The sequence below is a fragment of the Chaetodon auriga genome, chromosome 3, assembly GCF_051107435.1.
Source record: "Chaetodon auriga isolate fChaAug3 chromosome 3, fChaAug3.hap1, whole genome shotgun sequence".
Taxonomy (NCBI): domain Eukaryota; kingdom Metazoa; phylum Chordata; class Actinopteri; order Chaetodontiformes; family Chaetodontidae; genus Chaetodon; species Chaetodon auriga.
The window spans coordinates 18,459,290-18,737,835 of record NC_135076.1 but is presented as its reverse complement, the minus strand read 5'-3'; the positions used below and the strand labels follow the sequence as shown (position 1 = coordinate 18,737,835).

Here is a 278,546-nt window from a genome sequence, read left to right as displayed (position 1 = left end):
TTAGCGTCAATAGCTAAGTAATAGCTTAACTAGCTTGCAGTAGGCCATCTGATTCTTTGAACTGGTCAAACATTGGGTTTTTAGAATCTCTTCAAATATAAACTTTTCGCATTTTATGACATACAGCTGCCAACATGATCATCTTTTCACATGTTAGGTGTATGACCTTTATTTTGCTTGTTGGCTCAACGTTACTAGCGTTAGCTAACTGTTTTCTAATAATGGCCTCAAGCTACAGCCCACTAAGACATGTGAAGTTAATTTGGTCTTTAAATTTCCGCGGTTTAAGGTCAACTTCTCGTTTAATAACTATTCTGTCCAATTTGCCCAATTTCAGTTTTCAATCTTCAGGTCGGTTTCATATCTTCTACTGCAATTAGCACATTAACCACTAGCATATCTGACTCCTGTCAATGTTTGTTGACGCCTGTCATGAGGTAACTGTACACGCATTGGCACAGTGTGTCCAGCAGATGCTGCTGTTGGCATAGTGGCGAATTGTCACCTGTTCCACAACAGGCGCTGAGCGACTGATCCCAAACTCTCTGGAGGTAAAGTCAAACTATATTATATATGTGTGTTTTTCTTATACAAAACACACAGAATAGCCCATCCAGCTTGTCATGGATGTCTGTGATTTCACTTTCATTACTTTTAATTGCATTTGCCATAATTTTAGGGAACTTTGGAGTATGGACTGCATAATGCGATCCCTTTGTCGTATCATATGAGTCATGGTAGCCTATTATCCTGTTCTTTTAAAACTCTGCGTCTCCAGAGTACAAATTAAGGTTTCTGTACGAAGCTAAGTAAGTAGCCTGTCCTAACGCGCTGTCCCAATTCCAGAGGGATATAGAAAAACAAGCAATAATAAAGTCTGTCTGTCCGTAACTCGAAGTGGACTGTTAATCAGAGATGCTAGAGACAAAGAAATGAGGACAGTCCGTCATGATTTCAAAAAGTACGTTTGCAATCATTATACGATCTTTGAATGGACTTTGCACCGTTCGCTGGTTGGACAGAAAACGCGGAATGTAAACCGATGATATATTTCTATTTTGAAGACTTTAACCTCTCTTTCATTGCAGACACGCTTTAGTGGCAACAACGGGCTTCTCAGACGGCGGCACGAGACAAAACAACCTTCAGAAACGGGAGTCTGTGGTCTGAATGATCTGTGTGGGAGGTGAGGGGTTCCCTGACCGCACCGCCGGCTAGTTTTCACAGGAGGTCCCAACAACGCCCGGTGCTCCTGCGCGCTCTGCTGACGCAACCACGTCGCTGTGGCTCAATGCGATGGCGGACCGCAATGTCCCCAGACCTGCCCGGGGAGGGACGGAGCAAAGTCACTGAGCCACTCTCACCGGCTCCGCTACACTACCGTCCGACCACCTGTTAAAGAGAGGCCGCTGCCATCGCCGTCCCTCCCGTGAAATAGTATGTGGGACGGCATCTGCTCGGAGTGCACTGACCGGGACGAGCCAGAAGTGGAGTGAAAGGGAGCGGAGTGCGCCGGGCTGACGCACCGCATGTTGAGCCAGCAAGTTGACTGAAATAACAAAAGTCGCGTCGACGGGCTAAGGGGACAGCCGCTCTCGGATTTAACGGAGGTTTGAGGGGACAATTGTTCCGGCAAAATGAAATTCGCGGAGCATCTTTCGTCCCACATCACTCCGGAGTGGAGGAAACAATATCTTCAGTATGAGGTAAAGTCAAATTTACCTTGTATTTGAAATAAACGCCTTATGAATATGTTCACACGCCAAACTCCTGCAAATGCATCCTTTTTAATAGGGAAAGTGGGAAATAAGGCTCATTATCAACTATGGCACAATTTTAGAAAGCTTTAGTAATTTCTTCAGCCTTCTCTTGAGAGCAGTAAACGACGGCAAACATAAGGATGTCCTTTTGTTTATGGACTGCGGGTGTTAAGAGCCACAGGGAGCATTCAGGGTTTATTACTGCTGAGTTCACAGCACGTGAAAATAGACAGAAAGGAACAGTTTACTGAACAATAACAGTGCCTTTTGTACTGGAATAATTAGCAAAATAATCATTTATTTTCACAATACATAGTATACATATTTCGGAATATTCTCTAAATAATTAATTTCTCTAGTGGCTTTGTACGTTTATATTTAGCCCTTTCTTTGTAAAACAGATGTGAATATCGTTGGTTTCAATTACATTATTTTTTTGTTCCATTTTTTTGAGTTTGTTCCTTTTTTCCTTTTTTTTTTTTTTACACATGCCTCCTCAGTCATATGATTGTGTTGTTCGTTGTCAATTACTTTGATGATTGCATCTCAGAAATTCATCTTCTCTGGATTATCCCTATATTTTTTATTATTCGCAACAATCTAACTGAGCACAAGGGAAATCTCTCAGGCATCAATTATGCATTGTTGTAAAACTGCAAATATTCTTCTGGCATTATTCCTTTCAATTCCTTGTTTTTGAGCAGAGTTTTGAAAAAAAAAATGTGTATATAATATTTCTAATAATCCATGTTGTAGTTAATATTATGCACCATCAAACAGCAATGGTTGTCTCTTGGAATCAACCTGCAGGTGTTCATCCAACCCTGTATTTTGTCTGGATTCTGATGTCTGTGGATTTAAAGAGACCTTTGTGTGCACACATGGTCTTTGTTGGGTGTACAGTACTTGAGGAGTATTTTATTTTCACACTCTACTTCTTTGCTTTGCTGGCTGTGCATTAAGAGCTGTAGTGCAGACATGTAGTGACAGGGCAGGCTGCTCCATTCCATTTAGCTCTATGAATTATAGACAAAGACCCTGTTCTCTTCAACCTCAGCAGCCTACATCCCAGACTCAACAGAAGCTCACTGCACTGCTTTTATTTTGGAAACATGCCCTGAATATTATTATTAAGTTGGATAAGTGCTACAGTGGACATTTGGATTGGTCCAGCCTGTCATTGTGCAATGAAAACATCTTCAGGAGGCATAATTAAGGTGGAAAAAAATGTCAGATGTCAAATATGATGTGTACTCACTGAAAAGAGGACAACTGTGCTGTAGGATTGCATTTGAATTGATTATTAACAGACATAAGCAGCCTATGTGTGGTCTTTGTATGCACAGACTGACGCACAGTGAGCCCAGGGACAGATGCGTGGCCATACCAGCCATTTTACACCTCCAGTCTTCAGCTCGGCACTCACTGACCTGAGATGGATGATGATAGATTTTCTCTGTCATCTGTGTTTAGTGTTGTTTTTCAGTTAAATAATCTCGAGGTATCATTAAAGTTTCAATATTATAGTATTTTCGCAGTGTGTGTACACCTATAACTATCAACAGAGGCAATAAAATGAAAAAGCTAATTGAGATAATTGCATTTTTTACACTGGAATCGTGCAGAATCTTTTCAGATACATTATTACAGGACTAATTGATTTCTGTAAGCGAGAAAGATTGATTGACTTTATCAGTCTGTATTGAGACTTCTCATTTCCATGAGACCTAAATTGAGAACAAAGCAATAAATTTGGTGTGAACTCATCTGTAATCAAACTTTCATACATAATTCATATGGAGCAGCCCCCCCCCCCCCCCCCCCTTTTTTTTTAACATCCCAAAAATCCAGAATATACAAACATATTGTTGCACATGCGTTGCTGTTGATGAATTATGTAGAACAACAGGGTCTGTTCCTTGGCCATGCAGTTTGTTTTCTTCCTTAAATCTGAATTATATATAGTGTTTACAGCAAGGATGTTTTTGTGTGTATTTGTGTTACTGGGACGGCCTTCAGTCTCTGTGTGACCTCTGTAAACACCGTCACCACCTGAGTGGGCGGGACAGGGAGAGATCAGCCAGAGAGCTGACACCTACAGATGATGGACATCTTATTCAAGGCTTTTATGCTTTCTGAAACAAGCCAAGGACAAAAATTAAATTACGTGCAACGAGTATAGTCAGTTGACTTCGGTGAAGTGGGTCACTGAGATGAAACAGAATCAATTTTAATGTCATTCTGAAAAATGCAAAGCCTTGATATGCTGCTGTGGCAGCCATGACAAACAGCCTCTCGTATATTTATTCTGCATTATATGTTGCAGTGGCCACAGCGGTCTGTCAACTAAATGACATACTGACACATCATTCCAGCAACACATCATTATTACCCATGGTCTGTGCAGTAAGATGTGACACTGGCTCTATCTGTGGCGTGTGCAGTATTACAGCTGCCCACGTCCAAATTGTCTGTGGTTTGAAGTGATATTCTTGTCTTTGTGTGCTAGTTGGATTAATTAACCTGCTGCCCACTTTTCGCTCTCCTCCTTTTTTTAGAGCAGACTATTGTGTGGAGAAGCGTGCGCTGTCTGTTTAGATTGGTCAGCCAGTTTCTATGCAGATAAGGAGGATGCGGCAAAGTGGCTCGTCCAGCAAATCCAGGCTGTAGTTAGGAAGGCACTTCATTCGACCATAGAGGCATTGACAAGGCGATTGAGTGATAGAGTAATTAGGTGTGCGCTTTATCCTGTGGGAGTGTAGTTATAAACCTATATGCTAAACAGTTGTTTGGTATGGAGGTGTGCATGTCCGGCTGACTCAAGAGGCTTCTGCAAAGGGCAGGGGATGTGGGTTGATGGAGGGTTTGCTTTTAAATGTAACAGATACTGAGTGCAAAAATATTTTAAAAGCTGTTTTTATGAAGTCTGACTGATGAAGATGTCTGTTCATGCCTGAGGGTTTTTTATGCAACAGCAAACTTTATTATATTCCAGCATGTGTACAGGCAATAATTATACATGGCAGCTGTTGAATTCAGATTTCTATTGAATGACTAATGTGCACAGAACATTATAGTTATATAGAAGGAGTGAGAGATAGAGATGCAGGTGTGTGTGTGTGTGTGTGTGTGTGTGTGTGTGTGTGTGTGTGTGTATGTGTGGGTATGTGTGTGTATGTGTGTGTGGGTGGATGAGAGAACAAGGCCACTTATGCATTTACCTCTGCAGTCTAATCACTTGTGTAAGCTTAGATGAGGAGGAGGAGGAGGAGGAGGAGGAGGAGGAGGAGGAGGAGAGAGCATGTGGAGACTCGCATTTACAATTCAAACCAGCAAAGTGATATTATGTTGATGAAAAACAGGTGCCCGTGTGATTTCAGTGAGTGATTGTTGTTTGTTCAAAGGTGAAGCCTTGTCTCCCTCTAATTAATCTAAGCGACGCAGTTCGAACGTCTCAACCAGCGCAGTGAGCTTTGCATTGTGACAGACATGATGGAAATGGTGCATATGATACACAACGTGGCTCACGTCGTCTGTGTGTTTTTTGCAGTGATTTATGAGCATGTTCAACAATATGAACGTTGTGTATACAACAGGCATGGCATGGCAACCGCTGAGAAACCCCCCTCTCTGTACCTCCCTCCTTCCTTCCATCCTCACCTCATCATTCCTCCCCCACTGGGAGGACATCTGGTCCCCGACCAGACCTGCCCTCTGCACCCCTCCTCCCTTCCCTCCATCCTCTCCTCCCATCCTCTCTACTCCTCTTTCTCCATGCAGAGATCCACTCAGACACAGAGCTAGGGATTCAAGTGGTCCACCATTGGTTTTCCAGAGATCTCTTCAGACTAATGATGCACGCTGTGTGATCTTCACAAGTCCGGGGATAACAATCTCAAGCATGTTAGAGGAAGGATTTCACCATCCAGCACTTAGATGCTTTAGTTAGTGTCCACTCAACATGTCACAGCCATTAAAGGATCCATTGACAACATTCGATTGACAGGACACTCTGCAGTGTAAGCCTCAGTCGGACACGGCGGCTTAAGGCTGGTACTTGTGTACACGCATGTTCGGTGTAGTGAGTATGAATCATCTTCACGTTAATGCTTGGTCATTCGCACTGATGGCCCCATTAGGCTTGGCTTAGTTATTGTCTACAGGTTTCACCACTGATTACTGCCAAGCCTGCAGGTTTATCCCAGCTCCCCAAAGAGCCATCCCGCCCCCCTTTCCTATCACCGCCATCGCCATGGCAATGCCTCCCTGTCTGAATCTGAATGCTTATTTCCCACCTATTAGTCAGGGAGGGGGCCTTTTTGCTCACCAGAGATTAGTCAGGACCGGGCCCAGTTCCAGTGGTGTGTGTTCGCAGTTTGGTCTCCTGCGATCTTTGTCAGACAAGGTAGAGGCAACGCAACATGCAGATGAAGTGTTCACCTCTTGGATTAGACCTCAGCGTCGGAGTCTCATTGTGCATGTGCTTCACAGAGGAACTTAAGTAGCAACAATTCCGGCTGCTGCTAATGTACAGCAGTTTCTGAGTGGCTTCCACCCACACACAGGATTACTCACACTGCTCCCTCAATGCCATGTTACAAAAGCAGCGTTTTATATAGGAAGCAGAGAGCAGTTTGATGTGATCAGTGGATAAGACGTACATGTTGTCAGATTTGGATGACCGATTTTATTGGCTGACAGTTTGAGTTGATGCTGAATGGAAAAAGGCAGATTTTAGTGTTGTGAGTCTTGAAATGGAAACATTGTCTTTTTGGTTTATGACTTAATAAAACTTATTGAAGTTTATTTTTTCTGTTTTCTGGGGCAGTTTAATCATAAAGACATTTTTATGCAGAAACGGTTCCAGTCTTTTCTCTGATTACCACTGATATGTTCAGATGAGCCAGCATGCAATTATCTGCCAGTGTCCATTATCTTCAAGATCAATCTGACTGCAGAGACACAACCTCGTTTAACCACTGCAGCTATCTCTCTCTCTCCCTCTGCTTCGTATCTGTCACTCGTTCTGTCTCTCTCTCCCCAGTCTGCTCTCTTAATTAGACAGACGTACACTTTGCTAAAACATTTTCTATCAAACTCAACACCTCTCAAAGAACAATTTAATACAAGATGTAATTAAAGAAATAATCGTTCATTTTAAAACTCCAGACAACAATCATTTCTTGTTCTTAATTTGTTCTCTTTATTGTTTTAGAAGTTGTTTGCGAGCAGCTTGTGTTATCCTTTTTAGTGTCTTCTGCTTGGGTGAATCAGGATGCTGCTGTGCTGTTACTTGATTTACTTAAACTGAAGTAATGAAACAAGTAAGGAGAGGATGTGTGCTTGACTCTGCAAGGCTTTACAGCAGAATATTACACACTTTGTAAGAGGCATGAGCTCTTGAGAGTGAGCGCTCCTGGTCTTTCTGCAGTTCTTGTTCATTTTCTTTCTGTTTATTGTGAAGTCTCGTGGAGTTAGGTTACTCTGGACAAGAGCAACTCTCACTCTCATTCATGCAAGCAAAAGATTATAAAAGCACAAACTGGCTGCAAGAGGAGATTCTTTGTTGGGCCTTCAGTACATGTCCTCAGTTTTTTGAGCTATTACACGCTTTAGAAATCTCTGTGCCAGAGTTCGCTCGTTATGTTAACAGCTGTGTGGCAGTTGCTGTAATCTTCCCACATGGAGAACAAGAGTTTAGTTAATGGCTTCGGATGGTTTAAATGCTACTGTAAAGCAGATGGTGCTAACAATTGTGTCCTGTGGTCTAGAATAATCTCTAATTCACACCATTGTGTTTATATTGTAAATAGACTTTCTTCATTTGGTCTAATGTAGGACTGGCCGAGCTGATTTTGTCTTTTAAATTACTCGACAGTTACAACATACATCTTATAGACTAATCCTCCGTATTTGTGGTTTCTTTGTACTCTACTGACTTGACATATACTTTAACACCCTGACAAACACAGTATTTTGTGTTGCTTGGATCAGTGTTTGCAGAGAGTGATTTTGTTTTTTTCATTTCCTCCTCAGGCGTTCAAGGATATGCTGTATGCTGCCCAGGACCAAGCCCCATCCATAGAAGGTAAGGAGACTCCCTGTGTGGATAAACAAACCCAGACAGACAGACAGACAGACGCACACACACTCTCACAGACACACACTTCTGTACCCAGTGCCCCCTGCTCGCGGCCTGTTTGGGCATCCCCAGAATAACAGCCCTTCATCTGCTAAAAATAGGTGGCAATCATCGCTAACATGCTGCCACTCACCCCAGAGGCTCTGACTCAACCAGACCAAGGCCAATTACCAGATCATTACCTTCTACCTTACTGGCTTATCTTTTTAACCGGCATGACGTAATGAATGGCACATGTGAAGCAAAACATGCTGTGAAGTGAAGTTGAAAGTTTGGTTAAGTGAAAAAGTTTTTGTGTGCTGTGGTTGAATAGATGTTTTGCACTCTTTAAACTGTGCTGATGAAGGAACACTGGGTTAAAACAAGTGGCAGAGCAGAGCTGGACTTCAGTGACCTGCAGTGCAGAGTGTTGCTACTGAACACAGCAGAGATAAGGAAGGCCACTGGCTATAATTAATCTTTGGCGTTAGGCTGCAAGTGATGTGTGATGAGGGAAAGAACGTGGGCAGTTTGTTTTTATTTTAGTAACCTGTTTGTGGAGGTAAACAACTTTCTTTAGCTGCAGGCTTCAGACTTACTTTACGATGTGGTGACGTGGAGCTCGGCCTGTGGGATCCTGGAAGTGTGTGTCTGTATAATGATAGATTTTTCTGTGTTGTGCAACATGCCCCTCACTGAGCTGCGACTCCCAGAGCGCCGTTCCAGCCGAGCGGTCTTGATGTGGAGTACGATGCGACTGTGCACATGAGCGACAAAGACGTAACACACAGTCGCCGAGTGTGTGGCTGCCAGAGCTCAGTCTGCGTGTGTGTAAGCCTGCAAGCTTCAGGCACAGAGATCAGTTTCAGACGTTTGTTGACTTTAGTTTTGTGGGCGTAAGAGGAGACCCTCAGTATTTTTGATGCAGATTATTCCATGAAATGTGATTTGTTAATATATATGAATGCTCATTGGCTTTGTGTGCGTGGGACTGCTCGTCCCTGAATGGTACATTTAATACTGCCATAGAACAACACATGAGCTGCGTCTCTCCTTTGACTGCTGTCTCCAGTGGCTGTTAGCAATGCTTGGCGAGCGCAACGTGAATGATAAATCATTTCCAGTCTCAGGTCTCAGCTGTACTCATGGGTCACTGCTCTGCCTCTGTCAGCCTGTCGCGAGATAGGTGAGGGTGTCTTATGAATGGAGACGGGATCGATCAATCTGTAGAAAAGCGTACCGTGTCGTTATTCTGCTATCGTTGTGACGTGTCAACATTCCTCACTCAATCAAATTGATTTGTGTGCTTTTCACTTTTTTTTTATGACACAGTACAGAATGTTACCAAAACACTAAAGCAGCCAAGTGCAAAGAAAAGAGTATCAGCACTGGCATTTGTTGTGCAGGAGAGAAGACATCTTTGAATGTATCAGACAGTTTGTCTGTCCCTTTTACTGTTTTTACGGGGAAGAGAGAGAGGCTGTAATGAAAACAGAGGTAGAGGCGGACAAACAGCGTTATTGAACCCCGTCCACTGCTCTCTCCTGTGGCTGAGGTTTTGTTGACTTTTCATAAAAGAAACAAGATTATCAGGTGTTATAAAATCCAACTGCAGCACTTTCTCTTCACATCCACTAGACCCTCTCTGTCAAATCTGATTGAATCCAAACTAGGGCAGAAATATATTGGAAAAATTGACTTTTTTATTTTATAACCTGAGTAAGCGCTTTATAAATTGCCTCTCATTCACACAAACACTTGCACACCGATGGCAGTAGAGCTGGTGTGCTGGTGCTGAGCATCAGGACCTTTTTGGACTCACTGTCTTACTGTCTTGGATGTGAGTGACCTCACCTCCTGAGCTGCAGCCTCCCTGTTGTCTCACACACTTTAAAAAATCAAATAAACAGCAAATTTGTTTTTGACTTTTACACTCATTTTAAATTTGAGTGTTAAAATCCATATTCAACACTTGTTAGTTTATTTTTTATGTCTTCCTTTGTGTTTTATGTGTCATAAGCAAACTGGACAATGCAGGCAGAAGTTGCAGGGAAACCAGTAGAGCTGCGTTATTGAGGAATCAATTATTAAGCAATTATTTTCTCAGTTAATTGAGTCAAATCACAGTTTCATTAAGTCTGAGGTGGTAGCTTCATGTTACCTGTTTTGTCCAACTCACCAAAACACAAAGATGTTCAATTTACAGTCACACAAGACGGATAGAAAGCAGCACATCCTCACAACTGAGAAGCTGCAGGGATTGTTTTTGCATTTTTCCTCCATTAATCAATGATCAGAATCAGAATTTCTGTCGATCATTAAATTGATTAATGAATTAATTGTTTCATCTTAGGAAACTAGTGACCAAGTGGAATTAATGTGTCAATGGGCCTGAATTGTTTTTTCATCAAATGAAATAAAGTAGTTTTATGTCACTACTGTACATGCAATACAGTACATTGTATTTAATATGTCAGTGCAAGACTAATCATTAGGATTCGATTGAAGAGCGTGACCCGCCTCTGCCTCTCTCTCTCTCTCTCTCTCTCTCTCTCTCTCTCTCTCTCTCTCTCTCTCTATCTGCGGCCTCATTCATTACAAGAAGCAGCATTTTTGGTATTCAGAGGATGTTTCCCTTGCCTGAGGGAGACAGTTAACTGGGTTATTACTACTCACTCGCACCCTCTGCTATCTCACTGGACACCCTGCTGTACCTTATAGAGCTGTGCAGTGGATACACACAGCACTGAACAGGCAGCACTTCAAAGCCTCTGTCTGGGCCTCTGTCTGCATATGTATCGCTGTCAGAGTGCGAGACTGTCACTACACGTGGGCAACAACATTAAAAAAATATGTGCAATTTTCATGGTTTGATCTTTCCATAAGAGCATAATTGTCTCTCACGCTGTGTTACGCGTTGCACTGCCGCCTTGGCTTTTGTTTAAACAGACATTACCCGTCAGCACCTCCACCCCAGAGGGCCTCTGTGGGAACATAACACAGAACATTTCTGCGCTGTTTTAGTCAAATCAACCAGTTTCAACAACATGGATGTACAGTACTTAAGAGAGCTTGTTGCAAACACACATGCAAAGACACATATGACCCTTCAGCTGTTGTTAAGATCCTTTGTTCTCATTTCCTCTGTCCCTCCATTGCTCCTCGTGTTAATTATAATTAAAACATGCCTGTCTCTGCATTGTGGTGAGCTAGTCGAAGACAACGGAGAGAACAGCTGGGTGGATCTCTGGTTCCCCCTGGTCCAGCCATTAGAATGAGTTATGCCACAATGTAATTCAATTAGTGTGTTGATTATTGCAGAGCTCTGAGAACAATGACCCTGGATAATAAAACACCCAGCTTCAACAGGAGTATGTGTGTGCGTATATGCGTCACACTATTTCCCGCAATGTTGACGTGCTGTACATGCCTTTATTTATATATTTATATATCTAATTCTGCAGGGGGGAGGAACTTGCTTGTCATTGACACTGCTTGTCATTCATTTGCTGTCTCATTCATTCACTCCTTCATTGTGTCCTCCATTCTGCTGCTCTCAATGACCACTCTATCACTGCGATGGTATCTGTGCTGGGCTCGAGTAAGCGGGAGCTATGGGAAGATGGCATCGATGGCACGGTTAGGTTCACGCTGGGAGTAAGGGTGGAGCTCCTGTGTATAGTCCCATGAACACACACACACACACACACACACACACACACACACACACACACACTGTCCAAGGGGGAGGATGGGGTGTTACGTTATTGACTTACAGCTCAGGGGACCAGAGAACGGATTTTCCTCTGAATCACAAGGTCAGGATGTCAGAGATGAATGAATCAGAAAAAAAACAGCCTGTAATGAATGGATGATTTCTCATGTTACGTTACGTTTTAAAAAAATCTTACATCGTGAAGCTCCTTCTTCAGTAAATGTCCATTTTATTTCCACGACTGTCTTGTGGCTTGGTTGTCAGTTGCGTTATCCCTTCAGGGCTTTTCATGTTTTATGCAGTCAAATCAATAACAGTATAAACGCAGCAGTGTGAAGATTTGACGCTTGCAGTGGCTCTTAGTGTACCATGTCCTCTACCAAGCTTATGAAGCCTCCCATATTTTTACCAGATGTCTTCAGTACTGTTTTATTGTGTTGAAATGAAGCTTTTATTTAATGACTCATAACCAATCCCTTCAAAGAACGAGATAAGGATTTGAGTGACTGTGACTTAAATACAGATAGTTCATGTGCTTAAACAGATCCTGGTGTGTCTGACTTGAGGCTGAGCCAGTCCCAGACCAGACCAGACCAGACCCGACCAGACCAGACCAGACCAGACCAGACCAGACCAGACCAGACCAGGATTGTGTTTAAGTGGTGTGGTGTTGCTTAGCTGCTATCAGATGGGAAGAGCGAATAGTGTCTGTCATTTCTTCAAATAGAAACATGAAACCCCACTGAAACTTTATGTGATAGAGACAAGAGACTAAACACATGAAGAGTCCCTCTCCGCGGAGCCAGATGAACGTATGGAGGGATGAAATTAATGTTTCACTCGGTTTCACATTGAGTCAGAAGATCAAGGCACCCACAAAGCCAGATGTTCATTTTCCCATCAGACACCTGCACCCTCACAGCTGCCATGCCTCTGCTATGCGGCCTGTGAGGCTTTTGTTCCCACGCTTCCTCGGGACAATATTAGCTCCCTCTCATTTGCATCTTGGTGGCTTTGATTACGATAGAATTAACAGAACAGTAAACCTGCTCAGTCCTGAACCTTTTTCAGTTGTGCCAGCTCCCCTCTTACCACCTCCTAATGAATATTTTGTACGTGAGCTATCGCATCTAATCTGCTTAATGAAAGCGGAAACATGAATCACAGCCACATATCACCTCAACTACACCTTTCGACCAGCATTTATTCTGCTATTTGCTATTGTTGTCCATGCCGCTTGCTGGCCCGCCATTTTGTCTGCTGTTGTTGACGAACATGATGAGAGGTTACTTGAAGGCTGCTATTCTGTGTAATACAGCGCTGATTGTTATTCTGCCGGCGTATATGATGGAACAGCAGCTGTTATTACTGTTGTCGGTTCCCCTCAGAGTCTGTCCTCGCACCCCTGTGTGGAGAAGAATTCTGATTTCTATAATTTTCTTGCTTTGGCATGTTTGTAATTGAAGTTTTTGGTTCAGGCGGTCTTACAGATATTAAGATGCATCGTGTTTTTTTTTTTGTTTTTTTTTTCTAATTGATGCTCTTTACATTGTGCCTTTGGTCCAATCAGTTTGTTGCTTTCATATGAATCCTTTGTTTGTGATTTCTTCGTGTTATTGCTTGATTGAAGTGATGAACAATAATGAATAGTGTCCACACAACAGTACCGTTAAATATGAACAACCTTGGATGCATTTCAACAGTAGATAAATAAATGAATACATACAAGTATACGTATATCGTGAGTCTCCCCAGCCACAGCAGCTCAAGGATACGTGCATAACAGACACCCAGGAAGCCTTTCTCAGAAACTCTGTGTGTGGTTAGAAAGGCAGGGGGATAGCAGGAGGTCAGGCAGGCACTCAGAAGGTGAGAGAGGCGGTGGATATAGGGGAGACAGATGGACAGGCAGACAGACAGGTAGACAGGCAGGAGGGTTCAGCAGGACAGTTGTGTGGCAGCCAGGGTCTCCCACCAGCCTGCATTATTGATGGGCTCTTTGACAAGCTGCCGCTCTTTCTCGCTTCCAAGAGCTAATTGTTGGGTTTTTGTGGAGATTGCTTCTTTTTTTTTGTCCTTAATCTTGGTGCCACCGTGAAAGCAGAGAAAATCCAAGTGAAACTGAATCAAAAGTAGCGACTCTGAAATACAACAGCTGTAGGCGAGCAGGAAGAATGTAACGTCCCAAACTGAGTGAGATCTTTTCGAGCTCTGAGGCAGAGAAATTCTGCTGTTGCTGCTTTTAGACAAAGCCTTATTCATTGTCTATAAAAAGTACATGAGGCTGTTTCTCTCCTCCATACCATCAATATTTCCAGGCAAAGCGAAGACACCTGAGGCTCTTTATCCAGTGGAGGTTATTAGTCCACAATAGACCGTCATGGCATCAAGATGTTTTCAAAGTTATACATCAGCTGCCATTCGAACAAACGTTTCTTGAGCTTGAACAGTTACAGGAAGGGTTTTCCTTCAGTCAAGCAGGTTTATCGTCTTACAAAGCAGTAAATGAGGGAGGTGGCAGTGGATTGTGAGATTGGTCCTTTGATGAGGCTTCTAAGGGTATTAGAGGGGAGGGAAGCAGGGGGGTCAGGGTCAATACAAACCTAGGATTGCTATCCCAAGGTCAGGGTCTAATCGAACGGAGGTAATGAACAATGAAAAAGGTGATAGGTAATTGGATGAAGACAGGGATGAAGAAAGATGGCCAGCGCTCTTTGGTTTTATGTTTGATTATGAAAGAATGGAGAAAAGGAAAAAGGTTGGAAAACAGTGATAAGTGGTTTGAATGGGATTGTCAGTGACCAGTCTGGAAGAGAGCGAGCTAGAAACAGAGAGAGAAAGAGATCCTTCAGGCAGCAGACAGACAAACAGACTGAGTGGGAGGTCCCTGGGCTCATCTCCAATGCACGTTGCCCTGCATTAGCACTACAGCCATCCCGCAAGAGAAAGACAGAGAGAGAAAGAGAACCTTGATAGATGAAAGTCTTCTATCCATCCATCCATCCATCCATTATTCATCGGTGAATTAGATCTCGCCTGAATGAAGTAGAGGAAAGAGGAGGAGGAGAGGGGGAGAGAGGGAAAAGGTATGGGGCGCTTTAGAGGAGGAGGGATCTGGATAGCAAGTGTTGTGGTGTTGTGAAAGGGTGAGGAGTTCAGATGAGGATGTGGCTCCAGCAGGGATGGTATTTTTAGATTTTGGGCATTTTACAGGAGTCCGGGAGGATAAGATTTCCACTGGTGCAAATGCAGTGTTGGCAAAATGGGGTGTAGTTATTTGAGGTGTGGAGAAGAGAGGGCAAATAAAGGGCAGAGGTGGTAGGGGCTGGGGTACAAGCGTAGGAGAAATGATGATGCCGTGTTTGTGTGTTTCCGGGCGGGGATGAATGTGGGAGAAGGTTGAAGGAGAGGTTGGTGATGCTATGAGGAGTCAAGGTCATCCCGCAGCCCTCTCAGCTCCTAAATGATAGTTATGAGGCCTTCTAAGGATTATGAATCCTGCAGTCAACAGCTTGTCATTACTGCACCTCTCTACTGTTGTATCCATGACTATTTACATATGTGTGCACATCTGTTCCGGCCTTGGCAAGGATCTCCAGATCTCCATGAACATACTGCAACTCGAATGTAGATGACAGGAACAGCCTGTGATCTGGACATCTTCAGAGATGCACAGAAGCTTAGCACTAATTCTTAAGATAAACACTAGATAGTTTCCTCAGACAGCAATCATTTACTCCAATGAGAATACAATCTTGTAAAGGTTAAGTAAACAGAAAGCATAGATCATCTGGCCGTTTGCCAGGCACACAACTGGAGATCATATACATATAGCACCAGCAGTGATCACAATAACCTAAAGCATGGGTGGCATGTGCATGTGATGAGATCTGTCTCCGCTGATTAAAAATCAGCTGTCGAGGTCTCGGGGTTTGGTGTATTTGTTTAGCATTAGCAGGGCTTCCAAAGCATAATCTAACCTCTGTTATGAGGCAAGTTATTGTTTTTAATCGGTGATGAGAAGCCTAATCAACAGCTTTGGCTTTCTGCCAGCAGATCAGCCAGGCTCTGCTGAGTGTAACCAATCAGTCATAGCTGACCGAATGGCATTTATCGAGCAAGGATTCACACGAGGCTGCTTTGATGGATTAATTTGGATAGTTTTCTTTATTGACCGCACTGCTCGGCTGAAATTGGGGGAAAAAAAAGAAAAAACTCGTATGGCATCTGTCCTGGATTCAGAGATTGAAGATCAGCAGTCTGAGTGACAGGAAATAGCAATGCAATGCAGGGAGTGATGATGGATGAACAGAGAGGAGAACAAAGACATGTGACCTTGTCTGCTGTGTGTGTTTTGATGTTTTTATCTTCTCACACTGCAGATCTCTGCTTCATATACAACTGACTGTGGACACACACACACACACACACACATACACACATGCATGCATGCAGAGACTCACGAACAGGCACACAAAGGCACATAAGGAGCTGTATGCTACAGGGGGTGTGGGTGTGATTGTGAGCTATAGGTGATGACAGCAGGGCCATATGCCGATTTATTTCTGGGGGGGTTGGCTCTGCAATTAGAGTACAACCACTGAAATCATCACACAGTGTCCATACTCTGCTGTACACACTTTTTTTGTTTTTCTATAAATTCTGTGGGCGAATGACAAAACCTTAATAGCTCGACAAAAGCTTGAGGCGATTACGCACAGAGAGCCGATCTTAGCTTCTTAAGTCTGTCTTCTAAATTAAATCTCTGTGGTTGAAATGGGGCGATTTTATTTGCATCGTGAATTATATATTTGTGATGGATATATGTGCAGTTTTTGATAGTTGAGTGATACATGGTGGTGGTATGTGGGTGGGTGTGTAGTGTATAGGCTGGTTGAGCAGGGCATTGCAGAAGACACAGTGTCCTTCACTGTACCAGTTTGCTGCGTCTTCTCTCTGGAGAACCGGCCAGAACCTGGCTCAGATTGGCTCAGAGGCACGGGAACGTGGTGAAAATGTACCAATCACATGAAGCTCATGTGAGACTGTCTCCTCATCTCGATAGTGCTGTATTGACTCTCAGCTGATTGCCAACACAATCACAGGCCTCAGCGGAATAGGGATCTATTTCAGAGCTGATATTTGATGGAAACATTTCTCTTGAAGTAGAGAGTTTGACTTTAATTGAGTCTGGCCCCATGGGGTCAGTGCCAATGTGCTTTGCATGTATATGTTTGTGTGTTTGTGTGTGGAGGGTGGGTTACAGAGATGGCATTTATCTGTGTTTGCTGTGAGTCTCCCAATATTTCATCGTCTGCCGTTCTGCCCAAAGGCAAAACGAGACAGACACACTCAGAGAAAGACAAACAAGTGGACAGGCAGACAGAGGAGCACTGAGGGCTGAGCGTGGCAGATAAAATGAGAGAGGAAGCATGAAAGAAAAAGAGAGGTGACATTGGTGATAATTGGAGGTAGGGAGGCGAAAGCCTCAGGGAGCCTCCTTTTCCAAACGTTGCTCACATAAAGTGTGTGTGAAAAAAGAAAGAACTGGAGGCAGAAAAGACACGAGAGCCTGGCAGAAGCTCATTCATTCGCTTATTCAATTAATTTGGATTCAAAGCACATTTCAACTGCTTTCCAAAGATGGCATCAATAACTAGTCGAAATTTAAGTTTAATACATTTGAGGTCAGGGGATGGCCCTTCAGAGGGCAGAAGAATATTGGTCCAGATATAATTTCTCCTCTTATTTACACTGTATCACCTTCTCCTCATCCAAAGACAAGAGGAGAGAGAGGTATCAATAATTCACTGCTATTGTTCCCTCCCGGACAGGCCGTCTGTTTTTATATTAAATGTTGAATTATTAACAGTGTGTGAGATTGGAAATGTGGCAAATCTCCCTCCTGATGCTCATGTGTGTTCAGAAACTGTCCTCTCACTCACTGGCAGCCAATAGAGCTCCAAAAACAGGTGGATTGTTAAGTAGGCAGTAAATGAAAGTGGTAAGAGAGCATTTTATGGCTGTATGGCGTATTAGAAATGAGCGAGAGGATTAGACACTCAAAGACACCTCCGCTCTGTCCACACACACACACACACACACACACACACACACACACACACACACACACACACACACACGCACACACACACACACACTCCTATTCATTCAATGTCTCAAGCTCTCTATCACTGAGTTTTAAGTCACTATGTCAGGATTGTTGGCGTTCATCATTCTTAACAATTCCTCTTAAGCATCCCTGCTGCCATATGCTGGCCTCAGGGAATATGCATATTTCATATCCTCTTCAACATGTGACTAACGTATTCATGATGTACGTTAACAATAAGCAGTGACTTCAGTGCTGGCAGGGCTGACTCACTGTTAGGGTCGTGTCCTGTGTGTACATTACATGCGTGCTGCATATTTGTGCCTGCTGGTGCGTTCGCTGGCATCCAGTCACCTGAAGACGCGTCCTCTTGACTTTGAACCAACTGCAATGTTTCTAAATAGAGACACTCCTCGGTGGCTTTTCAGCAGAAACAACAGTTTGCCTCTGTTTTGCATTTTGTCCTCGGGGCAAACTGCACGGCTTCTTCTTGACAAGTGCCATCTGATAATTAGGCCTCGTAATCACCCTATTAGTATGCAGCTCAATTGAGCAGAGAACAGCTTATTGTTCCCCTGGCATGAGCAGCAGCCATTTGTAAGAGGATTATTGTAAATTTCTTGTTAGGGTTTTTACGAGAATGAATCATACTTGTAATGACTTAAATTGCTGCATTGCTAATCTCCGAAGCATTTATTTTTAATGTAGGCAGGAAGCTGACAATCACAGCAGATGTGTCAAACCCTTTATTAAGATGCTTGGTAGGATTTTTTAGAGCATGGGAGTGGCACCTTGTTTCAAAGTTGGTTTCAGCGCAGGATTGCAACCTTATTTTCTGCACCCCTCTGTGGACACACAAAGCCGAGCTGAACTTTTGCCATCACAGTTACCATGGCGCCACAGAAAGAGACCAGAATCACTTGAGCCTCTTTTTGTTCCTGTGACATTCAGGATCCAAACACAATAACAGTAGAACATGTGGAACTACAGGCAGGGGCCTTAGGTTGAATTTTAATAGTGTCTCGTGAAAGCATGTGGGTACCTGTTGAGAACACAAACAAACAGGCTGCAGTTATTTCGGATACTTCATGACAGAGTTGGGCAGTATGTTAGAATCAAAGTACCATAAGTGCTATTGTAGTGGTTGACTTGAAATGTCTGTGTGCACCTTCTTTGTGTTTTACATTCTTAATATGTTGTTTTTTTGCCTTGGCTGAACCTCCTTAGCAATTCAAGAGGTGTGTGTAGTGTGTGTGCTTGTGCCCACGTTTGTGAACAACCCAGGTTAACAAGGAGCAGGCCACATCTTCAAGGGTCGACTCGTCTGCTCTGAAAAAAATACCATCCAGATCCTGTTTGCTGCAGGGCTTCAGGAGGCTCAGTCAGCATGGCTCATCCAGTGACACACACACATATACACACAAACGTTCAGCACTCTGAAACCACAGAAATCTCCGGCTCTGATTTGGTGGTCTGTTTGTACCGAGGCCAGATGAAGGGGATGAACGGGGAATTCGGAGTCCCAGCGCTCGCCGGTGGTTGACAGACAGCGGCTGCCTCTCCTCTACATGCTGCTCTTTAAACTCAGCTAGTATCTACCCCATGCTGCTGAGTGACACACACAGGCTCTCACACATACCCACGCACACACGCAACGCAAATGCCACTCACAACGGACGCTCTTCAGTTTGTATATCACACAAATATTTTTTATTCTACGCAGCATGCTCGCGAACAAGCCTCGTGCCCCGTGGCCCCCCTGTGGTTCACTGCTGACATCCCTAATTTGTGACCTTCACTGACAAAACAGTCCCTAGATTCTGACTAACAGTCAAAAAAGGATGGAAATTTCAACTGCACTGAGGTCAGCTGACGAAACGTCTTTACAGAAATGCCCTCACTCCCAAGAGCTCAAATAACAAAACACGCTTCTCAGCCCACACTCTGTAATTGTTTGATAATTGCATCTAGCTGTTCATTGGAGGATTAATTGATATTCAAATGATGCTTATTAAATCTCAGTAGTCTGCAACCCCCATCAATAATTATTAAGATTTCTATTAAAGCCAACAAATATAGCCCCCCACCTTTTCAAGGCTCACGATTTGTGATTGAAAGATGCTAAATTGCTAATAAATGTTATGTAATATTCATGTTCGCTTTTATATTGTTTTCATGAGGTGCTTTGTGCAACAAAAAAAAAAAAAAAAAAAAAACCTGGGTACTTCCTGCTCATGTAAATCATGTTAATGACTCCCAAACACCACAAGGTCAGTGTGCTACTAATCTGATTGAGTCAGGAAATTGCTCCTGATCTAATAATATCAAGTACTAGATTCCTTCCGCCCCGGCTGGATGGCAAAGGTAGAATGCTCATTCATAAGTTAGGGTTACAGTATTACAATGAGGGAATGGAAACAGAAGTTCCAGTGGGGAAGATCAGGTGCTAAATTGCATTCAGGTTAAAACCTGAATTAACTTTACCTACAACAATATCGACTTCCTTCCTTCAGTCAGAATATCGCCAAAGTAAAAAATCTGCTTCCTGTCAGATCATCGTCACAATAGTGAGAAAACAAGTCACGTCTCACTCCTTACCTCTCACTGCTTTAGTTTAAAGTGTAGCACTTCCCAAACACAACCTTGGCATGTCAGCGAAGCATTAGCAAACAGCGAGCCTGTCGAGTACATGAGTGACACTCTTTTACTTATTCATAGGGATGTATGTGGAGTCTGGGTTTGTGTTGCTTTGACAAGACACATTTAAAAGTCTAAGAATACCTTCTAGTTACTCTGCAGCCTGTCTTTTAATCCTCACTTCGTATCTTAATTGCATTTTGATTCCCTGTTTCATCGTCACTCTTTTATTCTACCGCCGATATCTCCTTTTTGCACTCTTTGAAGCTTCAAATACCTCTTCTTCCTCTTCCTCTTTTCCAGTCTCGTGTTGCCACACAGTTAATCATCTCTGCTCCTATTCCTCTTTCACTTCTTCTGCCTTTTCTTCTTCCACATAGAATAACTTGTCGGAGAAAGTTATTGCACAGAGAGATATACTGAGCAGATCTGGAACATCACTGTGACTTCCTGACATAATAGCTGGCTGTGCTGTTTATAGGATGTTCCTGACTATAATGTCAGCTGAGCCTGACTGCAGAGTTTCCAGACAAAATTTGTCCTCCCTCTCTGAGGAAAATGCCTTATTTCATGTCTGCTAATCTACTAGCTTCTGAATATCTGCCACGTCACAGAAATATGTGTGTGTGGGTACGTGCGTGTGTGTCTTTTCAAATGTTTTTCTCCTTACATTTCAGTTCATTTTGTCCTCAAAGTGAAGCTGTTTAGTGTGAGTCTTATCGAGAGGCTGCAGCTGCTGTTGTGAGAATTCCACGGCAGCCTGGAGGGACACCTTCACACAAGTGCACACACACACACACACACACACACACACACACACACACACACACACCTACCTTGGTTTATCCGCACCAAGCTGACTAAGGCGTGCACCTCTAAACAAGCATGAATAATACCATGTTGTTATATTTACCTGCAATTGCTTCGGGATTTTCTGGAGAATGAAAGAGCATCTCATTAATTGTACGCAGATTAAGTTGCACACTGTTAAAAGCTTGTTTTATGAGCATGTGCTGTTCATACAGTACCAAGTACGCCCATTTTCCACCATCCCTCATGAAAATCAACAGTGGTGTAAATGTGTGGTATTGTTGTTCATACGGGATTTTGACTGTGTGCCACAAACATTACCATCGTTTCACCTGACATTTTAAATGCCCGGTGTTGCTTATGAATTTGAGAAGAGGAGCTGCAGTCTACTGTATATAAATAGCATGCGAAATAGCAATATTGCACAATTCTTTCCACGTTGATATATGACGACGTATCTCGGGCGACATACTCACTGTCAGGGGTGATGATGTATTTCAAGCTATGGCAACATCCATGCTGTCTCTGTGCTGGCTATAACGTTACCTCTCTGACCCGCTCTGTTAATGGCACGGCCACCCTGTAGGTTAATGGATACTGAATATCCTCCTCCTCTACAGTGTGGCCTGGCTGCGTCTGACATACAGTGGCGGAGCCTGGGCTCTTATTCTGCTTAGATTAATGGCCCCAGCTTGGACTATTGACACAACACTTATCTTGTTTTTATGACTCGGTTTTATCTATAAACCTCAGAGGCCCACGTGTGCACAGCCACACACATAAGAGCGCACACACTGACCTCGCTGTGGCTCCCACACGTACAGTTTAGTTACAGTTGTGTATGCCGTTTACTCTTTGTAGTGCAACTGATGTTTCCAGCTCAATCCTAATGGTTCTGAGCTCCAGAAGTGATCTTTTACTCAATGCACCCAGAGACACAGACGGTGAGATGTGATGTAGATGGAAGGTTTCTATAAAATGGACAGTGTAGCAGTGTGGCTCTTTGCATTTCACTCCTCGTATTACTTCTGTTGTTTTTAAATACATCTCTCAGTTTCCTTTTTACCGTAAACTATCACAACCTCTAAACTCTCATTACCCTGTTGTTTGCAGCTATTATCAACAATTATCACAGTGTTTTTTCTCTCTGACCAATTCCGATTATGTAATTATATATAACCAATGCACCATTTTTTCAAGCATCACTTAACAACTCACGTATACTACCACCAAAAAAAACAACTATATATGCAGTACCATTATTTTTATTGACTTCTGGGGACCCTCTCTTCTCCCACTTGTCCTTCTTTCCCTTCCTCAAACTGAGGCAGTGGCCCTCTTTTCCAGGGAGAAGATGTCTTTGTGTCCTCTGAAGCCTTCTCTTCAGAAGTGTCGAACTCCTCCAGGATTTCAGGTGCCTGTAAAGTAGGAGGGGACTCATCCTCCTCCTGCTTGGCCTTCAGCTCATCCATGACTTGTGGTGTCTTCGTGTGGAGGGCCTGACAGACATCTTTGTCGACGTCTGTTCATGGATTTTGATGTTCAGGTCCTGCATCTCCTTGCGGAAGGACTTCTCCCTCTCAGAGGCATCTCGTTGCAGGTGTTTGATCTCCTTCTCCATTTTTGGTTGGAGCGCATCCTGTTCAGCCCACAGCCTCTGCATCTGACACTCTGACACCCTTTTGTGTCTCACGTTGCTGCTTTTCAGCCCTTAGCTCAGTTTCATTCCTCTGTTGGATCTCCTGTAATGAAACTTTCAGCATCTCGAGCTCACTCCTTCTTTCCTTTTCCTTATTCATCAACAACACTTCCTGATGAGCCAGCTGTTTTTTTTTTCCTCCAGTTGTTGGCAAAGACAGATCCTCAGTGTTTGTTCCTTTTCACGCTTGGCTCTCTGTTTATGAAACAGATTGCTCTGTAGCTGTGTCCACATCCTCGCTGTGTGGATCTTGTTAATCAAATATTCCACCTGGTTCCAGAGAGATTCATTTTCATTCAGCTCAGGCTCCAGGTTGGTGAGCTCTGTGACCTTTTGCCCCTGAAGGAAACTGTTCCCTCTGCCTTTGGAGGTGAGTCTTCAGCTCCCGGACCTGTTTGAGTAGAGCCTCATTTTGAATTCCTGCGCAAACTGGTGAAAAAGTGTAAATAAGACAGCTTCTGAGTTATTGGAAGGGTTTTTTTTTTTTTTTTTTTTTTCCGACTCAATTAAGGTAGCTTTTTCTTCAAGTACTCGAGACAAACAAATCCTGGACCACACTCTAGTCCAAACACAGGTGGATCCATATCACAGAAATGTACTGTACATAACGTTAAGATGAAACTAATATCCTCATGGCTTCTAGACAGTGAGTCATTGTGATGCCCCCCTTGCTTTCTGTGACTTTCACGTTGGAGGTTTTTAAGTGAAACATCTCAGCGGCTTTTGGATGGATCAGCACCATCATGAGGTGACATTTTAACTTTGATTTGTGATGAAATACCTGGATCAGAAGTCCTTTCAAACACCAGAAAGACACAAATGTAGAGAAAAACACCAGTTTGTTAAGTACAGGTGGAGAGAAGGTGCACCACGCTCTGTGTGTTGTAATGTTTGTATTGTTATGCAGCTTCTCAGCAGATCAGAGGGAGAGAGAATGAGAATGAGCGGATGAGATGTCCCTGTAGGCTTCGCTTCCTCTGTACCTGAAGGATCAAACACAAAGAGTGAACCAAACATCACAGGAAGCGTCAGCCACAGTTAGGCTAACAGATTGCCTTGCCCAAACTTGTGTCTGTCAAAGTGAGGGGGGTGATATGTGGTTATGTGTGTGTCTGTGTGTGTGTGTGTGTGTGTGTGTGTGTGTGTGTGTGTGTGTGTGTTAGTGAGAGGCAGTAGGAGAAGAGAGGAGAGGAATTGGTGCAATTCAAACTATTACACATACACCACATGCACGTGACTCTGTTGATAAGTGTATACTGAGAGAGAGAGACACACACACACACACACACACACACACACACACACACAGTGGGTCTGTTCAGCAAGTATGCTGGGTAATAATATGCTCTAATCAAACTGCATTTTCGTCTGTCAGATCCAGATAGCTTACGACGCAAGCTGCCGAGTCCCACCAGACCAAAGTGGAAATGGTCCAATATCTCGTTATGTTTTAAAAATTGAATATGTTCAGTGTCATGCTATTTTACACTTCACAGCTCAGAGGCCATGCTTTTCCACAGGGGTAGCTTAGTTTGAATGGCAGAGCGCAAATAGTCCTCTGGATACTGCTAGAAAATAAAGTTTGAGGTTCAGTACTAACCTCTCTATGCAGCAGAAATGATTAGATTTAGGAGAAGCAGTGACTCCTGTATGGAGTATGTATGTATTGATCCCCATTATGGAGCTAACGGGGATCAAAATAAACAAAACAGGAAATGGGTCATTAACAGAATTTCTGTGACATGCAGATCAGGTGTTGAAATCACTGGCTCGGAGCTGACATTCATAACAGCAGTATTCAGACACAAGTGTACACATACTTCCTGTAAGTCCTTCCTTTAGCTGAGGCGGCTATGATGTGCCGAAGGCTATCAGGTGGGTTTTAACCTCTTGGATCCACAGATGGTACCCAGACAATTGGGCATTCGCTGAGTTGGTTGGCCATGATAAACGCTCGCCGCCGAACAGCAGCTGCTTGACATCAGTCATGATTGGCTTAGGTGGAAGTTGATGCCTGTGATTGGTTGATGGTGGTTAGATACAGGCTGCTGATGATAGCCGCCCAGTTGCCTGGATACAGCCATCCCTCACTGTGTTAGTGGCCTTGGCAAAGTGACGGACAGCATAAGTGCTCTGCAGAGGAATTTGTCAATCTGTTGATTCTGCTGAGAATCTCTTTATCTGTCTTTGTAATGGATCTGTACCACTCTCTGAATCTCTTCATCTCTCTTGTTCTCATTCTTTTTTCTCTTTATCAAATTATGCATTCAACATTATATTGACCCGAGAGTCTAAAGAGCATTTGCAGTCCAATATAATACACAAGCAAAAAATAGTTTCTCAAATTCTTGTGATATTAGTTGAAACACCAGTTTCTTGCAATGTCTTTTTATCCTGTTAGCGTTGGATCTGACAGTCTCTCACATTCATCCAGAGCAAGATATTCTTTATATATATTCATGGTCCTCAGAGCATGATTCCTAATGTTTTTCTCACCTCATGCTCTTTAATGCAGTGCCAGCATCAGGTCACAGTTTCCACCTAATGGACACTTTGGTCCATAACACATTTTCTAGAATCATAATAGCTTAAATTTGCTGTGGACAATTATGGTTCTTAGAGGATGAACCCAAGGTCTCAAAACCTTTTGGGGCTTATTTTCCAACTCACTGTATATGATCTCATGCAGTAATTGTAATACAGTGTCATTTTGTTGCTTCCATTTGTTAAGAGCCAAAGCAGTGAGGTAGACAGAGTGCTCTTGCTGGGCCTGCGGCTGCTGACTGCACTATGCGGCTCCTTCTTCAGTACTGCATGCTCTGGCCACATTCCAGACTCTGAGTCCAGCAGACCGCCTGCTAATTTGTTTCTCTTGGTGGACAGACAGAGGACGAGAGGACTCCACGACTGCACATTCTCCTGGACACTCACGGTGTGGGCGTGTGTGTGTGTGATAGAGGCGTAGACGGTTAGTCAGAGGTGGCTCGTTTTCGTCTCTCTGGGAGCTTGGCCGCAGATCGCTGCCATCCCGTGAGTGTCTTCTGCTGTTGATTCGTGTTTCAGGCACGGTGGTAATGGCGCACTCACACAGATGCACAAAAATACACACCATATTTTGCTTTGGCAAACACAAGATAGCCTTCTAACCTTTACAGCCATGTCCATTACGCAGAGAAAAGTGTAGAGGAAGTGAGGCAATGTGAAAGTGAGATAAAGGGAGAGCACAGAGGGGTAAAGATTTCAGAACAAGAGCAGGAAACAGACAGAGAGAGGAAGATTTATGCCTGAGCTCTGCTGTCATTTATCTGTGGACACACAAAGTAGATTAACTCATTAAACTTAATGTGCTCAGTGGTCAGTTGAGTGGCCAGCAGAGCATAAACAGACCTACAGATGGTTCTCCACAACTGGACTGTAGTTAAAAGGGACCATTACAATGTCCCTTAACCTGCTTAATCGCCTGCTGTGACTTGGTCATGTGCAGTTCACAGCGGCAGAAGCTTTGAGGATCTGTGTTTATTTCTCTGAAATGATTTGAACTGACCACCTATCTGCACTACAATGCACTCTTAACAGACAGGACTGTACGACTTCCTGTCAGCTCCCGGTGTTCACGTCACCTCAGCCACCTCGGCCCCTCCCTCCCTGATTATCTCTCAAGGCCAGTGACATGCTCCTGTTGAACCCTCGCCTCAGTTGCCTTGACAACTGTTCTCTCATTGGGCGGGGTACCTCTCACTTTCTCAGTGATGGCGCGATAAGTGCTACAATTATGTAAATTCCGTCCAAGCAAAGTGTTTTTGCAGATTAAACATAGCTAGCTGAAAAGCTCTCGGGCCGATGCTTTCAGCTCTTAAGTTCTGTAGGTGACAGTCCTGCATTGTTGCGTTACTGCTCACCTCTCAATCTATCCTTTGTTCGTCTTTTCACATGATTTTTGCAGAAAGGAGATGGGAAAGCAGGCAATGCATTTGAGTAGATATCCATCTGAGTAGATATATAGATAGAAAAGCACTTAAATATAGTTAGGATATTGAGAGATGTATCTATAATATCTAAATGAATATATAAAGAGATGGAGACCATGGATGTGTTTTCCCTTGTTTACTCATTAACTACACCCAGCAGACACTCAATAGGTCTCTGTAGTGAGCATTGAATTAACAATTCATGTTCCAGACAGTTCATTCACTCATTTTCTGTCATCACTGATGGGTGTAAACTCAAACTTGTTATCTATAACGTGCATTGCATTGCCTTCTGGGATTGTTGTTCCACCGTGGGGATTTCTGAGGACACCATATAATGAATGTGTTTTGTATGGAGAATTGGGACACTCAGATGAAATGGTAGAGGGTAAATGTAGTGCACTAGATAGATAATAGGGAGTTGTTTTGGAGACAGGCAATAAGTTTTAGCCCACACAAATCCCAAACTATTGGCTGCAAGGAGACAGCAGATGTTAAAAGACAACACAATGAAGTGCAGGCCAGATTTCAGTGCATTGATAATAGTAAAGATGCAGGCTTCTACTTCTGGGAGAAAGTAAGATCTAAATTTATATATCTTACTTTTTTTCCAGGGCTGGTTTGATCAGGATGTCCTACCCACAAAACTTGCCTGGCCACTGCAAAGCAATTTGCGTGTGCGTTTTGTTTTGCAGATTTATCTTAAGGATGTGTGACATTTCTTCTCCCTAAACACTGTCAGAGCAACACATTTCTTGAATTTATTCATGCGTGTCTTTTTATTCCCAGTCACCCTCTGCGCTTTCATATCATCTGTTTATGACCAAACTTTCCACAATCCTGTTAGCGGTGTTTTAGTTTGGGCTTGTGCATATGCATGTGTGCGTTGTGAGAGGACTCTTGTTCTCGCTTATAATAACAACCCTGTCCCTGAGAGACGGACTCTCAGGGGCTGCTACAGTTACACCAGCAGCGTTGCCGCAGAGTTCGGCTTTGGCACCAGCTCTGCTTAAAGTGTATCCCTGGAGAGCTTGGATCCTGCACTAGCAAAGTGTTGCCATTCTTCTCCCTCTTGTCTGTGTAGCTTCACCACTTTCTGTATGTATACCTTACTGTGTCGTCTTTGATTAGAACTAAATAGTGAAGTGTACTCTAGGCCTGTGTTATCACTGAAGAAGGGAGAGAGAATGTATTAGAACTGCATCTTTATAGTGAATTATGAGACAGTTACCACATCATTGAGAGGGAGATTTTCTGTGTATGTATGTATGTGTGTGAGTGTGTGTATACTCTTAGAGGCATATGTTGCTTGTGTAGATGAAATGGAGTGGGGAGTGTACATTAGAGTTGATTGTTCTCCGTAGTGAGTGATGCTGCTGCAGCTAAGACCACAAAGCCGATGCCACCTGCAGAGCTCTGCTACTTCAGCAGTGATGTTTTTAAAAAGAGTCAGAGCCCTTGGACAGGAAAAGCCTCATTGAGCATGTGGCCATCGAGTCTGACTCCGGAGTGGCCCCTGATTACCTAATACAGAGGGATGAATGATAGGGGTGGGATATAAAATCGATTCGCTTCAGTATTATGATTCTTCTTTTATGATTGTTGAATCAATTATGTATGTATGTGTGTGTATATATACACACAGTATATATAATAAAATATGGAATCACAATACTTAACAATTGCAATACATATTGAATCGGCACTATTGAATTGGAGGATAAGCATATTGTTCCAACCCTAGTAAATGATTGCAACCCTTCGTAAACACACACATGTGCTTGCGTAACTGTTACCAGAAAGCTTTTTAATGCACAGCTAAACCCATAAGTATAATAATTAATTATAATATAAGTAAATATAGTTCCAACAGATGATGCAGTGGGGCCATGTTTGTTGGCATATGCGGGCCTGTTTGTATGCACATTGGTAGATGTTTGGTTGAAAAGGCTCTTTTGAACTTTGGGGCAGTGCTGGTCTTTTGTTGTCTGTCTGTCAGTCGCCCACGCTCTCTGCAACCCCCTCTCACTCACCCAGCATCCACCCATCTTCCCATCCTCTCCCTCCTCATCTCCCATCCTCCAACCACAGCTACAGGCTCTTTCATCTACCCTCTGCTGGATGAGGAGTGGAGAATGTGTGTGTATCTCTCTGTGTCTGTTCCTCCATGTGTGTCTGTGTGTGTGTGTGTGTGTGTGTGTGTGTGTGTGTGTGTCGGCCCCCACAGTAGGTGTACAACGGCACAAATGCGAACATTTCATCAGTAGCAATTTGACCTTTCACCTTGTGTGTTGTTGCCATTCATTGTGCGAGTGGCCCATCATGGTCACATTAGCAGTCTGAACACCAGAGATGGCTGCTGCTGTTGTTGCCGCTGCTTGTAAATGGAAGATGCACTTGCACATACACACACACACACACACACCACACACACACACACACACACACACACACACACACACACACACACACACACACACACACACACACACACAGTGACATGCTCTGTTGCAGAGTAAGATCAATTTTGCCCCTGGTGTCCTCCTAACTGGCATTAGAATGACATTAGAATACTAATAACCACAATGTCATCCACAGAGGTTCCAGTTGGTAAAGGTCAGTATAGACAGGACACCGTGGGAGCTCTCACACCATATAAATTGTCTCAGAGCTTTTGTAATTAAAGAAGTTGAGGCGGTATGTTTTGTGCTGAAATGATTGCTCGATTAATTGATTAGTTGATTCATCGTTCAAGTCATTTATCAAGCAAAAAATGCCAAACATTGGCTCGTTCTAGCTTCTCAGGTGTGAGGATTGGCTGCTTTTCTCTGTTTAATTTCATTTTGGTTTAAATATCTCCAGGTTTTGAAGTCTTGGTCAGAGAAAACAAGCAACATTTGACCATGGGGAAATCAGATTAATCAATAATGAAATTGATTATTTGTAGCAGTTCTAGAATATTAGTTAGTTACTAGTTAGTTCCAAGGCTGAGCGTCCATGAATGATTAAAATCAAAGAAAGGACCGGGCTCTTTTTCATCTTCTTGTTTTGCGCGTAATTAAACGTGAAATTGGCCAAAGGATTCGCTTGTTAAGGATTTTCCAGAGGGACAAACAGCCCATAATAGAATTCTCTACATTGACATCCAGCTGTATCCATGGTAATATAATGAGGCGCCCATTACCAGGACAGCGCATTCAGCAATGTACACACACATACGTACTACACACAAAAACACGCATGCAACACACACACACAGAGCCTCATTAGGAATTGCAAAGGAGGGGCTGAACCCTCCTCCTTCATGCGTTGGATGGAGGGAAAATGGGTTGAGAGGTGGGTGGAGACAGACGGAGAGCATGTCACTTCAGAAACGAAGCGCTGTGCTGATTTGCTGTGATTGCACTTGAAAGGGAGATTTTTAGAGGTGGATACACGTGAAATGGTTTTGTACAGATGTTTATTTTCATAGCTATGAAATATTCTGTGTTTGTAGAGGTCATTTATGAGAGAGATGACCTTCATCTACCCTTTCAGTTAGTTGATAAATCGACCCGAGCCTCCAGCTGTGTTTTCTCTTTCTCAGCATTGTCATCGTCCTTCTCTCAGCAGATGCCTTGTTTGTCACTTGCTTTGCTTCCTGGCCTCCATCCATCTCCTGCTGGCCCTGAGGCCAAAGTCCACTCAGCTTTAATCACTCCTCTTTAGCCTGCCAGCCCACACAGGACCTTTGCGCTGTCACTGCTACTGTTGATACGGAGGAAGGACTGCAGCGGTTTGGGCCCCTCTGCACGATGGTTCATAGGCACACTAGACAGACAGCTGAGCCATGTGTTATGTAGGAAATGTCTGGTGAGGAGACTGATGTAATTCAGTCTGAACTTGCCCTGAGATAAAGTTAGAAGTGCTTATTGCCCGAAGTCTGTGTTTGCCTGAAGCACCTTACAGGCAAAGAGCGCTGAATGACTCTCTTTTGAAAGTTTCCTGGCTGTTACACAAGAGCTGAATGTTCTTTCGAAAGTGAGAACTGCACATCATTTTGATAAAACTCTGTCACTTTGCTGTTTCTGACAAATCCTATTTATCATTTTGGGAAGAGCCTTCACAGAATATCTTTTAGAAATACTGCAGACAGACTCAGATATGCACGGCATGTTGCTCATTCACACACACCTGATGAGTGACCCTGTGAGACCACTGCAGTCTCTCTCTGTAAAATATTAACAGACATTTGCCCTGAAGCGGACTATTAATCTTCCTATTAGTGCACAAGGAGAAAGAGGAACTTCAGCCCCAGAACCTGCCGTCTGCCCCAGTGCACTGTGTAATTAAAGTGCAAAAAGATACAGTGCAGGCAGCATTTGGTGTATTCAGTGGTTGTTTTTTGATTTTCAGTATGAAAATAATATGATACTAATAACAGTAGAAAGCTATAACTACAGTATGGTGGGTAGAGCAATGGCACTTATACTGATTAAGTACAAATACACTAAGAAGCTATGTTCCAACTGTGCAATTAATTAAGTACGTGTAATTAATTGCTTCCTCTCTTCTGTAAGATCACCGGCTAAAAGGCTGAATTTACAGAAGTCAAATCCTGCACAGCCAGCAGCACAGCTGATACCTGTAGATGCAGCAGGGCCTCCGCTGCCACATCCATCACAATAAAGGTGTTTGTGTTGAGCACAGCTCTGCTCTGTGGCATTTTAGGGTCCTTAAAGGACAGTTGAAGCCTGCTGTAATGAATAAGCCATCAGCTAGGCTGGGGCCACCAGCCGCCACGAGGGCCCTCCCTGTCACATCCATCATCTGCTGGGGGGCTGCTCAGCACAAAGGGAGTGCTCCTAGCCAAAAGAGTGGGGTACAGGTGTGTGTTTAAAGGGGGATGGTCTTATGTTCTGCTAGCAGGGTCAGCGGCCCAAAGGAGCTGTGGTGATTTGATCAAGGTTTAATCTCTTTTTTTGCTGTTTCTTAAATGCAAATTTAGGAACAACAACTTAAGAAGAAAGACAAGAGGGAGAGAGGAGGAAAATCTGGGAATGGGATTGTCAGAAGGGGGTGGGAAGACGGTGGGGTGGGGCGAGAGGGAGAGGTTGTCCTGGTCCAGAGGGGTTTGAGAGACACAAAGAGCTGAGATTCCCAGAGGACTCTCCTCCATCAGCCCACCCTACTTTTATTACTGGCCTGATTAAACTCACCCGCCAGCCAGTAATGTAGCTATAATATATGATCTCTCTCTCCCTCTCCCCCTCCCACACACACACACACACAGAGAAGCTTCTCACAGGTATTCCTAGATGTGTATGGACACACCCCTGTGGTTTGTCACATGCCTGGCTCCCATGGTAACAGAGACAAAGACTTATTAGCATACTTGATAATTACTGTATATTTGTCTTGACATTTGAATCTGTACTGACCAAAATGTGTTTTACATTTGTGTATTTTTCACCATTTAATCTGTGGCACTGAAGAAGAGAATCCATCTCATCATCTCATCATGTTCATGCACGAACAGCACCCTGCAACCTGTTTAATTAGCTATGGCAATGTTTAATCAGCTAACACAGACATAATCTAAAGCTGTTTTTATTTTTCCCACGTCTGTGCCGTTTCCTAAAACACATCAAGAGATTCCGCCCGAAACAGGAATAGTTTTTTATACACACACACTCCCAGCGGGGCCTTCACTATAAAAGGGTTTTCATGTTACTGTGCAAATAAGCGCCTGGAGTGTTGACTCCGCGATGGAAAGGGTCAACCTAAAGGTTAGAATATTGCCAAATCTGTGGTCTGTCTGTGGGAGTCTAGACGGGAGAAGTGAGTCCTCCCTCAGCTGTATCTGAGGTGCATCTGAGCAAGGCATTTCACTCCCCTGGCTGTGTAACGGCAGAGCTATGAATATATATGTATCTCCATTATAAGGCACATCATACATGCACTGTGCTTATCTCTGAAAATAACAGCTGTGCTGCACAAAGAGCAGCTCTGTATTGGCTGACTTTTGTTAGGTTCTGAGCTGGAAGTAAACACAATGCCCTACAACTACAACGCTGTCCTCTGGTGCCTTTTAGGAACATGCATGCAGCTTAATTTGTGGTCTGGGAAACTAGGCCTGCAATATTGTTTTATTTGGCCATCTATCATGGACTGGTGCTTTTTCGGTCTCATTTCACAGTCAGTTGGCGTGTACTGCTCTTTTCCTCTGCTCAGTGAGATGTGCAGCCCGGCCTAATCAGAGATCAGAGTATTGATTTCCAGGCATGCAGAAAAAAGGGCTGTTGCTTGCCATGCAATACAAAGGTCCTGAGTAGGCCTAATCAACACCTATTGATTATTTTATGCTGACCGCTTCCTTCTGGTGGGCAGTGTTCTGTTTAGCCTGTCTGGTATGAGATGTGTGTGCTTGCGTGCGTGCGACCATGTGTTTGATTCTGTCGCTGTGGAAATAAAATGCTATCTGGAACATTTGTGTTAACACAGAAATAAATTGGGAATAAATGAGTAACAGCGAGGCTGCATTTTATCAGGTAATCAACACAGACACACTCAATCATGTGCTATCATAGAGCCATATCAAGACACGAGCGCAGACACGCACACACAAATGGAATGGAACACCTGCTCATTCGCATGCATGCGCACAGTCACACAGCGATGTGAAAGCGATTGGCTGCAGCAGAGGAGAGGCCAACTCCCGGAGTTGGTTGCTAACGGCTACAGGATCCAGGGGAGCGGGGAGAGATGTCGATAATGACAATGTCACTCCCAGCCAACCAGCTCTCGAAAATGGGACAGGACACACACACACTTACTCAAACACATGCAAGTCTTTTGGTGCATTTGTAGTGCACACGCGTACACACACACACACACACACACACACACACACACACACACACACACACACACACACACACACCTAGACGCTGAAATGGAGGAGCAATTTTCCTCCAACCAGGTGGCTTTGTGTTATTACAGCCGTCAAAAAGCGACTCGTCTCCAGAGGGCCAATAATGGCTTCAGGTCCTATGTTTGAATAAAGGATTTTCTTTTCTATTTTACACTGCAGGTACTACAATCAACATATGATTTCCCTGAATAGTCATTTAAAATTCAAGGTACAAAAGCAATTACTACTTACTTACTGCGTCTTGTTTTCTGTTAACTGACCAAATGATCTCATTTTTTGAAGCACTGCTTTTGTCTCAAGCTTTTATTCATATTGCATCTTTTATCAGTTTTTCTGTATCAGCAGGGACACTCTGCCCTTTTCATTAAGCCTGCCCTGGTCCTCCAGTGTATTAAGGGTGCTTTCTATTTGAGACAGTTAATTTCCTTATTCCATCCGTCAGCCGTGTCAAGTGTTTCCAATGTGCACAACAAATCAGGCCGGAGCGAGCATCAGCCTGCTTTCCACAACTGTCTGTTTCCTCGTCAACAGTCTAATCTCAATTTTCGTATCATTTCCAGTCTTGCTTTATAACATTTTGTCGTTCAGATTGACCAGAGACCTCCTCTGTCTTACGACATGCTGTGTCTTTCCAGTGTAAGAGCAGGCCAAGATTACAATGGAGCTGATGAAGATGATGTAAGGTCATGCAAAACCTACAGGACAGCCACTCGGCTCTGCTGCTCAAGTTGGGCCCTTGTTTCACACAGGCTTAAATATTGAAAGCCAATTGTCACCAAGTGAACTGTGCATGAATAGAGAAATGAAATGAGACGAGACGAGACATATTTAGTAGGAACTCGTTCTATATGTTGAAAGCCTCTGCATCTGAAGGTGCTGATACCTAAAGCAAACATAAAGTGGACAAAAATGATAGCCCACAATATTCTTTGTTCCTTTTGAAAATAGGACAGTTTTATTTTTACAACCCCTCCAACTGACAGTACATTACTGCTACATGTAGCACAGTGCAGCTGCAGACAGGACCCTGATGACTTCCTCTGTGGCTTCGCAGTACAGACGCGGCCCTGATATTTTCCGTATGAATGCAGTGAGTCTCGGATGCCGCCCTTATTCCTTCCACTTGGTTGCATATGTATCGACTGAGCAAGCTCGGTGGAGAGGAAAGATGGGCAGGGAGAGAGGTGAGAGAGGACATAAACACACATTCTGCCTCAAAAGAGCTGAGGAAGAGGCGATGAAGAGTCAGCCAAGGTGGCAAAAAGGGAAAGAGCTGCTAAAGCAAGAGATGAGAGGTTCCAGTCCTCCCTCTCTTCTCCAGCAGAGCACTTAAATGAGACATCAGCAGCACAGTCAAGCATTTCTGATGCTCTCTTTTCTCCGCAGACTAGATGATGATTAATATCAATCATGTTTGCGTAACGCTGAGAGCTGAACATAAACCTTATTGTTATCTTAATGAGCCATGACCATGTAGACCAGCCCTGACTAATGGGGTTAAGCTGTTAGTTGGAGACCCTGATAAGAGACTCTGACTGTTCACAGGGTTCACATTATGCTTTTTTTTTTTTTTAGTTCCCTCTGTTTTGATCTTCTCCAGGAGATACTGTGGAGGATAAAAGCTTTGGAGCAAGACAAATTTAAGGATCGCTATACAGCGCAGAGAAAGCTGCAGTTCTTCCAGTCACCCCTATTATACATCAACTATTTACATCCGTATTCTCTTTACTTAATACGAAGTTAAACAGCAACTAGAATAAATTAGTTTACAATATAAAACCATACAATAATAATACAGTTGAAAAGACATGCTTAGACAAACACACACACACACACACACACACACACACACACACACACACACACACACACACACACACACACAAACAGACAGTCTCCCCTCGGGCGCTGGACAGATGCAGATGAGACCTGGTGCCCTCCAGCCCTCCCTCAACCACCAGCATCCCTCCTGTCTCCATCGTTCCCCTTGCCCCTCTTTCTCTGGCACTCCTCATCTCCTTCCTGCACTCTCCTTCCTCTTACACACCTCCCCTCATTTCTTACTTAGGCTTTGCTTCATATAACCTTTGTTTTTCCAGCTCAGTGAATCAGTGAATCACCATATGTTGCCACCCTGCCATACTTTCCAGTCACAGTCGTACCAGGCTCGTACGTACACAGTGTAAATGTGTGTGTACTATGGAGCTGAAGTGCAGGTGGATGCGTTTAACCAGTAAGATATTGGTTCCAGATAATGGCGGAAAGGTTGTTTATTGTAGTGGGAGCTACCCGAATGGCCTGCTGTGCCTGGCGTGTGTGTATGTGTTTCTCTATCATCCTATTTTCTCTGTCTGACATTTATATTAGAACTGTGTGTCTGAGCGTTGGAGTGTTCCAGTCACTCTTATACTACTATTCAGCAAGTCAGTGTCTCGTATTAATTCTGCCATGAATGGATGTCCTGTATTTAGTACCAATGCATTCAGATTATTCATTGATCAGCAAAGTCTACACGCAGTCATGCAGATAGTTGAATTATCCTGCTGTTGAATGCTCTTTTCATACAACAACAGAAATAATAGTGCCCACGAAGCCATGATCTGGATGAAAGGATGTTCCACATTTGCCTACATTTTTAGTTAAAATGTATAATTCGGTCCTGGAGGGTCTCAGCGGAGTCATCTTCCGCTCACCTTACGGGCTCCACAGAGACTGTTCCGTTTGAAAAAAACATCCATGAAATCAGACCTGATCTCTTAAGATTAGATTTGCTTCAATTAATGTTTTATAAGGGATCTGTGCATGCGTGAGTTTGCATACTGAGACATCGATACTCATCCACATCCTTTATTGGACTGCTGCCTCAGGAATAAAGTCTGAATTATAGGAGCCGTGGCAGAGTGTGTGTAGAAACATGATATTGGCAGTATGTATCACATTAAAAAGCATCGAAATGGGCTGGAATGAAACATGCTACTCAAAATAAAGTTTGGTCAGAAGAGACAGTGTTCTTTATTTTAGTGCATAATATCCCCATAGTGAACTCCACCGACAGACAGATATATTTTTAAACAGTCTGGATCTCAAAGGGCTTCAGATGTCTGACAAAGCTTGAGAGACGTGATTGAAGCTGGAAAGTCCAGGCAAGCATTTCACCCAATGAGAGCTTTTAATTCACGCTGTTATCAGTTTTGCCTTTTCCCTCCGTCTCTATCTACCTGTAGAGAGATGCAGGGAGTCAGTGAGTCTCTCAGAGAAACTGTCCTCATCTTCAAGGCCCTGTGTGGTGCTGGGAGGAGAGCGAGATATCGGGGCCAAACTTTGCCTCGCTCTGACTGTCAGAGATAACGCTTCACAGCAGCAGCTTAGTAAAATAAGAGGAGGCTGGGAAGAAGGGAGGGAGAAGCACTGCCCTCTGAAGAATAAAGAGCGCGAGTAATTAACTTTCCCATCAGCCCCCTGGTCAATAATACTGCATTCTGTGGACTTTCTGTTTGTCCGATTGGAAGAATTTGTGGCCTATTTCTCCTCTCTGTCCAGTTCCACTTCATCTTCTTCCCTCGTCTAACTTATTCTCATTTAACCTCCTCTGTGCGTTCGACCATGGCCGTTTAGCCCTCCCCTGAACTCCAGACTGGGTCACCACAATGCTTTTTCTGTGGTGTGCTGTCCCAAAATCTGCGTGGGGCTTATAATTCTACTCATACAGGAACTATCAGGACTTAATACGAGCATGCTGCATGCATACAGGAAATACTACAATTTTTCCAAATAAGTCTGTGTAACAACAAACATCACCCATTTCATGTGGTTGTGACAAACTTGGAAACTTTGCCTGTTAGTTCACTTCCATCAGCCCGCTGTCTCAACATCTGCGTCTTGTTTAAGGACTCACTCAGGTAATTACTGCACAGTAAAGAAAAGCTTTCTGTCTTTTATTCCTCCTTACGTCGTATAGTTGCTTTGATTTATGTCGGCAAATCTCATTTTCTGTTCCATGTTAAACGAGCTGAAACCATTTTTCTAAATATATGTTCACCACACACACACACACACACACACACACACACACACACACACACACACACACACACAGAGTCGTGTTTCTGTCAAATCAGAGGACATTGCATTGACTTGCATTCATTTCCTGGAGACTTTCCCTAACCCTAATCACTACCTAAGCCTAACCTTTACCTTAAACCTTCAACCTATAACTGAATGATTAAGATTTGAGGACTTGTGTTTTGACCCATAAGGAATAGCCTGGGTCCAGACCTTTGAACATAAGGAAGGTAAGTCCCCTCAGTGTGACTGTAAACAGATTTAAGGCTCCATATTGACAACACCAGACGTTTTTCACAGCTTAGTAGGAAAAGCACAGGTGTTAATAACATTAAGAATGGATCCGTTGTGTGTCCCACTGAGCCGTGACAGTGTGCACAAAACCAGGACCCTGAAACTGAATGGAAATGGAATTCAACCAGTGTTAATGTTATTTGCAGATGTGTTTTCCTGCAGGGACATGTCCAAACGTCTCCTGCAAAAAAGGCCTATTGCAACTCATTTGTTGTGTGATTTCAGTACCTTGGACAGATCCCCAGTATTTAAGCACCACATCAGCACTTTACGTTTCTTTATCTTCAAAGCATGCTGCAGTTTTAGTGTACTTATAACAGAACCGTGCATGGAAACAAGTAGCTGTCTCAGTAATGTACGTGCTCCACCTTTACCAAACCAGTCCAGTCGCTTCTTGCTGTACAGTGTTTCCTCTCTATTTATTTTAATTGTGGTAACTTACAGTCACAATGTTCCAGCATCTTCTCTTCAGGAAGCTGAATTTTTTTTATTGTTCTATGGCCATTGGTGCACATTTGTTTCCATTCAGAAACTGATAAACATGAAATTACAGTAATTTAGTCTGCCATATGCAGTAGTATTTACAGTAGTCCCTTCTAACACAAGAGCATTTGGACTGTATTCTCCACGCAGTAATAAGCTGCTAAAGATGTTTAACTGCTAAACCTGCACAGAGAGAGTATGTCTGCTTTTGGAGTGGTCATGCTACATCTTCTTTTCATCCATTCCTGCTGTCTCTGTCCCTCCCTGTATCCCCTGTCTCCTCCATATTCCTCCCTCTCTCTCCCATCCATCCCATTTTTGGGTGTTGGGTGTTTTCTGTCTGGTCCCAGGATCATCTCACACCCCATCTGGCCTCTTGCTTTTACTCTTTCCCTTTCATGAAGCATTGACTTGGCTGCTCGTAATATACTCATCACTTGAGCCTCACACACTCTCTTTCTTCCTTTCTTCTTCCAAGACAGACATATTAACACTTCTCAGAATGTGTTGATATGTGATTATCTCCGTCGTATCATTTTCGCTACTCTTCGCCGGTGTAGTGTATTTTTTGGAGCTGCTTAGCTTGCAGTCTGGCTGTATAAATAGTACACAATGGATCTGGAGCTGGAGTAGTTCCTCATGCTGCCGCCGGTCCTCCCTGGCTGGCAGTCTTCTAGCCCAGTGAGTGTGCATTCTTAATGCTCCCCTGGCCTCGATGAGAGAGATGATTGGTAGAATTAATTGTGGCTGGAGGGCCGAATGGGAATAAGTGGAAGAAAAAAAGGCGCGATGAAGGAGTGGTGGGGGGTTATCTGGCTGGTTTTAGTGTTGTGTTTCCTCCCTTAAAGCCTGGCATAAGAGGATGTTGAAGTTGTTTTTATGCACTCACTCTTTTTGTCTCTTTAGATTAATATTAGCCCCCAGTGAACTCAATCCTATTTTCTTTTATTGCTCAGTTTGTCCCTCTCTTCATTTGTGATTTACACCTGTGTGCTCGGAGGGAAGAGATAAGCGAGGCTAATGCAGCGACAATCATAATGTAATGGCCTCCTCAGCTCCCCCGACAGTAATGCTATCAGAACATAGTGTATGTCCCAGAGTGAGGTGTCATTAAATGAGATAAATAGACCTTAAAAAGGGGACAAACAATTTGCGCTTGCCTTTGTGTGTGTGTGTCTGAATTTGTGAGCCTGTTTGTTTTAGACGACTGTGAAGAGATAGTATAATCCAGTGTAATGACAGATGATATCTGAGCTCCTAACACAGAGGAAACCATAGCTCCTCTTCCTCTCAGTGCCTCTTCAACATCCTTGCCTCTCCCAGTAGATTTTCAGCATGACACAGGTGATGGAGCAGATGAATAATACAAGCTTTCTGACATATACTCAACTGAAAACAGTACAAAGACAATATATTTAATGTTTGACCTCATCAGCTTCATTGATTCATCATCATTTTTGTAAATATCTACTTATTCTGACTTTGATGCAGCAACATGTTTCATGTTGGGTCAGGAGCAACAAAAGACTTGGAAAGTTGTGGAATGCTCCAAAAACACCTGTTTGGAACATTCCACAGGTAAACAGGTTCATTGGTAACAGTGATAGTATCATGATTGGGTATGAAAGGGGCATCCTGGAAGGGCTCAGTCGTTCACAAGCAAGGATGGAGAGAGGTTCACCACTTTGTGAACACATGATTGTATAAAGGAAATTACTACATGAGCTCAGGGACACTTTGTAAAACTGTTGGCAGTAAACACCGTTTATTTGCAGATGATTGCATTCTGTTTTTGTTTGTTTTACGCAACTTCCCTATTTTTTTGGAATCTGCGTTGTAAAATAAGGTGGATTATAACAACAACTGTAATTTATTTTTTTTTACTTTTCTTGCACAAAACCAAAAGCAGTCCTGAGAAGGATGTGTTTGTGTTTGTGTCGGTTGCTCTTCTCCCTCACTGTCAGCAGATCGGAGGGTCTCCATGAAGGATTTATGTGCTGGTTTTATGGGGTCTTGTCATAGAATGTCTGTATGGGAATATAAGAAGTTGGGGGTGGGGTGTGTGTGTGAAGGGTTTCGGGGGTTAGAGTAGTAGCGTTCTGGGGAAGCTGTCTCATCATTTATTTATACAATCTACAGAAGAAGGGGTTAGCGCAGAGAGGGGGGCTGCCTTCCACAAGCCGCCCTGGGAATACTGTAGGTCAAGAATTGTTTTTCTAGCTACCAGCACAATTCTTTGTCTGAAAAAGTGCAGCCGATGAATTAACACACTACACTGCAGTGGATCTATTCTCCTCGTAGCGTGTTGTACCCATGTATGTCTCGTTATCTTGAATGCCAAACCTCTCGGCCCCCTTGATGCACGACTGTTGAGGTCAATGCATCCTGCTTGTTTAGACAGTCGAGTGATTGAGCTGCTTCTGATGATGATGCTGAAACAAAGAAACAAATGCTTGGCTTTTATGGCTGAGCCCATTAATGGGCTGGCACAAAATTAATCATCAACAATCCATTTATTGTGTGAAAACACCAAACATTTGCTTGTTTAAAAAATGCTTGGTTTTCTATTATTGTTAATTGATTAAATGCCCATAGTTTTTCATTTAATTAATGTTTTTTTAACGATTGCCAGACAAAATCTATTGATATGAACACATCGCATATCATTTGCAATGGATTCTGATATTATATTAATAATTGGATCACTATTGATCAATTTGCTAATTATTAACTAATGTTTAAGTTAATCTGTAAAATATTTAAATTAAAGACACATCACATCTAATCAGCTCACAGTTATGGTATATTTTGTGTGATTAACAGTCAACAAACCCGAATTTCTCTGTCTTTTGTCTTTAAGGTGTAACCAGAAAATGTTTGATATTTTTACTTGATGAATGAGTTTGGGGGTGAGAAAACAAAATATCGACCTCACTGCTACAGCTGCTTACTTCATGGTGTATGATTGTAATTTACAGCTGCTAAATGTTCCTAAATCTAATTAAACCACATATTGATCTTTCCATATATTTAGATTAATTGGATCCTACATCCACATAGTAGTTATGTCGCCTTGAGCAAAATGCAGCCTTTCAGCTGCTTCTAATTCTCTGCTCCTGTTGGTTACTTACATAGACATCAGTGTTCCTGAATGTCCTCACAAATACTGTAAACAAATGCCCATTTGGTCCTCTAGTGTTTATTGTTGGCACTTTGGCACTTGTCAGTGCTGAAGTACTGTCCGGAACGCACACCTTAAAGACACAAGACACACACACACACACACACACACACACACACACACACACACACACACACACACACAAAGCAGAGACATATATCACCACACAGCCCTATAGGGACAGAACCATTACTCCCTACTGAGGAGCTCCATCATCATCAGCCTCACACACACAGACATGTACACACACACACACACACACACACACACACACACACACACACACACACACCTCCACTGGTTGAGCTGCAGGAGAAAGAAGAGTCCTCTATGTGTCCTGGTGTCTGTATGGCAGCACAGAGGCAGCAATCCCTCTGGAGACTCGAGTCCAAGACCTGGAGGAGGCCACTGATTGACCTACAACACAAAGAAATAACACATTGAAATGGGATTTTATAGTTTTTGTGGCATTGTAAAACAAATGCAATGCAGATGTTGTGGGATGGTTTATGGTATCTGTGCAGAAAATCAACAAAATAATGATTGTTGGATTAGATTTCTCTCATTTGGGTGTGGATTCTTGAGCTTATTTGCAGACTTTGAATACTAACGCCTGTCTATCCTGTCACTGTGGTTAAGCTCTTGTCCACGAAGTCCAAACTTTTATCTACCTTGAAGTCCCTTTGGTGAACACTGTTGGACTCCAGAAATCCACCCCTATTATCTTCCGCCAGGCTGATAATGAGAACCCATACTGTGTAGCCGAAAGAGAAGCTGTCAGATTTACATGAGCACTGACACCATAGATTACATTTCAGAGTGCCTTAGTAGTTGCATTAATTCAGGATGTTTTTGTAATTAGGTTTCATTGCATTTACACGGTCGTGCAGTTCATCAGAGGAGGCAGGTTAAGACTTGAGTCAATGTAATTATGCGATGTAAATGATGCTCATCTGTGCTAATGCTGGTTGAAGGTAAAGGTAGGTTGAGGAGATTTGATTCGGAGATGTTAGCAGAGAGTCTGTGAGGGTGAACTGGCTCTGGCTGTGGCCTTTGTTTTTACACATCACACGCCTCACGCACACAAACGTGTGAACAAAAAGACGTGTGCTTGCACTGAAATGTGGAAATAAACACACACACACACCTCCACTGGTGTGTTCAGTGGTACATAAGGTCAGCAGGAAACAAAGAGGGAAACACACCTGCTCTCACATCTACACTTTCATCCACCAACACACTCACTCTGTCACTCAGTGTCCAAGCGAGAAAGACGTTTGACAACCTATAATGATTTTAGAAATCTGTTTTAAAAAACACAAGTGTTACCTGATAACATGTTATTTTCTGTGATGAAATTACAGCTAATCTTGTTGATATTTCCTGGCTTTCTTCTGAACTCTATGGAGGCTTTGGATCCATGTTCCTCATGGCTCAACACAAAAAGACGTGTTAAACTGTTTTCCCTCATTAAGTGGCATCAGGTGGTTCAGATCATTCCAGTAGTTAAAATGTTTAAACCACAGTTTAAGATGCTGCGCATAGGAGGAAAGTCCCAAATGTCCTCATTTGTCCAAGCAGATGGTTTAGATCAGCAGCCAACAAGCTGTTTCTTATTAAGATGGAGGTTTTTAATTTATTATAATTATGATAATTTATTTAACCTACTGGGTTTATTTACCCCTAATGTTTGATGTATAGGAAACAGACCACGGATGTGAAATGATCACCGACTGCTCCCCGTCTTCTCCTTCCTGTTACTCTGCGTCTCTATCCTTCAGCGCTCTTTCATACAAAGTCTTCATTAGCTGTGTAACCTTTTACTTTGAATTACAGCACGGCTGCGTTTGCTGCCTGCCTGCAGGTCTAACTAAAGGAGCATATTGCACCATCATTCATTCTGCCGTGGCACGCCGACTGGCCAGCTTCTCAGTCATTCCACTAACTTACGAGCCAGCCGATCGGTCAGCAATTCAAGCATGCATCCCTCCACCCAGACAGCCATCCATCCATCCATCCACCTGCAGCAGCCAGCCGGTCGTCCTGTCAGCTGCATGGCTGTGGGGCTGAAGGAGTTGTGACTGCAGCTGAACTGTGTAATTGTGTGGAAGTGTCAGGCAGATTGGAGGCCATCTGCTTCCTAATCTCTCTCTCTCTCTCTCTCTCTCTCTCTCTCTCCTTCTTTACTATCAGTCTACATTTCTTTCACTTCTCCTCTCCTCCTCCTCCTCCTCCTCTTCCTCCTCCTCCATTCTTGTGCTCTTCTTCTCTCACTCTCTTTATTAAGTTGGTTTGACATGCAAGTGACCTATTCAACCAGGCACAGGTGTGTAGTATATATGACTCTTGTCTGTCCTTTCCACTGAATCTGTACCTCCATCAGTGCCTCTTGATCTGTATAAAAAGTCCCTGTTTGTTCTTGTTTGTAACTACTACCACAGTGCAGCCCCATTTTACATGTCATTACTGTAATGATCTTGTTTCGGCTGTTTAATGAGCATTGTTTCGATACACTCATACAGAGTGAACTTATAGTGAAGGTTATTTTGCAGCAGGTCTCATATATCTGCTGTAGGAGGTTTTCCTTGGGATTTGTCCTTCTACTTTGAGATATACAGTGTTTGCGTCAACAGAAGGTGGTTTAATTAATTTATGATTGATTATCTTCATGGCTGCGGAGGCAGTTTCTCATTTGTTTTCCTTGTAAAGCTGTTGGACTTTAAAACTGCTCAGAGTTGAACATTTTACCACCTTTTCATCATGGAGTTGTACACCCTCTGCTGCAAATGTGGGTATGCGTGAGTAAGCAGTGATATTGACAGGCTGCTGCCTGGGGCATCTTTTCCTTATTACTGTGCTGGATACAAAGGCTCTCCAGCTACCAGTTGCAGCCGTGGCTCACTTTATGTAATAGCAAATGTTTACAAAGTGTTATCACAATTTGATCTGACATTATTTCCACTTCGTCCAAAAAAACCCACATCTCTCTTTATTCTCCTTGGAACATCTTTTCATCATTCGACATTGAGTTACTGGTGACACACCAGCTCTGAGTGATGAGAAGGTCAAACTATTCCTGGATAGAGTATGTGAGGCGTACACAGATGAATGATATTTGACATTTCATGAATATATGTGATCTTGTAGGAAACTCTCAGACCTGGTTGTTACATTGTTTTGTTGTTGCTTTGGCATAATGTACGTTTAACATTGATACAGCTAACTCGTGTGTGTGTGTGTGTGTGTGTGTGTGTGTGTGTGTGTGTGTGTGTGTGTGTGTGTGCACTGTGTGTGGACTTGGCGGGAAACTGGCCAATGGCCACCTTTTAAACTGTGTCAGGTGTCAGGTAGCCTGCTGTGAATGAGATGGAGGATTATTTGAGACAGAGCATCGATGCTGATTGAATTAGCTGCTCCAGAAAAAGACGTGCAGGGTTTTGTCAGACTGAGGAGAGACGGAAGGAAGTCGCTGATCTAATTGTAACACTGAATGGATTTATGTTTGGCTTGGTCAGGACGAACCTGCAGGAACCAACGTTCAGGAATACTTTTTTGGGATGTTGTCTGAGTTGGTTTGGATTCGTCACAGGTCATGAAAACATATGCACCAAAATAAGCAACTATGTTCACTATCCTACTTTGTTCTCTCTCAGTCACACTGATGGCTTTTTCCATTCAGCTCCCAACTGAGTTACTAACATCATGCAAACAGTTATTTCGGCTATTTTACAGTGAGACAAAGGCTTAGACTTATGAGACTTCAGAAGTCTCACAAAAAGTACGCACTTACCAAAGAAAACAAAGAAAAGCTGCAACTGTTTTTACAGATGAAAGTATTAATTGTTCATCTATTAACTTTATAGCTACTGCAGTTCTCACCTTTTCTGTATTAGCTGCTGTCTCGTCTATTATAACTCAGCATGGTGTACAATAACATGCCAGCGTGGAGAGACCTGTGGGTACATGGAGGTGATTTTGGTGGCTACAGCATCGTCGCTTTTGCTTCGGCCCTGCAGAACGTGCACAGCTGTGTTTTGACTGTTCTTGTTTAAATCCATAAACTGTGCAAACTGTAAACTTTGCCCCTCCTTGGACAAAGGTTATAAAAGTGCAACAGTACTTTATGTACTTCCATATTTGTGTCCTGCACCAAGCAGTTAATCACTGTTTTTTTCTTCTTCTTGTTCTTCCTCCAGTCACTGATGAAGACACTGTGAAGAGATACTACGCTAAGTTTGAGGAAAGGTTTTTCCAGACCTGCGAGAAGGAGCTCCTGAAAATCAACACATTCTATTCAGGTATTTACTTACTTCAGTTACACTTGAGGTAACTATTAATGCTGAGTGCAAGACATCAAAGTCAGATAATGAAGGCAGTTTCAGCTCAGCTGTGTGATCGTTGGACTGTTAGTCAGAGGAAGTATTGAACTGACTGTGTAAATGAGTCATCTGGACCAATATGAAGCAATATCACCATAATGTAATTTATACAGTTCTTCATGAATGATTCTGCTCTGCAATAATGTTTCCTTCCTGCTCTCAAATTAACTTCTTATTGCCTTAATAATGTGGTGGTGTATAATAATATCTTGTATAAAGCATGATATAAAGACAGCTGTAGGTATCATCTGTCATCATTTGAGATATTAGAGTTTATTTACTCTGTTCTAAGCTGCTCATTTCAGTGCCGAATGACATTGCGTCTGATCTTGGTCATTTGATTGAAGTGGCCAGTGGTCGTCATGTTTAGGCGAGCAGGCCTGCCTGTGTATATTTCAGGGAGCGAGGGGGAGTATGTGTGTGCCATGTAACATGAGATGGAAGCCATAATATATTCTGGTATTCTGGTACCAGAAGGTTGCCTCCTGGTTTTGAACTTCAGCTCAGGGGGAAGCGGGAGGTGTCCAAGGACGGGCAGTGCTTCCTCTAGAGGCTGTTTGTGAAACTGCAGGTCAGCCGAGGGCCAAGGTTGACTGGCAAGATCGTTCCAGCTCATGATGATGGGAAATAACTGGCAGATGGATGTCGAGAGCAGCGAACAAACAAGATAAAAATCATTGCAGAGCTCGTTAGCAGAAGGTGCATTTACTGAGGTACGGAACAAACTTTGAACCTCTTGAGTTTGTTTTTCCTCTAACGACAGTTTAGGTCCAGATTACTGACATCAGTATGCCAGTTGCTTACTGTTAGCTGCTGTGGAGGCCATGTGTTGTTTACTGTCTTTTATTATCCTGATCCATTATCTGCTCCAGATAATGATAACGCAGTTTCTTTGCTTCAGCCAGAACAGTATGTGGGTAACGCAGTCCACCTATATAAGACTAATAAGTAGTCTACAAACATTTCATAAATGGGTTAGAATATAACACACTAAAGTGTAGATGTAAACAACTATAAGCACATTTTAAGTGTTTGTTAATGTGCTGTATTTCCCAGTAATTATACATTGCCCAAGACATTTTTTTTATTATTAACTGTGTTTTACTGTATTGTCCTCACTTTATACGTGCCCACAGGAGAAGTTATAGTTGTTGACAAATACAAGATCTGTATCTGCTCACATTCATATCATACATGTGTCGATGAGGGTCAGAGTTGTGAGGCTTTTGATATCCTGTACAGCTCATCTCTAAGACAGACATGCCCGCTCACGCCTACACAAACACACAGATACACACTATGATGCAAAGATGTTGATGGAAAGCAAAACATCTGTATAAAATCGTTGTTTGTTTGGGGGTGTGTGTGTGTGTGTGTGTGTGTGTGAATATAACAAATTCATATATACAGGAATATATTAAAACACTAAGTTGTCTCCCCTCGTGTTTTCCGTGCTTCATGTGACATGTGTAAGTCTGTTGACAGCAGAGTCGCATCACATCAGTATTACAGTCAGTGAGTCACCGCCTCCTCGGCAGACCTGAGGTGTGAGGTTAGCCAAATGTTGTGTATGAAAACATCAGCGTCTCCTTCCTCCTCCCAGACATCTTGTTTATCCTCCACACACAGCAGGGTGAAGCAAGAAATTGCCGAGCGGTGTCCGACAGGCAGCTTTATCTGATGCCAGCTACTGTGTGTGTGTGTGTGTAAGTGGGTGTGTGTAGTAGTTTGAAAAAGGCTGGCGAGGTTATGAGAGAGCGGTGGATTTACATAAAACACCTGCCTCCACATAGCTCTTTCCCTCTGTATCTGCCTGTGAAAGGGGTCCTTGACCTCTGGAAGCCATTCTGCTGCGCTGTGCTGAAACCCAGCCTGCTGGACAGCACTTTCATCTTGATGGGTTAAAGACATTTTTGCAGAGTGCTGTTTTAATAGAATATCCTTTCACCGTGTTTGTTCCTGAAAGCTGAGGAAGAACATCAGACTCTGTAAACTTCTCCACTAAATCAGTGGAAATCTATACCGCCAACACCTGTCTGTTTTAAGCTTCACTGACATGTCCTCTGTTGTGAAGTGCCCCTACGATCCCAGAGCTCAGACTGAACCTGAGCCTGCTTGTGGCAGGCAGATCATGCCTTTCTCATGACTCCTGCTGTTGCATTGTTATGTGAATATAGATGTCAACGAAAAGTTGTGGAATTCCTGTGAGGAAGGTCCTGTGTGTGTGTGTGCGTGCGTGCGTGTGCGTGTGCGTGTGTGTCCAAGCAGCAAAGCGTGAAAGTCACCAGTGAGCCGTCCACTTCGTCACTGCTGCAGTGTAGGACAGAGGAACAGCTGCTGCAGCCTCAGTCGGCTTCAAACAAAAACACTTTTGTATCTCGTTTTTGCACTGTTCTTATTGTGACTTCACGTCTGTTCATTTAATGGTTTCCAAACCAGCTGGAAGGACTTGCGAGTCATAGCGAGAGCAGGCATGACTTGCTAGTTTCTCAAAACAAGAAGTAAGCGCGCCGGTGTTATGCTAATTCTAGCTAACGAGGATGAATATAACCTAAAAATACACATCCATCAATAAATCATGACACTGTTAAAAGCAGCGGTGTATCAGGATGAAGAGAGAGAGAAGGTGCATTAAATCTGACAGCCAGCCTGGACACCACTGGAAAATACTACTGGTCTTAGTCTGTGTGACTGTGAGGTTTGTTGTTGGACTGATGGTCTGAACAAGTCAAACTGCCAAAGTCTGTATTTCTATTTTTAGCCGGTCATTCATAAGAATAGAAGGAAGAGGGGAGTGGGTGGAGGAGACACTGCTGTGGTTCCCAACAAGTCGGGGCACTGTGTAAACAAGAGTACAAAGACAATATATTTAATGTTTCATTATTTCTTATTGCTTATTCTGAATTTCATACCAGCAACTAGTTTTATATAAATTTGGACAGGAGTGACGAAAGACTGGGAAAGTTGTGGAACGTTCCAAAAACACCTGTTTGGAACATTCCACAGGTAAACAGGTTCTTTGGTAACAGGTGATAGTATCATGATGTTTTATGCAGTCTTTTCTGGTATCTGGGTTGTAGTAAGGGACAAAAAGTTGATATGGGCTTCACTGTGCAGTGACTGAACATCCAAGAAAAAGCAGTAGAAGAAGGGAGGCTTTTTTTTAATTTTTGTCAGGAAAGTAGGTAGAAGTGCAAGAGAAGTTAATGAAATTCAGGTTCCTGCCCGGCCCTGTGTGATTCCCTCTCCCTCTCTGAGTATATTAACCTATCTCTGACCCAGATAATGGTTCCTCCCTCTGCAGCATTTACATGTCAGCTCTGCCTAATAGTCTCCATGCTTCTGCTTCCTGGATCAGACAGCAGGACAGCAGAGGAGACAGGGTGTATGAAAGGTTTTTTTTTGGCCACTTTCTCCTTGTCCTCTACCAAGATCACTGGTGCCAAGCTGAAATGGCTATTTTATGTCTTTTAAAGGTAGTTTTTCAAGCAAAATTGAATGAATACATAGAAGAACAGGACTCAAGTCACGGGGTCAGACTACGTTAAATATAACCACAGAGTAAGAATAGGCAGTAAGATGTACAGTGGTTAAAAGTAGAAGGCTTCCATTGCTCTGCACAGCTGTGTGAATAAAAGCATCAATGTGGTGCAGTGTAATAATCGTTTTCCTTTTCCCAACCGTAGAAAAGCTTGCTGAAGCTCAGAGGCGTTTTGCTACGCTGCAGAATGAGCTGCAGTCTTCACTGGACGCTCAGCGCGAGAGCAATGCTCCGCCCGGCCTGCGGAAACGCAAGACCATGTTCCACCTGTCGCAGGAGGAGCGCTGCAAACACCACAACATCAAGGACCTGAAGCTCGCCTTCAGCGAGTTCTACCTCAGCCTCATCCTGCTCCAGAACTACCAGGTGTCAGCTCGCACACTGAGGCACACTCAAGCACATCTGCAGTCAAGTATGGATGTGTTATAACTGTTGTTTCGCTCTCCACAGAACCTGAACTTCACTGGTTTCCGTAAAATCCTGAAGAAACATGACAAGATCCTGGATACTCCTCGCGGGGCCGACTGGCGTGTGGCTCACGTGGAGGTGGCACCTTTCTACACCTGCAAGAAGATCACACAGCTCATCTCCGAGACAGAGGTGAGCCGCTCACTCATACACAGACACGCAGATGCGCACTATGATACAGAGATGTTGGTGGAAAGCAAAACATGCATTGTTGTTTGTTTGTGTGTGTGTGTGTGTGTGTGTGTGTGTGTGTGCAGACACTCGTCACCTCCGAGCTGGAGGGAGGAGATCGTCAGAGGGCCATGAAGAGGTTGAGAGTTCCTCCACTGGGGGCAGCTCAGGTCAGAAGTAGAGCTGTGTTGACGATTAATTGTCATACAAATAACTGCAATTAACGATTTAATTGTCTTTTTCTGTTAAATGTATGCCACTATTCAGCCAAAAATATGGTTTCATATGAGCTGAAACAAAACAACCTGTGTAACAGCAGTGAGGTGCACACAGCCGTGCTCTTTTTTCCCACGTTTTCTGCTGGACCCTCTCACTGGATACAGATTTGGTGCCCTCCCCCGAGCATATCCTTGCGATCTATAATCTTTGCATTTGTGTTACTGTAACGTTGGATTTATTATGTATGATGATTGAAAACAAAAGGTGAGAGGTTTGTTATGAGAGAAACAGAGAGAGGGGGGAAGATGGGAAGAGACAAAGAAAGAGAAACCATGAAAGCCTCCAGTATTGATTTTATAAGTGCCTTTCCACCGTTGAACAGACAGGATATCTTTCAGAAACAATCGAGGCTTGTGGCACTTTACCCCCCTATGTTATATCTACCGTTATTACTGCATTAATTACTGTCATGTCTGGCTTGAATTGTGCGATGTAACTATTGATCCCTCCATTTCTCCTGCAGGCATGTGTACAACACATATATTCATGCAGATAAAAGCCGTCTGAGTGGCTTCATATGGAGACACATTCAATAAGTTTGGATTTCTAAAATGATCTATTGTCCATACAGTGTCTGTGTTCTGGTAAATACGTACACTGATTAGGCGTCTTGTTAATTAATCTTATTAACATTCTGAATGTTTTTTCTGTTTTCCTCTCTCCTCTGGTTCAGCCTGCTTTGGCCTGGACGACCTTTCGTGTCGGTCTCTACTGCGGCTTCTTTATCATTCTCGCCATCTCCTTCATTCTCACTGGTAAGTCACAGAAACATCTAGATTCATACATTTTTCATATCCTGTTGAGCCCCAGACAATTTGTAATGTGTCACCGGTAGTTCCGGCAGCTTGTTTAAGATTAATAGGGAGCATGATTGGCAGGTTTTACTGTTGTTTTCTCTCATATTTGTTATCTTTGAAAAGCTGAGTCTCCACTGTGGTTTTATCAGGTGCTGTGTTCGTTCGCTTCGAGAACGTGTGGCCCCTGGTGCGGATCTATCGGGGCGGTTTCCTGTTGATCCAGTTCCTCTTCCTGTTGGGCATCAACACGTACGGATGGAGACAGGCCGGAGTCAACCACGTCCTCATCTTCGAGATCAATCCCCGAAACAACCTGTCACACCAACACCTGTTTGAGGTCAGAATGGAGAAACGAATCATGAAAATGAAACTTTTCAATTAAGAAAGCCAACTTTGTTTTCAGACTGATCTGAGTAATCATGCATTTTTACAATATGCATCAGGAATGAATGGGGTTGTTTAATCAGTAGGGTAATCCAGATTCAAGAAAGTACATTAGCATGTAAAATATGAAGATTTCCTTCAGCAGAGACAATACATACCTAATGTCCACGGGGCTTTATTTATACAAAACACAACATCATTTGCACTGAATTATTCATACTACCTTGTTAATTGTGGCCATGTGTCAAAAGTGCTTTCTCCTAATGCCAGCCTCTTCTGTTTCTCCTATGTGTGTTGCAGATTGCTGGTTTCCTGGGTGTGTTGTGGTGTCTCAGCATCCTCTCCTGTCTCTACTCAGAGTACACCTACCTCCCCATGCAGATCAACCCGCTCATCCTTTATGGCTTCATGTTGCTCTTCCTCATCAACCCCTTCAAGACCTGCTACTACAAATCACGTTTCTGGCTCCTCAAGCTGCTGGTCAGTCTGCTCACTTAGTTACTGGAGCATTTCTTTTACACGTCAGCAGCTTTAGCTTGAAAGAATAGCGGTGACATTTGATCTTTGGTGCCAACGGTTAAACTCACTGAGAGCATCTGAAAATGTCACTGACCACAGAACTGGATAAATGAGCCACAGTCAAGGTTCATGGATAGACAAAGACAAATGTCTGCAGGTGTGAGCCAGTCCTAAATATGTAGGATAACTGGTCACTGAGACCAAAGAAAGCACTTAGAAACATGTTTATGTGAGCTGTCTGTCTTTTTTTTACAGCTCTTTGCTACCATACTGTGCTACTGACACAATTTAAATATGCCCCGTGTGTGTGTGTGTGTGTGTGTGTGTGTGTGTGTGTGTGTGTGCGTGCGTGCGTGTGCGTCTCTATCTCACACAGTGAATGAATGTAAAATTCAGATATCTATCTCAAGTCTCATGTTTACAAAACCCTCCTATGTTACTCTGTTCTTTGTCTAAGTCGTACTGCAGGCCTGCAGGAGAGAGAGGGTGCGGTGTGTGTGTGTGTGTGTGTGTGTGCGTGTGTGTAGGGGAGTGTAGGGCAGAGGGTTTGAGGGATAATAGAATGCAGCTTCATCCCGGGGGAGGTGGAGGTTGTGACTGTGCAATCATTATAGGCATAGATCTATCAGTATGCTGATGCCCTGAGCTCCTCTGTCCCTCCTCCTCTTCTTCCTCTTCCTCCTTCTCCAGCCTTCCTCACTCCCTGCCTGCTTCTCCCCCAGCAGCAGCAGCAGCAGCAGACCCCCTCCTCATATTCTTGTCCTTTCCTTCACATTTCCCGGCAGTCCTCAACAGCCCCCCCCCCCCCCCCCCCCCGCCCCCCGCTGATATGAGCTGTGTTTCATGATTGTCATGCATGTAACCTCGTGGAATTAACAATGCGTGATTAAGGATATTCAAGGAGAAATTTACTGGAACAAACAATCTGTTGTTTTTTATTAACAGTGCTATAAAATGTTCCCACGCCTGTCTGACAATAAACACCAGACAGAGGACAAAGATTTCATTTTCAGACAAACTGTGGAGGTAGCACCTGGATTACTAGTGTTTGCTCGAGAAATGAAAAGCTCACCACATCTCTGCAGCAGGCTTAGCCTTGAGACATCCACACAGACTGAGCAGATATGAGCGAGGTGGCCAATCGATCGATACAGCTCCTGATTGACAGCTTAAGAGAAATATGCAATGAGCTGATATTTGGAGAAAAGAAAAGATCAATATACTTTGACATTTTGCGGCGGGGGGAGAGTGTGAGTGGGGTTTGTGTCGGAAAGCGTACATGGAGCGAGGCGCACGGTCGCTGCTGAATGTCAGCTGTGGCCTGAGGGGGTAAATGGAAAGAGTGGAGCAGGGTTGTATCGTTTTACAAAGCGTGGTCAATAACTGAACTCCTGCCAAACGTCTTATCCCGAATAACATGCCCATAGAAGCCAAAGCATACCACAAAACACTGCCAGGTTGCTTCATGCGTTTGTGTTGTGCAGCGTCAAGTAGTGACACACAAATATCCAACACACGCGCGCACACAGACACAAAGCGTGACTCATTAGGGTGTCCTGTTGCGTGCTGATAAGGTAGTCTGGATGCTCTGTCCCCTTTGTGTGTTGCAGATTATTAATAGAGGTTGTTCCCTGCTTTGCACTTCTCTGCTGAAGCACTGTGACAATTACACGCTAATTGATTGTTGACTCATTCGGTCCCAGTGTTGAAAGCACATACACACAATCAGAATCCCTGTAGAATCCGAGGTTTGGAGCGGTGAGGTCAGCCGAGCTGTTTTCTGAAGTACGTTTTTCTAGAAATGGAGGATATGTTTGCCGTGCTTTTTTAAAACGCCTTTACAGATTCTCAACTTTTAAACACTCGTCTGTTTCGCCTTCTTTGCGCTCATGTCTGTTTCCAGTTTCGCGTTTTCACTGCGCCGTTTCACCGGGTGGAGTTCGCAGACTTCTGGCTGGCGGATCAGCTCAACTCTCTGGTGTTTGTGCTGATGGACCTGGAGTATCTCATCTGCTTCTACATCTTTGAGCTACAGTGGAGCAACAGCAAGGGCCTGCTGCCCAAGTTCAAAGGTGGGGCAATAATCCATGTTCACAGTGGCTTTATCTTACATACTGCTGATGCCTTTACATCATCTCAACATCTCTTAAGAATAGGCAGAAATTCGATCAACAGCAGCCGCAGTCGACAATGATGCAGGTCAACCAAATAATATTTATAGACCTGAGTTAATGTTGTGTTTTGTTTCTTCTTCACTGGGAAATCTGTGGGAAATGTAGGTTTTTTCAAGGAAAATATACTAAGTAGTTCTACATATATGAGGCTGGTGCACCAAAACAGACAGTAACACATTACATTACACTGCTTATTTTTCACCTGCTGAGTCATATCATAACATGATTGAGACATATAAGATGAAGACACAAATCTTTTGGTTGTAAATGTGACGGACTGAAAGTTGAAAGCGTGCCAGACGGTTGAGCGTTGCTCTCAGGAAATGCGATGCCAATGAGGTTTTAATTGCCGTCCGTCGGCTCCACCAGCAGTGACACCTCGGCCTCCACGCAGCCAATTAACGTTGAGCTAATGGAATGGAAATGTTTGGCCGCACAGAGGTCACCGTGTGACTCCCATAATGATGAGCTCCTCTGTGAAGGGGGATGTGTGAGGAGGGTGTTATGGGAGAGAAGCTGAAAAGGAGAACGAGAGATTACAAACTAATCATGCACTGTGCTATTCTGCTCCAGATCCCGGTGACTACGTATGCCACAGCTACTCGTACGGCCTGCGCGCCATCATCCAGTGTCTGCCCGCCTGGCTCCGCTTCATCCAGTGCCTGAGGCGTTACCGAGACACCAAGAGGGCCTTCCCTCACCTGGTGAACGCTGGGAAATACTCGACCACCTTCTTCGTCGTCACCTTCGCCGCGCTCTACGCCACACACAGAGGTAGGACACACACAGGGACACTCACCTGCTACTTTATTAGGTACACCTTGGTAGTACAGGGTTGGAGCCCCGGCCTCAGAGATCCGTCCGTAAGGTGCTCTATTGGATTTAGATCTGGTGACTGTGGAGTCCCCTTGTACACAACAGTGAGCTCATTGTCATGTTCAAAAAACCAGTTTGAGATGATTTGAGCTGATGACATGATGCCTTAGCCTGCTGCAAGTAGCCATTAGAATATGAGTACACTGTGGTCATAAAGGGATGGACACGGTCAGCAGCAATACTTGGGCAGACTGTGGCATTTAAACGGAGCTCAGTTGGTACTGAGGGGTCCAAAGTGTGCCAAGAAAATATTCCCAACACTGTTACACCAGCACCACCAGCCTGAACCGCTGATACAAGGCAGGTCGGATCCACGCTTTTCTGTTGTTTATGCCAAATTGTGACCCTACCATCTGGATGTGGCAACAGAAATCGAGACTCATCAGACCAGCTGATGGTTTTCCAATCTTCTATTGTCCGATTTTAGCGAGCCTGTGCCAAATGTCATTTTCCTGTTCTGAGCTGACAGGGGTGACCCCTGGCGTGGTCTCCTGCTGCTGTAGCCCATCTGCTTTAAGGTTTGACGTGAGATGCATTTCTGCATATCTCGAGTGGTTGTTTGACTGACTGCTGCCTGTCTATCTGCTTCAACCAGTCTGGCCATTATCTGACCATTCTGTGTAAACCCTGGAGATTATGTGTGAAAGCAGTTTCTGAAATACTCAAACCAGCCTGTCTGGCACCAACACGCCAAGCCATATTCAAGGTCAATTAAGTCATCTTTCTTCAGCAGATGCCAGTTGCTGCCATGTGATTCACTGATTAGATATTTGCAGTTGAACAGCTGTATCTAATAAAGTGACTGGTGAGTACATGTGCACTCAAATATCTGTTTTATGTGTCATGCACATGAGCTGAGTCAGCATGTGAAAGTGCGTCTTCTGTCAGTTGCAGTGCTGTAATCACAGAGGAGCTCAGAGGAGACAGAAGTCAGTGTGTCTAAAGCTTAAAGTCTGCAAACCAAAGCAACAATATTTGTCTGTGGCTGTCACCGAGCATGACAACAGCACACAGGCTATTGAGCCTTTGTATTGAGTCGTGTGCGCTCAGAAACCAAAGGTGACCTTGAGTGCAAACGGTAGATGTTGGCCTTGGTTTCGGCAGCTTTATAATGGAAATGGGAGAGGATTGTCAAACACAGTCATGGATAAACAAGGTTCTGCTCTCACAACATGGCCTTCACTCTGAGAGCAGGAGAGAAAAGACAGAGCAGAGAAGAAGAAGCAACACAGAAAAACTCCATTTGAGATCCATCAGAAACAAGATTGGAAGCAGAGAAACAGAGGAAAAGAGAGCGTGATTATCATTAAAAGTCAAGTCACTCTCCCTCTGACAGTTTCTCAATTAGCCTGCAATTATTCTGATTCAGAAGCCATATCACAAAGGAGTTCATGTTCAAAGACACAGTGCCGGGGAAATTAAAGCTTCCCTTCAGCACGCTTCCTTTGTGTGTCAGTTGTCCGTCACAGATGCTATTTGTCCACAGGGATAATTTCAAAGCAGTTTTTTTCTGCCGCTCATATATTTAAACTCTTCTCAGATGCCAGTTTATTTATTTATTTTCCAGCAAATGCCAGCTGTGAAACTTCCTCCTCAACCTTTCAAAGCGCTAAATGTTATTTCCCAGCTTGACTTTATTCTTTTCTGATATAAATTCAAATCAATACGCTTGCTTCCTAAGCTGACCGCCAGTGATCTGATATTGAATGAAGCAGGAAGACGGTCGGACGGACCTTTTTTTCTTCCACGGCTCGGTAGGAAAGGCATCCATTAAACCATATCCTCCTTCCTCCTCTGGTCTGAAGACTGTAGACTAATGGCCTCTCTTCATGTGTTATTCTGTATGAAGCTGTCTTTCATCCAGCATGATAATGGAGGCCGAGACCAATCACTGGTTAAGGGGAGGAGCAGGGTGGAAAGGCCGACACACATACACGTATGGACAGTGAGTGGATTGTTGAGGAAATTGCCTGTAGTGCATCCTCTGTAGAAATGATTGTTCTGTTAAATTTTAAAGCCTTTCATGAAGAAATGTGGGCACCAATGTCAGAATCCTGCATCCAAATATGGAAACGATGAGTACCACTGATGGCATGACAGATGATGCTTGCATTACCCAGCATCTGCCTGAAGAGACAGCAGGGTGGTGTCATGTTCACACCGCTGGGTCCAGCTGTAAAAGGTGGCTGGAGTGTCAGTCGGTATCTGGCAGAGCTCCCAGTGGATGTGTCACCTTCACTGCTAACCTGCTCACGGCTTCTGTGTGACCTCACCGCCTCGCCGCCTCACTCGTTCCTGGAACTGGACACGTTTAGCTCTGGGAAAGCCAAATACTTAAACCATGAATGCAACAGATGAATCACTGTAGAGGACTGGGCGGTATTCGGTGTCTAGTTCTTCCGTTTGCAAATCTAAGTCTGTAATATTAAGAGGTACAGTTTCCTCTCTGGTGTGCATGTTGCAAACTGTGATGCACTTCCACACTTTTTTTTTTTTTGGCTGTGTTGTGTCGATGTGGGATTTGAGGGTTGAATCCTGTTTGATGCGGTGCAGCAAACGGAGCAGATGTCTACCCTCAGAGAAACGTTCAGTTTAGCGCCGTGAAGAACTGATTGGACACTGTCATGAATCTGTAATCTCAGCAGATGCTCAGAGGCCAGCAACCAGAGAGATGATGTAGGATTTCCTGGTTTGGGCAGAATTCCCAAACCCTGTAAGATGCAGCGTGGTGCTGACAATAAAGCAGATTACTCTACACAGGATCAATACAGGCTCAGCTTTATGTACAGTGGCTTGAGACTTATTGCTGTTTTACATGCAGGGGAGTTACAGGCCTAATGCTAATATAAACCTTGGGGGTTATCTCAGGCAGGAGCACAGGAGGTTATATGGTAGGCAGGAGTAGTGCAAGCCGACAGAGAAAAGTTGTTTGTAGGGGGAAATAAAACAAAACGCACAGGGTAGCTTATTAAACACGCACAGCTGTTTTAAAGGCATCCCTCCATCTGTGACATCAACATCAAAAACTCCCAAAACCAGCTAAAATAGTCATGACCAAAGAGGACCCGCTGTCTCAGCGAGAGGCTGACCGTGGTGGTGAGAGGCAGGAATCGAGTCAAGCTGCAGAGAAGGATCAGTAAATTTAGACCTGATGGAGCACAGAGGGGGAGGTAAAAATGAAAGGTTAGATGGAGAGAGGAAAGAAGTAACAGAGAGAACAAGAGAGCACCGGAGCACGACGGGAAAGATCGACATGAAAGGGATGACGAATAACAAGTTTAATAGGTATCAAAACACGAATAATGGTGGGAAATGGAAGAGCAGAGGAGACGAGAGGAGAGGAGGGGAAGAGGAGAGAAGGGAAGAGGAGAGAAGAGAGAGGATGACAGAGGGGAGGAGAGGAGAGGTAATTACCAGCCTCTGGCTGAACACATGTCTGCCGGACTCTGCTGGAATAGAGATGAGCCCAGAGCTGACAGCTTTTATGACTTCATTTCATGTACTGACCCCTCGTTCATTATAAAGGCAGGAATTGCAGCACACACACACACACACACACACACACACTCACACACACACACACACACACACACACACACACACACACAGTGAAACTCACGTTAACCAATGAAGATAAAAGACGAGTCCCTGAGTCAAATCTCTCTCTCTCTGCCTGCCTGAACTCTAATTCACCCCTGCTGTTCCTCCTGTTACAGCTGATATATTTACATGTGGAGGCAGACAGCCCATAGAGGAGCTTCATCTGTCAATGTGAGCTTAAGCCAGAACATTTGTCTTTCTTATTCTACACAAACTTGTCAGAAATGGCTCGTTTCAGCGTTGTTGAGTAGTCTCCAGTTGCAAGATTACAATTGCCTTGTTGAGGCATTGGGTTGCCGCGGTAACAGATGAACAGCCACTCCTAATGGTCGCAGCTGATTGTTCTTGTTGTGAACTTGTTTCCATCCGTGAGCCTGTTGCATAAATGAGCCTGCTGAAGCGCTCTGTCTTTAATAGTGTTTAAACTCATGCGTGCCTGTGGACAACAATGGCAGCCGTGTGCACGCATGTGTGTGTGGCAGTCTACTGGCAATTGAGTGTGTGTGACAGGAGCCACTGACCCCAGCGAGTTCCTACTGAGCATCCAATCAATGTCCATCTCACCCTGCTTAACCGTTTAATGGTCGGTGACCAAGAAGCCTGGTGGAAAGAACCTCAGCGCTAACAGAAACTGAAGGGTTAAATACTTCAACACTTACAAGCTGAGGAAATCACATCAGTGGATATTCTCCAGTGAAAAGAGTCTATTGTCCAGGACTGTGTTTAATCTACGGCTGGGAAATCTCAGCGTGGCCGTAGGGACTGGAAGAAGCAAATGGCACAATGGACCAAGCAGTTAACAGAGCAGCACAGCAGTAATTCTCCGGTCGAAATGTCCTCCGCGCCGCTCCCCGGCGTCTCGTTGGCTGCTAGCAGGAGTGACTATGACAAATGGGAGCGAGCCCGGTCTCTGTCTGGTGGCTGCTGCCTGTGTCTGTGTGAGTCACCGTTAGACCACTGGGTGCTGATTTATATATCGGAGCCCACTGAGGAAGAAGCAAATCACACCCACAGTGATGCTGCGGAGACACACAGACGCTGCTGAGCCCATCAAACTACTGTCAGCAAACTCAGAGCTTGTTCAGTGCTCATCATCTGCTGGCAGCTCAACAAATTATCACTATTATTGTCATTACAGACAGAACGGTACAGTAAAGTCTTTGTTTGGATGGCAGGACATGCAGTTTGATACAAAAGAATGCAACATGCACTGGGACAGTAAGAGCAAAACAAACCTCTGGTGTATCATACAGTATGTTTTACACAGTTAAAACCTTAATTAAACAATATACTGATGCACGTGTAAATGCTTCTGCTTGTTACCTGAGTCTCTCCTTCGTTGGTGCTTGACACAAGTTAGGATAAACACACAGTATTTGGATAAGTACATGCATGTACACTGTACTTGTGCACATAAAGTACAATAGGTGCAGAGTTAATATTAGCATTGCCTCAGAGGAACACACACACATACACACACACACACACACACACACACACACACACACACACACACACGCTGTAAATGTCTCTTTGTTGAATACTGAGAATTCATGAGGTTAGCCTGAAAGACCTGCACAGCAGACAGAGGTAGTAGAAGTACAGAAACCCTTACTGTGTAACACAGAATGTTTAATCATCGCCCAGTTCGGGTCTCTCACCTCTCAGCAGCTTAACTCAGCAAGTGAACACAGCATGTGTGATGTGATGGCTGCTCGTCTTTCATTTGGTGCACAATGTGATGAAGTTAGTGGAAATTAAACTCTTAACTTTCGTAGTTGTCCACAGGACAGCTGGTAATCATTGCTAGTGTATCCATGTTAGGAGGGCTCCCTCTAGTGGTCAGAGCATTGTTGCAAAAGTTGCACTGACTCGTTGAATCCTGTAAATCTTCATTTTTAATAGATCCAGTTCTTTTCCTGCCAGATCTTTAAGCAGACTTTGAGACTGTTTACATTGTGTTATCTCTGCGTTTGTGTGTTTGTTCCAGAGCAAGGACACACGGACGCCGACATGTTCTTCTACCTGCTGATCGTCTTCTCCACCATCAGCTCCCTGTACACACTGATCTGGGATCTGCGCATGGACTGGGGCCTGTTTGACCGCGGAGCCGGAGAAAACACCTTCCTCAGAGAAGAGATTGTTTACCCACACAAGGTTGAGTCTGACAGGGATCCCATGCCCATGACACACACACACACACACACACACACACACACAGGTACCCTAATCCTGTCTCCTCTGCTTCCAGGCCTATTATTACTGTGCCATTATAGAGGATGTGATCCTGCGCTTTGCCTGGACGATCCAGATCTCTCTGACCACGATGACGAAGATCCACTCTGTGGGCGACATCGTGGCCACCGTGCTGGCTCCCCTCGAGGTCTTCAGGTGCTTACACGAGTTTTGGTGGCACACATACCTCACCATAGCGTATATTGTCGAGGCAGATGTTGTCTTTCAAACCACCTGTTCCCATAAGCCCCCACGCTGATTTCTAAGAGTTTCATCTCCTCTCTGCAGGCGCTTTGTGTGGAACTTCTTCCGTCTGGAGAACGAGCACCTGAATAACTGTGGTGAGTTTCGGGCCGTGAGGGATATCTCGGTGGCGCCGCTCAACGCAGACGACCAGACGCTGCTGGAGCAGATGATGGACCAGGAGGACGGCGTCCGGAACCGCTCGGGCAAGAAGACCTGGAAGAGGTCCTACAGCCTGTCACTCCGACGCCCCCTACTGTCCTCCTCACAGTAAGACGCAGCATGGACACTTGACATCAGGCTCACACACTTCTAGTCTGATTTCTAAACACTGAGGAGAAGGAAGAGTCAGATTGTTGTGGACAGAAAATCTCTCTGAAATGTTCTAAACAATCAAAGAGCTTGAAGAGATTTTATTATTTCTCATCATGTCCTTGAAAAAACTACATTACAATCCCACTTTTTTTAGATTCAGGGAGAGAAGGATGACTTGGACTTATTTCCAGTATGGTCTCAGGTGTTTCCACCGTCCACCACCCGTTTATCAAGATGCAGACATTCAGCGTCTGACTTAAAGACATATTAGGAACAAATGACTAATGGTGTTTACATTTGTATCTATGATTGTGGTGTGGCTCCACGGATGAGGTAACAGTGGTCTGACATAAATCAAGCTGCAACTATCAATCAGTTAAATGCATAAAAACACAAAACAACAAAAGGAAATTGAGTCCCAGATAAGACGTCATCTGTTCCCCTCTTTTCCAGATCGAGAAAGGACACAAAGGTGCTGATTGAAGACACGGATGATGAGGCTTTCAGCTGAGTCCACAGCGTCAGCACGTACACACACAGGCAAACACACTCAGATATACTATACTTGCAAGGACCTCATTCACTAACACCCAACCTCAACCCCTGTAGTTACACGTGTAGTCACCTTTGCCCTCAGTCGACACCTTTAGAGCAGTGAGGAGCTCAGGCTGCCGTCACTTTGGACAGTTTACCTCATCTTTACACCCATGTAAGTATATTTGGTCTTTATAAGTATAGAAGAACACACATGATACACAAAGTAATGCAAAAACACATAAAGATCAACCTGCTGAAGCACAAGCATGGTGTATTATTGCTACAGTTGAGGAGAGAGCTGATGCCACACACTCACACAGACAAACAAACGGACAGACGTCAAGGGAAATCTTCTGCACTTAGCTGGAAACACAGACCACACTGCCCTGGGATCGTCCTCTTCTTTTTTAAAGGGACTTTTTTTAGTATGTGTTCTTTACTTTGAGATGTTTGCGTTTCTTTAGATTTCTCTTCCTTTACTTTCTCCGGATTTGTTTTGGCGAAGCCGCAAACGGTAGATAGACGACAGACGACTGTTTACACGCCTTTTTAAAGTATACTAGGATCAACAGGGAGAAGACAAGCCAATCAAAAGACTAAATATGAATCAATAGAAACCTGAGGAAGGACTCAAATCACATCACAGCATATCAAAATCAACTGGTTTCAGCTTGTTGATTCTTTTTATACTCTTTTTTTTTTTTTTTTTTTGGTTGAGTTGTAATAACATCGATCACAGCCGTGGAGGCACTTGCAGGAAAAGTGCATTTAATACACAAAACATGGAAAAAAAAACCCGACTTGTACACAAAAAGGGATGTTTTGATTCAAACATTTGTAGTCTGTGAAGTTGCTTTGTAATATATTTCATATATTTTGATGTGCATTATTACTCTCTTGTAGTTGTTAAGTACTTCTACATGTGTTGTTTATACTAGTGAGACTAGTTTGAGCATCCACACGATGATTGTTAATGTATTTTATAACGTTTGGAATGTTTTTCTCGGTTGTGCCACGTTTTTAATGAGCCCATAGTTAGACGTCGATTTACCCCCAAACCTCAGATTAGTGCAAAACTGACTTGTGAACCATTGTGTCAACTGAAAGTGCCAGATTAGCTGCAGTAAATGTATGTGCATTGCTATTCTTTGCATTAATTACCAAAGCTTTATTTTAATGAATGTGTCTGTGGCTGCAGTAGCTCTGTCCAACCAACCTGCACAAAGCTTATTTACAAAAGTACATGTTTTATTGGGCTGTTTTCGCAAAGCAGGTTCTGTCTTGTCGAAGTGGAAATACGTCATGATCAGAGTGATGTGATGCACCGTCACATGCATGAGTGGACATGCCAGTGGTTCTCAAGGCTTTCAAGATTCAGGTCAGCAAGATGTTTTCAGACCGCGAAACGATCTGTCACTTCTAAGATGAACAGATTAGTCCGCGCATTAGTGCAAAACTAAATATTCAAAGTCTTAACTTGCTCTAAAGTTTACTGTCAGTGCGGCAGAAGAGCCTTGTTTCCTGAAATGCAGACCACGTTCAAGGTCATGTTACAGTGAAATTCAGTTTGGCTCGTTTTGCTAATTTTTCCAAAAATGAACTGATTTTTTCAAACTGGAACATAACTGAAGTTTGAGACCCACCTGGTATGTTGCAACACTTCATATGGTCACCAGACACGAGCCTGGTGGAAACTCTGAGCCCCCTGACAAAAGCTCAGTGTTGCCAGATTGGGCGGTTTTGTACCCAGTCTGGCTTCTTTTGATGTAATTGTGCAGATAAAAATGGTTTTGGGGGCAGCTTGTGATGATTTGGGCAACATTTTATATCATTTGTTTGCTTTCCTCCAACAAAAAGTGAAGCTGTGACCAAATGAATCGGCCTCTTTTGATTTGGGTTCACCTAAATTCAATGAACCCAAATCAAAAACACTGGGCGACTTTGATGACAGTCAGCAAAACTGAGGCTCTAATTGAACTACAAGGTGGCATCAAAGATATCTGGGAACTACAAAAGGCCGTTCATGTCTCTTTAGCAGTAAATATCTGTAATCTAGCCAGCCCATCAGTCCGATTTCACCACGTTCAGCGTTCCTGTCACCAGATACACGCGTTTGTCTCTAACGTTCAGTGTTGCCTCGTTCATTTTAGCACTTTTTAAAACATCGTTTCAGGTGTGGTGGCTTGTTAGATCAAATGTAATCTAAGTTTGTAACAACCAGGAGAAATGTGCTGTACATCTGACATCTTGCCTCCTTGGTTAACCTTCAAACCAACAGCCGTTGGCCAGAATCTGAAAGCGTGTTGCTGCTGCTGTTGAAGGGCCCCCTGGCTCTCAGGAGTGACGATGCTCACTTTAATGCTGGCGTGCGTGTTTCACTTTCTCTTCCTGTGTGGCCACCTCACTCTGCTCCGCTCTTCCTCCCTATGGCTACACCGCGTCACCGCCAGCCAGTCACAAGACAAAGCCCAGACGTGTCACAGAAAGTCCTGCTTCTTCTACTTCTGTTTTTCCCGTAGCGGCTAGAAGACTGAAAAGCTTCAGTGTGCAATGAGCGAACTGGAAAGCTAGACAGTAAAAATGTGTTTTACCTGTTCAAATGTAGAAGATGGGTAGCTTCCCGATCCATTTAAATACACTGGACACATGCCATAAGTGTATACAGGCATAAAACATACACACACACACACACACACACACACTCTCTCTCTCTCTCTCTCGTGAGAGCACAACACTACAGCAGATAGTTTTGTAAAAAGGCTCCGTTGTCTTGCCTGCATGCTGCTTTTGTTCCACACTGTACATAGATCTTAATTTATTTGACATGATGTGTATATTAGCAATCATTGTAGCCACTGTGACAATGATTGAGTTCATATGTTGCCATTTTTTTCCTCCAAGACAAGCAGTATTTTTTAGGTGACGAGGAGCTTTTTTTTTTTTTTTTTTTTTTTTTTTTTTTTTGATTGGTCACAATCCTGCACTCTTTTTCATGTGTAAATCTGTTGACAATGTATTTGTATGAAAATAGGGGGAAAAAAATCCATAGAACTGGAGAATGTGATTGGTTGTATCTTGTTAGTGATTCCTTCTTATTTCAAGGCTCCGTCATCTCCGGGGGTTTTTGCGTCCAGGGCTCATGGAGGAGGTGTTGAAGGAGGAGGAGGGGGGGGGGGGGGCAGATTTCTGTGTCCTGAAGCTGTAATATTGTTTGTACATTTGTGAATGTGCATGAAAATATTGTGGACGTTACATCTGTTGTTGTAAGCCGCCCCTGCTGACAGAAGCACTTTGACATACTGTCGGGCACAGGAACAGACCCCGGCCCAGAGAGGACACACACCACAAAGAGATGCTGTTAAACTGATCCCGGATCTGCCCGAGCTTCTCTTGAATGCCTCACAAAAAGATCCGGGATCTTTTATTTGCTCGCGGAGAAGCATTTTTCTTTTTTTTTTTAGATGCTTCTCTGTGAGGAATGCTGTGGTGACCGGTGTCTGCACAGATGTTCAGTATTTGTGACCCACTGAAAAAACAGAAGCAGGGTTCTTTTGTACTGTTTGTGTTCGATGAGACGAAGACGGTGATAAGCCCCGACATCCCATTTTTCTCATGGGTGAAAATCAAATATGATTTTGCTTTCACTGCTTGCCGAGACCCCCATGATGTTAAAGTGCTTGATATGTGTGCATCCCTCCCCTCCCCTCCCCTCCCTCGATGTTGTTCGTACCCCTTCTCTAATCTAGCTGAACGTGATAGTACCTGTAGTTTGGTAGATGAATGTTCTACTTTGATAAGATACAAAAAAAAAATGAAGAATAGAATAAATACATTGTGGCTAAATGTGATTTTAAGAGACATAAAGAAAGGAAAATGTCTTACAGTCTGAACCATCCTCCCCCGCGTCCCTTTTACAGAGTAGTTTGTACATGTCGAGTGTATAACACTGTTCAATGATGGTTTTCCTGATGGTATTTGTATTTCTGTATACACTTTGGTGATCCTGTCATATCTGGGTTTTATAAACCACGATTATTTTTAAAACTCGCTCTGACTCTTGCCTCTTTTTTTCCCTTCTTTGCTAAAGTTTTAGCTGCTCAAAACGATTCAAATCTTCCAGTTTGTTGCCGATTTTAGTTTTAGGTCTCGTGGACGCCTCAGACCGTCACGGTGGACGAGGCACTTTGCTGAGTGAGCGTCTGATGCGGTTCTGTGAAGTACATCTACGTTAGCACACATGCATAGAGCCTATTCCTGCAGCTCAGGGTTGGTGTGGTCGATGGGGTCTTTCTGCTTCCTCTTCATAGCTTTTGTGGTTTCATGGTTGCTTCTTTTCTACACTTTGAGGCGTATTCTAACCTTCACAGATGAGCTGTTAGTCATTCGCCTTCTTACCTATAAGTAGATGTGCAACCTGGTGGTGAAAAGGGGTGTTGCAGGTCCTGACGAGATTTGACAACTGCGTCCAAAAAAAGCTTAAGGAACGTGTCCAAAAACACTGGCAGCCATTTGGAATTTGATGCTTTTTTTTCCCTTCGTTCCCAGAGGGTGAATGGTGTCTGATGCCGGTACGTTCAGTGTGCCAGTAAGGACGAATGAATCATCCTGAAAAGCCTGAAAATCTTGTTTCTTGGCAGAGAGAAAAGCACCCACAAAAAAAAAATTCAAAGAATCAAAGGAGAACACAGTTAAGTCTGACAAATCACCATCAAACAAGCCCTCATAATCCAACAGAAATCACAACATTTTTTCCCCTTTAGAATAAAAACAAACGTTTCAGCTGAGATTGAACGACCCTTCTTGACCTCTGAACAGCAGCTAACAAGACGGTCTCACCACAAGGTCGATTAGTGGCTGTTTTCAGTGGCTTTCAATCGCACCACATGATCCTCCTCAGCAGATAAATCGATCTAGAAAAAAGTGGAAGTCTGAATCCAGAACAGCTAATAATGGACCTTGTGGTGGTCCTGTTTGGTCAAGAAGTGTCAATGTTTTCACTACATACAAGGAAAACAGTAACTTGTAAAGTTAAATGTAAAACAACCCAAAAGCCCTGCAAACAATCCTACTTTTCCCTCTCAGTCCCTCAGAGCTCAATCAGCAGTCCAAAACCCAAAGACCTTCAGTCGACGGTGATTTAAAACAGAGAAAAATAAAAAATCGTCACATTTAAGGAGCTTGAATCAGAAAATCCTTCAAATTCTGCCTGAAAAGCAAATGAAATGATTAATAGATTAATTAACTAATAAATTAATTTAGTTACACTTTAGTTTTTGTTGGTGCTGTCAAGGATGTGCTTTAAAGAGTCTGGTTTTACATTTCATTGACTGCTCTGTTATCAGTGTATTGAGTCTTCCTCTCTTCTGCCTCTCAAGCCAACAAACAATCTGCCAGTCAACATCTAAGAAGGTCACAACTAGGTTGTTTATTTTGTGATAACTGATACAGGATAAATGTTATACATTCTATTTGAACACTGATATTTTGCTTTTATTTTCAATGTCAGTATGCAAAAAAAAGACAATACAAAGTAAACATTTAGTATCATGAACATGATACATAATTTGACTGCTTCATCCATATTAAACCAATTTTAAGGACTCCTTGTTGCCCTGGTGATATCTTGTTTAGCTACAACACAAAAAAGGGAAAAAAATACAAAAAAAACAAAAACAAAAACAAAAAGGCAAACATCAAGAGCTGGCTGACAGCAAACACTGTAAAGAACCACGTGATCTTAAGATGTATCAATCAACTCGTGTAGATGCATATATAAAAATACAGGATCCCTGTTGTATATATGCACATACAGTAATAATGAATTACTAGAGTTGTAGAGCCTGTACTGGGCACACAAACAGACAAAATGAAGAGAGCAGGGTACACATACATACACACATTTTACCATTATCTCTCCATATAAACACGCATAAACCAACCAACCAACAAACAGAAGGCTCTCTGGCTTTAGAAGCTAAAAACTACACTTGACTTAAAAAAGAAAAAGAAACAGACATTCACATTTCTGAAACAAATTCCATGATCGCATAACTTCTCACCTGATCAACCGTCTCTGTCCTTCAGTCTTGTCAACTTTTAGTGCCAGCAGAGAAGCTAGAATAATGAGGATGATGATGATGATGGTGACGCTCCATTTGTGCCGTCGTGTCCGACTCGCCCCGTCAGTCGGGGCCAAGTTCACTCTCGTTGATCACTTCACTGTCTGTGTTGGTCCTTTTTCTCCACGTCGCCGCTCGCTGTGCACTCATTCACTGACTCGCTGTCCACTGGTGTGTTTCTGCCAGTTTCTTCATCCATGAGTGGAAGTGAATGAGTGGACATGTCGTGGAGGAAGGTGGAGAAGTGGGACTGCAGCTGTTTATGTCTGTGTTTAGTGTATGAATGTCCTGTATGTCCATGCATTTACCTGTGTGTGTGTATGTGTGTGTATATGTGTGTGTGTGTGTGTGTGTGTCTGCGCTGTATGTCCATCTCTATGCAGGCCTCTACGGTGAGGCTGGGGCTTTGCTACTGCTGTAATGAACCTGGTATCTGTTCACCGTTTGCCCTTTCACCTCAGTCGAAAGGCAGGTTGTCTTGCAGGGGATCATGTCCTCCTCCTCCTCGCCCATTAGCCAGTTCTGCACTGAGCGTTCAGCCGAGGCCGTGACGTGATTGGCCAACCAGCCCTGGTGCCACTTGTCAAAGCGTTCGTGCTGGTTCGCTGCCACTCTGTGCTGCGACTGCAGGGGGGAGGAGAAGGGAAACCGTCAGAGCTTCGTCCAGACAGGATTTAATGAGCAGAAAAAGCAAGGTTTGTTTACCCGGACAACACTTCATCACCCAGAGTCCACAAAACGACGAGAAACCAGCGACCTACCTTCCTGGCCTTGACCAGCGCTCCTCTGCGGTACATGTAATCCTCAGAGTTCATGACGAACACCATCTTGTGAGTGTTGAGTTTAAATCGACAGTCCAGACTCCCGGCGTTCTCCACACCCAGCTGGCGGTGCCACTCTCTCCTGCAGCGCATCGCCTCCACCTGCCGCACCTGCCAGCGGCGGAAACGACGCAGGTTCCTACAGGAGACACATTTAACACATTGTGCGACCTGAACATGCTGATTGGATTACTGTCTGGCCTATTTTGAGAACAACTGAAAGACCTGTTTGAGCGGAAACTTCACTTTTCCAGGCTCATATGTCAAATTCCAAAATTTCAACAGGATTTTTCCTGGCTGAAAGTAAAAAAATGTGGGCAAGTAAGCCTCGACATTTTAAACACAGGACAATAACGTTCAATATTGCCGTGATCTCGGCCACATCTGCTGACTTTTCCTGTTGGTCTGCTGCAAGTGCACGGACAGAGTGACCTCTAGCTGATGTGGCTGTATTATTTATGCAAGACAGGTGGCTTTAAGATTTGTATACGCACAGCCTGAAGTCTAAAACCTCTAATAAACAGAAAAATCTAATGTTTAGAAATAATAATGTTAAACTGTTGTACCTGGGCAGAAATACAGGTTTGAAGAAGTAGCCCTCTGCTTGAGAACAAAGACTGGACTCTGTTCCAACAAACTGCTCCATGTAGCTCGACAGGCACTGAGGGACAAGACAGCAAAGACATTCATAAATGCTACGTCTGTGTGTGTCTGTGTCTGTATCAGACTGAGAAACAAACATGTGGCCTGTTTGTTTACCTGTACATCTAATGGGTCATCAGCCTGGGCCTCCTCAGTGTCCAGCAGCTCGATGGTCATCGTCACATGACCCTTGTTTTGGATAAACATCACCTAATGACAAAGAATACAGACAACCGGTGAGTAAACCAACTCAAAGCAGAATAAAAAATAAGGTCAAATGACTCAAGAGCTCATATTCACACAACAGGGATTCAAGTTGCTGACAGTTGTGGCAGCTGATCCACTTAAACGCAGATACTTTAAAGAGGCCGCGTTCGTCCTGCTGTAGCAGTGACACTTCCATTTTCAAACTTAAGCCCAGAGGGTCAAAATGTAACTAACTCCATATCTCAGCACTGAACGTACTCCGATAAACTGAGAAAATGAGCTTTTAAAGAAAATGATTAACTTTTAGTCAAACAGGAAGCAGCTCTCTGTGATAACTAGCCCTAAAAATGTTCCAATATAAATACCTGTTAGTGAGGCGCTTGGCTGTTCTGGGTATGTTCAGTGTTGTGAGAAACGTGTATTATGTTCTAAAACTACTCGAAAAGTGTAATCAGCATATTTCCACTGCAGCAAAAATGGATGTTGAGAACAGAAAACAGTTTCACAAATACATAATCCAGTGCTACACCCGCAGGACTTTGTGCTCACCTTGAAGCAGTTCTCCTCGGCCATGACTCTCTCGGCTTTCCACTGGTAGCTGGTCTCCCAAGCTGCTCTGACACACTGCGAGGACAGGTTTCCCCCCGCTGCCCCCCTCTTCCTCTCAGCCAGGTACAGATCAACCACCTGCAGACACACCTCGTCGCTCACAAGGTGCTGCAGCTGCAGTCAAAGAAAAGTGCGGACGAGAGGGAGCGGTGATGTTAAACGTTGCACGTCTTCATCGTCTGATTCAAGCGCTCAGTGTGACGGTTAGACCCGCTTACCTGCCGAATGATGTTGTGGATGACCTTGTCAATGGTAAAGCCGATGTAGGCGTGGATGGTGAACATCTCTCTCAGTGTGTCTTCATACTGCGTGGAGTCCAGGTTGCCATCCAGCAGGCTGCGCACCATATCCAGGAAGGCTGGGTAGTACTCCTCCAACTCCACCTCACCTGTGGAAGCAAAGGGACGTCACACCTGTTAGAACGGCGTGTCGTTACAGTGTAGTCAAGTCATCCGTGTGGAAGCGAGTGTTAGCGAGTGTGAGTGTAGATCTGTTGTGACAGGAAGTCTGTTTTCAGTTTTATGTTAGTTCCAGCCCGACTGTGTGGTTCAGTTTTATAAAACCATCTGATTGGCTGTAGAGCTGGAGGTGAGTGAGTTACAATAAAGGAGTCATCTAAAATGGATCAGGCGTTTTTCAGAGTAGAAAATAGTAAATGGCCTTGATACTAATCACATCTCCTCATGATTCCAGCAACAGATTAAAAAAACAATTCCAGCTCAACTAAGACACAAAGTCATAAGACTACACTGTGCCTATAACCAGTCAGTCCAATCAAAACAAGCGGTGGAATCACAGAGCAATTCATGGTACGATGCCCGCAATAAGGATGGTATCACGATACGGCAATTCTGTGAAACTTGATATATCGCAAGACAACAGTGTACGATATATCAGACTATGTAATGGAACAAGAAAAAAATGTCACTGAAAAGGCAAAAAGCAAGAATTACATATTCACTGCATTGTGGTGTAGTAGTAGTCCGTATGGTGCCGGTCATTTCCCGCACAAAGGGGAGACATTTGGGTCAAATATTATCTGTGATTGTGTCCACGTGACTAATGGTGAACAATTGTTTAACTTTTTCCACTACTGAGCAAAGGCTTTGCAGCCTGCAGCTGTTAAACGCACTGCAACGTAATCCCTCCTGGCGTTTGCACACCGCCATTATACATTCACAAAAATTGTTTGATTTTGTCACTGGCAGGCTCAGAATGTTATTTTAAGTATATGGCAACATTATGGAAAAGATCCCTGCAGAGAAAGGCCCCTTTTGTTAAAGAGTAAGATCCTTTTCTGTTTAGACAGAAACAGCCACTATATCACCCTCACCAAAGCCACCAGACTCCATTTACAGAAACAGTCATTTTAACATCGTAAACACATTTCATTCAAACTTGACAAAAACAAAACACAGTTTGCCAAATTCCACCATTCCAGCAATCACCACCAACTCTGGTTTGGTTGAAATAAACTCTCAATTCACAGTCAGATGTGAAAAGATCGGGAGAGGAGCAGGACGGAGGGCAGACATCAGAGAAGCAGTGGAGGAAAACCAGCCAGAATATATTCACTTCTAACTTGGGAGTTAATTTCACCAGACATTATGACCAGAGAGATTTAAATATGGCAGACTTCAACAGATTTTCCAGGTTAAAAAAGGTAATTACAAGATAATGGAAACCTTATTGCAGAGTCAGTTTCACAGAATTTGACAACTGAGATGAAACGATGTACAAAAAACTGCAAAGAGTCTAATCTTAATGTCTCATTAACACACCAACCACAACCTCTCTGTGTCCATGTGGCAAATCAAATCAGCAGCTGAATCAGCTTAGAGCTCCGTCATGTTTCAACAAAAATCCTGATATCTGACTCCAGTGTATCGACAATGTATTGCAATGGCAAGTAATACCTTATATTCCTGTATCAATGTTTTGTCCCACCTCTAATAAAAATTCACTCAACAGTTTATTATATTATATATTAAGTGTCTTTTTCTTCAACACCTTTTTCAAATGCTGACAGGACACAGAAAAGAATAGCATTAGTCTTTCTACTCATCTGGAACATTCTTCAAGCAAGCCTTTCCTTTCATTATGTCGTATGAGTGAGTGAAAGCCATTAATCATCGTCATCACATCACAAACAGTTTGACTTAAATTAACTTTCAGCACTCCTTAATTAAAGTAATTAACTAATCTCCCTGATGAGGTTGTATGAATATTAGAGCTCTTCATCATAGTTCAAGGATTTAATAACAAAACAAACTCCTACATTGAGATCATTTGTCTGTGTTGATTAAGAGTTGAACCAACTCAAATTAATACTTTAAACTGACCCCTGTAGGATTTGCAGAACCAACCAGCAGCTGAACTTACTGGGCTGTTTGAGGCGGAGCTCCATGGCGAGGTCACATGCTTTTTCTCTCCTTCCTTCCGCCATCAGCAGCCTCTCCCTGCTCTGCTCAGCTCGGTGCTCCAGCAGCTGACGTTCTGCCTGTCGGTAAACCCGCAGCAGCCGTGAACACAGGGTCTGGTGCAGCCGCAGGAAGAAATACCAGTTGTTGTTGACGAAGAAAAGGTTGTAGACGCCGTCCAGGTCCTTCTGGTGCTCTGCCTCAGGGTCACGCAGGTCCACCTTCTCCCCAGCTCCACCGGAACCCGTCTCAATGGGTGTAGATCCAGGGGTGGATGAGGCAGTTCCTGCAGGCTGGCTCATGCTACTGGAGGTGGTGGAGGCCTCCGTGTCCGCAGGTTGGGATGGGCTGCAGCGCCTCCGCCTGGACTCCCCGTTGACCTGCTGCTGGGGCTGGGACTGGGCCTGGGACTGTGATTGGGCAGGTTGGGGTTGAGACTGACTACCTGTGGCCACTGCTGCTCCTGATGCATTATTAGAATTAACATTTGCTCCTCCTCCTGTTGCTGCCGCCGACCCACCTCCTCCTCCTCCCCTCTCTCCCCCCTCCTCAGGCTCAACCTCCTCATCTGTCCAGTCTTCAGTATCACTGAGCTCGCCGCGGCGGGAGAAGAACAGGTCGGGGACAAAGTGCTGGATGATGCGTTTGATGTGGTCCTTGTCGTCTTTGTGGATGGTGGGCTGACGTTTCACATGGTAGATGATGAGCGAGGCAGCATCCTCCAGGATCTGTTTGTCCTCGTACGTAAACACCATGTGAGGCTCGCTGGTGGAGGCTGAACCAGAGCCGTTACGGCTCTGCTGGCCAACTCCACCCTCTTCAGTGCTCTGCTCCTGACGCTGAGATGCACAGAAAAACACAGAGGTTAATGTAGGTAATGCAAGGACACGCTGTGACAAATCACAGGGTTTAATAGGTTTCATTGATCTCTGAGAAATGAATATTCCTTTTTAAGGGAAAGAAAATTAAGAATTTTGACTGTTGCTGGTACAAAGTTTTCCTACCTAACAACATCAACTCAAGAGCAAAACTATGAACTGTAGATATTCAACCATTCGATGATTCTGATCAATTCTTGAGTCTTGAGTCGCTTTTGTTTTGACAACTTTTGTCAAACAATGTTTCCAAGGTCAAGAATTAACTGCCTGGTCCAACATTAACGTCAACATGGATGAGAAGCCCTAGAGATACTTAGAATTATGGAAAGTTTGACCGTCTACAATTTCAAGGCAAACGAGCCAACTCAGTGTTCTGATGCAGATGTTAGATAAGGGCCCTGGAGTTGAGATTGCTTCATCAATGTGAATAATAAACTGTCAAGCTCAACTCCACAAGAAAACCAGACAATAAGAGAAGAGGCAAATTTTCTGAAATGAAAACTTCGTACCAACTCACACAATCATCACACATCGATAACCACCAGAATGAGGTGTTTCGTTAAAATGTTTTCATTTCTTTTGTTCAGTGGGGTACAGTATAATAAAAACTTTTATTGTGTCCAAACTCCAATACGGCTCTACAACCTTGCCAAAGAAATGTAATTGTGAAACTGCACATCTAATTATCATTTCATATTCTGAAGGTTTTGGCTTTAGGACAGCAGACAGGACGAAGGTTTTTACCTCATCATAGACACTTTCGATCTCATTGAGGAGACTCTTGGACCGCAGGGCCTTCATGTCATTCTGTTTGAAGTTGACTCCTTGGTGGTCGAGGGACTTCAGATAAGCCTTCTCGTACTGCTCCCTCCAAATCTTATTGAAACCCTGTTGGGCCTCCCTCCACTCCTCCTCCTTGGCTTTCAACCTGTAGAGGGAGACACACCTTGAATTTAGACACTTCACAAAACAAAATACGTATATAAATACGTTACGCTAACACGTCTGTCAGCGAGTTTTCTTGGCAGTTTGATTGTAAAGCACTGTAAGAATGTGTAAAACACATATTTTGAGGTTTCTTCATACAGTACACTGAATACACAAGCACTTTTTTTTAAAAGCACAGCTGTTGTTGGTAGGTTCACCTTTGCAGGGAGTATAAAGGTCACTGCCTGGTACAAGGATCTTACTCGTAGTCAGCAAATCAACATTTCTCTCATACTGTCACTGAGATAAATCTCCCTGCTGGTAATTAATCTAACAGTAATGCATGAACACCAAGATCATTAACTCAGTTCAGCCACTGAATTTCTTCCATTTAAAGTTTTACCTATGAAGACGTTTGAAATGAAAAGACAGTCCTGACCTCTTAAGCACCACAGGCACAGCGGTAGCAGGACTCCTCTTCAGTCCCTCAATGATCTCGGGGGCTTTGTCACCATAGATACGATACACAGCACGGCGCTGGATGACCTCAGAGGTGCCGCCCAGGCAGTCGTCTAATCTGAAACGGTCCTGGTCCTCGGGTGAAAGACGGGAGAGTTTCTTCTGGACGCTCTCGAGCACCCTGATGGTGGCCAGGTTCGTCTCCAGAACCACGTCCAACTGTGGGTGGACAGTTACAGACATGGAGCTTTAGACGGCAGACATCAACCACAGTACAGAGTGAACGCTGTGCAAGTTAAAACTTATCATTACTTTTACAAGAGCAGGGATACAAAAAGATAAAAACATATGTTGAGTAAGCTGTGATATTTGTACAAAGTCCCTGGCTCTGCAAGAGGTGTACCTCAAATCTTTCATCCTCACAGCGATGCAGCTGTTCCTCATATGGAGTCTTCTTCGAGCTGACAAAGGTGGAGTCCTCTGACCAAGAGGGGAATGAGACCCAGGTGTCGTTCAACACCTACACATATTCAGACACGAAAAGGTAAAAAAAGCTAATGAATACATTTCATAAAAACATGAACAAAAGCTGCTGGCGTGCAAACATGGACGTGCTTCAAACTTTAGATCTGCTGTGCAAATGTTTTATGAGGAAGTGAATCCATTCAGCAGACCTAAAGGTTACACAGAAACTTTGCTCACAAGAAAACTTCACAGGACACCTCGTGGGAACAATGCACTGAGCTAATGACAACTCTTTAGGAAAATGCCAGTCGTGTACCTCCTTGCATAGGGCAGTGCGTCCGCTGCATTTAGGCTGCTGGTAGGTCTTGGGCAGTGCTCTGTAGCTGGACCCCAGGCGCTTGCAGGAGGCATAATCCACCTCTCGGCCCCCTCCCCCCTCCATGTAGCGATCCGACAGCCCTGACACAGCATGAGAGAGCTCTTTGTCCCCCAGAAATGACTTGAACTGTGTGTACAGTTCAGGAAACTTCCTGGAAGGAGAGATGGATGAAATAAGGAATGACAGATGAATCAGGAGGAGAACAGATGACCACAAAACATGTGTTACCCATCAGGCTAATCCCACCTATGAGAACGTGAACAAAAATCTGCATTATGTTCTCTACATACGGGTCATATCAGAAGCATTTGCATATATCTTTAAATAGTCTTCAATGGTCCAGAAAGTCTTTTATAAATGCCAACATTTTTAATGCTGTTGCCCTTTGTGTCTCTTCCACAACACCAGACATCACTGCCTACACCTTCTGTCAGCGCCCTGCAGCTACTGTGTCCACATCCATGTTTCTGATTTCATCCAGCCATTTCACACATTTATTCCGTTCAGTCATCTTTCCCTCCACTCACCCCAGGAAAGGAGTGACTAGTTGTAGCAGCTCCGCTCCCGAAACTACTTCCTGGTTAAACAAGGCGATGCAGCGCAGGAAGTTCTCATACACTTCCTGGCTTTTAAATAGGCGACGAACCTAAAGATGTAAGGGTTGACAAGGAGATCAGACCAACTGCGTTATCAAAAAGACACTCAAACACATAATAATAAAGACAGCAATATAGAAAATGGGGGAAAGGAAAGGAAGCACAGTAGCAGTGGGTCAGATAAACAGTGTGAAAGAAGAAAGAAGGAAATTCAACATGGAAAATGATGCCTCACCTTATCGAAGAAGGAGAATTCTCTTAAGACTCCATGTTTGCCAACTGAAGCAAAGGACTGATCTTTGGTACAGGAATACTTCATTTTTTTCTAAATATAAAAAGAGAAATAAATGCTCAGTAATCTGCACCATTAAAAAGTTTTATGTTATTGTAGCTGGAACTTTTGAATTGTTGCTTTAGGAACAATGTAAAGAGATCAAGGACATGTATACATACACTGGCGCATTGCCTGTGGCAGTTATTCTAAATTGAGAATTTACCTTGAGCAGTGGGGACATGTGCTGCAGTAGGATGGGCCTGGGCCTCTTCTTGCTCTGTTTGGTTATCGTGTCCTCTTCCTCCGGCCTTTTCAGTGTCTCTTTCCCCCCTGTCAGTGAGCTCCCTGTGAACTAGAGGAGAGGAAGAACAGCGGAGAAGTGTCACAAAGTGCCAGAGAAGGGTGAAAAATGCCTGTTACAATTTCCCAAAGCCCATGCTGATATTTTAAAATAGCTTCTTTTGTGTTGCAAACAGTCCAAAAGCCAAACATCTTTAATCTACTTCGATGTAAGACTAAAAAAACCCCACAAAAAAAGGAATATTCCAATATTGTGGGTTATATATTCACATTTGATGAGCAAAAATCAGAAATTTTTTGTCATTCTTGCTTGAAAAATGTCTCAAACTTAATGAATAGTTGCCAATTAAAATTCTGTCACTCGACTAATTGATCAACCTACTAAATCATTTCAGTTTTGCTTTGGATTTGCACTTTCAACTGCTGTATTCAAAGAATGTTAAGGAAAAATACTCTGAAGAATACACAAGAGTAACATTTGTGAGCAGTTGCATGGAAATCAAAAACCCTGAAACACCGAAAGCAGAGGAATCTAATTAATTATATTAACAGAAAGTGCTTTTTGTGCCGAGACAGGCCACTAACTGTGTAACGACCTTTTGGATTTTTTGCGTATCATTTATCTCTGCTGCCGTTTTACTGACCAGTGATCTCTTAGCATCAGGTAAGAACTGTCCAAACTCGGCCAGCAGGTCCTCTTGCCCCTTGAAAAGACTGGCAACTTTAGAAAACACCTCATCTTCTGTCATCCCACTGCTGCCTCGGCTGCCTCGACTCTCCTTCACTTCCAGCTGCTCCTTCTGAGGGGTGACAGGGGAGGAAATGGTGATCAGCGAGGGGAATCAAACTTAATTTTTTAAAAAAAAGCAGAGCCAGATTGAAAGAACAGACGGCTGTGGAAATTTGATACAGGACAATAACACTTCAACTATGACCTTTATCTATTTGTTGAATTTAAAATAACATGAAGCCATTTAGACAGGACTCTACTTGTCAATAGCGATGCTGTGAGACCTCTGCTTTGCTAAAATCCTCCAAGAACTGTCAAATTCTCTGATGTGGAACAGAAGAAGAAGAAGAAGAACCCCACATTGCCTACTGTCTATCATAATATGTAACTAAAAAGCAACGTGAATTGACAGATTTAATCTCTACAGTACCTGATACGTGTGAAGAATCTCTAGGAAGGCTCTGTAGATCTCTGGGTGGTCCAGGAAACGGTTCTTGATCTTGTTTACGTAGCTGATGGCACTGTCAAACTCTACGGGGCTTGTCTCTGAGGCAGGTGGGGATACAGAGGAGGTTGTCGCCTGATTCTGGCTCTCTCTGCTAGCCAGGGGCAGAGAAAGCCTGCTGGGAGGCTCTGGAGGTCCTGATGGGGTTGAGGAAGATGGGGGCTCTGATGAGGCCGACTTGACGTCAGAGGTCTGGGCAGGTCCAGCCTCAATTTGGGCGGCAGAGGCACTACCTGAGGTCGTGGTCACTGCAGAGGTGGTGAGACTCTTCCCCTGCTGGCCCGGGGATACCTGGACAGATGAAAGAGGGTAGGAAGGATTAAGCAATGTTAATGCTGAAAACAATAACCTGACTGGTCCTGGAGGCTGTGTATCACACTAAGATGTTGGACACTCAAATTAAGCATCAGACGGTAAATGGGTAAATGTAGTGCACTATTTAGAGACCAGGAGGTGATTTCAGACGCAGCAAGAGTTTATATATTGCATGTACTTCACTTAAGTAACATCACACTTGTATTCAGTGAAATATCGATGTCCAAAATGACATTTTAATGACAGCATGTCAAATGGAAGATAAGTACCAGGTACGGCTTCTTCCATACAAAAACATGTACATCTGAACCACATTCAGCGACAAACTGTCAAATCAATAGGCTTGTCAAACACAAGTCTAATGCAAATCTCCAGTAATGCTCTGCATGTGTGTATGACACGCACTTCCCTGGTCCTCAGGTTGCCCAATCACATTCCTTAGTCAAGCTGTCTACTTTTCAAAGAAGAAAATGTCTCACAGATATAAACATAATTGGCATTTGGTTCTTGTACATTAACATCAAAGAATGTCTTTTCAGAGAGGAACGTTTTCAGGCAGTAAAGGTAAATGAAAATCTTGTATTCAGTCTGGTATGTTGGTCTGCCTAAACGTGACTGAAGAACATTATTTTCTTTGACTATTTTTACACTTCCAACACCGTATAAGTCCCCTGGCCTTACTGCTTGCGAAACTGACAAACCTCAAAGTGGCCTGTACATCCTTTATGATTTTTCTGTCAACCAAAACTGAAAACATTTAGATTAGTGTATGCATAAAAACTGCCGCATGTGAAGTGAGCTGAAACAGAATCTGAGATGAAGCAAATCACGTCAGACCAGTTCTGAACCACAACAGTCCAACTTATTCCGTAGTCTTTTCTGTCAAATTGGTGTAAACAATTTCTAAATATGCATCAAACTGTCTAGAAGAGATACCAACCCATTGCAATGCATTTTTTCTACACATTACATCCACTCAGAAGTTCTAATGTTCAGTTTTTCTTGGAGCTGTTTTAAATAGGCACTGATTCAACTCTATAGTCATTATTAAGTGTAACTAATAAACTGGCAGCTGAATGTATATGTACAATTGTGCGTGGCATATTTGGGATCCCAAAACAGAATTTAAATGTTTCTCCAAACAAAGGAAAGGCAACCCTCCAGTGGTTAAAAAGGAAAAACTCTTCACCTTGTCTTTTTTTGTTTTGTTTTGTTGGGGGGTTTTTTGAGACAGAGCACCAGACTGAAACCTGTTTTCACTTAGGAATTGAAAAGTTCTCCAGGCTTAAACATACAAAACCTTTCAGCACATCATGAGTTTGTGATGATCCACCTGCTCAAGTTTCATACGTCTGAAATAAAAGCACTAGCTTTGAGAATTCATTGACTCCAGCTGTCAGGGAAGCACCTCACCTGTGCAGAGAACGGAGATTGGAGGAAAGCTACCCCATTCTTGGGGACCTCTATCCGATACCCCGGTGGTAGGAAGGCATTGAAGCCCAAGACTAGGTCTGGGTGTCCATGAAAGAGTTGTGACACGCGGTTTATCACCCCCGGTGTGTCGATGCTATTCAAGAGAACATGCAGACAGAGACATATTAGTGACATATGAAGAAAACCAACAATTTCTTACTTATTGACAAAGTACCTTAAAATGTGTTTTGTATTTTGCAACTTAATCAAAGCCTGCACACAATTCAGTATCCTGAATCACCTCATCAGAAATACCAGAACTGAGTAACTTCTCGCATGAATACCTCTGTGATTTGAACTCTTTCATGATGTCCAGAAACTTGTTGTATATGCCAGGATCGTTTGCGAAACGAATTTTGACTTGGTCCAGATATGACAAGGCATCTTCAACCTGAGCAGAGAGAGGAGGGAGAAAAAACAAAATGAAAATGATCAATGCAGCACAAAGCGCCTGGACCTGTGGAGAAGCTTTTGGTCAAACATCCTGTAGTTCTGTTGATGAAGAAAATGCGTGAATCCAGCTCTCAAAAAACTTCATGTTCAGCAGGACAATGGCTCCTCTTTGCCTAAATGCTACCTTGTGTCTCATCAATAATTGTACTAGCAAATACTACCATCAAATATCAAGTGGTACCACAAACAAACAGATACATATAGCAGAATTTCCTCCACCCTGCATGTGGGCATTTTTGGACATGCAGTCATCCAAATAGGTGATGTTTGCTTCCTTCATTGTCAGCTGAAGTGCTATATCAACAAATGCACTAGTTAGCAGTACGAGCTGTGCAAGTAACCGCTAAATAAATAAATAAATGGGCGAACACAAGGAACACCAAACAGCTTTTAATCACTGGACCTCGGCTTTCTTTATCCACAACATCCAAGCTAGGCTGGGCTACGATAAAATACGTGTTCAAACAAAGCGTTGACACAAACAGTCCACATCTAAAGAGGGTTGTTCAAGCTAACGTTAGCCAACAGCCAACTGACGATAATAACTCCACGAACACTTACGACACCTTCCCACACACAAATTCATACAATACGTTTAGTCGCAGCTGCTCTCTAACCAGCAGCGTCGTGTTGGCAAAAACAGCAAGATAATATTCAAACACTGCGACAGACAAAGAAATGTGTAATGAAGCTGCTAATCAACTGAAATAGCCGTTCTTGGCTAGCCTGGCTGACGTCCTCCACTTTGTTCAGGGTGGCTGAAAAAACGAACAAGGAGGAACTTCCCACAACCGAGGTCTGAGTTAACGTTTGCTCACACTGGCTGTTATTGACATCGTAAATAAGAAACTAGCACTAACTGTGCCTCTCGACTGTCACTCAGACGTCCATTAATGAAACGCGGCTTCCACATCTAACCTTAAATGTCAATGTTCGGCTGTTTAGCGATGAATTACTTTTAATAGGCCAGCGAGCTAACTGACGTTAGCCAGCCGATCCTTTCACTACTCTCGACGTTAGGGGAGAAAGAGAAAAGCCTCAAATCCAATGCAACGATCCGACGAACAAAATGGTTCTGACTCAGAGGGACTTTTCCCTTGTCGTGTCCGTTGTCTTCTTACCTTCAGCTTCTGGAAGTGCTGCTGCTGCACTTGCTTTTGTGTTATAACGTAAGGCTTGTCTTGAATTTGGTTTATTTGCTTCGCCGTGCTGTGCGCCTGAATCTTCGCCATTATCCCGGCGACAGGAGGCTTGAGAGCCCCTACCACAACTTGAGAGGGAAGCTTCGGTGTTACCTCCAGTTGTTGGCTAGCCGACAAACCTTCCTCTCGGTCGGGAAGCCAGCCTGCCAGCAAGCAACCCTACTTTGCCTAGCTGGACAGTCTCGGCACAGCGCAAAAGGACGGAAAATCCAGCAGAGTGGAGGGTGATGACAGACAAGCTGCTACTCGCCGCGACTTTGACTAAACATCACCATCGAATTAAACAAGCTCAGGCAAGAAGCGTCGGGAAATAAGCTAAGGGACAATGGTTGCCGTTTATCGTATTAAAATAACTATCGACTGTCTCTTTAAATTCGGCGGCAGCGGTCTGTCTTGGCGTCCGGAAGCCAGAGTAGGAGTGAAAAACTGAGAAGAAAAAAAAAGATGAGTGAAAAATGGAAGTGCGCATGCGCAGCGATGGGAGGAGCTGACTTCACAAGAATCAGATTGCTCCACTCCCCCTTCACTGCTACAAAGGAACAATGTTCCTCCGTGCAAAACGTTGGCTTCACAGATCACACTGTGCCCGCCAGTACATGATCAACCATAGTGCTGCGTGACACACGTCAGGACCGGGCTTCATGTTGGATATCTGCAGCTCATCCAGTGGGCATGTGAGCCAACTGCAGCACTGATTCAGCTGGTTCAAGACGAGAGCAAGAGGCAGTTCTCAACAACTTTATTGTATTTCTGAATGCATTTCAAGGAAGACAGGCACAAAATGGATTTAAAATGATTTATTAGTGATTGACTTTTGAATGCTAAAACATCAAGAGGAGTCATGAGCATGGAAAATATAAAACAAACAGTGAGATTTAGTTATACTCATTTGTGTATTTTCTAAGTACTGCAGCATGGTCGCTCTGCTACTGAAAGGTGCTGTAAGGGATCTCCTTTATGTTCTTAAACCATGAGGTGTCCCCTAAGAGGCTTTGGCAGCAAGTTTCCACCGTTGGAGCCACTGCTGATAAGTCAGTCCTCCTTTACTGACCTCAGGAAGGACATGCTGGGCAGGCTTCTCCCACCTAAATGTACAAATACACATAAGACAGAAAAAGTTAACCAGCAAACCAGGCCCCTGAACTCCTGACTGAATGTACTCAATGTACTGATGATCCACTGTCATGGATAAGACACATTTCATAGTTTATAATAGCAATTTGCTCAGAATCATTTAACAACAAAATTCAGTAAAACAGAAACACTATACATTCATTACTTAAACACGAGTAATCAGATAGGTGTTAAACAAATTCTCAGTTTAACGGTTCATGGATGTTTGGGGCAGACTGTTTGGGTGACTCACTTTCAGTTTCCTTTTACAGATGTGGTTAGACAGCAGACTTGTTTCAAACCTGCACAACTGTTTGCCCTGAAGGACCCCACTCTGAAACTGTGTCAAGGGGGTAATCCCCAGATCTCAGCAATGAAGCTGGTTGGCGCAATATTAACTGATAGGACTGTGGTGAAACTATGAAAGTAGACCAGATTGGAAAAAGAACGTAGAATTTAAAGACAACATACTTTATAAACACTAAATGTGGCGGATCATTGATTTTGTAAATATCTGCTTATTCTGAATTTGATACCAGCAACATGTTTCAAACAAGTTGGATCAGGAGCAGCTAAAGACTGGGAAAGTTGTGGAATGCTCCAAAAACACCTGTTTGGATCATTCCACAGGTAAACAGGTTCATTGGTAACAGGTGATAGTATCATGATTGGGTATGAAAGGGGCATCCTGGAAAGGCTCAGTCGTTCACAAGCAAGGACAGAGCGAGGTTCACCACTTTGTGAAAAACTGTGGGGGCAAAGAGTTCAATAGTTTAACCAAAATGTTTCACAACACACAACTGCAAGGAATCTTGGGTTGTTACCATCTACAATACATAATAGCATCAAAAAGATTAAAAGAATCTGGAGGAATCTCTGTACGTAAGGGGCAAGGCAGAAAACCAACACTGAATGCATGTGACCTTCAATCCCTCAGGCAGCATTGCAGTAAAAACAACATGACTGTAAAAGAGACGTTACTACATGGGCTCAGGAGCACTTTGGAAAAATGTTGCTGGTAAACACAGTCTGTCAGTGCATCTACAAATGCAAGTTAAGACTCTACCAATGCAAAGTGAAAGTCATATATCAACAACATCCTGAAACATCGCCAACTTCTCTGAGCCTGAGCTCATCTGAGAGAGACTCACAAACAGTGGAAAAGTACACTGTGGTCTGACAAGTCCACAAATGACTTTTGGAAATCATGAACGTCCTGTCCTCCGGGCTACAGAGGAAAAGGACCATCCAGATTGTTAGCAGTGCAAAGTTCAAAGGCCAGCTGTGATGGTATGGGGGTGTGTAAGTGTCCATGTGGGTTTTGTAGCAACATATGCTGCCACCCAGAAGACGTTCCTGCTTATTTCAGCAAGACAGTGCCAAGCCACATTCTGCATGTATTACAACAGCTTTGTATTAAGAGTACAGGTAGTAGACTGGCCTGCTGTAGCCCAGACCTGTCTCCCATTGAAAATGTTTGGCTCATTATGAAGCACAAATACAACAGAGAGGACCCCAGACTGTTGAGCAGCCAAAGTCATACATAAACCATGAATTGAAAAGTATTTCATTTTCAAAACTTCAAAAATGTGTGTAGTCAGGTCTCAAACATTGACGGAGTGTTGCTGTAAACACATCCCTGTCCCCGTGTTTTTGGAACATGCATTGCAGGCATCAAAATCGGAGGATATATTTTCAGAAAAACCAAGCTTCCAAGTTTAAACATTAAATATCTTGTGTTTGTACTGTATTTGCGATTAATATAGGTCAAAAAGAATTTGCAAATCATTGCGTTTTGTTTTCATTTCACACAGTGTCCCAGCTTTTTTGGAACGAGGGTTGTACTTCAGAAATGTGCCTCACCAATAAGAGATGGCAGTTTTGACTTGCGCCCCATAAGAAAGGCCTTGGGTGCAACGCTGGGTGAGGCCTCTGACTCTCGGTACCAGAGACTTCAGAAGCTTCTGGTCCTCCTCCACAACCCTGGACAGCAGCGCTAAAAGGCATGATGTAGGTAAACAGTAGTTTTGTTGTCATTAAAATTGCTAAAAATTCTTCACAATTCTTCTGGTTCAGGGAACACAAATCTTAATCAAATACAGTATATGTGTACACAGGCAAATACAGAATTACTTACTGTGTCATGATAGTCATGATAAAAGATTGACTCTCGATGAGTTCCCGTAATTACCTTTCTGATCAGACGCATGCAGCAATTCTGCTTCCTTCTGTATTTTCTGCAGAGTAGCTGAGTGAAGTTGCATTAACTGACGGAGAAAACGCAACTCAAGCTGCTGTGATCGCGCCTGGGAGCACAACTCCTCTGGAGCCTGGTGTATAAGAGTACGGAGAAAAATTAGCCTGTGTCAAAGTCAGAGAAAGAGGCAGAGGAGGAAAAAAAAATCCCCCACATGAAATGTATATTTTATAAAAGCAGTCTGTAAGACTAGCATATACCCCTAAAAGGCAAATTCACAACAGACTAGAAAATATAAGGCTGTTGGTGTTGAGCCTCTGTGCAGAAAAACTGATTTACATGGATATTATTTTTATCAGCTCTGCTCGTGAGATGACTGGGGTCAAGCTATGGCAGTGAAAGTCAGCTGTTGAATCAAAACCACTGTGGGCATGTAGAGTTTAAGGAGCAGCAGTGTGAACTGTACGAGCCGCTGGAACAAATTTTATAGGAATGCAACGAGTGTCCACGGGCAATCTTCACATGCAAAGCTATCCATCACAATTTCATGAAGAATGGGAAGTTAAATACGTACTTGAACTGTATAGCTACAATGCTAGATTCCGAGAAATCGTAAAGACACTGGAGTCAAGAGATACAAATGACTGAGCTGCCAGTTCTTTAATGGCAAGACACATTACAACATTCACACTGTGAAGACAGCTGGTTTGATATCACAGCTAAGGGACAGACAAGCTGCTTGACAGAGTAAAATGTTACCATAAATGCTTCATTTCAAAAGAACAGACCATACAAAGGAGAGCTCTTGTGTGAAACTACAGCTATTATTCTTACTAAAGTTTGAAAAATTACTTTCTCATCCTTTAATATAAATGATTCAACAACATTTTAAAGGTCTTCCGTGACTTTCACAACACAACTGGCCTTTTGTAAAGTAGTTCAACACTTCTGAAACACTTTTTAAGAATGTTGAAAATACATAATACTGCTCCACGATTTCATTATGTTTATCTTTTCTTTCTGAATTGCTTTGAATTGAATCATTAACCACTGATCCATCTTTAATCAAACTGACTAGCATATACAGTAAAGTGTTTCTCTGGGCAAGAAGAAAAAGAAGAAGGAGACCTCACTTCTGTTATGAGAGATTGATGCATCATATGCAGACTCACCCTGTACAGCGGGAATGCCAGGCTCTGACACAAGCTGCTGAAGGTCGGGGACTCTAAGCGATGGATGGACAGCCACGATGCAGGGACTCTTTGCATTCTTTAACAACAGAAAAATATGTCAGTTGGCCATTTTTGTTCAGCAGTTATCACCACTTGACAAGAGCGTGATAAAAAATGCCCTCTTTCTGAGAATTTGTAGTTGATCATGAAATGTAACAAAACTCAACACAGGAGAGGGAAAAAAGTTTCAGCGTGTGTCACGTAACCCTTTTTGATTCATTGCCAAATACATGTTTTACTGGCAGTAAAATACTTGGATATAAACATATGCTCAGTTTGGATGTTAGTTTAGGACCCTTTTTCCATGCTAGGTGCCAACAAAAATAATACTTCAGTGGTTCATATACATACTAACCTGACAGGGTTTACCTCTTCAGTGATCAGGCAACTTGTTCTTACCCTTCAACAGTCCTACGGTCCAGAGCGACAAGTGAAATCGTTCCCAACTGTCTGGCCTCCTTGGAAATGGAGTTCCTTAGACTGTTGGCTGCAGTGGTGACATCATCAAACTGTGGGACCAGTTTGCCCTGGATGAATTCCTGTAGCTGAAAAAAGACAGAGACGTAGAAACCTTCAAGAGATGTTCAAAATTTGGCTTTTTTTATGGGAAAAGATGTTTAGTTTAAGAGACAGCATCATAGATGGAACATTCACCTCTGTGTGCAGACGGATCAGCTCTGTCTTGGCAGTGGAGTTTCCCTTAATCAGACCTCTGATGTGCTCCTGTCTCATAACCTGAGAGACAGAACAACAGAACATGTTTTAATGATACACAAGGAGAAACACTTCAGCACCTTAGGTTCAGAAAGGTTTGGCAAATGTTTATCTCCACACAGTTTACAGACCACATTTTCCTGAATAATTACTTATGTATTCTGAAACATGTAGAAAACGCTTGATCAAAGACCGACAGTGGCAAAGGTTATGAGAGGTCTCAATTCACTCTCACCACTAGTTGTCTGAAATCAAGGATGCTCTGCCACTGGCTGTGGAGGTTTCTTAGTGCCTCCTGTCGGCTTCTGGCATGCTGGTCAAGTTGGATACATTGGTCTCTGATATGATCCCTGGCTGCCGCCTTCATCACACACTGGAGTTCCACCTCTAGAGCTGACCTGACAGCAACAAAGAAAAAAAACAAAGTTAATTATATCAAACAAGTTATTCATTTGAGATCAGTCCCTAATTTGACTATTAGCTATCTGTGTTTGCTTTATTGCAAATGCAAACACACTCACACACAAAAAAAGCAAAATAAAGACAAAAGACAAAGAAAGACTGAGACGAAACTGAGAAAAAAAATTAAAAATTGCTGGACAATAACAAGCTCACAATACAAAATAGTTCAGCACCATTATTCCTGGTGGGGATCTCATCAATTACTCTACAGTGAGTCGGCTTACAATGCCAAGGTATCGTTGTGGAGCTCATCCGCAGTACCAGACACCTCCAGCTCAGCCTCCTTCTTGTGGGCCTGCAGCTGGTTTCGGAGCTGCTGGACTCTGGCGCGAGTCTGGGCCAGTTCCACCAAACTCTGCTCCACCTCTTCCCAAGCAGCCTGAAACAACAAATGTGCAATTCCACAAATACAAAAATGTTTTAATCATAAATGCCAGTAAATTCATGAACATGCTTTCTTCGACTGTGACCTTCCTGAATATTATAATACAGCTTTTATGTGTGTCTGTGTTTAGCACCTCTAAGAGGGTCTTAACCGAGGGCAACTCATTATCCTCCTCTGCTGACATGTCCAGTAGATGATTGCTTTCATAGCGGAACCTGCAATTAAAATGTTAGATAAATACTCTACCACTAAAATTATTTTGTTTTTTATAGTCTTAAAGGAAGAGAGAATACTGTAACAACATTAACGTTTACCGTAGAGCTGTCACATCTCGTGTCACATCCAGAGAGGCCAGTCTCTCCTCTAGTTCCTTCTGCTCTCTGGAAACTAAGTACTCCAATGCTGAGAGGACATGGTTTGGAGGATAACCAAGCAACAGGTTCTGATGACATGACAGGCAACGACATGTTAACTCAAAGTCAAAATTAATCATATATAAACAAGCACCAACATATCGAGCGAGATTTGATAAAAATACACCAACCTCCACAGCACTCAGCCAGTACTGAAACACAGCAGCCCTTTGTTCGCGAGTCATACTGAGTGGGTACAGAGAGAGAAGTGATTAATTCAAAAAAGAAGAAGTTCACAATATTCTGAAAGACAGTTATTTGTTGATTTATCAAATACTGTATACACTGTAGTCCTTACTGTTTGGCTGCAGAGTGCGTGGTCTTCAGTTCACTCTCTTGTAACGACTGATAGAAGTGCACCCTGTCGTCACACAGCTCTCTCACTTCACGCTAACAGGGAAAAGCAAAAGAAATGGGACAGTTTCCTTCAGTTAGCAGCCGGAATATTACAGGCACCAGAATTCAGACACAAAACTGAAATGACAGAGGGTAAATATAATGTAAAGTAAATACGGACTGATTTTGGACACAACTAGAGTGTAGCATTTCTCTCAGTTGGCCTATTCATTCATTATTTTGGGGGCTCTTGGATGGAGGCAGGTACTAATGGATAATGGTAATGCACTGACACTGCATATGCCAGATGAAGTGCACTCTAAACTCTACTCAGCACAGCACAGCACAGACCAGATTTAGGCAGCTCTTACCAGGACCTGTGCCTCTGCCGCAGTTTTAGAGTTGAGTTTGTCACCATCACTGCTGCTTGAAGGCTTATCATCAAAGAGCACTTCAATCTCTGCTTTCCTGCAATAAAACAATACCAGTCTTACTTACTGTACTATACGATTAGTATGGGTGTGTAAATGATCCTCCTTTGCTCCTTTTTATTTTACTGAAACTTTCAATATTCTGCCTTACTTAGCCATTTGTTCCAGTGCCTGGCAGTGTCCACTGATCTTTTGTATGTCATCAGAGAGCTCCTTTCGGCCCAAGATGCAGCGCTGCCTGAAGGCCTGTAGGAGCAGCTCTCTGCGCCGGCTATCCTCTACCTGGGCCCAGGTATGGCTAATGGACTGCTCTGTTAGTAAACAGTAGAAAACACTGGCATGTAAAATATTATTGAACTATGTAAGTAAGCAGCAGCATATGAGCTGGCTTTCTGCCTTCTACCCACAGCAACTGTTAAAGGAGTAATGCGGTCTGATGAGATACCCAGTCCTTAGTGCATGCGATGACTAACCTTGTGTTGCCAGCTGTTCCTCTGTTCCACTGATCTGAGAGTCCAGGTGACTGATCTCCGCTCTCAGCTGTTCTATCTTCTTCTGAAGCTCTCTCTGCTTAGCAGCCTCACTCTGGCCCTCAGCCTGCTTCAACTGAGCAAGCAAAAATACGAGCAGATTAAAAACACATTTCATTTTATCAGTGGCTTTCTGACTTGAATCAAAAACTCTTGTTTTCATTACTGTGTATTATTAGTGTGATCACTCAAGACACACCTGCACATTTAGGTAAATGAACCACAGAGAAGGAAAACAAGTTGTAGCCTACCTCTTTGTCTTGAAGAACTTTGTACCTTAAAGATCATAATGTCAAGGAAATTACTGGATTAAAGCCAAACATATGTGGTCATGGAAGTTCAGCACACACTGGGTGATACCAAGTATATGAGAGGGCATATTTAAATCTATTTTTGGGGTATTTATAAAAATAGGATGCAGCATATAGTCCCTTGAAATGTTTGAACCAAGGACCACCAGAGCCCGCCACAAGAAAGCATACATAAGAGCATATGTAGGGTAGGGTGTCAAAGTGGTGGCGGAGGGTCAATTGACAGAATATAAACATGCAAGTGGCAATAAGTCTTGCACAAGATAGACTCTCTTAAGCTCATGTGATCTCTTAATGAAATTTACAAGGACAACTAAATAATTAAAATGCACACATAGAGTTGCCATGTCTATCGTAAAATCGGGGCTGGAAAGGATACCACTGGAGATTTCCACGCATGATCCTCACGTTCCTGTGAAAACAGAGAAACAGTCAAGAAACTGTAATCCATTATTTGGCCATCTTCCCAGTCAAAGAGTGCACAGAAAGAGAGACTGCAGATTACGTTACAGACCAAGCTATTTATTATTTGACCAGACAAATAGAGACTGAGTGAGTTCTGGGATGATACACAAGGAATCAGCAGTACTGTAACCATAGGTAAGTTACAGAAGAGGAAGGCAGTGTGAAGACTAACCTCTGTTGAAAAATGTGTTGAATGACATATTTCCATATTGACTTCCCTGTCCCAACACAGAGCCTAGAAAACAAATGATTAGCGTTAAGCTTGTTCAACGCTGCAAAGTCAACATCAATTGTAAGGACCTTCACGTTTAATTATAACAACAGGGAAAGAACAGGCGAGTTGATACCCACGTTTTGAAATAGCTGTCATTTGGAAGGCTCTCCGGGGGCAGATTGAACTCTTCTGTCGCCCATCGTTTCAACTCCTGCACAAGATTTCTGTCAGCCATCCTGACACAACAGAAAAAAAGGTAAACATGTAGCGGGCGAGCTAGCTAGCAACACCAACAGGGTGCTTTTTGTCAGCTGGCTAGCATTATTTGCTAACGCTAATTTAGCTAATTGTAGTCCTTGAACTTACCCTGCTCTTGTGGAAGATACGTCTTGGCTTCAATACAAGTTATTTAACTTCGTAATGGATTTTTTTCATCTTAAATACTCAAAGTTTCAACTTCCCGCCTGTTTACAATATTTCCGGTTAGCATATCCGTTGAGGCTAGGAAGCGCCTGCCCACTTTAAACGAAACCACGCCCACTTCCGGAAGCCGCTGCCCGGTTGTCGTCTGCTGTTGTCATGGATACGTTATTATGGCCATAGATTTGTTAATGAGGAAATCCCTCATAATGAAAAAGAAATGGACTGACTCCGCAATTAACTCTGAACAGTTTTGACAAGAGCTGCTTGAAAATGACACCACAAAAACGACAGTTTGTGAACATTTTTGCAAACATACACAGATAACATGAATATATACATATTAGTTTATCGAAGTTTTTAATTTTTTTATTTTACTAATTTTTTAAATACTCGCTGGTTATACCCCCAGTATGATCATTTTCATTAGAAAGTTGTATGAATGCACTGTTCCATTGACAAGAATACATAAAAAAAAGGCAACTTGACCACATCTGTAAACAGTCAGTTAAACGATATGACATTATATTAAATGGTGAAATAAACAAACTTCAAGCATGTTAAATCACCTCTCAAAGGACAATCTTGCTGACAATCGGACATATTTGTCATATTGATGAGATGCAGAAACTTTATCTAATCACATCATACTTTTAAATTGTGATTTTAAGATGCAGCATCACAAAATCTAATCAACAACCGAAGTCCAACTAAACTTAAAGTCCACAGAAATAAATGGTAATGCTATTTTTGAATGCCAAAAAGAAAATATACACTGAGTCCCACACAAGTCCTTCAGTTCCATCATTTCTTTTTTTTATTTCTTCCATCTCTATTCTTTCTTTGAATTGACTGTGGCTCAGGAGGAAGAGCAGGTCGTCCACTAATCACAAATCCAGTGGTTAGATCCCTGGCTCCTCTGTCTGCATGTCGAAGTGTCCTTCAGCAAAATACTGAAATCCAAATAGCTCCTGATGGCACTATGAGTGTGAATTGTGTGTGTGACTGTGTGTGAATGAGTGAATGTGGCATGTGTTTCAAAGCGCTTTGAGTAGTCAGTAGACTAAAAAAGTGCAATATAAATGCAGTTAATTCAATCCATTTACCTTTACTGCAAACAATCAACCATGTAGTATACAGTATGCCTAGATGCACAGCATTAGACTTTCTGTCTACATGAGCAAAAAACTGTGTTATTTCAGCCAAACACTCTCAACCTTAGTACTCTAAAGATCACAGTAAGCATGGTGCACATACTTCAAAGGCCTTAGTAGGTGATTATGTTTAGTTTTTATAGTTTAGTCATAATGTGTAATGGCATTTTTTCTCCATTGAAGTCACTGCAGCATTAAATAAATAAGACCTGAGTTAAACAAAAACTAAGAATGCTCTCTCCACAATGTAGATCCACAAAAATGAAAATGGCATCACAATATTTTTAAGTAAGGCCTATGAACTCTTGAATCCACTTACACATTTTTTAAAAAGTAAAAAAAAACAAAAAACAAAAAACAAAGACTACATTCATAATGAGAGCACAAAAGTCAAAAAGAATTTCCCAAACAATTGTTAGCATGAAACAAAGCTTGCTCAGTTGCTCTTGCTGCCATTTCCTCTGTGAAAACATGTCACAAGACGCATTAGCTTGTACTGTATGTCCTTAGCACCATGTTGATGAGCGATCCAGTGGCGATGTCGGGATCCACTCAAACTGGACTTTTAGAGTTTCATTGTTTGCTTAAAGTTACCGTATCCTGGTGAAGAGATTTAAAACTGATACAGATTCCTGAAACAAAAAATGAAGAATCTTGGTTGGTTATTTTGCAGATCTTGAGGGGTCTGTAATCGCAGAATTCTGTTCCCAAGACGTGCTTTCTTACCTTTGTTGACCTTGTTTTACTGAATACGTTCCAGAAGCGTAAGGTCTCATCTCCAGCTCCTGTCACTATGGCCTCACCATCCGGGGACATGGCCTAATATTTTAAATAAATAAATAAATGTAAGCCATGAATCTGTCAGATGTCCAGGCAAATATGAGCAGCTTTTCCATGAACATCAACAGCAAGGTAACATTCTCATCAGAAAGAAAACACACACTGACCAGGTAGAGCACTCTGTAGGAGTGTCCTGTGAGTTTGGCAACCTGAGTGAGAGCTGGATATTTCCACACCAAGATCTGGTTCTGAGAGTAGCCATGAGTGCTCACCTGCAGAAAGAGGAATATCAGAATTCACTTGGGGCTTTGTGTAATTCACCGTTAATTAATTACGCCATTTTTGTTAATACTGCAAACAGACTTTGTTGACAGACAGCTGAATATTTTATACTGAATGCTAGAGATATAAAAAAAACAAAGTGCAAAACAGCTGCAGTTTCCAGAGTATCTCACAATTATCTCTTGGTGTCTTAATGCTGAGAAACACTGGCACTAGATGGAGGTTAACAATTGTCTTGGTTTATTGAAATGTGGCACTGTATCACAGTTAATATGGACACACAATGCTATTAAGGGTGCTGACCCCCTTGGAGTTGCTCATCTGTTTTAGTTTTGAACACTGAATTGCCATGGATGTAGATTTCAGAATCAGTAGTGTCAGTGAACTGGGCCAACAACAGACGGAGACTAATGCCATGGTTACAGATCTCTGCAAAGTGCTATGAATTCAGTGCATATGTATTTATCCAATTTACCATAACACTTGTAAATCATCACAACTAACTTCTTTACAAGCATTGTGTTGACACTTAAAAATATGCAACATACCTATCACCTTTTTTTTCAATGCTTTACCTTCATGACAACTGTTGCTTAACAACCTCAGAGAATATATCCAGCAAATCAACTATGCACAGTGTGTATCTGGAGTCACTCACCAGCTCATTAGCATGTTTGGACCAGGCCAGGTTGCAGACCTGAGAGCCGGTGTCCATACACTGCAGAGGCTGTGAGGTCAGGGTGTTCCAAAATCGGATGCAGCGGTCGGCAGTGCCGCCCCCTGAGGCCAGCAGGCCGTGCTGGTGGGGGGACCAGGCAATGGCTTTCACTGCAGCCAGGTGATCAATGTATGTTTGCACAGGGCTCAGTGAGGAGTGGTTCCAAACCAGCAGCTGAGATGAAAAACAACAACATCAGTGGATACAATGAGTAAATGCACAAAGAAAGGTGCGGCAAAGGTGCGTTTAATAACAATAACAACTGTACCTTGTTGTCGTTGCCACCAGATGCAAGCAGCTGATGGTCAGTGCTCCACTTTAAGCCACACACTTCTTGTCTGTGTCCCTGCAGCCGTCTCTCTGACTGGAGTGGAGGGGTCCGCACGTCTCTTTGAAGAATCATGCGATCACGGCTTCCTGATGACAACTGGTCTGCATTCCACGCTAACGCTCCTGCAGACACAGAAAAGCTTAATTTATGTTTGGTCACAGTCTCGACATTTGAATAAAAGCATAATTTCTGTCAGAAGACAACCATCAGAAGTGTCAAGCATTAATTCATCTTAATGGTGACTGCATAACCCATGCTCAGAGTTTATTAAACAGGGGCAAATGTTCTCACCGACTCTAGCTGTGTGTCCTTCCAGGGAAAAGAGTTTCTTCCCAGCAGCAGCATCCCAGATCTGAACATAACCTTTGTGGGTCCCCACTGCCACCAGGTTACCCTGAAAATGCAAAGAATCCCTTCAATAACAAAAAATGCGCCAAAGTCCACCATGACAGTTTCTTGAAGGCACTCAACTATGTGTACTTACCCTTTCAGACCAACCAACTGATGTAACTGAGTCTCCTTCCACAGATAAATCACACAGCCTTGTTACCTGAGGAAAAGACAATTTATCATCAATAAATCGGTCGATTCAAAAATCACGTTCCAAGAAGAGTCGAATAAACACTGTGCAGTACCTGGCTGGTGCAGGCACTCCAAAGGTAAACACATGTACCCAGCCCGACACTGAGCACATTGAGAGACGACCAGTCCACCAAGTTGAGGTAGAAATCATCCTGCAGCTCTGGAGCATCCAGGACTTTAAAAGGGATCTTTGAGATCTTGCGAGTTGGCTTTCTTGGTGAACGCAGCAACTTCTGACTGTAACAGGAAGAGCCGGACATTAACAAACCCAGATGCCACAATTTATAGTTTATTTGAATGCAGTGATCAACAATAAGAGATCTAAAAGTATCATTTTGTCTTTACCTTTTGTTGCTGACAGGTGATAGAGAATAAGGGGAGATGTTGGTGCCATTGTCCGGTGAAAATCTTTTGGTATCAAGTGAATACTGCAAAGTACACAAAGCCAAATACCATCATATTCTCTACCAGCTTCATTAAAATAACATAAACCACTGAAGAAAAACTGTGCGCTGCCTGAAGACTGATGCTCTACTCTTTGATTTTGTTTTGGTCCCTACTCAAGACTCAGAGCATATTGCATGCATCTGTTCTCACATTACATGATCGATGTGCAATATAATTCAGTCTATAAGGAGTACGAGATGAAATGTTCTTACAGTGAAGAGACTTCTCTTCTCTGGGGTCGATGGCTGTAGACGCCTGTCCTCTGTCTGGGGGTCCTGGATCTTTTCTATTCCCGCTCCCAGCAGCTCATTCTTCAGCAAAGCAGAGTAGGCCAGCCCATCTGCTACAAAGATTTATACATGAGCACAAAAATAAATTCCTAGGTGCACATAGGTAAGTAATATACTGATTTAAATACCCTTTACTTACCTTTGATATTATCAGAAGTGGCATCCTTTGTTTTTCTGTTCTGATTTGGTGACTTTTCATTTTCCTGAAAATCACAAAGATGTCGTCATTACTTAATTTCCTCAGATAAAACATTCTTACAGTAATCAGCTTCACCTAAACACAATGTAACACTACATTTCTCTATTTACAGACACACTCCCAATAAATTTAGACCAAAAATATTCATACATTGATCCTGTGGAAGTTGATATTCCAGTTTGCTCCCGCTCTGGTCGGAATGAATCTGTCTCCAAGTTTACTGGGTGAGGATAACGGGGAGCTCGTGGGTGTCCGGCCGTGCAGACTCTGAGTCAGTTTCTGCAAAACCAACAAATTAAGAGTATTTGTTTATGAATTTATGGAAGTTTGGTCCCTTTTTTCGATTAGTTCATTTTCAATTTAATTGGATAATACCACAAGCTCAGTGTTGATGTATAACATATACATTATTAAGGAACACAGAAAGACAACTAACAACAGAGAGGAGAAAAGCAGGAAACGACTCACAGAAGGGCTCAAGTTGTCATTTTGAATGTTGATCTGGCGGAGGAGGCGATGTTCATACTCGGGATCCATCCTGATCCCACAGCCACAGGCTGGGACGTTGGGGGCCTGGCCAACACACACAAAAACGATTTCACCACTTTAATTGTAACGTTATTTAATTATTTTTGTTTGTTTTTGTGCTTGTATCCCATAACACAGGGTTAGAAAGATAAGAGGTCACGTAGTATACTGAAAATACTAATTTGATCGTGTAAAACCACAAAGTTAAAAATGATGTCTTCATGTTGCTGTTAGAAAACAGTCTTTTTAAAATGACATCTATTCATCTGCTAATCCTGCCTTGTCAAATACCCCGATTATTCGCGTTATGCTAACCTTAACAGCATGCCACTTATTCAGTGTCATTTAAACTCCCAAATAAACCCAATGCTAGATTTAACTAGCAGTGAACTCACTCTGTTACGGCACGATTAACTTTCGACCAGTTCAAATGACACTTCAAGCTCGTAAAGATCGCTTGTTCGTCGTTAACTGTCATCAGATGGTTTGTTAACAGTCATGTTTATACTAAAAAAAAAAAAGGAAAGCTAGCTAATGATAACGTTAGCTAATTTAGCTAGTGGCTAATCTAATCATCGCAATAGACGACAGAAGTTACATACAACAGCGAGCCAGTCCCTGAACGTCTCCACACAAATGCCAAACAGGAACAGGAACAATTGGCGGATTTATCAGATGAAATCAAGCGATATATTCAAAGTTCTTCACTCTCAGGTGTACTGGAGTTCACTTTAGCTTAGGTGGAAGTGACATTGCATTGTGGGATTTTTGACACCCCTGTGACGTATGCCTCTCAAATGAAAACACGGAAATGCTGCATTTGTTGCTACAGCTAACTGCTACAACCAGCGACTGAATATGTTGGGGTTTGTAGGTAAATAAGGGATGATGTCTGGATTCACAACCAACAAGATAGTACACTGTAACATAAACTGTACTTCCCCACTTAATGTATAAACTTATATCTAACAGTAAAAGTCTTCAGATGGATAGATCTTAATAAACGGCTCCTGGAAGTAATTCAGTTACATGAAACACGAGGGGAACCTCTGATGTAGATCAAACTGAAAAACTGTCTATGATTAATACAAGTGAATATATTACGTGTGTGAATATGGGTGAGTTCCTTGTCATGTCCAAGTACCAGACCTAGAGGGCGTGCTTGTCCTATGTGCAAAGTCCTCAGACCCTGTTAAGGGCAGGAGAGGCTGCTGAGGTGTATGCGGTCCTCCTGTGGTGGAAGCAGTACTTAGATTCAAATTCTTACTTGGGTGAACATACTAAATTACCAGCATCACTATGAAATTAAAGTACCAAGGTACCAATTATGCAGAATTACTCATTTCAGGATAATGTTCATTGTTGAATAATCATGATAAGTGATGTAGCTGGTAATGGCGGAGCTAATTTGAATGACTTTATATACTACTGGTTAACTTATAATACTTTGTTGATTTGTATTTTATATTGATAATCTAAATTTTCAAAGTAACTAGTAATTAAACCCATCAAATAAATATAGTGGTTTAAAACAAACACGTTATTTGCCACCAAATGGTAGTGGAGTAAAAGTATGAAATAGTATAAACTGTAGTACAACAACCTCTATATTGCACTTGAGTAAAAGTACTTTCCACCAATGTGTCCACTTTGTCAGATCATATTGTCCAGTACAGAAGTTGTTTTCTGTTGTTTGTAATGTAATGCCTTGCTCAAGAACACTTTGATAAAGTGGATGCCTCCTGTCTGCTGCAGTAAAGATTCACTCCACTGAACAGTTTTCAGGCTCATTATTTGTCTGACATCCCAGTACAACAGAGCGACTCTTCCGCAGGCTTGTGATGAAATATTTGATAATCTAATCAGGCGCGAAGCCTGCTTTTGGTTCATGACAGTTCAGATGTATTTTTAGATCTGACGGCCCCCTATTTTAGATTATACGTCAACAGGATTATAAATTCATAATGTGCGTGTTAGTGTCTGTAGGTGATGTTTTGAGTCTGTTTACATGTTTTGTTCTCATCTAAAGACACTGCTGAATGTACTCTTCTGTTGCCACCCTATTCTATACAATGATGTCCTCCTGAAGTGCTCTGCTAATGAGCATGTAAATGTAACAAAAGACTGAGCATTGTGCCTTTAATGCTGGCAAGTGTAGTGATAATAATCACACACTGAGGGCATAGAGGGCCCCATGTGAACTTCACTGTGTGCTCTCTGGTGAGTGAGCCAATAGAAATTTACCACATCAGACACACAACATAGCTCTACAAGTGTGAAGGAAGCACCCCCCCTCCCCTCTCTCTCTCTGTCTGTCTCTCTGTCTCACAGATGCACCCACACAACACTGGCGCCAACTAGCAAATCCCTCTCTTCCACCCCCCTCTTAACTGACCTCTAATTATGTCATGCGAAAAAGCTGTGTCCCATTGAAAAGCTCTCTTAATCAAACCCAATTAATTCCGCTATTTTCCCTTATTGTCCTTTGTAAGGAACGCGTCTTTCCAATAAGACTGTTAACTCCAGCCGTGGCCCTTTCAGATCTGCTGGGGTGCAGGAGCGAAATAATAGACTGCACAATTAATCAATTAGTCATTAGGGACTCAGTTGTTCTTAATGAACACAGTAACTGTGCAGTAGGGGTGAGCTCCTATTTGCGATTAAGTCAACAACCTTTAATTTCTTAATTTCTGTGACCCTCACAGTTTGAGTACAAAGGAAAACACGACGATGTGCAAGTGCTAGAATTGATTACCCTTATGATATTCTTGCTTTATTCTATTGCTCTGCCCCTATCATCCTGTCATTTCCTCAATTATTTATATTTGTTGCTTGTTGGATTTTGGGGCCAGTCCAAGTTAAGTTTCAAGTGTCTGTCAGCAGATTGATTAACAGGGAACAGACTTAACTTCCAAATAAGATAAGTTTGAGATTTAGCATAGAAGAGAAGAACTCTGCATGAGAACGTTTTTCATGTTATGTCAGGTCACTGAACGTTGACCATTAACCACCGAACCACAATGTGTTTTATAAGAGCAGCAGAGCTAAACATTTTAGGTATTTTAGCAACAGCGTGCACAAGCAGCATCTCACATAAGTGAACATGTACAGGCAGAAAAGTCATGTTTTATGGCCATATGTTGACCTTTTTTGACTTTGTTATGCAACAAGAGGAGGAGAAAACCTTCACTTTGATATGATGTGAAAGTTGTGCAGACAGTAAGTGGTGCATTCACACTGACTACAGCTATAACAGCAACAAGAACAACAATATTAAAGGACCAGTATGTCCGTTCTGGCCTTCTGTTGAAACATGGCAGTGTAAAATGGCGGACTCCATGGAAGAGGACCTGCTCCCTCTGTCAACAGATCACCCGAACAACTTAATTTAAGTTAATCCTACACACTAGCCCTTTAAAATGACACAGCATTTGAATAAAGCAAGCACACACACACACACACACACACACACACACACACACACACATATGTATACATTATATATGTATAATATATATCAATACCTTATGAAAGGCAAACAGCTTTTATTGATGTTTCAACGGTAATCACTTCATCGTCAGATTGATGTTCAGATTAATTGTTCCAAGCGCCAGGTCAGGAGGATTAAACACTGTGTTCTTGTTTCTTACCACCACAAGACTCAGGATTTTTACCATCTTGTGATTTATTGTCCGACATCAGGCAGTATGTGGACAGATTGATTTTCTGTACAATCCAGATGTCCAGATTAGATTAGGTTTTGGATGATCACATATGTTATGATGTTACAAAATAACTGCTTCAGCCAGGAACACTGAGCTTTGATGATGTTGGACTAATTATGGTTGTCTTTCTCTCTGTACTTTTGGCACTCCCTGTCCAAATATTCAATCATTTTAGAATCTAAATACATTTTTTACTTACTTACTTAGTAAAATGAATGATGGAGTATTTTACAAAAATAGCAGCTAAAGTCTCATTTGGCTAACATTTGAATAAATTGGAGATTTTACACAGCAGTGAAAAACTCTCCACCAGCTCTTTTTTTTCTCCGTGTTGATGTGCCGCTGCTCTTTTTCCCATGCTTTTCTTTGTGCCACTCACTCCGGCTAAACGCATGCCTACCCCGGCCCCTGGCTGTGGTTATAGCCCCGACCCGGCCCCAGCTGAGTAGTGCCAAGCTGTCCAGAAGTTAGTGTCTGTTCAGGCCCGGCTCGGCTCGGTCCGGCCCCGGTGCTAATCCTCAGGCTGTCAGAGGACCCCGCTCTGAACTCATCCTGCAACACAGGAAAACGCTCTAATTGGGGGATTTTCTACATCATTAACTCTGATGAGCAGCCATCCCACCCTCCCTCCCCTCTTCCTCTCCACTCTTTCTCCCTCTGTCTCTCCCTCTCTCTCTCTCTCTCTCTCTCTCTCCCTCTCTCTCTCACTCCCACACTTTTCTCCTGCTTAATCTCTTTCTTAATGTTTCTCTTTTTCCTTTCTCCCACTCGGACCTCCTCACATTCTCGGTTTCTCCTTTCATCCTTAAAGCACATTTTTCCTTTTCCATCCACCCAGTGTAATGTTTGTTCAGCTCTCTGGCAACGCCATCAGATGTGATCCAATAAACAGAAATCAACATGTGAAAGTAGTGAAAGTGCTACGAATCTCTTTCTAAAGGGTAGAATTCAATTTGTGTGATTTGTAAGATTTGAGCTCTGGTATGGGTTTTCTGTTTTTTCCAAGTCCTGTCACATGATTCATAGCTGCTTTATGCTCTCGTGTCTTACATTTAAGTCACAGAGCCAAGCATAGAAATTTTTAAGAAATAACCCTAACCTAACCTCCCCAGTGGGTCATTTAACGAAACCTGTTCTGGAGGTATTTCCAGAATCCTCAAAGACTCCTCAAAACATGTGGATGAAAAAAATTTTATGTTCCTGGCTCCATAAAAATGTTGTAACTACTTCCTCTTAATCCAGATACCTGGACATGACATATGTCCTGAGCCTTTTCTGTTAAACACACAGAAAATGCACATTATACATATGAATGAATGAATAAATATATGTGATAATACTTTTTTTTTTTTTTAAATTTTGGTTGTTGTACAAATTGAGCAAAGAGATACCTCCTTACCTAACCTCCACCTTTGGCTTTCGTCTTGTATAGGAAAAAGGGGCGCAACTTGGGAAATATGTTAAAAATCACTTTTATGGTGCAACAGCCAGAATGTTTTTTCATCCCGTTGGTTAAAAAGGTCTTTCAGGATTCTGGAAATGTCTTTAGAACAGCGGAAACTATTGTTAGATGACAGATCAGGTAAGGTAACAGATCAGGTAACAGATCAGCAAGTATTTATTTTTCTGAAAATCAGATGCTTGGCCCTGTGACTGGAATGTAATGCTAATTCATGAGAGGGAGTGTAATGTATTACCTAATGCCTTCAGGATATGTAAACAAAAAACAAACAAACAAACAAAATTCTCTGTTACATTCACCGGCCTACCCATATGGCCCTTGTAGTGAGGTTCATCCAGGCCTCCATCTGTCCAAGAAAGTGATTCACACGCTGAGGCCAGCTAGCACGGCGGCACCGGTCCCTCTGTGAACATGTGTTGCAGCGGCTGAGCCTGCCGGCCTGCCTGCCTGCCTGGGGGCAATTAGGGAGTTGGGCCCTGCGGTCAGAGGCCCCCCTGGGAAGCCCTGATTGATTGGAGTCTCATCTTCCTAACAGGCTGGCACCCTGCCACCAAACCATGGAACAGCAGAGAGGATTGGGAGGGGTAAAAGGAGAGAAAGAGCTCTTATATGACAGAGAGAGACGGGGCACAAGTGTTAGAGAAAAAGAAAGAAAAATGTCTCTGCCCATGTATGTCAGATGATAACGATTATGCTGTAGTAATCTTGGATTGCTCTTCGGACTTAGTGGGGTAAAAAAATGCAGTGACTGTGTGGGAAAGAGTGCACAGGTCAACATGAAAGCACTGCAGTGAGACAGGGGAGATACATATTCTATCAAACTATATTTATTTTCAGTAGGTCTTCATCCTTTCCAGAATATGGACATCCAGTCAAAATCAAAAAGAAAGAAAACAATATTCACGGGGACAGATGTAACTAAGACATGTAAGAAACAAAACATCCACACAAGAAAAATATCCTGTACATTTTCACATTAAAAAAAAAAACTAGAACTGTCAAACTCCTAGTGCATTTTTGTCCATTATCTAACCTTTGGCTTATTCTTGGTCCAAAATGACATTTATATAGCAACCTAAAGATGCTCTTAATCTGGAAGGTAATCCTCATTTCCTTTACAGTCTGAGGTCCTGGCATTGTCCAAAAGGGAGTCTAAACATCACTAACCAACATTTCAAAAACTACATGAGGACAAATGATGAGCGGCAGATGTAAAACTGTGTTTTTCCCTCTCTGAGCAGTGCAGCGATGCATTTTAAAATGAACCAGACATGACTTAAAGGTCCAGTGTGTAGGATTTAGGTCATCTAATGGCAGAAATATAATATTCATAATATTCACATTCATGTTTTCATTTCTGTATAATCACCTGAAAATAAAATGGTTTTGCTTTCCCACTGTGGTGAAAGGATGACCCACGCTACTCTGCCTCTGATTGGCTTACCCTGACAGTCTTACCCTAACCCTAACCAATCATCGCTCCTCATGTCTACACCTAACCAACCCTACCAACAAAGGCAACAATTACAAGCCAATCAGAGGCAGGGTAGGTGGGTGGGTCATCCCATAGCCACAGTGCCATTTGTAATTTAGCCGCCACCAAATCCGACAGAGTGGACTTTTAACGCTGTTGTTCTTGCTGCCATTGTAGCTGTAGTCAGTGTGATGCATGATCACCGTCAGTGCAACTTTCTACCATATTAAAGTGAAATATGACAACCACACTATTATGGGTTTTCATTTTTAAAAACAAAATATAAAAAATAAACCTCTGAAATTGCACTTCAAGATGAAGGGTGTTCTCTCCCTCTTGTTCCATTACAAAGTCCAAGAAGTTAACACATTTTCTCACATAACTGAACACGCGCTGGCTTTTCTGCCTGCACGTGTTCAATTATGTGAGATGCTGCCTGTTGATGTGGTAGCTAAAATGTTGCAATACCAAATGCAAATCTGTTTAGCTCTACTGCTCATGTGAAACACATTGTGGTTGGGTTGATCTTCTCTACCTTTAAGACAATTAGAGCTTGACTTTGTAACAGATGGTAAAAGACCAATATTGTGTCACTAATGACCACAGCAGCTACAATCCATGTTTATCCTCCTTTGCTTGAGAAAGAAAAAAAAAACTTTGATGACAAAATGGTTACAAGGGCCTATTTAGTGCAGTCTGCAACCCCCCCCTCTTCAATTTCAAACAAAGCGGATACACTTGGATCAATTGTGCTGAACAAAGACTAAACTATGTGGGGTGACGCATCACACAGGGCTCTTTCTGCTGCCCTGCACGTACATGCAGCCACCCAACACTGAGCTGCCAACAGGTTTTCTCTTCCAACAGTCACTCAAGCAAAAAGAGGGTTACTCTGCTCACTAGTCCAGGGGTGCCCAAACTTTTTCCTCTGGAGGCCCAAAACTGAAACTTAATGGTGGGCCACGGGCCAAAAGCAAACACCTTTTGTGCTGATAAGATGCAAAACGATTCTAGGATTCCAAGTTCCCTTAATTGACTGACTTCCTGCAGAAAGTGTCTCTGCCTGCCACGCTCAGATTCTGATAAAAATAATTGGGGATTCTTTTTTTAAACTAATTTGAATTTTTTTTTTACAAGGAATATCTGGTATATCAAACCTTATGGCAGGACAACTGTGGGCCGCTAGCCCCACTTTTGGCCAGCCCGAGTCTTTCTTTCTTTCATATTTCCTTCTTGCCTTCCTTCCTTCCTTCCTTCCTTCCTTCTTTAAAGCGTCTCAGCACCAATCAGGAAAGGATTATGATTGTGCAGAATTATTTTTGGTCTATTTTCAGCCCTGGTCCACTTAGAATGGGGGTGGGGAACCTCTGGCTTCCAGGCCATATACAGCCAACAAGCCCACTTGATCTGGCCCATGGGGCAGTTCATTAATACAAAAAGCAATTCAAGAAATCCAAAACATTCTCTAGACAACACTGACTTTTTTCAACAATAAAAGAAAATAAGATAAAATATTAAACTAACCCGTCCTTCCAAGTGGTCCCTAAACACAACATGCACATAGCGTTTATGTTGTTGTGACAGTCACTGTATCGTACATCATGGACACTGTCAAGAAAAGAAAAGACTATGTGGAATGTTACTTTTTCCAAGAAAACAGTTTTATGGTGAATGAGCTAATAGCGAAGAAGCTGAAACCTCATTCAGAAGAACTATTTGTTCAGTTCTGCTCAAGACTGACTGACCCAAACCTAGAAAACCAGCTGTGAGGCACACCATCATCACCATCATCATCATCATCATCACTACCGTCTGACATCAGACGCCTCGACAAAGAGAAGCCATCCCAGCTATTGAAGAGGTTAGTGTGATATATGTGCTCCATAATTTAGTATGGCCTTCGAAGGATGTTATAAACACTGAAATGGCTCTTGATAGGAAAAAGGTTCCCCACCCCCACAAAGAAGTTGTCGTCACATCTCAGACTCTAGTGCACTTTCCTACCACACAATTAATATTTTACAGTTTCTGACCTCATAACTCAGAGATTCTTCTCTGCCTGTACGTTGAAAGCCACAACAGTAGGCTGGTCCTCTGCTGTCATCTTCTTCCTGTCATACCAGGGTGCCTAAGCTCAGATATCTAACCTGGGCAGTCAGCAAGTTGCATCATAAACCACGCTATAACTGACAGATTATCTGAAAAGCAGGTACACAGCTTTTATAACTCAGCAGATTAGTGAAACGTGTCTATACAGTCACAGTCACAGACGTTGTTATGTGCCTTCGCATAGCTGCTTTCAAATTAAACTGAAACTGGACTTTCATTCACAAAGTACTCCGAGACACTGATTAGCTGACCCATGAAAATGCGACAATTGGATTAATTAGTAAAAGCACAAACTTAGTGAAAAAATGGGAAAAGTAAAGGATGAACGGCTACATGTTGGATGTCACATGGGACATACAAACATCTTTATGCATTAAAGGGAGGTATGCTTGCACAGATGGTTTGTTTCAAAAAGTGTTTGATAAGGTAAGAAATTGCTCCTCGGATGCAATCTGTGATTAAAGCAGTGCTCACCGAGAAGACATTTGCTTTTATAGCACCCACAGCGAAGCTAAACGCTTAGAGACTGGAGGAAGAACAGATGTCTGGTAATTGGTGGTTTGAAATAAATTTAACAAGACTGTAGAGTAGAGTTCACTAGTCTGCTTCATGTCCTTGAGATGAGGAAAAATAAAAAAAAATTAAAAAGAAAGTTCAAAGAAAGTCCAAAAATCCTCAGCTTTCGCAGTTCAAAATCCATTTCCTTTGCTCTGTGGGAAACAGACGTTTCTGTCATTTTCCAACATTTGACTCTTTAATATCTGTCACCCTGAACCCCAAGAAGCAACGTCAACATCTCCATTTCCCAGTGTCACTGGCAGGTTTGTTAGTCACATGGGTTGCCAGGTCTTGTCCATAGACTGGATGTGTTCCTTGGCTTTCATTCTCAGTGCAGCAATACTAGAGCTGCGCTGGTCCACGTCCTCCAGAGGGTATTTATCAGAGTACGGTGCCGGACACTGGTAGGGAGGAGGAGCCATACTCTGCATCCCCTGGCCCATGGACGGATGAGGATGAGAGTGAGGATGAGGGTGAGGAGTGGAGTTGAGGAAGCTGTGGCTGGGGTAGCTGGGCTGGAGGCCTTGAGCTGGACCCATGAAGCCCGGGATACTGTGGACAGGGGTAGTGCTGGACAGGGGAGAGGACAGCCAGGGGTCCAAGGGGAGGGAGTTGGTCATGGGACCCATGCTGGTGTGAACTGGTGCTGGACGGTTAAAGGACAGCATGGGTGAGTCGTGGAGCTTCATGGTGCTGGCATCCAGCTTTTCCTGCCGACGCCATTTAGCTCTGCGGTTCTGGAACCAGACCTGGAGGACAAAAGTTTTCATGTACCTGAGTATGAGGAACAGAAGTGCATGATCTCACCCTTTTTCAGTGCTATAAGACATGCAAGGATTGTCATGTGGTGACAACGTTCACATGAATTTGTTTCATCTATGTTTTTCTCTTGCAACTACATGCAATGTGTGTCTAATTATACTCATTCAGCTGTGTGGTGATGCTATCATCAATTGTAAATGTAATTTGAGGCTCACGATTCTGTTTCTGTTTTAAAAAAGTAGTAGTTATCATAATAATTGCAGCACTAACCAAACATTTCTTAAGAAGTTGAGTTTGAAGGTTCATTATTGGTCATTTTCATTGTTCAATGTAATATCTAGGTCACAGGATAGCAACTGAGAGACAAAATCAGATGCAGCTCAAAGCTCCTGAAATGTTCAGTTAGCAGCCATCATGCTAAAGACTTAGTTGTCAGTGGTTATTACATTTGAATATGGACACATAGAAAGAAAGGAAATAAGGAAAATTATATGACAATAGTCATACTGATCTCTTTTGAGGACTGGATGGACTGAGACTGATATTGGTTGTCCTTGTATGCATCTCTTTCTTCCTGGGAGCTGTATTGTGACCTGCCTGTTCACTTCTTCCACAAAAACAAACATTACAAAGCAAAGTATAAAAAATAAAGATTTAATTGTCCATTTTTCTGAGAACCTCTCCTCAACCTCCCACCGCTGAATCGAGTGGCCTCTTCACAACTTTTAAGGTGTGTTTTTTCCCATTTCCTTCCTCTGAACAAGCCACTGTCCTGATCAAAGGCTGCACTCTCTTGTCCTCACAACTGTTCGTGACATCGGCAGTGTGTGTTGTAACAGTTGGAAACACACACCCTGTTCGCGTAACTATCTAGTATAATCTCATCACCTGAATACTGACAAGCCAAAGGCCAAAGGCTTTGCATGTTTCTGCACCTCAGCATTTGGAAACACCGCGGTTCTTAAGGTTAGCTGCCAGCCTGTGATGTGGTGATCTAATTCTCCTGCTGATGTAATCTATTAAGTAATGGCCCAACACAAGAGGACACTGCAGACCCTGAATACTCATACTCATGTAAACAGAACATCTTTGGCTTTATTAATGATAATTATTAATTAATCTTTCAACTATACACAAGTTTGGACAGGCTCCTGTCTCCTCCTACCTGAACTCGGACCTCCGGGAGGTTCACCTTCATGGCGAGCTCCTCACGGCTGTACACGTCTGGGTAGTGGGACTTCTCAAAGGCACGCTCCAGCTCATGCAGCTGGTAGGTGGTGAAGGTGGTGCGGTTGCGCCTGTGCTTCTTCTTGGGTTGATCGTCCTTGCATGGCTCCGGGGACTTGCCTTCATCGCTCTCTACACTCTTCCTCAGCTCGTTCAGTTCCTCGTCACATTTGTTAGTGAATAAGCCGGTATCTGTTCAGAGCACAAGACAAAGGGACCAGGAGTGAATATTTTCTTCATACAGGCTTTTTTATTTGAAAGTGGTGATTATCAAAACAGTATGTGACAAATGTGAGCTCAAATATTCGAGGAAAAACAAAAGCAGAATGGTAAGTTGAAATGAAGAATGCGGTGCCCACTTTCCAGGAGAGCAGACATTAGTTTGACACCTGCAACAATAGGCTACTGTAGGTCAGTGAAGCAAGCAATTCCCTGAACTTCAATGAGGTTCAAAAACATTCCTAATCGGATTTAGAAAAGTTGTTTCCAGTGTTTATCTTCTCCAGAAGTAAACTGTCCACAAAAAGATGTTTCGAAACAAGTGTTCCCTTTCTTTTTATGGACTGAACTGTAAATCACATTGTTGCATCACAGACATTGTCTAACAGTGTTTACCACTGACAGTAAACTACAAACCCACTCTTAGTTCATTAAAACAGAAACTTTAAAATATATTTTGCATCCAGAAACATGAGAATATCCATGTCTTGCCTACATTCACTTTCAACACCACAGAAATACAGAAAACATCACACAGCAGAATTAAGACTTTAACACAGTCAAGAGAAGACGACCGGCTAAATTAGTCTAATCAGCCAGTAATTGAATTAAACAACATACAAAGATGATGATCCAGCAATCAGATCAGTTGCTCTCGTGACACAACTGCTCCAGCAGGGTTTCTGTCTGCCACAGTCAGACCTGAATCAGGTACTGTACAGATTCAGGTTGTTCTGGAGCAGTTGTCAGTCACAGAAAGTAGATTAAATTCACTTAAAGTCAAATGAAGTATCAGAATTCACAATGCAATTTCATGTTAGAAGTGCAAATTTGGCATCTGAGTGGAAAGAAGCAGTTGTTTGGACCTGATTTGACCCACAGATACAAGCTGAATAATTCTGAATCAGGCAGGAAACACTAAATATAGAGAAAATCTTGTCTTGTCTGTCAAAATAATCAAAATAAATTCAGTGAATAAACATAATTAATTCTGAAGTGGATGGAGTTTGAGTTGTCAGAACTTTGATATAAACCTGTGAGATCTGAATTTTCTGGCCATTTGGATTCAGCAGAAACAAGCTGTGAAGACAATACTGACACATCATCACTTCTTAAGTTACTGTGGTAAACTTGTTAAACAGTTGTTTACTGACACATCCACCAGTTACAGGGAAACCTCATTCATGAGGAGTTTCCGGTTGTGGCCACTTGATGAATGTGAGTCAACTACTCACTCTGTTTTAGCTCTGTGTTTGGTCTCCACCAACTCCTGAGAGAAATATCTGGCTCTTTAGCTGCTAAACGTCACACTCTGTTCACCAGTTAATCATTAGCTGTGTCTTTCTTTGGTTTGGTGCTAAACAGGTAGTGTAAAGCGGGTTTTAAGAGGTTTTAAAGCTGAGGGAAGCTACACATTCCAGCTACACTGATAATCTCGGTGGGTTCATCACTATGAGTGTTACATTCTCACATTGTTTTCACATTATTGCCTGATACACCTGAGACATTATCGGCATAAAAAGATTGCAGCTGCTGTAAGGTGAGAGAGTAGGATACATTTTTTAATCAAGAGATATCACCATGATATTTCCCCCTGTTGATTATTCACACTGAGACAATTACTTTTTGTACTGCAAGTTTTCGGAAATTTTATCTTCAAAAATATGCAAATGAATTATCAGTCTTATCTAAATATGCATAATTGTCATACATTTCCAGTGCAAAAATCTGAACACTGGATGAAGTCAGGTTCAGAACTCTTCTTTCATTCTTCTCATATTGGAGTCAAAGGTTTTTACATCGGGAGTCGCTTTATAAATAAAAAAAATACCATCAACTGCTGTTTAAAAAAAAGCCTTGTTTTTAGAAATAAAACATTATATCAACCCAAACCCTAGGAATATGGATAAGAATAAAACTGGACATTAGAAAGAACTAATTTTGAGAAAATGAATGACAATAAATTAGGATTTTTGACATTTTCCTCCCACTAGTCTGGCAGAAGACGTTATCAAAGCAAAATCTCCAAATTGAAAGAAAGAAAAAATATTTTAATTTTTATGTCAAATTAATGTTTCTGAAGTCAAGAGTAAACCTTCACATTTAACAACTATTAGTTTGAAGCTTTTTTTTTTCTCTAGTATTTGATGTTTTCTCAGCATCATTGTTCAATGCATGTTGATTGTCCACCGGCCACTGCCTCAGTTAAATAACTGACAGTATCTAAATGTAAACGTGAGCGAGACGTGTTGACGGAGACAAAGGAGGGGGTCATTGTGGTCTTTCAACTGGCAAATGGGAGCAGAGGCAAAAGCAAAGCAGGATCTTTAGGGGTTCATTTATCCACTTCTCATTAAGCAGCTATGACAAAGGCCAGGCTCTGACAAAGGCAGAGGTCAGGTCTGGTTCAGTGACCAGCTCTTGGCCTGTCAGACCATCACAGCCGCTGGTCTGAAGGCTGCCCACTGTTTATCAGCCAGAAGAACATCTAGAGGCTGGGCGGGTGGGGGGTGGGGGGGGGGCGACTGACACCCAACACAGAAAAGTAGCTCATTCAAGGGGAACTGGGCTGACTTCACAGGATAGTTACATACAAAAGACTGATGTCATCGGTGCTGATGTATGTTAATGAAGAGAAACGAACATCCTCCTGGATTCAGTGACTGAGTTTGGATCACTCATAATCATTCTTTCTGCATGGAATATTTCCATCTCCACTTCGTTTGTGTCCCTGCCACAAAATCACCAACCACCTGCCAGATCCTACATGTGAAAATAGCTTCAGATTAAACGTGATGAATTTGATTTTGAGGCAGAATGATAACAATAACACTCGAATGAACTGCTGCACAGTCTAATCTGCACAGAAGAGAAGATTAGGGGAATTCCACAAGGGGATGGGATTGGGTTTGGGGACATAAACCCCCTACACCATCTTGTTCTGTGATTTATCTCTCAATCTCAGCCCACACAGCTCACATGGTTAATGCAACAGGCTCTACATGGCAACAGTGTGCAACACAGTTATTCTGATTCTGCACGTGAGTTGATTTAATTGGATGCAAACTGCACAGAAATGCTGCACCAACGTATAAGATCTGGTGTTAGTAAAAGTGCCTCATTTAAATTGGTCACATTGGTCACTTGCCCCCTCAAAGAATGGTTCAAATAATGACAAAAGACAGAAGAATTGATTGCGATATTATACCAGATTGATGCTCCATTGTTTGGTTAATTAATCTCATTGTCATGCCCAAAGTGCAGATTTGCAAAAGCACAGGAAAATTAGGTTATATCTAATAAGAAATGTTTTTTGGTCAAGCTCCACAGGATAATCTTGTATTTTGGCTTTGAAGATCTTAACTTCACTCTGGCTCTTGAATAAGTTTTGTTTGGACCATGAATGGCCGAATCTGTGTTGGTGGACAGATAACTTTAAGGGCAGCAGCCAAGTAAGATTTATTATGTTTGCTCAGGGGCATCAATATCTGACCCTCAGTGCAGCAAAATCAATTCTTTCTTATCTAATTCAAATCTCTGAAACACTGAACACAGACCTCATACTTATCCAGGCCTCCAAGACCAGAGGTGCTGCAGTAAGATCGATATCCTTGACCATCACGTGTGTTTTGAGGTTAAAAATCAGATGATTCATAAACTTTATCTTCAATAACAAAGTCTGAAACAAGATCTGACTGAACTTAACCAAAAAAACCCAAAAAAACTGATACATGATGGTATGAAAGTAAAAAAAAAAACAACTTCTGCTTTGCCATGATGGAGACCAGCATCCCCATCAGCAGCAGCTTGACTCACCATGGTGGTACTGCTGCTGCTGCTGCTGCTCTGTGCTGCCGTTTCTCAGAGAGGAAAGGTGCCCACTGTAGGTCGGGTGTGACGAGGGCTCCTGCTGCTTCCCAGGCTCTGCTAGGCCATCTATGTCCACTTTATGGGGTCGTGGGGCTCCAGCAGGGCTGAGCAGGGGGTCCTGGTCTTTACTGAAACCTAGAATGACATCAATGCTGTGGACGCGGCCCCCCGCAGCCATGCCCCCACCTTTCCCCATTTCGTGGAAGTTGCTGGGTGAGAGGCAGCTGTCGTCCACCATGCTCATGGTATCCAGTGATAAATGCATTCGAGCGTGTGGGCACTGCGATCAGAAGAAAGGGGTTTAAGGTAATTGAAGGGCTGAAAGTACAGTAGTGAATACAGATCACCTGATTACCTTAGATGACTCTCTCTATCAGTCTAAACCCGCTTATCCCCTGCAGAGAGTCTGTCCCTTACACTCTGAAAGCCACTGTGCAACTGAAGAGTGTGCTGATGGATGCATTTGGCACACACGAACTTCTTAATCCACACTTTTGACTTTTTAACATGAATGACCATGAACATGACCAGCACTGATACTGTGCAGTGTTGATTATGAACATTCATTTATAGCAAAATTTTAAATGTACGTTAAAAAAAGAGTCAGATTTCATCTTACAGTGTGTAAATCAAAGTCTCTCTATTGGAACTTTATGGCAAATATCTTGTCATCTGACTCATAACATTACCATTGCAATTAGCATAGACTGTAATAAAGTTTTGAAAGGGCAAGCAATTATGTCTACAAGTGTGAAGTCTGCAGCTACTGACTGTTTCTATACAGCAATTCATTCACAGGTTACATAATCTTTGGATAAAGTAATGCATGTTAATAAAGAACAAATGAAGGTTATGTGCAAAAACTAATAAATAAATGAAGTAAGAGAGTTAAATAAACGGACTGGATGGGAGCTAGTGCGCGAAATTGATTCTGTATTCTTTAATTTATTATTTCTGCTTTGCTATGAAATTAAATCCACACATCTACAGACATCTGCAGAAGAGCAAATTTCACATACTCACACAGAGAGGAGAAGGAATGCGTGGTTTCAATCAAACTTATTAGCATTTGTTTGTTCAGTTCATCCCATGATTGAACTACTGAACACATATTTTCACTATCAGGCACTCGCATGACAAGTAACACGGCTGAGGTTGAGGTTTTCATTGAAAAGAGTGACAGCCATGAGATGAGACGGCGGTAGAGCTTACCTTTTGGAAGTAAATATGTTGAACTGTTAAAGTTGCTGCAGCCAGTGCTCCACCTGTTCCTCCCAGCAGCTCACCCTCAAACTTCACTCTTCCCAGATCCGCAATGTGCACAGCTCGCTGTAGCTCAGCTGGCTTTGCTTTCCTTGCATCTCTCTCTAAACTATTTCTCAATTTAACAAACAGTCCTGACAGTAACACTCACATAAAGTGTATCTAAATGAAGTCGCCCAGTGCAAAGAACATTGAACCGCTGAGTTCAGACGCCATGCACTCCAGCTCAGAGAGGAGAGTGGAAGAGGAGGAAGGCAGAGAGGGAGAGGTGGACAAAGCTGAGGGGGCGTAGGAGGTGAAACAAGGGGATTAAGAGAGGGTTATTAATTGGAATCCTTCCCCTCTAAGAGTGATTGGCAGCTGTTTTCTGCTCAAGTATTGTCATTTCCATTCACCCCCACAGGAGGAGGCCCAGGCTAATGAAGCCTGGACAAGACTTTCTTCCAAAAATTTATTGTTTTAAAGACAAAAGACCCGCTGAAAGTTTTCACTGAGCTTACTCAGCCCCTGCGTTGAGTGGAACGACATGAAATAACAGGAAACTTTGAAGTGATGACACAAGAGGTACATCAGCATACAGACTGTCCTCATGTCGCCAGTTGATGTGGACTTCTTAATTCACAACAGAACATTTTCATAAAATAATATTCATACTAATATCCAACCACACTATAATGTTTGTTCAATTTATCAGAAATGTAAATGACATTAATAAGGACGATTGTCTTGAATTTCAGCAACATTCCCGCCTGTGATCATTGTCTGACATCCTGGTACAAAGACAAAGACATTTATTTTGAAAATTTTTTTTTATTAACTGTAATAAACTAAAGAAAAAGATAGATAAATACAGCAACTTATTTATTTTTGCAATACTTTAACAGACATTTTCTAAATTTACCATTTTAAAAAAATCTAAAGAATTTAGAAAAAACTTTATTCTTGAGCTGTAAAGTTATTAGCTCTTATAAATGCTGTCAATTTCTAGATTATTGTTTAATATTGATTTCATTTTTAATAATCATAGATTGTCTAACTCTGGAAAAATGCAAACAAAACCTACTTCCTGATTCTCTGTTTCCCTGTTCTGCTTATTGTGTTTTTATTTAAATGAATGTGATATTTCCAACTCATTCAATCTTTGATCATTTCTGTTGATAAATACTCAAATACTATTTGTTGTGTAAGTTATGTTATGACTGTTATCTCAGTCATATAAAGGAAAGCCAACCCACCATGTCTGCTCAGAAAGGCTATGGGGAGCACCTTAAATGAATTAGTTAATTAATTAATTGGTGTCAGATGACACTATTGGACCACTTGTGGCCTGGCAGAGGAGAGGGTGATGCAACAGGGAACTCTTGGTGGCTGGGAAGTCGGGGCAGAGCCTGGACTGGACAAATGAAAACTCGCCTTGTGGCGGTTCAGCACTTCCTCAAGATGGAGGATTTCTAACATGTCCCTCTGGGTTTAAAGCTGTGTTTGACAATGAGATGACACAATGACATGTTACAATGAACTTCTCAAATTTGCTTGATGCTTAATGTTGACTGGAAACAAAATGAGTAAAACAATGTCATAGTTGGTGTTGAATGCTGGACGTGTGTTTGTGTAAGGGAGCACAAAAGTGTCTTCTTAAATCAGTGGAGACCTCAGAGTTCGAAGTTGACCCCAGCTTACTGCCACAGAGGTCAACCACAACTCTAAAGAGGCTAAAGAGATTTCCTGTGACCTCAAATATATCTAAAGCTAAAGTTAGGAAAACATCTATTTACATACAGACAGCAGATTCAGTTTTTCAGTTTTCACTAGGTGAAAGTGCACATGACAAAATATGTAAAACCGAGGCTGCTGGGAGCAAAAAGGAAGGAGATAAAAAAACAATATTTTTGGTTTTCATGGGTAAAATGGGTTCTTCTGGTCAGGAAATCCATAATTCAGAATTTGTTCATTTCAGTTCATCCCCTTAATGTGTTGCACTTGTTTACTTTACAGTTACCACCAACAACATACGGCTTGGAATTGGAGCTAAACACACTAAGAGGAGCTTGGTAATTGTGTGTCCATCAGCTTAAAACATGCGACGCCTGAAACACATTCAGATCAGTCTTCTTAGCCTGCTTATATTGTTTCCGTTTAGCCATTTATACCAAAACATACTCGGACCTACACCCTGGGATCAGCCTCTCATCGTGCATACAGATCAGCCTGGCTAGAAACAGCAAATCGGTATAAAAATCAGCAGCCAGTTGCACTGCCATTGAAAATGTGTTACCATGAAAATGTAGGTATTTGAGGATTGGAGAATGGAACATTATCATTGTGACTATATTATTATAAGGCCATTTCAAGTACATTTCAGGCAGTGGGAGCTATTTACTGGGCATGAAGAGCTAAAATAACTTTAAAAAACAAAAAACAAACTAAGTGCCCTGTATATATATGTGTATGTATATATATATATATACACACACACATACAAACAATATTGCATCCACGTAATACGATTTCTGCACTGTAGTTTGCAATGCATTCTGGGTTGGTCCATTTGAGGTAATAGCACAGAGGCTCTAAATAGTATGTCATTATTTTAATTTACAGTATGCTACAGTATTTTTTGGAAATTGGTTGTTGCACGGAGAATATTGGAGCTCGATGAGAAGTCTTGATATTCTAAGTTTGGTGGTTTTTAATCTTGCAGTTCTTGCTGTTTTGTCAAAATTTGTGAATTAAGCTATAAGTTACATTCAATTGTATTATCATGACGCAATTAATGCACACTGACAGACCAACACAGCACTAAGTCACAACCAGAGAATAAACTTCTTCAGGGCTGGTGGCAGATGCAGGAGCCAAAGAACATGAAGGAGCAGCTTGCTGCAGAGGAGGTGGAATTTATGACACATGACAGGCAGCAACATGCTAACATAAGCATGACTGAAGAGCTGCATCACAGTCAGAGAGTTAGGAAGGTCAACACTTAAGTCTAAGGGACGTATACTGAGATGGAGAATGTTGAACTAATTGACTTGAAGATAAGGAAACGAAAAATGGCTGAAAATGAAAAACGAATCTATCATCACCTCAGCTGCAAAGGATGAGACCGGAGGAGGATTTTGGGACATTTTTTGTTCAGAGGATTACAGTTGCCTCTCTGCAGATACCAGGGAGCCACTGCCTGGATGTGTCAGACCTAAACCTCTGAAGAACAGCTGTGAGGTCGCAAAATACAGGAGCCAGAGATGAAGAAACCAGGGTGTTCAACCTAAGACGGATCCGTCTCTCCTCTGCACCTGTCATCTCTAAGCTCCAACTCCTCTAAGACAGATGATCTGGGTAAGACCTCCTCTCAGAAAAAAAACATCTTTCCTAGAACACCATGTAGGTACACCATATTCTCCTATTGCATATTCTCCTTGTGTGTGTGCGTCTGTGTGTGTGTGGGGGAGGGGGCAACACACACTAATAATAAGCAACCACACTATAATAATGAACAAAATAAATGAAGCAATAAATCTCATTTCTGTCCTTACATTTTCATTGAAAATTGCGTGTTTTGAAATGTCCAAAACATCAATAACAGAGGCATTAAAGCTATAGCAGCAATAATCAGCGAAGTGTCAGACCAGAAAACCAGAGTGTAGCACAATAACAACATTATTTTGCCTCAATAATCCTACATTCCCATTAGTGTCACCAGCCTGTTGGCAAAATGACTCTCACTGCCAACAAGTAATGATAGTGTAAGGTGTTCGTTTATCCCCTCATGATTTTGTCATTACATTTTTGTCCTTCCACTATTTCTCTGTTATCCTAATTGAGCATAAATTGGTTAAGAAGGAGCAGTGTAGTTATCAAGCTGCTTAGTTTATCAGATGACAATGTAAGTCCCTCTGATCCTATTAGAGGCAAAAGCAGCTAATGTGTAAATGCGCAATGTCAGCTTACAGAGGCAATGGAGAGAGATGGGGGGGGGGGGCAGAGAGAGGGACAGAAAGAGAGAAAGAGAGAAAGAGTGAAAGAGTGAGGTGGTGGCGTAACAGGGAATTCATGTGATTCTGTCAGGAAAATGCATGCAACTAGACACATAAACTGTGTGTAGGTCCTTTTAGAGTAAGTGAATCTGCTGCATTGGTGCTTATTTAGGATTTCATTTTGATTTTCAACAGTAGCTAGCTATTTTGTCAATGACTTGTCGACAATTCGGTAGTAATTTTTAGCAATTAGTAGAAACCGTGATGATCACAAATTCAAATGGTAATATCTCTGATTCAAAATTATAAGCAGGAAGCCTGCGGTTTCTCCAATTTGCCATGAATGCAACATTAATGAACAAAAACTGAGCACAGTTGCGTGTGCGTTATTATTTTTTTATTTTTTAGTTTATTTAGTCGATTTTTTTAGTTACAATTAATCACTTCATTATCTTGAGATAACAAAAGTTGTTTTCGTGTGATAACAATAATATCTAAATATCTACAAGTATGTATAAAATGATAAGAAGACAAAAAAAAGATGATGAGTGTATTTACATTATGCCAAATCATTATAAGGGTTAGGTTTACATACAGCGATTAACTTACAGCAGATGTGTTTCTGTCCAGTAGGCTACAACCAAAATAGCTCTTGTTGGCATATAAACTGGAAAAGAAATGACTGGTGGGTGTTTTAAGTGTAATTGTGTAAGATTGAAGTACAGTCTGATGTTGATCTGACATTTTCAGCTTCAATGAGTCCCTTCAGCGTTTGTTTTCTTGTAATAACACGTTGATTATCTCAATATCTTGAGATATTGGCCTTCCATTTTCCTGAGATAATGAGAGAAAATGAGCTTTGTTACTTCCAGATTATGAAATAATTAAGTTGGTTAACGTTACCCTAAACTGAAGCATGTAGTCACTTACTGACGTGCTCCTTGATTTTCTTTTGTAGGCACATGCTATTTTAGTTTCCAGCACGTGGTTTCTTGTGGTTATGAAACGTATCCTTCCCGTATGTTTGCTCATATTTATAAAGTTTCAGTCACTGAATAATGTTATTTGATTTGAGCCATGGCAGGATAATTAGATTCACTATGGCTTAGAGGTCAGGCTTAAAGTTGTTACTGTTAGCTCTTTAAAGATAATGTAATCTCTCAGGATCTGAGCCAAAACTACTTCCCAACAGTTCTGATCAGGTGCACGTCAGGACACTTTAATGAATTTAAAACAGAAGAGATGCAGCGACCATAAGACAAAATGTGGACGGAAATAATCACACATGACCCAAATGCTTTGGGCCAGAGCGACTGAACCATAATAAGATCGAACGTTTTAGAATTTTTACTTGAATTTGATTTGAAAGCGATTTGTGTGAGTGTGTTATGTGTCCTTGATGATCAGTCCCTTATGCATCTAATCTATCAGTGTTTTGCCAGTCTAGGAAAAATAAATGAATTGGAGAAAAAATGCTATTGATTTACTGGTATATATGCATGAACAGTCAGTGTGTGTGCACAGGAAACACTCCATGTTATTATTCATCGCTGTTTATCTCCATTCAGCCAGTTAGCGAACAACACCACAAGAGTATATATATAGCAGATTCAATTCCTACGATTTAAATTAATTTAAAGTCAAAATATTTGATGTATTGATTCATTATTAGATTTTTTTCTTCTGTTTATTCAATAAGTTTGAATAGAGTGAAAATAAGTGAACATAAGAAGTAAATTTCTCGTATTTTGTCACTGTTTAGATAAGTCACTTTGCCACATAAGGACCGCTAATGTCAGACTTCACTCATAGAAACATGGCTGATCTGAACCTTATTTCTACAACTGAACTACAGCTGAACCCAAAGAGGATAGGCAGCGTAAACACATGGCAACATATTTACGTTGTTGATCCATTCTGATCCGTTGTGTCTTAGGTGATATAATGACTGTCAGCAGCACATGTCATGTTGTGTGGCAATAAAGTGACTTGAACTTGAAAAAAGAAGACTCCTTGAGGATTTTTCCCACACCACATTTTGATTTTCGTAGTTTCACTATTATATAAACTCCCCACTGTGTGGTTAAGTTATCCTACTTAAAATATTTATTTCAAATTGTTTCAATTCGACCAACGGGGACCACTTCAGAGGCAAACATGTTTGAAATGCCAGCAATAAAAGCAGACTGTGACAGAGACAATTGTGTGAACGACTCCTTTACTTTTCCTGTTTGGAGATATGATTTCATGTATAGACGAGCATGGCCAGTGTTGTTTATTGCTCAGTGTTATAACACTGGTCAGTCCATGACGCATACAGACTGTGCTGAGCCTGACCTACTTAGTTGCTGTACAGTGTGTTCTGGGCTAAACACACTTCACTTCAGTCACATTTTTAGTAGGAAGCAAATATGTTGAGACTAGACTACTGAACGTAACGACATACTTTCCACCACAGAAGAGTCGACAGCTTGACTCATCACCTCAATGTGGTGAGTAAAATGTATGATGACCAATAGACAGAAGAATATCATCCAGGTTTACAAAGAACAAACAAAAGGGCACCAATCAGTCTGGTTGTAGTGTGCTGATCTTGGTATTGATGGGTTATAGTTGGTTTCTGAAGTAAAAGAAAGCACCTCAGAGATGAGCAGATGCTCAGATAATAAGATACAGTTTTCTAGGAAGAGCACCTTATGTCTAATTGGCTGAAAGAACTGGACAGCTTCTGGACTCTTGACCTTAGTCCTTCTCAAGTGACCACAATCTACTTAAACCTACCCCGAAAACACTCATAAAGTTAGTCTCAAGACTGTCCCTGTTCACTGGCTCCGCTTGGGCTGAAGCAGATATTCTTAGAAAGCTATTAGAGTATTCATCTGAAACAGAAATATAAGGTATTGTGCCATAACACGAGAGCACAACACAGCTGTTAGAGAAATATACACCCCACAAAGGGTCTACATGGTGCAGTCCATAGGCAGTGGAACAGTGACCCTTTTTTTTTTTGTTATTTTTGCTCTGTAATCCAGCAAACTGGACATGAAATAAAACCATGAGATGAAAGTGCTGATTGTGCTTTAATTTGAAGATATTCGCATCCACAACCAACCGTGACTGGATGATTGTCTGTCCAACTGATTCTTCAGCAGGTGACAAACTTTAGCAAAGCATTGAGAGTTGATTCATGGTGTGGCGTTAGCATTGGGAATCTGTTGTTTTTGCTCCAGCAGGCCATGATGAGGATGGAAAGTCAGAATAAATCATCAAAACAGAGACAAAAAACGTATTTAGAACTCAGCCATCAGCATATGGGTGACCAAGAAAAAAAGCTTTGTCCTGATATCCCTGTGTCAATGCTAGGAAAATACACACTGAGAAACAGCAAGGAAATAACCATTGATTTTCAGAAAAAAAAAAAATAAAATCCTTCACTCAGTAATGTTTTAACTCATCCCCATCGAAGACAGCAAATCTTTTATTATTATTTTTTGGTTGTTTTCTAAATCCTTGTGCATAAAATTGCTGCTCATCCCATTAGAGAGCTTCTGGAAAACAGAGCAGATTGAACAAATCGTGGAGGACCCTCACTTGCACTGTATGGTAACAAGAGACGAAGGATCAAGCCTCAATTTGGGGTCCTTCTCCTGGGACAGAGACAAATACCAGGCTTACATAGACTTAAATCAAATGACATCTTTCATTTGGTCCAGTGACGTGACAACAATACAAAAAAGGTTTTATTTTGCAGTGAGTTTTGAACTTAAAGTGTATTAGTCTTATCTGAATTTCTATCAAAAAGCAGCTGACAATCACATCCTGTAGAATGAGTAGTACATGTACTTTAATAAACAGAATGTGTAACTGTATATGTAAAATAATCATCTGCAGGGAAGCAGAAAATACTCTGTACCTGCAAAAATCCTAGGAGGATGGTGGATAACACAAAGTCACTCCAATAATCTCAAAATCCCAATAAAGTGGGGAGCAAAAGTAGTAATAAATGCTGTATTTTCCATAGATTTACTCTCACGAAACACATTAAACTAGAAAGAATTGAATCAAAGTCGGCCCTGAGTATGCTGACTGGTGGAGTGTGATGGACCAAGTGTCAAACATAGCATGAGGCTTGGTTTCTAGAAAGAAATCTGAAAAAATAAAATACAGTACATACCAAAGTTCATGTGAATTTTGACCTTCATTACACTCAAAAAACAACTGTACTTTTGGAGAATTAATCAAAAGCCATCTGCAGTACATGAAACCCTCCCAATCTCCTGTGCACACAAGCAACTGCTGCTAAGTATGTAAGTAAAATTCTTTACTTACTGTATACCAGCAATTACATTAGATGACTATCATACTAAGCCCTGAGTTCATGGCATATTGCTGGGATACAAGCAGATTTTGCTGATCTGTGATTAAATTCAAGATACCAAGAAATCCCTGTCCTTTTCATTCCTATAAATATGTTTCAGCATTTTCTGACATCTCTCCCAGTCATTAAATATAAATAACCTGAATTCACTCTTCATGTAAACATTCGATTATTGATCATACAGGTATCGTTCTCACATGGCAGTCAACACTGTTGACAGTTACTCTTAACAAGTAACCTGACATTCAAACATATGTCAGGAGGTTCCAACTCAGTGTACATTAAGGTGCTGCCACTCATCATCAAGCATCACAATAATGTTTAAAGGGAATAATCGCCATGTTTTATATGGATGTCCAATCAGTGTTAATGGTAAATGTAGTTAGCTGGAGCAATAAATTCCTCACAGTGTGCTATATTGACAAAGTTGAAAAGCTGTTCTTCTTCCAACACCAGTGCCATTGTTTGACGTATACAGAGAGGTAGCTGCTGTCAAGGAAGAAAAACAGCTTGGCTTTCTAGTCCTTCCCTGGCTAATCCATTTGTTTTACAGTTTCCTCCGTAGGTTAGCGTGTTGAACTAGCTGTTAGCATACTGCATGTGACTATCTACTGTACTCCCACAGGCTGGTGTGATGTTGGACTAATATTTCTGTAGTGAAGGACGGTCAAGAGAAACCGTGTGAACCTGTCGCCTAATTTGAAGCCAACAAATAATGAGAGTAGTAAGTTGGATGCTGCTAACCGTTTACTCATGTTGATTTATGTTCTTTATACTGCAGCGCTGGTTCAGCTAGCATTAGCTTTGTTGCTAGTCGCTGGTATGTTTGTGTGTGTTGCTGCTGTATGTACATTTACTTGACAGACATGATCTTAAGGTACCCATTATGCTATGATGGTAACTTTGAAAAATAAATGGTCACACTACTGGAAATCAATTGCTTAGCAACATTGATTAGCACCCTGCAGCCATCTTGGTGTGGGGAGTCAGATGATCGCACAATGCACCCATCATCTCCCAAATTTCCCCTATGGGGGATTAATAAAGTGTTATCTTATGTTAACCCAGGACATTCACATACAGTGTGGCAAAAAAAACACTTTAACGATGAGACTGAAGATGTTCTGCATTTTTGTTCATGTCATCAAATCCCATGAAAAACAGACATGACAAGTTATGGTTGTGCATTGTTCTGTGGGTTGATTTAAAATGTGTGTTAACACAGTGAGAGATATTCCAACTGAAATAACTTTTAGCCATCCCTTTTTGTTGTCAAAAAAATGTCAATGTGTTTTGCAAATTTAAAAAGTCATTAGGATTTATCCTCTGGGGACCATGAATGTTGTACAAAGTTTCATCCAATAGTTGTCAAGATATTTCAGTCTTGATTGAAGCGGTGCAACGACAGACAGACTGACATTGAACATCCATAGAGCCATGCTGAAATGCTACAATTCTCATATTGAAAATTATCCTACCACCCATTTTTGCTTTGCTCAGATCCACTAAAGCAAAGTTTAGTATATTCATGGCTCCAAACACTGAACCATTTCTCACTGGCATTACACAATGACCAGAGATACATGATGGTTGTCTTGTCCCATCTGTTAGATTAGAGGAATCCAGTTGTTAACATTTACTCAACCGGGCCCTTACTCAACAGGAGGGGTAACGATGTGCGGATTAGCTGTCCAACAGCTTGCACTCTATTCCCACTGTAATGGAGTTCAAGATTCACACCCAAAATCAGCATCCAGACTCAGACCCGATTCCATCCCGGCGCTCTGACCCAGGGCCTGGGCTGCCTTTACCCATCTCTCTTTCAAGTTTTTCTCTCAGTTTGTGGAAAGCAGGCCTCCTGCGTGGCTCCTGCTCCCAGCAAATCCTCATCACGGCGTAAACACCAGGGGGGCAGTCCTCTGGAGCCTCCATGCGATAGCCCCCCTCCACTCCCTCCTTCACCTCCCTCAGAGACTGCAGGAGCAGTGGCAGAGGAATGATTTCGGATCAGTGAGGATTCAAGAGGAGGAAACATTAATTAAACAAATTTCACCAGCCCGGCTGTGTTGAAATAAAAACAAACATAACTGGAGAGCAATGTCATGGTATTTGTGTGTCATTGCCTTCCTTATTATTTATATTCAAAGCACAGACATGAATCCCCCCCGCCCCCCCCGGGTCCCCCAGCTCACTTTTACTGCCAACAGATAACAAATCACCAGGTGCAGAGATTAATTGAGGGGAAAATAAACTTGACCCAAACAACTCAGCCTGTGTATATGTTAAACAGGCTGTAATTAGGAGATAATCATCTGCATTTAAGAGGACACCACCTGAAGTCAGGTGTAAAAGACTCATGCAAAGCTGTGCCATGCTAATTGTCCCCTCGATTAAGGCTGCCTCATCACGCTGTCGTCCTCACGGAATCACTGGCTGAGATACAAATCACCTCCATGGTCAGGGAGCAGGGATTACCTGAGAAACACTGTGACAAACAGAGCTGTGTTTAAGGAGCGTAGTTTCTTCCTTTCCAGAGTCTCTCCATTACAGTGTCAACATGATCCTGCCAGCATGTGACGTCAACCTCTGCTCCCTCTGTTTTGGCCTGTTACCACCTACGCCTCCTCTGACGTCTACAAGCACGCAGTGGAAGTGGACTAAGTGTTTAGATCATTTACTTCAGATTAGTACGAATACAACTGCGTATACTCCACTACAAGTAAAAGTCCTGCTTTTGAATTCTTACTTTGGTACAAGTACAAACATATCATTAGCAAAATGCAGCTAAAGTATTAAAAGTAAAAGCAGAAAAAATATTGGGTAATTTTACCTCTTTGGGTCTTGAACAGTGTGTTTGAGTTTGAACATCTCACATTTAAAGTGAGAAGTACAAGCAAATCCAAATTGTACTTGAGTAAATGTAATTAGTTACATTCCATCACTATATATACGTCACAGCTAAACAGTCCCTTCCTCTTCCTTTTATATCACAAACAGCTCATAAAGTACATCAACTGCTTAGCACATTAAGCTTACTTCTGCATGTTATCCTGTCACAACGTTCAGCAGTAGAGACTAAACCTCTATCCCCCTCTAATGAAATGCAATTATCTTGGTGACCTGAAGTGTTTCCTGCTCAGACACAGTAAGTCGATTCAGAGATGATGGTCTAGTGACGGATCTGAGCACTAGGCCTGGCAGCTTTCCACTGACACACCTACTACATGATGGAGTCGTGACTCCTGACATGACATGGAAACAGAGCTACATAACAAGCTTGATGCTCTTTCCTGTCGGGTTCGGAAAAATCTGCTTTTTCAGTCGAGCACACAGAGGCAAACGGACAAGGTGGATGTCTTCACTTTGTCTGACGCCTCAGTGACCTCCATGGAGGTCAGATAACTTCACAGACAGAAGACTGATTTTGTCCGACTGATTTAATAAAAACTCCAGCTCATAACCGTCCATAAAACCATGATTTATAATGTTTTAACACTTTGGTTTAGTACAGATTAAACAAATGAGATATAGCATGTTAATTAGTGAGCTTTACAGGTGCTGGTAGTTGGATTTTCTTACCTTTTGACTGAGCCAGGCTCACTGTTTCCCCGTCTTTTCAGTCAATATGCTAAGCAAAGCTAACCGCCTCCTGGCCGTAGCTTCATATCTAACGTACAGACTTTAGAGTGGTGTCATTCTTCTCACCCAACTCTTGGCAAAAAAGCGAATAAGTAAATTTCCCAAGATGTCAGCTATTGTTTTAATGCTGTTTTTGCTGTAACTGAGCGTCTCGTGACCCACACATATAAACACACACTGACAGACACAAAGGCAACAATAGTGGCTCTACATACCATCTTCGGGTAAGGTTGACGGCCATAAGAGAAGATCTCCCACAGAAGAACACCGTAGCTCCAAACATCTGACTTTGTGGAGAATTTCTACATGATAGGAGCAAATGCATGCACAAATAAAAAATGTGGAATCCTTTTCTAACAGGTCATACTGAGTAAAGGGTTTATAAGTATGTACGTGGGTGCACAATGACTGTATTGTTAGGATTCAATGATTATTAAATGAAATGAGCACCTTCCAACAAAGAAGGAAAGGTGACCGTTAAAATGAGCTGTGCAAGTGTCTTGTGGAAATGATCATGAAATACTAAAAATTACGTTTAATCAGGAAGTCAACGCAGGATGTTGAGGCCTCGGAGTTAACACTTAAGTATCGAGAGGCAGAAACAGATACAGAAATATAAAAAAAATCCCAGGTGACACAGCGACTCTTTAAACCGACCTCTTTCTTCAGAGCTTCAGGGGCCGTCCATTTGACTGGCAGTTTGACGTTATCTGACGCCTTCGAGTCCACCTTAGTCAGTCCAAAGTCGCTGACCTTGGCCACGCTGTCGTCAGAAACCAGCACGTTACGAGCTGCCAAATCTCTGTGAACCAACTTCTTGGACTCCAGGTACTCCATCCCCTCACACACATCACTGTAAGCACATACACAGTGTAATGTATATAATGCATATATAATCATTAATGACCCCCTCCAATGAAAATCAAGTTTTTATCCTTATTAACATGTCCATATGGTGTTTTTTTTATGCTATAAGACATATCATGAATGAAAGCAGGCTATGCCGTGTTAGAGCACCTTGAATGTGCAGTGGACCAATAACAAGTCTCACAAACATGGATTCAGACAGCCTTTGTACCATATCTGAGGAACCAATCCTGTCAACCTGTAGGGTGGAACTATGGTGAAATGGCGTATATGGAAAAACATTTTACCAAACTGTAGCCTGCAGCAGCCTTTTTCCAGAGCACTGTTTTACCACAAAAATTATATTGAAGCCCAATGCTGTTCAGTCCATTTATCATGCAGACACAGTGGGTATGAGCCAACATGCTGGTAAGTTACCTTACCTTACCTTAGAAATTACATTAAAACACCAATCCAAGGCATACTCAAAGTAAACTGATAGCTGTTCTTGAACCATCTGGAGTGCATGCATGGTTCTGGTCTCTTTTGAAAGGTGACACTCTGAACTTTTATCCCCAGCAGTCAGAATCGCTGTAAGTGCTACTGGCATTGACTAATAGAAGTTTGAACATAGATGACTTTATCTGGGATTTATTAGCTGGAAAACACAAAGGGACCACAGCATGAAGCATTACCCTAGTACAAGTTCAAAACTGAAACTGAATATTTTCACGTTTTCAGACAGTCAGATACAAACTGCTGCTGATGTTTGATGAGCAGAGTCGAAGCTGTAGGTGAGAGGTGGAGGTATCGATGGAGGCAGAGGCGGGGACTGCTTAGATCATACTGCATGAAGGCAAAGGTGCAGTTACATCTAAGCTTATACAAGGTGTGAAGGGATTGCTTTTCATGGTTAAAAACATACATGTAATTTCTAAGCATTTTTATGAACAGAGATGAGTTTTTAGGGGGTTGATCAATGCCTGGAGATGAACTTTAAATATCATCTTTGAAGTTTGAACTCACAGAGCAAAGCGGAGCAGCTGAACTGAGTTTACGACCGAGCGTCCTCTTGTCCTGAGGAAGTTAACGAGGTTCCCCTGCAACACAAACACACACACATTCAAAAGTACACCACACCCAGACAGGGAGATTACTTATTGGTGCTACAACATATTTGTTAATGTGTCAACCCCGTGCTAAACAAGTTATTTAGCACTTCAAAATAATTGTGTTTACAGTACCTTAGTCATGAGCTCTGTGACAATATGAAGCCCTTTGTGAAGAATGACCCCCAACAAGCGCACCAGGTTTTTATGTTGGAGCTTCCTGGAAGGTGTGAAACCACAATAAAAAAAAAAAAAAAGACAGCGGGAATTAAACTACTAACACATTACCCAGATGCATCTAATTCGAAATGATATGACTAGTTTCACAATAACAGTTCATTTTTCACTTTTTACTTATACGTAATTAATGCTGAGCTCTTCAAAGTGTTTTGCAAAATGGGAAAAACATCAAAGTTGAGGAAATCTGCAGACTCACGTCATAACTGTGGTCTCCTGCAGGAAGGCCTGAGCGGTGACATCACATTTAATGGTCTTTACTGCCACCCTCTGGCCCATGTACTCTCCTTCATAAACAGCTGGGGTTCACAATTGCACATCAGAACACATCAGACACAATTCTTTGCTTTTGGTAAATGCTAGCCGGCACTTTTTCATTATGAATGTTGTGATGGTACAAAGGTAAGCTGATAATAAAATCAAAGAAAGCTCACCACCAAACTCTCCCTCTCCAATATTCTCTCCCAGTTTGAGCTTCGTAATGTCCAGCAGCCATCCAGCTGGAGAGGAGAGCCACATGAAAAACACTTTAAACGGCACGTAAACCTTTACATGCTGTTACCAGCCACACCTCCTCTGACGTCTACAAGCACACAGTGGTGGAAGAAGCGATTATTGTGTTTGAAAGACGAAAAACGATTATCAATTCATTATTTTATTTGAAAAAAAATCTTACTTTTAGACAGCTCCAACTCAGCTGACTTGGTTCCCTGCTTTTGTTTGGGCTTCAGAAGAGTTGTAGCAATGGAGCCTTTGTTCTTTGAGTAGAACTGCAAACAGAGACCAACACACACATTCAGTTATTTATAGTAGTCGTCTCCTCATCCGGTAAGTTCAGTCGTCTTTGTGATTCCTCGTTTTCTCCACAGTGAACACTTGTGTTTATGTACATCACACACTGCATGCATCAGGTCTCTGCATGTACAGAGCATGTTAGTATTTACTGTTGCTCTACAGAGAGCATAATGAGCTGATTGAAACTTTGCCACAAAGAAGTTGAACACACAAGAGCACAGGAAGCCACAGAACACTGGGCAGGACTGTGGCTTGATAACAATGCAATGACAGTAACCCTATATTTAGCTTTAGAGAGTGTTAGAAAAATGCACTACATGACCCATGTACAGATATTCTTCAGTATCAATGTCGGTGTAACGTCTCTGTTTCCTAACGACAAAATGCAGAAAGCATCAAGAGGCAGCAGCTGAACTGAATCGTGCCAGTAAATCATGAGCTCATTTAGAGTGACACATCACAGCCTGGTTTTATACTGTGAGCAGTCTGCCAGCAGTGCGACATTTCCAACATGATTCAGCCCAAATATTCATGTGAAATGTCGTCCCTCTGCTTCCTCGCGGGAGCAAGTCAGCCGGTCTGACTCAGGCCCGAGGCCATCTGCGGCTCACTGATAAGACGGTGCTGAACTGGAGCCAGCAGCCTCTGCCGAGTCCATCTCCAAACCTCATGGCAGCAACCTCACACAGGCCTGGGCCAAGTAAAGATAAGCTATAAAAGGACTGTGTGGTGGAATTTTTCTGTCATTAAGAGCTCGCAAGCAAAAGGTGTCTGTCCGAGTTTTTGTTTGTCACACTTGCATGCACACACAAACAACCTCAACCGAGTTTCGGGCTGAGAGAGTCACTTCCTCAATTCTTTGCATTCATTTATACATTTTGCAGTGTGGCTGTTGTGAGGTGACTATAACTTGTCACCTGTCAGAAGATAGAAGAAGAAGAAGATCTACAGCTGCATCCTTGATACACACAGTACTGGCCTTGCTGATACATATCAAGACAGCCTCGCATACTTGCTTACTAAGAACGTTGTGCCTATGTGCTGGAACATCAGGCATACTGCTTTTCGCCAGTGCAGCTGTGCATCGTGGGTTTTCCTGCCTCTGCTTCATGTTGACACACAAGTGTGTATATTTTCACTGGTGTCAGTTAGGCTGATGACAAACAGTTCGTCCATAAATACAGTTTGCACAGGGGTGCCGGTTTTGAGTGAAATATCTTGACAACTAGATGAATTGCAAGGAAATTTTTCATCTACTACAATCAAACCAAAATTTTCACTTGTTCGATACTTTGATTTATGATTAAATACCTGCAAAACTAATGACATTTCTATCAGCCTCAGCTCTACTTTGTGTGTCGTGCTAATTTTGAACTGTTAAACCAAGGAGGTTTAACATTTAACATGTAAAAATTGGTGAACTAAGAACCTCTTACCTCAATCATGTCAATGAGGTTGTAGAAATACTGTATGTTGTCAATGGTCAGCTTGTTGTCCTGATAAATGACCCGATAGTGGATGACCTCTCCAGAGACACTGACACACAGGACGTAGTCGCCAGGGTGGCGGATTGACTCTCGAACCAGGAACAGGCCATCCTCGGCCGGCTGCAGCTTACACACCGCCTCTGGGCCAGAGATCTTCCCATGAAACCAGCTAAGGAACAACAGCACGGGGTGAGCCACAAAAGCAGACACATAAACCGCTCCTGCACATTCTTAGCTAATTTTCTGACATTCAGAAGTTTGCAGACTGCAAAAGGGAAGTTGGAGTGATTAATCCTGAGACAATGTTTGTTTGCACGTCCAACATCGGCCCACACCGTGTGGTCACAAGATGTGTTTTTAATATTGACCAAAGCAGCGCCTAAAGTTAGAAAGTAGGGCACCTCCATGTGACAGTCACACTGCTTGTTAACTGTTGTTACGTGTGTGTGTGTATCCTACTGAGATGTCAAAAGAAGAGGAGACGTACGGCATGAGGCTGAGGCTGGGGTCCACGCGTAGAGCCTCTCTTTCACGCACATTGGTGGAGTTTATGAGTCCTTCCTCTGCTGTGGTGTTGTGTTTGGCTCTGTAACATCCTTTCTTCTACAAAAGAGCATTTAGAGTCTCGTGTCAACTGGTGGAAAATACCAGCTCTGACAACAAACGCTGGCTTTAGCTCCTTCTACATGTGACTGTACCGTGCTCGTGTCAACTATAGTGAGGATGTCTCCTTTGCGGTACGCCAGTTCTCCAGGTTTGGGTTTCTTGTGGTCCCCCTTGGCTACACACTGTGTACCGGCAGCCCAGCTCATCTGCAGCAGCAGAGGAATAACAGAAAGAGAAAGAGACACGTCTGTGTGAAATAAGTAGAATTTGGTACAAATGATGAGGGTGAATAGAAACAAAGCTCTGTGACTGTTAGGTCAGTTGACTGTGTTGAGTTTAAACATCATTGCTGTTTTATTTTAAACGCAGGTAGATCTTTTCTCATCATTGATAACTTGCTGTGAATCATTAGAAACTTTATTCTTGCTGTTGAACCGATGTGTGTGCTCAGCTGCACTCACTGAAAGACTCAAGGTTAAGCTAGCTTTGCATTTAAATGCAGTTAATACACTGAAGGTGTACCGACTTCATGATGTCTTTAGTTTCCTGGTAATCGATGCCAAATTATATAGTTATTTCTAGAAAGCTTAACGGAAATAATAAGAAATTTATGGCCCCTAAAATAATGTGTTACCCAAAAAAACCACAGAAGTCCCCCTCACATTTATCCTTTCATCAGTGATGGTGTTTATACAGAACTCAGCTGTAGATGAAGATTATTTTCCATGTTTAGTTTAGCAGCCTGTTCAGTTTCATTCTGACAAAGTGACCATTGGTGGGAGGTAACTGAGTACATTTACTCAAATATGAGATACTTCAGGTACTTTACATTTTTCTTTTCATTCCACTTTATACTCTACCAGTATACAAGTTAGATGGAAATATTGATTTTATGTCATAACATTTATTTGACAGGTTTAGTTGCTTCACTAACTAAGTCTTTTGCAAACAAACACAAGTTGAGCTAAAAGGGTGAGTAATCAGTTTGTTGATTGACACTAGCTTCAGCTTCATAACAACTTTCAAATCTGCAGTATTTGTCAGACTCATCAAACATTGTGAATGCGTCGCTTTGGGCTCTGGCTAACTGTGACGACATTTCTCACTATTTCTAAATTTTTAAAAAGCAAAACAATTGATTAATGGGGAGAATAATCAGCAGATTAACCAATAATGATAATAATCATTGCTTGCAGTCCTGTCCAATATAGTAAAAACACCACCATCAGAGATTAAAGGGAACTTGACTATATTGACTGACACTTAAAACTACTGATGTTGTTGTACACATCAGCTCTGTGTCACAGTGCTTACAGTACCTTTGCCATGAGCAGGACTGGACGGTTGGATAATTCTGTGTTGAACACCTGTCAAAGAGAAAAAACATCTCTGAACAGCCAGAACATAAAATCATATCCATACAGCACGTATATAGTACTGAGTACACGCTGTCTTTTTAAATACCTCAGAGGAGACTTTAAGAGCAGCTGCTGAAACTAACAAACGAGATCCAAGAATATGATAAAGCATAAATGAAGCTGTAAGCAGGTCGGAGGCTGCTGCTGTCCCATTAATTAAAAGTGTAAGCCAGATGATGAACGGCCCCTGACAGCTTGTTCAGTCTGGTTCACGGTCGACATGAATGTTTCAGTACCTGCAGCTCTGTGGACAGCCGCCCTCCTCTTCAGGACAGCTGCAGGCTCAGGAAACAGGGAGAAAACACAACCCAAACGAATCGAAGACCCTCAGCAGCTGCCGCCCCCTTCGTCTCACTCTGCGGTGACATTTTCTTCTCATTAGAACAAGGAGGAACCGATTCTGCAGTCATTCACCTCCCTGACATGTACTGCAGCTGCGGTGTGAGCACTCGTATCGGTCTGTCACAGCACTTCCTCATGATTTAGGAAAACGTGGTTCATATTTCAAGAGAGGCAAGAAGTGACGCTGTTGATGACTCCGCCTGCGTTTTATCACGACAAAGCTGTGAAGAAACGGGTTACAGATTTGCAGCGGTGCTTGACAACACAACCCAGGAGACTAAGTGGCTTAAAAGTGTTTTAATATCTCCCCTTAATTTTAGGCAGCACTACAAAGACATTCAAATAATAGGACAGCAACGTTCACACTTTCCGTTTAAACAATACAAAATAGATTGCAACATCCTTCAGAAATAAAATAAGCAATACTTACATGATGCTCTTGGTAAGTGAAAAATCAAACTGCACAATTCTCTCACATCAACTTTTAAGCCAAAAGAGTTGTGCAACTGACCCTTGCCTGTCCTACATCTTTGTGAAATAAGATAGTTACAATAATAACGTGACACCTCATAAAAGTTCCCCTTACTCAGTCTTTTGTAACACACGACATGATGCAGGCACAAGGAAGAAAGTCAAAGGACTACTTGATCATTACAGTAGATATTCAGTCTTATTTGTATCAGACTAAAGCTGCTCTCTTCTGCTAACCTTACTCTGGAAGAAAAAAGATTACTAGGCATATTATTTAAATGATAGAATTATGGCTGCATACAGTAACATTGTCATTTCTTAAGTGCTTCATTCCCTCAGCATGCTACAGACTGTGCAACGTAAGACTTCTCTCTCTTCAGAGACAGATTTACTCTCCAGTGTTACCTCCACAGAAAACCACACGGGCGACTCGCCACAAAGCGGAGATTCTCCGTCTCTGACGAATTTTCAAGGGAAGGTTATTTTGGTGCTACCCGGGTTTTCAGGTTTGATGAAGGGCCTTTCCATTTCACAACTCTGTCTGGTGCCACAAGGAAATGCTGAAACAGCTTTAGGGGAACCTTTAGAGGGAGCAAATCGGGCATAAAGAGTTCAGGGAGGACTTGTGAGGTTTGCTCAACACTATTTCGTCACTTGTGCGTCATCTTAGGCACAATGAACATCACAGTACCGCGTTTATGTAGATCCTAAACACTGTTGGTCATCTCTGATCACTCTCACACTCATCTTTTCTATCAAACACAGCCTGAAAAACGTATTTCAGTGTACAAATTTTATGCACCAATGATAGTTCAGTGAGTCCTGACTCGAGAGTTGGATGTTGAAACTGAACAACTGAAAAAACTGGCCTAAAAAGGAGGGAGTTCAGACTCCTTTGGAAGTAAAGCTGAAAGCGAAAGTTCGCCATGTTTTACGTGGATGTCCGATCAGCATTGATGGTACATGAAGACAAGTGAAGCAATAAGTATTAACAGAGGAAGCTGAGCTCTCCTGCTTACAGAGCTGTGCAGGCAGTGCCAACATTCACCCGGATTTCATTACTTCAATTATTTACCATCAACGCTGATTGGACATCCACATAAAACATGACGAATTTCCCCTTTAAGGTGCTGACGATTTAATTAGAGGCTTGTCATAGAAAACAATGGAACTGCAGTGGTGTTTTAGCTGTAGTGAACAGGGGAGGATGTCAGTAGTTAGTGTGCAATTATACTGAAATGGAATGATGCAATCAGTAATTTCATCCTTTTTTTACTCAGCCAATTTTCTCTGCACACTTTAAAAGACACTAAATCTGCAGGAAATTACTATACAGGAGAGGAAACTGCAGTACAGATACTCAAACGTCAGTCTCTTCCTCAAACACGTTATTCCTTGTAATTCAAGGGTAGACGTGTAACACGTACAGTCAGTTATATTCATATGTGTACAGCTGCGTGTTAAGATTGTTTTCAAGATAAGAAAAGTTTTAAAGTTGTGACATTCTGCCAGTCTCTAGACTAGCAAACGCCTCCTGCTCTGGAGGCAGATGTCAAGCACTCTGTGCTTCTTCCTTCTTGTCTTTTTTGCCCTCCCCCTCCCCTTCCCCCGCATCGCTGCCGTCCCGTCGACGTTTGCGGTTGCGAGCGCTGGCCTTGGACGCTGGCAGAGACTCCATGCCCAGAACCTTGTGGATCTGACGGAAAGCAAGCAGCCGCAGAGCATGCTGGAAACAAAGACAACAGCAGAGAGAAATGTAGGTTAGTGGAGATTTAGGTGTCTGTTGTTGACAGCTGACAGTATAAAGGCACACAGGAAACAAGGAGGGAGAGAGGAGCTGTCCCCCTGACGCAGCCTCACCGACTTCACCCTGACTAACAACATGACTAACAACATGTTGAAAGTCTTCTCGTTCCTCCGACAGTTTGTTAAATTAAGTACTTTGTATGGCTACCTGCGCACTGGCAGTTATGTCCTCTCTGGCTTGAAGCACCATGCTTTCCAAAGCATCTGTTGGTTCTTTCTCACAGGGGTCCATCAACCCTGGTCCATCTGAGTAAGGGAGGGGAAAGAGTTAAAGATTATTATGATACAAGGTACTGAGTAAGAGGCAGGAAATAGTGAATCTATCTCATTTCAAAGCTTCAACAAGCTGATTTTGGAGCTTTAAATGGAGGCACAAAAGTCCCCAGAAGACAACAGGATATGAAAGAATCAAACTTTCTTGGTTGTGACAAACTTTTGTAGCATTCATCAACCACAGAGAATTGCTGATCCTATAAAAGAATCTACTTATTTACATCTCGATGGCATGCATGTTTGTCTGACCTGGTAACAGGATGCCTGTGGATATGCACTCCAGCACTCTGCGCATGGCCTCTCCTGGGCTGAGTGGGCCTGCAGCACTGCTGATCACCTTCTCCACCAGCAGCTCCATCGCCTGCAGGGAGAAACACACAGAGGAAGACAGACACACTGAATAGAAGTGATTCCAGACCGTGGAGTGTGTTTTATGTTATTGTTCTCCTATAGATGGCACCAGTAGAGACAGACACAGAGGCCAGAGAGAGCACAGACACAACAAACATCAGTGAAGAGTTCAAAGCAAACATACAACACGTTTGCAGAGATGACACAATATTTTATAAATCCCTGTTAGGTTCATATCACATGCACACATACACACAAAGAAAAGGAAATTAACAGTTGAAGCCACATACCCATCCAGGCATCTTCCCCCAGGTAGGAACCCGCTGACATAAATCTCTCAGCACCCGAATGATGATGACGCAGGACTGCAGCCCGTTGGCACGCGCCTTCACAAATAAGAAAAGGCCGTTTAGTTTAGACAGACTGGACGTCTGACAAAGTCATTATGAACGCTTTTTTTGTGCCAGAGCTGCGAACGTGATAAACGATTTTCACAGTAACTTTTTAAACAAGTCTTCGACAAGTCACGTGTTGTCAAAGCGAGACTTGTTTTACGGCTCAGAAACAGGACCTCAAAAGCTGCACTTACAGCTGAGAAGACGAATAAAACACGACAGAACAAGCGGCCTCATAAGAAATAATGAAATATGCAGAATCTCAAAGGTCACATCTGTGGTTTTCCTTCAGTGGAGCCACAAACGGCAAAATCCTGCGTAGCATCTGCCTACAAATGAGAGTCCCATTTATAGTGCATAGAAACTAAATCCCACCGCACTCTTTCAGCATAGGAGGAAGTGAGAGCAGGTCATTTACATTCCCAAGCTCGACCACTTCTGCAATATAAAGATATTTGCTTAAAGGAATGCATCGTGAATATCTCGTCACAGACTATCGACCTCCTATAGACAGGTTCAAGTAATAACACTGATGACGGCTCCATTGCATCCAGCTGCGTCAGGAATCCTGAATGGAATGCAGCCATTATTAATGTTATTCATTACATCTGTGCTTTTCATGCTACGAGTCAAAGTAAGTTTAATATGGCCAACTTGTTTTGCTTGAATAACGCTTATTTCTTAATGTCTGTTTGGGTCACACAAAGACAGGACAGCTCGAGCTCTCGTGATGCATTTACCTGAAACCATTTGGCGTGACGCAGAGCAGCCAGGTATTCCAGACATTTCCTCTTATTCAGAAGATCAGGGGGGTCCTTCTCAGCCACATCTGGTGGAGATAAAGTGCACTAGCTCATCACTTGCAGTCAAACTAATGCAAAACCCAAATCATGACTGCAATACGTAGTAAGTGTTGTTACTGCTGGTGTACAGGGATGAAATTATAAAAGCACTGGATGTTTATCTCATGTGATCAGACATTTCCTTGAATCCTTCAGCACTCTTTGGTTTGTTTGTGAGAAAAATAATGAGGGGGTGATGTGAGAGAAAAGGCAAGCATTTGACCATCGCATCAGGACTGTTTCTATGTTTTACAGATGTCGTCTGAATGGACAAAAATAGCAATAAAGAAGTACAATCATCAGTGTGTGTGCTTTGGAGCGGAAGGCATATGCAAAAAAAGAAGGAAATCCAAGGAATTCAGAGACAGGAGTGGTGGAGTTTATCTTTAATTTGGAGTTTAAGGTGACTAAACCACAAATGTGTTTTTGTGAATTTGTTGCCGGACCCATTTGATTTTACAGTGACTTCAGATTTGGAGTAAATCTTTCTTTTGAGACACTTCGACTTGTCAAACACAGGTGTAACAAAGGACATGAGTAATGTCGGCATTACGTTTGTCAGCCGGCGGCAGCACTGAGCTCACTGGTTCCCTGGTGGGTTTTCCTGGTATGATGCGTCAAAATGTCTGCTTGGAGAAAGCCGCATTAACAATTGTTTAATTATCAAGCGAGTTTATTCCTGTTCCCTTCTTACTCAAGGGGTTTCATCACTCTTAACATCTCTAAAAAAATTTATAACCTTTCTCCACTGCAGGAACTGGTCATTGAGTCCATTATTTGAACTTTTTTCCCCCCACAATTGTTATTTAGAAAATGTAAAATTTGGCTTCTTTCACTACCAAGTCCAGTCACGTCTCTCATGCAGGGAATTTCTAAGTATTTAACAAGTAAAAGCTTGAAGCTGTTCACAACTTTCACTGTTAACTTTTAGAACTTTCCTCTAATCAACTCAAACTCTGAGTGTTGTGGATTTCCTCTTTTTTGCATTTGACTTTGCAAAAGAGCCGAACTGATACAGGAGCTTCAAATCCAAAAATGTATTTTTTTTCCCAACTTTTGATCATTTAACAACAGAAACATGGACTTTATCCTTTCGAGATGGGATTATCTTATTTGAATCGGCCCTGCTTTGTGTAGACAGCAAAGGTTTCCACTAGTCCTCTGCAATGGAAGAAACATCTCGAGCGGAGGCACAAGAGCAAGGATACATCTTTCCTTTTATGCCTCCATATTTTAAGACAACATCAGCATCAAATCGTGAAGTTCAGTCTTTTAAACAACACGAGAAAGCCCAAGATGAACTAGACTAGCAGTGCTAAAAATGTGAGAATACAAAGTTGTGCTTGTTTAAATAATAATGCTTTTTGTCTGAGTTGGATTTGAGTTTGAGGACACATTTCCAAAGGTTTGTCCGAACCATTCAATGTGACTACTGATGACTGCGATGAGGTAATATTTCACAAGATCAGCCTCGGGGCTTTCCACACTTCTATGTTCACTAGAACTACAGGATCAACAGAGGACGTTAGCTTTCTTACAGGGGAAATACAAAAGAAAAAACAAAGCCACTTTTTTGAAGTCTACACTATCATACCACTTAGAATCAAGGACCCATATTTATCATGCCTCTTAGAGTTTTCATTTAGCAGCAGCTGAGCCCCTCTAATGACAGAGAACAAGAGGCCTTTCCTCCTCTGAAAAGCTTAATAAACATGGGCAAACCTGGTTCCTCTCATTTTTCTATTCTTAGTGGTATGTGTACAAGTGTGGTCTTCAGATTAGCCATCGGCTTGCCTAGGTCTGCTGATACAGAATTAGGGGCACTGATCAACAAACCCAAACAAAATTTAAAGTAAACAAAAGACAAAGGCCACAGAAAACATTTCTACCATGTTTTCCAAATGGGAAAAACATTCAAATACTGACAGTTACTGGAGGAGGTGGAGGAGTGTTTGCAACACAATGATCTTGGAAATTACCTTCATTGTTGCATGGCGGGGGAAGGAATGACAATGAATGTACGAATGTCATCTTGTTATTAAATCGAGACCGATCATTGTGAGGCGATAAAATGACACTCCAACACCTTATCACTGATAATGCCACATTATGATGCAGGGATGAGAGGCGAGGGGATGGGAAGTCGCTGGACCTCGGAATCCCCTCGTGGGTATCATGGCCAAAATGCAACAAGGAGCAAAACTTTTCTCAAGTCTGAAAAAAAAAAAATATATATATATATATCTGTAGAGAGAGTTTGAGCATTTGAAGCATTTTCATCCCTGGGCATTATCTGAACACTGATCATCACTTCAGCCCGTTGTTACAGTTTGCCAAAGGTTTATCGGAGCATGTGTTCACCAGATAAACACACACCCTGGTGGCACAGAAAGGTCGGAGAGCCCGGCTTTTGATTCCCATGTTGTGGAAAAGAAATAAAGAAATTGGGGACTAGTGTAACTGCACAAAATGGGGGAAATGAAAAGAGTGGGACAAATGAATGCGTGAGTTAATTCTTACTTTAGGGGTTAAAGAAAAGACACTTGAACGTGGGCTTGGTTAAAAGTCCCACCTCTCGTACTGTGTAATTTAAGAGCTTTTCAGCCTAAAATTTAGGCCGCTACTGGGTGAAAGGGTGGAGCAAGGGGTATGTATATATATATACATATATTTATACTGTAAGTGTATTACAGACATTGCTTACATTTGGTCGCCTGGTACTGAAAGCTTTGGCTTCTCTAACCTTTCTCAGCCGCTTTTCCTCCTGCCTGCTTGTCCTTCTCAGCAGCAGTGTCCTCCCTCATCAGCGGCGAGGTGAGAGAAATGGTCACCTGCATTTTGGGCTCCTTGCTTGAAAATATCACGATGTTCGCCTCCTCGGGGTGAGCCTGCACCTCATACTGATCTTCAGAAAATGTCTGCCGGTTAAAAGGACACTTGGGATTACTCACTACAGAGGAGGAGGGGTGTAGGGGCAGAAAATAGCCTTGTTTGGCAAGGTTACAGGGTAATACGGTTATGTTTTTAAACCCTGGCTTGTGCAATTTGTTTTCTCAAGGCAGCTCCCATATTTAAACAGGGCCGGTGACTTTACCATGAGTATATTTTCAGCATTTTAATATATCTTTGTAACTGTAAGCAATGGGGCGGTTTAAGAAGAAAAGCCCCATCTCACTCTGTAGGATTCAGGTGTCATAACCAGGCAGTGAATCTAAAGATCAGTCAAAAGCACCTTTAATGAAACACTCATTACAGCTACAGCAGGAGGGAGGAAGAGTGAGGAATTACAACACATCACAACCTTGTATTTGGTGTCAGTCCTCTGTCTTGTGAGCCTTAAACGAAAATGGCAGTAAATTCAAAAGTTTGTGAGTTTTTCTCTTTAGGCTAGGGTCAGTTCAGGCATTTGTGAACACGGAGGATCTCTCCCGGCGCTAGAAACCACGCGCTATTCCTACGACGTAGCAGAACAAACAGCCTGGAAATCCTCTAATAAAACAAAAGAGTGCAGGGCTGTCTGTTCAAACGTGTACTGTATGACCACAGAAAGCTAAAATGAACCAACTCTGGTGGTTTTACTTGCACAACTAAGGTCATTTCTGCATGTATTGTCTGTGGCCGTGGGGGACAGCTGTACATGTTCACTAATAGTAAATGAGCTGCTCTAGCATATGAGAAAAACCCATCTAGGATGAAGTGGAGTGGATTTTGGGGTTTTTTTTGTTTCTTTTTTTTGCTCTTGAACAAAAAGCATCAAGAGGGAATACTTCTCCTTCCTGTTCTATTTGTTACATAACTATAAAATCTTTGAGTCCCTCGGTGTCCAGCTCTCATGACAGTCATAAGGCAGTGGACGTCAACAAACAGTTTCCTCTTTTTAAAAATCTACTGGATCTGACAGCATGATGTTGAAAAAACTACTGGCAAAAAAACTGGCAGTGGAAGTCTTTTTCCTGCCATTTTTTGTCAACAGTTTGTCTTTATGATCCCATACTCACACTAAAACTTAAAACGTAAGCATGTCAGTGTGGTGGATTGACAGTTTACCGCAATTCTTCCTTCCCTCAACCTGAACCAATGTCCTAAATCAACAGTCTGTCAACGGTTTTCCTACCTCCAGTTCCTTGGGCAGCTGCTTGGCGATGCTCTTCAGTAAAGAGATGGTGGGTTTCTTAGCGGTCAGCAGGATGAGCTCAACATTTCTGTCCCCACGAAGCAGTAGGCCTTTGGCCAGGATGCCCACCCTCATCACACCTTTTAGCAGCCGTGCTGAGTTCTCAGTACTGTCAGGAGAGGGAGAGAGGTCAAGATTAAGACTCGCAGGGCGGATTTTACGAACAGCTCAGACAGACAAAGAGGTTTTCTTTTGCAGCAACCGTCTATGAACTAATATACTACCTCCAAATATAGCCTCTATGTACTAATATACTGCCTTCAAATGTAGCATCAATGTACTAATATACTGCCTTCAAATGTAGCCTCTATGTACTAATATACTGCCTTCAAATGTAGCATCAATGTACTAATATACTGCCTTCAAATGTGAGATCTATATGTTAATATACAGCTTTTCAATGCAGCTCCTTTATTCACACATCAGAAACCTGCATCATCTTCACATGCAAAGGTTTGATACCTTTACAGTCCTGTATAGCTTACGCCAAAACAATAAAAAGTGCTTTTAGGCTTTAACTACCTTAATCGTTCTTTTTACCAACAAGCCCAGAGGAAAATCTGGCTCATCTGTCAGAAGTCACTTTTTTTTTTTTTTTTTTTTTTTTTTTTACCCTTTTTCATCTCCTCCTTCAGTATCAGTGGTAGAAACAGCTGGTGTCTCCTTATCCAGCAGGGAATCTGACACCAGTTTTAAGGCTCTCTCAGAGTGGGACACAATCCTCTGAACAGCCTGCAGCTCCTCCTCTACTGGGTAAATGGTGGAGTGTTTAGCCATGATGTGACGGTCATCAGGGGAGTCTGGCCGACGCACACACGTCTGAGGGGAGAGGCGGAATAAAGTGTTTGATCACACTTGGAATCAAGTCTCAGTCAAAGTCTGCTTAAAAGAACTGCAATTGCGATGCTCACCAGTAGAGGGGGTACTGGCATACCAGGGCGGCTCATAAGCGGTGGAGGAGCCATCCTGCGCCTCTGCTCCCCCCAGTACATCTGCTCCTCCTCCATCCTCCTCCAGTACATGTCCTCCTCATATCGCCGGCTGGAGAGGGAGAGCTTTTTAATGTCAGTCATTAAAAGTCATTTAATGATTGTTATGGCCACCATTAAACGTGCATAGCAGTCCAAAAAAAAAAAAAAAAAAAAAGGCCCCTAATCTGGCTGTATAGTTTTGATGATAAAGGCCTCACATCTAATTACATCAATACGACTTTCCTCTGGCTGTTGAGAAGCTGTACTTTCTTAACGTAAACAGGAAAAGAGGCATGAAATTCCCTTTTTTCCAGCATACATGCGTCACACAAACAGTCAGCTGGTCAACTTTAGGAGTTCCCCTTTACTGACATTACCTGTATGACTACATCTTCCTCATCTTTTCCTTTTTAGCCTGCTCTGTGCTAACCAAGGAAACTTGCAAACTTAACATCAGAGTGGGAACAACTTTAGGTTACTAACTTTGGCCACGAGTCTGACCTCATCTCCATGTGCCAGCGCTGCTCATCGTCTCTCTGTCTCTTGAGCACCGCCTTCTGTTTCTGTTTCTTCAGCTTGCTCTCCTGTAGCTTCCTGGCTCGGTTACTGGGCTTGATCTCCACAGGAAGCTCTGGATTCACTTTCTTCTACATAGAGGAGGACAGAACAAATGTAAGGGGAACGTAATCACAGTGTGATCCTGCACATTCTCAGGTCATTATCTGTGCTTCCGTCCACTCAAAGCTTTTTTACACAGAATCATCAATTTCCTTCCCTATAAAATGATTTTTTTTTAAGTATTTTAAATGCAGAGTTGTTCACATCGATGTTTACTGGCTTGCAGGCGTTTTTCTTCCTGTCTTTGCTGGTGCACTGTTGCATACGTGTTGCCGTTTCGGTGGGACCAAAACGGGGAAGCACTCAAAAAAAAAAAAAAAGGTCCATAGTGCCACTGGAGGCCTAAAACTCCACAGAGAGCCAAACATTTTGATACCAGGAATGATCACACAGATGCTCAAACATGCTCACCTTGTACTGGAGTCTGTGCCTTCTTCCTTTCAGGTGCATGTCTTTAGCGTTGGGGTCGTTGAAGCTACATTCGCACAGTTTACAGTGGAATCGAATCACCTTGCCGTCATCGTTGCGCACCTGAAAAAGGTAAATATACATCGTGCAAGACAATGAATACAACATAAATACTCTAATTATGTTAAAAGGATGCAAACGATTTGATAGACAAGTACAATAAAACTCTTCAAATCATCAATGGTACTTGAAGCTGGATCATAAATGTGTGAGTATTTGTGGAAGGAAAGAGGTTTTACCCCATTTTTTTATAGTCTCAATATGTATTACTCTATAACACCTTGTGTAAGGTGATGCGTGTTGGTCAGAGGTCAGAGCGTTCCTATCACAAGGGAGCACGTTGGTGGTGGTATTTCAGGGAGTACACAGTGTCATTCCAGTGTTTCGTTTTCTTTTCACTTCCTGCTTACCTCCTCTACGTAGTCATGTCCCACCGGCTGAATGTCACCCTGACCTCCAGCTCTGTCACAGTCCTCATCGTCACTTAGAGGCTGCATCTTCTGGGCTAACTGTTGAATGGGCTCCTCCACCTTGGCAGCCACCACTGGTGGTGGTGGTGGTGGTGCTGTTGCTGCTGCTGCTGTTGTCACTGCAGCTGCTGGAGCGCTGGCAGGCTTATTGGCTAAGTGGCAGACAAGATGTTCCAGATATTACAAATTTGGAAAAAACGAAATATCCACTTCTAATCTCTGATTTCTATCTCTAGCTCTGTTCCAAAGGCTGGTGAGTCATCATTCAGTCGTACAGTTACAGAAAGTCCATCTTGTTGTTTGTTTGAGTTAACTAGCAGTTATTCTTCTTTTTTTTTTTTTTACTTTGTGACAGTTGATTTTGTTCATTAAATTTTATCTTGCTTTGCTCTAACAGGGACAGATAAACTGCATCTCCGGAGAATCAAGTTTTTATGTGAGCCACATTATTGGTTGGTAAAACTGAAAAACTGCAAAGCTGAAGCTTCAACATTCAAAATTAGCCCGTGCACTTCATGACACAATACAGCAAAGAAACACAGAAGGGCAAAGTCTCATTTATGTAATGCTATATGTCCATTAACTCATTAGTGCTGCTGCTGTCTGAAAACTGCTTCTGAACTTCATTATTTTGTTTGTGCAGAAGATTAAACGTGGCTACTCATGAACTAGTTCTGATCAAGTAAACCACAGCCCGAACACTCCTCCTGTGGAACAATTAAAGGGAAGCAGTGTTGCAGCTATATTACAGAGGTAAAGGCTATTATTATATTGGCACATGAACAGGAGTTATTCAATACTAAACTGGTGAGATGGGGTCAGAAAACATCACAAATCATCTACATAACAAACCAACAAACTTACAAATGACAGTTATTTTGGAAGGAGCTGGTTTCTTGATGGGTGCTGTTGCTTTGGTCGTGGCGTTTACAGCCACCTGTTTTGGTGTCACAGTGGGAGTTGAAGTGGTTGAGACGGAGGCAGGACTGGACGTGGACCCTGGAGGTTTCCCAGCTGTCGAGGTTGTGATAACTGGAGTTGAATTCACCAACACTGGCTCAGTGGAAGGTATAGGTTTGCCCAGCTTGGTGTGAAGTTTCACCACCTTTCCATGGTTGACAAAGACACAGAGGGAGATACAACCATTTAAGACTGCTGATACTTAATCCCATCCCAAATCCCTGGGGCCGGTTTTGTTCCAAGGCTTGGCAGCTCAGATGGAATGTCACATGAGTACACCACAATCATGTCCAATAATGACAGCATGTTACATCAATAGATTTTCTTTAACAACACAAATTTTGAAACACTAGAAGACAAAGACAAAAGCATCACGGCTGTGCTAACCTTCTGGTGTTTGGCCCCACGTATATGGGCGGCGTAGGCGTCCACTCCAGTGCAAGAGACGTCACACAGCTCACAGCGTAACTGAGTCTGGACCCCTCTGGGCCCATTGCTGGCCCCTGTCTGTCCTCCAGATTTAAGTGCTGCCTCCTTTTTCTTATGCTTCTGGCCCTCAAGGTGCTCCCGATATGTCTGGTGGAGTAAATCAGACCAGTATGCAAGACAAATCTTCTACATGCACAAACAGAAATAGTCACATTTGTTACTTTTCCTTGGTTTTTATTCTGTTGATGAGATAAACTCAATATATTAGAATCAATTCTGATGACTGCTGATACTTAAAGATGTTAACCAGCTATGATACAACGTTACATGTTTTCATATGGACATTAAAATGTGTGCTCTGGTCTGTTGTACATGACATTTTATCCTGTTTTTTGTAATGCAAAACACAAAAAGCTTTTATTTTAAGAGCTTTTTATAAATAAAATCTTGTCATTATTAACTCCTACCTGAGGGCCTGCACAGCTGATCTTGCAAATGTCACAGTAATGGAGCTGAGGCTGTTTTGGGGGCCCTTTGGGCTTCTGCAGCTTGTTCTGGTGAAATGTGGGCTTTTTGTAGGTGTTTACAGCCGGAGCTGTCACCATGTTGCTGCCTGAGTTGCTCCAGGAAGAGCTTGTCAGCTGCTTGGGTGGTGGCTGGATGGGAGGTTGAGGCTGTTGCGGCTGCTGCGGTGGAGGCTGCGGCTGGGTGAGAGTCTGTTGGGCCGGCTGGTAATAGGAGGGGGCAGATGTGGAGGTGTAGCCAGTTGAATCATAACTTGGGTAGCTAATGCCTGAGGGTGAGAGAGCAGGAGGGAGAGTGAGGACAGCGAGTTACTAAAAAGAAGAAAAAGCACACAAGATGTGGGTCAAGCATGAACAGCCAGCAGTTATGCAGGCAATAAGCTGCACTTTGAGTCCACAGAGGACAAACACAATCCCAAAATCATTTTTGAGAAGAGTCAAGGACATAATAGGAGAGACTGAAGTTTCAGCTTTAAATTGGCAAGCAATTAGTATGTTCACCAGCCACCATAAAACTAATCCATTCCATCAGTCCTTTGTCCACCATAAAAAGTCCAAATTTCACAGTTCATTTTAATTGAATGGACACAATCAGAGGATTTGCCATCGAGTTCAACTTTGACGAAGTATAAACTGCTCCACAAAAGAGAAATGGCTTGCTGACACTTGCTGACAAATAATAAATAAAACAAAAAGATAAATAAAAGCCAAGAATGAATAAATTACAGAAAACTGTCAACTGTGAACAATCCTGACAACATGCTAGGTGGAAGTCAACAGGCCCAGTGCAGAGAAAAGGGAAAGAAGTGTGGGGAGCTATTGTAACTAGCACACCCTCCCTGCTGGCTAACATGTTAGCGGTTGGCTTGCCAGCTATCCTACTTGCCCTGCGAAGAGTCACTTTGTCACTGAGTTTCTATGAACAAATATTTTGAAAAGATGTTTGATTCATTGTGCTGCACCACTTTCTTGTTTGACTGAAAGTTAAAACTGAGTAATACAAAGAAATAATGTATCTATTATCAGTTATTGTGCACTGTGAGTTGCTTGTAACATAGTAACAAGGATGTATCTTCCTGAGCTTTGAAGCTTTTGGCTTCTAATTTGCAACATAGCAACTGATACCCTGCATTTTAACTGTACCATCATTTGTACTTTGCATCACCCTTAATTTATTTTTCTTAGGTCTTCTATGTATGAATACAGAAAATATTTATGCTACAATATTCATTTTGTATGAATATATGTATATTGATCATCTTGCCACAGAAAATTCCCTTGGGATGAATGAAGTTCTGTCTCATCTCCTGCCTGATGTTACCTGAGTAGGTGGTGGCTGACACGGTGGAGCCGAAAGACGAGCCGAGGGTGTAGGATGAAATGGGTGTGGGCGGCTGCTGGACACTGGTAGACACTGGGTAGATGTTGTAGCTGGTGGACACAGAACTGGAGGGGGCCAGAGGCTTCAAGGCCGTTACCTGCCTCTGGGGAGGAGGAGGCTGGCTGTACACAGTGGAGGGGGCTGGACTGTAAGCACTCTTTACTCCTACTGATATGGAGAAGGGTGGAGGGGGAGTAAGAGGTGGAGAGGAAGGGCATTAGAGTGAGGGGAGCAAAAGAGATCTGAAAAGTCTGTTAGAGAGTTTTTGACAGGACAGGAAGAATCCTCATTTAACAAGCAAATAGGCAGCAGACACGTTCCACATACATCATATCACCCTTCAGAAGTGCATGTCAATAATACCAAGGCTGATTCACTAATCCCCCAGCATTATATAACAGTCACCAACAATTTTTGTGAAACTGATATGAACTATTGAATAATTCAAAATCCACAAAGTAAAGTTAGTCTGCACACCCACACAGTGCCCAACAGGCGCAACAACAAAAATAACAGGAGACGTCAATCAAGCACAGTATGTACAAACCTACACAGTCCTGGGGAGACGTCTAAGCAGACAATATAGGTGGAAACACCTGTGTAGGTGGAAAATGATCATCTAGGGCCACTAGAGTGCTCTCTGGTGGAGATACTATGTGATGATTCATTGCATATATTCACATTTTTGTACTGCAATTCTGAACAGTAATATTATTACTATTCAGCTGGCATACGCCACAGTACTTTAATCATTCATGATCAGCTAAAATCAACTGACAATACCTGCCATGCAGATATCAGCTGGGCTCAAGACAACATTTAAAGTACAGAACGCTCCACTGATTTAGCATTGCAGTTTTTAAAAAGTACCAAAATTGATGCAGTAAACCAGAGATCATATCATGTTTTTATTCTAGACTGTCTTCCTTGCCAAAATCCTGGTGCCTAAATAACCCTGCACGCAACTCGGCCACTGATAGTTTGGCCAGAGGAGTGTTATGCTAGTAGCGGCTAATCTAGTCTCAAACTGCGAGCCTCAAGCAGAGATGAGGAGTGGGCAATAGAGGTTTGGTAAACTCAAAACTGTCTAACTTTAAACCTCCAGATTCTTTCATTTTCACTGCTGTAGTCTTCAGCCCCAGCTGACGCTGACTCGAGTGACATCACTGGAGGCAGTTTATCAGATTTCGTGCAGCTACCTCTGGATCAACAAAACAAAAAAACAAGAAAAAGACCGACTCACCAGTCTGGTAGTAACTCTCTGCGGGTGTCCTCTGAGCCGGAGCTATACTCGTCTGGTAGTACTGTTTATTGTCATAGGTGGTCACAGCTGCAGGGCGTCCATAGCTGTAGTTGTCCTGCTGTTTTTTTACAAGAGAGTATTTAAACCAATGGAGAAGCAGCATATTGAAGCAGAAAACTGCTGCAAGCTTTTTTTTTTTTTTTTTTTTTAAATGCACAGCTATCATGTCACTGCATCGAAGTCAAAGTGCATAAAATTAAAGCATCCTTTACATTTGGATGGTGCAACTTTTTGTGAATGAGCATGTACTGCTGTCTGCCCCAGTGGCTACAAGTAATTTGTCACAAAACAAAAGCCAATACACAACATCAAACATGAGCACATCATGCTAAGAAACTGAGCAGAAATCATAAAGGAAGCAGAGAGAGACTGACCGTGTCCGAGTATACCTGGTACGTCTGAGGCGTGGTGGTGGGCTGTGGGGGTGCTGGAGGTTCCGGCTGCCTGTAGGCATAGTCAGGGGGGGCTTGGTGACTCTGATAGGCAGGGTAAGGGGCAGACACTACAGGCCGGGCAGCCTGGACTGGAGCTGGAGAGTAGGATGCAGTTACCGCATGAGCCACAGCTGGAGCCTGCTGGACACTATAACTGGCTGTAGAAGGATGGGAGTAGGCCGGTGGAGGCTGGGTACTGGAGGTGAGCAGAGGAAGGGGAAATTCAGTGAAGCAAGAAGGTAAACGTCAAAACTGCTTTCAGAGGACATCTTAAAGGACAACATGAAAGTATCTACTTGAGTCTTTACCACGGGTGAAGCTGGAATCAATCCACATTAGAAGTGCGAAATATATTTTCTTCCATCATAGACAGTCAAAAAGAATAAAGGCTTATCTTTATCTAACCTGTAATACACTTCAACAGCATTCCAGTCTCCCATCTGTTTTATCATGGCATGATATCTCTGCATCACTAGTTTAACGGCACCTGAGTATTTTTAAAACCACACACTTCACAGTAGACAAAACTTGCTTGAAATATATGTATATCTAAACAAGATGAAGAGACTACAGTGATGCTAACAACTCTGTGAGGCTGCACTTCAAAAGAGTGGTGTCAGGGTGTAAGAGGATCACCAAAGTAATTACAATTCATTGTGATGGGGGCATGAATATCTGTACTCAGCACTGAATTTAAGGGCAATGCATCCAATAGGTGTTGAGATATTTCAATGAAAACCACAAATGTGAACCTCATGGTGGTGCTAGACGAACAGTCATTGGCACTGCCAAGGTCAGTAGGATTTATCACCGTGGCACCATGGATATCTGTACAAAATTTCCTGTCAATCCATCCAATACTTCTTGAGATCAGTTGAGTTCAGTTTGGACTAAAGTGGTGGATCGACCGAGTGATGGAGTCCAGATCAACATTGTCATCCACAGAGCCATGCTGCTAGCATGGTTAAAAACAGGCAGGAAAAATGGGAAGGTAAATTTAATGTAACATGTCAACACCCAATCATGATTAATTAATTGTGGAAGACAAAACTGTGTGCAAACATTATATGGTTGACTGAGCAGCTCTGCAGTGTCCTCTGGTTAATCTCTCATCTTCGTCAGCACATACAGATTTGCCAAAAAGGACAACTCCGCGGCAGCCTTGTCATTAGCATGGCTTGGGATGCAGACAGCATCCATTTCTAGCAATGACATCAGGAACTGCTGCTATCAGCCTCTTTATTGAGCTCTCGGTGTCTGGATGAACAAGAACATGAGGGCTAAAATCAACTGCCAACTTAAGGCCATGGAAGAACAGTCAAAATGCAGTGACAGTAATCATAACCCCATTTTAGGTTACAAAAATGTATCAGATAGGACGCAAATGCAAAACAGTTGCATAATGAAACATATACAGGAAACTTTGTCACATAATAACCAACAGAGAGTGTCAAGACGGGATTTGAAAAAACGCGTTTTCCCGAGGTTGACCTGTCTGTCCATTGTCCACTAAGTACCTCAATCGCTCCTCTACAGAAATGCCTGTAATTGCATTATCTCATAATAAGGTCAAGAATTTCCAAGAGCTAATAATTACATTATGCCAGCGCCACATGCCATGCCGTTACTCACTTTGCAGCGGGTCTGAAATCATCCATTTCACCAAAAATAAACAGGAAAGCACATCGATAAGTTTAGCTGATCATTCTGCAGCTGACCTACTTTCCTGCTCTGACCCATCCCTGCAACCAAACCTGCTGCCAGAATGCCTCGGTGTTAAATATTGCACGTTTTTGGACAATCTGTGGTTTCAAGAACACTAAATGGAGAACAAACATTGATACTTATTCATTGCTTGTTAAATTGTTGAGTTAAGAGGGGCACCTTAGGCCAGGCGATACAAACTGCGAGACAGAATAAATCACTCATCTGTTGGATTACTGTTATTGAAAATGACTGAAATTTACACATCAAACTGCTGAATCACTATTAAAACATCTGTTGAATATCTCAAGCGGGGCATGTGACAGACACAAACTGCTCGAGACTGAATTCTGTTGTTTAACAAAGACAAGATAGCTAGAGAGAGCCAGAAACGGCCCTCTTCATCTCACTGTATTCACTGCAGATTTGCAATAACTCGGCTGGTGGGGATGAGGATTAGCAAAAAGACTTCATGAATCCTCTGATATGTGGGGTCTGTTTCCTGGTACAAGAACTGCAATGAATGCACTCAGTGTTTCTTTATTCATGAGTTATACTGTTCATGCCTTTGTAGCTTTCCCTTTAAAATGCCTGCATGTGTGAAGTCAACATGGAACATTTTAAAATGGGCAGACCTGCTTTAGGCTATACTATCTTTTATTAAGTACCTTGATCTCACAGGTATATAACCACATACTAAATTGCAATATATATTAGTTTTGCTATATTAAATTACATATATTGTGACAGAGCATTCATCCATATTGTCCAGTCCTAACTCTGAGTCTGCACTTTGTGAGCATCTCACAAAGACGTGAGATGGTTGCTTCACCTCTGCAACTGCAGCACAATGACATATTTGAGGCTGCAGATGATTACGTTCAATCAAGAATTACGTTTTAAGCCAAGGCATTGACGAAGTCAAGTCAGAAGAAGTACAGATTTTGGTGAACAGACTATGGGAAACATGTGCAGAGGTAAGCATATATACACCTGCACTGTGGTGCAGAGAAAACAGTCCACTCCTGTCTGTCAGGTTTGTTGGTTTGAGGATAGACCAACAACCACAACAAAAACAGGAAACCTCCACAGTTCATTGACCGTGGTTGATGGTAATTAAATTACACTTTAATTATATCCGAATATCTGTCAAAAGGGCGAGTGAAATGATTTTCCTGTCATACAAACTTGCCAGACACTAATTCGTGCTGCTGGAGTTTTACTGAGTGGTCATCTTAGACCCTCACACCTTCAAGTATCTATTTAAATCTTGCTTCTTGCAGCATGCCGGTACTGAACATATGACTAAAACAGATGCATTGTTTGAGAGACACCGGACCGTCAGTGAAGCTGAACCAGGGCTACCCCCCCTCCTCTTAGCTGTTAATCCTAAACGCCGGCCAAAATCTCACCCGTCACAGCTGCAGCCAGCTCGATTCACTAAAACAGCTGCGTGACACTTGCTTTTTGGGTGCCGGTAAAGTACACCAAGCGGTAAAGAGTCGAGCCAACAATGTCAGCTTTCCGGCCAATGACAGTATCGAGGTTCACCTTAAGTCAAACAGCGTGTCGGAAAGCGCTGGCCTGCGAACTCCTCGAGCTAACGTTAGCTAACCGAACTAGCGGGTCAAGCTAGCTGTCTAGCCTGTCTCTCCACCGCCACGCAGCGGAATCCAACCAGTGACTGTTTCCCTGGCGATATACTCCAGCGACCGATAAATGCGATTCAAAAGGCATGCTGACATCAACCCGCATCACTTGAATTACCTGTATGGCGGACCGGCACCATGTGTGAAGCCGAAATAATTGCTTGCAGCCATCTTGGCATCTCCAGTACAGTACAAGTACTGGCAGACAGCAGTGAAACCTAGTCTGACTGTCAAGATAGTTCCCCCCCTCGACCACAGCCAATAGAAACACTTCTCTGCTACACCGGAACTGAGTAACACTGAAAACATCTCACATATACAAAGAATAAGCTGCTAGCGCGAGAAAATATCGTGTCAATGTTTCAGCTCCATTAATCGCAGCATTTTCAGCATGGATTGAATTTCAGAGATCTTGGTAATTTCATAATTTGGCATTATGGGCAGGTAATTCTGGCACTCAAATAACAAATGTGTAAAATTATTACACATGTACACTAAAAAAAGGAAAAAAAAATAAAAAGAGAGATTTAATAATGACACATGACGATATTCATTTGAGATTTCACAGTTAAGTTTTTTGCTTGTCAGATATTACGACACATGAAGATATGTATGAAAGTATGCAATTAAAAGGAAAGAACAGAAAAAATAGGGGAAATGTGGAAGAAAACAGCCACTCCTGTTATCATTCCTGTTGAAAGGAAACATCATTCATAAAACTAAAAGACGACAAAAAACATTTTTTGGTTGTTTATTTGAAACTGTTTTACTACTGTCTGTTTTTAGAATAGTGAAAAAAAAAAAAGGTGTTCAGGCGAAAACGGAAGTAGATTGAAGTGAATGCTCTCGCTTTGTCTGCAGTGATTCTGCTGAGTGCCGCGTGTGTCTGTCAGTCACGTTTGCATCGATGCAAAAGATACAACTCAATGTAAAACCAACCACCAGACAATGAGTCAGTAGACAGAACAGCTGACGAAACATCAGCTTTCGGGTGCTCTGTCCGTGTGATATTAAACCTGGAAATCATAATCTTTCAAATTGCTAATAAGGCAAAAATGACCTTGGATTTTAAAGGTATGACCTCAGGAGCGGCACAAAATTGAGGATAGAAAAGAAAATGATGCTATAAGGAGGAATAAAAATGTCAGATAAAAATTAACCTCTCTATAATTAGTAGTGCTTGCAGGATTAGTACTACCACCAGAGGCACAAAAATACAGAAAGAGGCCTGTTATAGGAATATATCTTTGCAGCTAGCAGCATACCAGGCAGGAGAAACTGGCCAGGGTTGATATGATTGGTTGATTGAAAGTGAAGTAAGGCACTGAATAATTCATGTGTGTAGGGAGAGTTGGGGTATAGTATGAAAGAGACTGGGGTGAGGAGACAGAGAGGGAGGGGAGAGGAGGCTATGGATGGAGAGAGATGCTGTTGCCAGGGAACAGCAGCCACACAGAGGACCAGTGAAAACAACAGCCGGATTATCTAATGGAGTAAAGAGACACAGAGAGTGGCGCTCATTTTTACCAAGTTGCTGTAGGGATAAATAAGCAGCCTCCTCGGAGAGTTTTGGTTACAGAGGGAACTCAAAGCAGGCTTTGCATCGATATTTGGGAGTGGGAAAAGACACTCCAGAGGTATTAGGATCTGCAAGCAGAAAAAAGGGGAAATAGAGAGAGGGATCGTGATGCCAGAGCAGATGCATTCTGATTAAAGGAATTTTGTGTCTTGGTGGTGTGGACGTAGGAGCAGGCTGTCGGCTCGCTCTTCACGGCCAGTCTTTCCCCAACAAAGGTGGCCAGAGGCGGAGGAGAAGAGGGGGAGTCCAGCACAGAGGTGCCCCCTGTCTTCAGACACCTGCTGCTGGCTAGTGGCTGACATCGAGGACACTGTATGACTGTGTCTGTGCATGAGTATGTGTGTGTGTGTGTGTGCTTGTGAATGAGTGAAAGACAGGGAGCGTGAGAGAAGAAATTTCAGCCTGACCCCTGCTTTTGAGGAGGATCAGGACTTTCTCCTCTTGAATCTTTGCATTTGTGACTGAGGAAGAGGGAGGAAACACAGACACGGACCAGCGAGAGGTTTTCTGGGGATCTCACACTGCTCATGTGAGTATAGTCACTGACTTAACATCCTGACAATTTTATCGAGCTGGCTGCACACGGCGGACACCTTAGACTGACTGCATGTACCTTAGACTGTCCACTAACACACGAAATCCATTCAGGGTTTTCTCCTATTGGCTGTTCCACATGGGATGACCTAGAAAGGCTGTGAGTCCATTTTACTTGTGCTGGTAACGCGCTGCACATTTGGTGGCTATTCATTTATTTTTTTTTATCTTGAGTTTGCACAGGCAACACAGTATTTCACAGAAACATGGCCTTTCAATGACATATGCAATGTGTTACATCTTAATTTAAGAAACCTTAAATGGTTGTTGGAATACATTCATGATATGAGAAAGAAGAAATCTCCTTTTTTAAATTGATTGTCTTTGATAAATCATTTCTGTGTTCTGCTCTTCACCACACACCACCCCTCGTGGTTTTAGGGTGTTGTCACATTAGATGAAATGTGACTTTGACCTCCTACTAACAAGTGTGTGATGTGTTAATGGATTCACCTTCATGGTACAATCCCTTTTTGGCCATATGTAATTTAAGGCCTGCAGAAACGAATTATTTCCCCTTTGTGAGACTTGGCTCTTTTACAGTTTATGCTCAGCCACGAGTGTTGCTGCCAAAACCACCAAAGCCACTCCACTCCTTCCAGTCATTATACCACAGGAACCCATGTTGCATTACTTCTCACTGTGATCAACACTATGCACTGCTGACAAAAATGTCAGGTTCACACTTGGTTTGTTGCATTTTGTTTTCCCTCAGCAGTGTTTTTGTTGCACTATAGTCTCTTGACATACTCTGAATTGCATTAATGCCTCACAGACAAGCACTTGCAATGCACACCTCTCCTCAGAGTCTCTGTTTCTAAGAATAACCTGCGATACAGATCTAGGAATCCTCTGTCACTCAGCAGAACCTGCTCAGGTATTGTGGATTTTATACTTGAGTGGAGAACTACAAAGAGAACGGGTCCAATTAAATATCCACACACTCCTCACCAGCAAGATCCGTGCTTCTCTTATTAATGTGTCTCTTCTGTGTTGTGATTATTGTGAATTCTCTTTAAACTCTTGAGCAGAAACAAATGAATATTAGATTCAAAGAGAAGTTTTTCTGTTATGTTAATGCTGCGGGTGACATGAAGCCTGAGTGTGGGTGGAGATCAAACAGGCAGCAGTCACATCAGTGTAGTACAGGAGCAGGGAGGGAGGATTAGGCCTGCATGTCATTCCACCCAGGAAGAAATTGGTGCGTTTGACTTTGAGGAGAGCTGAGCTCAGAAAATGCGTCCGAATCGGTCACATGCCCCTCACATGTGCTCCTCTGGGCAGGGGGATAAAAAGCATGTGAGCCACAGTGGTTACAGCCCCCAAATTGTAATGAAAATGATTTGGACAAAATCCTCCCACAGTGGTGGCTTTTCCCCTTCAAAGTCAAACACGTTTTCCTGCAGCACAGCCATGAAGCTGACGCTCTAGTCGGTACGCTCATTTCATGTGGCAGTTTTCCTGTTATTGTAAACGATGTTCATTAATAAACACTTTTCTTTGCACCTCCAGGCCCCTGCTCTCCTCTCTGAGGGATGGGCACCACAGAGGCAACTCTGAGAATGGAGAACATGGAAGTGAAAGACGAGTGGCAGGATGAAGATTTCCCCAGGTGAGATCCTTTTACTTACCACTGGTCATCATCTGCTGAACTGTCCTATTGATGGCAAATATGGTTGATGCTGAAATGAGACATCTGAGCTTAAAGCTGTTCTTATACCATCTCTTACTGCTGTGTGTGTGTGTGTGTGTGTGTGTGTGTGTGTGTGTGTGTGTGTGTGTGTGTGTGTGTGTGTGTGTGTGTGCGCGTGCTTATGGCTATATGACATACTCTTGTGTTTTTGTGTGGGTGAATATGCAGCACATTTTAATTTATGGATGATTACTTCATTATTAAGGATTAATTGTGCAGTTAATTGTTGATTAACGGGGGTGTTCTTTGTAGTCCAGCTGCACCATATTACTTCCAGTACAGTTAAGACTGGGTGGATGAAGAAGTGCTATTTATGTTAATCTGCAATTGTGTTAATTGCCACGTTTTCACGTAATGCCATTTCGCATTAGTCATTAGTGAAGCTCTGAATGTACCATTGTAACTAAAGACTTTAATGATTATTATTTTGTTGGTGTGAACTGATTTTAACCTCCTGTTCACACGCTGAGATAAAACAGCAGATGGATAATTTGCCACAGAAGGAGAAGAAAGAGAAACACAAAGATAAATGAAAGAAAAAGACGAGTTATTTTTAATGCAGCATAAAGATGGCCACAGAGGCATTTCAGAAAGCGTGGGAATTTGATGTTCAGAGGTTGACGGGCAGAAAAAGAGCAGGGGAGAGGTGTGATGACAGTCAGCACTTGGCTCTCTCCTCCTCCCTCTTCCCTCCTCCTCCTTCAGATTGCGAGGCAGGCAGCCAGGGAGCAGGTGCAGCTCTGTCTGTAAATGGTCTCAGGCTACGTCATGTGACGCAACAGCAGCCGCCGATCAACAACACAGCATCGCCAGGAAAATGGTGGCAGGTTTGGGTTAAAGAAGGAGACAGACACGGAGGAATAGCCAGCAGCAACAGGATTACTGAGGTAGCCTCTGAGAGACGCTGTGCTCTGGTCTAGCTGAGACGACAGGGAATGAGTTAGCAAACCAAATTTAAAGGTGTGTGAGTTAAACAGCTCATTTGAATCGGCTCTGACAAAAGCAGCCCTGTGCCATTTCCAGAAGGTAAGCATCATCAGTTCATCCTGATATTGATGTTTGCAGCTGAAGGACAGAGCATCCATAAACAGGAACAAAAGAGATGATCTCGCTTTTGTTACAGGAGGAAATAGATCCATAAATCTGTTTTGTTTATAGAAAAAGCTTCAGTTTTTTTTGACAAAGGAAGCGCTGCACTATAATCACTGCAGGGGTCCCGGGGGAACAGGGTCGGACCTTTCCTCAGTGCCTGTTTCTCTGGGCTAAAGCCAGCATTGTTGGCTCAGGAGGAGCACACTCTGTCACACACTGTCCTCCTCTAGATGGGAGGAAGAAGCAGTTGGCTTTTGCAGGACTGCAGCTAAGACCCTCTCTGCTGAACCACACTGCGCTGTCGCTCCCTGCGTCTCTTGTGTTTTAACCACTGAGCTGTACAACCCTGTTTCCAGGTCCTTGGTTGCACTGGGTGTTGTTGCTGACATGCACGTCTAAGCACATCCTAATATGCGCAGTTTTGCTTACTCTGAAATAAACACACAGATGGGCTGCACAAACACACACACAAACATATGCAAAAGCAAGATTTTGACCTCCTCTCTGCTCCTCCTTCTGTGCAGGGAGTCAGCTGTAAATACCAGGCAGTGTAGAGGGAAAAAGCGCTGCAGCACTTTGTCTCTATGCAGACACACACGTCTTCCCTCATTCTGTCTCTTATTCCTCCCCTTTTCTCCTCTATTTCTCCTCCCCTTCTCTTTGCCCGGCAGCCCTGTAATCTTCATCTCTCCCCAGAGAGAAGTTAATTACCATCTCTATCCTCTTCTGCTTGCCGCTCTTTTTAGTGCTTACCCAGATCAGTGTCAACACCCACACCTAGACCGGTCCTTTGAACGCCATCCTAATCACAGAGTCACAGTTTGTTGTGAGGCCATAGTTATACACTCGTGCATGCTGCAGATCATAGATCAGAAAAAACATGAAATGGATCTCATTAGCCAAAAGCCTGCTTTCATCCAGTCAGTGGGTCTTTATATTCGACTTGCTTTATATTGTGTGTCATACTGAACAAGCACAGTGCTGGTAGCTGACCTGTCTTTGTTTCCCTCCAGACCACTACCAGAGTACGGAGACATGGATTCCTCCTGTGGCCTCACAGACGACAGGGCCTGTAAGTACAGCGACACTGTGGAGTGAGGGGTCACTGATTGGTCAGTGGAAAGACCATAATACCCCCAATTTAATGTATGTACCTGTTAAAGTCCCTGGTTTGTCTCTCCTCTCCTGGTCTTGCTGTAGCTCCCCCAAACTCCCTGAATGTGAGCCCACCCGGAGGCGGCGGCGTGTCCTCAACGCACCGTAAACGCCGTACGCTGGTTGCCCCAGAGATGAACCTTTCGCTGGACCAAAGTGAGGGTTCTCTGCTGTCAGATGACTTCCTGGATACGCCGGACGACCTGGACATCAATGTGGATGACATCGACACACCTGATGAGACAGACTCGCTGGAGTTCATCACCAACGGCAATGAGCTGGAGTGGGAAGGTACGTGGTTTCATAATCGCTGTATTAAACCACAACACTGACCTTCATCTCACATCTCACAAGGGCGGCTGTGGCTCAGGAGGTAGAGCGGTCACCCACCAATCAGGAGGTCGGTGGTTTGATCCCTGGCCTCGGCATTTGGAAGCATCCTTGGGCAAGATACTGAACCCCAAAACTGGATAAAAGTGTCTGCCAGATGACTACTTGCAATTGTAAAACCTGTTTTAATATTTTCAGTTTAATCTGAATCTCAATTGTAATTCACATGAATCTTGTTGTAATATCTACTGTAATATCTGCATCATGTGTCCATACAGTAACATTCTTAATCTTTAAAAAACGCCTTTTTTTAATGTTACCTCTAAGTTTTATTTTTCCAGTTCTCATCTCATAAGATGAGTGTGTGTGTGTGTGTGTGTTTGTGTGTGTGATTTTTTTTTTCCTATTTTGTTTATATATTCTTACCCTGATATAGCCAATACCCACTTTGCTATTATAATGTGTAAACTGTCCTCACAAATGTACCCACACATGACTTTGTCTATCTTCAATCTAAGCTTTATTCAATTTCACTGAAACCTGACTCCTAATATTAAATGAATGTTAATCTTAATCCTAACACAGTGATACAAAAGGTAACCGTATTTTAGCTATGACTGAAAATAATCCAAAATCAATCTGTTCATCCTAAATCTGATTTAAAAGGAGCTTACACACAGGCAATGTATCTCACTCATGGTACATATTTCACTTTAGAAATAAGAATAAAATCTGGCTCTGTGTCTGTCCAGATGACACACCGGTGGCCTCAGCCAAAGCAGGTCCTGGTGACGGTTCAGGAGAAGCGGACAAGGAGGGCAACGCCAACAATGGACACCTCTGGAGGACGGTGATCATCGGAGAACAGGAGCATCGTATTGACATGCAGGTCATCAGACCCTACCTTCGGGTCATCACACACGGAGGTCAGTGAGAGGACAGAGTACATCTGATCGCTCATCAAAGGCTTTGGAAAATGGTTTCCAGAAACACAGAACATTGCACTTAAAATACGCAACATTTAACCCATATGATATTGTAAAGACAAACACCGAATAGGACCAGCATTTATGTAAAAGAAGTATTGTGCTGTCCAAACTGTTGCTACAGTGCACGGCCGTGACATTGTTCACTGTTAACTGAAACTCTGTCCCATCAGGTTATTATGGCGAGGGCCTAAATGCCATCATTGTTTTCTCTGCCTGTTACCTGCCTGACAGCAGCTCTCCAGACTACCATTACATCATGGAAAACCTCTTCCTGTGAGTCTGCCATGTGTGGCTTTTAGTTTTCAAGCATAGGCTTTTATGCTGTACATAGATGGGTTACTGATTCCTCGACATGGGCTACTAATATAACGTATTTTAGGAAGATCACAAGCATCAGTCAAATGTAGGCATGCTCATGTTTTCTTGTTGAGCCCCTGCTGTCTCATAATCCATCCATCATGCTGTACCCTTTCATACAGGTATGTGGTGAGCAGTCTGGAGATGCTTGTGGCTGAAGATTACCTGATCATCTACATGAACGGGGCCACTCCTCGGAGCAAGATGCCAGGAATCAGCTGGCTCAAGAAATGTTACCAGATGATTGACAGAAGGTGGGAAAAGGAGAAACTGTGGAGAAACTACTCGCACATACAGCATTGAATGATAGGTTATTTTTAGCTGCTGAGCTTTGTTCAACTTCATCATACAGAAATGCATGACATGGACACTGACAGGTACCAAATGAGAATCGTGGAAGTTGTCAGTCAGAAGCAGACTGAAGATGACTCACAGGCTACATTTACAGCTGGACTCTGTTTAGAGAGAAAACATTTTAATTCTCAGTTTAAAACATTTAATGTCTCCACACATATCTGTTCATTTGACCAGAAGTCTTTAAACTTGAAAACACTAACCCACCTGTGAATGGACTTTTGTTTGTGTTGTGACGGCAGATTAAGGAAGAACCTGAAGTCTTTGGTGATCGCTCATCCCACGTGGTTCATACGGACGGTCCTGGCTATATCCAGGCCCTTTATCAGGTAATACACCATCCGAACAATGATGTTTCAAGGTAGGAAATACACAAAAGTTATATGCACACGTTAAAGTGCTTTGTGATAATAATCACAGCTGACTGATGAGACCACGCTTTTGATTCGTCCTTCCTTTATGAAATAATTGTGTTTTAATTTGGCCAAAGACACAGTGTCTTGGACAGTTTTCACAGATTATTATTACATGTGTTGATCTATTCATGCTCAGCTGTTTATTAAATCCAAAAAGCATCTGTAGCTTTTGCGAAGAACTCAGTGTGGTATTTCTAGTGAATTTATACTTAAAATAAAATACAGTAATGTATCATTTTACACTATATATTTAGTGAATGAATCACTCTGTCACATCAGTGATGCATGCTGTTGTCGTCCCTTTGTCCTCTGCAGTGTAAAATTCATGAACAAGATCCAGTATGTCCACAGCCTGGACGAACTGGCAGACATCGTCCCCATGGAGCACGTCCACGTTCCAGAGTGTGTGGTGCAGTAAGTATCTCTGAGCACTAGATGGAGAAAATGAGCTGAAGCAGTGGCTCCAGCCTGCAGGCAGCAGCTACTCCTGCTGTCATTTAAAGAAGATAATTCGTGGCAGAGAACAAGTCTAATGTGACATCTAATGCGTTTGAATAAATGTAAAACGATTTGTACTCCAGTTCTTTAAAATGACTTGTTATCATGTTATTATCCTCTTTGCTGCTGTAACACTGCAAATCTCCCCTGCTGTGGCCTTAATAAAGAAGTATCTTATGTCTGATCTTACTCATTCTTAGGTTTGATGAGGAGAGGCTTAAAGCACGGCGAGAAAGGTAAGAATATCTCTTTTTTTTTCCATTTTTCTAACTCCTACATATATATTGCACTCTTAATACCAACCTTAACTGTGTGTGCAGAATGGAGCAGGAGCACAGACAGCAGGAGCAGCAGCAGCAGTCAGTCCCACAGGAGCCAATTAAAAAGTCTGAGAGGTACTTGTCTGCTGGTCCAACCTGGACTTTGAACACCTCATATTTTCATACTGGACATTTGACTAGTTGGGACATTCATCAGTTTTTGGTTCACTGTCGTCTTTCTACCTTGTGAAAAGTTCTCAGTGCATTTTTCTTTTCTCATCTTCAGGCCGAAGTCAATGATTGTAGATCAAGGATTATGAGGAGGACGGAGCTTTGCAGGTGAAGGTAATGCAAACCACTGCCGTATTTCTTGAAGGAGCCCCAATGTGAAATCGATTTACCACATGAACCTTTACATCTCCACACAGATGTAAAAATAACGATGAATAATTACACATTTTAGTGTATTTTTTGTGTGTACAAAGATCAGAGGACAGTCAGTGTCAAACATCTCATTTGCTTACCGTTCATCTTATTATCTTAGATTGCATTATTTGCATTTTTAATCAGGTGTAAAACTGAAATACTCAAACAGGGTGTACTTCAGATTTTAGGTGTACAGGAAACAGATCATGTCAAGAAACAACAAGAAAGTCTGTGCAGCAATGAAAGGTGAAGCTGGGTGTAAATACATCTGAGAAACGGAATCATGTCGATTAAAATGCAATATAATCATGTAATTTTTTCATAATAGCAGGATAATTATGTGCATTTATTGTAGAGTATAAACATTGTTTGCAGAGAAATTTGCATGAGCACAAAGGCCTGTAGAGGACACCCTGTTCACATGCGACAGGGTGAATATGGGGTGAACTATTTGTTGGTATTTATTCAGGGGGTGTTCGTACATAGCGTTGGTTTAACTGTAGTCTTTTTAAACTTCCATTCACATTCAGATTCACACTCATCCAGTTGATAGTCCTCCATTGTCAGGGATTATCTGCCTGTAGTTTGGTGTGTTTTGCAGACCTTTACACAAGTGCTTGGCCGTTAGGCAGACTTGTTTTTCGACTTTTCTGAGTAGCTTTTTCCAATTGCCCTTTTATTCTGTTTAATGCCTCTCTTTCCTCTTTTCCCTCCTCCTGACTATGCAAGGTCTTGCCTGTTTTAGTGCAGAACACAGTGCACGGCCTTGAGGCAGAACAAATGTCCCTACAAAAGCAGAAAAATCAAGAAAGATTTACTGCGTGTTTCATCAGGGAATTACTGTGAATGATATCTTCTTAGAATATAAACAGCATCCATTAGTAAGTCATAGCAGCAGCACCCTTCAGAGCCAGAGTGTTAATGAGGGACGTGCTTTATGAGCTGGTTGAAACCAGCTAGCTGAGGGATATATATACAGTAGGGTGGTGTAACTGTCTGTCTTGCCTCTCTGATAAAGGTCATGAGACTGAAACACCAATGATGAAACACACGGTTAAAGCAGTGAGCAGGATAAAAAGGCAAAATGTTGCTTGCCAGTAGTAGAGTTAAATGTCAGGTTCAACAGTTTGACTCCATCTGCTACAATTAGTTAAACCTTCAAGGTAGATCAGGCAGATTTGCACTTTACTGCAGAGTGCAGAGGTTGGTTGAATACATGATTGGTATAAAAGTGAAAGAAAGTCCCGTTTTCCTCAAATTTCCAGTGTACAAAACTCCTTTGAGAAGTGAGTATGAACTAGGACTTCATTTCTGACTGATTTTTCCTAAACATCGCAATTTTTAAGACAAAATTACGCATCCTCATCCACAAACATTTGCTTGTCTTTGTGCAGTGTGTGACAGACATACGGAGCATGAACCCTTCGATTCGGTCCATCAAGTCCACATGTGCTTCCTTGTTTTACCAGCATCCAGCTGACGATTCGTGCCATCGTTTCTCGATGAAGATGGTGAATGCTGCGTCTCATTTTCCTTCAGTCTGGAACCCCCTCTTCCTCTGCCAGGTGGTTTCATATTGCAACTTGAAAATGTACAAAGGAAGTTGCTGCTCTGTTACAGGAGGTGTTTTGCCATGGAGGCTGTTGTTGGGTTCAGCAGTTCGGACCTGTTGTATAGCTCATATTGTAAAATTATATCATCATGAGGCTGTGGAAGGCCAGGGCTTTGGCAGAAACTTCACGCTCTATAATGACAATTGTGTGAAGAAGTTTTGGCAGTGTTGGTTTAAACAATTGTAACTCCAGTTTTGGTTCCTTGTAGCTTCATTTGAAGGATTGCAGTCTTTACTATGGGTTGAGAAAAATCTGCAATTCTGCTTATTCTTAATAAAGAAGTGGCCGGGTTTGTATCCAAAAATTCAGGGTGTTTTCTAAGTTCCTGAAAATCTGACAATTGGAGATATAAGGTTTTTGCCTGACAGTAGCGATGTGTCCATGTGTTATGAAAGATATAACACTGGGCGAGACCAGAGAGCAACATTATTAATGTAGCAGAGGCTGAGTTGAGGTCGGAGTGTGACCACCAGAACACGCACGTTTATATTCACGCTGATCCGTGTGAATATGATGCGTGTGATGTAAATAACAGTGGTTTTCCAGTGCATAAGATGCCTTCGTCTTTATTCTTTTGTCTCATAACTGCTGTATCATAAGGCCTTCTCAAGCTCTCTCTTTTACTGTGCTGACATGTTGAAAGTGTCCAAATGTGCTAACATCCGTACTCTACCTTGTGTTATTATTATGATGTGCCTCAGTCTTGTGTAGAAAATGCTGGAACATGATCAATATTTGCATTTTGTGGCCCATATGAGAGGATCTATAAGAATCATATGTCTGCAATGCTTGTTTATTTTGTATAACATGTTTATGGCCACAAAAACAGATTTCATGCAATATTACACAAATATGCTTCATATTTACTACAACTTATTTAGATTAAGTCTGCATATTAAAAAACTGTATGTCATGCATAAGATGAATATAATGCTAATCCACCATATAAAAACATATTCAATCATTTTGTATAAAATCTGTATGAGTAGCCATAATCCAGACAAAATGCACATGCATTGAACACACGTTTGCATTTCTATGATTCTTATAGATTTCATACGAGAACACTTGCCGTCAGCTCAGATTTCAAAAACATCCTCTGAACACTGACTCGTTCAGTATAAAGCAACTCTGAAGCAAGACCTTTCAATCTTATTTCAAAATGATAAAGTTCATGTGACTTGAGTGATTTTGTGTGACATCGTATGTTTTCTGTGGCTGTTTCTGGTGAACATTCGGGATAATGTTGAACAGAAGTTTAAACACTTCTCAAACATCCTAATGCATTATGGATTGTACATTTTCTGGGCTTACATTGATTTTATCTAATGTCTTCCACCTGTTCAGCTTATTGTAGCAGGAGAGCAGTGGAGCGAGATTTTTTATTTTTGTAAAGAGCTACATAATTGTATTGCCTGCCTGCCTTGTTTTGCACTATTAGATTTGGTTATCACATTGCCTTTGAATGGTTTCAGCATATAATATGATTTATGATTTATGCTTAGGAGGTGATGTGTTCTCCTAAAATGTATTTTGTGTTGTTAACTGATGTCGTGCAGTCGTGTAGCTTTTAGTAAGGCATGTTTATGCTTCTTTTGGTACAGAAAATAGGACTCGTGAAATTCTTAAGTGCCATCTGAATTCTAGTTTTGCTCCTGTTCTTTTGCCTTTCTGGTACAGGAATGTTAATGAAATGATTCAGCTTTCCAGGCTGTTCTGAGACCAATAAACCAACCCCGAGCAGGCCCGTCACATGTGTATCATCCCTGATGAAACAGCTCAGCTCGTCAGTCTTTGGGAAGGTTCTTTGAGGTTTGTTGGCTGTACTGAGTGCCTGTTTTTGAACCAAATGATTAAAAGAAATCCAGAAAATGTGAAGGAATGTAATGTGTAGCCTTTTGGTATTTAGTTATTATAGTTTACAGGTTAACTATAACAACTGAGACCCAATATCATAAGCAAGGTTTGCTTAGAAACGACTGGCACAACCGTTCCAAAAATCAAAATGCTCATTTTGACTCTAAAAGCACAATATTTATATTATTACAAATTCTTTGCCTTCCATTTGTCTGCTGTGAAATGTTTGCTCGGATTTAAATCATCCATGGTTCTGAAGTGCTTTACATTGGTCTGATTGTTTCTGCCTTGTAAATATAACTGAATAAACAGTTCCTCCCAAAATTGGTTTTGTTCTTTTTTTTTTTATTGCCATACTTTGCTCACACAGGGGAGATCATTTCTAGTCTTCAGATACAGAGTTTGTCCTGGAACAAATGGATTTTCAAACAGACCCTTGATGTGACTTTTGTCTATGGAAACAACATCTAACTTTAGAGCCTCATATTTAATTGTTCCTCAGATGTGTAAATAGGCAGATGTTTGCGATTAAGTTTGCCATTTTAATTGCTATTATTCAGTCAGTGTTGTGTTTACCACTTGTTTCCACTGCACCCAAGAGGCAAAGCAAACATTTGCTGCAGATTTAACTAGCAATTAGGTTTTCTGTTGCAAAGCGTTACATTTGTGTGTTATCTTGCCACCACTTTTATTCATGCATTTTAATTTGACCCTTTTAATAAACGTAGAGAAGGAAATGCCTCAGGCTTTCTGCTTGTTCTTTGCAAGCTGATAGTATCTTAAAAGAATAAATAAGAATACAATAAAGATTGTGGTTGCATGAGTATACACACACACTTTTGTTTAATTTTAATTAATGTAGCCCCAAATAACAAATTTGCCTCTAAGGGTTTTACAGTATTTAGAGCATACTACACCCTCTGTCCTTCAACTATGGATGAGGGAGGAAAAGAAAAGCTGGTAAAGCTCATCAAGCAAAAATTAAAGTCACATCTAAAATATGAAAAGACCGTCTTGGTCTCGAGTTCATTGTTTGTATGGCAGTCAGTAAAAATGCAATAAATGTGCACATTATAAGGCAATGCATAATATACAGTCACTTTTTCTCTCATCAAATAACAAATTTTGCTCTTCCACATATATTAAAACAGTATACAGCTATCCTGAACTCTATGGGCTGATAATCTCCTTATAGACCCAGAAATATGTTCGTGGCTCCACCACAATGTACGCTGTAGTTTCTTTTCCCAACAGATTCTATGTAGCACGCAGTTGCCCAGAACATATTTAAGCAATCTGCTGAGCTAATTTGGCCTGGATGGCTTCTTAAGGTCTGATGCCAAACTTCCTGCTGCATGAGGACATTCAGATGCTTGAGGACATCACAAAGGACACCTCGCGTTTGGTGCTGCTGTTTCAGTGCGGTGTCACCACTTCAGGGGAGGCCATACAAGTCTGGACTGGGCTGCGGTCGAGTCCTCTGATGCCCCTGTAAGCGTAAGATTACCGCATGAGTCACCCATCACACGCTTCTCCCTTACACCTGACAGAGAGAGACCCTGACTGTTGACCCCTGACCTCTGACGGCTGTGACAGGATTGCACATGGTCACACACACACAAATAGACATGAATGTCACACACACACTGTCAGGGAGAGAAATCCAAAATCAATACACTAATACATAGTTAATGAAAAAAAAAAAAACCTCAGCTTTCTCTTAAGATTTACTTTAATGTGAACCTTTGTTGCTCAATGCTGCCCCAGTTTTAACATTTTCCACAGAGACTAAAATATCAGGCGTGCTGTACATCGCTCTGCCTCACGTCTGAACCTCCCGCTGTCCCTTTAAATTTAATGGTCCTGCTTGCTGCACTGTGGAGCTCACACTCTTGACACACTTTATGTAACCCATCAAAGTTTATCTGGAATGTGACATAACATCTGGTGGGTTTCAATCCACAGCTCTAAAATGACCCAGAGTGTATATTAACATGATTTGCAAAAAGGATCCGAGCTGTATAATCTAGAGTGTCAAAATGTGCTGAGCAGATTTTATTGCATCTCATAACAATCGGTCATGGAAAGATGTATCTGTCACTCTCCGTATTCTTTCATGTTTAATGTTTTGTAGGTCCTGTGTAAGCATTACACTGAAGTGTAGACGAGTGGTAACAAGTAAGCATATTTACTCAAGTAGCCAACTCAAACCCATTTTATTTATATGGTCCAATATCACAAATCACAAATTTACAATTTAAACAGAATATGACACCCTCCATCATTAGACCCTTTATTCTAAGTACTAAGGACAATTTTGAAGTATTTCCACATTACTTTTATGCTACTTTATACTTTTATGTCATTACATTTTAGAGGGAACTATTGTACTTTTTGTTCCACTACATTTATTTGACAGGTACAGTTACTAGATACATTTAAATTTTAGGATCATTTCATAAAATATGATGCATTGTTACAAAGTACAAGAACAGTATACAGTACAAAGTAATTAAAATTAGATCCACGTCTACCATTTTCAATAATGTATCAATAATATACTGTTGAAAGTGAATATATGATGTACATTCAACTGTATGTTATGGATTATAGTATAACACTGTACAGGGGGCAGTTCTGCATCATAAGTGCTTTTACTTTCAATACTTTAAGGAAATTTTGCTCACAATATGTATGTACTTTTAATTCAGTACAGTTTTCAATGCAGGAGCTACGTATAACAGAATGTATTTACATTTAATTATCTTGTAAGTCATTTATTGCTACTCTTAATAAGGATCAAGTACCACTAGTGTTGACTGGCCAGAGAAAAGAAGTGTGTTCATCTGTCCTCCTGTCAAAGACTATAATGACCTACTTTTATCTTTTAATTAACATTTATAGCTGTACCACAGCCTAAAATCTCAGCATAATAATGATACTGCTCTCTGCATAAAAAAAATAATAAAATCCAACCATACATGAGACTAGTTTAAAGGCAATAAATTACCTTAATAAAGTTATTCACATTTGACTTAAATAATATGTGACAATCACAATTAGATTAATATCTATAAAACACCATCAATGGTAGTTTTCCACCGCGCGTCGGGTCATCAGGTGGATTAACTGCTGAAGGGAATAGTACGAGCTGCTGATCTCTGACGGAGAAGAGCAGGTGCACTGAAATATGTAAATGTGTGAAAGTTCGCGGGCTGTGATTGGCTGTTGGCGTGATCTCTACTGGAACTGATTGGCTTCTGCGAAGACACACGTCGCATGAGGGGAAAAAGGGCACGAGCACGTCTTACCACGAGAACGCCTCTTGCCTGCGTGGGTGGTGACGCAATGCGACGCGAGTAGGATATATATTGCGGCGCCACACACACAGAGTCAATGGCGCAGTAGAGAAACAGAGTTAGATCACAACTTCGATTTCTAAACCTTTTCAGCGTTTAATTTGGTGGACTTTTATCCTCGATTTTGGTAAAAAAGTAGTCTTGACTGTTTCTTCAGCTGACGTTGAGCAGGACTGCCGAGAAGCGACGAAAAGATGAAGTACATTATAGGAATTGGCGGGTAAGATTTTATTTTATTTTTTTAATCAAACAATAGTTATTTGCTAACATTTTGCACGTAGAGTTACACCTGTTCATACCTGAAATATCGTTATTTTAGCTGAACTGACTGACGGTTGAGTGGAGTTATACAGTTTAAGTTAGACTGTTGATTAAAATGAATTTGTGTGTCTTTATGTTGATGTTCGTGAAGGCATCTCAAGGTGAAGTAACGTTAGTGGTTCAGATGAAGTTGTTTCTTTTGTAACTTTGGCTTCTGCTTGTCATAAATGATCCTTTTGGCCATAAATTATCCCACATGTATTATCAGCTGCCCGCCAGAAAGTAGTGAGTGCTACTGTTAAGCCGGTATGAAGTCATGTCCGGTGTGGCTGGTTTGTTGTCATCAATCGAGCGGGACATTTGAAAATGAACCGCGAGACTCCGCTCAAAAGTGGAGGGAGATTTAACACCAGTGTTGATCCAAACTAAAAACCGTTTCATTTTATAATCGTCCTTTCTATATTAACTTTAACATCATGACATGACACGATTTTATTGCTTATTTCGGCAGAGTTTCTGAAAACAAATCTTGTGCTTTTCATTCAGCACCATTTGACTGTTGTGCAACATTTGCGTAATCGCACACGTTTTTAGTGCGTTTTACTGTGTTTTAGTCAAATGTGACTTTTCGTCACGTGTACCTAATGAACAACACTATAAAATGTAAAATGTAAACAAAAGGCGCCACATGGAGCCTCTGGAGGAAGCTTGCGTGGCTGCTTTTCCAAAATAACGTTTTACATTTTAAACCACAATTAAACCTGGGAATACATTATTAATCTGCATTCTGTCTCTTTTTCCTTTATTTACAGAGTTACTAACGGTGGCAAAACCACCCTGACTGACAAGTTGATCAAGACGTTGCCCAACTGTTGTGTTGTGCACCAAGATGACTTTTTCAAGGTGAGTTTTAGTGGCTAATAAAGGGTTTTATTGGTGTTGCTGTTTCCAGCAAGAGGATTGCATGTAAGCAAAGTAGCGGGTTCAGCCATAAGTAACCTCTCTTCCTGCATGCTCTACAGCAGATAAGGAAATTACTTTGATGTCTATGAAGTATAGTTTCTTTGCTTGTTTGTCTCTTCCTACTGCATCAGTCTCCACTGTATCCTCTAAATTCCTTAATCATTATCCTTATAGCCGTCTGACCTGCTTTGCATTACTTCTCCAAAACATTTCTAACATGTCCAGATTCTATGTTCTCCTTCATCCCCGGGAACACCTTCACATTATAGAGTGTAAAGTTTTTCCCTCTTTCTGCCAATTACATCAAAGCTCTGTACTTTTGTAAATTTGCTTGCTTTAATTTGTGCATGCCACTTGATGCGTGTGCTTGTTTGGCTTTATTGTTCTGGCATGTGAGTGGGATCTGGGAGTGTCCAGAGCTGTGAGGTTGCAGCAATGTTTTATTGGTGACTGTTATTTCAGAAACCTGATCAGATAGAGGTCGGGGAGGACGGCTTTAGACAATGGGATGGTAAGACTTCACTGAAGACTGCCAATGACTCATTGTTAGTTTCATATATGCCCACCCTCCAACATTTCATACATTATAGCCATTTCACATGCACACCATTATATCAACATTACACTGATCACAACTTCCAGTAAGTTGGAGGAAAATGCAAAACACATTTCCATTTTTTATATTCCCTCCTTGTATCTATTAATTCCCTGTCATTTCCATCATCTTCCTTTCAATAAATCTTGCTCTACAGTTATCACAGCTTTGGATATGGAGGCCATGACCAACACAGTAAAAGGCTGGATTGAGAACCCAGTGAAGTTCGCCCGTTCCCACGGTGTCCCTCTGTCTTCTGCACCTGATGTGGCCAACCCCGACGAGCAGACCCACATCCTGATCGTGGAGGGCTTTCTGCTCTACAACTACCCGTAAGTTGATTTTGCTCCACTCGGTTTCTACCCTGGCTGCACCATCCTGATGGACTAACCTGTAACGCTGACTGGCATATAAAGTGGTTTTATGACTGAGAATTGTGGTTAGTGTAGTCAGTGCTTGTGTCTGTTTGCACAGTGTACAATTTCCTGTGAGAGATTATGTTGTTTGTTTATGATCTGGCTCTAAATTGAGTAAATTGTAAATCTAAGTTCCCTTTCTTTACGACCTTCATATCTCAGAGTTTTCCGTGACGGGCAAAAGGCCGTTTTGTTCTTGGCACATTCTAAGAAATTCGTGACAACAAACATCAGACGGGTGGTGTTACTTCTGCTGTGTCACGTGCTACTTTTGCCTGCTTACCATTGGCACGCGTTCACAGATTCCTGCAGGCAGGCTTGGGCGGGTCCTGCAGATAGAGATAAGGGTTTCAGCAGAAAGAGGCTCTCTGAGTTGCCCTTAAAGCCAGCTGTTAGGTGACAAGTGCTCTGTATGCGAGGGATGAATGTCAAACACGCTGCAGAGATACAGATAAGAGAACGTATGAACAGTTGCACAACTATTCTCCTTTTCTCTGGTTTGGTTGAAGACCTTGCTCATCACCTTGTTCATCTCCCCTCTAGGCCCCTGCTGGATGTTTTCGACAAGTGCTATTACATCACAATTCCTTATGAGGAGTGCAAAAGAAGGAGAAGGTAAGAGTACACAAAAGAATACTTATACTGTGTACATGTACACTACACATCATTCAGTTCATTTGTTGCTCCCCCATAATCCTGTCATGGCACGTGGACGTTCTCTAACTTCTTGTTATTGTTTTCAGTACGAGACAGTACACCGTCCCTGACCCCCCCGGCCTGTTTGACGGCCACGTGTGGCCAATGTACCTGAAACACAGGAGTTTGATGGAGGACTGCGGCTTGAATATTGGTATGATGCACCTTAGATGCTTTATCCAGTCTGCTGGACAAATTCGGTGTAATCTATTCAACAAGTTGCAACAGTTTCTTTCCATAATATTTTTAAGGGTGATTTTCAAACATCTGCTTAACTTGTCAACTTTTTGCAGAGTATCTGGATGGTTTGAAGCAGAAAGAGGAGATCTACAACCAGGTGTATGAGGACATTCAGAACAATCTGCTCAATCGTTTATAGGTAAGAACAACCATTAAATGTGCTGGTTTGAAAAAATCTACCAGTTTCTTTTCTCCAACTAAGAACACTTTGCTTTTGGTTAAAAAAAAATTACAAAAGTGAAAATGTTTTTGTTGACACAAAAAGTTAAAAGGATATTAAAGTGTACGACCTCATCTAATTTTTCTCCTTTGTGTCTTGCAGCAGGAAGACTCGTCTCCATCCCTGTACAGAATTTGTAAATAGTCCCAAGGATTCTTTTTTATGACGTTTTTCTAATTTTATTTGTTTGTAAATGCAACGAAGCATTGTTAACTTATCTTTGCCATTTTTTTATCATCTCCAGATGATCAGAGTGATTGTTTAAACGGATCAGGAGTATGTTACTGTTATTTTTAACCACTGACTTGTACTGGACCAGTTGTCACATTCTCCTACAAATAAATGTGTCTGTAGCTGATGATATACAGAACATCAAGAATCTCTGCTTTCTTTCTTTTTGTGGTAATCCAAAAAATAAATTCTTCATAAATATACAATATATTACAGTAGAAGGAGCTAAATGATTCCTTTATCCACCCTCAAATACTGCATGTTGGCTTTAAAATGAGAGGTATGGCCTTACAGAACCAGTTGAGTATGAATAATTATAGCTAAAATAACTATTATAACACCATCATACCATCCTTTTATTATGTCAGAAGGCTAATGGACTGTGTCGGGATGGACTGTTTTGAGTTATCTGGTTAAAAAAAAAAAAAAAAAAAAAAGGTCTAATTATGCCATCCTTTTTAAATAAATAAAACTTTTATTTATGACCTCATAAGAATGGAGCAGAAATGAAGAACTTCTCTCTGACGTGTTGGAAACCACTGATGAAGAGGGTGACCAGAGCCTGTTTTGTCAAGGACTACAGATGAAGAAACTGGGCCACTCTGGATGCCACGTAGCTCAGTTTCAGCTGTACCAGACAAACCTAATCTTACAGCCGAAGTATTTAATACCTTTAATGTCATTATCTGCATAACTAAGCTACTGAACATAAGCCATCCATATGAAGTACGTCCACATTGAGCCATTTTTTTGCTGGCATCTATTTTAGAAACCGGAAAGGCTCTGTTGAATGCCTATATGTCTGTCCTCCTGGGGTTTTTCCAGCACTGCAGTTCTGAAATAACTGTCCTCACTTACCTCAAGTAGATACCTGAGTAGGTCAGAGACTAACCACAAGATTTAGGCTATTAGCACTAGATTTACAGCACATGAGGCTGAAGTCACGTGCTGATACCACCTATGTTTCCACACGTATAAATAGGCCAGAATAATTTCTCATTTCCCCTGAGGGAATACCTCTTTCTTTCACAGAGTCAGTTGGTGTTAACTTTGTCTCATATGTGGCTAATTAAAGAACAGGTCAGGTAGGTGTGTGTATTTTGGGGCTCAAGTGCATTGACGCGGTATTTCTTTCATTAGAGGGACAAGGGGCCATTTGACATCAAGACCAGCCGAGGCTTTGACTGCTCACTCAGAAAGTATTAGTGATTTAGGTCATTTTGTGTCCCAGTTGTGGAAAACCTGCGTTACAAAGCTGCAGAGAGCAACAGTTAACTTTAGGCTACTGTGTCAGAGTGCCAGCTGGGCTTGTAGTGCATCACCAATGCTTCAATGTATTCATACCTGTGACAGTAACAACATTACTTCAGGTCTTAATGACATCAGCTGCTGGTACACGTAATCTGCCATGTGTGTGTCTTGTGGAAATGGAGTGACAAGGTGATTGTAGTGACGCTGTAACAGGTGGACGTGGAGTAAACCACACTGGCCTGGACTCCCGGTGCTAAAAATGACAGCAGTATGTGTGATGGCCGCAGAAGCACGCACACAGGTGGATCTGTTCTCCAAGGACAAACAGGAAGCGACACGCAAGAGAGAAAAGACAATTCTTTAGTGTTTTGGATCATTTTCTACAAGTAGAATGAAACACACAGACACAGACACACACACACACACACACACACACACACACACACACACACACAAGCCTTCTGATCACACTCAAGGTTTACAACATTACGTGTGGATGCACACATCAACTAGTGCACATGTGAACTATGTGGAACAGTGGCTGTTATTTACAGTGAAAGCAAACCCAGTCTTGACAGTTTTCTGGACAAACCTGACCTCATTCCTCACAGCTTGACTGAATCATGTGACTGAAACACACATGCATCAGTAGCACGGTCCTGTCTAAAGTCAGTAATGTCAGGGACACACTGTTTTCTGTTTTTATGACGTTTGTGTTCGCACATACAGAACATTACAGTGCTGTGTTCAGAGTCATCCCGTTCTTGCTTTTATATCTCTTAAATGCCTGTTTAGAATAGAGATGCTGGCTGGCTTTCATCACATGAGGTAAACAGGTGCAGGGGGTGAATCAGTGCTGCTCTGAGACGTTGTGAAACAGGATTTTAAATGCATGTTGTGGAGAAATGAATAAATCTGGCCTTTGTTTTGGATCCACAAACCGCTTCTTAGTGTGCGTCACGGGACACAGAGGCTTATTACCAACATGGAAAAACTCTCCCTCAGTGCTGTAGCATGTTAACATCCACATGTTCACGTTCACACCCAGTGGTGGAGAACAACTGAGTCCATTTACTCAAAACCGTTCTACTCCACTATATGTCAGAGGGAAATATTAACCTTTTGCTACATTTTATTTATCTTACAGCTGTTTAGCACATACCTCGCAGATTCATATTTTACATACAAAATGACCAATTTGTAAAATATGCATTGGTATAGTCAAAACAATTGAATTTTATATGAAGCAATTAAAATTAGCCTGAACCAGTCACAAGACTTAAATGCTGCTTACATCTTAATGGATCAGTAGTAACTATCAAATAACATATAATAATCTAATATTGACAGGAGTGACTGTGCTGCATTATGGGTATTTTCATTTAAGTACATTTTATTGCGAATACTTCTGCACTTTCACTTAAGTACGATCTTGACTTAGGATCTGCATTATAGGGTTGAATGCCTTGCTTAAGAGAACAAATCACAGTTATTTGGGGAAGGTCTTCACTGGAAGGTTATCTGGAAGGTCGAACCCCGCCTCTTGCCAGTGCTCATTGATGGTGTCAGATCTCACATGTGGGACGTGGTGGTGGGTTAAATCATGTATGTCAACAACTTAGTGATGAAGGTGTATCACCGACTGAGAGATCTTAAGTGCTGACACCGTGAGAGACCACCTAACATGCTGGAGGAATGATACGGTTACAGCCTACCTGAGCCAACTAGACCTGGACCCCGTGATAATGTTGCATGACTTACACGCACACAGTCACACACACTTTCCTACTCCTGTTTCTCACACTCACTCATGGATTTATACTCACACAGATTGCTGAGAGGCCCTGAGTGCTTTCCAGGGTGTGTGGGTATATTTAGAGGAGGGGGGGGGGCTTTTGGAGTGTTGGTTCAGCAGCAGATGTATGAGGTTTTATACACTTAGACCTCCTCTAATCCAGAATTTACTGGTTGTCTTTGTCACCATGTGCTCAGGACAAGCACGGCGCTACCAGCTACCAGTCTGTCTGCACGTCCAGGCAGCCAGAATGGCTTTGGCAGAGGATGAGTGGGACTAAATAAAGGCAAAGGTGAGGGTCTCTCACCGACATCCTGCCAAGCGAGCTCATCTTCATGGGTATAAACACTGGAAATAGAGACAGCTAATCAAAAGTGCACCACAAAAGCCTGAGGTACCTGCGACTGTCCTCTGGTGGATGAAGTCATACAGGATTTTCCAAGTCTGAAGGAATCCTGCATAACTTGTTCGTACGTGGTAGAAAGTGAAGCACAAAGAAGATGAACTCTAAAGAGCTTCCTGACATGTTTCATGTATTACACATGTACAGTTGGGGATATATTTATATAAATGGTCTGCAGCCTAATATATCAAGGATGTCAAGCCCTTCAGAGACTATAAATATAAACTTGACCTGACTTTGAAGGGTGTAGCACAGCACAAGTTAAGATATGAAGGGCAGGCAACCTTGGAGAGATAAAATGGGTGTTACGTTTACTTAAATTTGCTTATATACAAATTGCAAAACTTATATGGATTACATGCGTTTACAAAATGATGAAAGTGAATCCAAATGACTGCCTCAAAGTGGAATTCATCAATACAAGGTCCGTTGAACTACTCACGAGGTTTATTTTGATCCCAAATTTCGAAGCAGACGTTTCTAGTCTCTTCCTTCTCATCTTTGTCTTATCTTCGTTCACGTTCAGCACTGACAAAACGGGTCTGTGACGTGTTGACACGCGCATAAGTCACGAGACTTGGTTATAAAAATAGTTATGTGTCAAGCATAGCCATACAGATGAGTTAGAGCGAGGATCCACTGCCATCATGTGGTGAAGAGGCCGACTTGGCTTCAGTGTCGGGATTCAACAGGTTGATTTCTCTCACTGTGTTCGGATAACCAGCAGTGTCACTGTCACCTTAATGCATCTGAAATTCAGTAACACTGTGCGTCATGACGCACAGAGTTAAATGTAATACTCAGACTCTTGTTTTGGATATTTTGGAAATGTTTCGTGGTAGTGACGGCTATTTTTTCTCCACGGAGACGTTTACCCAATTTTAGTGCCGAGCAAATAAGAAGCCCACCCAGCTGACGGTGGTGAATCCGTTAAACGGAGACATGAGTGCAGCTCCTTGTTGGGCATGGGTGGATAAAAGCATTTTTCTGAGTCACTCACACGACAAACATTTGAAGAAGTCTCAACCCAAACCCTCTCTGTGGTGATGCTGTACGCAACTGCGTGACGGAGTCGAGTGTATTCAAAACACCACCCCATCACCCAGGTCAAACTCAAATGTTCGCCGTTAATGTCTCACCGTTAGAGCTCTTCAGATAGAGACACCAGAGCCATGGAGAAGTTTGTGCTTGTGTTACTGTTCCTACTAGATGTTCTGGTGTGTTTGGGTACCGGTCAGCACCATTTACGCGCACGTGGCGGACCGTGGAGACACCGAATTCAGTGGGAGAATAACGGCCAGGTGTACAGTTTACTGAGCACGGGGACTCAATATCGCTCACCTGCACAGATCAGAAGACGCACTCAGCTCTTACTGACAACTAACAACAATTTTAACCGCGTTCATCCGGTTGAGCTCAGTAGATCCGCCAGAACCAGATCTGCAGACCCCGAGGACGCAACCGGTGGTCACTTTCAACTGAACGACGTCAGTCATTTGGATGCGTCTGTTCTTGGTGCTGATGCGGGTCAGTATTTACTCGCCTCGGGACGACCCGGGACATACAGTCAGTCCCCACCACGCTTCGCAACCACCGGAGAGGCTGTGGGATACCGTTCAGAACACGCACCATCCAACGGCAGCTCTGCAACTTTCACCTCCATCCAGGAATTCTCCGGCAGCGGAGTCCCACGAGGAGGCCGGAGTACACCTGGAGGTGACGCTGGCGCACAACGGGCCACTGCGTCACCGGTAAGATCACCGGACTTTACTGGCAGCCGAGGCAGCAGGCTAAGATCCGAGGTCTCTGAATCAACCGCCCGGTCACCTGCCACAGCTGGATGGGTCACCGTGGCTGGGGATAGTGGGACTGCGCGTCGCATCCCGCAGCAAAACAGTTTAGGAGACGCACACAGCGCGCAAAGAGCACATTCACTGACCAGAGTCACACCTGAGTCAAATGTTTCTCCCACAGCGTTTTCCAGTAACGCCGTGGAAATACACTTTCCTCGTCCGAGGCCGGATACATCACGGATTACGGACACGGGCGATCCACGGGATCCGCACAGTATCCATCACAGGAACTCGGTTTTTTATAACGTTTACCCACCAGACCGCAGAAACAGGATCACTGTGCGCCCTCCACCTGGGCCGGGTCATGGCACCAGGTTCTTCCACAATGGTGAGGCGAACAGAAGACACTTTAACTAAAGTGTATAAAAAGCAGCAGACACACGCAGTTTGAACGTAAAACGATAAGTAAAAAAAAAAAAAAAAAGATATTGCTCAGCTCATAACACCCTAAAATCAAAGTCTGAATTATCAGCAAACCCTTACAGCTCATTCTTTGAGAAGCTCTGATTGCAGTAATGACGCACAGGTTCCTCGTGCTCATTTTCACGTTCAAAATTTAAAGCCCCCTTTTCCTAATTCAGATTTTAATGCATTTTTAATGAGACTGAGAGTTAATGCCCCTTAATGACAAAATTAATGTCTCCAGTATGGCAGCCTCTGAGCTACATTAAAATGAAATGCTGGCCCGGGAGTCATGGCCACTATAAGTTAGAATAAAGTATCCAAGTTCTTCATTCAATAACCCCTCAAGTATGCTATTAAAATATTTGATGTCAAATGTGCTCGGGGTTAAAAAGTTAAATTACTTGTTTAACATCATACCCTCATAGTTCATTGAGAGCCTGAGCATTGCATTGTTTATATTTGTTAGAATTTGTTCAATTTTCTGTGTTTTTCACATGACATCAGTTGATATAGGGAGATGTTCTACTTGTACAGATACAGGTGAGACACTCAAGGTGATATTCTGATGATTCAAATCACCACATATATTCTCGTCTGTCACATTTCTGCCCACAAATCCTCTGAGAATATCAATGAAAAGCTCTCACCTCTTTTTAGAGGAGAGCCCAAAGAGCCAAAAACAGCTCGAAGTCCCTTCTTTTCAAAAGTCTAAATGAAAAGTTAATGCCTACATTTCTGGTTGAATCCATGCATGTTTTTCCATTCATTTCTTTTTTTCTCTGCAGGTCTCCCAGACTTGGTTCCTGACCCTTACTACATCCAAGCTGCCTCCTACATCCAGAGGGTGCAGATGTACGCACTCCGCTGTGCTGCTGAAGAAAACTGTCTCTCCAGGTGCACTTATTTATTTAACAGCACATTAATCAAGTTAAAACCAGTGAATTAAACCAGTTAATTGCTGAGGATATAAGTAAACTTTGAGTTGGTTTAGAATTTTTGTGATTCTTGTGTCGCTCTTTCAGCGGCATTTAGTTATCCACTCTACTGTGTGATAATATTTTATACTTTCAAGCCCAAAACTCAATCGGACATACACATATATATATATATATATAAATAATAACGGTAATCATTTAGGATTCCTTTGAGGTGTCCACATTAGGATGTGTGTTGGCCTCAGTCCCACTTGGAAGCTGCAGCTGAGTGACACAGCCACTGGACACAAACCTGGCAACCGCCCGAGATTCTCTCCTCTGATCTCAGCAGCCACTCTGGCAAGTAAAAGAAGCTCTGAAATGAAAGGAAAAGGATTCCTGAGGTGAAGCAAAAAGACCAGAAACCACCTCTGTCGCTTCAAACAGTAAATCACCTCAGTGAACCACCATGTAAACTGGTCAGTGAGGAGGAGGAGGAGGTTTATGTGCAGGGAAGGTCGACGTGATGTAAAGACACGACAAACAGAAAGGTGTTACGACGAGTCAACCCCAGCTGTGCACTCAGTGGCTTCCGCTCCTACGGTGAAGACACTTGAGGCTCATTCTCTTCCTGTTTCCCTTTCCTTCAGGTCTGCATATCATCCGAGCGTGAGCGACCTCGACTACAGAGTCCTGCTGCGCTTCCCACAGCGAGTAAAGAATCAAGGAACAGCAGACTTCCTCCCAGTGAAGCCCAGACATGAATGGGAATGGCACAGCTGTCATCAGTGAGTCCAGTGTTGTTATACGAACACCACCCAGTCCATGCACAATGCCGTCTAGACTCACTGAATAAACTGAGATAGTCTCAGATAATAAAAGGAAGTTCGACAAAATTTAGTTAAAATATTCCAGATTTTACTGTTGTTTTTATTATTTTACTAGTCTCATAGCTGCCAACATACTGAGATGTAGTCTCCACAGAGGTAATAAAACGTGTAAATTTAAATGTGCAGACAGGGACGATCCCCGGCTCCTCCTGTCCACATGTTAAAATGTCTCCATTTGATCATCTAAGAGCCTCTCATGCTCTGTTTTGTGCCACTTGTTTGTTCAGTTTTAAAAAACAAACAAAAAAAAAATAAAAAAATAAAAAAATTCAGGAATACATAGTGATACCACCACTGCACCATCAATATGAGCCTGCTAATTCACTGAAACAGTGATCTCCACAACACACTGTGTGTCTGTCTGTCTCTGTGTCTCCAGGCATTACCACAGTATGGAGGCCTTTAGTAACTACGACTTGCTGGACGTCTCCACCGGACAGAAGGTCGCTGAGGGACACAAAGCCAGTTTCTGTCTGGAGGACACGTCCTGTGACCCGGGAATACGACGGCGCTTTGCCTGCACCGTTCACACGCAGGTTGGTCCTCCTGGTTGACGATTTATTTGTGTTTTCACTCATTCTCCATTTTATTCACTCAAATCCTTTGTTTGATCGTTTCATGTTTAATTTTTTCTTAACTGACTATTCATTACTGCAATTTTTATGTCTTAACATGTTATTTGGAAGTGATATGTCTGGATTTTTCTCAGGGGCTCAGCCCTGGCTGCTACGACACGTATCACGCCAACATCGACTGCCAGTGGATCGACATCACTGATGTGCCACCTGGAAACTACATGCTGAAGGTGGGAGTGTTGAACTGCTTTAGAATAGAACAAGAGGAATAGTAATTAACTTGAGCTGAATTCACAGCAATATAGGAGGATATACACTGCAAAAAGTGAAGTCTAAGTAAGATGAAATATCTTAAATCAAGGAAGTATACGATCTGTATGTACTTACTTTAAGTCTTACTGCACTACTTCTAAGATAACTGCGAGTTCTTTGAAACTAGATACTTTTACTACTTTCTACTACTGGAGAAAGTTTTTGCAGTAAATTCACATTTCGATGCTGTTTCTGCTGTTTCTGCTGTTTCTCAGGTGACAGTGAACCCCTCTCAGCTGGTTCAGGAGTCAGATTTCTCCAACAATGAGGTGCTCTGCGACATCAGGTACACAGGAAGCTACGTCCAGGCCAGAAACTGCAGGATCACTGCGTAAGTTTAAGTGTCCTCACACCTTGGTTGAGATTAGACGTAGAGAGACGAGCTCATCACTGATGTCTGTTCTTTGTTTCACAGAAGCTGACCTGGCTGATGTTTTCACACAGGTATACTCAATACCTTCTTGTTGCTCTTAATCTCCATCTGCTACACTGTTGTGCAGCTGTTTTACATTCAGATGTTTGCTACTATATAAATTAATTTGTTCCTATTTATGTCATATGATATATTGTAGCTACAGTCAGGCTGGCTAGATGTTAAGTTATGTTATTTGTAGCGATGCATAAGTGTGTTAGCGTGATTCACAGAGAGTTAAAGTAAGTTATCCAGTCACTCATGCTGCACAACTGAACTGGTGCTTAATTTGAAGAAAACGGCTGTGCTGTTCTCACCTGACATTTACTACATTTTCTCTTGCCAGACAAAAGATCCTCTGTGTAATACTGACCGAATATGTGTTCAAGTGAAGAATTTATAAGTACTGTTAAAATATAAAAAAAACAAATACTCTCATGCATGCATTTCAAGCAGTCTGGCGTATATGGATTTTGTGTATTTGACATAAATGTAAAGTCTGTTCTTTGACGATTAAGTGAAAGGGCTGATTGTTTGAGAGGTGTTCTGGATTTTTATTATGCTTTATAATAAAATCTTTTTTTTAAAAAAAGGCACCTTACTTAAAGAAAGAAGAGGTAAATAACCATTATTGATGGGATAATTTGAACAAATATTTAACAACATGAAGTCACTCCAGTTAAGACAAGCTGAGGGCCATTAACGTGGGGAGTGGTACATTTCTAAAATGCTTGTAGAATAACACACCTCAGAGAAACAGCTGAAATGATTCCACTTAGCACGTTTATGTCTCACGAAAATGTCACAGCTTCACACCACAAGCCTGTTGTTGCATTCGTCATGTTGTGTTGCAGAAGATGAGCGATTGAGAAAAACATTTATTCACCTGGCAATGACTCTGCGTGAGGCGCCTGGAAATGTCTCACTCTATTTACACTTTGTCACAGGATTTATTAGGAACACTGTGTGAGTGGTGCGTGGAAATGTATAAATAATCACCATAATTCATTCTTTTTGCTCCGTGCTCTTACACTCCAGCCCAAATATATTACTTCATAGTCTTGTAATGTTAAATATAGGGTATAATTTGCATGTAAATGCAATATAATGTCATGCAAATCCTTGATGACAGAAGGAAACCGTTTGTTTGTGAGATGAAAATGCAGGCAGGTGCAGGCTGAGGTCGTGGAGTGTATTTTCTCTGCAGCTCTACAGCATGTGTTGCTGTACCAGACTTCTCTCCTCTCTATCATGTGCTGTGGGTTTCAGAGATGCTGTGTAAGTTTGCTCTACGTTTGCAGGGTTGATGAAACCATTTCCATCTGTTATTTGACACTTTGCAAGTGACGAAGGCCCCCAGGCAACCAGAAGACAGTCAGAAAGTCACTGCATTAACATTTGTGCACATTCAGTGCCGAAACACACTAATACAGCTGTGAAGGCCGTATTCAGATCCTTTAATTAAGTAAAACAATATAACATTATAAAAATACTGCAAGTAAAAGTCCATCGTTCAAAATCCAGCTACAGTGAAAGTACAAAAGTATTATTAGAATAGTATAAATGCAGCTACTTCTGCTGTAAAATGTCTCCTGTGGCTGAACTATTATTATATAACCCATTAGTAAATATTAACACCGTGTAGTTTTATTATTGTAGCTGGTTGAGGTGGAGCTAATTTTAACTCTTTTATATGCAGTTAGGTGATTTTGTTCAGTGGTTCTCAACCTCGGGTGCAGGCCCCTCCAAAGGATCACAGGATAAATCTGAGGGGCTGTGAGATGATTAAAGGGGAAAACAAACATAACAATTCTTTCTTAAGTTTTGTCTAATTGTTGTTAAGTCAGAGGGGAAAATACTCTTTGGTGGAAATGCTGCTAACAAATCATAGACATCTGAAATATGACAAGGGGCAAGTAGACTCTGCTTTTTTGTTAAAGGGTCTCAAACCAAAACGTTTTTGTGAGCAATGCATTAATCTAAAAAGTTACCAGTAACTATATCTGTTGAAACAAAATATAGCTGAAGAAAGATTTCCGGTGGAAATGTAGGTAAGTAAAAGTATAAAGTAGTATTAAAGTAAAGTACCTCAATAAAGTACTGTAATGATAAAGGTGCATGGATGCAAAGGATGGCAAAGTATCAGAGACGAGGAGACTCTCAGTGCATGCAGCACATACATCCACATCACACTGGGCTTGAACCCATTTCACTCATCCTCTAATCCAAACATGGCCTCTTTGTGGAGCACACACCATCTTTGGTCAGAGAGTCCTCGAGGTGATCCACTGATGTGAATTTGAGTGTGACAGAGGGTCAGGGCAGAGCCTCCTCCACCGCTCCAGGTGCTGTTTGCTCGCCCCTGTCTGCCCCCGCTGGAGATGGCGAGGAGGAGAGAAATTCCACAGATCCGCAGACGGCCAGGAAAACCTGACTGCAAACTGCTGACATCAGCAGCACCACAGAAAGCATCCTTATCGCGGGCTGCCTGTCTGTGAGGCTGTGCCCAGAGGCCTGACTGTCTGAGACTCGCAGTCAACAAGAGTCAGAGCCAACAGGCGAGACTGCAGTGACACGTGATGGCAGCCACTTTGTTCCTTTGTGCGAACTACAAACCTGTCGGTAGTGATCCGTCCAGCCTTTATGCTTCTGATGTTCACCCTAAACGTGATTATTTTTTCAAAGATGGATACACGGAGAGATGCTTTCTTTCTTTTCTCACATAGTAGTCCTTTCATTGCTTGTTCCAGTGCATTTACATACACTAGTATAGTCAGTACTATCCTGGTTATTACTGGGGTTTTGGATGAATCCTGGTTATGTTTTGCACATGTAAACAGCTTAACCTGGTTTCAGAAACCTGAATAAGACCATATCCTATTTAAAATTAGCTACAACTCAAACAGCTTCAACAGTAAAATCAGGCTTTTATATCAATACATGAGTAATAATGATAATATAACATATAGGCTGATATATAATATAAAATAGAATAACAGTCACAGAAGAAAGTTTTCTGTATCGAGTACTTTTCCTTTTTATACTTTAAGTACGTTTTCATACTTTGGTTTTAGTGCTTTTTCTTAAGTAAAGAATCCGAGTACTTCCTCCGTCACTGTCTGTGGGTTTGAACAGAGTTTGTTCCCATAGTTATGAGTTCATTGTGACAGACCTGCTGAAGAGTCTGTGGGACTGAAGAGATTAATGCAGCTCTGACAATGATCAACACTATGCCAGTGTGCATATAAATCAGCATCCTTCAGAAGTCATTTAACACTTTTTAGATGATAATGAACTGACATATCCGCTCTATTCACACAGCATTTATCATCCGTGACTAATCACCCAAAGATTTGGCGTCATGGTGGTAATGGTGAGTTGACGAGAGCAAACTGGAAGGTTATTTTTCCTCCGACGGAGCTGATTCTGCTCTGTCACAGCTGTTCCAAACTATTAAACGTGTTAAATTAACTCTGATGTTTATAAATCTACACATATAAAACCACTGACATACTGAAGTGTTGATTCGTCAGGCTCCCAACTGCGCGTGTACAGTCTGAAGTATGAGCTTGAACCATTAGTGAAATAATGTGACGCCAGCTCTGCGCTAATGTTCTGTTTCTCTGTCTGGATACGTGGTCTGTGTTTACCTTTTAGAGGATTGTTTGTTTATAGCAAAGAGGAGAAGTTGTTTGTGTGAGCACAGTGGAAATGACTGAATATTTCTCTCTGCTCCTGGTATTACACAGCCAAGTGTCTGACATCCTGAAGAGGGAAACAATGTTTACCTGGGCAGGACAAGGTATCCCTGAGTCTGACCATTTACACATCATTACAGATTTAACAGCTCTCCCTGTTTGAAATAGAAGAATGTATGCCTAATGATCCTGTACTTTTCCTCCTGGAGCTGCTGTGTCAATACTAAAACACTCCTCGGGCTGTCTGAGGGAACGCATGCTGTTATTAATCCTGTTATTGTATTATTTTTGGGCTGGGAAGTGGGACTGGGCAGGGAGGCGGCCCGGATGAGGCTGCGAACAGGGAAGAGGGGGAGGTGATGGAAGGGAGGGTGAGGAGAAGGGTGAAGAGGCCGGACAGGTTATTCAACTGTAACCAAACAGTTATTTTTGCTCTGAATTTGTTTCTGAATGCTCATATTGTTTTACAGGTTTTGCACATGAGTGTCAGACAATGTTAAGGTTTCTCCTCTCGTACCAAACATGTGTTCATCTGTGCACTTCGTGACTCCTGAGACGTACCTGTACAAACACACGTACATGCAGACGCGCAGGAGCAGACAGGCGACTGTTTTTGTCTCCTGTGCTATAAAATGTTGTTCTGCTGTGAAATGGAGAGGAATGTGAATGTGCAGTATTTGCTGTTAGGTCTGGGCACGCATATTTCATGGTTATTAGCAGGCTTTAGCCGGTCTGGTTTTTATTGAAATTGTATAACCCATACTCACACTTACCTTCGATATTAGGACTATACTAGTACTGCTATGCACAGACATGAACACAGGATGCATAAGTATTCAGAGGTATTCATTCTTTAGAGTTCTAACAAAGGGTTATTTTATAGATCAGAGGGTACAAAGCATAGCATTTTGAAATTTGAGTGTACAAATACTCTGTTAGAAGTAAAATTCATGCATTCAAAAAGTCCCTCAAGTAAAAGCACAAAAGTAATAATGTTAATGTATGAATAATGTTGGACTGATGCATGAACGTGTACATCACTTTAATGTTAACTCTGATTTTTTTTTCTTTTTTGTTATTAATCATCAGAAACAGGCAGCAGATAGAAACAGACAGCTGATGTGCAGGAACAATATGCTGTGCCCAGTAAAAGGCCTCCATTTATCTGTTTCTGTCAGAACCACATGCAGTTAGGAATGATTGATTGAGACAGGATGAGATGAGACCTTATAAAGAGACTAGAAATGTCAGTGACATCTCATAAATTTGGGGAAACGAGACATGCACACCGCCCTCTCCCCTCTACACCTGCATATGACACCCTGGACTGCAGCCGGTCAGTAAGGAGAGGACATTCAGTGTATAACCAAAGGAAGGTGGGTTTTGTATGTGGTGGTCCATAATCTCCTCACAGCCTGCAGAGAGGAAGACGTCAACAGAAGCAGAACAACTATAGAACCAAAATATCTGCAGTTAATCCTCTTAATTATGTCACAAAGCAACAGTTTTAATGGGAAGTGTCATTGACAAGCCCATAGTTTATGTGTGGGGTCTTTAAAGATGGAGAGTTTTTAACTTTCACACAGTCATTGGTAGCAGATTACTCAGCTGTCATGGACTGATTGATGTCAGCTCAGTGTGGATCAAACGAGTAGATATGTGTAGGGATGTTGTTTTATTAACATGCATACTCTGCATTAAAAATACATGAAAACATTTGGTTGAACGAGAGCGACACCGTGCGGTCAGAAATGGTAGCGTCAAAGTGACCTCACATACTTTTAGTATTCAGTATTCAAAGAAGTCGATCTCCGAGGTTTATCATTCAAGAGTGTATTTTGTATTGCTACGCAGTCGTGATATTTCTCTTTCTTATGCTTGTGTTTTTGGATGTTTTCGCAGGTTTTGTTTGGTCTTCCTCGTTTGATACGTGACGTAGTTGTGACGACATTCGCAGTCGACGGGATACCTGGTAACCTGCGGCGGCGCCACTCACAGCGACACACAGCCTTACAAGAAGAAGGAAGAGATGGCGACCAAAAATAACTTTTGTGCCGTTCATTTGGTGTCTCTGCTTGCGTTTGTGTTGATTGCGGCATTTGTCCCGGTTGATGCTTCAGATTCGACGAAGACGGTGGAATTCAACGTCAAACCGGGAGGAGTGGTGCACACTTTCACTGAGTCGATTGTAAGTGATTGTGTTCGCTAAATATTTTCTTGATTGTACATAATTAACTAACAGTTTTAAACACCACCGGAAACAAAGCTGCAGTCATGTTGAATTGAAACGGTTTCTGAATCCTGCAATTTGCATGTAACCTTTCTGTTAATTCACCGTGTAGGTTATTGTATTTCGCTCCATTGTTATTGATTCATCAGCAGCAAACAGAGTAATTACATAATTAAGCCTGTTACCTACTACGACTTTTAGTACGTGTGCGTTTCTTTCATTAATGTGTGTCACATTCGATATATTGCATAGTTATAATACATTAAGTGGAAGAACTACATTCCGCTGGTCTGCTTTAGTCGCAGACTGATGACGACACAGCCAGTGAGAGGCTGACACGTCGCTTCACGGTGCCACAACGGCTCCATTCATTGGCCGGCAGTGTCAGTGACTATACGCTGCATTTTTGTGTGGTGTGAAAGTTAAGTTTTAATATGTCTCTACATTAAGACCGAAACCTATTACTTGTTTTTTAGCGTCAGTTATTTATTTATTAATCCATTATTTGTCCATGTGATCCATGACTAAACTGTTTATATGTGTCGTCAATAACGACGTTTTTAAGTCTTTAGGCCAAATTGAACAGAACAGGCCTTTGAATTTATAATGATATAAAACATAGAGAAGCAAGATTATCTTTTTTCTTTGTGAAGCTGCAAAAAAAACCCAAAACTGTTTGCTTGATAAATGACTAAAACTGTCAATTTATTTCAGTCAAAGTCACGTTCCAGCAGCAGTTAGACTAAAGGAAATTGTTATTTGATAGCTTTTACAAGTAAGTGATGGATCAATAATGTGCAGATTTCACTAACAAGCACTTTGTTATGCTATCTTATTTCAGAGGGAGTATGAATGCTCATTCACTTATGCTTCACAAGGGGGAACCAATGAGGTGAGTCTCCCTCTCCCTCTCTCTCTCTCTCTCACGCTCTCTCTGTCTCTCTCTCTCTCTCTCTCTCTCTCTCTCTCTCTCTCTGCAGCATTATATTATTGATTTTTTTTAATTAAAGCCGGTTTTATGAATAAATATTCCTCTCTTCTTTTTGTGCCAGCAATGGCTGATGAGTGTGGGTCTGAGCGACGATGACAGACTGTTTTCCTGCTCTGTGTGGAGGTGAGACACACACACACACACACACACACACACACACACACACACACACACAGGATACAGAGCTGTGTCTTCCTCAGCTCAGTGACCCTGATGTTCAGTGTGTCTTCATTGAGAATCTGTCCCGTCTGTGTCTCTTTCCACTGAGTCACGCTTTGATGTTAGTTATTCGTGACAGTCCCAGCAGAGAGGAGAAGAGACACAACACAACATCGTTTCTAACCTCAGAAGATTAAATGTATTCATGTCCGACGTTAGCTTAATAAGCGAGTGAATGTATGCAAATGACTTAATGTTGGTAACGCACTTTTTTCTTGGTTTCTGCCAGGCCCCAGGGGAAATCCTACCTGTTTTTCACTCAGTTCAAAGCTGAACTGAAGGGAGCCAAAATTGAATATGCCAATGCATATGTAAGTATAAAAGAAACACAATTGTTAGATGCAAGTGCTGCTTGTCTGGTTCACATGAATTAGTTTTTATGTTGTCAGCTGATCCTGGTTCTCAACAGGCAATTTTTATGGTAATTTTTGACGGATGTCTTTTCAAATTCTGCTGAGACTAATGCAATAAGATCAGTAAATTAAAGGTAACTGTGCACAACATGGCTGGATAGTATGTCACTCAGCTGCATCGTGAAATTGTGTGACATTGTCAGTTTGAGAAGGAGCTCTGCTGTTGTGTGAGTCTCATTCAGTCATATCATGAAACAAGTTTTATTCAAGTTAAACACAAGAGTGGAAGAAACAGATCGCTTACATTTGTCTTTGCCTCTTTTTCTAACTACTGGAAGTCAAAGGGATGCTGACTCAGACTTTTAGCCCCAATTTCAATGCGTATCCTCCCACAAACGACATAGTTTATCTTGTAAAATGATCTGCACATCCCTGGTCCTCAGCGCTGTAATTTGTTGGAAGCCGAATTGCACCGCATCCTGCGGAATGTATTTACTGTATAATATACTGCAGGTGCAACACACGGCAAACCTCTACAGTTTCAGCTGCTCAGCTTTTCCCCCACTGAGTGATTAGTTGGAGCGGAGCTTATGTTGGACAGCAAAAAGCTCGCAGGACTTAACCGCCTAACAAAGACAAACTGTAGAAAAGAGTTTCTTCTCTGCGTGACGTTGCAGTTTCATGCACCTTGTCAGCGTTGAGATCAAAGCCTCTCATTCCTGAGAATTCACAGTGTCTGCACAAATGTCAGACAATCAAGGCAAAGCGCAGTCGATTAACATTTTTGCGTAGCCTGCAGATAATAGAGTTTGCACCTATGCACCAGCAATACAGCAATGCATTTATCAGGATCAGGGAGGAAATGAAGGCAAGAGTTTTCTCTCTTGCAGTTTTTTTTTTTTTTTTTGCTTTCCGTTTCTCAACCACATAGAATCAGCTGTCGCCGTCCACACTCTGATCTTCTCTTCGCACTCTGAGAAAAATGGTTGTTGTTGACCATATTGGGCCTCTTTCTTGGAAAGGCAGATGTTTCTGACGGAACATTTCTGCGTAAAGAGTTAGACTTAATCTAAATTTCATGACTGATGAACGGGATTAGGTGTCAGTGAAGACCTTTGTCTCATCAAGCTGACAGAGAAGTGGAGACATTTCAGAACAGCTGCTTGATTAATCTGTTGATTATTTCTTCAATGAATTGATTAGTTTACTTTAGAAAATGTCCAGAAATGGTGAAAATGTCCAACACAGTCCAAAACCCAAAGACGTTCAGTTCATGATGAGAAAAGCAGCAAATCCTCAAATGTATGAAGCTCGAACTAGAGAGGGGTTTAATCATTTTCTGTTGACTAATTGATTAATTGTTTCAGCTCTAGATTGAAGCACAATTGTCAGAAAAAGGGGCTCAAGTTGGCCCCTCTAATGCTTTGAACTCATTAAGTAATGCCACGCTCGACTCATTTTACCCCACTGAGGAAAATCAACCACAGGCCCAGTTTCCATATGTGAGTATTATCAAAGTCACAGCCAATGAGGTGGCTGCTTCAGGATTTTTAAAAAAAAGTTTGTGTTTTCCCAATTTATTTTAATGAGATTTTCTCCAGACCTTCGTTAGCTCGACGACACAAAGGTCTGGTTACGCAAGATTAAATGTCACCTCATCATCTGAGAGCCAGAGCGGTGCCGAACGTACCCGCTATACAGTCCAGAGTCGGATTTAATGAAGCGCGCTCTGTATACTTATGTATCCATGGAAACCCATCATGCCCCCCCCAACATATCCCGGCACAGTTGTTTTATCTGCTGTCCTCTAATAATGGTTGGAGTAAATCCCAGCTAGCACCATCTCTGACAAACTAACACAGGCAGAGGCGTAGTAGCAAAACCTTTATTTCTCCTGAAAGTCAAACTCAGAACCGTCGTGTCTTTGCACATAATGTCTCGTGGAAGGTTAATGCGTGGACTCTTTCTGAGCTCAGTCACTTAGCGGAGGTCTGCCGTGTCTGATGTGGTCGTCGGTGAAGTGAAGCACACCTTGACACGCCTCCTTCCCCCAGCAAGGACAGTCCTGACACTCTGTCATTAGTGAGAGCACATGTTTCCTCCTCCTGCTCTGGCTCCGTGCCCTGCAAGCAGAAGACAAACGCACAGGAAATAACTTCGCTAAATGACGGGACGAAAATAACCTCACGCACGCAAACAAGCACACCTGCCACCCCCGCGCAGCATCTCCTTGACCTTGTCGTCACATCCTCCTACTTTCCCGGCCAATCTGTTGCAAAAAAACTGCCATCTCCTGCGCCGCCTCTCATCCTGTTTTGTTTATTTTTCCTTCTTCTCTCCCCTTCCTCCCTTTCCTCCTCCCCCTCCTCTTCATCGCCGCTGCTGTTATGTGTCCCCAGTCGCAGACTGCGGCGGCGGGACAGAAAGACGTGCCTTTGAAGCCGGAGGAATTTACTGTAGGAGACTCAACAGGTGAGAAATTGATTGTATTTCCGAGTGTTCAATCAAGTCCCTCAGCTTGTCACGTCAGTCTTTCCCTCCCACTGCCCTCCATCACGTCGCGAGCTCCCTGCTGGTTTCCCTCTAAAGCATATGCTCCAGCTGTGAGTGGGTTGCCTTTTGTCCCTCCAGCATTATTTGTTGTTATTCAGTTTCTGCACAAATCCCCACTGTGGCTTCAGTTCCGGACTGTGATTAGCAGGATTTCACAAGTCACACAGGAATTTACCGTAATTGCCATTTTCAGCAGATTAGACGCTACAGCACAGAGACTTATAGACTCATAAATGCAGCAACTATCACAGACTTAAGGGTAATCCCATCTCAGTGAGACCACTGGAAAACACTTTAAGTCACTATTTCTAGGGATAGACTCCTTAATTGCTGTACAGTAGGTAAACTGCTTCTTTAGAGGCGCAATATATCAATGAACTGGCTTGTAACTCACCAGCTGTTGGCATTTAGCAGGCTGCACGTTCTCATAAGGAGAAGCTGCACAGACACAATCAGGCGGGTTCACACGTGCCAGCCTACACCACCCATAGGAAAGAAACGTAACCCCCAGAGGTCGCCACCTACAGGCCCAATAAGTGTCAAAGTGATAGTTTTCACAATTTCAGAGTTCGTGCCATCTGCAGGCAACGAGTGCCACAACTGCAGACTGTTACAGCTGCTGATAGCTGTGGGTGTGTCTGTTTGAGAAGAACTGTTTTCTGGCAGCTCCCCTTGGCCTACAGACGGTTGTGTGATATCAGACAAATACAAATGGCTTTACTAGGCCATGGTTTAAACATTTGTAAATTTGCTCTCTGGACCTCTTTATTGCACTGCTGAGAGCTACTGAGTGGAGTTTTTAGCTCTCTTTATCTGTCGCAGGCTTTTTACATTTTACTACACCACCAGCTGGGTCTAATAAAATCATGAATAAAAATGAAACATCACCGCCTCACCCTCATCTCCATGTAAAATGCATAGATGCAATTCATTTGTGGCTGTAAAATGCAAAATATCTGCAAGATTTGGCCACGTATTTACTGTTTATGTTTCCATTCATTCCTTCATTCATGAGCTTAGTATTTTCAGACCCATGAACATCAGACAAGTGAGCTGAAGTGTTATCAACTGTGTGAATGGTTAATTCATCCAGAGCCAACTATTGAATTATACAAAGAAACAACAGATTCACATGAATTCAGTCAGTTCATTGTTCAAACATTCAGCAGTAAAAACTAAACCTAAAGAACATGAGTGGCTCTGACTCTCCGCACCCTCTCAGGTTTGGACCCACCACGCTTTTCCTCCAAAGTAATCTAGAGGATAGTTGATACGCTGAGCAGGACGAACACTAACATCCTCCTTATTCAGCAGAAAATATGCTCTAGTGAACAAAACTATTACATTTTTCACCTTTTAATATGTCGAACAATAAAACCACAACCTCCACATACGCTAAAAGCAGCAGCAGCAGCACAAAGAGGAAATGAAATTGCAGTTGTAATACTCATTGCTTGCAGGTGGCTCTTGTGTGAAATTGCAGCAGCTCTTACTTTCCGTGCCTGCAGATGGAGCACATCTACATCTGCAGGCCTGATCTCCTGCTGCTGCTTTCCTTGCCAACAGGCAGTGCAGGTCGGACTGGACCTGCTGGCTCTGCAGCTCTGCAGGCAGACGGTAGCGGCTGCTTTCAGGTGCTTTGCATCAATGTGCGTCCTTGGTTTTGTTTTAATGTTGTTCCGTGTCTCCTCTCTGACCTCCAGTGACCCACACAGATGGAAAGTTCAGCGCTCAGCTCTCCAAACTCACCGCCATTGGACGGACGCAACACGACGAGCTGTAATTGGTCAGAAGCCTGACTTGGCTTCGGTCATGTTTTGACCAATCAGAGCGCCTTGCTGAGCTCTGGGTCAGGACCTCTGCGTTTCAGCTCAGTAGTCAATGAAGGATGGATTTTGGAGAGTTATTCCTGACCAAAAATTGAAGTGGGATGATAGTGATATGGCCTTTGCAGCAGTTTGTGTGTAGATACATTAACAACCTGATATGTTTTGGTTTTTTTTTACAATGGATTTATCTGCGACTTGGGCCCTAAAATACAGGAAGGAATCAGATGAGTATTCATATTTTTTACTACACAATGTCTTAGTTAATATTCGGCCGTAAGATAAAGAGCTTCCATAGTTGTTTCTTCGTTTCTGAAGCTGTGAGATTTACAGAGAGCAAATCTGCTTTGATCCACTGGGAATGTATGTGAATGTAGAGGTTTGGTGTCGGGGGGTCTTGCAGAGTATAGATAACATACTTAGAGTACGGAGGGATTTATCCATCCTGTGTAATCCTGAGAGGAAAGTGAGTAATCCCCAGTAGCGTCATCGCACACGCAGAAACAATTACATTTTCCTCAATCTCGTCCTGTTCTGGATAACTGTAAGCGCACATTTTATCCCCTAAATCACCAATTAGTACCACTCATGATAACTTTGGTTATTTTTGAAATTTGGCCAGGAGGGATACTTGTTATAGAGCAAGTAGCAGCTTCATTACGTGATCCAAGGCGATAGATATATAATATACAGTGAGGATCTGAGTGTTTTTGCATTTAGTCTTAAGTCTTAAACCGTGTTGTTGTGAATTTCCTTCATTATAAAACCCCTAAGTTGAGAAAATATGAGGTAATAGGTACAAAACATTGTCATTTTATTTGAAAATAGCTTAATCTTGATCATTTTAATTGGACACCTGCAGCAGATGATGCAGCATAAGATATGGCCATTTTCTTATTTGTGACGCGCTCGTTTCTAATTTCAGGATTTTTCAGTCACTTTGTTTGAGGTATAACCCAGAAATACCAAAATATAAAGCCCGCATAGATATTTGGATGATAGCGTATGTGGCGAAGAGACTCCATCACGTATTCCTGAGCCCTTCTTGAACCTTTTGCTTTCATCCTTCGGTGCTACATGTGGATCAGCGAGGATGTTGTGCAGGTTTCAGAAGTACATCGTCATGATTACAGGTCCCCCTCCTCTCGCTGCAGCCTTATACAGCGAGAGTCGGATCGCCTTAATCTTCCTTACATTGATCCAACTCTTAGATCCACACAGGAGTTCCAGAAGATGAGTTCTGGGGATTGATTTCAGATTTGAGGATTTTTGCTGATTTGATTCTGAGGTTGGAATACTGGCTGAGGTTCGTACCTTGTTTGATGCGGGTTTGGACTCTCTCGTCCGTCTAGAGGTGGTCGAGGAAATGGTCAGTTTGTGTGTCACCGTCGAGGGTCCCTCTGGGGTCACAACAGGAAATAACCATGTCCGGAAGCTGTCCCGAAATAGAGAAAAACACACAAGATGTTACTTATCTGGGACATGTTTTCTTTTCCTTTTTCATGATGAAATGTGATGGATGTTTCAATAAAGACATGTTGTCACTGTTCTGGAGCCAGCTTAGTGTCTTTGTCTTGTTATGTCAGTCATGATCTGATTGAACCTCCCACAGTCTCATTAAAGGGTAAACATGAAAAGAGGAGAAATGTGAGTGCCAGCATAAAGGCGTTAGATATTCTGAGCCGTTTCACAGCCGGGCCACAGTGAACATGGCGGAGAGCGTGCTAACCCATCACATCTGCACCAGCGCTGATGTATTCCTAAATTAAACATGCAGGAGAAAACAGTTTTCAGTACACCAGTGAGACTTCGTGTGAAACTTTATATTGAAATAAGCATTCTGGAAAATTTGCTTCCAAATGTATTCTGCAAGCGTACTCAATTAACATATATTGTCCTCGGATAAATGTTTTCCATGAGATAAAGAGCTGCCATTGTTTCTACTTAATTTCTGGAGGGAAAAGGCTTTGCAGGAAGGATCTACTAAATCCAGAGGCACATATGGGAATGTATAGAGCGTTGATCTTTGTGGGCTTATGGAGATACAGAGTCAGGAGGGATTTATTCGTCTTAAGTTAAGCCAAGAGAAAATCAGCAATCGTGATTGTCCTCAAATTGGCATCAATTTTAATTCTATGATAGAAGAACTATATGTTTTTACCCGTGCTTTAATGTAAACTCTAATCATGACTGACTGTACAACACCTGGATTTCATGTAGAGAAAGTGTACTGAGTAGTAGCTGGCAGAGCTAAGTTTCAGCAAGATCACGACAAGCTGTGCCAAGGAACTCCCACAGAGTCTCCTACTTATAATTAAAGCATCTTGTAGCAAAGATGTGCCTGTTTCAGATGCTTATTTCCAGTTTTGTGGCCTCATGGAGAAAAAAAGTTGACAATTTGTTCTCCAGATGGTTGTTCCATTGAGTAATATGTCTCTGTAGCACAATACGTCTTTGTTTACTGCCAGTTTCCTCCGTCTCTGAGACTCAGAGCTGCCTCTATGCTGTCATACAAATCCTAAACACATATCACTACTGTTGCCATCTGGTACGAGGAGAGATGTTTACTTTCAACTCCCCCCCCACAGTCAACCATCAGGAAAATGTATACACTTAATGCTGCCAAGCACTGGCTTAGATTATGATGACGTGTTAAACAACCTTGATCAGAGATGTTTTAAGCCACATTAGCAAAGTGAGTACAGGGACTGTTGCTCCAGACTGAAATATCTAGTATTCAATAGATTGCCATGAAATTCTATACAAACATTTATAGTCCCAGAGGATGAATCTTATTGACTTAAGCGCCACCAGCAGACCAACCATTGGCTCTGAGTGAAATGTCTCAGTGGGTATTGAATGAAGACATTTAAGATTTAATAACGTGATTCTGTGAATTTCACGTTGCATACTTTGCTTTTTGACCAAATCCTGCTCATTAGTAACTGTTAGCGTGCTGGCACTATCATGCTAACACTCTAATATTGCAGAACATGGTAAACATTACCCTTGCTTAACATCCACAGACGAGCATTGTCATTGTGAGCATGTTAGCATGCTGATGTTAGCTTTTTGCTCAATGCTCCGCTGTACATAGTACAGCCTAACAAGTATTTTCAGTGTATTAAAAGCCTGATATAGCTCATTCTTCGGTGCCACAGAGCCCCATTGTTGTCCAAAACTATTACTGATGAAGAGATGTATTTGTGGGCCATTTCCTCTTCAGTAGGAACAAATGGGTGCTGAGTGCCAGAGGCAGGGTAGAGAAGTGAGAATGAGATGGACTAACACATGGCTGGTTTTGGCCTTTTCATTTGATTTGTTGACGGTAAGAGAAAATATTGAATAACACCAGCTTTACTCTTTGAAAGAGAGGACATTGAAATAAACTAAAATAACTTTTCAGAGAGGACAGCATCTGACGACCCAAATGAATGAGCCATCGATTTACTGTGCTGTATTTATGGAATCAATCCGGCTGTTTTTCTCCAGTATCAGTTTTTCTTTATTCCCTTTCACACACACCTGCCCCCTGTTTCTCTCTCTTTGCATCTCCTGACATTTGGAGGGGAACAGATGGAGATTGCGGCCGGGTCGGTCAAGCCAGAGGCAGCAAAGGAGATGGGATTTTTGTAACACCAGGGGCCTGGTGAAGGGTACAACGAATGGCCAGCTGCCCCCTGTCTCCCCTGACGCGTACCCAGGCGCTGGGCTGGTGACCCAGTCAGCTCAGAGCCACTCATCCTATTCTCCTCTTATCTGGCCTTGCTAAGTTCTCCATATTACGAGACCTTTTCTGTCTTCAGATCTATCACAGAGCTCCAGCCTCTCCTCCCCCGCGTGAGCTTTTCGCACCGCTGAGCCAAAGTAGCCTGAGCTGCACTGAGTTCTCGTTATACCATCATGACTCCTGACAGCAATTATCTAACCCAGACAATGCTGATACATGTGAGTGGATGTGTCTGGCTGCATAGGTTGAAGTGCACTAAAGTAATCCGTTCTCGCTTTGTCTTGACATCTTGCGATAATTTCAATTTCCTTCATATTTCTATCTAATTAGGTCTTCTCCTTTGCCCTTTAACTGTGCAATCTGAGAGCTGGGGTGCAAAGTGAGCATCTGTATAGAGGCTCTTGTTACCAGAGCAGTAACCCAGGCAGATGTTACGATGCCCTGTGTATGTTCAGCTTATGGACTCAAGAGATTTGTATAGGAGGAGAGGGGGAAGAGGACGTCTGCAGAGCCAAGCTGTTCTACCTAACATACTCACCCCAAGTTGCGCCTGCATCTTGTCACCTTGGAAACTTGGTCTCAGCTCAATTTGGCGAGCGTTAAATCACTCTCCACTTTTGCGGACTCGTGGCTGGTGCTGTGAATATGGCTCTGTTCGAACAGCCTCCCCCACCTGCTGCATTGTCTCACACTGTGGTCGAGAGCAGCCTTCTTTTCTCAGGGTACGGAGGCGCTTTGCGGGGCTCCCTCGCTTTCTTTGTGTGCTCAGTGGGTCTGTGGTGGGGGTACGGAGGAGGCTTACGACCCCTGCGGCCTTGTGCTGTTGGTGGTTTAGCTGTGGCTGTATGGGCAGTGCACACCTGTGAAGGTCCGTGAGTGGGCCCTGCTGCAGATGATGGCGGCTCTCTGTCATTGTTCAACACAGTTTGAGTTTCTGAGTCGGTGGGTGGGCAGCTGGCAGATGGAGGCTGGGTCAATGATGGAGAGAGCTCACCCGCAGATGGGTGGTCACTTTGTGGGGTCTGATAAGACCTGATTTTGTCCTCTATTATGACAGAAGGGCTAAGGGTGGGGGGTGGTTGAGGCTTTGAAGACAGAGGGGAGGGAGGGAAGACAGGGCTGATCCTGATGGAGGAGGAAGGCCCAGGGGAGTGAGGCTGAGAACCAGGGCTGTTGGGGTGATGGAGGTTCACTGTTAGCGGGGAGAGACCGGGAGTGGGAGGCCGAACAGGGAGGCTTCTTTGGGGAGACAAAGCGAGGTCATGGGGGGTGGGGTTCTGAAGTTGAGGAGGATTGGATGAAGGGAGATTACCACCTTGTCTGGGAGGAGACCCCAGACTGGAGGTGAACCGAAGATTTCGACTCCTCTCTGATGACAGCCCAGAGGTTACCGGGCACAGCAGCGCATTTGGTGGTGACTGGCTCCTGCTATGATGATCTCTCCTGAGGGTGCCAGATGACTCTGTGGTTCCTGGCTGGTCTTCAGGCTCCAAGGGCCTCTGATGGATGCTGCCTACCGTCACCTCGCTGGAGCTGGAACCTGAACTGGAGCTGCTGTCATTGAGAGGCTTGGTGCCATCGCCTCCTGCAGTCCTCTGCTCCTCCTCCTCCTCCTCCTCATTCAGATCAATGGATGAGGTTAGATAGTCAATCTGCTGCACCACCTAGAAAACACACACAGTGATGTATAAATACATAAAGTATGGTGATGACTATAAGAACAGGTTATTGAAAAAAGAGGAGGTCCACTGATTTACACACAAAGATCAGTTTAATTAGTATGAGGAGTACTGAGGAGTCTGTCTTCTGCAGCTCTGAATGAAGCTATTTGAAAAAATAACCCTGATGGTGTAATAGTGATGTCATCAGGGTTATCCCAGCTTGGGGTCCGAGAGATTGTTAACAGAAAGTTATGAACTGGAGGAGTGGAGTTTGAAAGATGTGGATTTTTATCAGGCAGGGAAGGTCAAACGAAAGACTACTGAGTTGCATGATGGGAAATGCAGGATGTTTTTGGAGCTCAACCCACGTTAGGGACTAAAAGTCTGAATATGTCAACATCTGCTGCTTTGATTTTGAAGCCTTATGAAACCTGAAACTTCCAATTAGCTTCATTCATTTTCTGGTTATTTGTCGGTAGAGTTTAAAAATACTGAAGAACATCAGTAATTCTCAGAGGTCAAGGGGACATCTGTCATCTTTTTTCCATTTGACAGGAAATGAGCGGCAAGAGAGGGGGCACCCCAGTCAGTGATGTTATTTTTCTTTACATTTGCATGTCTGCATCTATAATTTGGTGCACTTCAGATTTCAGATGTGGACTCTCACCAGATGTATTGCTCTAATCTGTAAGTATGTCACACGAGCCACTACTTGGTCCAAAAAGTGTTTATCTCAGCCTAGAAAGGATGAGATTACTATTCTGGGAAACGTGTGAGACAAATTTAGATGGGTTTCCCTTCTAAGCACACTATACAATCTATCATACAGACATATGTGTCCACGTGCATATATATTAAATGAGAGCAGAGCATGTAATGCACGAGTGTGTGCACAACACATATGTAGCCATAAATGCTTAGCACAAAGAAACACTCAGGTTGGCGGACACACACACGTACACACACACACACACACACACACACACACACGTGCAATGACGGAGGCTGGAGAGATTGGAGAAAATTGCACTGGGGAAAATGTTTGACCTATCTCTCCACCTGCTCTGTGTGCAGATAAATCCTCAGCCTCTGCTGGAACAGATGAATTATTGTTTTGTTCTCTGTGTTCAACAACATCCTTACCGATGTCAAAAGATGACCTGGTTTGTCTTTTTTTTTTATACCGTAGCTTTTTGGCGAGGCATTTCGTTTTACTTTGAGGTACAGCGTGTACATGTACATCAAATGACTCTGGGCAGGTGCTGCTTGTTAATGTCAGAAATCAGAGGAGATAAAAGAGAAGGGGACCCTGGTTTTCATCCGCTGCTCCCGAGAGTGTTTATTAAAAGCAATGTTTTTTGACCCCTCGGGTGTTCACATATAGCGCTGATGAGTGCTGAGAGATGTTTGTTGTAGAGCTCAGTCATTTAAGTTTCATTTAACTCTTTCAGTTTGACTCAGCTGTGTGAAGTTCTGAGTCATAGTGCAGCTTTTAGTCTGTCAAAATGTTCGAAGCAGAGGCTCGCTGTCATATTCATGTGCCAGCTTGCTTTTGTTTTGCTTTTCTTTCTTCTGCTCTATGAGAGAGAGGTCTTTAGCATTGCTTTAATATTTGTGTAGTCTCTGTCTAAAATGCTTTAAAGACTCACTCCAATTCCTTTTTATAACAGTGATTGATTATTAAATAAGACTGACGGATGCTTCTCATGCAACAGAATGATAAAACAGGGCTTTTAAATAAATATGCGACCAAAGTCTTCTCTGGTGCTTTATCTTCCTTTGATCTGTCGTCTCTGTTGTGAAAATTTGGGATTTTCTATCCCAGTGTCTGCTTGCTCGCCCTCCTCCTTCCCCTCTTTTTGTGTAGCCTATATGCTCTTTCATCAGTGTTATATTAATACTGTTACACAAAAACCTCGCAGCCAGGATGATGGGGTTACTAGCTCGGCTTTAGCTGCGACCCCGCAGATGCAGATCAAAATGCTAAGAGGCGAGATTTACGTGTCACTTTTACTGGATGAGGAATACGAGGCAGAGATACTCAGACATAAATGGATTATAAAAAGCGTCGGACGCTATCCAGCTGTGCCTGGAGCAGCATCTGTCCATAAGGAGGGAGAGTGGAGGAAGAGATGAGAGGGGATGTTAGAGCAGGAATGACAGAGAGAAAGATGCAGAGAGGAAGGCGACTGCTTAGCCTAATGTCACACAGTATCAGCTCAGCAACCTCTGAATGCATTGTGCAAATGGGGCATAACTATTGTCTCATTCACCTCTATGAAAATTTACGCATGAATTGAGCAGGGTTGCTGCATATGTTTGGAGACAGATGACAGGGGAGAGTTGGAGGAACACTTTGCAGACTGTGGTGGATTCATGCAACCCTGCTACTGACTTTTTAATGCATGTTAAATTCTGCTGAGGACGTGCATTTGTGCAGCCAGCATTGTTATCTGTAAGAGTACGAGCCCTGAAGGTTTTTTAGCACAAGCGTGAACATTTCCTGCATGAGGAAAAACAAATGTGAGAGGTTGCAGTAACTTCTCTGCTCCTGTGCTGAACCAATTTGTTTCTGATTTTCTTGACAGTCCAGGACAGACTTGGTTGAATATATACTAAACACCCTTCGTCTTGCTGAGTCTTTATTGTTTGTGCAGTATTGACAAAAATCCGACACGTTACCTCTTTCATTTCCTGGTGAACGTCCCTCAGCGCTCTAAGAACTTGCTCTAGGTTGTCCACCACTCGTTTAATCTGGTTTCGAACGACCTTCCTGCTGCAGCCTGCTTCCTTCCTCTGTGGCTCCCCTTCACTGGTTGGCCTGTATTGGACCCATGTCTGGTTCTGGCCCAGGATCCCGATTCTTTCAAGGCTGGGTCTAGATTTTCTGGGGCCTCGTAGAGTTGTGGTGCAGCCCAGGCCACTCTGGGGAACCTCGGTGGAGAAAATGACTCCATTGAGAGGCCCGTTGAAACCCTCCACGGGTGGTTCCCTCATCGCTGTCAGGTCTCTCTGGCTCTGGGAGTTCCTGCTCTGTTGTTTGATGTAGCTGAAGCTGGAGGTGAAGCGATGCTGCCTCTCTGTTAGTCCCCGAGCATCTGAGCTCAGCCAGCTGGATGAATGGAAGTCTCTCTGGCGGTAGGTGCTGGCGTAGTCCCACACCTTCCCCCTCCTGTCCTCCATGCCCACCACAACAGGCACCTTACAGTTTGGCTCCTCAGGAACAGGAGCAGGAGGGGGTCCTACTAGTGGCCCATATTTCCTGACTGTGGTGCTTGTCTGTGGCCAATGGGGGCTCAGGTGACTGCTGTGATTCCCAGCAAAGGTTTGATTGTCCTGGGCAGATGTGGAGCTGCTGCTCAGAACCTGCGTCCCGTCCCCTGGACTGGTCTGCGTGTTTGGGTCTGGGCTCAGTTCTGGGGACTGGTTCCACCTGGCAGGGCTGTCCCCCCTCTGCTTCCCCAGACTGCCTGGCAGGATGTGGTGTCCCCTCAGCACCACTGGCAGCATTCTCGCCATCCCCACGCCATTACACCGAAGCTCCCCCTTCTTCGCCCGGTCCTTTCCCTGGATGGAGAAGAACCCGATCCCTTTGGCTCTCTCCAGCGGGGTAAGGTTGTTGGGGGCCTCGGAGCTGGATTTGTACAGTCCATTGAGCCCCAGGTCACTGCTGTGGTGGGGCTTCAGGCTATTGCGCAGCCAGGGGATGAAGTGGGGGGCGTGAGGCTTGAAGCCTTTCTGCTCCCCAGGCGCTGGAGCCCTGCTGTCAGAGAACATGGTGATGGATGTCCGGCAGCCTCACAGAAGGAAGGAGAAGCAGAAGAGGAACAGGAGGACTCCTGAGACACAGAGAGCTTCCTCCTCTTTTTCCATGAATCTCTGCCTACCTTTTCCATTAACATAGACTCTATCCGCTATCTCCAGTCTCTTTCCCCCTTCCCTCTCCCTCTCCGACTCTGTCTCCAAAACTTTTATCTGCTTTTTCCCCTCCTCATCGCAGATCTCACCCACCCACTCCCCTCTTCCTGCAAAAGCCCGTTTCAGATTTTATCGCCCTGCCTTCTCCCCCTCTTCTTATCCCGCTGTTTCTGCTTCTCCTCCCACTATCCTCTCCGTTGTAGTGCTCTTGAGCCCCTCACCCCCTCACTGGGCCGGCCTTGGAGATGCCGAGGGCCTCTCTCTCTCTCCGTCTTCTCTCTCTGCCTGCCTGCGTCTCACTGGCTCAGTAGCAGTGGAGGCTTCCTGTCTCTACATCTCTCTCTCTCTCTCTCTCTCTCTCTCTCCCTGTCTCTCTACCCCCTCCACACTGCGCTGCGCTGCCTCCTATCCTCGCTCTTTCTTCCTCCCACTCCCTCTCACTGCTCTAACTCCCTTTCTCAATTTCCCTCTTCTCTCCCCATCTCTGTCTCTTCTCCCTGTTAGTCTGCTCTCATCTGAGAACCCCTTATCATCATCTATCTTTGCAACTCTCTCTTTTCCTCTCTTTTCCTTCCTTTCCTATCACTCTCTTTCTCCCTCCATCCCCACCTCCTATTTGCCAGGGAGAGCAGCTGAACTAGTGTTATTAATCTGCCGTTAGCCAATGTATATCCACGTGATTCCCCCTGCCTCTGTTCTCATCTGATTACTCCTTCCCCGGCTCAGCCTTTCACAATTAAATGCTGCTTAGGATACCAGAGGGGGTTTAAAGGAGTAGGGGAGGATGGCAGCAGGAAGGGATGGAGGAGGAATAGTAGGGGGCCACATAATTACGACCTACGAGATCAGAGATCAGCAGCAGTTTGACAGAAACTATAAGCTGCCTGGCTACAAACAACAGCCTGCATGTGTCACGGCTCTCCCCAGATTATTGTAACTGTCAGCAAATAGTGTCCTGTTACATCCCAGTTGTTTTCTTGTTTTATTTTCTGCTGCATATCCAACTTCCATTTGTTCCAATTATGCAGAGACAGCTGCTATTTTCGGGTTTCTCATTCAAATTCCAATTCTTGGCTGTCTGGATTAGATTTCTTGTGTCTGACAAGCCCAAAGATGCCTCCTAGGTGCCTTTTCACTCAACTGCGGCTGCATGGATGGGTCCCTCCCTCTCTGGCAAGCATCTGAAATGAAAAGACGGCAGCACAGCCACACAAAAGACCTGACAGTTTGCTGTCACTCAGCAGTGAGACACTCAAAGCATCTGTCATTCTGTTAGTCAGCATAGCAATCTATTCCTCTGGTAGTGCCCTGTTAAAATATGACTTCATTCACTGACATGTTGTACTACACAGGTACGTGGGGGGAGAGAAACACACACTGGCTTGGTGTAATCTGCAGGCTAAGAAGATTCCTGCCTACATGTCGACAGACTGCTGTCAGCCAGTAATGACCACTAGTCTGGATAAAAAAAAAACTATAAAGAGTGGAAAGTAATAGAGCAGCCACTATTAATCCTTTAGGGGATTGTTCCTCACGACATGCTGGTGCACATAGATGAGGTCCATTTCTATGAGGTTGCTTTCGCATTTTAAGATTTAACTCTGAGTTTAAAGTGTATCTGTGTGTGTGTGTGCATGATAGTGTTGAAAAGGTTTTAATTAATGAGACTTCCAAAGTCAATGTCACTTTGAAATAATGGTAACTCATCAAATGTTTGGCAAATTTCAGTCTGGTTTCCGCTCCCTACACTGCACTGAGACCGCTTTGGTCAAGGTCACCAATGACCTGCTGTTTACATCTGATACTGGCCTGTACTCCATTTTAATTCTCCTTAACCTCAGCTCAGCCTTTGATACAGCAGACTATAATGTCATAATCAGCTGTCTGAAGAACTACATTGGCATCAGTGATGTGGCTCTGGATTGGCTGATCGTATCTCCCATCTGTCAAACTGGTCCTACTCTTTAATGTTTGGAGACGCCTCTTCCTTTTGTGGCCCTCTATTTTGTGGTATCCCCCAAGGATCTATTTTGGGCCCCCTCTTATTTACTATACACTTACTACCCCTGGGGAAAATCATGCATCAACATGACATTGACCTCCATTGCTATGCAGATGACACCCAGTTGTATGTTCAAAAATCTTGACCTGTTGTTTGAAGAGGACAGTCTCATTCAAAAAATAATGATTTTACCACTTGTGCAAAATGAGAAAACAATTTGAATGTATAAAAAAAGTACACACACACACACACACACACACACACACACACACACACACACACACACACACACACACACACACAATTTAATAGATTTGTCTTGCTTACTGAGTGTCAGTTCAGTGATTTTGAATTGTTTAGATAAGCTGAAGGATTAAGTGCTGCTTTATGGGTTCTTAAAATGACTACATCCATTAAACCCATTTAAAATCCCACTGGAGTACTTATATTGTAGCATTGTCACAAAGCTAAAAACTAGAAGTCACACTAAAAGGAAACTTAAACATGACACATTTCAATAGCATCCCAAGTGCCTGTTAATCTGTGATTGATCACATTGAAAAAAAAAAACAAACCCTCCCCCGATGTGTTTCTATTTGTGTGGGTGTGCGTGTGTGTGCTCATGTATTACTCATGTAGAGACATAAATCTGTTTATATAGTAACACTGTGGAGACTCGCCATAATTGTGGGGACAAAACATGCACCCATAATGTAACTCATTGAATTTTAGGATGAATCCTTTAAGGTTAGGATAAGGGTAAGTCTCCGGGAAATCAATATAATATAATGGAATGGTCAATATAATGGAAATATGGCTGTGAATGTGAGTGTATATTAAAGAATTCATTTCTCTTCTCAGTCTTTCCCTCCAATCAGCCACCTGCTTTGTGTGGTCCATAAATAATATGGCAGCGAAACACACAATCATTGCAGATTTAAAGCCAATGTGGAATAATAAGTAGCTGTCACAGTTGGTGTGCACTTGCTGTCTGGCTGGGCAGCCTCTTGAGTCCAGTTGTCTTCACTCCCTCCATTATACTAATGTGCTGAATGTGTGTCTGAGTGATTGAAGGACAAAAATAGGCAGAAACTAGTGTCTAGCAAAGGAAAATTCTCCTTTTCAGTTCGCTGCGGCTTTTCTGACATAGCCCTACTTGAAAAGGAGGCCCTTTTGTCACCATCATGTAGCTTTCCTATCCCAGGAACAGTTGGGAGTAGGGGGAAGACAGAGCATATGGCCTCCTTGTAACCTTGTCCACTCTCTCCCGTAGTGCTCCCTCGCTTGTTTTGAGTCCTGTAACAGGCCGACTGCCCATCGAGAAGCAGCAGAGCGTGTGTGCTGCGCCGCTTCAGCTGCACGCGTGTGTGTGTCTGCTGAACTATGCCACTGCAGATACAGTTTCCTGGTTGAATTTCTTCGAGCTGAGACAGACAGAGAGAGAGAGAGGGAGCATGCTGTTGAACACCTTACATAACTTGGTGGAAAAGATAGATGTTAAAGCAGAGCTTTGAAAGGAGCAGACCTCATGTCTGTCAAAATTTCCTGTGCAAAATGGCTTTTAGTCACAGTGTGAATGCATCTGGGCACTTGGGAACTTTCTATAGCCACCTGGACAGCAGAAATGTGTAGTTTGGAGAGGATTATATGTGTTCACACGCCGCTGTATTTGGCTCTGTGTCTACTCAAAGTGAAAATGAAGTTCCTGAGAACACAATGTTCTTTTTTGTGGTTTTAAATATGTAAGTGAGCAGATGCTGTCCTCCCTGAAGTGTCCAGTGTTGCGCTGGTGATAATCCTTAGGGCTTCTGAGTGCGTGTGTGTTGTGTGTGTGTCTACAGCAGTGTCTCTCACGTCCTCTCATGTATATTTTTGTGTTGTTTGCTTTTGGATTCCCCTCCGCCGTGCTTTTCATCCTTGAACAACACGTCAGTCAGGTGCTCTCTGAGGACTAGAGCGAGAGAGGAAGAGAGCGAGACGTGGGGACACCAAGAAAGAGTAAAAGAGAGACAGAGAAAAGGGGAGGAAGACGGGGGGGAAAAAAGAGTTTTGAAAGACTTCTAACTTCCAAGCTGACTGTCATAGCTGTGCTTGCCAGAGGGGAGAGCACCTTTAAGCATACTGGATGAGTAACGATGTGGAGGGACTACAAAAGCAAAGTAATACATAATAAGCAGCGCTCACTCTGCTCTGCTCTGCCAGCTAACCTACATGAGATTGGTGTTGAGAAAAATTTTGGAAGTGCTTGAAAGGTCAGCAAAGGCCTCGTGTGAATGGGGGCTTCTCCTTCAACGCTCCGTGCACACTGTAATAAGATTTAGAAAGTATAGACGTAACTGTTAGATTGGGATGTCGGCCTGAGCACATAGATTTCCATAGAAATAAGGAAGTAAGACAATGTGACAAAATGCTTTATATACTGTACATACATAACTCAGTTGTATTCACACAGTGATTCACTTGTTACCTGCTGCAGAGGATATGAACCTCTGTTTAGGCTGTGGCATAAAAAGCAACAAATACATATTTCTCTGCTGGTTTTGTTTCGTACAATAAAACTGTCATCACTGAATGAGCTGCATCATTTTCTCCTTTAGTGCCACTCATCTTTTGACTGCAATCCCAGTCCTTTTTCGCTCATTAGGCCTAAAAGGCATTTTCGCTGGCATTGATGATAAAAGAAAATCTAGAAATATGACTGTGTTATGTTGTACGAGTGCAGAGAATTGCCTTCTGTTTGAACACAATGCCCTGTGGTTTGTTTTGTTGCACCACCCAGAACTCAAACATTTGGGTGTTTGCGCCCGTATTGACAGTCGGCCAGCCTTCGCAGCGTTACGCCAAAACCAACTGCCTGTATCCTTGCAGGGATGGACCGTGATAATCTGGCTCAGTTTGTCCTTCCTAACAGGGTTGTACGTGTGCACAGCCAAGCAAGGGAATCACTCCTTTGTCACATTTGATCCCAGAGAAAACTATGACGCTACAATAGCTCAGCTCAACTTTGTTCAGTTCAGGTTAGACGTCTGTACCACAAATCATAACTGTGTGATCTGTGAACATGAGTGGAAAGAGGAATGGGTCCTCTGCATGCTTCGTTTTTTTCCAGCTCCCTCCTTCTTAGGATGCAGGACAGCTCCTTTGTAGTCACTTCATTATGTAGAAATGATAATTATGCCCCAGTGGAAGCTAGCTTCACCAAAATGTATTAAGAGCCCTCAGTCACATCCACTGATAATCATGTCGTGACTGTCATTTTGAAATTTTAATTTTCAGAAAGTGTTTGAGCGAGACACACAGGCTGTGGAAAAAGAAAAAAATAATAAGCAAACTAAAATTCCACACTTTCATTACTCCCCCAAATACTTTTATTCTCTTTTCACCTCTTACACAACTGTCCTGAAACAGAAGACGAACAGCGATGAATCATTAAAGTTGATGTCAGGATGTTTTTTGCTTTATTTGACATCACCGTTACGTCAAATAAGAAGCAGAGGAAGCACACAGAGAGACAACGAGAAGCGACTGAGCTGTACTCACGTCTCAGTTTAGTCACACATATACTGCTCTCTGAACTCGAGGGTGCATTCACAAAAAGGGAAAAAAAAAATGCATGTTGAGATAATGACCATTAGATGATAATTGGGCACTTGGCGCTGCAGTAGCCTTTTAAGTGTGCTGCAGGGAGGATCTGCAGTCGTGCTACAGGAAAAATTATCATCCCAACGTCTGAGAAGAAGCAAAGTCGAATGACAGATTAAACTCAAACTGAATTCACACTGAGTGTTGCTTGTGCAAATGAAACTGCAGAATGTTTAAATGTCCAAAAACAGAAGCAAGAAGTCTTTCCATCTTACTCACATCCTGTTCTACCCGTGACCGTAGCGTAGGCCTGCAGGAAGTGGAAAAAAATGACCCAAAACTTGAATTGTTTGTCAGCAAGATTGGTTTGTGTTTGCTTTCATGGCTTCCTAACAATGCCGGGAGCAGGAGGAAGGGATTTGGCCGATGAAATCCAGGTCAGACCAGAGTCAGATTACCCCGCCCTCATTTGGCCGGAAATTTCCAACATACAGCGTAGCGATGGGAAGACACTCGGTGCTCGACAGAGGAAAACAAGACAAGAAACGGATTCTTTTAAAAAAGTAAATTGTATTATATTTGTTGCGTCTGGATACAAGAGAGACAAAAACAATCATATGTACATGAGTGAAAATAAAAACAGTTCAAAATTCACAATAGTAAAAATGATAAGTATGCTTAATTCAAAAAAGCTTTTAGTAAAACACGGGGCTGCTGCAGAGGTTCCTGTTGATTTCTACTTAGTATGTCACGGATTTGAAATAGAGGGAGATTTAAACTAACCCTGAGATGTGGGGGGATTGGAGAAAATGGCATCCAAAGATAATTAAAGTCATCTGTTTTTGGGGACTTAGAAAGAAGGATTTACTTCAAAAGCCTCCCAGAATGATGCAGTCAGAGTCAAATGGGTCTAACAAATGAGAATATACAGTGGGAAGAAATCTAAGAATTAAAAAGGCGAATAAAAACAGAAGCACAACAGCCACCACCTTTGTCTTCATTATCACCATTGGCAGGGTTATAATTATCAAGTGCACGCCGTTTTCTGAAATGTTGCTCTGGAAAAAGACTGCATTATGAGCAACATCAGTCTTCCTTTCTTTGGCGGAGCTGCTGTGGATGAAGTTAAAGTTTCAGCAATCCTATCTGGAAAAGCACAGCGCTTATTACACGGCTCAATTTCCAATTCTCTCACAGGTACGCACACAAACACACAAACACACACACGCAGAATACAAAATGAGGCCGCAGCACCAAACAATCTCCCAGACAAGCTCAGTGATACAAAAACACATAGACAAAAAGGAAAGACAGTTATTATGTGAGGTTCGAGAGGGATAGTAGTAACTATTCAATGCTTCTTTATGAGGAAGAAACACAACATCTTTCACTCCATTAAAAGGGCCTGCATGGCGCAAACAGAGACGGTTATCTCCATCACATTACATGAGGCTGCTGTGTGGTGAAATGGAGTAGCTGCTCGACAGAGGCAGGCTGTAGGCCATTATGCCACCCCAGAGCGGGGAGCTATAATTGCAGAGGGAGAGTACAATCAGGTACTGTGTTTGTCTCTGCTCTAATCTCTATACCCTGCCTGGTCCTTTTCATAGACACGAAGCTGCAGTTTTCGTCCAGCCTTTCATCTGACTGCTCACGGGGAGTCTTTTTAGTTCAGATCTGTCAGAATTCAAACCAGAGTTTAGCTGGGTTTTTTTTTTTTTTTTTTTTGGGGGGGGGGGGGGGGGGTAAACCTGAGGCAACGCCGATAAATCAGCTGACCCTGGGCTACAACATCTACTATGACGAGTTTTTGGACAGTGCTCGCGCTTTATTCCCTTCTGAGAAAACGCCAGAGCAACCTTTTGCACCTAATGCCACTCTGCGCCGCTCCCTTGCTGTGATTATGACATTTATAGAAAAAAAAAAAAAAAAAAAAGTCCGAGCAGATGAACGTCTGCAGCCAGCAAAACGTTCGACTCAGCGCAGAGACAATCAACAATACACAGCACAATCAAATTCCTTCATGTTTATGGTCCCCCTCTGACCCAAATACATCATCTTTGTTGTGGTGGCTATAAACCAGACTATTAAAAGCAAAACTGGGTTTATAGGTGCCTTCTAAACAAAAGCCTGGCCTCTCTACAAAGTGGACTTCAGTGCATGGTGGTAAGAGCTGTAAGATGCAGGCTAAGCAGGATTACTCAAACTGCCGTGCTTCACATGGTTTCATTATCGCAGGAAAGTACAGTACAGCGCTTGTTCAGGATTGAGTGCAATACCACTTTTAGAAAAAACAAACTAACAAAAACAAAAACAAACAGCTCTTTATGTCCTTGGGTATCTGGAAGAGACAGAAACTCACATTCTTTCCCGTCCTAGTGCTCCCAAAACCATTTTCGTCCACTAAAAGCACCTTGCAGAGATATAACTGAAGGCCTGTGCCTGGATTCGTGTCTTTTTGAATAAGAGAGCAAGCATCGTGCCCTTGGAATGAAGATAAAAATGTTTTGTTTTTTTTTCAAGGCACAGTTGTCAAGGCTCCTACCCCTGAATATACTGATAAGAGCATGAAGTTTTACATTCATTTTAAAAAAAAAAGAAAAGAAAAGAAACAAACAAAAAACATCTGCTGGGTTTTGTTTGCCTCAGGATAACAAAAGGACAGGCTGGAGAAGAGACAGACTTTGGTCTAACTAGACAAAAGAATTTCAGTGTAACAGTAATGGCTGAAAGGCACACACACACAAACACAAAGCAACAAATGAAAAATAAAAACGTTCATGATTGTCACCTTAAAAACCAAAAAGAAATCCTGCAAGATGGAACATGAGGGGTGACTAGAGGTAAAGACGCCTGATGACGAGGCCAGCAGAGGTCAGAGGTTCCCCTCGTCCAACATCTTGTTGACCCCATTACAGATCCTCTGCAGGTGAGAGCGATACACCTCCGAGGGCCCGTAGAGAGCCGCCAGGAAGTCGCAGTCAGCGAAGTGATTGAAGACGTGGTTGACTCGCGAGTGGCTCTTGGCTGTCAGGTGGCGTTTGATGGCCTGGTGCAGAAGTTCACGGCAATCATTCAAAATGGCGCTCATGACGCGGCGGTCAAAGGTGAACTCGATCTGGTGGAAACTGACCGCCGTCATGGCCAGAGTGTGGACTTTCTTCCTGTGAGACGAGGAGGGAGAGGAGAGGCTGTCAGTTTCTAATTCTGACTGGAGCAGCAGAGGGAAGTAAAAATAGAAACTGCTGTCTTGTGATTTTCTTTGGAAAAGTTTCACAACCCCCCAGTATCAGTTCTAGTATTGTCCTTCACAGCGATGCATCACCATGCTAACATAATCACCACTCTCCATACTGTGCACTAATGTCAGCTTCACATGCCTCCAAGCTGAGTTTTACTATTTTAGCGGAAAATATATAAACTGATGTGAAAGTCAATTTCCTTAATTTGCTTCCATCAGCACACAAAATGTATTTTAACTGCCGCTCTCCCCACATGAAGCTCTCAACCGAACCAAGATCTGTCACTTTCTTATACACCACACAACAATATTTAAATACATGGAAGGATGTGACAAAACTCATTTTAAACATTTTGGGAAATGTGCTCATATGGTCTCTTTCTGAGTATTTGATGAGAAGATTGATACTTATGTCTGTGTGTACTAGCTGAGCTTAGTGGAAAAAATGGAAACATGGTTCAAACAGGTTCCTAAATATGCCTACCAACACCTCTAAATGGGACTAATTAACAAATATGCTGCATTCACACAACGTTGAACTGGTCACATCTTAGCTGCTTTGGCTGTGTTGCATATTTGTGGTCATGACTGGATTTTATCGACATGTAACGGGTGGCAATGCTGATGGTTTGTTGATGTCAAAGATGTCGATCTTCTCACCTAACTCTTGGAAAGAAAGCAAACAAGCTCATTTCCCAAAACGCTGCAGGATTTTTATTGACACCTACCTGAAGTTCTCCACCAGGATCAGCTCCTCGGTGTTGAACTGGTTGTTTCTGTAGAGCACCCCGAGCTTCACCACCATCTTGATCAAGTTCTTGATGATCTTCTGGGACTCTTTGCGGTTGCGGGTGTACTCCTTGGTGACGCGGTACAGCTCGTCCAGCACTTCGCTGCTGGTGTCGTCGATGAAGAGGTTGGCCACGCTTTTGGTAGCCATCTTGCTCATCAGCTTCTTCTGCGCCTGCAGGGCTAAGCTCTTGGTGCTGAAGGAGTCCATGGTCAAGTCTGGGTCAAGATGACACAGAAAAAGAGAGGAAAAGACAGCTGTAGTCAGATGGTTATGTAACAGCAGTGGACACATTTCCTTTCAAATAATGACAAAAACCATGTTTATCTCCTAGTTTTTTTACAGCTGATATGAAGCTAGAAATCGATGGAGAGACAGAGTTTCTTGGGAAGGAGCTCAGACTTTCTCATCCCGAAAGCAAGACCGGCCAAACATAACACTGACAGCCTGCTATGTGTGAGGTTATTGCAAATAACATCTACACTAATACTGTTTAAACTGCGGGGCCAAGAACTGTCCCCTTTATCAGATAATGAGCCGTGGCAGCTGTCAAATTAGTCCCTGCAACCCCCTGGCTCAGAGCCTACAAGGTAGTTAGAGAAGAATGTGTCATTCCGCTTGCAAGAGTAAAGTCAGTTTCAGCACGACCACACAGAGCAGACAACGTAATCTGGGCCGTCTCGTGCTGAATGCATTCAAAGAACAAGGTGTGCATGTGTGTGTGAGTGAGCAGGAGACAGACAGCGGCAGCTCATTCAAGGCACGCGTGCGGCTTGATTTATGTACGATGCCGTTTCTGAGAGCGTGTCTGTGTGCCCAAACAGGGTGACTCAGTGAAAGGCTGCACCCACGATGGAGGCGCATAAAAAGAGGGGGTCAGGGAGGCCGCCGGCCTTCAGCCCCCGAAATGAGACAGGTCCACAGCATGCTGCATCGTTTCAGCAGGGTTTCGTTCTGCGGGTTACTCGTTCAGGTTTGTATATTCAGCCGATGAAAAAATAAAGTGCATCTATTTTCCTGTACACTCCCTCTCTGACCTTCACCCCTGTTCAAGGATAACCTGAGCGCACACGAGAGTAAACAAGCAACAAAAAGATGATTTCCACAGCTGCTCTCCTGTAAAGGTGCAGGGGGGAGTGACTGAGGGTGAAGAAGAGGGCGCAACTGTACTTGAAATTCAATTTTGATATGACATGGCCACCATTTTCAAAAATCTATTCTGACACAGAAAGAACCAAAAAGTCATTAATTTTATCTTAAATCAGACTTCTAAAACAACTCCCTAAACTTCATTTTGGAAATCTTGAAATTGGGCTGCAACAACTAACTTATTTTCATTAATATTAATTGTAAAATGTGTCAGAATGACTGTTATCGTGTCCCCACATTTAAACCTGAGTTACTTTGCAATGATGCACCAAATAAAAAAAAGCAGCAAATCATTTAACAAGCTGCAGCCAGAGAATGTTTCGCACTGACGCTTGTTTATTAACTGATTGTGAAAATTGTTTCAGATTTTCTGTCACTCAACTAATCAACTGTTTCAGTAAAACTTATGCTGTCTGCAGAGTTTATTGATGAAAACTACACCTAAACAGTCTCCTCCACTGCAGACTTTTAGATGCATTTTCCCCCAATTTATTATGCAAAATGACACTGCAAGGTCAGTGAACACAACACACACACACACACACACACACACACACACACACACACACACACACACACCATTCACCAGAGAACCCTCCCTTTTTATGCCATTACCCACATTTGTCATATTTATTTTCCATTCTGCTTTTGACAAAACACCAGATTTCTATGAGTGTGTATTATCAGATGATGAGAGGCACCTGTAAGACAGGGCTTTTGGTGCCGACATGTTTGTCACACCAGGTATCAAAATCAAACAGAGCTGCAATTAAGCCCTATTTTCATTAGCGATTAATCTGCCAATTACTTTCCTCAAATGTCAAACACTTTTCCTCACAATTTTGCAGAGCTCAAAGTGAAAGTTTCAAATAGCTTCTTTTGTCCAGCCACCAGTCCAAAGACTCTTCATTTACCATCATAAATAGCAAAGAAAAGCAGCAAATTCCTACACTGAAGAAGCTGGAACTATCTATTAATCACAAATGAATTCCTTGTCAACTGACTGATGAGTTACAGAACTAATCTTTTCAGCTCTGCAGACAAATTATGTTCGTATTCCTCTTTTATATTGACACATCACTCTACTGCATTGCATCTGAGGAATCAAGGAAGCACAAATAAGTAAAACACTTCCTCGCCTTGGGGGGGAAAAACTAAATATAAAACAGCCTCGACAGTCAGATCTCGTTCCCTTCACACGTCTTCATGTCATTGACACGTTAAATTCAGCCCAATGTGCCGCTATCACAGTGAAAACAAAATAATTATATTTGAGCAGTGTCCCATTCACATCACAAGAGGGGCTTAATCTTTTTGCAATATCCCTCCACATGAAAGTAACCCAAAAGCTTAGCTGAAATCTGTATGACTGGCAAATTGCCTCTCCACGTGCTTGAGAATAATAAAAATCCAAAGCAGGAGAGATTCTATTACTGCAGCAGACAAAATGAACGGTGACACATCCCTGCTGGGTGACTTGTGATTTTTACTGTTGTTGGTACTAGAAGGCAGTGCGTCTGTTGCTACAGTGTGTGACTTTCATTCCTCTCCCTCTCCCTCTCTCTCTCTCTCTCTCTCTCCCTCCCTCCCTCCCTGCAATGCCTCTCCAAGAATATCAATAAGACTCCTTGGAGAGAGTGTCAGCAGGATGCTTCCCAGGGACACATGAGGAGAGCGAGAGCAAAGACAAGAGGCTGAGAGAGAGAGGGCGGGGGTGTGTTATATATCAATCCTGAAACATCGGGGAAATGTAGGTATTGAATGAGAGGTCATTTATATACTGCTTCATGCTGAATCTAGTTTTACTCCCCCTCTCTTTGCAGGTGCTGGATGTTTAATCAGGCCTCTCGCCGCGCTGATCAAGGATCACCGGCAGATCCCCCATCGACCGTTTCACCGCGATTGTAACTCTAAACTTGCCAAGCTGCACTTGTTACAGAAAATCCTGCCCTGATGCAATGTGTGTGAAATGGATAACAGGGAGAAAGACACTAATGATCAGACTGAATAAAAAAAAAAAAAAACAGAAGGGGACATCTTTATTTCTATTTGAGCGGCGACTGAAAACAATCACTTAGTCCTGCTGTCACCCTCTAATCACCTCGGTCAGCCTCAAGAGGACAATCGCTTATCGCAACACTTAAGAGTAAGTCTTCATTTGCCACCCCCTCTTCCTCTCTGCACCCTTGCTGATGGATGTATAAGAGTTTAGAGAAGTGCGAATGGATAATGGGCACATTAACAAAGCAACCTCTTTCTCAGATTGGAGGGTGATTTCATAGTGCTCATTAAATTACACACTCGTTGGGGACCGGAGACATCATAGCTGTCAGCTCTGTGCAGCCTGTCGATGAACAGAGGAGGAGGAGGGAGAAGAATGAGGAAGAGAGGAGTGTTTACCTATGAATACAAACATTTTAATGTGGTGGCACTTAGGAGTGTCTGTCTGAGGTTTCACTCAAAGCTGCAGAGTGACATAACGAACCTCTGGCTCTCTTTTCTCAAAGATGGAGGGAGATCCTCACTTCCCACCTCCTTTTCCCCAAGGCAAGAAAAATAGAGGCTTTGTGAAAAAAGGGTCCTCAAGGGACAGGTGCTGGGAGCGATGAAGAGGTTTTCGATGAAGGAATCTTTTTTTTTTTGGTGACTTTGCAGCATGAGAGTGGCTAGTGCCAAATCTAAATGGGCTGTGAAGTCCGATGCCCAGGGAGTGCCTGGCCAGCCCTGACACAGCGTCTCTGTACTGTTTATAGGGGGCAAAATTTTTAAGGATTTAAGGCAGAACGAGGCGCGCCGGCAGCAAAAACTGCTATGTGTTGCTGCAAAATAAACACGCCGCAGCCATCAGCGCACGCAGACATCACACACACAATGTATGCATACACAACACTGATAGGCCCGCTTTGCCGAGCAGCTGAAAATGAAAAACAAAGACAGATTGCGGCAGCCAACAGCTCCTCAGCATAATTACCGCAGTTAGGCGAGCTACAAAATCATCAGCTCGCTTAGAACGAGCCAGCCTCCACTCCCTCACAAAGACGTGAGGGCAAAAGCTGAGCAAACATGACTCATGGAAATGAAACCGGACCCTACACGGCGTTGGATGGATGTCTTGTGACAGTGTGGGAGCCTGGGTAATGTAGGGCCTCTCACACCCTCCTGCAGGTGCAGACAGCCCCGTCAACCCTGGCTGACTGAGGGGTCGAGGTGAAAGGAGGCTGTGATGACGAAGAAATAACCTAACCGTCCCCTCTAGTCCTTGGAGGGTTACTGAAGCTGGGTCAGATGAAGCTCTATAGGCCCTTTATTATCCAGTTTTAATTTGCTTTGCCTCCATGAGTTTCATGGCAGGTTAAGCTGTCTGCATTGGGAACACTTTTCCCAATTCATCTGGGGAAAGGGGAATACGTGGGATGACAACGCCTACTGGCTGTTGTTTTCATTTAGTGCCTTCACAATGTGGCCGTTGTGGAGACCTCTGAGACTATTGCAGTGAATAAGGGCTGTACAAATGACTGGGAAATCTTGTTGCTAAGGCTCTGAAGCACTTTTTAACTTTTTGGAGCCTCCAGAGGTTGACTGTATTATAATGAAAACTATTACTGATGATTATTAATTTTGATATTAGGCTGCAACTAATGATTATTGTTGTTCTGTCAGTGGGCCCAGAGTGAAATGTCTCAACAAACATTGGTCGGACTGCCACATAATTTGGTAGAGACGTTCATGTTCCCCTGAGGATGAACTGTATTAACTTTGGTGAGCCTCCTCAACGCTTCAACACTATCCACAGGACATAATTCAATTTGTCCAATACTTCAGTTTATACCTGCAAATCTAATGACATTGTCCTGAGATTTGCACTTTGTGTTTAGTGCTAATTAGCAAATGTTAGCATGCTAACACACTAATATAAGACGGTGAACCTGGTAAGCATTGCATTCAGCATCTTAGTATTTTCACTGTGAGCATGTTGGCATGCTGACGTGAGCATTTAGCTCAAAGCACCACTGAGCCTCAATGCAGCCTGACAGAGCTGCATGACTCTAGACTTTTAGTCCTGTTTATTGTGAAATACTGGATCCTTTTAATCCTGAATCCTTTAAACGAAAAAACCCATAGAGGAAAAATGAGTTTGGTTGAACTGCTCTCAACTACAAACTGTGATTAGGGGTCTCGAGCAGACATTGCTTCTTTTAAGTGGTCATAAAAACAAAACAAAACAAAAAAAAAGTTGAGCACCACAGATCTCGACTTTATAATGTCAGAAAACACTGTGTTCACTGTAATTTCAAAGAGCCCAAGAAGGCAACATCAAATTGCTTGTTTTGTCCAAACAACAGTACCAAACCCAAAGATGTGCAAATTACAATGACAGGAAACAGAGAAAAGCTGAAAGTCCTCATATTTGAGAGGCTGGAAACAGTAAATGTTTGGCTTTTTTCATCGATAAATAACTAATAATTTATGTTGACTGACTAATTAGTTAACCAATCAATTACTTCGGCACTGTTTCATACTATTTGTGACATCTGAAATTGCTGAATTAGCTGCAGGATTCGTCACTCATGCAGACTCATTTAACAATTCAGAAAACCAAAAAGTAGAGATCGCTACCGTAACTGAATAGAAATTCCACACAAGCTACATGACATTAGCATGTCTTTGCCTTTTGGCTGCTCATATTTAGATTAAATCCAACATGATGTGAGCCTGGCATTAGTTTTCTAAAGGGGGGGGCGTTGAGCAACATCCAGGATGCAGCCTCTGCATCCACTGTACTCACTTGTCAGTCAAACTAAAGCTGAGGTGTGACAGGTGAGAAAGAGCCAGAAATTGGATACACCTGTAGCTTCCGCCCCCTCTAACCCATGCCATCATGCCTCATGAGGAAGAGGAGGCCACAGCACCCAAAATATCACCACTCTAATACCTGCTGCCAATCTAGACAGCTTGGTGGATACTGATAACAGCCAGCATAAAAGGAAAACCAACAAGGAATGCGTTTCCACAGTGCTTGGCCACCATAAGTTGCTAAAAAGGCTTTGGCAGAGACTGTAGAACTTTCCATGACACTTCATCTTACAAGTGATTGGTTGATGGCAGCAGAAAATGTCACGACTTTCATATTCTTCAGGGATCAGTAGTCACACGGATTGGGACACTGTGACCCTGACAGAGACGACTCCATCAGCAGAGAAAAATCCTCTCTGCCATGAGATGGAAGCGATTACTGAGAGCAGCCCCGTATTTGTCGAGATTTACTGCTGTCCAACTTTCTGAACAGACATAAATCATACCTCAATCATGCACCACATACAAACAAGCCTATAATCTGCCCTCAGTGTAATTTGTGTCCATAATTTCCTCTGACATTAGACCCTTCTTTCTGCTGTGTACTCAACAAATTAGGTCAACATCCAGAAGCTTAATTAAATAATTTCCAGGTGTATGAAATACAAAAACTCTCTTGATTTTAATCCTCTAAGGTTAAACTTTGGTCACCCAGAGGTCCAACAGACACACACCACGTAACTGACACATCCCCAGTTTGAGTCCGGCCAATGACCCTCACCATATGTCCTTCCCTGCCGTACCCCTGCCCGCCTCCTCTCTCCTGCTGTTTCCTGCTGCTGTCGACTGGTCAATTAATGAAAAATAACATAAACACAATATTCTTTAAGCTTGAAACTGGTTAAAACTGGAGAAATACTATGAGCAGTGCAAAGAGAATCCATTTAGGGCTGCAGCTAAAAATGCTGTTTCTTAATGACTCATTTGCTGATTAGTTAATCACTTAATTGTTCAGTCTCTAAAATGTCAAAAATCGTGAAAAGGGTCCATCACAGTCTCCAGAAAGCTATGACATACTTCTTGTTTTATCTGACTAGCAATCAAAAACTCAAAGATATCCAGTTAGGCATCATAGGAAACTAAGAAAAACACCAACTATCCACATCTGTGAAGTTAGAAACAGTGATTTTTTTTGTGTCCAGTATGACTATTGCTGTGGTATATTGGATTGCTTTATAATTCACCACTTGTGGGGGCTGACAATATAATATCAACAATACAACCTGCAATAACATGTACAGAGTTGAATGAGCAGCTCTGTGGCAGTGCCAGTGATAACTAAACATGATAAGCTTCATTAGGATCGTGTTCATTGCAGAGCTGTTGAACTGGATTGGCTGATGTCGCGCTGTACACACACTCTGAACACATTGTTTGCTTTGCTGCCTTTTGGTAGAACTCCCACGAGTAAAAGGTAAATACAAAACAGCCAACGTGTGTGAATAGGGGGCGTCTACAAGACCACAACCCAAACTTTAAAAGCCAGTTTCAATAAAAGCCTGACAACACTGCAGTCGCCTAAAAAACAAAATCACAAGAAAACTGTGTGGACCCCCGAGAAAGAGTTTGACAAAAGCGTCTTGATCATCGCCAAAAGCTTTACGGATGTCATTAGAATGAATTCTTATCAGGAAATCTTGAATCAGAAAACTTCTTCCTCCACAGATCCCCCCCCTCCCCCCCAGCTGTATGATATAATCCGTCTCCACGTTGAGAAACAATAGACAATCCTGCTTGTTATATAAGGTACATCCGTGCTTTGTGTTCAGAGAGGACAAGTAACCACTCAAATGAGCTGTACTACTGGAACCACTCCACTGTTAGGGAATCAACAGCAGGATTTCAGGACAAGTGAACGCTGCTGCAATTTCATCTTTCATCAACTTTTGTAGTGTTTGTCTCGCTCTTCTCTTGAGATGTTGCATAACAGAGGAGGTGCTGACTGCTAATAAGAGTCGGTGCTGGGAACGACGCGTGTGTTGACGGTTGTATGTGGCAGGCATATGTGTCTGCGTAATGGTCTCTCACGCTCATCTGGTTCGCTGGCTCCGACATAACTGCATTCAAAACTGACGCAACTCACATATGTGAACATGCGTGCTTCGGATAGAGTCGATCATTGTATGGTGCTGTTGTGGCTTTCTCATCTTCCCACACAGTCATCATCTGTGAAGGCCGGTGCAGATCTGCTGAGAAAGGAGGCAATCAGTGCACCATGTCCCATCCTACCCTTTTTTAACGGTTTTCTCAGATCTGCCAGAGCCCGCTGAACAATTAATAATTAACACATCGGCATATAATGGATTGGGGATTAATAATTCAGCCTGCCGATTTGGACTAAAATAGACCCGGGGCTAAGAGGGCTCTGCTACAGTGCAACAGGTTGGGGCAGAGATGTGGGGCAGGGGAAAAGGGTGGACTACCAGCACATACAGGAAGAGAGGGTGGCTGAGAGCTGATGGCGTTCGTTTAGGAACATCCGTCAGTGTTACGCATGCATAATAAGGCTGGGAATACAGTAGCTGCTGCGCTGCCCGAGGCCGGGCCAACACAACACTCACTGACAACATTTGTTCTTGCATTAAAATTCATAAGTGGGTAGTTGCTTTATGGTTACAACTGAGCTGATTTGGAATAACACATCTGTGAGACAAGAAAGATTACTAAAGAACAAAAAAGAGCAGTCCACTACTCTCACATGAGCGCACTTTGACTGGCACGTCCAAGTTTTAATTACACATTATTTACTATATAATTATCATCTTAACAGCACTGCAAGTAATGCAAGACATAATCAAGGTGCTAAGTGGTGCTTCAGCTATGACTGATGTCTGGGCCTGTGACATTTTAATTAAGGCCACCTTAAGAGCAGGACACATTATGACTAATTTTCTTCACTTCAAGCCCAGAGAGCATAATTTGTTAACTCAGTATGCCAGTGGAGTGGCAAATACCAGTGAGCTTGGCTGCAAGAACAGCAGGGACGGAGATCATTGAAAACAGAGGGGGACCAATATGAGAGGACATGACTGTGACTAATAGATGACTCAAGTGGGATCTGAAATGGGTCCCGTCCACTGGCAGACACCACCACCCCTCACTCTCTCCATTTCAAACAATGCCATGATATTTGCAGGTCATGCGGCTCTGCTCTTTCAGACGAGGCCACATGCTCCGAGTGTTTCGGGTTTCCAGGGAAACTGGCGGCCACCTGTGTGCTCGGCTGAACTTTACGGCCTAGTAAAAGCAGGTCAAACACCTCTCTTGTCTTGTCAGTGAGTTACCATGGATTCTCCACAGCAGGACTCAACAGTGTCTCCAGCATTACTGCAGCAATTTCAAGCTCTGCCCTTAATAACACTGCATGGGGAATGTCTGGCAACGTGACTGCATTGTCCTATTCTAAAGGAGGAGGGGATCCGCACAGATACGGTTACACTGAAATATACATAGACGAGGCTCTCCAGCATCTGCTTCATCCTGCTGGGCAATTATTCTATATCATCATTTCTTGTCTTTCAGGATCCCATTGTGCTGAAGCAATAATAAAGTTGCTGTGAAGCACAAAGCTGTGATTAATGATGAAAAGCAAATAGTCATTAAAACCAGTCACGGATGAAATCCAAAATAAATGGATTTTAATTGTATTTCTATTGTACTGTATTTTAATTTCACTGTATTTTCATGCCGTCCAAGGCGATGGACACCAATTTGATTATTTTAGGGCTGTAACTAATCATTATTTTCATCATCGATTATTAACCAATTATGCTATTAAATGATTCATGTGTTATATAAACAATGCCCGTCACGATTCTGCAGTGGAGCCTTTGGCTTGTTTGTTTTGTTCAACCAGCAGTCTGAAACCCCAAGATATTCAGTTTACAATGAAGGTATTGCTTGTTTAGGAGCAGTCACATGGCAAATATGTTGGGAACTAACGAGTGGAGCTGATAAAATGTCAGAAAACGGTGCAGAAAACGCCCACCACAATGCCAGGCCAAGGAAACACCTTCAAGTTGTCAGTTATCTGATCAACAGTCCAAAACCAAAAGATATGTGAAGTATGATGATATAAAAGCAGAGAAAAGCAGCAAATCCTCACAACTGTGGAGCTGAAAGCAGGAACTGCCTGGAATTTAAACAATGGATTGATAATCAGAATAGTTCCTCAACTAATCAATACAGCTGTAGCTTATTTACCCTGCAGCTTTACACATACTGGCTGCTATATTTATATATATTGTATATATGTTGAAATAAGTCCCACAGCTATTGTGCGATAGTGAGTTTGGCCCTGCCTCAGCTCAATGGTTGTCAGCCACCGCTACCAACAACAAAGATGCAAGGCGAGCCTCGGCAACTAAAACAGAGCAGGTCCAAAAACGGCAAATCATTTCACCACTGATACAGCTAATGCAAGGAGAGAGGCAACTCCACGTCCTGATCCCAGGCCATAATTCATTTGACATGTCTGTTGAGGCTGTGCATGATAATGTGTGCCGCTACCTGCCAAAGCCTGGGCTGCACAGTGGAGCCATTCATCCCCACTCCAGCCTTGTTCTGGGGAGAAGCTTTACAATGTAAACACAGTGATGTGTTACAAAACACATGAGTGTTTGCAAAACATAGGTCTTGGTTTGGATACGCGGTGGATTATACTGGAACTGCACGAAGCCTTATTAGGTGTTTAAACCAGCAGGGATAAAGGCATTTTCTTTATCCCTTTTTCTTCGTATTCTCCTGCATTTCCTCAGTGTTGCGGTGAGATGTTATAGAACAGACTCACCAGAAATGAAAAACACAAGGTTCCTGTAAAATATTGTTCCAGCTTGCCACATGATTGTCCAGTGTTCAACAGATTGTTTCGTCCTTTGTTCAGTTTCTACACAACATATAATGATTCAGCCTTACAAAGGCCTAAAATGTGAGAATTGGATGATGCTGGTGCAAGTGAACGCACCTTCACACGAGTTATTCAATCTTCCAGCCTTTGGTTACACCAAACACAGCCAACCATCAATAGTTGATAGACTTGATGAGTAATCTTCATAGTAATACATCTATTTCTTTTTCTTTTTTTAAAGACAGGGCCCAAACTGCTTACTTTAAGAGTCCTATCCTCAGTTCAAACACGCACGAGCTGCTACTGAGCATCCTGTTTCTATTTATAGCATCGCCAACGCCTGTTTGATTAACAGCTCATCAATCAGCTCCATTACTAAAATAATCCCCCTTCACAGTCCACAAAAGCCCCGTTTCCCATCAGAAGTCGAGGCCATTGTTGCTGCTGGCTTTGAGATCATTACCCCGCGTCTGAATCACTGACGTGCCTAAAATGATTGACCGTTACTTCTGCTAACTTTGCGTTAAAACCACACACTCTGTCAAAGGGGGGAAAAGTGAGCCACAAACACAGCCGAGCCCAGTTCATGTCTGTCCGCTGGCCATGAAAAAGCAGCCAAACGCCCACTACAGCAAACATTTTTAACGGCCTCATAAGTCTGGCTGATTGGCCCGCAGGCCTCTGATAATCGATGCTGCCGCTGATTGATCGTTGATGAGATGGTTCATCAAAAGCCGCTCGAGCGTTCACATCACCTCGGCGACATGGACTCACCTTTCCTTCACCTTCACACAGGACAAGAGGACAACTTAATGTGAGCGGGATGTCTCAAGTCTTCATCCTGGCAGCAAAAAGTCGCTTCACAGCATGTTTTTGTTTGTTCGCTTGTTTTGTTGGATCTCTGCTGTAAAAAACAATCCCCGTCCTCCCCTCGCAGCGCCTTTCTGTTCCGTGTATCAGGCGCAGATGTGTGAATTATTGAAGGAGTGTTTTCTTCTCTCGGCAGCCGTGAGATCGGTTACAAGAGTTAGTTGTAACTCGATTCCTTCTGCTCGTAAAAAAAAAAAAGTTTCAAACTTGAGGGGGACCTGGAAGTCAGCAGATTGATGTTGGCTCGGGCCAATGGAGGAGCAACAAGGGGAGTGGGCCAGCCCAATCAGGCCAAAAGAAAGGGCCATTTACAGCCAGCACATTCCCTGCCCCCATTAGGGTTTCCAGTAATTATCCTTGTCCAGTTCCCAGTCCCAAGGCTGACAGTTTCCCAGAGGAAACGGTGTTAAGGGAACAATGAACAGGAACTGTGCGGAGCAGCTTTTCTGTCACGGACTAAATGATATAGTGGCTCGTTAAGTTACACATTCATTAAATACATTAAGTTACTTGCATTTTTTTTTTTTTTTTAACAAAATGTCTCAAGTTCCATTTCATAGTCGCAGAACATTGAATTAATTATGAGATTGAGAGAGATTTTTTTTTTTTTTTTTTTAAACGGATGTTTTTAGGATACAGGAAGTTTTCCCTTATCTGTGTAATGAGGAGACAGGAACTCCCCAGGTCAAAAAGCCTTCTTGCATTATTTTAACGCTGAGGTAATTTGTAGCATTAATATTAAACACCAAGTGCTTTAGCCCACACAGCTACAAACCTCAGGTAATGCCTCAGAGTTTTTTTAAGTACTTATGATACTACCTCATATCTATCAATATTTATATCTTGCATTGTTAGTCTAAATGTTGCTGCAAGTCTCCGTCCTAACAAAACACACGACACCTGCATGACTCAACTTGACCGGGTGCGCCCTCTGGTGGTGTGTTGTGATTAGTGTACACTCAGACTCATTGGTGTGGATATGAAGTGTGGAAAAGACTATCAAAATCAGCCTTTATCAGCAACGCAAAAACACAGATGTATATAATTTCTAGGCTTTTAGAAATTTCAAACACATAAAGAACGTGAAAAAAATCTGATACTCAAAGAAGCTAACGGTTATAGCTTTTAATTTTGACTAACAAAATAAGAATTATTGTTCATACGATTATGATGATTGTTATTTGTAGTATCTCATGAATGAGTGGATTATGAGTATGGTTGTTATTGTATAGGCTAGCACGGGCCTAAACTTACATTTATAGTTGATATTAAAACGGCATAAAGGTGTACTTGTACGTATGTGGTGAGGATATGGTCTTTTCTTTTTACTCCATAATGATCGCTAATAGCATTTCTGTGACACCCACCTGTTTTGTTTTTTTCCTGAACTCAATCTCCCACAATCCTCAGTGACACGCAGGAGGGTGACGTATTTGTGCTACGTGTCAGGAAGTTCTGTAGTCAACATGGCGGCTCAGCAGGGTGATGTTGATGAACTCTTCGATGTGAAAAATGCCTACTATATCGGCAGTTATCAACAATGTATTAACGAGGCTCAGAAGGTGAAGGTACGTATCGAACCATTATCAGTCTAATGTTTTGAAATGTGGTGTTTCGTCTTTACCTCTGCTTAACTGCTGCCAACGGCGGTTCCGAGCAACAATGCTAAACATATTAGCCAGTATTTTCGAGAAAATACTTAATTTCTGCCTTCTTATTTACAGCCTTCATCACCAGAGAAGGAGACTGAAAGGGACATGTTTTTGTACAGAGCCTACATAGCTCAGGTAAAACACTCTTAAGTAGAAATGTTATGTGTCGCACTGTGTTCAGTTCCTTGTCATTAGCTGTTAGCTACTGTATGTTCATCTTTGTCACAGAACTTTGCAGACTCTGTTTTGTGCTATTACAGAGGAAGTACGCTGTTGTCCTGGATGACATCAAGGGCAGCTCTCCACCCGAGCTTCAGGCTGTCAGGATGTTTGCTGAGTATATGTCCAGTGAAAGCAAAAGGTGAGAGGATGCATTTGACGTTTTGGTCAACAAAGATAGCACACGGGGCTGAAAGACATGGCTGAAACAAACATACTGTGCTCTTTGTGAATATGCTGTTTAGACAGTAGCTCATTACATTCATCAATTTTTCATCAACAATCAGTATCAAAATTAAACTGAGCACCAAGTATTGCATGCAGTCACATAAGCAAACAGACCTTCTGGAGCGCCTTTGGAACAGAAAGTGGGTGTAAGCGTCTCCAGTATGCACCAGAACCCAACTCTCCACACAATGCTGATGAAAATCATGCTTTTAATGTTTTGACACATTGCCACAGTAGTTTTTTTTTTTTTTTTTTTTTTTTTTCTTTCCAGGTTTTGCTGTTCTTAGCACACCATAGACCTTGGTAGAATAACACATCTAGATGTCTTGCTTGTGCAAAAGGAGGGGGTTTACAGTCACAGTTTCATGCTAAAGATGCTGTTTGATGTTGTTAGAAATACTTGGGCTGTGCTCTCCTGAAACATCAATATATCACTGGGCTGTAGCCTCTACAGCTCTCAAAGTGATTGCAAATTAAACAGCCTCTCTGGCTGCTTGTCTTTTCTTTTGCTCTCGTAACTGATTGTGATTCAAGGACTCTCTTGAGTTTACAGTCCTTATTATCTGAATGACTTCCCCACTGCTGCCTATTTCCTCCCTCAGGGATGCTATTGTTGCTGATCTAGACAAGAAGATGGCAAAGAGTGTGGATGCTGCCAACACCACCTTCCTAGTCATGGCTGCTTCCATCTACTACCATGAGATGAACACTGATGCTGCTCTCAGGACTCTGCATCAGGGAGAAAGCCTGGAGTGGTAAGAGGGGATCAAGATTTTACTTAAAAAAAAAAAAGTCTCAGTTTCAAATAAATATATCAGCAAAGAAAATAAAAAATACTCTTGCCATCTACAATATAATGTAAAATTATAATATAAATATAAGAATGACTATGATTATTACCAGATTATAATTATTGCAACATGAAGTAGAGGGTTGTTTATAAACTGTGGCTTCCACAACCTTTTTGTTAAATTAAAGTTTCAGCTTCTACATCTGCTCCACAAAACTCTGTTATAAGGCTGTTTTCATTTTGAAGGCAACAGCCTGACACTGACCAAGCTGACCTGAACATTTGTTTATTTTTCAGCATGGCCATGACCATTCAGGTCTTGCTGAGTCTGGATCGTGTTGACCTGGCGAGGTATGGCAAAACAGTTACTTTGCATTGAATTGGTAGGTCAGCTTTGTTATTTGAGGGCACATGCGAAACTGACAGTGGATATATTCTTTATTGTAAACTCATAAAATTTACAGTATGTATGTCTAAATCTGGACCTGTGCCATAAAAAGAGACTTTGCATACACAAAAGTATATACTGTGTCTTTGAAATGGGACCATGTTCCTCTAATAAGGATGGCATTATATTCATGTCATTGACAGGAAAGAGCTGAAGAAGATGCAGGAGCAGGATGAGGATGCTACTTTAACTCAGCTGTCCACTGCCTGGGTTAATATTGCTGTGGTGAGGAGACCTGCACTCAGTTACATTTGCATAATATCAACAGTATACACATAGTTGATTTATAAATAAAAGCTCTATCACAAATGAAACCCTATGTACATAATATGTTCTACATGTACACCTAGTTAATGAAAACACATACTCATCGCATTATCAGCATCCACATTGTGTTGATCACTGACGCATTTAATTGCATTCTGCTTGTTCCAGGGTGGAGAGAAGCTGCAGGATGCTTACTACATTTTCCAGGAGATGTCAGACAAGTACTCATCTACACTGCTGCTCCTCAACGGGCAGGCGGCCTGTTACATGGCTCAGAACAAGTGGGAGGAGGCTGAGGGAGTGCTACAGGAGGCACTTGACAAGGTTAGATGACACTAGTTTGTATATAGCTCTCTTGTTTTGCCTCTTCATCGCTCATTACTTGTATATACATGCACAGTTTTTTTCAGTTAAAGCGCTCAGTGGCTTGTGTCTGAGGCTGGTGTTGCTTTCATATCTATGAAGCCCTACGATTCATGAACAAAAGCAGTGTGGTTTGCAAATACAAAACAGCATTAACACATGAATGCATTTTGTTTTTATCAAACAATTGCACAAAATATTTCTAATCCATCATGCTTCAGAAACAAATACAGCGTACAAAAACATATATTCTACAAAGACTTTTGGCACAATTTTTGTGCTGATTGTGCTGGGGATTTACTGCAGATGGTGCAATGAGTTAATTTAAATGCGATGGGAGGTGAAGCAGTGCAGACTGAACAGCTGAAAACACATTTTATTATAAATATATATGCTGCAGTTAGTTACCGTGGTGTGTTTTATCACACTCCATGTGCTTCCACCTGCTATTGCAATCGATACAAATGTCAGGTCTTGTGCTGCGTCTGTGTTTTTCATGACATTTCCTGCTCCTTGTCATAAATTGCTTTCCAAATTATTTTAGGTTGAGCAAATCTTAAAAAAAGAGGGCAGAGACATTGTCTTCTGGAGATTTTTCTGTTAGAAATGTTTCCTCAGTGAGAAATGTTAGGAATATGACATTCCTCACTGTTTCACCAACTTTTTTACATGATGACGAAACACAATTTGAACGAGCTAATCTGAACTTCCCCTCAGTTTTATGTGACAAAATAAAATATTGATCATTGTGAAATGTTAAAGTTTGTGGGTGAATCCAGTTTGTGTAAACCATGTGGCATTCAGGAGCAGCAGTGTGGTCAGCCAGTAAGTAGTAGTTCATAAAATATTCTGTTGTTCTTCAGAAGGCCTGTTTCATTTAGGGGACGTACGATTTACTGATAACCAAAGAAATGGTGAAACCAAACAACCTTGAGTGAAAGAAAGCCACCAATGTGTCACAAAACATTTTAAAGTAATGAGGCTGTTATTTTTAATAGCATTAATATATAAGCTCTGATACCACAGATCACCAGATGTTTCCTGTTCTGGTTCTCTTCAACAACATAATGTGAGATTACAAAATCTTCAACTTCTCCCATTGCAACAGCAGATGGCACCACACACTCGTCTGTAGTCCACAGTTATTGTACTGTGTCCATAACAAGATCGACTGGTGCACACTGTTGAAAGATATGCACTTCACAGTGGTGTTGTTTTGTCTATTTTAAGGTTTTTCATACAGTTTAAATGTTGAATGTAAGCTGCTCTGTCTCACCTTTGTGAATGCTGCAGCTTTCTGTCTCAGTGCGTTGTGAATGGATGCGATGTGTGCCTTGACCTCTCAGGTCTGTTTTTGTGTTTAAAGCTGTACGAGCACAGTTACGTTTATTGTAAAAACCAGACATGAGTTAACCAGACTCTTACATGGATTTGTGGAAACAAAGCTTTGTATTCCTACACAGGGCAGGCCTTTCAATGATGACTGGATTGGCCCAGCACAACGTTTACTGGTTGAATTATTACAAAGTGATGGTTACCCATTGATGTTATCTTCGGCTAAATGGACAGAACATAACAAGAGTACAATGTGACTTGACATGAATGTCAGTGCTCTCAATGAAAACCAGACAAATTTTTTTTAATGGTGAGAAGTGGAATAATTGAAAAGAAAAGATAAACCAAAGTTACAGTATTTCACACATAGATGTAGAAATACACACATCTGGAGCACCTTTGACTGAAATACTGCGCAACACCTACCTGCACCACCTTGTCGTCTGCTGTAGTTGTGATCTAGAAAATGAAAGTCATTTCATTCAGTTATTCATCTCATTAAGTGACACGAAACATTTCACTGTCTTGTCTCCACTTTGGTTTTTCTATTGCTGTCCAGTTTGCTTTGTGAGAATGACTCCCTGTCCATCTGTCTTTGTCTGTTTCCCCCTTCAGGACAGCAGTCACCCTGAGACGTTGATCAACCTCATAGTGCTGACCCAGCACCTGGGCAAAGCTCCTGAGGTGAGACTTTGAACCCAAAGCTGTTAATAAAAGCGACGCTTCAACAGCCGTCAGTTTAGCAGTTTCCTATAGACAAACTCGTCCTCGGTCAAAGAGAACTTGAGAAATCTTTTTCCAATAACATTCTGCGCTTAGAGTGCAAGATGCTCCCCTCAGCAATTTTATGCGTGTTTGCTTTGATTAAACCAGACGAAAGCATTCAACCAAGCAGTTCCTTGATTGCGTTTGTCTTCTATCATGAAAAGTATCATCTAAGCACTTCTGTGCTGGGTGTTATTTGTACGCCCTGACACTCAGTTCATCGTCAGTTCATACGATAAAGGCTCAATTATCTGTCGTAAGTGTGATGAACTTGATAATGCGCTGACCATTGACTTGAGCCACCATTAAAAAGTTTCCAGCTGTGATAACCGCTGATTAGCACATTTCACTCAAGGTTAACAGCAATTCCACACATCCTTTTTGCTAACAAGCCTAATCCTCAGGTAGTACAGAGTGACTTATGAATGGGTCTGACTATGATAGATCAGTGTTTCCCACAGGATTTTGAGAGTCTGGTGGGTGGACCTCAGACCCTCGAGGGGGGTCCGGGTTCATGCTCCCACAGAAGAAAACTTTGAACATTTTTAAGCAAAATGCATCAATCTGGTGCACTTTGAAAGTAGGGTTAGGGTTAAGTAAACAATTGAATCTATTTAAACACACTGGTTGTATGGATTTGAACAGTGATGACACACAAAAAAGTGGTCAACAAGACAGAGTTTAACAAAGTTCACAAATTGTCACAAATACAACATTGACTAGAGCATACAATGTAGGAATGAAACAAAAGGGGTTACTTGCCAACTAATCAGTAGTAGCAACAGGGCGGTGTGTACAAAGGGCAGGCACAGTGCAAGCGAATGACCTGCACTTACTGGGAATTCCTTGTTATCAATGGTAACTTCTGCAATAATGCTGTCTGTTTGCTGTAGTGCATTGCTAATTAGAAAATTGTATTTGGACTACTGGATAACTGTAGTGGATACTGTCACACTAGTGAACAATGCCTCAAACGATGTTGCTGGGGGCTTCAGAGTGAGAGATGCTTTGCTTAAGCAATGGCACAAAACACACCGTTTGACATCGTCTGTGTTATTATGAGAAGTGTAAAAATGTTTCCGGTTCATCATGAAATTGTCAGGACAAATGAGTATTTAATGGGAAACACTGCATAGATGTTAAGATATTGTTAATCGTCTTTATTGGCTGCATCTCTGCTCTGTGAACGGGATAATGTTTATTTTCTGCCTGGTCGCTCTCATCATTACTCGGGCCTGAAAATCTCACAAGGGCAAAGCTATTTGAGCACCATTTGAACAACTGTACAAAGATCAGCATCAGAAATGCAGAAGTCTCTCATGTGGAAAAAACAAAATAAACACAACTGTTTTCAGACTCTTTGCTGTTGACAAGCCTTCATAAGCTTTAGTGTTTTATAGGTTGTAAAGTCACAGCTTTTCAGAGCCTTTAACACTGCATACGATGTTTCTTGGGGGGTGTTATTAACCAATGTCAATTTACATCTGTCCTCAGGTAACCAATCGGTACCTCTCTCAGCTGAAAGATGCACACAGAGCCCATCCATTCCTCAAAGACTACATAGCTAAGGTAACTTGCTTATGTCTGCATTTGTGATTTCATACTTGTCATCCTCGAGCATGCCTCTGACCTGTTGCCAGGGCGATTTAGGTTCACAAGATCCGCTCAGTTGTTAACAAATCTTGACTCGGTTATAATTCAATTACTTGGCTCGGATGTTTTCATAGTTGGGCAGCAGGTGTCCTTGGAGCGAAGTCAATGAGAGCGTTGGACTCTGAAGCTTTAGCCTTTGCCACACATTTTGTTGCAATTACGCTGGAGTGCAGATGTAAATAAACATACTTAAACTGGGTTATTCGGTTGCGAAACAAACCATGCGATGCACAGCTGTTCCACGGTCAACTGTTTTTTTCCTGGTGTTGAACTGTTTCCTCTGCTCTTTGTTTTCCTGCAGGAGAATGAATTTGACAGACTAGTGATGCAGTATGCTCCCACCGCCACGGCATAAGACATCTGCTTTTGCTGAGACACCGCAACAATGGACTTCAGTATAACACCATGAAATGTCAACAGTCTCTTTCTCTCTCTAACCTGCAGACCTGTATTTGTTTTGATATTTTTACTTGTGTTATTTAAACCAGACCAGAAGTCATCGTTTCTCTTGGGTGCAGATGAAACATGTCTGGCTTAGTATCCATGCTTTATAAATTTGCGTTTCTCCTATGGAATGAACACATCTGTTTAAATAAGCATTCCTTCGAAATGGTAATAAATGTTCAATATCTGTGTTGTGTTTGCAGTGTGGTTTTGTGGGGGGGGGAAAAACAGATGGGGCTCTGCATACAAACACTATTCATTTAAACCAAAGAAATCCATTTTGAAGCCGTTCTCGGTGCTTTCTGACTCATTTGTATGATGTAAATGTCTTGTGTGTTGAACTTGACTGCACTGTCTCTTTAAGTCATCCTTTTTAACTCTCAGCGGTTCGAGCAGAGGGTTCAAATGGAAGATAGCGGCCCTTATTACGTCACGCCCCTCGCCCTTTTTTTCTGCTTTTCGTATAAACGTACGCTGTCCTCTTTTTGACGTACCAGTTGATTCCCATTGAAAGCGAAACGCGACTTGTCAGAACGCGGCCGTGAACACGTTGACCAGCGCACAGCTGCGGCAGCCCTGGCGGGGGAGAAGACGGAGAGACGACAGCCTCCTCGTAGGACAATATTCTTCTTATTCATCCTTTTCTCTCCGCTGGAATAACTTGACTTCGTGTGAGATTTGCCGGTTCGTCTGGAATCCGCTGTTCTAACGGTACAGAGACGTTATATAAGGCGAATAACGGACAGAGATGAGACCGTACGTACGTTACAGTATAGCGGCACAATAATCGCATGAGCTGGCTGGGCTCGGCGCTGGAAAGGCGACAGAAACGGCCGACCTCGAGTTGAATTCGTGTGTGTATGTGTGCTACATCACGTTTTAGCTTAATTAATTCAAGTAGCTAGCTAGCTTGGAAGCCGCTGCCAATGCTGGCCCATTCACTATTGTGTGCGTATGATTTAACTTAGCTAGGCGGCTAACCAGGACGCGCAGCTGCCGCCGATGAGCCCGTGTGCGTAGCGGAATGATGAGCAGAAGAAACCTCCACCCGACAGGCGCAAAGAGCTCAGATTAATTACCCAAACCCTATTTAATAACTGGTTTGTGTGATTATCAGATACACCCACACAGCCGATGTGTCTGGTCCGACCTGGTGGGCCCTGCTATCATTCATAAAAGTATCCTGAACGCGAAGAAAGGGCCCATGTCTTAACTTGGAAGACAAAGAATTAGGCTACAGGGGAGGTTAAGCTGGCTAGATAAGCTTGTTTTAGCGTTTTTAGGTGAGCTAGCAAGCTGGTTGACGGATTAGTCACACCGTCTGGACTGTACTGCTCCTCTGCATTCCCTCCGTCCCTCAGTTGGAGTATTTTTATTTTTATTTTTTTCTGGTTTCCACGTTCTGGTCCACTCTGCGCAGCACCACGATGAGCAGTCACACCGGGGACGGCGGGCCGGTGGAAGTGGAGCCTATGCCGGGATACTTGGAACTCATCACCAGAGCCTCCACCGTTATGCTGGGCGCATGGAGAGACTGTAGTACTTGCGGTCTGGAGCTCTCCAAACGGACTCTCCTGGATAACGCGTACATTACCGTGACCGAAGTCGTCCTGTTCTTCTTTTGCGCCTTTTTGTGGACGCAGGTCAGGCGGGGACTGACAGAAAGTCTGTTTAAGGTGAGTGACACACAATCACAACGCACACTGACCCCCCAGCTCCATGAAAGTATTTCATCTACATCCTTAATTAATAGGTTTAGTGGCTTATTCCTCTAATTAGAGCCCCAGCACTGCACAAGCGTGGCCTCTGAGCCCCCCATCCGTCAGGAGCTGTTCCTGTGCTCTGAGCAGGCAAGACACGGGCTGAACGTGGGGCAGTGGGAGAGAGCGAGTGACACATGTTAACAAATATTAGATGTTGCAGTTGTAGGTTTAAGATACAGACAGCACACACTCTTATCTGTATTTGTGCTGGGCAAACATTAGAGCTGAACAAGTGTGAAGAATTATGAAATTGTGTTCAAAGATTCCCATTTTGGGGAGCAGTGTTTGGTAGGTTTTAGCTCACATACCGACAGGAATGGGTATTTCATCACTCTTCATTGTAATGAAGTGTATTTCACAGTTAGAAATGCTGTCTAACCAACCCAAACAGACAGACAGACCTGGAGGACTAAAACCAGAGAGCTGCATCTTCATCTTGCATCTTTTTCCTCCCTGGTAATCTGGTAGCACATTGCAGATGTTTTTGTGACAGCCAGTTTTACATACATACAAAAAATGCACCTCAGGATCTATTTTCTGTCAGTGCTTTTTCTTTTTTCTTAACATGAAATATGCTCGCTGAATACAATCCAAACATTGCTATTCCATTTTGTCCATTTGTAAGAGTCATTATAATCCTGAAGCTTTTAGATTTCTGTTAGTGCTTTTAGGTACTTCTTGGGACATGGCAGGAAGGTCATTAATTGCAATTATTTCAAATTGCAAGTGGTGCCGGCTTCCTAGCATCACCTTCCCCCCTCCCGCTTTCTCTCTCACACACATAAACCATCACTTGCGCTCATTGGTTTGCAACATTGCCCACAATGGGCTAATACACCCAGAGATGTTACACAAAGGAATGGTTACCTCAGTTTAAATGGTACGATATTGCTTATTGTCATTCTATTAATGGCTTTAGTTTTGGAAAGGAGATCAACAGATGCATGCTGCTACAGTGGAGTAGAAAATCATGGCCTCCTGTAGTTACCTGAGGATGTGCACTTACAACACAGCAGTGTCTCTAAAAGCAGCATTACGTTTCTTACCACGACATGTCACTCAGAGGCCAGACGCTCAGGCTGTGCTCTGACAGACTGGCCCTATGCCCAGGTCTCCTATATTCTCTTCAATCAGTCAAATCCCGAGTAACTCCACCCAGTTGGTGTTGCCAGAGAGAGGCCCTTCTCTACAGATAGCCTGGATGCGGCTCAGGGCTCATTATTTTGCCATGATTGTGGGTTGGGGGTGGAGTGTCTGTACGGATGCTATGATGATGATGCTACAGCATTGTACTTCAGGGCCCCATGTGTAAAGCCAGATGTGGCCCAAGAATGCAAAGAATGGGGCCTGTTTTCCCCTTCTATGTTATGTATATGTGTCTCAGAATGTGACTCACTGACTCCTATGGAAATGTATGGGAAGGACCCCATTTAAGGCCTGGATACTATAAGGGCTGTGAAGGATGAGGTGAGATTTTTAATGTCGAGTGACTTGAAAATGTGTGTCAGCATGCCCTTGGCTATTTAGTGCATGTGTAATACCACCTTTGCAGTGCTTACATTAGGGATGAAGAGGATGGGTTCAGTGTTAGGTCAGCCGTACTGAGGTAATGCAATACAAATATTGCTGTTATGCATCACCAAAGCTGAAGTTGGCTGTCAGAAGAGTACAGCTACATTATCTGAGGTCTTGTTTGAGCACAGCAAATTGCACAAACTTGAACAAAACAGGATGTTTTCCTACTTGTAATGCTGTACGTTAAGCAAACCACAGCGTATTTAATATCGTGTCAGTAATGATTGAATATGTGGTTTTCACAGTGTTGAAGTACACAATTACTATGGGCTCTGATGTGGAGTAAAGTGGCTGAGCTCCCATACAGTATGAGTACACATATTTAATTAGGTCCAGAGAATGATGAAACCCCATGCACATTAATTGTTAGCTGAGACATCAGTGGACAAAGCAGTGTACACCACGGGTGGGGGACCTGTTTCCTAACAACTTTCATAACATCGTTTTCGCAGTGGTGGCACACAATTTCAGATGGTAGTGGTGATGATGATGATGTTATTTGAGGCGGGTTTTCCAGGTTTAGGTCAGTCAGTTTTGAGTGGAGCTGAGTCTTTGCAGAATCGGCTTGAAAAGAGCTGCTCACAGTAGCAGGTCGTTGCTTTGCAGCTCAATGACGCCACGTTGTAGCTTGTCAGGCACATTCCACTTTAATAAATAGGTTTTGGTCCTTTTGTTTACTTTTCATCTCCTGTAACCTCTCACCAAATGCCTGACGGAGCTTTCACACTCATCAACATATTCACACGTCACAACAGACTTTTGTTCTTGCAGAGCAGGAAAATGCACAGTGTTTCCTCTTTCCAGTTGCACTTGCTTAAATTTCCCTTCAAATGATTTCACATTTGAAAGCAGAGAGCTGAGAAGCTTTCTGAAGGTTCATATCTGTGAATTATCCCTGACAAAGTGACACTTTGGAACAGTTTTACTTTGTCTGGTGCTAGCAGCTCCACAGCAGCAACAAGGCACTCCTTCACAAATTCTTCTTCTGAATGAGGTTTTAGCTTCTTAGCTAGTAGCTTGGTCACCACAAAACTTGCCTGCAGAACACCATCTCTGTCTCAGTGTGGTCTGGGAGCATTAACCTTTTCCAAAAGCATTTGTCCCTGCAGCTCATCCAGTTTAGCATGTTTCAAGCTGTGATGACTCTTGAGATTGGCCTTTTTCATCACTGCGAGGGCGTCCTCACAAACTAACTTAGACATACTGGTTTATCTTTTAGTTCAACCACAAACTTGTCGTTTGTCCATTTCTCTTGGAAAGCACGACACTCTGCATCTACTCTAAAGGCACCATGATGCATTAACGTGATATCAGCCGCTCTGTGTGTGTTGCATTCAGGGATCACTCAGGAGAGCGTGTTCGTCTACTATTCTGTTATTTTCTTTATTGCTGAAAGAAAGTAATTGCTTTTTTGTATTTGTGAATTGTCTCATGGGTCAGATTGAACGGTCTCATGTGGCGTCTACGACCATGAGGCCAGATGTTCCTCCTCCCTGGTGTAATCATATCCTGTTGTGATCTTCACAAGATACATGTTTCGTTGAAGACTATGATGATGTGATGTGACATGAGAGAAATGAATGAAATGAACTTCATTTATGGACCTAAAGAAATTACATATACATCAATACAGCTGTACGTTTTTATATTCTTCATTCTCAATGAATTTGCTCACATGTTCTATTTCTTGTTGATGTGCAATGATTAGGCAATTAGTTGTTAGTATTAGTCAATAAATCTGCATCTATTCTGATAATGAACACTAATTAATCCAAAAATCAGAACCTTAAGATTAATTTGTTAGCTGCAGCTCTAATTTGTTGTCTTAAATCAAGTCCTACTTGCAGAAGTCGATACTGAATTTTAAAACACATCTGCTACAAGGGCAGATGGATAAAAATAATTAGTTTCCTGTTACTTACAGTACTCTCAGTCATGTTTGAAGAATGAAAGTTGACCCACTTAATATCTCAATTTACTCTGGTCTGCATTTTCCACTCAACAGTCACATTCAAGATATGAAAACAGTCTGAGCGATTTTTATTTGGAGTCTGTTGTATGTTTTAGGTTGCTATAGTCAGCCAGTAGCACCACGATAACAGCGAGCAAACCTTGTTACAATGTGTTACCTAAACAAGTGTGAGACTCATACCTTCTGGTAGAACCCACTCACTGTCAAAGGAGTTTACTCTGGGCTTTCTTAAAGAGATATCCAGTCTTCTGCACTTTGGGAAGATTTGTATTCACAGCATACAACCAGACATAAGATTGTGGATGGACTCGGGTTGGACGATGTCCACAGTGAAACATAAAGATGACAGGATTGTGTGTGTGTTTGTACTCCTATAAAGGTACTCAAATTTTTATTTTATTTATAATTTTCATATACTTTTTATATGTAATAAATCAGCAAAAGTTTCCTTTGTTTGACAGGTGTATCGTTACTTCATGATTGCTCGACGTTGTAGTCTCGTCTTTGAGTTCACTCCGTAGATAAGATTTATTGCTCAGTTTTCGGTTTCACACCCTGATTTACTTGGGTGGGTGCAAACCAGATATATTTAAAAGTAATTTTGCGCCTACATTAAAACATGCTTTCACTGAGTTGTAAATAGTGTGATTAAATGAGCAGTTTTACCTTTAGTAAATCAGGTGCAAGTAGCTATTCTAATAATTCATGAATAAACCCATCTTTCATTTTTGTGCTCCTTGGCTGATACCCCCGTTAAAATATATTCTGCAGTCATCAGTTTCAAGGCACTAAATGTTTTAATATATGACTCTTGTTGGAGTTTTACTCACAAAGGTTTTATTGCACTCTCAGGAATTAGATTTTATTCGCCAAAGTGAAAATGTGCTCACATTTGGCACTTGGTATGTGTTGATTTCGGACCATGGATATGTGTGATAGTGTGTGTTTGGCAGGGTGTGCACTGGCGTTTATATGAACCAATGGGGTTGGGGGGCAGCTTTTAAATCACAGTGTTATGATCGTAGAGGGCTCAGCAGTGGATGGCTATCATCATGCATTGGTTCAACCGAGGAAGGACCCTTGTTTTTAGGGTAAATGAACCCCATGAACAAGGTCAGAATTACAAACCTAGAGGTTGGATGAACCGTCTTCCCTTTTGTACCTGTCAACCTTTCTGTGTTAATGTTAAGCTGACGAGGGAAACCAGGTTCCACATGGTGCCATCATTTCACATGTCAGTGAGCATGCTGTTGGGTGAGGTAAGGCGAGCGCGTTGGGGGTGGGGGTGGCTCCCATGCACAGTGCTGCATGGTGGAGTCAGTAGTTTTCGTCATGTTTCACTTTTGGTTTGGTGCTTCACTGTACGAGTTTGAGCAACACCTGCTGTATTCAGGTTCAATCAAACACAGCTTATTGATAAGCCACTTGAGCTCTACTGTTACATAAAGACGCTGCGGTGCATCATAATCTCCTGACTCATCCATTGGCACTGCTGACATCAGCATTTTAAGATTCAAACAAAAGTATGTGACCTTTAAGTGTGAAAAGCTTAACATTTATTTGAGGGAAACTTGTTGAGAAATGTCTTCACTCTGCTGTTATGAACCGTCTTCTGTGGAAAATAGTTGTCTTTTTACTATCACGTGACACTTGCAAGTGTGAAAGTAACTACTGCTTCCTCATTGTTTTTTTAACTTCACTCTGCACTCCGCATCTGTCAAAGCTTTACGTCTCTCTATGCTTCCGTGATTCAAATGTTGGTGTGGTTTATGTAATGTGAGTTGCAACAATGTGTGCATGTGTGTTCGTGTTTATGAGCAGGCGATGTTTCAGATACATATGTTTGTGTTTGCACACTTTTTGTCAGTCAAAAGCATGCTTTTGCAACTTCCTGTCAGAGGGGATAAATAAACTGAGAAGGAAGGAATGGACAAGAGAAGTGGGGCTGAGGGGTTGTGTCAGGGCCAAGCCTGCTGACTCAGCATGCAGCAGCCAATCATTAACACAATTGCACACACTCCCTCACACATGGATATGTTGGACACACATGCAACTTCCGTCCACTACCTAACTCTTATTTTTATACCCAGCAGCATCAGAGCATGCATTTTGAAAGTGGCAACACTCTAGCTGCTCATTATAGACCAACAAAGCAGCCAGTGGTCAAACCCTCTTTGCAGCAGCAGTTTATAACCTTTCTCATAAATGCCTCTCATTGCCCCTCACACACACACACACACACACACACACACACACACACACACACACACACACTCTGAAGCACTCACTCAAAGAGGAGAGCAGCGGTATGTTTGCCAGCTCCAGCCTCATTGCAGAGCTTATCTCCCTTCATAGAGCCGAGCAACACCTCATCCCCTGCTGTTGTGCAAAATGTGAAAGTGGCCTGAGGTTTGACAAGGTCCCCAACCACAGATCCCAGATCACGTTCCACTAAGCCCCTGCTCGTTGTCGTGCATTAGAGCCGCAGACTGAAACCTGATATTGGATTTGTGGTGAAGGGGAAGTGCTATCCATTCAGCCAAAAGTGCCCACTCAGGTGAAACTTGCTTGTAATTTTGACACTGATTGTGAGCAACTGAAGTTTGGTTATTATTAGTCCTCTCCTCCCCTCTCCCCCACCTCCTCTCCTCTCCTCCCCTCCACTAGCCTCTCCTCTCGTGACTCAGCCATCTAAATTATCATCACATAGCCTTTAAGCGAGCAGCACTTTCACCATCACCTGACACGTGATCTATTGCTCTGTGCGCTTCAGTGTGTCATCCATAATAAATACGGAACACTTATGGCTTCATAAAACTGTCAACCCACTGTTTCATACACAGCGCTTTTGCTTCAGTTAATTAGAATTTGTCACTGTGACTTGGTGATCACTTTTGTTTACCTTTTCGTCAATGTTACACACATACAGTATTTCTGCGTATTTTTACAATATAGCATGCTTCATTTCAGTGCCACAATATGTTTCAAACCTTGTGTTTTTGTAAAAAGTTCAATGGCCTCCTGCACTGATGCTTGGCTTTGTGCAGCACTGGCTGTCTGTTGGATTGATCCAACCTGAAATGCCCTCAGCAACAAACATGTTTACTTTAGGAGCTGCTTGCCATATACTTGCCTTTTGGAAGCATTCGGAAATGTTACATTGACGTTTTGTCAAATTTTCCAAGGTTAGCCAAACAACCATGTTGCAGCATCAGCAAATGTTATTATTTGTTATGGTAGTGATCAGCACTTTGAATCATGCAACAGTTTTTGCACAAAATTTGGCAGAATCATAGAAAACTCTAAACTGTGTTCCCACACGCCTCCTGTCCCACAGCGCCCTGCTAATAAACACTCAGTCCAGAAACGTGGAGACTCTTATGTAGAGCTGAAGCAAGCCGTGGCTTGATTGATTATTTGGTTGACAGAAAAACAATGAGCGATTAGTCTGATAATTGATTAATTGTTTCAGTCATTTTTCAAACAAAAATAGCGAAGTAAAATTCAAATTCTAAGGCTTTTCTGCCTGTTTTTCCAATTGTAAATTAAATATCTTTGGGTTTTGCACTGTTGCTTGAATATTAGAAGACATTTTAAGATTAGATGCTGTGGGGTGTGTGAAGTTGCAACAGGTATTTTTTTCTACATGTTTTCAGACATTCTCCCATCTTGATATATCCCACATTTAACTAGAAGGGCACTTGGCGAGTGCAGACCTCTGCCAAGTGTGGCCAATAGTCCACTCTGAATTGCAAATCTGCAAGTGCAGCCACAATGCATTTCTGGATATGTTCCAAAACCATTAGAATTATTAAGTGTGGTTGTGCCTAATTGAATCCTCATCATCTCATTTTTTTTGCACGCCTAACGTGTAAATATTTCCCAAACTGAACATACATTTGTGAAAAACAGAAATTAGATTTCCATAGCCACACCTTAGTTTTGAGCATTGTTACAGTAAGTGGCGATGTTAACAGATGTACCGGTTCTCCAGTGAAACCACTGAGTGCTTCATAACGACTGCACTCTGTATGAAGTTTGAGCAGCACTGGAGGATTATTGGTACCTGTGAATGTGCATAGTGGTATGAAGTCACTGGATTTCTACAATTGGCTGTATCTATCTGGCTCTATCACTATTGAACTACCGTATGCTGGATTTTAAGATGTATGGAATTCATTGTGTCAGGGCCAAATGCTCTATTTTGCAGTGTCAACGAAAGTGAAGAATAATTTGCGTATTCGCCCCGTCACTCAGATCTGCTCCAAAATTCAGTGGGTTCTTCCTTGGCCCATGCTACACCCTTCCACCAAGTTCCATGAGACAAACCAAACTGAAAACATGACCTCCTTGGCAGAGGTAATGAAACAGTTTTCTTCATAGACCTTTATTTCCTGTAGTATGAACCTGGAGTTGTTCTAGTCCGAAACACAAATCAGACAGCAGCTTTGTCAATTATTCCACTGAAAGAAGAAACAGTGGGAGTGGTTGTGTGTGTCTTTAACATGGTGAATCATCTGCAAAGCAGCCATATGTTCCACCAGCTACAAAGCACGATCGTGAATCAGCTCTGTTTGCTGACTGTGACAGTCAGACTCTCTTCTGGTCAGCTGGAATGTGCTGTGAGGCCTTGACTGCTGCAGAGCTGCTGTGGCCAGCCTCTCAATCTTTTTCCTCTTCCTCTTTTTTTTTCTCTCTCTCTCTGTCTGTGTCACTTACTTGTCTCCAGATAAACAGTGGACAGGCTTTCATTAGACACAAGAACACACTGTCACTATAGGCTTCTTACTTGGCAGCTGTCTCTTTTCTAACAAGGCCACTCTGTGACTGTGTGAAAGCGCAGTAGTCGCAGGAAACCAAACTTCATTTTGTCTGCTCTGCATCACACCCTCTGGCCTCCTGTATATGGCCCGCGAGACTTCTTGATCCAGTCCAAGAGGTAGTTTATAAATCTAAAAAAGCAATAAAGACAGTAACGTGAAATGGTAGACTAAGACATTCTTCTGAGCGGTCTGTGAATGCAACACATGGATCAGTTGATATCAGGTCAGTGCATCATGGCGCCTGTCAACAGGGCATAAGTAGGTGCAATGTTGTGCTTTCCAAGAGAAATGGACAAACGATGATTTTTTTGTTGAAGTAAAGGACAAGCCAGTGTGTCTAAGCTAGTTTGTGAGGATGCGCTCACATTGATGAAAAAAGACAATCTCAGGAGTCATTACAGCTCGAAACATGCTAAACTGGATGAGCCGCACGGACATATGTGCTTGGATAAAGTTAATGCTCTTCAATGGCTAAGAAGCTGAAAGTCCATTCAGAAGGAGAATTTGTGAGGAAGCGCCTTGTTGTAGCTGCAGAGCTGGTAGCACCGAACAAGCTAAAGTTGTTCCAAAGTGTCATGAAGGATTCATGGGGGGAGGGAGAACCTATTGTGGAACTCAGTGACCCTCATGGTGGACATTACCGAGTTCCTCTAATGCCAGAGTCTCAGCTGGAAAGAGGAAACACTCATGTTGTTAAAACGTGTTATGACATCTGAATATGCTGATGAGCGTGCAGAACTCCTTCAGGCATCTGGAGAGAGGTTTCAAGACACGAAAGTAAACAAAAGGAACTCAACATATTTGCTACCCTGTTGAATGTGGAACCAGCTGATGTGTCTGACAACCAAAAACATGCAATCAAGGAGCTGCAAAGCAACAATTTGCTAGTGAGACCTTTTCAGAATTGACTCTTGCTAAGACTCGATCTCGGCTCAAGACTGACTGACCTAAACCAGGACAACCAGCTGCGAGTATCATCACCATCATCACTACCATCTGACACCTCACCAAAGACAAGCAGTTCCAGTCAACACAGAAGTTAGTGTTATATATGTGTTCAATAATTTAGTATGGGCAGGGGCTCTGCCAAGGGGGGGGGCATGATAAGCTTCTCAGATGCTGAGTCTGTGTTAGTGTCATTGTGGAAAAGTGTGGTCCTGGAGACATCTATTGTAGCAGGGACTACCTCATAAGCAGCTTTGAGTACTTTGCCAGGTGTTCATATATCTGTCTGTCTGTGGACACATTTTGTCAACTCAGTTCATGACATGATGGTCTCTAGTTTTCGGGGATTTTAAAGGTCCAGTGTGTAGGATTTAGTGGCATCCAGCGTTGAGGTTGCAGATTGCAAGCAATTAAATAGCCCTCACTTCACCCTTTGGTGGCTAAAGGCCAAAGGCCCTCTCTAGAGTTTGGTTTGTCCATTCTGGGCTACTGTAGAAACATGGCATTGCAACATGGTAGAGTTTGTGGAAGAGGACCTGGTCCCTCTGTGGATAAAAAAGGCTCATTCTAGATAAAGAAAACACAACAGTTCTTATTGTCAGATTATTACACATCAGTAAAAACACAATCATGATTATTATCTTTCATTTATGGAACTAGATCCCTTTAAATCCTAAATACTGGACCTTTCAGGGACCTATTTGCAAGGCATTTTAAAAGGAAAACTTAATGGATATATTAAATGATCAAAGTTAGATTAGTGAAAGTGAGAGCTAGTATAGATACGGGATTACACAGTCTGATTAACCGCACAGGTCTTAAATCCCAATGTGTAGCCATATCAAAGAACACAGCAATGTGTGTGTGCCTTATTCTCAGCTCTAATCTATACCTGAACCAATAACCTAACCTTAATCCAGACGTCCGATCATTATTTAACTCCATTAGTCTGTTAGTGTAATGAGGCCTATCATCAGCCTGAACTGAGCAGCTGTAACGAGAAGATTCTGGCCTTTTTGAGGCACAGACAGACAGACGCATGCGCACACACACATACACACACGTTATCATTTGTGCCATGTGGTGTAAGCAGTGTTAATAGTATTCAACATTACTGGGGAAAGAAAGAAGAAATATGCTTTCATTATTTTTATTTATACATTTATTTTTTACTTAACTATTCCTAGTATCCATGTATTTCCTAATACATCATAAATTAGAAGTGTATCATGTTTTTGAATGAATAAGAGGGACCTAACAGGCAGGTTTCCAGAGCCTGCTTGCCAGATTTGTATTTATTATTCAGCTCCATATGGTGTCAGATATGTCTTTTCTGTTGGTTACATTACAGAAATATGCGACCTTGTTATGACACATTTAAAACAACTCTGAACTGACTATTGAACAGTTGGCCTGTGTATCATCACAAATCACTGCTTTCCATCCCATGTATGCACACTCATTATATTGCCTACTTTGAACTTAGTAAAAACATTGTATGAATAAAATAGACTAGAAAATAGGAATTACAGAGTCATTAATGCACCATAAAAGTCTCAAAATACAAAATAATGATGCATTATCAGTTGATTTTCCCATCTCAGCTCAGTCACCATTGCTGTGCGCTGATGTATGTGTGTGTGTGTATTAAGCTAGCTTTAGATTATCTGTGGGTGGATAATTATGCTGAGCTCATGAACCGCCGCCTGCTGATGGACACATAGATTAGCCTGTTGAAGGCACACACATGCGCTCTTACATACAGTCAGCCCTCATTCTCTCTGTACTGCCACATGGCGTTGGTAGTGCATTATGAATGACAGCCATATGCCTTCTAGCTGTCAGTTTGGACAGGGAGCATCTTGTGTGAACGTCTTCGCTGAGACTCTACCTTTATGCCTCTTATTTTTCCACCGTCTTTCTGTTGCTCGGTCAGAAATATGAGGGTATGAAATAGTGCTGTTTTCCTTCTGCAGTGTGGAGACATCTGTAATGGCAGAGACAGCACTTAAAATAATTACATGGACAGAAATATAAACCATACCACCACACATCACAAGCTTTATTTCGACGAACAACTGCATCAGATAAAGAGCTTACTGTGTGCCACTTGTGTGTGTGTGTGCTGCTGTAGACCGTTCCTGTTTTGTAAGCGTAGAAAAATAATGTTTTGTCCCTGCGGAGCAGACGAATGTATGTATCTTATATCTTTAGGCAAACTATAACCGCGTGGTTATTGGATGAATGTCTATGATATGTGGAAAGAGGTTCACCAATTAGCCAATGTAGAGTTTCTAATTAGCTCAAGACATTCATGTTGATTTTAGTCAGCTGACGATTAAATGTGACTGAGGTGGATGAATACTTCTCGATGTTATCTGGCTTTAGCCTCTCTGAGCTTTTGCTGTAGACACAGATAACGAAGCTAAAGGAATGAAGAAATGAAAACTACAAGTTATATCTCACATCACCAGAGGGTATAATGAAATACGGGGGGCCCAGGAGACTGTTGTGTCGCTGTGTAGTACTCATTATGAAACTGGTGGATGAGGGTAAGTGATGCATAGCAGGTGATCAAAGATTTCTCTGTGTCATTCTTAGGCAGGTGTAATAGTGTATGTGAGTATACTGAATGTTTTGGCTTAATCCTGTCAACGTTCATTTACTGTGATGCTCCAGGGGTTAGTTTGACAATCCAGTTTGGGGTTGTTGTCTCCACTGACAAGAATTGTGACACGTACTGTATGTGCTGGGAAACTATATGCATGCTCTCTCTCACACACACACACACACACACACACACACACACACACACACACACACACCCATTCCTTATTTGAATATTTTGAATACATTAATACAGTAGGAACTGAAACGATCACATGTTAATTTGCACTCAAAATAGGTCTTTGGCCCCTCCCTTGTTGTGACAGCCAGATGAAGTCATGTGTATAATAGCTGCTATACTGTCGTCAGTGTTGTCTGTCTTGAGAACCTTCAAGTAATCAAATTCACGGCTCTTTAAGACTTTTTCATGGTCTACAAACACCTTGAATTTGTTGCATCATAGTTAGATTTTACACTAGTAGATTTTTGTCAGAAGGGGGCCAGAAAATTTGCTTAATGTGGCGATGGTCTGAGCGTGCCAGTGCACTAAAGAGAGCGCTAAAAAGAGCAAAGTCAAATGTCTCTTTTCACATCCCTCCACACATGGCTGCTGCCGACTGTCAGTGATATATGTGGTGGTTTTTTTACTCACTCATGGATGCAAGGTGAGTGCTCATACAGTCACGAACTTACGTGCAAATCAGTTTGCCCAGTGGTGGCGGCGCCTCATCTAATGGTGCGTTTTTAATCAAATGAAGTTGAAATGTTCAGGCAGCCTCTTGGTTCAGCATCAGTATTCCAGCAGTGTTGGACAGGCCATCTGGAGTACCGTGAGTTTTCCTGGTGGGCCAGCAGTCCAACCACATCCATATGGAAAGACAAAACAAACATCACATGCTGTTTGATCCTTAATTACCATGTCAGACTAACAGCTGAACACGTGTTGCCTTCAGGCGTCTGTTGAGAAAAGGAATTTGCGCAGAAATAATCAGTAAAAATGTGGTAAATATGGAATAGTAGGGACTTATTTGACTCATAGTTTGACCCAAAGATGTGTATCATATATGTATCATCCTACATATAAACCAGCAATCTCCCCTACATAACGATTTAGCACTCATTTGCATTTGTGACACAAAACCAATAAACTTAAGCCGGATAAGAATGTCTGTGACATTCAGGCTGCAATATAGGTGCAAAGAAAGAGAGCCCTTAAACGCTTGTTTTTAGCTTTTCATTATGAGGCTTCATCAAGTTGATTCGCCTGCTGCTGTGTGGATTCATGAACTATATTTAAATAAAAAAATTGATTTTAAGCCATCTGATATCTGACTGCCACATGCCAGGAGATGCACATGGTTTCTGTGTGTGTGTGTGTGTGTGTGTGTGTGTGTGTGTGTGTGTGTGTGGGTAAGTGTTCTTCTCAATGTGATTAGATTAATGAGTTGCGTCTCCTCCTCTTAGTCAGTCACATTTCTCTTTACTCATGGTGAACTGGTTGGAGGCCCTCACAGAACGTCTTTCATCTTGTCGTCCATTCCTTTCTATTGAGTCACATGCCAAATAACAGCACACTCATCACCTCACACGCATCGCTGTCTGCCGTCAGTTGCTTCCAGTGAGTAGACAGGATATGGATGTGAAGGCGTCAAGACTGAAAAAGCTGCCATTACCCAACATTAGCGATGAGCAGAGGTTAGAAGAGGGAATGCGACTGTTGCTGTGTCAAGCATTTTGATATTGTCCATGTTGCTGCTTCACGTTGGAAGTCCTACTTATTATTTCCTTATTTTTACTGCTTCCTGGTTCATCGCTCTTCCTGCCGGTTTGACAAACATTTGACCAATTAGAGCTAAAAAGGGTGGGATTAAGAATGAGGACGTCATTTTCCCACACAGCTAGCTAGCTAGCTACATCCATGGAAAATAGCCCCCAGCCTTCCTGTCAACTGAAAAATGTCATTGTTGGGATGGATATATCACTTGAACAAACTGACTCCTTTCATAATAAGATATCTGTTAACTTGAACACAAGATCAGCATGAAGGAATGAAGTGAAACAACGCAGCAATTTAGGTCTGACTGTCAGGCTTCTAAAACTAATCAATCTACAGTGGATTTGAGAGATTATAGCAGCATTTGTTGGTAAGTAAGTATCAAATATTATAAGAGAGAGCTGGTTAGAAGAATAGAATGTGTTTATTACATTTTGAACCTAAAACCTCCAACACATCATCAAGACAAGGAACCTCGTACACCACCTGTCACATGGAAAATATATTGTTCCCAACAATATAGAAATTCAGCAATGGAAGTACTCTCTGGAGCCTTCTGCCTACGTCTGAGGCAAGAGCTTTATCCCCTGTGACAGCTGTCTGCTCATCACCTTGTTAAAAACAAGAGGGGAGATGGGGAGGGAGGAGTGGGTGAGATTATTTTCTCTTTATAGAGTCAGATAGTCTGTTTGGGGTGAGGTAGGATAGATGTGTAAGGAAGGTTATGTTTGATGTGGTGAGGAAAATGGTATTCTAACCCCCTTATAGCACCAGAATAAATCGTTAATCATGGATAAATAGGCTATGTGCTTGCATATGTAAATATAGTCTAAGTCAGGCATTGGATTAGCCTGTGTAAATGCTATTCGGCCCCAGTCTGGGACAAGATGTAAAGAGAACGGAGGGGATCGGTGACAGAATAGGGTTTAAACGTGACACTGAGAAGGAGTGATGTCAGATTAACCAGAGAGATGGAAGCCAGGCAGAGCTAAAGGAGTGAAAGAGGGTGAATGAGAGCGTGAGCCTTATTGAACAGATCCACACATGAGCCAGCATCCTGACTCACTGGCCCAGTTTACCGCCTTATGCAACAGGCCAGTGGAGTCCATTCACCCTCTCTCCTCTCTCATCGCTTGCTTCCAGGAAGGGCAGAGGCAGGAGGGCGGGGGGGGGGGCAGGGTGAAAGGGATAGCATTGGGGTGCAGCTGCATGATGAGCTGGGAAAGAGAGGGGGAAAGGACGGACGAGGAAGGACTGGAGTGGAAGAGAGATGGAGTATTTAACCACACTGTAGGACCTTGCCAGCATCCCTGCATGGTTGCTAAGGGAACCGCTTATTTGTCGGGAAGTGTCTTTCACTGTGACTCTTTTCCTCACACACACACTCTGCCTCTATAATTTCCTTTTCTCCGTCTGTTTTAAGACTGCTTCTTTCTCTTTTCGTGGACAGTGAAATGAAATCCAGTGATGCCCTGGGCGAGGGAATGAGTTCAGCCAGCCTGTGAAGGGGGGGGGGGCTGTTGAATGGTCGCAGGTCCCAGCTGAGTGTAATTCAAGGCCCTGTCTCTTCTCCAACAGAGGACGAGTGGATTATCTCAGTGTCCTTGACCCACTATACCCCCACTCTGTAGGCTGGCATAGAAAGGGTACATAGATAGGGTGGGTGGTGTGATGGTGGGCTGGCTGGCACAGAGATAAGAATGGAGCCATTGGCAGGCTGTTATGTAATATCTCAGAATCTGCATTTGAAACAAAGATTTTTGTCCCTGCTGTCTGCTTTTGGTCGCTTCAAGGCCAGCACCAGAATACAGAGAGACCACCTCTGTCCAGAATGAGTCAGGAAGCGAAAACATCACATTTCCCAACACACACAGTAACTGAACCTCAGATACAAAAGTGCAGACAAAGGCTTCACACAGATTTGGGTTTGGGGTTTTATTCACTCTTGAAAACAAGTGTTGCAACAAGGGTTTAAACTGGATGTCATCAGGACGGTGATTGGTCTATAGTGATGCTGGGTGATAAGCCAGACACAGCACTGCATTAAAAAATGCAGGGGGCCACTTTGGTGGGGGTGTGTTGCTACGGGTACCGATTAGAGGAGGAAATATGATCCAGGAAGTCCAGTTTGAGTGATAGATCCATGAGTTTGACACCATCAGATGTTTTATGTTAGTTATTAATTGTAATCTACTGTACAGGAATGTGTGCTTGTGCCTTTTTTCAGCCATGATGGCTGCAGCCATATCGACGCAGCCAGTGGTGTAGTGCAGGGCCTATACAGGTGTACGGCATATACCCACTTCTAAACCCCCTCAGATGCGTGTCATTCAGTTTTGTACTGCAAGACATTTTTTTTCTTAGGATAATGAAGGCATGACCCGCGTTACTTGACTTCTGATTGGCTAGTACTCGTTGCCTTTGTTGGCTGGGTGTGTTAGATTTAAGCATGAGGAGTAATGATTGATTAGGGTAAGCCAATCAGAGGCAGGGTAGGCCACAATTGGCACAGAAATTAAGAGCATACTCGCATCTCCAGGCATCACTGGTACAGAACAAAAGCAGTGAAAACCAACTCATTCTGTACTCTAACTTTGGCATTTCAGTTTTGATTTAATCAGCGTTTGCCATTCATTTCTGACCCCTTCTGTCAATAGGTTTTTAGCTGTTGTGAGTACTTATCTTGAATTTCCATTTCCTCTCTAAGGAAGTGGTGTTATTCTACTATTTTCCAAAGTATAGCAAAACCTGCAGCCAGTATAGTAGAAATCATACAAACAATGATGTTACCATAAGTACAGTTCAGACGCTCTTTCAAAAACAAACCGTGTCACTACTCCTGTGAGTTTAGTTGCAGTGCAAACGTAGCCACACGCACTGCAGACGACACAGAGGAAATGGGATGGAAGAAACACAGTTAATGCGAACAGCACAGAGTGAGACAGTGGGTATAGAGATAAATAGTACAGATAGGATGTGGAAACATGAGTAAGAGATGTACCAGTAGTGTGACAGCAGTAAGGGTGATTAACAGAGCTGCAGAGGCATGGCTGGTGTTTGCAGTAACCTGTATCAGCCATTAGTGTGTTCCAGTCTTGGTGAGTGTGCGTAGGCTTATGTTTTTGTGTATCGGAGGGGGTTATGCAGTGGAAGACTGAGGGGGTATGCTGTGTACTGACAGCTGGCTTCTATAAATAAATGTCGCAGGCAGGGGGGAGACGCAGAGGGGGAGAGAGAAAGAACGAGGGAGCGGAGAAGAGTGACAAATAAAGGGGAAGGAAGGGGGAGAGAACTGAGGATGGGAGGGCTGATAGAGAGCGACTGATACAGATGTACCGAGAGACTTAAAAGAATGTGGTGAGTGTCCTGCGCTCGGGTCATGACTGACTGAACACGCACCACATGTCACCGCAGTCTCAACCAATCAGCAGCCCCGGGTAGGACCATGTGCCCCCTGGATGCTGCCATCTTTTGTGTCACGACAGAGGATCACAAAGTCTGTTGCTGTTACATTTTTATCTCACATCAGTGTTGCCCCGTCGTGTTTTGACTCTCTTGTGTGTGTGACGCAGGAACTCTATCAAATCCAGGAAACAAAAGAAAAGGAGACAGAAACAAAGAAAAAAAACAGAGAGAAAGGAAGAGAAAGAGAGTGAGAAAAGACAGGAGACAGACAGGACAAGGACCAGACAGAAATGCTTACATGAATCTCTGTAAATGTGACTTTTGAAGACCACATGGTTTACATTGAACCACAGTGACGCTCCCTCCATTAATTTGTCATGCAGTCGGTCACTGAGCCTTGTCGGATCACGTCCTGTCGTCTAGCTGCTTGCTAACAACTGACTAAGACGTACTGTATCACTGACACCGGCGACTTTCACTTTCCCGCCTCCTGTTACACCATTTCATTGCCTTCCAAAGTGGCTTGTGTGCGGGTATGTGTGTGAACGTGTGTGTGTGTTGCATTTTGCTTATGAGGTGGCGGGCCGGGTTTGGTTTCCTGTCTTGGCACAGCTCTGAAACACTGAACACCTGCCTGTCTCACTGCCTAACTGATGTACCCATCTTGCCTATCTTACCTGTCATTGTGCTTGTCATAGTACCTCCATGTTTCCTTTTACATGTTTTTAAATCATGTGATCTTTTTTTTTTCTCCTGTGTTTATAAGCTTTCTGCCAGAAATCCCTGTCTTTCTGGCAGAAAGCCATTCAGTTTTCAGGCTGCTGTAGCTTTCCTTCATTTCTTTAAACTGAATGACAGGAGTGACAAGAGGAGGCTAAAGATGTGAGAGAGGACACAGTGAGATTAGGGAGGGGGATAGAGGAAGATAACATGGCCCCAGCAGTGCGTAGGTGGGGTCATGTTATCAGGCTACATCAGGACATGAGAAGCTGTCTTCCTGACTTCCTCTGTTTCTGCTTGCATAGCAAACCATCAGCAGACTTGTGAAAGAGTTTCTGTGGGAAGACAGTCACATGCTTGTAATGTACTGTAGCTTAGTGATGGTGTGCACATGTGTCAGGAAGAGACGGACATACAGAGAGGAAGGGAGCGCTTGTTTCAGAGATACTCGCGTTAGATACTACCATGTATATGCAACAGTCTCTGTATCTGCAATCTATCATCTAAACAACATCCTGACACTGTTAGAAGAGCTGGCAACGTGCCGATAGTGGTTCATCTTCCACTTTTTATTGACATCTCAATATGAACTACCATGTAAATGGATAAACAATAATAGGAAATTTATTATTAAATACCTCTGAAGTGGACAGGATGCTGTCATTCTCCAAACCATTGACTTGACTTAGTTGCTCTGCTGCAAATATACAAGATGTTTGGTTTGAACTTTGTTAGCAATGTCATTTTGTGCGTTTTTATCCTGGTCAGCTTTTTAAATTCTGCCATGTTAGCAGTTGTGGTTAGTTTACAGTGTGTCTTGAATGTTGTGTGATACAAGCATGATATATAAAGATACACTCCTCTTGTCTTCATTGTAGCTGACATTCTGTCTTCCACTTAGGCCCATTTGTTTGCTGTAGTCAGTGTTTATTAGTTCAGAAAAATGTGCTTAGAGTTGTTGCAACAGTCCTTCGAAAAAAACACATTTGTGGTTTAATCCGCCTGCTAAATCTCCCTGCTCGTTCTGTCTCTTGTAAGATGTGGTTTCTATAAAAAGCTGGAATATTTGGGGCTTTTTGTTTCTTCGCCTTTGCCTAATGGAACACCATAAATGATTGTTTACAATTAAACAAAAGCAACTGGATGAGTGTCATCGGAGCTCCGAGGCCACAGCAGTGCATTAACAGAGTGGCGTGTTTGACCACACATCTTGAATTGAGAGCCGTCTGTAAAAGAACACCATCTAAATTAATCAGCTATTGCGTCTGATAGCCTCCCGGCAGCTCACCACGCTGCATGCCTGGAGAAACAAAGTGAATTCACTCTGACTGAGACGTCCTCACACTTCCTGTCCTCTGTCTGACTGTGGTGTCTCTCTCTGCTCTGTCCCTGCAGCCTCTAGCACAGTGGTGGAGGCTGATGCCCAAAGATGCTGCCAAGATGCCGGAGAGCGCGTGGAAGCTGGTCTTCTACACCATGTCGTGGTCATACAGCACCTACCTGCTCTTCTTTACTTCCTACTCCTTTTTCCATGACCCGCCCTCTGTCTTCTACAGTAAGATACACACGTTCATTTGGTAACACTTGTATTAAGGTACACATCTTCACTATTAACTAGCTTCTTATTAGCATGCATATTTGTAGCATATTGGCTCATTATTAGTCACTATAGATTACTTTTTAATGACTTATTCTGTGTGACCACATTCTACTACTTTAAGGCCAAAAGTTTTCCCTCAAAAGTTTCCCTAATAACTACATATTGATAGTAATTAAGAAGTTGTTTTACATGAGTTACGATGTTCGTAACATAAGCCTTAATAACTAATAACCTAAATCCCAGCAATATAATGGTTTAAATAATATGTTCGAAATTAAATTTACACCTTTAACTCCTTCTCTTTGTTTGAAGCTGGTCCAAATTAGATAAATGTTGACCTCATAAAAAGTTTGTTTACTTTTACAGTAACTGAGTCACTCTTTCACCTCTGGGTAGATAAGGAAGTCATTTTAATCTAATGAAAAAGCGGTCAGCATGACCTGTGGAGACTCTGTGGGGGTATAATGCTACTTTGAGTATTCAAATAGAGAGATATTTTATTCACGGGAGTGCATACAGGATTTGACCAGCTTGGTGGACCAACATTTAAAAGAACTGAGCTGCATGATTGTACCTAATGGAGAATAGTCATGACAGAGAGTTGGTGTGATGACTATTGCTGTATCGCTAATGGAGGATAAATGTGTAATGGGGATTCAATTTGTAATCCAGATATGTCTTTTCTAGTCTCTTTGCCTCTTCCGTCAGACATGGAGGTGTCAAGGCTCCAGTCCGACTCTTAGTGGAGCTAGCAAAGGCTGGTTGACAGTGCCAGGTTCATCTTTAATAGCTGCGTCACCTCTAATAGCTGTCAGCCTGAGATGTTTACAGAGGCTGTGTAATGTGGCTGGACCGTTAGAGAGAGAGCAGGGGTGAGAGATGTGAGGCTTAAAAGAGGAGGCGAAAATTTGGAAAATTAGGAGAAATCAAAGTAACACAGTGGCAGAAGTGAAGATGGGCAGAGCGTCTGTATTCTGAAGAAAAAAAGCTTCGTTTTCCAGCTCCCATGCCTCCATTGGCAGCTCTTCTGTTGTGATCCATCTCAGCAGCCTTCTCCTCAATGTTTAATGACGGAAGGACCAATCAATAAACATTACGCTAGGCCTCAACGTAACCCCATCCCACTGGAGGCAAACCTCACTCAAACATTGGAGGAGAAAGTTTCCGTCCAACATCTGATAGGTTTCTGAGGCTCAAGCTAGCCTAGCAGCCTCAGTGCACTTTGGAAACCCCCTCCTAAGGTTGAACCTGATTCCTCCATCTTCCTCTACATACAAACTACCCCAGCTGACCCTTCACATCTGGTATCCCCTCATCCCTCCACCTGACCATGGAAGTCAGGAGAATTGCATCAGTTTAATGCAGCTTTATTTACCTTAACGGTTGCAAACGGTTTAAAATGTCTTTGTCTCCAGTCTCCACAGTCATTTATAAACTGCAGTTCATGCCGTCTTAACACGTGCTGACAAACAACTGCCTTCTTGACTTGAGCTGGTACTGATAAGCAGTGAGCCTGGAGTGAATCGGTCTGTTGGCATGTGTGTGTTTCCAGCTCTGTGATAGTTACCATACAGCCACCTCCCTCTGTTTTATCATATGAGCAACAGGCTGAGATGCACAACTACAAACAGCAAGAAAGCAAATGGCAAGAGGGAAAATAATAGTTACAATACATGAGACAAAAAAAGCTCTGAGGGAGTGCATAGTGTACCCTACTACACTCTGCACATGGCTTTAAATGTATTTTTATTGTATGAAATGTTTAATTTTTAATCTGCGTCTGGTTTCAAATCTGTGTCAAAATGTATACTGAAAGCAAATTATGGTGATTGGCTGATGGCAGTCATAGTTTTTGAAATGCACAAGGACTGTGCACATGTGACAGTTTAAAGAGAGTAAGACTTACACTGCAGTGTGTTTTCACTGAATGGCTATTAAAGTGTGGCATGTTGCTGTAGTGCCACCTACAGACAGAACGTCATCAAATATGTTTTTGATTGATCAGGCGAAATAGCTGTAACTATAGCATAAAGTAAAACAATATGGCAGCCTCATCAATCACTTGAAATCTCTCAGTCAAGTTTTGCTGTATCCTGCTAGCAAACACACAGACAGACAAAGGAAAATGAACGAAAACATAACCTCTTTGGTGAAAGAATAAGTAAAGCTGACAGATCACGGCTTGCTGAATTAAGATCGTGAGCTGATTTCAAACTAAAAGCTGACATACTCGATGTGCTCTCAGTGTGCGTCAGGCTCTAACCTCTCCTCACATTTCCTGCCTGTTTGACCAGACTGGAAGAGCGGTATGTCAGTGCCTGCAGACATCGCCATAGCCTACCTGATCCAGGGCAGCTTCTACGGCCACTCCATCTATGCTACAGTCTACATGGACGCATGGAGGAAGGACTCAGCTGTCATGGTGGTGCACCACATCATCACTCTGGCACTCATCATCTTCTCCTACGCCTTCAGGTATTTTTACCTGGTTTAATGTCGCACCTGTTAAGTCTCAAAAGATCTGATTTTGATGTCCCACCATTCAGTCACGATTGTATGATCAGGACACACACAAGTCACAAGTAAACTACAATCTGGTCATTGTAGTCAGTTAACAGGCTTTCAAAGCCAGGTACTAGTGAATGGCGCCCGAAATATATCCCAAATAAATCAAAAAATGTGCTTGGTTTGTTTGTTCTTATTAGCACTGAAGCACCAACATACACAGGTGTGCATAACTGGTACGCAGGTTCACATGCATGACAGCAAAGAAGGATTAACAGCATCAGCTGGTCTGCATGGAGCCATGAAACACTGTTCAAAATGTTAAGACTGCAGCCAGCCATTCAAATGCAACTGGATACGATAGATAACAGTGACCTGCTGCGTATAAGCTGACCTATGTGTACACATGCTGCACCGTATGTTCCCTGCCCCTCAGGTACCACAACGTAGGGATTCTGGTGTTGTTCCTCCACGATATCAATGACATCCAGCTGGAGTTCTCCAAGCTCAACATCTACTTGAAGTCTAGAGGAGGAGGCTATCACCTGCTCAACGACGTGCTGTCCAACATGGGCTCTGTCAGCTTCAGCATCACTTGGTGAGGCTCAACAAACACACACACACACACACACACACACACACACACACACACACACAAAGACACACACACTTTCTGTCTTTGTCACAGTTTTGGTAGTCTTGGCAGCTTTTTTCTGTCTGGTTCTTTTTTGCTCATGAAGTCACTGTTGTCTGTCTCTCTCAGGTTCTGGTTCCGTCTCTACTGGTTCCCTCTCAAAGTGCTGTATGCCACATGTGTGTCCAGCCTCCAGTCTGTCCCCAGCATCCCCTTCTACTTCTTCTTCAACGCTCTTCTCTTGGCGTTGCTGCTCATGAATATCTACTGGTTCCTGGTGAGGACACACAGGTTTTTTTTTTTCTCCAAATCAAGAAAGCATTTGTGATGAGTCTTCAGAGAACCTGATCTATTTGTGTTTCCTGTTTCCCTCTCCTGTTCTGCGTAGTTCATTGTGGCTTTCGTGGTGAAGGTGCTAAAGGTGAAGGAGGTGAACGACGTCAGGGAGTACGAGGATGAGGACGGCAGCAATGCGGCAGCGGGCCTGCTCAAAGACCCTCATGCAGAAAACAGCGATGATGGTGCTGGACATCACATCTCTGCCCAGGGGTGAGCTGCACCTACAGACCCCCTCATTTGTTTAATCTGACGACGAGACCTCAGCTCAGGATGGAAAAATACCACCAGCCAACCGCTGGCAGATTTTCACAGTAAATGCTGAGTTTGTTTTCACCAGCAGCAGGTTTGGCAGGAAACCGAACCAGCAGTTTAAGCAGCTATTTGTAGAATTTCCACATCAATAAATCATTGGTTTTAAGACGAGAGCAGGCCTGGTGCAGTGTAACAGTTTTTACACGGGTGTTAAGTTCTGATACCAACAGCTGACCCAATGCTACAAGATGGAGAACTGGGCTTTACCAACAGAAACGCTTTATGGATAAACACTCACAAAGGTTATTTAAAGGTGTGAGAAACCACAACACAAGGATACAAGGATACTGTAATATTCTAAATCAACAGAACTGAGGCTCTATAGTCATGCTAGCAGCTCCATGTGCTGAGACTCGTTAAAGAAGTGCTTTGAGCCAAATGCTAACATTAGCTAACGTGTTCACAGTGACAATGTGACCGTGCTGATGTTTAGCTGCTATAAAGTTTACCTCCATAGTTTAGCATGCTAACATTTGCTAATTAGCACTGAACCAGAAGTACAGCTGAGGCTGATGGAAATAATATTAATAAATATGTCTCATAATGACATCATTTGTGATAACATAGCATAATAAAATAAGCAACGCAGGCCTTGCAAAACGTTTGCTGGTAACATCTACAGTTAGTTATTGTAGCTCATGGACAAATAAGTCAGTGTCGTGTGCCTACCTGTCCTTGCAGTTATTGTAATGATTATTATGAATCTATAAGAGGAGATTGAGTAGAACAATAAGGAGATTTACACGTAGTTTGTTCCAATCTGTGCAGCTTTTATATACTTCCAAAGAGGCCATTGTGTTGTGTCGTAGTGGTCTCCTCTAGTGTGTTAGTGAGTACTCAGCACTTTGCAATAGTGAGCTTTAAGCAAGAAAAATGCTAACTTGACTAAAACCAAGGTGTTTATCTGAAGTTATGGGTCCATCTGTCTTTATTTGAGGAGCTGCCTTTAGCCTCCTGGCTGACTGTCATGTGCACCTCTATCATCTGCTGCTGATTAGCATGTCAGCCTTTGACCACTGACACTCTGGAAGACCCTGAAACTGCTCACTCGCTTTTTAGTCAGTTCAGAATAATCACGGAAAAAAACTGACGCTGTGTGAGATTTGACAACTGAAGCAGGTGCAGAATTTATCCCCATTGGCCTTTTCTGCTCCTCTGAAGGCAGGAGTAGCTGCAGAAAGTGCAGGTCTCCCACTGGGCTTGTGTAACGAGCGGCCCTCAAAAGTAGATAGGATCAAAGAGCCTGAGACCATATGGAGATGTGATTATGTGGCACTCCTTATCTGCCTGGCCTTGAACTCTGCTGATATCCTCTGTGCCTGCTAAACCTTCACATCTGCTGATCGCCTCACTTGACAAGCTTATTCTCTCCTTCTCGCTGCCATGCTGTCCGGGGCTCCTTCACTCTCACCTCCCTGACTCTCTGTTGTCTCTCCTTGCAGGAAGCACGCGCAGAACGGGGTCACCAAGGACAAGCATTTATAACAGGCTCTCTGTCGCCACCACCTGGCACTAGGCTACGAGTACAAGCAAGACAAGACGCCCTCCTTGGACGGCTCACGCTCAAAACGTGGCCAAAGGGAAGAGTGTCACAAAAAAGAAAAAGGAAGGGAAATAGCGAGTTAGGCCGTGAGGTGTTTTTACTCTTTTTATTTGTTTTAGAACATTTCATTTCATCACTGTCGTTTTGTTTTCAGTTTTGTTTTTATTAGAGCACTGTGAATGTTATTTCAGGTGACTTTTTTTTTTTTTGTCTTACTGTTGCTAACTTTACATGATAGATTCAGTAGAAACAAACCTGTTTGAGTGAGAGTTGGACTGCGGTTGTCACGCACAGCAGCGCGGGGTGTCATAATCACCGCCATCACCCTGAACAGCGCTGCAGCACCCAGGAAGGTAAAGGTTTAGACCTGTAGTGGTTCTGTAGCCACTTAGACTTACAGTAACCTTTAGTACTTTAGACAATAAGGGTGAGCTGTGTTTGCTGTCAGTGAAACGTTTCCTAAAGAAGTCCTCTTCCTTTGCTCTCTTCATCTTCCGTCCGTCCTCTCTATGAAGAGAAAAGGCTTAAAAAAAAAAAAAAAAAAAACGTTGAAAAGGGAAACACTGCATCGTCGTTTTCAGTATTGTTGTTCTCAGGCGTGAGAGCCTGCCTGGCACTGTCTGGTGTCTGGTGCTGTTTCACCACATGTATTGATTTTCATATCATTGCACATGTCAGCGGTGGCGACCGCACAGCTCTGCCCCCCCCCCCCCCCCATCCATTAGTTGGAATTGAAAACCCACATTGGTTGTGTCGGTACGTGTGTCCGGATGTGGAGAGTATGGATGTAGCCGAATCTTTTGAACTCAAAGCCCTTCTTTTCACAACATTTCACCTCCTCTGATTTCTTTCATCTATTTTTCTCTTGTACTGATGATCAACAGGTTTTGGGAAATACTCACTTGGCATTCTTGTATAGAAAAAGTTTTTTTTTTAATTATGTTTAATTGTCTTTGTGTGTCGCAAAGCATCTGTTGCTGCACTGACATGAAGGCATACAAGCTGATTGCTGGTTTAATGACGGCAAATGGCTGGAATTGATTGACTGGGTTTCGCTGTCATCCTGTCATCATGAATTTAATTTAATTTGTTTAAACAGTATGAATCTCAATAACATTTATAACCAGTTCATGGGTGGTGGCGGCTATGGGGTTCACAGATAATTGGAACAATAGCCCAGAACTTGTGTAAAGATAAAAATCAGTATGATAAAAACATTATATATGCACACATTATGATATTCAGGAATGCATGACATCGAATGATTTTGGAGATATGCTATGAAATTGTCTTACAAACAAACAATGAAGAAAAAAAATCCTCTCACTATGTAATCATAATGTCTTTATTAATGTCCTAAAAGTGATGTTTTGTGAAGCAGCCGGAACCACTGAACACATGACAAACACGCAAACCAGTGCGATAAACCCTCGTAGCATTTACATGCGGGTGCTTCAGAGCTCAAGACACATTAAGAAACGGGAAGGGACGACATTGAACTCCCAGAAATCCCACACATGGGAAGATTCTTGATGTCATCTGTAATTGGAAGCCATTAAACGAAGCTCCAGGGAAAGAGACCCGTTTCACTCGACTGGTTTCACTGGTTTACTGTGCGCGTGTTGGTGGATTCCGCTGCTGCACCTGTTGAAAATAAGGGATGTTTCTACTCTTCCGACCGTCTCGATCAAATTCAAGCTCTTGTTTCGATGAACAGCATGCTTGTGCTGCTGGAGCAGGCCGCAGATGTCGTCTGTCTGTTTTAATTTATCTGTCTGTCTTCCACAAAGCCCTCGTACAACACTTGGGGGAAGAAACTAACTTTTAATTTTACATTAAACTGTCACTATTATTGCTGTAGTTCAGGTTATTGTTGTTGATTTTTTTTTTCCTTTTTGTTATTTTTTTTTTTTTTTTGGAATTGCTGCTGTTATTCTTTTTTTTTTTTTTTCCTCAGAGCACTGTCGGTATTCCAGTTGTGTTGTTTTATTTTTTTCTGCTGTGTATGAGTCGGTGATAGTCTGCTCAGATCAGATGTTTCCAGGGACCAGGGAGAGACGTTTTGTTCACCTACATCAGAATTTAGTCTCAGATCTCTTCCTTTTAATCTGAATGCTGGCTCACACTCATTTTACTGTAGTCATTATACAGCTGTACTGTAAGTAACACGGCTTATCAAACATGTTACAAACACGTTCAGAGTCCTGTGGCTGACTGGTTTTACTAGCATGCTGATGTGGCAGGAAGTGACCTCCAAGGTCCTCCCTGCTCAACTGTGAGACTAGAATATCCATAGTTTGCTGATATTTTTGTTATACGATGACAGGGAAGGGAAGTTTGCAGTGAACCCCCAAAGACCTGTGATCTGGATTAGGTGTGAGTCTTCCCTCGCGTCTGGTGTGGTACCGTGTGCAGAAGCGCGCCTTCAGTCTCTCCGTCACTCTCCCATTGTGTCATACTGCAAACGGTCCTGTGATGTCACGTGTGAACGAGTAACTGCGACGAGGGGTGGGCGATATGGCGACGTGAGAGAAATTGGCTGAACATATCTGAGGCCTTTGTGGGCAGTGATGTAAATCAGTGAGATGTTTCATGGCAATATTGGATTTTATAGTTTTGCGTCTGAAGTGCTTTGTCTTTTCAAGTATTTTCTCTGATGGGTTACCCGAAAGCTGCAGCGACCAGCAGCTGTGAATTAGATAACGCTTAATTCGGTTGATTTTTTTTTTTTAGAAGATGTATTGTACGACCATGTATATCAGTATCAAAAGAAAGCATTTATATTGCGAAAGAGGATTTTTGTCCGTGTCGCCCACCCCTGACTGCTACCCACATGGGACAAAACTATCCGAAATTGAAGGAAAAAAAACATTTGAGGGGTTTGTTTATTGTTCTTTCTGTATGGACTCGGCTGATTCGATACAACACTGGCCTGCAGTTCGGGCCATATTTGGTTGACGCTGTTGGAAGCAGGTTGCGCGTGAAGCTCAGTTCAGTCAGACGACTCGTGACGAACAGAAGTGTGTGAATGTGTAGACTTGAAGTGTGACGTCTGAACTCGTCACTTCCCGTTCGCTAACGGTGAGAGCAGCTCAGAGACGATCAGGGGGTGATGGCAGGATGTGACACTGTGTTTGCAGCAGCATTGATGAGGCCGCCTTATCACAAAGCTTCCTGTGGATTTGGGTCATAGTGAGTGGAGGATATATGTGAGGTCTAGACTCTGATCATGTACTAAATCAGCTCAGAGGATAATTAAGGGACTGACGGTTAAATGGGCAGCATTTGCAAACTAATCAGTAAAGCAGCTGCATTGATTCGGCTGCCTTGCTGCAGATGCTGCGGTGGATTTGTGTTGCATGTGAACAGAGAATGACAGATTTGGAGTCCAGGCTTCGACCTCGTCACTCCTCGTTTCCAACACATAGAAAAATTTAGGGAGTGACGATAAAAGAAGCAGCATCGACGGTACTTCTTTCTGCCTGAACTGGCCGGCAGGCCTCACTCCATCACGACGCAAAGTATCGTCACGAACGGTTCGATTGTGCCAAAACGTCCACCCAAATTATGAGGCAAGTGTTTGCGGGAGCGAAGAGCAGAGCGAATAGGGAACGACGGGCAGATAAGCCCTGCAGGTATTTCTTATAAATTGCACTGTAATTTATTAGTATTATTTTTATTGTTCATTAGTAGATCAAAATTAGAAAAGGGAAGGGAGAATTTGGGAATTTTTATGACTTTCTGGGAAGAATCAGTGACTAAAACTCTTATTAGCTGAAATGTATTTTAATGATACATGTTTTTTTGGACCATTGATACACGCCGTGAGCGGTACAAATTGCCCCGTTTTCTTTTTCAAACTGAATTTGACCACTTGATAAAGACACTTGCTCTTTTGTAATGCAATTTTAATACCATTCAGCCAATGTTATCGTTTCATTTTTTTCCCCATAAAATAAAACATGTCGGTAAACAAGAGACACGCTCCCCGTGATTTCTTTTAATAAGTTTTTTATTTTTTCAATCACAACTGATATCATTTTCTTTGCAAGGATCAAGTGTTGTGGATGAGGTGAAACAGAGTTCAGACCAGAGGAGAGTTCATTTCAGTGCACACATGAAAACTAACTGCTTCAATAAATTAAATATTTGTTTGTCTCACACAGTATTTTCCTCATGGGCCGGGGGGGGCAGGTCATGCAGTAACACATGGAAAATACAAAACAGCAAATAAACACCATTCACCCACAACAAGGCAAGACCAGGCCAGAGACATGTCGAGGAAACACTGCAGTATTGATTTTACACACCTCATTGTCTCATGAAATTAATATTCAAGGTGTGTTTAAGATATTGTGCCGCTTTAATCCAACACCCTCTGTGTTATTGCCCGTTTTCAGACATCCAGCGCATGAACACTGCAGCGCCGGCTCGACCAAACTCTTCACAAGGCTTTAAAAATGTCTGATTAAGTCAAATCACCTTATTGGCGCAGTCAGCAAAAGGTCAAATTCAGCACAACATGTTTTCTACTGATAAAAAGGAGTAAAGGGGGAACTTTTATCTTGTCATGTTGTGTTGTACATTGCACTCTCACATGCTTAACACACATGTGCTCTGATTAGACAGAGAGAAAACATGTTTGTTGCATGTGACCTTTTTTTTTTTTTTCAGATGAGTGTACTTCACCAGCATGATCAATTCATGATTTCAAAAATAAGACACGGCAGGTCACAGCGACAGGAGGCGAACCTCGACGACAGAAAAATGTGATCCAAAAAGATTAAAAAAAAGGGTGAAATCTGCTTTATGTTTCTACAATTATATATTAAATGGGGAGAAAGGGGGAGATTAACACATACAATAATTTTTTTCCCCATTCAACTTTATCTTAATTCACTACCAAGGCGACGGGATCAGGGTCGTCTAAACACTACTTCACATTTTACTCAGACATCTCGTCTTATCCGTAAACGAAATTTGTGTAAGGAGTCATTTTCACTGAGCGTTTAAAGGACAAGTTCACTTTTTTTCCCCAAGTCCGTCTCATCACAATACTCACACTTCCACTGACCGGCAACTGTGACCACTCCTCATTTCCATACTGGCTCAATTACACTGTAAGAAATGCAGGGCTGAGATGACGATTAAAAGTAGATCAACTGGCAAACATCTGCTGATTCCACCTGTTTTAATTGTTGCCTTACGTGGTTTTACACTATTGTAAACTGAATATTCTCATGGCCATCTTCTAGTGTTCTCATTAATGCCTCTTCAGCTGAACGTCAGGAGGACTTTTTGCACAGGAGGAGGCTTCAGGAGGTGGCCAGTATGGAGAGAAAAGATGACGACAGTGACTGATCTTTTAATGGGAATGTGAGTGTCGCATTAAGGCGGACTGAAAAAACATGAACCTCTCCTTTAAGAACAAGGTTGGTGAACACATCTCTCAACAAAAGAAATTCTGGGCTAAACTCTGTGTGGTCAGTTTCTCCCTGTAGCTGCCTGAGACAACACATGACGTCGGTTTGGCAGAATGATCACTCGTGCGGTACACTGAGAGGAGGAGGAGGAGGAATGAAGAGCGATCAGCGGTACAGCAACGTCACAATCTCTCACTGAATCTCATCTAGATCTCAGAGGCGTGGACAAATGTTTTACATCCCTCACAGGAGTCAAATAAGAGTGAAAGATTCCCAACACAAGTGATTATCATAAATGAATGGAGGAGGAGGAGGAGGAGGAGACATCTGTGTTGATGAAGACAGGGAGGGTGAGAAATGATTCCTGATTATTCTGGTCCATCAGACCAAATGGATTAAGTTGGCAGCAGGACATGTTCTGACATCTTAGTTGGTGGATCAGGCTGAAGGAAATGGAAATGATTCTGCTGGTTTGAAACTCTTCTCGAGAACAAGCAGCTCAGCCCAGCTTCTGTGTTCTTACTGGCTAAAGTTTCTTGATTTGGGGGAAAAGGGTGGGATCGGGAAAAAAAAACAAAACAAAACACGGTGTCGTGCGCCTTAATGGGCCTTCATCTTGGGTTGGGTGATTCTGCGGACAACACTGTAAAGGACTCCGAAGTTCTGGAAAGGGAAAAGGACAAGAGGCGGTGTTCATGTCATGTTTCCAGATGAGGGAGACCCACACTTCAAACACAGACCTCGGTCAGGAAAATGCTATGTAAGCATATCACAGAGTGTGTGAGGGTGTGTGTGAGGATGGGTGAAACCTTGTAAAGTGCTGCTGGTGGCTTAGTTAAGGGTCATTGAGAGGATGAAGGATGCTTGCCTCCTCTCGACTGAAACCTCTTAGATAAGATTTTTTACATTTATTATAATGCAATAATAAAGCCCAAAAGTGCCCTTAAGTACAGAAGAATGACTGCATATAAGGGCTCATTTAACTATTTGATTTAATTATTGAGCAGCTGCGTCCGTTTGATGTTTGGGGCTGTAAGTTTTTGAGCTTTTCCGCCGTAACAAACTGCCTGCTGCAGCTGAAAATGATGTTATAAGAGCAAAGAGAGCTCAACAATGAGCTGAAGGTTGCTGGAAATCTGAGTGCAAATTCAGGTGATATGTCTCTGTAGGTCCAACACAGTGAGCAACACATTTATATAATATGGTGCATATCTGAAAGGAGACACAGATCACTGCATGGACACAGTGACTTACCTGGATAGCCAGATACATCATCCCTAAGTAGGCAGCAATGCAGACGGCCAGCAACAAGTCAAAAATAGCAGGCTTCACTCTGAGAGGTGGAGAGGATCACCAGTGAGAGACAGAGACAAAGAGAGAGGAATGATTTTTCAAAGAGGAACACAGACACAAGTGATCCTCTATGTGATTTCATCTTTCCCGACTATGAGGACTAATTAAAAGCAGGAGAGATGGCCTCACAAACATAGATATGTGCGTGCGGTAAATCAGCACCACTGAACTGCTCGGGTCCGTACAGTGTTTGTTCTGAGCGGCAGCATCTGTTTTCAGTCGTCCGCAATGAGCAGACAGCGTGGATGGCAGCATGCAGCCACCAAGAGGAAAAACGCTGCACCCAGCCACCTTTTTCAGAGCACTCAAAGTGCTCAAGCACCATAACAGACAGACCAAACCAGGAGACGTGAGGGTAAAGCAGAAAATGAGTTTCACCTGCTTCGTGTTTGTGTTGTTTTTCACCCCCGCAGCACTTGTTAAGCTAATAGCAAATTGTCAGAAATTCTAAAGATATTATCTCTATACAAGTGCTTCATCCCAGCACCCTGCAACAACAGACAACAGACTATGAAGCAGCTCAGAGGAGGAAGAGGAGCTCATTAAACGTACCTGTAAGCATTCATAGTCTGCTTCAGCTGGTCGTAGAATACAAACTCTGGATCCCTGAAGACAAGAGTGTTAAAAGCTGTTTTTTTTTTTTTTTTAAACTCAAGACAAGAAAACTTGGACAAAATATATTCGATCGTGATGACAGACAGAAAACAAGCTGCTGTTACAGTCAAATCTGACATGGAAACTAACTTATTTTACAGGTTTAGTGGTTCAATCTTGCATGCATAAAACTGTGCGTTCATCTTTTCTTTACCTTTTGTCAGCTTTGACGTAGTGTCTCTTGACATCCTTGAGGTAGTGTCCGAGGTGATACTCCAGAGTGGACACCACGCTGCTGTCTTTGTCCACCAGCTGAGCGGCTCGGGGCTGCGCCGTGAGCCAGTCCACCACCGCTGATAACTGCTCCTCCTGAACCTGCTGGCGCGACGAGACGAAAACTTTATCACGACACAGGTGCACAGGACAGCGAGTGTTAGCACGGTTAGCGCCAGCACATTTTGGCTATACATCTGCCATTGCATGAAATGTTGCCTCATGTAAATAAAGCAGATAAGCGCACACACCCAAAACTCTGTTTTCCCTGTCAACAGTCAAAACGAGTTTCCTAACATCTTCTATCTGGAGGGAGTTTTCCAAAAGATCCATTTCCACTGACCTAAAATGCAGTTTGTGTGTGTACGAAAGGCCAAAACACACAGAAACAGCCACTTTTAAAAAAGCCCTGCGTAGATGTGGACTAGATATAAGAGCAGCTGAATTAAGTGACTGACCATTTGTTCGGTGAAGATCTGCAGGTCTCCAGGAGCCCCCTGGTTAGAACAAGAACAAGAACAATGATGTCACAACACAGGCAGAAAGCAGACACAGTGACTCACAGTGTTGATACGTTTTCTCCATCTGTGCGCTCACCTTTTCAGTGAGGTTGTATATAACTCTGGCCAGCGCCTCTGCCACCACTTTGGTGTTCCTGCCGAGTTTCTTCACATCTACGTGAGGCCTGTAAGACACAAACACAGGTGTGCAGACAGTTAGAGAAGGTGGAAAACAACCAGGAGAGGAAGCAGAAACCCTGAGCAACAAGGAGAAAGTGAGTACAGAGCCTCCGTTTCCACACAGGTGGGCTGGAAGGCAGGAGGAAAGGAAACTGAGCAAATATCAAATCAACTGACAGGTCAAGTGTGAAACTGCAACACAGAGCAGATAAATGGTTCACTAAGGCACAGAGAGATGGGGAGATGGATGACTGCAGGCACAGTGTGCGGTTAAGGAGAATGGAAAAAGAGAAGACATCAAACCGAAAACCTCACACGCTCGTTTCACATCCGGCAGAAGTGCATAAATACAGCCGCGAATGGCGTAAACTATGCACTGCTCATGTCCTCACAACACACCAGTCTTTCCATGGAAGGTGTACAAAGGGGTTGAGCGTGATGGGACAGAGCACGGCGGCTCAGGAGAGGTGGAAAGGGATGGATCTACGACAACACCGACCACATGAGCGAAAATGAGCCGGCAGCTACAATGGAAACTCTTTTCTTTCGGTGATTCAGAGACTTGCAGTAATGAACCCACCCAGCAGGGGGCTCTCCCGCTCCGTGGCGAGAGGAGGGGGACACTGACCGCACGTCCATGATGCTGGAGCGCTGCGCCAGGCGGTGGGACGCCAGGTGGGACAACGTGAAGGCCGGCAGCCGGCGGATCCCGAAGCGCTCGTGCTCCCAGGCCAGCATGTCGTCCGCCAGGTTGATTTTCTTGTGGACCATGGAGAACTTGACCTCTGGGTACTGACTAGCAACCACCTGAGAGGAAACGAGAGGGATATAATCCTATCATATTTCTATACAGGCTATGAGATTATTAAAATAGACGCATACCTCTGCTACAAAATAAGAGCATGTTTTAACACGTTTTTGTGCTGATACATTCAATAACTTAAGTGACTCGGTGGTGGGTGGAGCCTTGGGTTTCTCACCATCTCCAGCTCCCTGAGCAGAGCATACTGAGGAGTTCCCTCTTTAGGAGGTTTGGACACATGGAGGTGCAGAGAGTCTCCGTTCCCCAGAGTGTCCAGACACAACACGAAGGCCACGTTGTCCTGCAGCAGACTGGAGTCTGTGGAGGAAGGCAGAGAGAGGAGTGAGCAACGAGATCATGATCAAGTAAAAAAAAAATCAGAAAGGTAAAGAAAAAAGGTGACAGATGACATGTTTACACAGAGACATATACCAATATTTTACATGGTGGCATCTGGTCATATGGTTTCTAAATAAACTGGTTATTATATAAGACTAGCGAGCAGTACCTGTGTGGTCCAGATTGTCCTCCAGCCAACGCTTGGTGCCCTGGTAGTTAAACTTCCCCCCACCAGACACGAAGAACAGCAGGTTGTACCTGAACACACAACATGATTCACAAATGAGTCACATCTACAAGGAAAGATCGCCTGAGGAAACCTGGCGGAGGAGGACATGTGACGCTGGGACGTATAGACGGAGACTGCAGCTGTAATCTGTGAATATTAGCATTCATGAGAAACAAATGGTGCATCTTAAAGGGGACAAATCAAATTAATAGTGGCCTTAAACCTACATCCATTCCTCCTTTACTAACTGCTCTCTTCCTTCCACTCAGCTGCTATGAAGCACATTAAGACATAAGGATGAGCCTGTACCATATTATTGACCCCTTTAAGTGTTATAACACAATCGGATGTGATCCTTCCTGCAGGCAGAGTGCACAGATAATGTTCAATCTAGTCTCAACAGGCATTCGGAGAAGGACACTAAATGTGATAGACATAACAAATACACTTTGCCTTGAGCTCAGACGAACCACTCAGGTCAACAATCAATAGCACTTTTATGTTTCATCATACATACAGAACAATGCATGCAGTGAGCGTGCAGCGCAGAGCTTCACTGAGGCGTCTGTGTTGATGCAATGTACAAAATACTGCAGCTAAAAATTGCGTATAAACTGCTTCAACAGCTATTTGAGATGAAAGATCCAAGAACAGTCTAAATGTGAGCGCTGGCATCATTACTCACCCCGCGTGTGTCCTCTTGTAGGTGTAAAGTTTAGAGAAGAGACGAGCCAGCTCTAGTAACATGGACACTCCACTACCGTTCGAGTCCGCCCCATACGACAGCCACTGCACACAACAACACAAACACAGTCAGATTAGTGTCCCGGCCTGCTCTCCATTCGGATGTGTTGCATTCCTACGTCATTTCCTGAGCTATAACTGTATAAAAACAAATCAGTTTGGAGACTAAATTAAGTGTCAAATTGAACCAAATCCGCCAGATATTTGCCAATACAGAACTTTTTCAGCTCTTCACCTCCTGTACGTTAAAGTGCTAGGGTTTGTTGGCAAGAAGCAGCGAACGTACCGGAGCAACACCAAAAGAGTCGTAGTGAGCAACCACGACGATAGTGGGCAGGTCTTCTCCTCCGACTCCAGCCAGACGGCCCTGGTGAATAAAGACAGAGCCATTAGGCGAGTTCAGGATTCAAAACTCATGCGCTTTCAAACTTCTCAAAGCCTTTACAATCACATCGAAATTGTTGCTTTAAATGCAACTGCGAAAAATAAAGTGGACAGAATTCCTTCATACCCACAGTGTGCAGGACAGTAAACTGTCCCTTTGTTTCGTTAACCAGCTGTGAATATTAACAGATCACTGCCCCTTTGTATAAAGGTTGATCTCCTTTCTGCAGGTTGTGCAGCATGCCTTCCTTCCCATTTTTTATATTTTTTCGCGGGCCAGCCAGTTGTCTTTAAATGACAGCCTGGCGCGATGCTAAAGCAATAACAAAATCCACCTTCTCTCTCATAGCTGAGCAGCAGTCAGCAGTATATTTAGCCACCCTCCATGTTCCTGCACACACAACATCAAAGGTTACGAGTGATTGATGATGAAAAACCAGATTATGTTGAAAATCCAACACCTTTAAAGGAGCATATTCAAATTGAAGCATAATCCTAACATAATAGACTTTGTGTTAACCCTGCAAGTCAAATAAACTAAAAAGGCAGAAACAGGATATCTGAAGCATTACATTCAACCAGACCAACGCACTGTGTGCATCAGACTTGAGAGACAGAGTTGCAGCGGGTTACAGTCACAGTCGACCTCCTGACCACAGACCTCTGAGAAAAACCTCACTCCATCTCTTAATCCCCTGCAGTGTGACTAAACCACTTGCTCCTTCTGGTTTTAACACAGAGCTCAGCTGAGAAAGTCCTGAACTAACACTTCTCGCCTGCTTTGTTTTGCTCCCTTTCTGGCTCAAATTGTTCGATCTAAGATGATCTTCAAACAGCGATCAAAGCCGTGTAAATCCCTCTGTGAACTCTTGAAACAAAGGGACAGAAATATTGCAGCTATCGATTCTTGGAAAGTCTCAATGACAACAGTTGACACTCCTCAGGCTGAGAATTAATAATCTGCTTGTTAAGGGTGGAAGACTCTTATGTTCCCATCATTTTAATTCAAATTTGATGGTTAGAGCAGAGGGAAAAAAGCTTAGCACTAAGCATTTTTAAGTCCTGTCAGGCCACCGGGCTTGATATTGTGTGTAAGTCCATCCAGATTTTAAAATTCCAGGCTTTCAGTCCATACAGCTGTTTTTGTTCTAGGACTTACGCCCACCCACACGCAGAGACAGCAGGCAGAACACACAACACTTCCCTAACCTAAGAGCACAACACGGACAGACACGGCTTCAGGTACCAGAGGACCGTCTCTGTCCACCTCACAAGTGGATCCTCCATAATTTGAACACATGGCTCACTTGTGAAACCCTTTCCTTACTCAAAATGTTCGGTAACTCACGTTCTGTAAATTACTGCTTTACTTCCGGGGCTAAAAGCCTCCGAACACACCTAACAAGTCATGTCGACCACGCCCCAGTCAAGTCACACAGCTTTTTAATCTTTTTCTCAAACAGCAGACTTGGCAAACAGGTTAGAAATCTTTAACACAAAGAATATCTTTCAGCCAGAGAGTCTTTAACAGATTAAGGAAAGGAAATACCGTCAGAACAGCGGTAAGTCGGAAAACGGCCCTCTGGGGTTTTCCAAAGATTGCTGGTTATTCATTTTTTGGAAAAATCGGATGATTAGCCTAAGTGGGACTAGAACAGTCCACTTTTACCATCCACACAGAACGTTAACCCATTACCACTATAGATGTTCCTTTTAATTAATAAAACACATAACAGAAATGTAATGCTGAAACCTTTCCAAACCAAGCACCAAGAGCTGCATTTTAGATATTTCACAAATGATTATCGAATCACCATACAAGGAAAATGTAATCGACGCAGCCTGTTGACTGTGGGAGGAAGCTGGATGCAGCTCCCAGAGGAAAACTACGCCAAATAAAGCGTCCACAGAAAGGACAGAGACAGAGGTGAAACCAGGGCGTTCCTGCTGCGTCCTGTCCTGTTCTGCCTAATGCTACTGCAACGTTATCCTGCAACCCTCAACCCAGGGTTTTTCTGTGTACACAAAACAGCTGGTAGACCAAAAAAAACCCCACACTTAGGATAAATAATGAAAATATAACAACACAGAGTTTACAATACTGCAAACTGTAATCTGCAAAAACCAACATGTTGGAAAGCCTTTCTAATCTTACGAGCGACTGCGTATTGTTACATGACTCTGTGTGTTTGTGCTTCAGTCTCTCACCTCTAAACTGGTGATGACCCAGTCACTGATGGCTTTGCTCTGAGCTCCACTGGTGACCATCTGGAAGCCGTTAGCTGTGGCCGTATGCAGCAGCACTACAGAAACACAACAGAAAACACTGAACTTGAATTGACTGGTAATTTTCACATCATGCAGAGAGCCTATCCCCCCTACTGCTATGAGATTTTAAAGCACTGATGTTTTACTTCTGTATACAATAAATATATAGAGAGTCTAGAGAGGATAACTGTCCACCTTCAGCTGCTGATAAGGAGCCCTGTGAGGAGGAGGAGGTGAGGGTTTGGGTGTAGATGGACAGCAGCTCATCATCCTCCATGGCAAAGTAGACGGGGACGATGGTCTCAGTGGCCAACATCTCCGGCTCCAACTCCATGAACTGCTGCACAACACAAACAGACGGAGGGGAACAGCACGTTTAACACACCCAGCTCTAACTGTTAGCTTGAGATGCTGAAGGACCAAAACTGAATAAGGGAAATCTGATTTAATCCCTTTAACCCTGCACGTTCGGCATTGCTCATGTTTTGAGAGGAATGTACAGGATAGGAGATAGCTACAGTGGAATAGAGGAGACAAACTGTGGTGCAAACGAACGGAGCTTTTCTACAATAATTCACCACAAATGGAAATTAGTTATGTAACCAAACGAGTAACTATTCTAATGCCTACCACTTCAAAGACTAATGATCCCACTCACAAAGCAGGAGGTCTATTTTGTCATAACTTGTGCCAAGTGCTTCAGTGGGATAATATCCGATCTCTGTGAGAGGGTTCGGAAGACATTGTTCTCTGTTGCTTCAGGACTTTGTTACAGCTCTTCCTCTAAACCTTTCCTTTGTTTTTGAGTCACCCTAACCTTCAAAAACACAGATCTGTCAAATAAAGCACGGGCTGGAACAACGCTTGCCTCTCTGTTCTTACCACTGTTGAGGTGCCCTTGAGCACGACATGTAACACAAACAAATTCAGCCTGAAGCAGATGAGCTTGTGGTTGATGATTGTGGTGAAGGACACTGCTCAGAAATCTCAAATAAAGCTTGGCAGAAATAAATAATAACGGAGTGCATGAAGACTGACAACAAAAATGTGGATGACTATGATTTTTCTTCTACTTTGTGCCGTTTATCTCCAGCACAAGCAACAGCACCAGAAATTGATAACAAACAAGTGTGTGACTACCTGCACTATGTCCTGGGGCACAGCAGACATGTTCTTGGGCAGGATGATGACCACAGCCCCTGCTGACTGGCGCAGGGCTTTCTGGTACTCTTCATAGGAGAAGTCTACCAGCCGCATGATAACACAGCGACGACTTAGTACCTCTGCCTCCACAGTACGGGCCTCTGTGTTCAGGATGGCATTCCTGGTACCTGAGGGTACGAAGACACACTGATCATCAATTATGAAACAATAACTTGTGTCTTTACAATGACAGGAAAGAACGTATCCTGCTATTGAAGCACTAAAGCCGTTAAACAGAGACTAAGATTAATCAAAGGTCACTAGGGTTGGGCGGTCTATGCTCTACAGCGGAAATGAGTTCACTGGGAGAGAACTGTTTCCACCACAGCAGCTATCCCTCAGAGTCTCATAAGAGATGCCTCAGAAGTTAATGTGAGGACTGCTTACCATGTTTTTACGTGATGTGAGAGAGACAGTTGGTGGTGTTAATGCACCTCTATGCTGGTTTGCCAACAACAGCAGAGGAGGAGAGTGACAAGAAAGCATGAAGGAGGAGAGTGAAATCGTAAATACAGAGCAGGAGGCATCACAACCAACCCAAGACGAGGAAGAAGAAATCGTCACCGAAAGGGTTGCAGCTTCTGTCATGTGAGCAGGGGTTTGTTTTAGAAAATCTGACAAGGTATGGTTATTTAAAACCTTTTCTGAATTTAATTTAGAGAATAATTGCTGTATCATGATATGCCGTCACCGTGATATGTAAAAATCACAGAAAAAGTGACAGATTTTGGCCATATCGCTCACCCCAAAATGTCTGCATATAGTCAAACTAATGCTGAGGCTAAAATAGAGCATATATCAGACAATAACAAAAGGGCTGGGTTTGGCTGATCTCTTTGTCAAGTCTGGTATTATTTATTACATTGAATCCAAAACTTGGTACAGGACTAGCCAAGGCTAATTATTATACTTCTTAGATTGAAACAAGCCATTTAAAAAGATAAGACATCAATCCATCCATTAATCATTTTACAATAAATAAAAACTAGCAAAGTATGCGAGCCTGCGTTTTGTGTCTGTCCCGTTTGAGTTGGATATATTTTTCTTTTTGCAATATTGCTGATGACATGATGTATTAATACTGCTAATAAAGAAATGGGTACAGCTTAGTAAAGGGATACACACTTAAGAATGACGGTCAGATGTAACTTGAAGGAGTAATGATCTTGATATGCTTCTAGGACGTGAGTTAGCTTGATGCTGCCTGCTAGCAATGCTAAGCCATGCTAGCAGCTAGCTAGCTAGATAGCGCTACACTACATGCTGTCATTGAACCGTAACTTCAGATTAAGTTAACGTTAGCTGGAGACAACAACAAGGATAACTTGAGTTAGCTGTTTGAGACCGATCTAATTTCTGGTCAAGTTGAGGCGGCAATGCTTACATTTATTTCATTGTGATACACTAGATACATGGCTGCCTTACCGTATGGCTGTCCCTGCAGGTCGTACTGCTGCATGCGGTATACCGTGAACTCATGTGCCGCCTCGGCCGGCAGCGGTGACACCAGGATCAGCACCGCGGGGATAAATACAATGAAGGTAAGGGGAAACGAGGATTTAAACATGTTATCAAACACTTCACTAGCCTCCTCAAACATCGTGGCAATTGTAATCAGCGCACAGCTAAGGAGAGAATAGTATTTTCAGCTGTCACCGCTCTCAGCTGGGGACCCCGTGAAGCTAACCAGCCAACCTCAGACCAGAATGAGAGCAGCTGATAAATAATTCTGATCAGGCAAGTAGCTGGACGACCAATTACTACGGCCTGGGACTAGAACTAATACAACATTACTACCAGTTTATGAAAATAGAGTAATACAGTGCAATATGTACTGAAGAGTACGTGTTCATTTAAGATAATTTTCTGATAACTACATATTTCAAAGTGTGTTGAATAAAGGGCCCTTCAGGAATCTACTAGGACAGCTATAATTGAAGTGCCGTGTGTTATTTAATGACACTAGGTGGCGCTGTATACCATAGAAATTTACTATGATAGCGGTCCTGTGAATAATGTCATCTGGATTACAGTTGACTGATATTTAAAATAAAGGTTCAGACGTCGGTTTAAAGTGAAAAATATATTAAAACGTTAAAGTCAAATTCTTTCTTTCTTTTTTTTTTGTGGACCTAATTAGACCAGAGGTGCACCCATCAAATTAGTCCAGAGTCCCTTTCACACAATAAAGCACTTCTTGAAGCACAGACAAGACTTAAACCAGGATCACTGTGGTCAGGAGTCTTGCGGGCAGCTTTTTGTCTGGTTTGGTTGGAGACTGTATGACTGTAGGCTGACACTTCGCTGTTTGATCATTCCCAGGCACATTGTTTTAGAAAGAAGGTCTTGTAAAACGTGCGTAATGAAGAAAGAAGGGCCCTTGTAGTAACACTGATGGTGAAGTCTACTCTTCAATGTTATTTTTATGTTATGAATAAATGAATGAATGAATCAATCAATCAATCAATCAATGAGCATTTCTGATCAATTTCTGATAAATTTCTTTCAACTACACTACAGAAAAGGATTCTGCTATCCTGCTGTTTCCTGCTGTTGTCCATCACATGATCTTACACTGGGGCAGAGGCATATATTTTATTTATATATTTCTGTTTCCACCAGACGTTTTGACCAAGTTTAAATCATGAAACTCAATAATAAAAATTAAAAGCCTGAGTCCAGTTGGGTAGAGCTGAAAATCATATTCCCTCTCTCTCTTTGCCTTCCCTCCCTGTCTCTCGCTCCCAGGGCTGCTCTGCTAAGTGGCAGATTAATGCTGATATGATGTCCTGCCGTCCCACTTAATGGACCTTGGCGTCATTATTTCCTGTTGTATGAGTAATCCATGCCCAGGCTGGTGAGAGAGCAAGCAGAAAACAAACCACAAAGCCAATATGGACGTTGAAAGTCATTGTAATAATTTCACATTATTGAAAAATGATCATTTGGAGATCTGCTGACAAGGGAAACATACTGCCTGACATAAAGACAAACGCAGAAAAGAGCAATTGTCTGAGGAGGAAAATCGTGTTCTTGTATGGATGCTGTGTGAGTGGCACGGCAGCACTGGTGTCACATGAATCTAATTTCTCCAAATTCATAACATCCTGTTATCACAGCATCATCGGACACAGTGGCTCAGCAAAAATGCACGGGGTCACATTTTTTTCACTTGATGTCGCCTCGTCCAAAAACAAACATTTTTTCCACACATGACTGTGTGCGCACTACAGTGACGACACACACACACACACACACACACACACACACACACACACACACACACACTCTAATTACCTAATCCTGACCTTCAACCTTAACCCAAGTGTTCACCGTAAAATTTTAGTGATTGACACTTGTGTCCCCATAGGAAGGCGAGTCTCCACATTGTGGCTTTGACTGATTTATGCAACCACAACATGAGTAATACACATCCAAAGACACACACTTACACACACACACACATACACACAATGCATGAGCTGTTCAGTGTCCTCATTTCTTTCCAGCACTCCTGGGAATGTCCTGAATCAGACCAGCCTTTGCTCCCGACCCCCGGCCACAGAAAAACACTTTCTCTGTGCGACCACACAAAAGGTGCAGTCAGTGTGTGTGTGGGTAAGTACCGTGGATTAACGAGAGATTAGCTACCTTGCAGTAAGTAAGCAATTTCTGTGAAGCCTGTCTATGTAAGTGGCCTCCCCCTCGGTTTATTGCCCCTTCCCATTCTCGGAGGATGCTGTCATTTTCTCACCACGCTGGACGGCTGCTCAAACACTTGCCACACTGAAGTGTTTAAACCGCTCCACGACAAGGTCACAATCACAGAATACCACAGATATACTGTAAGAGGGGGTGATTTCTGTCACGGGAACTGTGCCTCCACACAGAGACAGCTATCAGCACACAATGACAGTCTTTCTAACCAGGACCTATGGAGCAAGTCTTCTGAGACATTCACTCCTTCGAACAGCGCCTGCTATAATCCCCTTGTTAATGAGCAGAAGTTTGGAAAACAGCAAGGTCCTGCCTGATGGAGAGATCTAAGAATAAGGGAGGGGGGCCATGATATGACAGAGTGGTCAGAGGATCTGAATCATTTTGAGACAAATACTACTTCATACAGACGTAGCTTTTTTAAGCTGGTAAGTTACAGCCACTTGACTACATTGTAACTCCTGGCACCATTGTAATGTGAAGTGTAGTGAAGTTAAAGTAGTGAAGTTACAGTATAAACATAAAATGGAAATACTCGGGTAAAATACAAGTACCTCAAAACTGACAAGTCCAATTTTGAGGTATTTTTATTTTGCTCAGGAGCAGATTTTCCCATTAGGCAATGCAGGGAATTGCTTGAGGCCCCCCAAGTGAAAGGGCTAAAGCTCCACCTTGAACAGATGTGAAGTAAATTTAAGGATGTTGTGCTGATAATCCCTCTCTTTCAACTCTTTAAGTAAAAATCTGAATGCAGGACTTGAACTGTGCAGTGTTAATAGTTTTGAGGACTTCTACCACAGCGAATACCAACATTCCCAGTAAGAAAAATGCCCACATCACTAAATCCACTCCTGAATGTACTTTATTACTTAGTACCACTTGGGTCAATATGATGATTAATTAGGACCTGAAACGTCTTGTTTTAGGGAATGGTTGTTATTAATTCATTAAAAGAAAAGTGCAGGATTAAAAATACTTATTTGTGAGTTCTTAAATTGCACTGAAACTGGAAGATTTGGCCCAAGGTTTTGAACTGCGGTTGTTCTCTCAACATGACCCGGTAATAATGGATCTGGTGTGTGTACCAGGATGACGGCTGCCTCTCAGTATAAAATATGACCATGCTTTTCTCTCCTCTCCTGCTGATTTACCGTGATTTGTGGCCACAGGCCTGGTGGAGGCAATATTGCCCTGGCTTCTTTACGTACCGGGCAATTGATTTACCAATCATTTTCATCAGGGCCGGTGGAAATAAGACAAAGAAAAAGGGATATCATGGTGTATGACAGCTGAGCTGCAGCCACTGAGGCTGTGGGCCTATTTGGTTGCGCAGGGCAACAGTCAGATAATGGATGACGAGGCCTCTTGGAGCCAGCCGTTCCATTAGGTTTTGTTAATGCGGTCAGAGGAGGTTGGCGTGGCTCATCCGCCTTCATATCCACTTTCAGAGACGCTCACTCATGCCGGCCAGTGGATTCGGCCTATCTCTCTCTTTTGCTCTCGCCACTGTCTTGCTTTATGCTCTTAACCTCCTCTTACAGTACATCCTTGTGTTCCTTCGTCATTTTCTCTCGTCTTCTCTTCTGCTTTCTCACTGTTTTCGTATCTGTTCCTCTCCCTTTTCTCCATGGTTCTTGACAGGGGTTGAGTGGATCCATTTTGTGCTGCTGCTTTAGATTAGCTGGTGGTTTTCTTCAAGTATCATCACAGCCGTTGCACAAGAGTAAAGGGTACATATTGTCTCTGAATTATATGCCGAGGGATTTGCGGTGGATTCACACTTTTGCAACACAAAACTCTTAGAAGCTTATTTTTAAATGTGTGTGCTTCTCCAATGCTTTACAAGCACATAACTGCAGCATGTGTGGCAAACTGGAAAGTCCAGGCTTGTGAAAGAGGTGCATGTGTCATGGCCCACTGTCAGGTCTGTGTGAACTGTACATTTGGATAGGGGGAACAGAGAGAAATTCATGAATGGAGACATGGGTGTGTATATGCTTGCGTGTGTGTGCGTATGTGGCAATCACTTGCTGCATAATGCTGGGAATGTAAGCGTCATGATGGGAGAGGATCTTGTCTAACGCTTTCCTGTTTGTCTTTCTCTCTGTCGGCCCATTAGAGTTGGATTACCAACCTTGCAAAGTGGCCCCATACTTGCAGGGGACTTCAGCTCTCAGGTTCACTGCATGTCTATTGTTCCTTTGATGCTAATCTGATTAAATGCTACTTTGTTTGCACCACTGATGTACAATATGAAATGAGGGTGGTCCTGCAATGTCAGCTACTTTTGTGACCCTGTCTGACCTTGGTCAAAATCTTGTTTCGAGACCTTTCTTATTTTACCTTGATTCATATTGTGCTCTTACTGTGATATTTATTTATCTGTCTGTCTGTCTGTCTCTCTGTATGTGCTGTCATCAGTTTTTTCTTTTTTTTTTTGGCCAGTTGGGGTCAGAAGAACACTCACAGCTTATGAAGCTAACAAACAGCTGCATGTTTACTCATCCAGCAGATACAGAGCAGCATTGGAATGAAATACAATAAGAATTCTGAGAAGAAAAGCAATATTGACTCTTTTCAGGCTCCGTTTTTGGTCTCTACCAAATCCTGTGTGACATATCTGGCTGATAAAAACCACTATGTTCAGCAGCAGGTTGCTAGCTGTCGGTCTGCTGTTTGGTACTGGACATGTAGCGTTTAGGGGTTTTTTTTTAGAGCTTTTCACTGACTGCACATTAATGCCGGAAACAATGTTGGTAAGAGCAGTGAGAGTGAACCGAAACCGCCCAAAACTGACACGATCAGCTGAAAGATGCTAAAATGTTCAATAAAACTGAGGAGAAGTGCAGAGATGAGTAACCCCATTGGCATTACATAAACTGATGACATTAAAATATTGATCTGTGCAGCTTTAAGTCTATATCAGCCAGGTATTACATTATTGTTTTGTGGATGCTAATGGCGTTTATATTAGTGTCAATATATTCTAAAAGTTTCCTTCATCCCTCCAAAAGTGATGATAAACTTTGAGTCAG

At 42.6% G+C, this 278,546-nt stretch overlaps 16 protein-coding genes across 30 annotated transcripts; 7 read left to right on the top strand and 9 right to left on the bottom strand.

Annotated features, from left to right (window-relative positions):
- Positions 1-1,299: 1,299 nt before the first annotated feature.
- xpr1a (xenotropic and polytropic retrovirus receptor 1a) lies at positions 1,300-66,320 on the top strand. The gene is made up of 15 exons (XM_076725961.1): positions 1,300-1,706; positions 7,797-7,848; positions 45,952-46,053; positions 49,821-50,041; positions 50,126-50,275; positions 50,401-50,484; positions 51,267-51,348; positions 51,540-51,727; positions 52,075-52,254; positions 54,197-54,365; positions 55,041-55,241; positions 60,934-61,100; positions 61,195-61,334; positions 61,467-61,691; positions 62,190-66,320. Exons 1-15 carry the CDS (start codon positions 1,638-1,640, stop codon positions 62,245-62,247), a joined length of 2,088 nt encoding a protein of 695 aa, XP_076582076.1. The 5' UTR covers positions 1,300-1,637; the 3' UTR covers positions 62,248-66,320.
- A 1,355-nt stretch (positions 66,321-67,675) lies between these two features.
- Positions 67,676-82,454, bottom strand: sin3b (SIN3 transcription regulator family member B). Its single transcript, XM_076725960.1, has 19 exons — positions 81,967-82,454; positions 80,677-80,783; positions 80,333-80,486; positions 78,530-78,895; positions 78,014-78,169; positions 77,293-77,421; positions 77,031-77,120; positions 76,727-76,845; positions 76,137-76,350; positions 75,759-75,875; positions 75,336-75,574; positions 74,714-74,897; positions 73,054-73,930; positions 70,890-71,059; positions 70,612-70,785; positions 69,973-70,065; positions 69,780-69,874; positions 69,154-69,352; positions 67,676-69,016 (listed from the first exon to the last, which is right to left on the bottom strand). Exons 1-19 carry the CDS (start codon positions 82,075-82,077, stop codon positions 68,780-68,782), a joined length of 3,831 nt encoding a protein of 1,276 aa, XP_076582075.1. The 5' UTR covers positions 82,078-82,454; the 3' UTR covers positions 67,676-68,779.
- Positions 82,455-82,769: 315 nt separating this feature from the next.
- On the bottom strand, positions 82,770-91,373 carry haus5 (HAUS augmin-like complex, subunit 5). Its single transcript, XM_076726237.1, has 20 exons — positions 91,217-91,373; positions 90,988-91,086; positions 90,809-90,871; positions 90,551-90,583; positions 90,112-90,136; positions 89,804-89,936; positions 89,482-89,641; positions 89,271-89,367; positions 88,862-88,953; positions 88,695-88,749; positions 88,465-88,592; positions 88,284-88,365; positions 87,990-88,144; positions 87,539-87,701; positions 87,244-87,324; positions 86,989-87,134; positions 86,530-86,626; positions 85,352-85,490; positions 85,024-85,156; positions 82,770-83,132 (listed from the first exon to the last, which is right to left on the bottom strand). Exons 2-20 carry the CDS (start codon positions 91,083-91,085, stop codon positions 83,030-83,032), a joined length of 1,983 nt encoding a protein of 660 aa, XP_076582352.1. The 5' UTR covers position 91,086; positions 91,217-91,373; the 3' UTR covers positions 82,770-83,029.
- Positions 91,374-91,646: 273 nt separating this feature from the next.
- On the bottom strand, positions 91,647-97,351 carry LOC143318742 (fizzy-related protein homolog). Of its 3 annotated transcripts, none has more exons than XM_076727215.1 (14): positions 97,184-97,351; positions 96,522-96,626; positions 96,204-96,332; positions 95,994-96,057; positions 95,777-95,907; positions 95,463-95,545; positions 95,171-95,354; positions 95,020-95,085; positions 94,827-94,929; positions 94,473-94,657; positions 94,145-94,378; positions 93,372-93,476; positions 93,151-93,243; positions 91,647-93,056 (listed from the first exon to the last, which is right to left on the bottom strand). In XM_076727215.1, the coding sequence occupies exons 2-14, from the start codon at positions 96,588-96,590 to the stop codon at positions 93,015-93,017; spliced, it is 1,488 nt and encodes a 495-aa protein (XP_076583330.1). In that variant the 5' UTR covers positions 96,591-96,626; positions 97,184-97,351; the 3' UTR covers positions 91,647-93,014. The 3 variants fall into 3 exon arrangements, with proteins under 3 accessions (XP_076583330.1, XP_076583332.1, XP_076583331.1); XM_076727217.1 differs by having other exon boundaries at positions 95,777-95,904; positions 97,184-97,335; XM_076727216.1 differs by having other exon boundaries at positions 97,180-97,311.
- An 8,505-nt stretch (positions 97,352-105,856) lies between these two features.
- On the bottom strand, positions 105,857-113,467 carry rx1 (retinal homeobox gene 1). The gene is made up of 4 exons (XM_076726817.1): positions 113,200-113,467; positions 111,934-112,267; positions 107,837-108,090; positions 105,857-106,658 (listed from the first exon to the last, which is right to left on the bottom strand). The coding sequence occupies exons 2-4, from the start codon at positions 112,250-112,252 to the stop codon at positions 106,182-106,184; spliced, it is 1,050 nt and encodes a 349-aa protein (XP_076582932.1). The 5' UTR covers positions 112,253-112,267; positions 113,200-113,467; the 3' UTR covers positions 105,857-106,181.
- A 6,838-nt stretch (positions 113,468-120,305) lies between these two features.
- matk (megakaryocyte-associated tyrosine kinase) lies at positions 120,306-132,252 on the bottom strand. Its single transcript, XM_076725959.1, has 13 exons — positions 131,976-132,252; positions 131,641-131,688; positions 130,414-130,527; positions 130,203-130,318; positions 129,665-129,884; positions 128,110-128,203; positions 127,868-127,933; positions 127,633-127,732; positions 127,332-127,416; positions 127,114-127,187; positions 125,899-126,094; positions 125,457-125,543; positions 120,306-123,576 (listed from the first exon to the last, which is right to left on the bottom strand). The coding sequence occupies exons 2-13, from the start codon at positions 131,647-131,649 to the stop codon at positions 123,349-123,351; spliced, it is 1,389 nt and encodes a 462-aa protein (XP_076582074.1). The 5' UTR covers positions 131,650-131,688; positions 131,976-132,252; the 3' UTR covers positions 120,306-123,348.
- A 111-nt stretch (positions 132,253-132,363) lies between these two features.
- Positions 132,364-151,540, bottom strand: zfr2 (zinc finger RNA binding protein 2). Of its 5 annotated transcripts, none has more exons than XM_076725954.1 (19): positions 151,423-151,540; positions 147,892-148,147; positions 147,458-147,575; positions 146,155-146,382; positions 144,777-145,102; positions 144,268-144,456; positions 143,785-144,025; positions 142,861-143,072; positions 142,394-142,513; positions 141,866-142,011; positions 141,305-141,434; positions 141,007-141,212; positions 140,334-140,502; positions 138,963-139,137; positions 136,118-136,206; positions 135,273-135,368; positions 134,881-134,992; positions 134,507-134,604; positions 132,364-134,278 (listed from the first exon to the last, which is right to left on the bottom strand). In XM_076725954.1, the coding sequence occupies exons 1-19, from the start codon at positions 151,473-151,475 to the stop codon at positions 134,105-134,107; spliced, it is 3,138 nt and encodes a 1,045-aa protein (XP_076582069.1). In that variant the 5' UTR covers positions 151,476-151,540; the 3' UTR covers positions 132,364-134,104. The 5 variants fall into 5 exon arrangements, with proteins under 5 accessions (XP_076582069.1, XP_076582071.1, XP_076582070.1 ...); XM_076725956.1 differs by having other exon boundaries at positions 146,155-146,379; XM_076725955.1 differs by having other exon boundaries at positions 147,458-147,572.
- A 1,034-nt stretch (positions 151,541-152,574) lies between these two features.
- On the top strand, positions 152,575-164,841 carry atcaya (ATCAY kinesin light chain interacting caytaxin a). 4 transcript variants are annotated; one of them, XM_076725989.1, is made up of 13 exons: positions 152,575-153,412; positions 154,990-155,089; positions 157,276-157,334; positions 157,463-157,708; positions 158,500-158,673; positions 158,907-159,009; positions 159,216-159,347; positions 159,690-159,776; positions 160,179-160,277; positions 160,562-160,597; positions 160,682-160,756; positions 160,908-160,966; positions 162,442-164,841. In XM_076725989.1, the coding sequence occupies exons 2-12, from the start codon at positions 155,013-155,015 to the stop codon at positions 160,939-160,941; spliced, it is 1,122 nt and encodes a 373-aa protein (XP_076582104.1). In that variant the 5' UTR covers positions 152,575-153,412; positions 154,990-155,012; the 3' UTR covers positions 160,942-160,966; positions 162,442-164,841. The 4 variants fall into 4 exon arrangements, with proteins under 4 accessions (XP_076582104.1, XP_076582105.1, XP_076582106.1 ...); XM_076725990.1 differs by having other exon boundaries at positions 152,751-153,412; positions 162,517-164,841; XM_076725991.1 differs by lacking the exons at positions 152,575-153,412; positions 154,990-155,089 and adding an exon at positions 155,948-156,196.
- A 3,011-nt stretch (positions 164,842-167,852) lies between these two features.
- Positions 167,853-171,642, top strand: mibp (muscle-specific beta 1 integrin binding protein). 2 transcript variants are annotated; one of them, XM_076727293.1, is made up of 8 exons: positions 167,853-168,096; positions 168,950-169,040; positions 169,563-169,611; positions 169,853-170,027; positions 170,655-170,726; positions 170,855-170,961; positions 171,101-171,186; positions 171,370-171,641. In XM_076727293.1, exons 1-7 carry the CDS (start codon positions 168,071-168,073, stop codon positions 171,184-171,186), a joined length of 606 nt encoding a protein of 201 aa, XP_076583408.1. In that variant the 5' UTR covers positions 167,853-168,070; the 3' UTR covers positions 171,370-171,641. The 2 variants fall into 2 exon arrangements, with proteins under 2 accessions (XP_076583408.1, XP_076583409.1); XM_076727294.1 differs by lacking the exon at positions 169,563-169,611 and having other exon boundaries at positions 167,893-168,096; positions 171,370-171,642.
- A 4,448-nt stretch (positions 171,643-176,090) lies between these two features.
- On the top strand, positions 176,091-180,893 carry loxl5a (lysyl oxidase-like 5a). Its single transcript, XM_076726620.1, has 7 exons — positions 176,091-177,128; positions 177,991-178,099; positions 178,770-178,907; positions 179,389-179,545; positions 179,719-179,814; positions 180,112-180,227; positions 180,312-180,893. The coding sequence occupies exons 1-7, from the start codon at positions 176,120-176,122 to the stop codon at positions 180,316-180,318; spliced, it is 1,632 nt and encodes a 543-aa protein (XP_076582735.1). The 5' UTR covers positions 176,091-176,119; the 3' UTR covers positions 180,319-180,893.
- Positions 180,894-185,968: 5,075 nt separating this feature from the next.
- Positions 185,969-193,732, top strand: mydgf (myeloid-derived growth factor). The gene is made up of 6 exons (XM_076726457.1): positions 185,969-186,194; positions 187,078-187,128; positions 187,289-187,350; positions 187,676-187,757; positions 190,199-190,271; positions 192,056-193,732. Exons 1-6 carry the CDS (start codon positions 186,036-186,038, stop codon positions 192,133-192,135), a joined length of 507 nt encoding a protein of 168 aa, XP_076582572.1. The 5' UTR covers positions 185,969-186,035; the 3' UTR covers positions 192,136-193,732.
- On the bottom strand, positions 189,671-201,473 carry LOC143318294 (uncharacterized). Its single transcript, XM_076726456.1, has 4 exons — positions 200,252-201,473; positions 196,447-197,572; positions 193,493-193,613; positions 189,671-189,922 (listed from the first exon to the last, which is right to left on the bottom strand). The coding sequence occupies exons 1-2, from the start codon at positions 201,344-201,346 to the stop codon at positions 196,595-196,597; spliced, it is 2,073 nt and encodes a 690-aa protein (XP_076582571.1). The 5' UTR covers positions 201,347-201,473; the 3' UTR covers positions 189,671-189,922; positions 193,493-193,613; positions 196,447-196,594.
- Positions 201,474-207,629: 6,156 nt separating this feature from the next.
- Positions 207,630-223,001, bottom strand: tnfaip8l1 (tumor necrosis factor, alpha-induced protein 8-like 1). Its single transcript, XM_076761728.1, has 3 exons — positions 222,726-223,001; positions 211,041-211,320; positions 207,630-210,235 (listed from the first exon to the last, which is right to left on the bottom strand). The coding sequence occupies exons 2-3, from the start codon at positions 211,310-211,312 to the stop codon at positions 209,947-209,949; spliced, it is 561 nt and encodes a 186-aa protein (XP_076617843.1). The 5' UTR covers positions 211,313-211,320; positions 222,726-223,001; the 3' UTR covers positions 207,630-209,946.
- A 1,225-nt stretch (positions 223,002-224,226) lies between these two features.
- cope (COPI coat complex subunit epsilon) lies at positions 224,227-231,174 on the top strand. The gene is made up of 10 exons (XM_076721577.1): positions 224,227-224,389; positions 224,546-224,608; positions 224,734-224,834; positions 225,523-225,675; positions 226,008-226,061; positions 226,302-226,383; positions 226,594-226,749; positions 228,739-228,807; positions 230,383-230,457; positions 230,843-231,174. Exons 1-10 carry the CDS (start codon positions 224,288-224,290, stop codon positions 230,894-230,896), a joined length of 909 nt encoding a protein of 302 aa, XP_076577692.1. The 5' UTR covers positions 224,227-224,287; the 3' UTR covers positions 230,897-231,174.
- A 177-nt stretch (positions 231,175-231,351) lies between these two features.
- On the top strand, positions 231,352-261,480 carry cers1 (ceramide synthase 1). 2 transcript variants are annotated; one of them, XM_076725953.1, is made up of 8 exons: positions 231,495-231,696; positions 232,406-232,661; positions 251,965-252,124; positions 254,464-254,644; positions 255,111-255,272; positions 255,438-255,585; positions 255,697-255,857; positions 257,402-258,029. In XM_076725953.1, exons 2-8 carry the CDS (start codon positions 232,413-232,415, stop codon positions 257,442-257,444), a joined length of 1,104 nt encoding a protein of 367 aa, XP_076582068.1. In that variant the 5' UTR covers positions 231,495-231,696; positions 232,406-232,412; the 3' UTR covers positions 257,445-258,029. The 2 variants fall into 2 exon arrangements, with proteins under 2 accessions (XP_076582067.1, XP_076582068.1); XM_076725952.1 differs by having other exon boundaries at positions 231,352-232,661; positions 257,402-261,480.
- A 16-nt stretch (positions 261,481-261,496) lies between these two features.
- On the bottom strand, positions 261,497-273,502 carry ncln (nicalin). Of its 4 annotated transcripts, none has more exons than XM_076725947.1 (15): positions 273,220-273,502; positions 271,732-271,922; positions 270,787-270,931; positions 270,532-270,626; positions 268,226-268,306; positions 267,881-267,984; positions 267,136-267,224; positions 266,806-266,945; positions 266,406-266,632; positions 265,743-265,830; positions 265,604-265,642; positions 265,087-265,250; positions 264,831-264,884; positions 264,180-264,258; positions 261,497-263,588 (listed from the first exon to the last, which is right to left on the bottom strand). In XM_076725947.1, the coding sequence occupies exons 1-15, from the start codon at positions 273,392-273,394 to the stop codon at positions 263,526-263,528; spliced, it is 1,734 nt and encodes a 577-aa protein (XP_076582062.1). In that variant the 5' UTR covers positions 273,395-273,502; the 3' UTR covers positions 261,497-263,525. The 4 variants fall into 4 exon arrangements, with proteins under 4 accessions (XP_076582062.1, XP_076582066.1, XP_076582064.1 ...); XM_076725951.1 differs by having other exon boundaries at positions 265,087-265,247; positions 266,454-266,632; XM_076725949.1 differs by having other exon boundaries at positions 265,087-265,247; positions 273,220-273,483.
- Between the last annotated feature and the right edge of the window lie 5,044 nt (positions 273,503-278,546).

Excerpts from the sequence above, each read along its gene's own strand:
- xpr1a (XM_076725961.1), top strand. The coding sequence starts at position 1,638 with ATGAAATTCGCGGAGCATCTTTCGTCCCACATCACTCCGGAGTGGAGG. Across the intron at positions 55,242-60,933 it reads GCTCTACGCCACACACAGAG|AGCAAGGACACACGGACGCC; the intron begins GTAGGACACACA and ends TGTTTGTTCCAG. Across the intron at positions 61,692-62,189 it reads CCCCTACTGTCCTCCTCACA|ATCGAGAAAGGACACAAAGG; the intron begins GTAAGACGCAGC and ends CCTCTTTTCCAG.
- sin3b (XM_076725960.1), bottom strand. The coding sequence starts at position 82,077 with ATGGCGAAGATTCAGGCGCACAGCACGGCGAAGCAAATAAACCAAATT. Across the intron at positions 75,575-75,758 it reads GTGAGGATGAAAGATTTGAG|TTGGACGTGGTTCTGGAGAC; the intron begins GTACACCTCTTG and ends GTCCACCCACAG. Across the intron at positions 74,898-75,335 it reads GTGCCTGTGGTGCTTAAGAG|GTTGAAAGCCAAGGAGGAGG; the intron begins GTCAGGACTGTC and ends CTCCCTCTACAG.
- haus5 (XM_076726237.1), bottom strand. The coding sequence starts at position 91,085 with ATGGCTGACAGAAATCTTGTGCAGGAGTTGAAACGATGGGCGACAGAA. Across the intron at positions 90,584-90,808 it reads CAACACATTTTTCAACAGAG|GAACGTGAGGATCATGCGTG; the intron begins GTTAGTCTTCAC and ends CTGTTTTCACAG. Across the intron at positions 88,954-89,270 it reads CGGCAGAGGCACAGGTCCTG|CGTGAAGTGAGAGAGCTGTG; the intron begins GTAAGAGCTGCC and ends TTTCCCTGTTAG.
- LOC143318742 (XM_076727215.1), bottom strand. The coding sequence starts at position 96,590 with ATGGATCCCGAGTATGAACATCGCCTCCTCCGCCAGATCAACATTCAA. Across the intron at positions 96,333-96,521 it reads ATGACAACTTGAGCCCTTCT|AAACTGACTCAGAGTCTGCA; the intron begins GTGAGTCGTTTC and ends TTGGTTTTGCAG. Across the intron at positions 93,057-93,150 it reads GTAAAACAAGGTCAACAAAG|GAATCTGTATCAGTTTTAAA; the intron begins GTAAGAAAGCAC and ends TTTTTGTTTCAG.
- rx1 (XM_076726817.1), bottom strand. The coding sequence starts at position 112,252 with ATGCATTTATCACTGGATACCATGAGCATGGTGGACGACAGCTGCCTC. Across the intron at positions 108,091-111,933 it reads GCAGCAGCAGTACCACCATG|ATACCGGCTTATTCACTAAC; the intron begins GTGAGTCAAGCT and ends TGCTCTGAACAG. Across the intron at positions 106,659-107,836 it reads TCCCGGAGGTCCGAGTTCAG|GTCTGGTTCCAGAACCGCAG; the intron begins GTAGGAGGAGAC and ends TTTGTCCTCCAG.
- matk (XM_076725959.1), bottom strand. Across the intron at positions 127,417-127,632 it reads CAGGAGACCACAGTTATGAC|GAAGCTCCAACATAAAAACC; the intron begins GTGAGTCTGCAG and ends CACACCTTCCAG. Across the intron at positions 126,095-127,113 it reads CAGCTGCTCCGCTTTGCTCT|TGATGTGTGTGAGGGGATGG; the intron begins GTGAGTTCAAAC and ends ATGTGCTTACAG.
- zfr2 (XM_076725954.1), bottom strand. The coding sequence starts at position 151,475 with ATGGCTGCAAGCAATTATTTCGGCTTCACACATGGTGCCGGTCCGCCA. Across the intron at positions 135,369-136,117 it reads GTCACGCCAAATGGTTTCAG|GCGCGTGCCAACGGGCTGCA; the intron begins GTAAATGCATCA and ends TTATTTGTGAAG. Across the intron at positions 134,993-135,272 it reads GGGGGAAGATGCCTGGATGG|GCGATGGAGCTGCTGGTGGA; the intron begins GTATGTGGCTTC and ends TTCTCCCTGCAG.
- atcaya (XM_076725989.1), top strand. The coding sequence starts at position 155,013 with ATGGGCACCACAGAGGCAACTCTGAGAATGGAGAACATGGAAGTGAAA. Across the intron at positions 159,010-159,215 it reads ATCATGGAAAACCTCTTCCT|GTATGTGGTGAGCAGTCTGG; the intron begins GTGAGTCTGCCA and ends CCTTTCATACAG. Across the intron at positions 159,348-159,689 it reads TACCAGATGATTGACAGAAG|ATTAAGGAAGAACCTGAAGT; the intron begins GTGGGAAAAGGA and ends TTGTGACGGCAG.
- mibp (XM_076727293.1), top strand. The coding sequence starts at position 168,071 with ATGAAGTACATTATAGGAATTGGCGG. Across the intron at positions 169,041-169,562 it reads ACCAAGATGACTTTTTCAAG|AAACCTGATCAGATAGAGGT; the intron begins GTGAGTTTTAGT and ends CTGTTATTTCAG. Across the intron at positions 170,028-170,654 it reads TTTCTGCTCTACAACTACCC|GCCCCTGCTGGATGTTTTCG; the intron begins GTAAGTTGATTT and ends TCTCCCCTCTAG.
- loxl5a (XM_076726620.1), top strand. The coding sequence starts at position 176,120 with ATGGAGAAGTTTGTGCTTGTGTTACTGTTCCTACTAGATGTTCTGGTG. Across the intron at positions 179,546-179,718 it reads CCTGCACCGTTCACACGCAG|GGGCTCAGCCCTGGCTGCTA; the intron begins GTTGGTCCTCCT and ends GATTTTTCTCAG. Across the intron at positions 179,815-180,111 it reads CTGGAAACTACATGCTGAAG|GTGACAGTGAACCCCTCTCA; the intron begins GTGGGAGTGTTG and ends GCTGTTTCTCAG.
- mydgf (XM_076726457.1), top strand. The coding sequence starts at position 186,036 with ATGGCGACCAAAAATAACTTTTGTGCCGTTCATTTGGTGTCTCTGCTT. Across the intron at positions 186,195-187,077 it reads ACACTTTCACTGAGTCGATT|AGGGAGTATGAATGCTCATT; the intron begins GTAAGTGATTGT and ends ATCTTATTTCAG. Across the intron at positions 187,129-187,288 it reads CACAAGGGGGAACCAATGAG|CAATGGCTGATGAGTGTGGG; the intron begins GTGAGTCTCCCT and ends TTTTTGTGCCAG.
- LOC143318294 (XM_076726456.1), bottom strand. The coding sequence starts at position 201,346 with ATGTTCTCTGACAGCAGGGCTCCAGCGCCTGGGGAGCAGAAAGGCTTC. Across the intron at positions 197,573-200,251 it reads TTCACCAGGAAATGAAAGAG|GTGGTGCAGCAGATTGACTA; the intron begins GTAACGTGTCGG and ends TGTGTTTTCTAG.
- tnfaip8l1 (XM_076761728.1), bottom strand. The coding sequence starts at position 211,312 with ATGGACTCCTTCAGCACCAAGAGCTTAGCCCTGCAGGCGCAGAAGAAG. Across the intron at positions 210,236-211,040 it reads ATCCTGGTGGAGAACTTCAG|GAAGAAAGTCCACACTCTGG; the intron begins GTAGGTGTCAAT and ends CTCGTCTCACAG.
- cope (XM_076721577.1), top strand. The coding sequence starts at position 224,288 with ATGGCGGCTCAGCAGGGTGATGTTGATGAACTCTTCGATGTGAAAAAT. Across the intron at positions 225,676-226,007 it reads CAGGGAGAAAGCCTGGAGTG|CATGGCCATGACCATTCAGG; the intron begins GTAAGAGGGGAT and ends TTTATTTTTCAG. Across the intron at positions 226,750-228,738 it reads TACAGGAGGCACTTGACAAG|GACAGCAGTCACCCTGAGAC; the intron begins GTTAGATGACAC and ends TTCCCCCTTCAG.
- cers1 (XM_076725952.1), top strand. The coding sequence starts at position 232,413 with ATGAGCAGTCACACCGGGGACGGCGGGCCGGTGGAAGTGGAGCCTATG. Across the intron at positions 254,645-255,110 it reads ATCTTCTCCTACGCCTTCAG|GTACCACAACGTAGGGATTC; the intron begins GTATTTTTACCT and ends CCTGCCCCTCAG. Across the intron at positions 255,273-255,437 it reads GTCAGCTTCAGCATCACTTG|GTTCTGGTTCCGTCTCTACT; the intron begins GTGAGGCTCAAC and ends TGTCTCTCTCAG.
- ncln (XM_076725947.1), bottom strand. The coding sequence starts at position 273,394 with ATGTTTGAGGAGGCTAGTGAAGTGTTTGATAACATGTTTAAATCCTCG. Across the intron at positions 268,307-270,531 it reads GGGTCATCACCAGTTTAGAG|GGCCGTCTGGCTGGAGTCGG; the intron begins GTGAGAGACTGA and ends TTTATTCACCAG. Across the intron at positions 267,985-268,225 it reads ACTCTTTTGGTGTTGCTCCG|TGGCTGTCGTATGGGGCGGA; the intron begins GTACGTTCGCTG and ends TGTTGTGTGCAG.